Source organism: Castor canadensis, chromosome 8 (genome assembly GCF_047511655.1).
Source record: "Castor canadensis chromosome 8, mCasCan1.hap1v2, whole genome shotgun sequence".
Taxonomy (NCBI): Eukaryota; Metazoa; Chordata; class Mammalia; order Rodentia; family Castoridae; genus Castor; species Castor canadensis.
Genome location: NC_133393.1, coordinates 56,724,379 through 57,012,736, shown reverse-complemented (window position 1 = coordinate 57,012,736; position 288,358 = coordinate 56,724,379). Strand labels below are relative to the sequence as shown.

The 288,358-nt window shown below is 39.5% G+C and overlaps 2 protein-coding genes, 1 non-coding gene and 2 pseudogenes across 11 annotated transcripts; 1 reads left to right on the top strand and 4 right to left on the bottom strand.

The window, feature by feature from the left end:
- Positions 1–5,272: 5,272 nt before the first annotated feature.
- Positions 5,273–64,150, bottom strand: Sinhcaf (SIN3-HDAC complex associated factor). Of its 4 annotated transcripts, none has more exons than XM_074083015.1 (6): positions 64,128–64,150; positions 20,279–20,426; positions 18,743–18,842; positions 16,567–16,693; positions 11,481–11,631; positions 5,273–7,350 (listed from the first exon to the last, which is right to left on the bottom strand). In XM_074083015.1, the coding sequence occupies exons 2-6, from the start codon at positions 20,404–20,406 to the stop codon at positions 7,191–7,193; spliced, it is 666 nt and encodes a 221-aa protein (XP_073939116.1). In that variant the 5' UTR covers positions 20,407–20,426; positions 64,128–64,150; the 3' UTR covers positions 5,273–7,190. The 4 variants fall into 4 exon arrangements, with proteins under 4 accessions (XP_073939116.1, XP_073939115.1, XP_020033725.1 ...); XM_074083014.1 differs by lacking the exon at positions 64,128–64,150 and adding an exon at positions 31,593–31,844; XM_020178136.2 differs by lacking the exon at positions 64,128–64,150 and adding an exon at positions 31,875–32,275 and having other exon boundaries at positions 5,274–7,350.
- Positions 11,674–16,543, bottom strand: LOC141425716 (tyrosine-protein phosphatase non-receptor type 2 pseudogene; annotated as a pseudogene).
- A 28,249-nt stretch (positions 64,151–92,399) lies between the features above and the next one.
- Positions 92,400–248,946, bottom strand: Dennd5b (DENN domain containing 5B). 6 transcript variants are annotated; one of them, XM_074083013.1, is made up of 23 exons: positions 207,937–210,177; positions 207,730–207,842; positions 183,699–183,764; positions 180,729–180,838; positions 170,096–170,762; positions 157,936–158,123; positions 152,555–153,091; positions 149,820–150,051; positions 145,178–145,328; positions 140,882–140,975; positions 136,312–136,443; positions 134,680–134,832; positions 133,624–133,702; positions 123,898–123,979; positions 117,849–117,977; positions 114,004–114,125; positions 111,031–111,176; positions 105,994–106,112; positions 104,541–104,728; positions 102,631–102,713; positions 102,313–102,439; positions 99,316–99,490; positions 92,400–96,901 (listed from the first exon to the last, which is right to left on the bottom strand). In XM_074083013.1, exons 4-23 carry the CDS (start codon positions 180,729–180,731, stop codon positions 96,718–96,720), a joined length of 3,591 nt encoding a protein of 1,196 aa, XP_073939114.1. In that variant the 5' UTR covers positions 180,732–180,838; positions 183,699–183,764; positions 207,730–207,842; positions 207,937–210,177; the 3' UTR covers positions 92,400–96,717. The 6 variants fall into 6 exon arrangements, with proteins under 6 accessions (XP_073939114.1, XP_073939112.1, XP_020033726.1 ...); XM_074083011.1 differs by lacking the exons at positions 207,730–207,842; positions 207,937–210,177 and adding an exon at positions 248,904–248,946; XM_020178137.2 differs by lacking the exons at positions 207,730–207,842; positions 207,937–210,177 and adding an exon at positions 242,085–242,235.
- Positions 187,366–188,383, top strand: LOC109695550 (small ribosomal subunit protein uS2 pseudogene; annotated as a pseudogene).
- LOC141410522 (U6 spliceosomal RNA) lies at positions 235,235–235,343 on the bottom strand. The gene has a single exon (XR_012435381.1). It is a non-coding gene; the product is annotated as a U6 spliceosomal RNA (small nuclear RNA).
- Positions 248,947–288,358: the final 39,412 nt, after the last annotated feature.

The window sequence follows — 288,358 nt, the reverse complement described above, 5'->3', positions numbered from 1 at the left end:
GACACCATAAAGCTGGTGATACCAATAAGATGAATACAACCCCTACCTCGTCTCTACGTCTTTAGTTCTGAATGGGAACCAGAGACATCAAGAAAATTAATGCCGTACACAATTAAGTGGCAAGAATAAAGTAGGATTAGGGCATGGTTCAAATCGTAGTCCCTGAGGCAGAGTTCAATCCCCAGTACAGCACCACCTTAGTGCACTAGGATTCTTAAATGAAAGAATTTAAGGATTTTAGCCATGTGGTTTCTCAAGTGCCTTGGCTGTAGGTGCTTAGTAAGTACTTGAATAAAAGGTGCCATGGTTCAACACCAGTAATCCTGGGCAGAATTCACAAGAGCCCATCTCAACTAATATAGCTAGGTGCAGTGGTGCACATCCGTCATCTTAGCTAAAGGAGGTTGAGATCTGGAAAACAGTGAGTTTTAGGCCACCCTGGGCAAGCAGTAGTTTTCATCTCAGCAGGAAAATAAGCTGGGTGTGGTGGTGTGTGCCCAAAAGCCTAACAGGAGGACCATGGTCCAGGCCAGCCTGGGCAAAAAGGAAGACCCTATTTGCGCAATAAAGAGCAAAAAGAGTTGGATGCGCAGCTCAAGTGATAGTGCACCTGCCTAGTAAGTGTGAAACCTTGAGTTCATCCCCCAGACCGCCCCCCTCAAAGGGGGGTGGCCGGTTTTTAAAGTGTCACAGTATCACTACCCACATTATCTTATTTATTTACAAAACAAAATGATTTTTTTTTTGGCAATACTCAGGGCCTTGTGCTTGCTAGGCAGGCGCTTTCCCACTTGAGGCACTCCACCAACCCCAAAATGTATTTTAAAGTAGAAAGAGCTAGCAGTCACCATCTTTTTTTTTTTTAAGTTTTATTTATTATTCATATGTGCATACATGCTTGGGTCACTTCTCCCCCCCGTCCCCACCCCCTCCCTTACCACCCACTCTGCCCCCTCACTCTTCCCCCCACCCCCTCAATACCCTGCAGAAACTATTTTGCCCTTACTTCTAATTTTGTTGAAGAGAGAGTATAAGCAATAATAGGAAGAACAAGGGTTTTTGCTACTTGAGATAAGGATAGCTATACAGGGAGTTGACTCACATTAATTTCCTGTGCATGTGTGTTACCTTCTAGGTTAATTCTTTTTGATCTCACCTTTTCTCTAGTTCCTGGTCCCCTTCTCCTATTGGCCTCAGTTGCTTTTAAGGTAAAAGCGTTGAGGGCAACAAATGCTAATTTTTTTAGGTGTCTTACCTATCCTCACACCTCCCTGTGTGCTCTCGCTTTTATCAATGTAGCAGTCACCATCTTAATCAAGTGATCACCTAACATCACTCACAATGGGACGACTTGACATTGGGATTTTTTTTTCTTCTTTTGAGTGGTGGGATTGGGGTTTGAACTCAGGGCTTCACGCTTGCAAAGCAGGCACCCTACTGCTTGAGCCTCACCTCCAGTCTATTTTGCTCTGGTTATTTGGGAGATGGGGGTCTCACGAATTATTTGCCCAGGCTGACCTGGAGCTGTGATTCTCCCTATCTGTCTCTCAAGTAGCTAGGGTTGAGCCACCAGTGCCTAGCTACACTGGGGGCCTCTAGATGGGATACAGGAACAGGTTGTGGGTATAGCAATGCATATATTTGGGAGGACTATTCTGGATTAAGAGAAGCATAAACAAATGTATGTATGAACCTTGGCTAGACCCTGGAAAAGGGGGAAAAAACTGGGTGACAGCAATTTATTCCATATAGATTTACCATATTAGGTATTATTGAGTTACTATTAATCTGTTCAAGTATGACAAAAACATTATGGCTAAGGATAATCTTATTCCTAGGAGATCAATGCTTTAAGTATTCAGGGATAGTGTCAGTCACAACTTTCCAATGACTGAGCAAAACAAAGTATACAGTACATGTAGTAAGATGTTTGTGGATCTAGATGGTTATCTATTTACTGCTTTTAACTTTTCTGTATACTTACATTTCTTCAAAGTTAAACATAGTCTTTCAATTTTTAACTTCACTGAAATCACTGACAAATTCTTCTATGAACACACTTCTGGAAATACCAAGATGTAACCTACTCTGGGGATGAGGATCTCAGTGGTAAGAGTACTTGCCTAGTATGCACATGGCCCTGGCATCAATCGCCAGCGTGGCAAAAATAAGAAACAATCTCTTCTCCCCTGTGCTAGAATATAATAGTGACAAAACAGACATGGCTCCTGCTTTCATGGAACCCACTTAGCATATGTTTAATTCTGAGTGTTGGGAGCAGGAATGGCTGTACTAGAAGTTTCCCCCAAGTGTTGCCTGAGCTGCTCCCCCGCAACAAGACAAGTAGATGTTGCCTAGTTATAGGATGGTGGGGAAATGGGTCAAGGTGTAGAGGTACTAATGGTGAAGCTGGTCCATCTACAGAGAGGCAATATTTTCTGCTGCTTCCTCCGAGCCTCCACCCTTTTTATCTGTTTGTCTCCTGGCTCCATTAATCACTCCCTCCCCCTCAGCCTTTAGACTTAGCCAGGAGGAAGTAATGTCATCCTTCTACTAGTTGCAATGCTACTGCTCCTAAGAACTGTACTCTCTCTTGGGATTTGTTGACATCCTATACAAAAAGTCACTTTACTCAACTTTCCTCAATTATCTGATTTCCTGTTGAGTATGGGGTGGAACCCCTGTAATCCCAGGACTGGGGAGGCTAAGGCAGGATGATGACGAGTTTGAGGCCAGTCTGGGCTACATAGAGACACTCGTCTCAAAAAAAATAATTACCCAATTTCAGTAAGGTAGGTATTTCCTGCGAGCACCCTAGCTCTACAAATAGATCTGACAGATGCCTGCATGTCTGAGATGGCATTTGGGGCTGTGGTACTGGAGATAGGCTGAGGATGAACCCTGGACCAAAGCATCTGAGGTGATAAAAAAAACCTGGAAACTCTATCATCAGCCTATCAGTCAAGAATATTTAAAAAGGACTGGGGGCGGGAGGGATAGCTCAGTGGTAGCACACAGGCACAGAGGCCTTGGGTTCGAGCCTCAGCACAGGAGGAAGAAAAAAACCCCATAATCAAAAAAAAAAAAAAAAAAAACCACAAAAAAACAACTTCAAGAAAGGAAACTGGTTGTACCAAATGCTAGAGAAGGTAAATGAGTAAGATGAGGGCTTTGGAATTTCCAATGAGGAAGCATTCAGTGACCCCTGCACTGGTGGAAGCAGAATCAACAGTGGGTGGTTTGTGTAAGTAGCTAAAGGCCAAGAATACACTTGTTACTTTGAAAAAAACACCATTCTAACTGTCCAGGTTCCTATTTTAACACTACCAGAGATTTGCTAAAGAACTTGGGGGTTTTGAGCCTTAATTGTTGAGACTTAAATATAAATAAAAATGTAAAGCAACTATTCTTTTGTGCAGTTGTAAAAATGAGCTAACCTGGACATGGTTAAGTTACCATAAGCAATACATAAGAATAGATGTTCTAAAACATAGTAATTTTCCCCTTTCAGACACCGAGACAAAGGGCAGACTCTAACAAATTCTTCTGTCTCTCTAAACTGAATGATTAAGTTCTTTCACACTGAAGTTTGCAACTAAGTTTGCCCAAGACTCAACATACAATAGCAACTAGCTTCTATCTAGCATGTAAGGAATTTAATACCTAAAGCATTCTCATGATTACAATGAGTAACCAAACTCCACAGCTTCAGAAATTGTTAGGACTCTGGTTCCTTTCTTTGGGAACATGAGCCTGTGAAATTATCTATCTTTGATCCAATTTTGTTTTCTCTTCCCTTCCCAGTTCACAGAACAGCACACAAACATGATTGCCAGGGCATTGCTAAATATGGGACATTACAAAACTGTTTTAGGCCTACTGAATAAAAAGGTTCTCTGGGCATCTTCCATTTGTCACTGCAGAGCAAGCAGTGGGTTCTGGTTACCTTAATTTTTAGGGAATCCAGTTGTTTTATTGAACTTCCAGAAGACACTTTCTCCACAAGCACTTTCAATATTATCAACGTTAAAAAAACTGAACTAATTTAGACAAAGCTCAACCTCGGTGCAAGGGTAAAACCTCGCCTCTCATGTTCAGCCTTCAGCAAGAGGGGAAGCAGAAGAGACACTTCCACATGAGGGTTAAGATGGCACTACTACACCATGACAATTGGGGCCAGTTTTCGGAACAACGGCTTTGGAATCAGAAAAGCAGAACTCTACACCTCTACTAACTCGCCTGTGGATGGGTTTTCTTGTTTTACATTGCAGATTCCTTAAGCAATGTTTAAAAGAGCCTGTCTCATGGTAATGTTTCATGATACAAAAACAGTTTACTTGCTACACAGAATGATTGCGTTATAGGTAAAAATTATGACACCATGGCAAACTCTAAGGTGCATCCCCATGAAGCCAATCCTGCCTCTGGTGTCATTCTCCCAGTGGATGTGGGCAGGAGGACCTGAGATTTCTTCTTGGTAGTAGACTGGTTTTGGATACTTACTGAAGTAAGGAAGCCCAAAGTAACCCTCCTGTAGACAACTAGTAATAAGTCTGGGCATTGGGTTCTACAGCTGCAAAGAGGAATTCTGCCAATAACCTAGTTGAGCTATTACCAGTGAGAATGGCAGCCTTGCTGCTGCCTTGCTAGCCATGAACAAAGGACTCTGCTCAGCCATGCCCAACAGAAACAGCAATAGGTACAGGTAACTGTCGCCTTCCCACAATTCCAAGTTAACTTGGTAACTTCACAGTAACTACGCTAGGTGCCAGCAAAGCATCTATCTGAACTATTCCAAAGTAAATTTAAACATGATCTACCTTTCCTAGGTAATAAAACAATCTGTAAAACTTTGCAATAGATTATACCTCTTGAGATGCCTCATAATTCTGAAGTAAATAATTCTGTACAATGTTTTACTCAAACAGTTAATAAGGAGCAGAGGTAGATATTTAAGAGTCCAAGTCTAAAACTTCTGGAGCCAAAATCCACTCTTCCAACTTTTATACTTTCTCTGAAGTCTCAGTGATGCCTCCCAGCACACCCATAGATAATAATGAAACCAGATCACACATTCAAGCACTGGGAACATTCTGTTCTTCATTGTTAAAATTATCTTAAGTTAATCACTGTGCACGTCTATTAAAATATTCTTTATTCTAAAGGCTAAAAAAATATTCCTTGCCTCTCACCACTTGTTAGGTAGCACAAAGGGCTTAAACAGGGTATCTGTGAAGACCTACAGTGTTAGTTATTCTTACCAGACACTTAACAGAAAGCCACAAAACAGCTTTTATTTTCTAGTAAGACTAAATTTATTCAATACCCTAGCAAAAGTTTGATTATAAGTATCCAACAGTATAAAAAGTACAAAACAGATTTGTAGGTTTCTAATATATTAATACAAAGTGCATGACTACATACCGTACATCCTACAGGCGAAGAAATGTGGAAGGGGAAAAAGAAGACTGTGGTTGAGGTCTAGTAATAAATAAATAAATACAGAAGTAGAGATGATCCACATTATAGTATATTCTACCACCAATACTGCAGCCAAAATGTACAAAAAAAAAAAGAAAAGGAAAAAACCATTTCAAAGTAACTCAGGAGGATGATAATGGCTGGACTCTTGTAATTCACCTCAAAGGCTGTGGGAGAGCCGACCCAACTCACTGTAGTCTGTGCATATAGTGGCTTCTAGCATGTAGGTTTTTTTCCAAAAGGAAGAAATATAAAATGTTAAGCTTAGATTAAGAACTATAAAACTATAGGGTGCCCATAAAAAGAGGCTCACTCCTTATTGTGATACTATCTAATTTTTATAATCCAGTTTCAAAAATAACCACTGAGTCTTGATATCATAAAGCAGGCAATGCTGCTCCCTCGTTATGTAAAGTCTGAACTGGAGCTTTTTTTCCTGAACTTCTAGAAAAGAGGCAATGAGAGTACTTTGGTTTGGGTTCAAGTGAGAGGCTTTGAATGAGGATTTTAGACCTTAAGAGTTCCACATTCAGAAAGCCCAACTAAAAGAAGCCAAACCAAAACCAGCATACCTACCATTAACACACACCTCTTTTTCCTGCAATAAATTTTACTATTAGTAGAGTGAAAAATACCCCAAACCCTAATAGGTTAAAACAAGTCAACCACCTACTCTACAGGATAAAACCTTCACAAAGGTCAACTGAAGTAATCCAGAGCTAAAACTGAATTGTGCAGATTTCAATGAAGTCACCAAATAGTCATGTAACACAAATAGCATCAAGTATTTACACACTGGGCAAGCCGTCTAAGAAATGCGCCCCCAGAAGCACTAGCCTCTGCTATGTGCCACCCTGAAGGCTTGCACATTTTATTTAGATAGTTTAACATTTCTAACTGTATGTATTCTCTATCATGTGGCAATGCTTTGGTACTCTACATAGGATCTTGCCTATCCTACAGACTTGCCATTTCCCTAGGAGGAGCTCTGATTCTGCTTTAGAAGTTCCATATAAATTAAAATCTTTATAAAATAGTAATATGATAGGTTGTGACATAAGATGTAATGTCCACATCAGGCTACCTGTGCATTTAGAAATTACTTTCCCCTTCAAAATATGTGCACCGGAAAGCTCAGTCTATCCTGCTTAATAATCAGTAGTACAGATTTGAATCATCAGAACCTTGGCAAGACCTTAATATTCCAAAATTATTAACAACTACCTCTAGGGGCAAGTCACATAACTGAGTTATGACAAATTTATTATCATGAGGGAAAACAAGTGTTGCCAGCCATCTTAAAAATGCCCCAACCACTGCTTCTCAATACAGAAAGACTAAAACTACATCAGTTTATCATACAACAAATCCCATCTCTGTCCCCTGAAGTTCCCCTAATTTAATTTATTAAAAGGGGATTAGAAAAAAAAAAAAAGACTTAAAGAGCACTTTACAGCAGCATTCAGCTTTCCTATGAAATACTCAGCATCTTAAATATTATGTACACTTCTTTTTTCTTATAGTAAGCTAGACACTGGCTTCAGAGTTTATGGTACTGGGGAAAAATAACCCATTCAAAACTATTCTAGAAAAATGTCTTTTGGCAGAATAGCAGGTATCCAAGTTAAAAATAGGAAGGTCAAGTTTGTTTCTTTGTGGTCTTTTCACAATTTAAATCACTTTTTGTTCCCCTTTTACATGAACCTCAGTCACCACTCCTGAGTGGAGATGGGCAGGGGCTCTGGCCCCTGCTCCTCCGGCTTCTCAGCAGCTGCCTTCTTATTGCTGCAGCACGGCTTGAATAGATGTGTGTCAATGAGGACTTCCCCAAAGCGGCCTTTGTAGATGATCCCACAACATATTTTCTGTCTAAAAGAAAAAACAGAATATATTAATAAAGTAAAAACACCTACCCATCATTTTAACTAATCCAACATGACCAAAAGTTCTGTTTCTATACTCTTATTACATCACAAGTGACAGGACTTCTAAAGGGATGACAATTAACTAGGGTACCCAGGTACCCTTAAGCCACGCTGAAATTTTCTCAAATACTGGCAGTTTCAGAGGCTGAAATTGTTAACAATTTCCTCCAAAACTAACAACTCTTGAACAGCCACCATAAACAAGCTGATAAAACTGGTTTTCTATAAATACTAAATAGATGAAAGTATGTATTATCCAACAGACTCCATCTTATTCTCTCATTCCCTTTCTTTTTTACATTTCATGGTTTTGCTACATGTTTGCATCTCTAAATGCATTGCTCATTATTCATTATACAGAGTCACAATGTAGTCTGAAACATCTTGCTTAACATTGAATAATTGGGATTCATACATACAGGACTTTATTAAATTTTAACATATATAATTCCAACCTGTAAACATATTAGTACTGTTTATCTACTCTTTTTTTTTGAGACAGGGTTTCACTATGTATCCCAGGCTGGCCTCAAACACATGATCCTCCTGCCACCACCCCAAAGTACTGGAATTTATACTTGTTGATTACATTTGGCCTCCATTTTTTTTGATGTTTAACTCAGGGCCTCACACCTGCAAGGTACGCATTCTACCACTTGAGCTACTCCATCAGTCTTGACTGCCAATTCATTTATTCATTCATTCATTAACTCAGGTCCTTGAGCTTTCTAGACAGGTGCTCTACCACTAGAGCCATGCCATCACCATACCACTCTCCTTTTGATGACTTTTGCTATTACAAACACTGCTGAACATAGCAGTGCACATATTCTAAAGGTTGGGTTATACTACTAAAATATAGGAATAGGAGACCTTCAACTTTTAACCAAAAATACCAATTATTAACACAGTTTTATAACTGTTTACACCCATGGTCGACATCTCATCTCCAACATCTGCCAACAGATGTTCTAGTTTTTAACCTTTCCACTGGGCACAAAATGAAATTTGAACTTGTATCTCCTTGATTACCAAAAAAAAAAAAATAAAAAATTTTTTCCCCCGAGATTCTAGAGTTTGAACGTTTGAACTCAGGGTCTACACATTGAGCCACTCCACCATTACTTTTTTGTGACTTTTTTTTCCAGATAGGGTCTCTCAAACTATTTGCTCAGGCTGGTTTGGAACCACAATCCTCCTGATCTCTGCCTCCTAAGTAGCTAGGATTATAGGTGTGAGCCACCAGCACCTGGCTGAGAATATTTCATGCTTTCATCTAATGAGCTATTTCTTCTGTATGACACCCTTTTTTCAAGTGTTCTATTCATATTTCTATTGGTTTGTCTTTTACTTATTTTATAGGAGTTGTTTACATATTCCATATACAAATATCTTGTTAGATGTGTTGATTTCTTTTTTTTTGCATTACTGGGCTTGAACTCAGGGTCTTCACTTTGAGCCACTCCACCAGCTCTTTTTCTGTTAAGAGTTTTTCGAAATAAGGTCTCGTGAAACTATTTGCCCAGGCTGATTTCACACTCTTATGGTATCATTTCATGCATTTAATTCATAGTTAAAATGCAATAAAACTTGATTTCTTTTATGCTTAGTACTTTGTTAAACAAAATCCTTTCCTGTTGGAAGCATGGCTCAAATGGTAGAGCACCTACCTTGCATGAAGCCCTGAGTTCAAACCTCAGTACCACAAACACACACAAAGTCACAATTCTTTCCTACCCCAAAATCATTTTCTATTTTAATGTATCTGCAATTGATACTTGTGTATGGTGTGAGTTAGAGATTCAAACATCAATTCTTCCACATGCATTCCATATTGACTCTGTATTCTATCCCACTCACTGGTTTATATTTTTATTCCTAGACCCAAAACATATTATACCAATTACTATGACTTTGTGATGTCTTGATTTCTCTCAGGCCAAGTATATGTACATCTTTCTCTTTCACTTTATATATTTTAAACCTAATTTGTCAAGCTCAACCCATGATAATCGTTACAATACTCAGTTTTACTACCTTCATGAAGGTGGTATACCTTTACGATGTTATTCAATAATGTATGATTTTTATATTATTTCTCTGTAAAGGGCTTTTAAATTTATTACTAGGGCTTTAAAAGTATTTTCTACTGCTATGGTAAAAGATTCTTATAAAGTTGCCTGGACTTAAATTCTGTTCTATTTATGGGATATCCTTAAGTAAATTATTCTTCCTTATACCTGTTTGTATACAATACTTAATAAAGTTGTGGTAAGTATTAAATGAATTAATAAGCCATGTATATAGTACTTACTATATGCAAGGCACTGTTCTTTTATTATTACTACCACCACCACCATCAACCCACCTAACATTATTCTACTGGCAATTAACCTGCTCATGTATAATGTTGACAGTGAACAGTCCTTTGATATGCTCCTCATATTAAGAGATGCTTTCATTTTTATCACAATTGAGTATGATTTTGGCTGTACTTTTTTTTTTCTTTTGTTTTTTTAAAGACAGGGTCTCCTATGCAGTCCAGTCTATTCTGGAACTTGCTGTGTAAACTAGGCTGACCTTGAATTCATGATCCTCCTGCTTCAGCTTTGTGAGCACTGGATTATAGTCATTCTTTTATAATAGCATTAAAACCAAATAGTTTTGTAATACAGCCCAGGCTGGCCTCAAACTTGCAAACCTCCTGCCTCCATCCTCCTAAATGCTGGGGATTATAGGCATATATCATCATGCCCAAAACAACCAACACATCTTCTTCTTCTTCTTTTTTTTTAATTTGTATTATACTTTCTTTTGGACCCATGGGCTTTTTAATTTGCAATTCTATGGGAGTTGGTTTTTTATAATTTTATTTTGTTAGATATATTTTTCATCCCTTTATTTTTAAACTTCATCTTTTATATCTGATAAATAGAGCTGTATTTTGCTTATTCAGTTTTTTTTCTTTTTCTTTCTTTCTTTTTTTTTTTTGTGGTACTGGGGTTTGAACTCAGGGCCTCACACTTGGTAGGCAGGTGTTCTTCCACTTGAGTTACTCTACCAGCCCCCAATTCAGTCCTTTTAACTGAACTATTATTGTTCCTATCAATTGTGATCAATGATTGATTCGGGTTTATTCTACCATACTAAGGACTGAACCTAGGGTCTTGCACAAACTAAGCTATATCCTCAGCCTATTCTATCATATTATTACTTTTTTTGTGTCCCACCTTTTCTCTATGGCCTTTTTTTCTCCTACTCAATCTAATTCCATGCCCTTCCCTTTTTTCTCTGCAGCCTTTCATGCTTATTTGTACTCTTTAGTAGTTACATAGTTAAAGTTACTCAGCAGGGGCTGGCGGTGTGGCTCAAGTGGTAGAGCACCTGCCTAGCAAGTATGAGACCCTGAGTTCAAACCCCAGTTCCACCAAAAAATAAATAAATAAAATTAAAAAAAAAAAAAGGTACTCAGTAAGTTTATTCTCAACAATGCAAATGACACTGGACACTTTTAACTCCTATCAGTTCTTTCATGCAAGTTAATTATTATAGCTATCGTGTAATTCTCTTTTCATTATCACAACTACTACCATTTTAAAAGTGTTTATTTAAATTTAACTAAAACATTCAGTACTTCTTTTATCCTTCTTTCATCTCAGAATTTCAATCCAGGATCTCTTTTCCTTTTGCCTCTGAGAATCAGCTTGTTGGCAAACACTATTTTCCACACACCCCGCCCCCAGTCAAAATTTCTTATTTGTTTGGGGTTTTTTGGTGGTACCTGGGGGACAGAGGGCTGGAACTCTGGGCCTCACACTTGCTAGGCAGATGCTCTACCACTTGAGCCACTCTACCACCCCCTTCTACTGCTTGAACAATACCTCCAGCCAGGTATATTTTTCTTTTAAAAGAAAGAGTATATAAAATCCAAACTCTACTCAATTCCTGCTTAATCCACCTCCAACCATGTGTGCTACCAACTGTTTGGCAAGTACCATTCAACTGTTACAGATACCTGCTGCCTGTAATTAAGACGGGTTGCTGCTGAATAGGGGTATTTTCTGTTACTTTTACCTTTTCCAGTATGTAAGATCTAAAAAGGAAAAAACTGGTGTTCTGTTAGAGCCAGAAGCCATCTCTGTATCTGAGCCATCATCTGACTGGTTACTGTAACAAGGAGACTGAGCTGGGGAGGCACTTGAGGTGGTACTGTGAGCATCGGAATCTGCAATAAAGATAAAAGAAAAAGATTTTCATTTTCATTATATGCAATTATGTAATTGCAGTTACAGATACTAAAAGACTTCTGATGGAACTGCATCCCAATAAACTCACTATAGTATATGCTAAGTTGAATTCATTTAATACACCTAACCTACCAAACATCATAGTTTACCAACAGAACGCTACAGTGTATCCCTTGTTTGTCCTTGTGACTGAGTAGTTGATGGGGAGGAGCACCCGCTTGATGCTGTGGCTGCCCAGCTGAGTGAGAATCAAACCACATGTGGTTAGGGAAAAGACAAAAATTCAAAGTACCATTTCTACAAGGTGTATTGATTTTACACCTTTGGAAAATTCAAAAAAATCTTAAGTCAGGGGCATATGACATAACAGATTTAAGATGTAAGTGAGTTGTTAAAAAAAAAAATCACTATTTACACGACTGATACTTAAAGCTATTGTACTGACGTGTTTTAAAAAGAAAACTAGCCAGGCGCCAGTGACTTACACCTGTAATTCTAGCTACTCATGAGGCAGAGATCAGGAGGATCACAGTATGAAGCCAGTCTATGCAAATATCTTGCAAGACCCTAACTTGAAAGAACTCAACACAAAACAGGGCTGGCAGAGTGGCTCAAGTGGTGGAGCTCCTGCCTAGCAAGTTGACATGGTGCCCGACTAAGTCCCATTTGATATTTCCTCATATTCAGTAATACTGTTTATGCCAGTATCATCTCTTTCCATCAGAGCAAGATAGGTGTCTGCCAGATAGTGGATCACTGCAGGCCCATGGTCAAGGTTCAAGGAGCCAGATTCTCTCACTCTAAACAAGAAATTGAGAAATGAAGCTGCTGATTCAGACTCTGAAGTCTAGCCAGCTAGTATAAAGTGAGGTACTATTCCGATTTTACCGATAATTTCTTATTGTAGATGACATATGGTATGATATGACTTCACTTTTTCAGAGAAGCTTCACATTGAATCCTGTTTCTATAAATAGTATCTCTCAGTTATCTGTTGGCTGGTACTCCTCACATTTAACTGATTCTTTCTTAACAATATGATGTAATGTGAGCCAAGTAGACTCTGTGTTAAGACAATTCTTCTGTGCCTTGTCCAGGTCAACTAAGCAGGCATTAATATAATCATTTCAATATTTTGCAGTTTAGCACGACTGTGATCATATGGGCTTACACTTCTGATCTTTCGATTTCTGTCTTCTGGAAACTTGACCACTCTATGAAGACAGCTAAGGGACTCATTTCTAATTTCTTCTGCCAATTGTGCTCTTTCAAGGGTTAATTCTTCCTGTGTCATCTTGAACCCACTGTCTCCTGTCTTTAGGTTTCTAACCCCAACAATCATCCATTCTATTTTTTCAGGTTCATTCAAGTGTAGCAGCTGCCAGCGACAGCATCAGCTCCTCAAACTCCCACTAAGTGGAAGGATCACTGTGGTGGAAAGGAACTGGAGCTGAAATAGGGGGGGAAGGGGGAATTTAATCTCACAACTACTCCCCTCTTACGACAGGTAGATATTTTAGTCCAGAGATCAAATGGTTATTAAGTAGCTAGAAAGCACCAAACTACATGGAAAAAAAAAAGTTAAAGAAAAAACTTTTTTATGGAGCTCACAAGTTTATATTAATAAACACTTACATTAAATGGCACAACATTAGCTATCTAGCCAGGCACCACTGGCTCATGCCTATCATCCTAGCTACTTGGGAAGCTAAGCCTAGGCAAATAGTTTGTGAGACCCCCATTTCCAAAGCAGCCAAAGCAAAATGGACTGGGGGTGGGACTCAAGTGTTACAGCACCTGCTCTGTATTTAAACCCCTCCAGTCCCACCAAAAAAAATTAAATTAAATTAAATATCTAAAACAAAGTACCATTAGTGTTTTTAATGTTATTTCCAATAGATAGAGCATGCAACTTGATAAAAACAAAAAAAAAAACAAATGAAATCCTCAAGAGTGGCAGGCTTTAAAGAAATAAATCTAGTGTGGACTCAAAAACTTTCAGCTCTGGACTTGAGCAAAGCTCAGTATCCTAAGAAGTGCTTAGTATCTTTGAGCCATTTGAAATTTCAATTATTTACCATTGTTTATAAAAATCATAGTTTCATGCAATTTAATCTAATCAATAGAATATACAAATTACATACACAGTGAAGAACTCTTTTCTAGAATGTAGGTCTGGAAATTCTTCCAAGAACCACACCAACTGTAAAAGTTTTAAAAATTAAATAGGATTTGGAAAAATCCACCTAGAATGAGGTGGCAAGACTAAGCAAATTTCCAGGGAATGCTCCAGGTATGACACACCCTAACTATTATGCTTTCCCTAAAACAGAAAGATCTCTTAAGTCTTTCTAGGGATTTTCAATAAGATTTATTCTACAGCAAAAAATCACTGGAGATTTTGGGAAGGATGCTATAAAAAGATTAGTTAACATTAGTGTAAGAATTTGTTGTGCTTTGAGCTTGAGAACATGCTTATCATGCATGAGGGTTTGATCCCTAGCACCACCATTACCAAAAAAAAAAAAAAGATACATGGAAGGAAACACAACCAGGAGGGAGACCATTTAGCAGATGTGTAGAAATTCAGATGTCTCAAAACTGTTCTGACTCTTCAACAAAATTAGAGATAAGGGCAGAACAGGTTCTGCCTGGAAGTAAAGGGTGGGAGAGAGAGGGTGGGGGAGGGGAGCAGGGAGGAGAAATGACCCAAACAATGTACGCAAATGTGAATAAATGAATAAAAAAATTTTTAAAAAGCTGTTCTGACATACACAGGCTCTAGCAATTCATAGTTTATCTGTGAAAACGCTGTCTCAGTCTCAAATTCATATACCTTATAAAAGGGACTGATTTTCCATCTCCAACACAGCTATGTCATAAAACATACAGCACAGCTATGTCATAAAACTCTAAAGGTGTACTGGACATATTATTTTAAATTAGGCAAAAGTTAGTTAACACCTTTGTCTATAACTAAGGGAAAAAGCTAAGAATATACATATGAATACTCAATTCTACTTTCAAATGATAAGAGAAAATTACTATTTCCCAAATGTTCTTTTTTGCGGGGCAGTACTGGAGTTTGAACTCAGGGCTTTCAGCACTCTATTGCTTGAGCCAACTGAATATATTCTTTAAAGCATGTAGTGAGGGGCCAGATGCAGTGGCTTATGTCTTCAGCTACATAGGAGGCACAGGCAGAATTGCAGTCCGAGGCTCTTCTTGAGCAAAAATGCGAGACCCTATCTGAAAAATAACTAAAGCAAAAGAGGGTCAGGGGAGTGACTCAAATGGTAGAGGACCTGAGTAGCCAAGAATGAGGCTCTGAGTTTAAAACCCCAGTACCACCAAAAAATAAAACATAGTGAGAATTTAGAGTAGGGTTAAATCCTTCTATACTAGAGGGTGAGGGAGGGTGGGTGAGACCAGTTAAGAAACACGCATAAACAAAACACACACATACACACATTTATGCTACCTAAATATTTTACTATAAATAAATGGAAAAAAGTATTTTCAAAGATTAAACTTATCATCAGAGTAACTAACTATGGGAGGACTATTTAATACCTACTTATACAAAAGTGCAAAGTAGACCTGGAAAGACCATGTCCTAGAGCATTGGCTAAACCCAGGAGAGCCCAGTAGGAATACAGAAAGAGCACATGGCTTTGAAGTTACACAAACCTACAGTGAACTTTATCTCTACCATTAACTAAGTGACCAGGGTCAAGATTAAATAGCCTTTCTGTACTTATTCTAAGGTCTACAACTGAGATAAATATATCAAAATTGCTCCAAAGATGAGTTCTCCCTCACTCTCCCACTATACCCAGTTAACTGTCTTTTACATCATTCTAAAACAAGCATGACGGTAATTTATCATTTTTGTTGTTGTTGCTGCTAATGGAGTTTGAACTCAGGGCCTAGGCAGGCACTCTACTATTTGAACCACCCCCACACAGTCCATTATCTTATTGATATTATTTTGTCTAACAGGTTCCTATAGATTAAAAAAAAAAAAAAAAAATCCTGAGAACTCACATATAAGTCCACACCCCTAATCATTATTTCTGGGAAAGCTCTGAAAATACAAAATTTATTCCTAATCTATTTGGCCACAAATGGATAACTCATAACCCAAGAGTGAGAGATATTATACAGGAACATTATATTTAGTACTTTACAAAATCTAAAACCTAAATTCTAAAATACAAATATACCATCACAACTACCGATAAAACAATGTGCATCTGGCATTACTGACATTCTTTCCCATTCCATCATCCTACACAACACAAATACCCTTAAACATAAAAGTCCAGAGACTGACTTTACTCCATATGTAAGTTATGATTTCTAAAGTTACATTCTAGAAATGTGAACTTCAGTTGCATATTTTCTACTACATTCACATGCTTCTGCTTTATCTCCAGGATTCAATTTTCTTATGCAAAAACAAGCGAGAAATACAACTGCTACAAAGACAAAGTTCAAAGTTAAGGATTGGAGGTATGACTCAAATGGTAGAGCACCACCTAGCCAGCAAGCAGGAAGGCCTGACCTCAAACTCCAGTATTGTCCAAAACAAAGAAAGTAAGTTAAGATGTCATAAGTTGTCCATAAAGACATTAGAGTAGTCTCAGTACATTCTGAAGAAGTGGTTAGCCTGTTAAAGTACTTTCATGACACCAAAATCAGATAGAGTTCTAAGACTTCACAGAAATAAAATGTCTCTATTAAGTCAACATTGTCTTCCAAGGCTTTTTTTAAAAAAGCAGTAAAGGAACTGGAAGCATAACTGGATGACAGAGCACTCTTGCCTATCATGTAGTCAGCCCTGCCAAAAAGAAAAAAAAAAAAAAAGGAAAAATTACTTGTTAGTACTAATGTTCCCCCATCAAACTTACTGTGCCGTTTAAACTCCTTCTGCAGCTTACTGATCTGGTTGCTTTTTATCCTGTTTCCAGACAAAGCTTTCACTTTCTTTGGTTTCAATGTAGTCTTTAGACTGGGTCCTGCTCTTGCATCTACCACCTGGAAGAAAATACTGAATATTTAATACCATTTTAAAAATGACACCAGTGTATATATGTATCCCTTTTGTTCAGGTCCATGCCTATTTAAAAACCAGTTTTATACTCAGTATTTCAGGGTTTATGCGTATCTTTAATACTAGCAGTTTCTTATTTACTTATTTTGGTGGGACTGGCATCTGAACTCAGGGCTGCACACTTACAAAGCAGGCACTATACTGCTTGAGCCATACCTCCAGTTAATATATCTTTAATCATAATATGATATAAAAGAATAAATGGACTTAGTACTAAGTTTTTTTTTTAATTCTTTCTTTGATGTGACTAATAGTAGGAGACTGCTGGAAAAAAATTTTAAATAGACTTAAGTATGGGTTAATCATTATTAGATGGCCCAACTCAACACAAGGAGAAGGAGAATCAAGTCTAACAACTATTACAGGACAATATTTTTGCAGTTTACAAAAAGCTTTCAAGCACTCTTGATTTTACCAACCAGCAATAAAGGGCTACTACTCTTAATTTTACATCAAAGAAAATCAAGGCAAAGAGAAATTATGCATGCTGCCTTTATGTTACTAAGCCAGTAAATAATTGAGGGTGACTGGGGAGGAGGACGAGACATAAAAACCAAGGTCTTCAGGCCTAATTATGTTCTTTTACTACATACCTTACTCCCTGACGTCAATTATGCAATGGCAGTAGCACATTCTTCCACTGTGTTAGCTATGTTTGGCCCTATTTTTTATGTACTCACTCACATAAGTATTTGCAGATTTCTATACAAAAACAAGGTTGTCATCACCTTCTAAAGTCACAATTTTATCTTCTTCAGATAAGCTATTAAAGCTTATTTAATAAGGTAAGAGAGCCATGGAGACCTACCATAATAATTTAGCATCATCGCCAAAGGACAGTGTAAGGGTAGTATAGATAAGATATAGAGAAAAATGTCTGCCTACTTAAAAAAAATGTTGTATAAGTTTCATAAATCTGAAAAGTAACATGAAAGAATTAGTAAGACTTGGAGCAAGAGCAGCTCAGTAGTCAAGCTTTTGTTTAACATGCTCCAAGGTCTTGGGTTAAACACCCAGCACGAGAAGGAGGGAAAAGAAAAGTTAGCAGTGTTCTGTTCATCAAAAATATATGAGCTGAACCTTTGTAAATGCCATAATGTACTCCCACCCAGCAAAGTAAAGAAAAAAAAATTATGAGCTGGGTGCTAATGGCTAACACCTATAATCCTTACCAATTGTGAGGCCAAGATCAGGAAGATCATGGTTCCAGGTCAGCCTGGACAAATAGTTCAAAAGACCCCATCTCCAAAAGAACCAGAGCAAAATGGACTAGAGGTGCAGCTCAAGTGATAGAGTGCCTGCTTTGTAAGCGTGAAGCCCTGAATTCAAACACCAGTTCTACACACACACACACACACACACACACACACACACACACACAAAAGTTCTAGTGACATGGAAATATGAAAGGGCTTACTGAACACACAAATACACTGCTAGTTTGAACTCAACAAGATTTAAATATGAAATTTAACAACAGCTTCAACATAATGAGTGATTATATATGTTTCATTTTATATATACCATCTCATTCAGCTCTCAAAGTAGCTCTATGGGATAGCTGTTCTATTTGCCCTTCCTAAATAAATGTAACCTATTGCAAAATTCAAACCCAGATTTGAGTCCAAAACTTACGTGCTCATTAGTTCAAGGAAACATGTTATCCTGAGACATGAAAAAAGGATCCATGTCTAACGAACTCTTGGAATTAGTGGGTTAAGCCTTAAAATATGTGAATGTGCACTGCGAAATCTCCAAATGGGGTTTATTGGATTCAATCTTAGGAATTGCCATACCAGGCCATTCTATTCCAAGCATACCAAAATGTTAAGTGATTATATCTGAGCAGCAGCTAGTGTTTTTCTTCATTCTTTTCCACTCTAGGGATATATTGCTTCTTACATTATGGGGGAAATTAATGTTACTTTAATTATAACACAGGTATAATTCAGAAAGAAGAAAGATGAACTAACATGATTCCAGTTTTTTTTTGATCCTGCTGGCAACTTCTTCCATCTTTTCACAAGCAGAACACAGGCATTGCAGATGTCTCCTGAACGGGTCTCATGCAACCTGGTAAGAAAACAATCAAACCCTTATCAGGCTTCTTTACCTTTAAGAATTCATGCAAGGCCTAGGAGCATGGCTCAAGTTGTATGGAAGACCTGAGTTCAAATGCCAGTACCCATCCCCAAATCATGCATGTATTTCCATGCATGATTTTCCTTGGGAAAAAAAAATCTACTTATAGTTTATGGATACAATTTCTAATAATCCTGAATGATCTAGTTCCACTGTTTCTCTAGTGTATTTCAAAATAATAATAATAACAATAATAAACTTGTAAAGAACTAAAACCAATTCTATGTACTATAATTTGGTAGTTTAAAAATAATGACAAATAAATAATAAAATATTTTGAAAATTAAATAATAGTAATAAAGACCTAGAAGAGACCAGGTCACCTGGTTTTAAATAATGTCAACAACTCTCTCTTGAAATGTGTGTATATATTCATTAAGCAAGAAAATGCCACCCTTTATAGGTATAATAATGTGCCCTGGCATTATAGTTTCACAATAAACAAAACTAGAAGTGTAATTTTTAAAGTGGTTATAGCTGTATAGCTCTACAGGATTAGTTAACAAACTTTTTAAATTGTTTCTTTTAGGAACTTGCACTTACTACACTCTTTTTCTGTAAATATACACCACAGAATACTGATACTGGGCTAGGAGAGTGGCTGAAGCAGTAAGAGCCTAGCAAGCATGAGGCCTTAAGTTCCAACCCCAGTACGGGGGAGGGGGGATTATATTGATATTATGTACATAACTAGAACTCAAGACACTACAAGAAAAATGTAACTTAAAAAGACAGGGTAGGGCAGACTTCCTGACAACCCTCAAAATAATTTCTAAGTCTAGAATTAATAGTAAGTGATCAAATGTTTTGGTAAGAAAAAATATTAAAACTAATTTCTAAAATGGAAATGGTTTATTAAACATTTGTTTTATCCATATTTGTGGAAAATAAATTCCATCTTACTGAACATAGGTTGTTGTCAAAAGATAAATGAGGAATAAATGTACGACGAAAATTAGTCTCGGGAAAGACTAGTAAGTCTCAGTATTGAAAGTTCAACAAGTTAGGTTAAACTCTATACAGTTCAGAAAGGGAATGCAGAAAAAAATAGTGAAGGACCACTATCAGTAACAGAGAGTAACAATAAATTTTAAAACTTTTCATACACCCTGAAGGAAAAAAGGGTGTAAGGGTCTGTTCAGTTAGAACTAGAAGGGGCTTCACAAGAAACTTGGTAGCTTATAATCTGTAAGACAGCTGACAGTCAGTATTTAATTCATTTTTTTAAAATGAACCTTCAATAGACTTAGAAAATAAGTGATTTTAATTATCAGCATATTGCTCCAATTGCTTTGCTTGGAAACATTTCCATATGCTATGGTGATTATTTTCACTCTAAGAATGGTACAAACATCAACTCATCTTACCCAAAACAGCTCTGGAAGTCCTTTTCATAACGTTTACTGTCAGTGAATCGAGAACTTGAGGATTTAGCTCTGCAAATACAGCAGCCCTCTATACTTCGGTACATCTTTGGCTTGTGAAAACCAAACATCTTTTCTTCTGGTCAATAGTCTGTGAAGTCAAGGGAATTGACACAGCTTTGTTGAAGGTTGTAACAACAACAACAAAAAAAACAATAAAACAGTTTTTTTCTGTTCCACCCTCCTACCCTCTAAGCAACTTGCTGTTTTATGACCAAGTAAAACAGGCAGGATCTGAAAGACCTCCTGGATTTACCTCCATTCTTGGCACTATTGTGGCAAAAGTATAAAACACACAGGAAAGTTCAGTTAGTCAAGGAGACTTCTACTATCTCCTCTACTCTCCTTGGAAAACTCATTCTGGAAACAGGGAAGGCATTTTTGTTTTGTTTTGCATCTTGCAGTGCTGGGGATCAAACCCAGAACCCAGAACGAGATTTTGGAGCCAGGCAAGTGCGCTATCACTGAGCTGCATACATCCCCAGCCCTGGGATCTTTTTCTTTTTAAATCAAATTCTTAAGGAAAAATATAAACTCTCCTGTAATCCTGTAAAACGATGAAATCATAAACAATTAAGAATGCATTCAAAGCTGAAGGCACATATTTATATTTTGTAACTCTGTATTAATGTGATTCCCCTCTGGGGAAGTTTTATGCATTTAAGGGGAAGTTTTATGCTCTTACCATGACCACTACTTGATACTAAGTACACAAGTAGCGCAATAAGCATGAACCCACACTACTGCCTTATGGGAAATCAGGGGGGTTTAGAAATGGGAAGTTCTAAGCAGTCAAATTTGGCCCTGAATTTTAACTCCTGAAAGGAGGATGTAAAATTCACAGAAATTCAAACTTAGAACTTGGGAATAATTCTGTAAGTCATTAATACAAGGTAAAAATGAACTCATGTTGCCTGACCATTGCCCCTTGGTTAGTACACAAGTTTTTGGAGCTAGTCTATGAGGCTCTGTTCCTAACAGCAGTTTGTAGTATGATGTGAATGTTCAAGAAAGTGTACAGTGAAATAAACTGTAATTCCCCTAGTCAAAAAAAATCTCAACATCAAGGAAGGAAAAAACATCTTTAGGGCTGCATACAAAACTGTAGATGGCAGTAAATCTGTACCTTAGAAGTAATTTGGAATGTCCAAACCAAAGGCTAACTTCATTAGAACATTTGAACTAATGAAGGTGATTTACAAAAAATGGGCAATGAATACAGAAACTAAACCCCAATGGACGAATCCAAAGGATGTAACTGCATGGGTCCAGCTATAAATGATCACAAAAGCACCATATAAACCACCAACAGATGCCAAACACCTTTGTGCCTGTAATTTTAGGAGTGACAGCCACAGAATATCACCCTTCAGAAGTTGTTTTAGAAACTTAAATATAAACAAAACAAAAACTTCAGTATTTGTCTTTGGATCATCTCACGTGATCCATTCCATTCCAAACCATTGTGAATCAAGTATACTAGACAGAGCAAGTTGTAATGGAAGTGATTAAGAAGTAACCAAATATCCAGGGGTTTTTGTGTGTGTATAAAATTTTTTGACATTGAAGAGTTCAAAAATATGGACAGAAATGTTCTTAATGCTTAAGAAAATAATTTTAAGTCAAGCATCGGTGGCTCACACCTATAATCCTAGCTACTCAGGAGGCAGAGATCAGTAGGATTATGGTTCCAGGCCAGCCTGGGCAAATAATTCTACAGATCATATCTTGAAAAAACCCAAGACAAGAAAGGGCTGGCAGAATGGCTTAAGATGTAGGCCCTGAGTTCAAACCCCAGTACCACAAAAAAAAAAATTATAATAATTTTATTCTTTTAAGAAAATAATCTCAAAGATTTTATTAGCTAATAATTAGGTAAAAAATGGAAGCCTGACTTTTGAACAAGCCATTGTTAATCAAGTGCTCCTCTTCAATGTTTTTGTTGATCAGGGATGTAGCCAAAAGGAGGGGGATGAATTTCAATAATTTAGTCTGTTACCTGTAAGAATCATTATTTAGCAGATTAACATTTTAGCTAAATGCTTGGAAATATTTTTCCAAAGGGGAAAAAATGAGGAAGGCACCCTTTACATAGAAAGAAAAATAGTGAGACCTGTTAAAATTAGGCAGAATTTTTTTCACTGTAGTCACATGAACACTGAAAAGAAAATGGTCATATGTTGCTTGGGGGGAAAAAAAATCAAAGGACAGGATTCTAAAAACAAAAAGACAACTTTATGCTTCTATTTGCATATTCCTATTTTAAGGCAAAATGTAACACAGTGCATATCCTTAACTCTTGTCTTCAAACTTCCCAACACCTTGCCATCAAGGTCAAAAGTCCACAGTTCCTCTTACAGTCATCAATAGCTTTAGGAAACTTCAGCCTTCCTTCTCAGCAAGGACAAAGGAAGTACATAGAAGAGGGGGAGGGCACACACAGAGCAAATCCTATTACAATAGTTAGATTCTCCAATCTCCACCCTCAGAATCCTCTTCCTTCCCCCAAACAAAACTATAGCACTCAGATCATCGCCAAGACATGAGCTGCCTTCACTGAGGCTGCATTTGGCCAAGAAGCCCTAGGTTTGTGCCAGTTACCGCATGGCAAGCTATAAAGGAATGTTATGACTATAGCTAAAAAACAGTGAGGCTTTCCTTCTAACCAACAGCCACTGTGAATCAAGTTTCATCACCAATTTTTCTGTTGGTGGGGACAAACACAAAACTTACCCACCAGCTCCTAGCAAGACATTCCATTCTTCATTTGAGGAATATTCTCCTTAAACACCAGGAAAAACAGTCTGTTATCTTATGATGCATAATCCTTCTTTTATGTTGCTGTTGACCTGATTTGGCCCTGGCAAAATTTGTCTGCCTCAACATGAGAAGGATCTAAACCCTCCGGTTTGCTTCTTCCAGGCAATGCTCAATGAGAAATGGAGGGAGGTAGAGACACTTGTCCTGATGCAACACTGAAGTAGCACATAACCTTTGAATGGATGACTACTTAATAAACCTATTAAACCTTTTCTGAGCAAATCCCTGCCCTTGAGAGGCACCTGGGAATCTGCAGCAAATACACAGGGGTTTCACTTTGGGCTTTGTTTACAGCAGCTCAGTTAAGTAGTGTTTAACCATTCTGAGGTTTGAGGAGCCCTGAGACTAACAAAGTATATTCATAAAATCTACAGGCTCACTTGTTTTTTTCTTTTCTTTTAAATAATAAAACAAAAAGCCCTACCAAATCTCTGGAGGAAAACCAAGGACACAAAATGGCTTCTGAAACCAGGCTACTTAATATATTTGAGAATGAGGGAGGGTGGCAAAATTTGATGAGATTTGTTATTTTAAGCAACTAATGGTTGTTTCTTTAGAATTCTTCTTTCCTAGTCCCACATTTGTGAAACAGTAAATGATTCCCCTAAAACAATCTGTCTTATTTGTTTAAATGACATGATGAGCTATTAACCTAGTTGTGCTTCCTGCATGTATTCTCATAGGCACACTCATCAGCACTATATTTTAAGGTACTTTTCCCACAACCCCCCTCCCACCTCACCTCCCCGGCCCACTCAGTGCTGAGAAGAGAACCCAGGGCCTTATACATGCTAGGCAAATGCTCTACCACTGAGTTATGTCCCCAGCCCATCAGCATGGTTTCAATAGAAGCTAAAACCATCTGCTTCCTAATTGATAAACAGTTATAGTTGAGAGAAGACCCTAATCAACCTCACCCTTAAGCTTGTGTCTGGGGGGAGAGAAGAAAACTAAGCTCTGACATAAAGCCAAAAATCATGAAGGACTTAAAATACTAATTAAAAAATTGTCATTTGTCTTAGCCTGTTTTACATATGTAATAAAAATAGAAATAACTCGATTAGGAATTCTGTGTTAATCACCTTTGTAACATCAGCATCTAAAATGGTGCTAGAGTCTTCTAGAAGTTACTCAATAAATATGCTTAAACTTTTTGAACAACTATCATTTGCTCAATTATAGGAAACATCTATAATTCCAGCACTCTGGAGGCTGAGGCTGAGGGTTTCAGGTTAAGAGTCTAGCCTTGGCTACACAACAAGCAACAACAAATGCATGGAAAAGTCAGTGCCAGTGGCTCACACCTGTAATCCTCACTACTCAGATGGAGGAGCTCAAGAGGATCATAGTTCGAAGCCAGCCTGGACAAACAGTTTGTGAGACCCTATCTTGAAAATACCCATGACAAAAAAGGACTGGTGGAGTGGCTGAAGTGGTAAAGCTCCTGCCTAGCAAACATGAAGTCCTGAGTTCAAACTCCAGTGCCACCAAAAAAAAAAAGCCTATGAAAAAGCACTGAATAGCATTATTTCTTTAGTCCCACCCTAGAATTATGGTTCCATCCAATTTAGGTGAATCTTCTAAATTTGGAGACATTAAAGCTAATAGCTAAATCGGCAAAAGCAGTAAGAGAAATAACTACATGAATAAAATATACATAGATCAAAAAAACTGAAGTTTCAAAATGTAACAGTAAAGTCTAACTCTTTTAGGTGGTTTGTTAGAGCTTTTCCTTCTTTAAACTATGAGTTTCATATAAATTAGTCAGCTTAACAAAAGCATTAAGCATGAGGAATATAACCTTGGTGCTAATGAGTCAAGAAAAGGATGAGGTAAGCCTTTTATATCAAAGATATGAGTAGGGCCAATTCAAATCTAATATGAGACTATGAAGCCAGAGATAAGGAATGATGTCTAATTTTACATCTAATTCAACATATATAAGGTAAGTTTACAGCCAGATGCCGGTGACTCATGCCTGTAATCCTACCTACTCAGGAGGTAGAGGAGAATAACAATTTGATGTCAGCAGGGGCCAAAAAAAAAGAAAAAAGAAAAGCTGGGAGTGGTTCAAGTGCCTGCCTAGCAAGTGTGAGTTCAAACCCGAGCTACAAAAAAAAAAAAAAAAAAACTGACGGTAGATTTACATTGAAGGAATGCTAGCGAAAAAGATTCCAGGTCACTGACCTGGGAAGGATGAGAGGCAAGTTCCAGGCCAGTCTGGGTTACACAGTGAGACCCTGTCTCAAAAGAACCAACCAACAACAAACAAGAAGTTTTCAGATCCTTTTAAGCTTAACATTACTTATTATAAATCTTAACAATACCAGTATTTGCAGATTTTAAGGCATGAAATAGTATGAACAATACTGAAATGCAAATTTTACAGCTTTTAGTACTTTTTAAGATGGAATTGGGTGAAAAGATAATTCTGCTCAGTATTTCTGTCTTTTAAATATTATAAGAGTATTAACATTTAGAAAAATGGAGAGCGCTGCTCAAATTTTAGCTACTTGGGAGGCCTGCACGGACAAACACTTACCAAGACCTTCCTCCCCACCTCATCTCAGAAATAACCAGAGCAAAAAGGACTGGAGGTGTGAGGCTCAGTGATAGAGTGCCTGCTTTGCAAGTGCAAAGCCCTAGAGAGTGTTTTGATAAAAACTTCCCCAGTTCCACTTTCTAGACTCCTTCTGGCTTTTTTATACTAAGGGCCTTTTTTTTTTTCCATAATCAACAATATCTTCCAAAACTCAAAACTTCCATTGGATGGATTGATGAAAAATGAAAAATAGCCAAGGATGGTAAATCAGTAGTTAACTTTGTGTCGTGCCATTTTGGAAATTGAAATTCTAATGTGTACAAATTAGGGGAGTAACCTCTCAAATGAAAATATTCTAATATTTCAAAAAAACAAAGCCTTATTAGCTTCTAACCATATTTTTTTTAAATCCTAAAAACCACTAACCGTCGCTGGAGGCCCGTGGCTCCTGTAACCCTAGCTATTCAGGAGGCAGAGATCAGGAGGATGGTGGCTGACCTATCTCAAAAACACCCAACACAAAAAAAGGGCTGGTGGAGTAGCTCAAGGTGTAGGCCCTGAGTTCAACCCTAGTACAAAAACAAAATCACTAACCTACACCTTGAACAAACACACACACACACACACACACACACACACACACACACACACACACACAGAATTGGGGTGGGGAGAACCTAAATGTCCACAGATTTTCACAGTGGTTACATTATGATATCTTCAAACTACTGTAGAATACTGTTGTTTTAGCCCTTTAAAAGGATGCAGATCTGTGTGGAGAGAGAACTGACCCTAAGTCCAACACTTACTAAGAAAACTGAATAGTCACAGAATATAATCTCAGCATATTTTTTAAAAAAGACCTTGTTAAAAAAAAAAAAAGTGGCAGGCTCTGAGGAGTACAAGCATGAAGGAAGCTTACTTTCACTGTACTCCCCTCTCTTCAGCTATTTTTAACCAAGCGTATCATTCCCTTTATCACACACCTTCACTTAACTCAAAGAGGAATTAGTAAAAGCCCTGAGAGCTTGAATAAACTTCCTCAAAGACATTCAGATGGAGAGATGCACGTTAGAAATGACACTCTAGTGGAGACTACAAAGTAGTTTAGTAAAATAAAATAGACACAGAGTAGACTGGGAAGGAAACTACGGAGAGGAGACAAGAAAAAGATTTGTGAAGTGAGAAGAAAGCAGTGATGAACAAAGACAAAAGGAACCAAGCAACCAAAGACAACTTTAAAGTGAAGGAAAATGCATCTCTTTAGAGCAGAACCTTAATGACAGGATGATGGGAAAGGAAGAGAAGTAAACATGAAAAAACACTTGTGATCACAGGCTGTGGGATCCCTGAGTTGCAGTTATTGTTAATACCACCATTTTAGTCAATCCTAGGCTATCTTTAATACCTGTAAAAACAGGATCCAGTAAACGCTAACAGTGTAACTGGAGCAACACTCTTTATAGGACTAATCATTTTGTATTCTCCTGCTGCTAGGTCACTGGGTTGTAGTAATTCCCAACAATGAGAGTGTTTTTATCAGCATTTAAGGAAAGCCATGGAGCAATAAAACATTATTATTTCCTCTCCCCTGCTTCTAGATATCTGCCTATTTCCCAGCATTAAAGTTTCTGAATTTACTTAATCACGTTTAAAGGACAAATTTAAATATGCCTGGAAGAACACTGAGAAAGAAGTGGTGGACCACACTTATTCGCCAACAGCTTCTCTAAGAAATCACAAGGTAAAGCATTTAATGGTGGAATCCACACTTAGTAGAGGGCCCTAAAACCCATCCTGCAAAAGAGGGGTCCAAACTCACAAGCCTTCAGCTAAAGTAGCGCAGGTTAAAAATAAAATCACAAATCCAGGTCTCTGGACCTTAGGCAGTATAAAAACAGTTAAGTACACCTATTCTGGCAGTGGAAAACAAAACAAAACAAAACAAAATTATGTCTCCAAATTCTAGACTAAAAGTGATTCCAGTGAATGAGAAAGTTCAAAGAGTTAAAAGACTTTATTTGCTTTTAAGGTAGAGGACCCATTATCAGTTATAAAATGTAATGATGATGAGTGGTAGAAAAGGTACTATGAGTCAACTTCTGCTTCTGTCTTTACAAGTGAATAGGAAGTCACTTCTAATTTTATTTGCCCATCTGTATTATTAAGATGAAATCTCACTTCTACTTTCCAAGGATGCTATGAAGCAAGTACATGAAAATACCAGTGTACCGTTTGTTTTGTTTTTTTCTAGAATTTGTAAAGACTTGCACATGGTGAAAAGCAAACTGTCTATCCCAAAATATATGCAACAAATTAACTGAGGGTTTCCTGACTTTTGAAGGCTTTCTTTTAAGTTCAGGCCTGCAGAAAAAGAGAAACTTAGCCTCTTCAGGGAGATTTTATAGTCATGAAGCCAGCCCATACTCCTTCTGACCTTGACAACAATGTTAAGAACCAGGTATGATAGCGCACACACACCTGATATGACTGACCCCCTCAGGAAAGATCCTTAACCTCTCGACACTGTCTCCTCACCTATAAAATAGGGATAAATCCGAACATCTATAAAGCATCAACAGAAGAACTAGTGCACATGGTAGGCATTTAGCTCTGGCAGTTCTTTATATCCTAGGTCTTTCCTCTTTTTATCCTCTCACACTTCAGGTTATCATTTTGCTCAGAAGTTACTAACACCCTTATTCCTCAACATACAAGTCCTGATTCAACCTCTTCCTTTCACTCAAAACTAATATGGCCAATAGACCATCACTCTATTCTAACCTTTAAATGCTCTGGAATTGATTATATAATTTTGCACTCCAAATCTGTTCTTTCTATGTTTACTTATTCTGATTATCACCCACATGGTCACATAAAAGAAGCTAAATTCTACTGGCCACTTCCTTCTAAACCTCTCCAAGACCTGACCACTACTACCAAAATTATGAGGCTGTAGAGATTCAATTTTTACCCCCTCCTCACTGCCTGTTTGTCTCTCACCTTGTTGACTGATCTCCTGTCAGGACCTCATAACTGACTTTTCTGTATCCTTCTAACTGATGGTATCTTCCTAAACCTCCCAGGTACCAACTCTGGCTTCAGGATAATATCGAAACTGCTTGGCAAGGAACTCCAATCTTTTCAGGCTGTTGAAATTCCAACTTGGAATCCTGATATTTCAGGAGTGTCAAACGAACGTTAATAACGGATCACTCTGTTATTCTAGCTGGTATTTCTGAGATAGCTTTCTCTCTATCCCCTAAGCCTGGGAAATTCTTTCACCACACTTTTCCATCCCTTTATTAGAACACCAATAAAACAAGATTTCACTTATCTATTTACTGTATTTTCTCCTCTGCTTGATAGTAAACCACTGCAGGGCAGGAAGTTAAGTCTTGTGTTACAGGCAGGTGCTGACTGTACACCGTACACAGAAATGGGTGGAATTTGCTAACTACCAAAAGAATGGGATAGCCAAGATGAATCTGAAGGGCACAGAATGGAAATGGTGACCACAATAAAGGTGAGAATTTTAAAAAGTGATGTTTTGAGAGGAATTTTTTTTGGTAATGTTTGGTCTATGGACTTTATGAGAAAAAAAACTGTGAGGTTTAAAGATTTCCAGGAAATGAAAACCAAATGAATTACTAAAGACTAATGGTAAACAATTTTCATAACAACTGGAAAATATTTCAGGCTTACTTCAACAGGCAGTGTGGGGAGAAATCAGTCTCAAAATGAGTTATAATTCAGCATACATTAACCAAGTTAAAGTAACATCAAACCAAGTTAAACTTACAACAGATGGAAGGTAAACACATAGCTAGAAAGAATTATTTTAGCTCAGCTTCAACTGTTGTACTTGAATATGTAATAGCAAATATGCCAGTGATCTTAGTATTCCTGGAGCAAAAAGAAAACCTCCCTTTCTTTTGGACTAGATTTCCAGATTATTTCCCTAATACCAAAAACTTTAGTTGCATATACAACTGAAAGGCAAACTGGGGAACCAAAAGACAACAGAATATTTTCAACTTAATTCCCTAGAGAATCAAAACTAAGTACAGGAAACACAGGACACTCCAGTGCACAAGAGGAAAACAGAAAGAGAAAAGTGACCAGTTCTAAGTCTTTACTAGACCTTTTGATTCAAAATTGGTGAGTAAGAATTGGAAAAACAACCCAGTGGAGGGCAGTGCCTTCCCAGAATGAGTTTCTGAAGGTGGGGAAGGGGGCCAGCCACTTACTGTTTCCGTTCAACATTCACTCAATGCTTCTCTCCTCGGCAAGGTAACTGACCCAAGCCTCAGTTTAATATTCTGTGAGATGTCTACTTCCCAAATTTGTGAGGACAACAGCCAATATTTATTAGCCACATCACTTGCTTAATTATTTACAACTCTATGAAATAGGTATCATTGCCATTTCACAGATTAGACCACAAAATAACTAAGATATATTCCTACCATCTCATAAGTAACAAAGAAAATAACATTTCTAAAGCAACCTATGTGCCTGCCATGGTAAATTAGTTAATTTGTCCTCATAAAAGACTTAGAGTTGGTTTAGGTTTCAAATAAGCTTAAGCTTTCCCCACTGAAAAACTTATGCTACATGTGAAATCATTCTCAAATCACTCTGACATAAATAGGCCCTGATTTTAAGCCAAGTTTCCCAAGACCTAATCACTACTCTGAGGAAAAAATAAATGAACCATCCAAGTTCCAAATATATAGAATAATACTGTGAAACAGCAGCCTTGCAGCCTGCTGCCTACCAAGATTCTATAATATATCTCCTCTTGAACTTTTCTTCTCTGACCTCCTACAAAAGTAATAGAGTTCAGTGGAAACCTTGTCTGTGTCCTTCCCACTCCAACTTCATTCTCCTCATAAACCATTCTATTATATATATGTATCTTCTAAGAAGAAAAACATGTACTTCTATGTTGTATTTGAAATTTCCCAGGATACTGAAATTCCTGTAGTAACTAGGCTATGAAATAACAAGAAAAGCAAATCAAAGATTCTCAGTGTGCCTCCAAAGCACCTCATATACATTTTAAATTTATGACCCAGAGAAATAATCACTCCAACGAAAATCAAGGTTATTAAATCCAAGGTTTTTCATTTTCTTGACTTGCTCTCTCTAGTCACTTCAGAAATGTACCAATACTGGCTGCCTTTTGGTACTGTAATTTATTCAGCCAAAATAACAAAACAATAAAAAGAAAAAATAAATTTCAATTTGTGTGGTGTTTGGGGGCAAAGCATCTAAGGGTATTTTCCCGTAGTGACCATTTCTAGATGCTAACTTTTAAACTGATTCAAACAGGCAAAATAGGAAAGGAAGCAACAGATATGGTATTGCTTATTGGACGTCTAGACTTCAGGCAAACCCCAAAATACCAAAGAAGCATCCATGTGTCAAACCAGCGTAATTTTTGAGCTATGCCTGGGGCCACATACAAAAAAAGAGTTAGCTTGAAAAGAAAACCTAGGAGGGGTAACTAGAAGGTCAACCCCCGTTCACAGGAACTGGAAGAAAACTAGCAGGGTTGGCCAGCCATTACCCTGTCATCTTCCTGAGCAACTTCCTCTCAGCCCCCTTTTACTATCTCTGAAAGGCCCAACTCCCTGAATGCTGGCTTTCTCAAGGTCATCCTAAGATAAAGGCAATGAACGAGATCAAACACGAGTCCTGGATACCTTAAGGCCAAAAAAGATGCCTTTTCCCTAAAACATCGTATAAATAGTTTAAATGCCATCAGCCTTCGCTCCGAAACTCCACCACAAACAACTCCCAGACCTTAATTTAATATAAATTGGGCAATTTAAACGTGTTCAGCTTTGCAACAATAAATTATGAAAAGGCTTTTCAAGTCTGGCGAACCTTCAGTTCAAAAGCAGGTGACTTCAGTACACTTTTGAAAGACAAGGTCAAACAATCCTCATTAGCAGAAGAGTAAGGGGGTAAAAGTTGTCTTAGCAAAACGTGGAAAGGACTGCTGAGGCCAAACTGTACCGGAGCCCAAGGTTGGCTAAACAGCATTCCTAATCTTCCAAGGGCCTGCAGTAAAGGAAGGTTAGGAGAAAATAAAAACAAAAGCTGGCTGGGGTCACAGTTAGCAGAACAAACTCCGCACCACCCTAAGAACCCCCAACTCAAACAGACCTGCCCTTCCGGGCTCCGCCACACACAAAGAAGCCAGGGGCACGCACAATTCGCCCAGTCCTCACAGGGCGCCCCGAAACTTTCCCGCAGTGGTTTTCGGGTGTCTCGGGTTGGGTACCCCGGGCTTGCGAGCCAGAGCTCGGGGTGGGAGGCGGAGCTGGTGGCACTGGCCAGTTTCCCCGAAAGCAGCAAAAATGTCTTCCCCGTGCTCCCTGAGCACTCGGTCACCCCCAAACTGCGCCTTTTTCTGGACACGCGGAGACACCAGGACAGCAAACAAGTACTCCTCGGTGCATATGCTGGGAAACCACAAGTTGGGTCGGGAAAAAGTTCTGTGGGGGCCGTTCGTCCGGGCGAGGCCAGGGCAAGGGCGGCGAGCGCGTCCCCCACCGCCGCCCTCACCTGCGCCGGAACAACGAGCCCCGTGCCCGCCCCCCGGCCGGCGCCTCCCGCAGGCCGCGCCTCCCGCACGCCGTGCTGCCGGGGCTTGTTCCTCCTCATGGCTTTGCCCTGACGTAATTCAAACATGGCAACAGTTCGACTTCAAAGGCGAACCAGACCTCCCAGACGCCGGCTCCTGGGCCACCAGGAACGGGCTGACGAGTCCGAGCCCCACTAGCCAGCCCCCCTCCAACCCCCAGCCCGAAGCTTCCGCAGCGGGGCCGCCCTGTCGCCTGGCCCGCCACCTCCCTACACACCAGCATGGCACCTCACACAAGTAGCGCCGCCAAAGTTTCCCCGCGAGGGCCTGAGGGACAAAAGCGCCTCCCCACACTGGCCCTAAGTTGGGGGGGTCCCCGGCCCGCACCACCCCGCGCTCGGCAGCAGCCCAGGCGCCGCGGGGCCCGCACGGGCACATGCAGCTCTTTGTTTTCTGTCCGGCCGGTCGCTGCCTACGTGCAGCATCAGGGACGCCGGAGCGCTCGGGGCGCGACACCCGGCGACCACCCGAGGACCCGCGCCCCGAGCGTCCGCAGCCCAGCCCTGCCCTACGCAGTCGACATGTTGAACCAAAGTTTTGTTGCGTCCTTCCTTGAGGAGAAACGCCCGGGTTACGCGCCCCGCACTGGCTGAGGAGTTGGCGACTTTCACTCTGCTTGTAAACTGGCAAGACGCCATCACCCGCAAATCATTGTCCTGCCGCCCGACCTCCGGACGGCGACCGCGTCCCACACTCACAGGGATAAGCTGGACGCTTAGACTAGACCCGGGTCGCAGCCCCGAGCACGTGGTCTGTCATGCAGAGCACAAAAAGCGGAGCCTTCCGGAGTTGGCGCACTCCTGCAGCGGACACCGCCGCTGCCCGCGTCCCCAAGGCGCTCACCCACCTGGCCATCTTAGTGGCGCACGGCCACCCCTGCAGGGACGCCCCCCGCCGCCGCCGCACCCGCACCCACGCTACAGGTGAAGCAGCCCCGAGCCCAACTTCGGGTCAGACCCTCGGCCCCAGCCGCTCTAGGGCGCGGCCTGGGCGGGTGGCAGCGGGCTGCTGGCGAGCGACCGCGTGTTGCTCTCATTGTCGCAGCGCATCCCCCCGGAGTTGGGCAAACAACGCCACGCCGCGCGCGCCTCGGCGCTGCCCAGCTCCGACCCCCCCTCCAACCGCGGACGACTCCGAGCCCTCGCCGCCGGCTCACCGGGGAGCAGGGGGAGAGTGGTTGGACTGGGTGGGGGGGACGTAGTTTTTGAACGCTGGCGTTTATTGTCCGCAGCGTCAAAACGCGCAAGGGCTGCGGCGAACCGAAGCACGCGGGGCCAACAACGGCGCCGACCCACGCGCACGCCCGACCCGGCCGCCCAGGAGAATCCTCGCGGCCTTGCGGCCACTGGCTCTTCAGTAGTGAGCACTGCGGCGGAGTAAAGTCATTGTCACCTTCAGCGGGGATCCCAACTCTGCGAGTCCTCACTCCTTCGTTCCCAAGCTCACACACCCCCACCCCAGACTTTCGGTTCACCTCCGCCGCCCTCCCCGGTTGTTAAACACACATTTAACACGGATGTGCAAAAAAAACCTGGGCTCTAAAGACCACGCAAACAACGCCCGCAGCGATGCCATCTCCAAGACAAAACTTCCTGTGTGTGTTTGCGTGCGTGTGGAAAGACGGGGGGAGGTGGGTGAGGTGAAAGAGAAACGAAAATCTCTTGGAAATCAAAGCCTTGGGAGACGGTCTTGCAGCAGAGTAACGAATAGAGTCACTCACCTTCCGCAGGCAGCCGATCCACGCGCAACACTCTCCCCGATATGCTGACCGCACGCCAGGCAGGTCCTCCCTCCTTCCTCCACAGCCTTGTCTAGAAAGATTGTCTCCTACAGTTCTGCAGTTGCTACCGCTGGCCGAGAAGGTGTAGATTCCGCTTTCCCTCTGCGCACGCGCGTCTCCCGGGACAAAATTCTCTTGAATCGAACTTATTTGCATACGGGCGCGCGCGCGTCGCGGGCGGGGAGGGGAGAACGCCGGCGGCCGCGCGCGCTCCCGGGGCCTCTATTGTCCTTTTAAGGGGAGAAGCGCCGCGGCGCGGGAAACGCTGCGGCCAGAGGGAAACGGGGGCGGGGTCTCCTTACTACGGCAGATGTCACATAAACAAACGCCGCCTGTCTGCGAAGGACGGCGGAGGGGAAGTAGTAGGATGGGAAAGGCAGAAAGGTTAGCTACGAGGGGGAGAACTGGGGTGCGTGACGCTCTCTGTTACCCCCCCAAATTTCTTAAGGTGCGTCGAAAAATAGTTCTGGAATCCGCTTTAGCAAAATCCTCACACTGCGCACATTTTCTGGAGTGAGGTGAAACAGAACGGGGTCTGTAAGCACGTAGATTAAGTTTAGACTAATCCCACCTTTCCTAAATTTTGTTTGAAGTTGGGTTTTTAAGCTTCGTTTAATCCCCTAGGGACAGCAGAGGGTTAACAAGTCGTTCTATAAAGTCCCATTTTGACACCCTAACTCCTACTTGCTCTTCTTCAACAGTAACCCAACCCATAACAACCAGTTATTTTTTGTTTTGTTTTGTTTTTTTCACCCTCCACAAAGGCCATCATACTTCAAGACCCATTTCTCCGAAACGAGTAGTTGTTAATTTCCGTGTGAAGTGCGGCTTTATTAAAAGATTAGTTCACGGAAAGCCAGAAATCTAGGGACGCGACCCTCTCCAGCCGCCTGTAAACCGTGTTCCACTTGGGCAGAAATAACACATACCCTAACTGGTGGTCTTGGGAATTGAAAAAGGAGCCGGTGAGGTGCAAACTCCTGAGGGGCATATAATAATCTAGCCATCTAAGCAATTCTAGACCCAGAAAGAAAAAACAAATTAAAAAAAAACTGAAGTAACTCTTCTCAGATGCAAAAGTAGAAAGTGAAAAGGATTATGATGCACATTTATCCCAAGGCCACATGTAACTCCAAAAGGCAGAGACACTGGTTTAATGATAGTGGGAGGGTGAGGAAAGAGGAAGGATGTTTTTCCCAGAAACTTGATATTGGTCCCAAGCTACAAACGTGTGAAAATCAACCATAAAACTTAATCATCTGCTGACAAGTTTCACTGCTTTCACTGTAGTGTCAACAATACAGATTTAAATAGACACCTCTGAAATGCTAATTTAATTCAACAGCCAATTCCTAAAACGTATAGTACAAAGCCACTACTTATGAACTTCTCAACTAATGCTTCTTTGTTGGGTTCTGTAATACACTCTTCCTGTAACTGTACATAAAAACCATGCTTTAAATACCTGTGAAGGAGGGAAAAAAACAAAAATAAACACCTGACACCTCCCACTGAAATATGAACTCCTTAAGGGCAGAGATTTTATCTTTTGGATTCCAGTGCCTAAAATACTGCACAGCAGATAATGGATTCTGAATGTTTATTAAACAATAACCCAATGGATGTTTTCAAATTTATTACAGATTTATCTCAAGTTAAAACACCTTTACACATTTTGCATTTGACCTAAAATGAGTTTGGTCATAGTGACCACCTTGGTTGATATAATGCTGTCCCTCTCCTCAGGTAATAAAATGAATAGGCTTAATAACTTTCTAGACTTCCATTGGTAGCAAACTGGGCACTAAGCATAAATTTCTACTTTCTTCTCTTTTTTTTGTTCTTTTTTGTTTTTGGATTTTTTTTTTTTTTTTTACTTTTTTTTCTCTTCTTTCTTCGTTTTGAAGAAAATTTTAAAAGTTGTTTTTGATTGTTGGTTTATGACAGGCTCTCCAAAAATAATTTCAAATTATTTAATGCCTTGAAGGGATAAAAATTGCAAGTATCTTAATATTTTTAAGACTTCAATTATTGCTTAAAGGTGTTTATGTATAAAATAGAAAACTATGTACCCTAAATGCCTTTTCAAAGCCTCTTGAAAACTTATGTAAAGAATATACATTGTACTGCTGAGGATATAACTCAGTGGTACAGCACTTGCCTATACCATGCACAAGGCTCTGGGTTTGATTCCCAGTACCACCACCAAAAAAGAGCATATATTGTAATAAGCCTGAGTGTACAAGCAATGCAGGAATTATAGTTTGTAGTATATACTGTTCAGACAGGAAAACCTGGAAGCTCCAGAGACACTGAACTGATATCATAGTGAGACTTCTCTGCTCTCAAAGTCCAGGTCAAGAAATAAACTGGGTAAATTTCGTAGGAAAGCCAGCAACAAAACCCTTAATTAAAAATTTGACTTCTTTAGTCTTTTTTTTTTTTTTTTTAACAATCACCTATTTTTGAACAGCCAGGTACATTCCAAAGGTTCTTTTGCTCATTTTGTTCCTTGAACATGTTGTTATGGCTAGTCCTACCCAGGGCTAATAGCTCATTCATGGGCTATCTTAAAATACTATTACCTAAGCTGCCCAGGTGAACTTTTTATCATAAAAATTTAAGAAAGGAAGAAAGAAGTAATTTATAATATATAAATTTGGATTATAGGAGATTGAATTATACCATGCAAAAAAAATATTGAGTATTTTTAATGAGTAGAGTGCTATTTTGAACTTGAGTTCTCCAAATTTTTGAAATTAAAGATATAGCTAACTAGCCAGATACTCTTGTTAAATCAACTACTTTGATCATAAGATATTATCCCACTGCAGAATTATCCTTGATGTGTGAACATTTGCATTCACTTAGTAAACATTTAGTGATCATAATTATGTGCCCGACAATGAAATCACTGGAGAATTAGAGGGGCTCAAGCTCCCTCAATGCTTCTAATTTGTTTCTATATAATTCTATTCTATTTGCTACTTTTCCTTTTGTAGAATGAATTGCCTTCTTTAAGACTTAATTATGGCCAGTAACTTTAGAAATTTTGAAAATATTCTTGGAGTAGAGGATAAATTATATAACAATTCTTCCTCTGTAAAGGAGATTATCACTAATTTAGAAACATTTGTAACAACAATTTAAGGGAATAGTCATTTTTTAAATGAAGGCTGACATCCTCAGAAATAGGTACCAGCTATATTAAAACCTTAAATGACTTTTCAGTGCCTCTTGAAAATGTGTGTAAAGAATATATGTTGTACAGCTTCAGTGTAGCTTACTGGGAGAGTGCTTGCCTAGCGTGTGTGAGGCCCTAGGTTCACTCCTCAGTACCACAAAACAAACAACAACAAAAATAATACACTAAGACTGTTCCTTCATAATAGCCATGAAACTAAACTAAGGGCTTTTTTCCTCACACAAAACACATACAGTATTTTGTTACTTATTTGTTTAAGTCCATTTGAAGTTCAAATACCAAGTGATCAGAATAAGTCAGATAATTTTACACTATAAGGTACAGAATTAGTTCTGCCTTCTAAAATGCCCCCAAATCCCCCCAAAACCATTGACAGGTGCCAGATAAAGGTATATATTACTTAGAAGCCAGGCATGACTATGCATATCTGCAAGCCTGTATTCAGGAGACAAAGGCATAAGGCTAACAAGATGCTGACTCAAAATAAATAAGTAAAGAAATAGTAAAATTTTAAAAGCTAGTAGAAATAAATTTTTCCTATTTCTGAACTTAAAGACTTAAAGGATTGTCTGATTCTTAGGAAGTCGATTCTCTAAGTTAATAGAGATTTTAAGTTTGGTTTCTTTTTTGAGATAGGGTTTCTGTATGTTGCCCAGGCTGGTCTCAAACTCCTGGACTCAAGAGATCCTCCCACCTCAGCCTCATAAGTACCAGAATTACAGACATATGCCACCATGCCCCACTGAAATTTTAAGTTTTATACTACTATTTTATGACATTTAAATAGCGTATTTTTGAAAAAATAAAATTATCAGTAACAAAAATAATTGTAGTTTAAGGACATTGGGAAACTAGAATGAGTTCACAAGACAGCAAAGCAGGATGATGAAGGAGATAGAAACCATCTCATAAAAGCAATAACAGAAGGAGGGATTCTGTTTTGATTGAGCAAGAGAGCAGTCTACGACTATCTGAAGGACTGTTATTAGAACAAAAGGGCTTGTTATATTTTGAAACAAAATTTGTCTTGAAAATCACAGAATGTTATATAACATAAGAAAACTTTCTAAATACACAAATATTTCAAAACTTCAGAAGGCAACTCCCCATCACTAATGATATTCACTAAACAAACAAAACTAAGATTGTCCTTTAAGAATTCCATTCAGCCAGGCATCAGCGGCTCATGTCTGTAATCCCAGTTATTCAGGAGGCAGATATTAGGAGGATCAAGGTTCAAAGTCAGCCCTCAACAAATAGTTCTGGAGGCCCTATCTTGGAAAAAACTCATCACAAAAAAAGAGCTGGCAGAGTGGCTCAAGTAATAAGAGTGCCTGTCTAGCATGTGTGAGGTCCTGAGTTCAAACTGCTTCCAAATTCCATTCAATGAACTATTATTTACTATATAAACCTAAATAACCTTTAAATTCTCATTGAATTTTATGTAATTGCATGTGTAAGTGCCTCAAATTCAGGAGGGAGATTATCATTGTAGCTGGAGGGGTTAGGAATGTCTTATGGACAGGTTAGGATTTGAGTGTGGACACAATTCGTTCATTCATTTATTCACCCAATAAATACTTCCTAAGTATATAATCCATGTTCCAGGCTCTACCAACAGAATGATGAACAATATAAAAACAATCATGGAATGTACAAGGCAGGCGTTCCAACTTACCACGCAAATATAAACTATGAAAAAGAAAAGGAAAAAAACACCAAGAGCCTAGCCATGTATGGGAAGGGGGTCTGATCTAATCTGGAAGTAAGGGAAGGTTTCTTTGAAGAAGTTATTAGTAGCATTAGATGGGGAATTGGAGAGAAGGAAAGATTGGTGAACCAATGGCAAATTTAGGGAGAAAGTCTTAGAAACAGCCAAGAATTTGGAGTGGAAGAGAAAGACATGACTAGGACTGAGTAGGTCATATACAAGTCCTGTTTGAGGGAAAAGATAATGTCAGGTGTTGGAGACTGCAAAGAGTTAGAATAAAAGCCCTATGGATTTGGAAGCTATGTATGCATTGAAAGTGTTTGCATGCCAACAGCCTACCCCAGAAACAAATCCTATGATTAGGTTAAAATGAGTTTAATCAATGCATGTTTCTTCTACAAAAATTTAATTTTCTAAATGTCAATAAAAAAAATTGATCCTTCAGCCATATAGCCTAACTTCCTAGAAGAACCCCTTTTCCAATTGTTCAAGTCTTTACTAAAGGCAAACATGCATCAACAGATGAACAAGTGTACAAGCAGACACAGAATACATGAAGCCAAATAAAATGTTACATTGCCATTTCTAAGAACTTTGGAAGTAAAATATCTAAGACATTTGTTGATATTTAATTTTAAAAACAGGTATGTATTTTTAAAATATGTGAATTAATATACATTAATTTTAAAAAATAGAACACAATATTAGAGCTTAGATCAAAGTTTCAAATGTGTTGTCAATTACATAGTATATCTAGATATATTTCTAAATCAATTATTATTGTCAATTTAGTAGTGCTTCCATGTTCCAAAAATGGGAATACAAAGTAAAGCAGATGAGGGCTGAGGTCATGGCTCACGTGGTAGAGTGCTTGCTTTGCCAACTGAGAAGCTCTGAGTTTAAATCCCAGTCCCACCAAAAAAAAAAAAAAAATGTATGTTCCATAGTATTCTTAAGTCCAGAACTGTTGTCAATCTTGCTAGAATGAATTTTAGATATTAAGTACTTTTGTCCAAATTCCTAATGTGGAAAATTGAATATAAACAAAATATTTTCTGTTAACATTTATTATAATTGATACAACAAAAATAAAAATTATAAACTCTTCCCTATTTTTGGTGACTCACATATATTATTTAAAAAGAATGTCGGAATTAAAAGATGGAATTAGAGTTGGGGGCATGCATGACTTAAATGGTAGAGTGCCTGCTTAGCAAGTATAAGGCCCTGAGTTTAAAACCCAGTACTGCAACAAACAAACAAATAAAAAGATGGATTTAAAATTTTATATCAGCCAGGTGCTGTGCATATGACTACAGTCCCTGAACCTGGGAGGCTGAGGCAGGAAGATCACTTGAGTCCAGGAATTAAAAAGACCAGCCTGAGAAATACAGCAAGACCCTTTCTCAAAAAAAAAAAAAAAAAAATTTATCTCATATAAAATAATTTTTCTCTTAACAGTGCTAGAAATTGAACCAAGGGTCCCAAATAATTTTTAAATCATGGAGTGAGAGAATTCAAACACTTAAAAGATTTAATAAATTTAATTACATAAAAATTCAAATTTGCAAATTGGAGAAAATAACATATAAAAGTCAAGCATGAAAAGTTTTGCAAGATAAAGAAATAATTCTTAATACAAATAAAGTATAGAAAAAGTTAGTTTGGGCTGGAGGTGTGGCTCAGTAGTAGAACACTTATCTAGCACACATGAAGCCCTGGGTTTGATCCCCAGAAACACACACACATAATATAGAAAGATGCTGAATTTTATTCATAATAATTTTATAGATTTATAAAGTTTACAATAATTTTGCTCATAATTTTAAAAATCAAATTAACCACTTTTTATTTATTCATTTATTTATTGTAGGACTGGAGTTTAAACTCAGGACTTCACACTTGCAAAGCAGGTATCCTACTGCTTGAGCCACACCTCTAGTCCACTTTGCTCTGGTTATTTTGGAGATGGGAATCTCAAAAACTATTTGTCTGGGCTGGCTTGGAACTGAGACCTTCCTGATCTCAGCCTCCCAAGTAGCTAGGATTACAGGTATGAGCCACCAGCACCTAGTGAATTAACCACTTTTTATCTGGATTCAATTGTGAATAAATTTGTTTCATAATATCTAGGTTGACAACCATATAGGAAAACAAACTCATACTTTATTATTGGGAGTATACATTATTTGTACCTTTAAGACAGCAGTTTAACTCTATCTTTTGTAATTTAAAACTGGTACCACTTCTGAGAATTTCCTTTAAGAGATATTTGCACAAGAACAGTGAGATATTCACTGAAGTATAAGTTATAATTAAAGTTAAAAGTAGAAACAACCCAAATGCCTATCAATATGAATTCATTAAATAAATAATGGTACGTCCATAAAATGGAATCCTATGCTGTTACAAAGAATGAATTTGTTTTATATGTACTGATACAGAAAGATATTAATATGTCAAGCACATAGAAAGCATTACATATACATGTATATAAATATATCCTATGTTTGTACATAAAAAGCAATTGCAAGGAGACATACCACAGTGTTCATCAAGACACTTCTCAGGGTAGAAGTGAGGAAATGGGAGGAGAGGCATTTATTTTATATAGTTTTGCCCCCTTTGAACTTTTATGAGCAACAATTATTTTTATAATATAAAATATTTTAAGGTAGAAAAATACCTATTAAAACACATACAGCACATTGGGAATATAAGCAATATTACTTTAAAATATTGCTATTTTATATTATTTAACAAATGAATTACTGTTCTTTTTTTGTTTGTTTTTGTTTTGTTTTCTACTTTTTTTTTTTTTTGGCTATACTGGGGTTTGAACTCAGGGCTTCACACTTACTAGGTAGGTGCTCTACACTTGAGCCAATCCTCCAGCCTTACTTTAAATGTTAGCTTCTTGAACTCAAGATTCACATTTGGTTTCGCTTTGAAGCTTCCAAAATATCTTGTATAGTACCTACTCAAATGAATCGTCCTTGTGTATACAAATAGATATAAAATCAAGGAGCCTGTAAAAAATACTTCTTTCTTTCCTCTATCCAAAATTCCCTTCTCTCTTGGGTGCCAGAGGCTCAAGAAATAGATCAAACCGCAGTCTCACCAAAACCAACCAACCAACCAAGCAAGCAACAATAACAACATAAAAACAACAACAAAATTCCCTTCCCCTCTTCTCTGAATGCTTCAATCTTACTCATCCTTCAAAGCCTGACTCAAATGCCAGCTTAGGTTCAGATATAATTATTGTTTATTGATTGTCAACTCTAGTTCCAGCATTATCTATGCTCTTCCACATGTTCTGTCTAAAGTCATTGTTTAAAATCTTCACAGTAATCCTCTGACATAGATGCTGAATCTTTCTCATTTACATATGAAAAAATGGGTCTTCCAAGATATGAGGCTTATTCAGTGTCCCATGTGCCACTGTTTAGTGATGGAGTTGAAATAGGAAACTACTTTTGACCTGGTTGATTCTGAATTCACTCCACTTTATTCTATGGATTTTGCCTAATCTCTCAAACAGGAAGTAATAGTTTCCTCCTCTCCACTCTTTTTAACACGTTAATTTCTACTTTATATTCCAGTTACTTGTGCATAGCTTAGTGTCTAGGTACGAGAAGGAGAGCTGTTTCAATTTTTGGAGGGTGTTTCTGAAAAGCACCTGTTTTAAAACACATTCACGCTGCAGATGGAGGGAATCAGAATTTCTGCATATTTTGAAACCTGCATAGTTGACTCTAATGCACACAAAGAGATAAGGGCTGCTAGCCTCATCCAAGCCTGATTCATCTTTGAATTTCTATATTACACTGTGAAAAGAAGATACCTAATATTTATGAAATGACTTGTAATCATTAATAATTTTTGTAAATCCAAATGTGGAATCAGAGTTGCCTTTCCTGGAAGTAAAGTCCAAGCGCCTGCATGATGGGGCCACTGTGAGCATCAGGTGGCTTAAGCTATGGGGAGCTGTAGCGTGGACTATAGGGTAAAAGTTAACACAAAGGTGTGCACAAACACACCTGAAATGTTAACACAGAAAGAGCCACAAAGAGTGAAAACAGGCTTATCAGGTCATTCTTAGTCTAGCAGCTGCCCCAGCATAATGGCTCTGCACTCTTTTCTTTTGAAGGACACCCTTATTTTATCCAGATCATACCTGCTTGAAAATATTTACGATCCATGAGAGGATAAAGAATTTGCCCTGGTTTCCCCAAATTCCCCCAAACTTGTAAGATAGCAAAAGAAGAAGAAGGGAAAAAAAATGCTGGCTGTGCTTTGAGAAAGAATGAATTGATCTGGGATGGGGAAGGGGCTTAAAGAGAACATGACAGGAATGTGGTTGAACAGGACCAACCACATACGCACTGTAAAGTATGATATTTCTTATTTGAGGAATTGCCTATTAAGGGAACCATTTTTGGTGACATCTGTTTCTTAGCCAAATAATTTAACTAACGCGCGCGCATGTGTGTGTGTATGTGTGTGTGTAAGATGAGTTGCTGCATCACTTTTTCAATCAGCCTCTTATGTTAAGTATCAGTATGACATTGGTCCTAGCCTAAAGACCCCACCCCACCCCTGCTAAACCTTCTGATTTGTCTCTCCATCTCTTCCATCTGAGAAGGGCTGCACACAGAGCTTATTAATTACACACTGGTTCTTCCTCTTGGGTTTCAGCCCAGACTAAACGGCTGCCATCAGCAAGCTCCCACTTCATCTCTCAGAATTGCTTATTCTTAATTTGGAGCTGAGCTGCCCACCAAACTACTCTGTTTTTTTCACAGCAAGATGTGCTTTGTACTAGGAGTAGGAGCAACAAAAATCCCTGATTCAGCAAGCACTGTCCTCTCTTTTAAGCAGTTATTAGGATGGGGAAAAAATTCATATTTTACTTTGTTCCTCCTTCTCTCCCTCCCTCCCTCCTTCCTTCCATAATGGGGATTGAACCATGACCTTTGTCATGCTAGGCAAGTGCTCTATCACTGATTTACATCCTCAGCCCTCCCTGTCCTTTTTTAAAATTTTATTTTGAGCAGGGTCTCACTATGTAGTTCAGGCTAGTCTCAAACTTGCAATCCTCCTGCCTCAGCCTAGGAACCCCTTTCTTACAGAAGGAAAAATGTCATGTAGCTTTTTCCTCTATCCCTTCAGTGCCCCTTGAGCCCCAGCAACCCCGGACAAGCTGAACTGTTGGCTTCCCCTGTCCAGATCAGACTACCTGGGGTACACTGGTTTTGGATGGCCCTGAAAAGTTGGGTTGAGAGAGTAGTTGACATAGGCTGTGTGTTCCCCAGCATATCACCCCAGGCAGCTAAGCCAAGCTAGAAAGGATTTCAAGCTAGTGGAGGATTTAGCCCCAGGCAGCCACAACAAAAATATCCCATGGTCACTTAGACTCAGCAATAGATGTTGTCTCACAATGGGAGTCTCTGAGATGAGGAACTGTTTCTGTTTTTCTTCTCCCTGGATGTGAAGAGTCAAGGCAGTCATAGCACCCTTTTCTTGGAATAGAATCAAGAGCAGTTCAGGAAGTCACCTGATATCAGGACTACTGCATTTCCTTGCCTGCTTCTGTGGAAATTACCTATTGAAGGTTTCCTCAGAAGCTAGGAGATGGGGCCCCTTCTCCCCACCACCCCAGGCAGAGTGGTACAGCAAATGGAATGAGAAGTCTGACAAACCTGCCTTTCTACTGGAGATATTTGTCCTGGATGATCCTTTAAACCTAGTTATTTCCACCCCCTGGGAAAGGTCACAGTGAACATTTGAAGACTCACTTAACATTTGATAAAATGCACTCTTATGAATATTAGCAACAAATATTCACTGTGGAGGCATATGAAATCTTTGAAATGTAATCAAAAGTTTTTTACTGAACATTCTGTGGTGGGAAGGAAATCTTACTGGAAACCTCATTGAAGACTGTAGCATAGAACTGACCTGAAATGGGCTGTTCCAGTTACACAGAGATGATAGCATAACCCACAATTAGTAGACTATATGCCTAAATTATTCCTTATAATGTTCACAATAAGGATCACTAATATTTCGTTCATATACTCTACTACATGATAAAGATGCACAAGTATATTATAAGATACACTTCTATATATAATGGAATTTATTCAGCCATAAAAGAAGAATGAAATGTTGTTTGCAGGTAAATGAATGGAACTGGAGAACTTCATGTTAGGCAAAGTAAGCCAGCCTCAAAAAGTCAACGGTCACATGTTTTCTCTCATATGTGGAAGCTAGACCTATAAGTTAAATGTATATAGAGATACATATGTGATCGTGCATATAAATACACACACACACATACAGTGAGAGAGAGAACAAAATTGTATTAGTGAGTCTGTCTGGGGGGTCTACGGGAGGCAGGAGAGGGAAAGAAAATGTTAGAGAATAAAAAATTTTGAAACAACCCATCTATATATGAATATAGTATTATGCACTATACTGCAAGTTGAATATTAGGGGAGCATGGTGATAGAGAATGAGTAAGTAACACAGGGAGGGGGTTAATTTGATTAAAGCATGATATATGCAGGCCTGAAGTACCAAGGTGAAACTCCCTCAGACTATCAAAATACATATTTAAAAAAATGAAGGACAGGAGGGAAAAATAGGTCTTTTCTGGGGGTGGGTACCAGTGGGAGGTGGGTGGCACAAGGGGGAATGAGGATGAATATGGTGGATGTATTTTGTATCCATACATGAAAATAAAAGAATGAAACCTGCTGAAATTGTTCTAGGAAGGGGGGTGAAGAGAGAAGAGGGAAAACGATGGAAGGGGTGAATCTAAGATAGATTGTAAGCACATATGTAAATATCACAATGTATCCCCCTGTACAACTATTATATGCTAATAAAGTAATAAAAAAGGTATACTTTCTATGATTAATGGGTTTCAAGCCCCATGAGAGAGGCATAACAATTACACAAAATGTACATGCCCAAATACCCAGAATAAAATAATCCAAGAAGGTCTCCAGCAAATGAAGTGTACTCTCTTTATACCTATATAAGCTCAGAGGGTTTGTGTCCTAAGGAGTATGTAGAAAAACCAGACAGGTGAATAGATATTTTTCAGGCTGGGAACATACCTCAGTAGTAGAGCACTTCTCTAGCATGTGTGAAACCAGGTTCAATCCCCAGCACCACAGAATTTTTTTTCTTAAATTAAATTTTAAAAAAATTTTAAAAAGGAAAGAAGATTGGAAGAAAGCAGGTCACTAAAAATTGCATTCCAGGGCTGGCAGTGTGGCTCAAGTGGTAGAGTACTTGCCTATCAAGTATGAAGCTCTTAGTTCAAACCCAGTAACACTAAACAAATATAAGTAAAATTGCATTCCTGTGGTTTAAATGAAATATCATTAAGGACCATAACTGGATAAGGGTGAAGAAAAGAGGGCAGAATTGGGAACTTTTGGGGAGAGAAGAGAACATGGGCTTGGTTATTGACTAACTGCATGTGCAGGAGAGAAAAAGGTCTAGAATAATTCCATGTTTCTAAACTGGATGGTGGTCACATGAAATGTGATTGAGAAAACTAGGAAATGAACAGGTTTAGGCAGGAAGGTGATAGATCTGATTTGGGAAAGAAAATGAGAAAGAGCAACCTAGAAAGCTATGAAAGGTCAGGAGAGGTGTTTCTGTGTTTGTTATGTTTTAGTGTGTGAAAACTTGATCATGTGCATAGATTTGGGGTTGTCTTTTATGCTGCATGGTAGGCACTCCTATAAATATGTTGAAAGAATGGAAAGAATCAGATGCGAGGAAGAAACTGGAGACGGAGAGCATGAATGAAAAAACAAGATCCTAGGAAAACAATGTGCAGTACGGTCTTAGTTTACTTGAGCTGCTATGACAAAATCCCATAAAAACACTGAGTGGCTTATAAACAACAGAAAGGGACTGGAGGTTGGGGGTCCAAGATCAGAGTGCAACATGGCTGAGTCCTGGTGAGGGTCTTCTGGATTGCAGACTGCAGAGTTCTCACTGCGTGAGAAGATGGTACTAGCTAGCTCTCCTGGGCACTTTTTCAAGGGCACTAATGTCATTCATGAGGGCTCTGCCCAATGCTCTAATCGTGACCCAAAGGCCCCAGCTCTTAATGCCATCACCTTAGGGTCAGGATTTTAACATATGAATTTTGGGGGACCATAAACATTCAGACCACGGCACATAGAATTGGGAGCCAAGTGGACGAGTTTGTCTTGAACAGTAGGAAGATGTTAATCCTCTGAGACCCACGGAAAGGCATATATGTAGCAGGGGTGAAAAATGAAGCCACATTTTCAGGGAGAGGGAGTTAAAGCATCAAGCTGGATGGCCTTGATTTTATCGATGAAATGAAAACTAAGAGTGTGGGTCAAGGACTTGAGAGGATTGAGGACTGTAACCATTCCTGATAAGGAGGGGAGAGAGTGCTAGCACAGAATAAATGAAAGGGTTGTTGGGGTCGGGGGTGGGTTTTCAGCTGAGACTGTACATAAAAAATTTATAGCTGTTGGGCTGGCAGAGTGGCTCAAGTATAGAGCGCTTCCTAGCAAGCATGAGGCCCTAAATTCAAACCCCAGTATCACCAAAAAAAAAAAAAAAGTTTGTAGCTGTGACAACCTGTAGTTGTCAATTTTCCCCAGCAGGATGAAGGAGTTCCAGAGACAATGGAGTACTGGGTAGGTGGGGGTGAGGACATGGTTGCAAACTAATGGAGGATGTTAGAGAAAGTAGTTTAAAAAATCAACCATACTGGTTGGAATTAAGGAAGTTAGAAAGCTGGGGCAATGTAGTAGTCTGCATATGGCTTCCAAAGCTATCCTAATGCTTAGAACCTCTAAATGTTACCCTATATGGCAAAAGGGACCTTGCAGACATGGTGATTACAAATTGAATTCTGAGATGGGGAAATTATTCTAGGTAGGGACTAAATTTCATAACAAGTGTTCTTATAGGAGGAGAGTAGAGGGAGATTTTACCACAGGAGAAAGAGAAGGCCATGTGACAGTAACAACAAGAACAGATTCACCTGATTTCACCTGATGTGCTTTGAAGGTAGAGGAATAAGCCTACAAGCCAAGGAATACAGGACACCTCCAGAAGCTGAAAAGGGCAAGTCAGTGGAGTTTCGAGACCTTAAGAGTCCAGAAACCAGCCCTATTGACACCTTTAAAAAAAAAAAAACAAAACAAGAATAGCTAGGTGCCTGTTGCTCACGCCTGTAATCCTCAGGAGGCAGAGATCAGGAGGATCACAGTTCAAAGCCAGACCAGGCAAATAGTTCCTTGAGACCCTATATGGAAAAACCCTTCACAAAAATAGGGCTGGTGGAGTGGCACAAGGTAAAAGCCCTGAGTTCAAGCCCCAGTACTGCAAAAAAAAAAAAGAATAGATTTTAGTTTAAAATTGATGTTATTTTCTTGTTCGTTTGTTTAGAAATAGGGTCTTGTACATCCTCCCACCTCAGCCTCCTGAGTAGCTGGGATTATGGGTGCATGCCATGCCACATGCCCTAGCCCTGCTGACACCCTGATGGTAGCCTAGAGAAATTGATTTTGGACTTGTGAACTCCAGAACTGTGAAAGAAAAAAAATGTATGTTGTAAGCCACTAATTTTTTGGTAATTTGCTATAGCAGCAACAGACGGTAAAAGAAAAATTGTCAGAAAATCTGGGCCCTGGAGGAAATGTAAGACATGTATAATACAGAATAAGTGATAGGGAAATAGAACCATAAGAAATCCAGGGCTGGTGGAGTGGCTCAAGTGGTAGGTAGAGCACCTGCCTAATAAGCACAAGACTCTGAGTTCAACCACCAAAAAAAAAAAAAAAAAAAAAAAAGTCCTTGAAAAGCCAGGTGCCGTGGCTCATACCTATAATCTTAGCTAATCAGGTAGATCACTGAAGCCAGCCCAGGCAAATGGTTCTCGAGACCCTATCTTGAAAAAAATCCTTCACAAAAAAGGGCTGGTGGAATGGCTCAAGGTGTAGGCCCTGAGTTCAAACCAAAGTACTGCAAAAGAGAAAAAAAAAAAAAAAGAAATCCAGATAGGGGCTGGGAGCAAGGCTCAAGTGGCAGACTGCCTGCCAAGCAAGTGCAAGGCCCTGAGTTCAAACCCCAGTACCACCAATACATACATACATACATACATACATACATACATATACATACAAATAAAACCCTATCCCAAAAATAACTAAAGCAAAACAGGCTAGGGGTGGAGTGGGGAGCTCAAGTGGTAGAATGCCTGCTTAGCAAATGCAAGGCCCTGAGTTCAAATCCCAATACCATACACACACACACACAAAAAGATAAGGAAGAAATCCAGATATAACTCAGTGTTAGAGCACCAGGTTCAAGCCTCAGCACCACCAACAAAAAAAGAAAAAAGAAACCCAGATAGGGAGAAGATGTGAATGCTCATAGCATCCTGAGGGATCTATAGTAGATTGCCTGGACAAAAGACAGTGGTGGAAATGAGGCTACATTGACAGGGTGTGCCATAGCTCCAAGGGCCTAGATTCCTCTTAATGACAGAGTTGGGCTCTATCCTGCAAGCTTTGGGAAACAACTGAAAGAAGATAAACTTGGAGTTGATCTATAAGATTATTTAGAGTAGGAAATACTTCAAATAGAAAGACCAATTAAATTTCCAATAGCATAAATATCAGATGAAAAGCCTGGGGTTAATGGTGATGTGTATCTTTCAGGTTTTTGAAGAAACAGAATCCATAGGAGCTTACAGAGATATACAGTAAAAGATTTATTTTAAGGCATTGGCTCTGGCAGTTATAGTGACAGACAAATCAAAATTGGTAGGACAAGCCTAGGACGGGTGGCTTATACCTGTATTCCTAGCTACTAGGGAGACTGAGATAGGGAGGATCACCGCTCAAGCCCAGCCCAGGCAAAAAGTTAGTGAGTTCTATCTCAACCAATCGTAGGACATGTGGCAAGCACCTGTCATCCCAACTATGTGGGAAGCACAAACAGGAAGATCATGGTCCAGACCAGGGCATAAATGCAAGACTCTATCCCAAAAAAGATTAAAGCAAAAAATGATGGGGGGGGCATGGCTAAAGTGGCAAAGCATCTGCCTAGCAAGCTTGAGGCTCTGAGTTCAAACCCCAGTACCAAAAAAAAAGGAGTACGTGGAGTATAAGCCAGGAGGATGGAAATTAAATTGGCACTGCAGTCTTTAGGCAGAATTACTTATTCTCTAAGAAACCTGAACTTTTGCTCTTAAATTTGGATGTTACGATTGGTTTTTACCCATTGTTCCTGGCTCACTATTCTCACAGCCCTTGTTACTACCTGAGTAAGTAGAATAATGTCCATGACTTTAGAACTCAAAAAGCAAAGTCTCTCTGCCCTCTGCCCTCCTTCACCTGCTCCTTTTTCTCCCCGGGGCAGGTCTTAGAAACTATACTCTTCTCCTATCTTGGAGCTGGCCATAAGGAAATTCTCTAACCTACCTGGTCTGATAACAGATGATAAGATCACACATCAGAGTCCTGCCTCATACCTCTGTGGAAGGAATGTTGAAGAATCCCAACAGACAAGCCTTGCTGGGTTTTCCCACCTGGTTTATTAGCATTAGACCATTCTTTTTTGTCCAATCACAGTTCAACACAGTTCAATTATGCCTATGCAGGGAAGTTTCTATAAAAGCCCAAATGGACAGGAGGGTTTAAGAGCTTCTGTTTAGCTAAACACATGAAGGATCCTGGAAGGTTGTGCACCCAGAGAAGGCCTGGAAGCTTTGTGCGTTCCATCTTACCTTGCCCTGTGCCTCTCATCTGTGTCATTTGCAGTTATCCTTTACGATAAATTGGTAAACATAAGTGCTTCCCTCAGCTCCCTGAGTGCTTCCCTGTGAGTCGTTCCAGCAAATTAATGGAACCCCAGGAGAGGTTCTGGGAAAGCTGATTGGTGTCCAGTAGCCACAAGAAGGGTGAGAAGCACAGGTGAAGCATCTGAAGGAGACAGTCATGGGGGCTGAGCCCCTAACCTGTGGATTTGACATTGTCTTCAGGTAGGTAGTGGCAAAATGGAACTAAGTTAGGGCGCAGGCTAGAGGTGTGGCTCAATGGAATCACACTTGCCTAGTGTGTGCGAGGCGCTGGGTTTAATCCCTAGCACCACAAATAAATAAATTAGGGATACCCAGCTGGTATGTGCTGCAGTATTGTTTGCTTGCTTTAGTGTGTCAGGAACACTTCCCCTCCCACCCCCCGACACACATACCTCTTGTGTCATGAGCGATCCATGTTGTGACAGAAAACACTGAGTTTGAATTTGGGTTGGTTTTTCCTTTCATGGGGACCCAGTTGGAGCCCAGAGTTGGCATAAGGATTATTTTAAGCTGAAGACATCTGAGATTCAACAGATGCAGAAAAAAGCCTTCTGGGAGCTTCACTTACCTAACTAAAAACAACCACCCTAGGGGACTAGGCTGCCAAGCATTCCTCTTTCAGGACAGATCTACTCCCAGAAGGGATCATGAATAAAACCTGCCCAAACTGCTCCACCAGGAGAGCTGTAGGCTTGAAGGAGGTAGAAAACCCTTGTACCCGGATAGACATTATCACAACATCCTTATTGCCTGGTGTTCTGAAAATCCACTTCTCCCCAGTCTTGGTTTCTCTTCAGTGCATGCTTCTCATCCCTTCTCCCCTAGTAAGATGGTATGGAATTTGAGAATCCTAACCACCCCTTCAGGTTACTCACCAGAGTGCTTTCATGTGTATGCACACCACATGTGTAAATAAATAAACTGGCCCTTTCTTCTCTCAACCTGTTTTTTGTGAGTTTAATTCATAAGCCGCAGCTACTGAATCTAAGATGACAGAGGAAATTTCCCTTCCTTACACTTTCAACTGATTATCTTCTTATGGAAGATAATCCCCTTTAAAGTCAATTGATTGCAGCTATTAACCACATCTACAAAGCACCTTCACCATAACTCCTCATTTGACAGCCTAGCTAAACTGACAGGTAAAACTCACCATCACATGAGGAAAAGGAAGGATAGATAATGTCCCACCACTACTTTAAAAAACCCCAGGAAACATCAGCAGGATTTGGTGGTTGGCTAGAAATGGGGAAAAAAGAAAAAAGAGAGTTCAAGGTTTTAATCATAATTATTTCCCACATTTCTAACATCTGGTTGGGGTTAGGGATATGATGGGTGGCCATGTGACAAAGGTCTGCATAGGCACCACCAATGACCTTGGTCCTATAGGTTTGATGCTTTGGGTAAATGTAATCCTGATGGAATTATTTTCCTGACTATTGTAGACAAAGCAGCATGTTATCTGAAGAAATGAATAAACAGCGACAGGAAAAGGAAAGAATAAGAAATGCTGGGAGGACATTTTATGAAACATGAGAGCCTGCTGGCTTCCTCTGGTAGTGACATGCTGGCTGGGAAATGCATTGCTTTAATCAATTGAAATTTAAGCAATTAGTGTGACGGTGAGCACAACCTTCCAACCTTCTACATTTGACATAAGATTTATTTATCTAGGTTGGTGTTTTCCTGAGTTTCATTCCTATTTTTAGGTTTGGGTTTCTTTCTAAGTGACACATGGGTATGACTTGTAAATTATAAGCTTGGCATTTTGGCAACTGTAATAAGGAAAACCTGAAGCACTCAGATTAAAAACCCTGCCCGGCCAGGTTGTAAATTGAGTCTGGATACACTTCACTTACTCTGTTAGATGGTAACTTGTTGCCAACAGAAACTTAAAGAAGCACTTTCTGCAATTAATATGTTAACTATCATTAATGGCTTTGTTTTCTCCAGAGCAGCCAACAGCACTGGCATTACTCTTTGGTCTTGATAAACTGGTTCTGAGAAGTGAAAAGCACATGAGCTCAGGAAAGAGAATAGGACCCTGAGGTAAATCCAGTGACAAAATGCTTTTGGCTTCTCAAGGTGAATTAAAACATTGGAACTTAGAAGCCACTGTGTCAGACTTTATTAGATGTGTCAGAAATGATTGGTGACATAAGTTTTATAGCCTCCAGTCTAAATCTTACTAAACATGCAGACCTTCCCTACAGCCCTGAGGACACTGCGCCTCCCAGATGCACCCACAGCTCCTCAGTTCATCCACTCCCAAAAGACCAATTTCAAAACTTCACTGGATTCCTCGTGCCTTCCTCAGGCTAAGACACCTGCATTTCAGCTAAAGTAGGGGTCAAGAACACATAACACCAGGCACTTTATCTGCTTCATCTGTGAGCTAAGCACTGTCATCATCAGACCCATTTTACCACTGAGCAAAATGAGCTTGAGAGAAACGAATTAACACATTCCAGCTCTTATGGCTAGTAGGTGATAGAAATGGGCTTGTACTCCTGGTCCTTTAGAATCCAAATAATTAAGCTGCATTACGAGCCAGCATTTTACCTACTTAGTTTATATGGGATAATTTCCCGAGAAAGGGCCACTTCTTCTCAGCTTGCCTATCACTGGGCATATGAAGTGTCTGAGGGATTAACTAGACAGTGGACATTTCCTAAAACATTGGGTTACTTAGTAAAAGGACAGAGAATCAACTTGGGCCTTTGGCCTGTCCTAACAGCTTCCAAAAGACCTAGCCTTCCAATTTCAATCTCCTTGGTGTGGTGGGACAGAAAAATGGTGGTGGGGCAGGGGTGGCGGGGTGGAGGTTGCATTAATCCAGGGGGTGCAGAGTGGAGAGATGCAGGGTAGGCATGGCCTCCTCACGGTAAGAGGTGAGGTCATGGCTCACATGGTCCCAGGCTCTGGGTGAAGTTGCCACTTCCAATACCAACAATACTTGATCGCACAGCAACACAGTTTTACTATTTTCAAGATTTTATACCCATGATCTCATCCAAATTTCAAACACCCTTCTCAGAAAATGAAGTTGTGGGGAAACTTCCACTCTGTGTGCTGGGAAAAGAAGAATAATCCTGTCCACGCGTTCCTGACTAATTCCAGTTAGTAAACACATGATTCCGGTCTGACTGTCCATAAGAACCAGGTTGTTTCTCAGTCTCACCTGAACTTGTGAGATATGTGCTCACTCAGTGACGGTTGACCTGAGAAAGATCCCCAAGTGATGAATTCAGGGCACACACTCACAAGCGCCTTTCAGAACTGAACTTTGAATTTTTTGCTTTTCTTTTTCTAGTCTTTCTCCCTACCACTGTCCTTAGAATGCTCTTGGCTGGGGATGTGGTTGGAATACCTGTGATTATCTCATGTATATCATCAACCTCAAAGGCCATCAAACTACATGTGGAAAGATCCACCTAAAGTTTTTCTTGAATTTCTAGGTTCAGGTTACTCAGAACCTGCCATTATGTTGGCCTCAGATTCTCCTTTTTTTTTTTTTTTTTTTACAGTAGTGGGGTTTGAATTCAGGGCCTTGTGCTTGCTAGGCAGGCGCTCTACCACTTGAGTCATGCTCATTCAAGTTACTCTATTTTTAAAAGGAGATACAAAACACAGTTCAAGAATTCTTAAAGATTAAATGAGGTAATATCTGTGGAATTAAAGGTAACTCCTATATTTAAGTTAATAATGATTAGCTCTTATTGTTACTTGGGGCAAGGATAAATTCTACTAAGTTATTCCAATCACATCACATGGGCAGTTGCCTACACAATATAGTTGGTATGTTGGAACAGAAAATTTCTCATGAGTACAGTAACTAAGAAAGATGGAAATGCTTCCTAAAGAAAAAACTATAAAATCAAAATTCAGAGGCTAGGCTAAGCATGTACTTAGAATGTATGAAACACTGAGTTCCATAAAATAGAAGATTTAATATAAAGAAAGCATTCTATGTCAAGCAGAAGGAGTGAAGTGAGTAGAAACGGTTGTTTGTCAGAAACAAAATAGAATGAAGCTGGAGGCCCTTGTTGCTCCTAGCCTTGTCTTAAAAGAGAGTGTGCTCTCTCAGCGACTTCCAGGACTCTGTCTAGGATCTCTTGTTTTCTCTTGTTCTGCAAAACTATTCCTATTTGCATTCAAATATGTTCTATTATACTCCGTGTTTAAATTCTATCCCCCCACTGCCTTTTAGATACTTTTAAGGCTTATTTCTCTGCTCCCCTAATAAACAATGTTTTTGAAAACACTGTCTACACTTCATGATTACAATCCCTACCACCCCTCAACCTATTCTAGTCTAGTTTAGACCTCTGCCACTCCACTAAGAAAGCTCTTAATAGGGCCATTAACACTACTTCCGTTTACCAAATCTAATAAGGTCCTCCCTCCCTCCCTTCTTCCTTCTCTTCCTTCCTTCACTTTTTTGTTCTTTCTCTCTCTTCCCTTTCTTTCCTTCTTTCTCCTTTTTTCTTAAGACAGTGTCTCCATGTTTTGCCAGGTTGGCCTCTAACTCCTGGTCTTAAGCACTCCTCTTCAACCTCCCTACTGCCTAGGACTGCAGGTATGTAGCACCACACCTGCTAATAAGTACATTTCAATTCTCATCCTACTGGACATCTCAGCAATTGACATATGTGACCAGTAGTTCCTTATAACATTCTGTTTTGGTATCTGACACCACATCCTCTTGGTTTTCCTGCCACCTGTCCTTTTCTTTTCAGTTTCTTTTGTTAAGATATTGGCTTGTACCCAAAAACTAAATGTAATAAGTTCCTCTGATCTCAGTCCTAGGTCCTCTTTTCTCATTCTATACTGTCTTCTTAAGCAGACACATCCACTCCTGTTGGCAAGCTTATACTATCTACCAGTTCAGCTCTTACATGTATCATATGAGATGCATATATCCAATTGGTATTTATTATCCCTACTCTAGAATTCTGCAGAATCCATCTTTTTTTTTTTTTTTTTTTTCCCTTTGGTGGGACTGTTCTACTGCTTGAGCCACACATCCAATCTATTTTCTGCTGGTTATTTTAGAGCTGGGGGGGGGGGATGCGGTGTATGTCTCTCAAACTATTTGCCTGGGCTGGCCTCAAACCTTGATCCTCTTGATTTCAGCCTCCCAAGTAGCTAGGATTACAGACATGAGCCACCAGTACCCAGCACCCAACTATCCAACTGTTTATAAATAAAATCGTATCAGAGTAAAGCCATAACCATTCTTACATGTGTTGCCGATGGATGCTTTCACATTACTATGCCACTGTACCCAGTTAATGTTCTTCTTTTAAGGTCATTTGGAACATTAATTAAAATTCTTCAGTGGCTTTCCACTACACTAAGGGTAGATTCTGGAATTCTTACACAAAGACTTTGTCTATCTTTCTAGACTTTTTTCAAGCCATTCTCCTTCCTCCCTAACCATAACTCAGCCACACTTCCCTTTTACTTACAACCCAGGTCTTTCTGGGAATGGGGCCTTTGCATTAACTATTTGCTTTGCACAGAATTCTCTTCCCTCTTCTTGCCTTGCCTTACCACCCCTCTCCTCCATATACTTGTTGCCTTGCTTACCTCTACTTACCTTCAGGTCTCCATAGTCTCGCCTCAGAGAATAGTGGGGATTGAACCCAGGGATGCTGTGTAGCTCTATAATTGAGCTACATCCCCAGCGCCAGAGAGGCCTTTCTTTGGATTAAAAAAAAAAACAAAAACAAAAACTGAGACAGGGTTGCAAAATGTAGCCCAATCTGACCTTGAAGTCATGATCCTCCTATCTCTGCCTTCCAAGTGCTGCTGGGATTACAGGTATGTACCTCTCTGTACGGCTTCCAGAGAGACCTTTCTTAACCTACCAGTCTAAAATCAGTCCTTCTTTATGCTTCCTCAGCACTTTCCTTCACAATATTTACTATGATTTATAATTATGCATTTATTTGTATATGTATTTGTTGAATATCTTTTTTCCCTATAAACCAAAAGCTCTATGAGATAGAAATCACCTGTCTTTTATGCATTACTATATATAACCTATCCTTGCTAAAGTGCCTGGGACATACTAGGTTCTTAATATTTGTTGATATCAATAAATAAATATCCTGCTGAAAATGTCCTACTGTGAAAAAAGATACCAGAGCCTGGTAGAAGAAAATACTAAGTTGCATAGCCTGTGTAGATTCCCCTTGCTAGGAGTCTAGCCTCTCCAGTCCTTCAATATTTCCAGTTCCAATTGCCTCAGGTCCCATAGGGACATAATTGATTCCAACTGAGCTTTAAGACCAAAATTCCTGATCTGGTAGTTCCCATATAGAATCACATATCTCAGCCCCCAAAATATTCCCAAGTATTTCTCAGGGTTGGTCTCTCCTTTCCACTCAGCCCTCCTGTTTTCCTGAAGGATGTCATGCCTCTCTGGAGCTGTCCTCAGGGCCTTCCAGAATGGTGATGCCTCAAGGATCCACTTACTGCTCTATTTGGTCCAAGGGGTAGAAACCCAACTCAAATTAATGTGAGCACAACAGAGGCCTTATTAGTGCTTGGAACCCTGAGAGAACCGGGACCACACCATGGGGAACCTCCAAGTTCTCTGTCTCTCACTCCCTTCCTCTCAGCTGCTTTTCTATTGGCCTCATGTTCTCTTTTAAGACAACTCTTTTAAGACAACTTAAGATGTGGAGTATCATGCCCAACTCCCACAACAGAAAAACCCCAGAGAAGGTTCATAATGCATCAGTACTTGCACTGCTTGGGTGGTATCTCAGTCCCGTGAGGCCAGGGATAAGGACGCACAGGTTTGGAATGGTGAGGAGGAGAGGACGGAAGTACACTACCAAAAGAGATAAAAGAGTATGAGGTGATTTTAGCAGATATCTACTATTCTGCAGTTTATGCAGAAATCACGAAATGGTCTTTATCTGTTAAAACTGTGTCCCCAAAAGATATATTGAAGCCCTAATTTCCAGTACCTGAAAATGTGACCTTATTTGCAAATCAGGACATTACAGATGTGAGTAGTGAAGATGCTGTTACACTGGAGTAGCATAAGCCCTTAATATGACTGGTGTCCTTAGAAGAGGAGAATGAGGGTCTCACAGGAAGAATACCATGCAAAGACAGATAGAGATGCATCTATGAGCCAAGGAATTCCAAAGATTTCCACTGTCTCTAGAGCAAAGAGGTATGGAACCTATTCTCAATGCCCTCAGAAAAAACCAAGTTTGGGCTTGCCTAGAATGCATGAGGTCCTGGGTTCAATCTCTAGCAGCACAAAAGAAAAAAAATGTCAGGGGGGAACCAATCCTGAGGACACCTTGATATCAGACTTCCAGACTCCAGCATTGTGAAGGAATACATTTCTGTTTTTTGAGCCACTCTGTGTATGATAGTTTGTTACAATAGTCCTAGAAAGTGAATATACTGCCTCTTTCAAGTCTGAAGGGCCTTTTTTCCTCCTGGACTCAGAATCAAATATATTTTCTCATGAAAACAGCCCCCATAGTCTGACTATTCCTCTCTCCCTGCAGAGATTCAAAGCCTAGTTCATGAGTCTAGAGGGAGAACCTGATGACAGCCCCATTGTATCTGCTCCTCTGTGTTCATTTCCCTTTTCTCTAACCAGCAGTCATGGCCCTGCAGGCATATACCACTGTTAGCTTTGGCTAACTTGGAACTCATGATGACCATGACATGGCACTCTCTTGCTAACAGGAAGGGAAGGCTTTGATTAGACTGACTCAATGCCTGTCAATGACAATAAGTAATGTGGCATTGTATTTTATATGCTCTTATCTTGAGCTTTGTCAATGAATCACTACCTGAGTTCTGTTAACTTTGGGCTGCTAATTAATTTAAGATTCTGAATCTGCAAAAGTGAAGGCCAAATCTCCTAGATCTGACTGGAGACATCTAATGAGCCAGGTGACACCTGTTTCCATGCCACCACCTTGTCATTGAAATGTCCATTCAAGAATCCTCATGGATAAAATGGATTCTGGCCATAGCACTCTTGGCAATTAGAACTAAATGTGGCTGTTTTCCCACTTAATCCCTCTGATTTTATTTAGTTTTTCATTTATTTTTATTCTACAGAAAGTAAAGTACTCCCAACAGATTGCCTCTACTGTTATCTAGTAGTTGCTTCAAATTCCCAAGAATACTTGTCCTTGGGCATAATTTTTTTGTGCCACTAAGTAGTTATGAGCATCTGGATGCGTGCATGGATGCTTTGCTTCAAATGAGTTGCTTTTACAACGTGATAACCTTGTACCATATGTTGGGCAAATATCTTGGCCATAATTCACAGGCAACTGACACATTAATAGGTTCTCTGCCTGTTCTCATTGTGGAGACTCTGTGTTAGTGGCCTTTGTCTACCATGGATTTGACAGAGGGGCAGGATTAGCTCACTGATGCTCTGAACACAAGTGATGAGGGATTTCATGAAAACAAAGCCAAACAAACAAGGCAGCTTCCACGGACACCTGGCTGAATAAATTAAACCTGATTAAATCCTCTATTATAATGACGACAGAAAAAGGGGATAAAATATGCCTTTCCTAATGAGTTTCTTTACAATCATTTACTATTTAAAACTTGTTATTCTAGGAAAGCAGCAACTTTGTAAGACCACTTCAGCTGGGTCTTTAAGGCTCTATAAAATCTCCAGACTCAGACAGGCAGTTTGCATACTGCCTGAAAGCATAGTTCCCTGGCCATGTGGCTTCCAAGCCATCGCTAGCAGATGAAAGGCTATCTTCCTGCCCAGCATTCTGAGTGGTCACATGGGGATGGATTCCACGCAGAAGTTTAATGTGCCAAGAAAGGAACAGATTGAATGGAACCATGGTTTAAATCCATCTAAATGGACTACGAAGATAGTGAGAAAGTAAGTTCAGCTTTTAAGAAGGAAAAAAAAAAACAGCACCAAGCTTTACCAATAAGCTGAGGTAATGATCACTGTAGGCACTGAATTTAGCATTATTTAGAGGTCTGTAGTCTGCTATGAGTTGTCATTACCAGCTGGTATGGGACATCGAAATGTAATAGTGCAAAGGACGAAACCCTTTCACTTTGCAAAAATGAGTACATACAGTAGTATCTTTGGGACAGGTGAAAGTCTACACATGTGATTTTAATGGAGTCACACCTGCTCCAATAGAAATCCCCATCAACCTGCCAGCATGCTCTCTTCACACTATGAATGTTCACTCATAGAACCCCTCCTTCCGAATAAAGCAGCAATGTGGGTTCCAGAGAATAGGGTTAAGATAACTGGGATTAAAATGTTCCTGAGGAGTGACATGGGCACCTGAAGTTAGCTTTTGCCTATGAGTAAATTGTAGCAGACCAGAGAATTAGCTACTCATTTTGATAGATGTAAAATTAATGTTTGATTTTTTTGTGGGTCCTGGGAACCCACCCTAATCAGGAAGTAAGCAAGGGTCATAGAGAGTAAAATAAACAGAGCATGAGAACCAGCCAGAGAGGCAGCATGTGTGATGAGAATATTTGCCAACCACACTCTAAGAAACTATTGTTACTGTCACTTCCTAAGTTTTCTGAGCCTCAGTATCTTCGTCTGTAAGACTAAGGTCATAATACCAATATCCTAGGACTATGTGTAAACTAAATAAAATATACATGTAACCATGAACATATGGGACACAGGATACATTTGAAAATACAGAGTCAGATAATAAGTATTTTAATTATATATAAATAAATATATTTAGATTTATGCATTCATTTTATTTGAGACAAGGTCTTGCTATGTAGCCCCGGCTGGCCTCAAACTGAAGAGCCTCCTGAATGCTGAAAGTATAGGCCACCATGCCCAGCTTTATTTATTTTTAATTATGGTTTTAACTGTATAAATTTATGGGGTACCATGTGAAAATCTGATATATGTATATAGTATATAAAGATTAAATCAGGATAGTTAACATTTCCATCGCCTTAAGCATTTAGGGTTTTTTTTGTGGCACTGGGGTTTGAACTTACAGCCTTCACTTTGAGCCACTCCACCACCCCTTTTTGGTGAAGGGTTTTTTCAAGATAGGGTCTCTCGAACTATTTCCCTGAGCTGGCTTCACACTGTGATCCTCCTGATCTCTGCCTTCTGAGTAGCTAGGATTACAAGTGTGAGCCACCAATGCCTGCCCCAAACATTTAGTTTTGATTTTTAATTTTTTTTATTTCATTTTTTTTTAGATATTGTCTTACTACGTTGCCCAGTCTCGCCTCTAACTATTGGGTTCAAGTAATCCTCCTGCCTCAGTCTTCCAGGTAGCTGGGGTTACAGGTATACACCATTGCACCCAAGGAATTTTTAGTTGATATGTAGAAATAGTACATTTTTGCTGGGCATGGTGTTATATGCCTGTAATCCCAGCCCTTGGGAGGTTGAGCCAGGGGGATTATGATTTGAAGCCAACCTGGGCTTCACAGTGTGATCTTATCTCAAAAACAAACAAAAATTGTACATATTTATGAGATATGGTATACATAATATTTATATTATATAATATATATTTTTTGTGTTACATAATAACATATTATACATTTATGTGATACTATATACAATACACACAAATGAACATGTTAATCTTCACAGTAATTTTTTTTGTATGTGGTTGAACTCAGTGCCTACACCTTGAGCCACTCCACCAGCTCTTTTTATCATGATGGGTTTTCCAGATAGGGTCTCGAAAACTGTTTGCCCCATCTGGCTTCAAACCATTATCCTCCTGATCTCTGCCTCCTGAGTAGCTAGGATTACAGGCGTGAGCCACCTGAACCCAGCTTAACAGTAAATATTTTAATTTTGTATTGCAACTACTCATCATGGCCTTTGTTGCAGAAAGGCCCTCATAGGCAAAATGTAAATGAATGTGCATGGCAGTGTTCCAAAAAAACTTTATTTATGAGGATTAATGCCTTATAAAAGGGCTGAGGGGGAAACTTTATTTATGGGCACCAAAATTTGAATTTCCTATCATTTTCATGTGTCACAAAATATTCTCCTTTTGATTTTTTTCACCTATTTAAAATCATGAAAATCATCCTTAGCTCATGGGCATACAAAAACAGGTGACAAGCTGGAACTGGTCTATGAGCTGGAATTTGTTACCCTTTGTTCCGGACACTGAATTATTTTCTTTACTTTATTATCTCCTCTGATGAGTTAATGTCAGGAAGGAAACCCATTTCACAGAAAAAAAAGCTGACTTTGGGATTTTTGGACTTGCACACATTCTGTAACATTTCTTGGTCATTTCTCATCTGCTTTGCAGACTTGCCTCAAGGATTAAAGAAACTTAGATACATAAAACTCTTGGAAGGGTACTTAACACATAGCAGGCACCTAATAAATACTGTCACTTCCCCAAGCATTATCTTCTAAATGATTTTTAATGCAGCAGAGCATTACATATATATTTTAATAATTTAATAAGCTCTCTAATGTTGGACATTTTATATATATATATTTTGTATTTTTTTTTTGAGACAGGATCTTGCTATATTATGTAGCCCAGACTGGCTCAAACCTGTGATCCTCCTGCTTTAGCTAGGATTGGAGGAGTATGCCACTATGCTGGGTTTATCCTTTATTTTCTTACCTCAAAAGGCGATAATAACTATTTTGTGAAAATTACCTTTAAAGTGAAGAAAAAAAACATTGCCAGGTGTGGTGGTGTTGTATCCCCAGCATTTGGGAAGTGAGGCAGGAGGGATGGAGAATCTGAGGCCAGCCTAAGCTACACAGCAAGACTCTATCTCAAAGAATGGGCTGGGGACATGACTCAAGTAGCCTGGTATGCGGGAAGCCATGGTTCAATTCATAGTACCATTAAAAAAATTAATAAAGCTGATAAGATGTTATACTATAATACTGTTTTATAATCTGAATTTTGGCTTCTGTTAGCTCCCACTGTGAGCCTGAATGATCATCTCAGTTGCTTTAGCAAAAAAGGGAGTTCAGAGATCTCCAAAGGTGAGGACTTGGGCATTAGGACCTAAATAAAATCATGCAGTCCTGGCTTAGCAACTAGTCAAATCCAGTCAGCTTCTCAACATCTTTAGCTTGTTTTCTTTAAGTGCTATACCAATTATTATAAGTGATGACTAGCATTTATTATCTTAAATGGCAAACAACTCTAAATGGCTCTTGGGGGGGACAAGTTCAGACATTATTACTAGAGACTGACTGAAAGTATATGCCCCTTTGAAGAATTATTTGTAAGTACTGACTTTAGTTATGCAAATTAACTCTCCCACTGTTAAAATATCCTTTGTTTTTTTTTTTTTTTTGGTGGAGGATGCTGGTGCTGGGGATTGAATCCATAAGGTGCTGCATAATAAAGCAGAATTCTTTCTCTTTTTCCTTTTTTTTGGCAGTACTGGGGTTTGAATTGAGGGCCTAGCAAGCACTTACCACTTAAGCCATACTCCAGCCCTTTTTTATCTAATTTGTTTTTAGATAGGTTCTCCTGTTTTTGCCCAGGTCAGCCTCTGACAGACTGGAGAATTTTATCTCCACCTCCTGAATAGCTGGGATTACAGGCATGTACTGTCACTCCCAGCCATAATTCAAATTTTGAAGCCAGGTGTGTGGCAGGGCATGCCTGTAACTCCAGCACTTGGGAGGATCTCAAGTTTGAGGCCAGCCTGGGTTATATAGTCAGACCAATCTCAAAGAAAAAAAAAAAAAAAAAATCAAATGTTGATCTGTTCTTGATTAAACCTTGAGTTATAGAACCGTGGCAATTTTTCACATTGTTGAGAAAAATGAAATATTGTAATAATGAACTTTCTATGGGTATAAAATGTCTAAGTTGATTTAAAGTTTGAAAATTCTCAACATAATGTGTTTGGCTTCTCTCCTGAATATGCTTACAGTCAGGCAGTAGCACACACCAGCCCGGACACTTGACTGATTTGAAAAGATCTCTTCACCACCATGTCTACTCTGGACAATGAAAAGAACTTAACTTAAGAAGACTAGTGTTTGCTGACCTGAAAGTGGAATGATATCCTGCAGACAGTGGCAGAACTCGGCAGCATTGTACCATTACGCTTTGTGTGCTGCCCACGACAGGATGGACACTGCCCTCCCACTAGTGACAAAGCCAAAGAAAAGGCACAGAAATCTTGACTATGAACAGAAGAAACATCTTACCTTCAGGGAGTTAGTGGCAGGTTCGGGCATGTCCATTCCTCTAGCATTTGAGCAGCTGGTCTCCATAGCATTAACCTAGGACAGCAGGAGTAAACGGAGTCAGGTTCAAAACAAATTTAAGTACGAGTCCCTAACATTGCCTTCAACCTCCTCCCACTAACTAAAAACCAAATGACTAAATGTGACACGTTGCCAACTGACTTTTTTTCTCCCCTGGTATTGGAATTTGAACTCGGAACCTTGCACTTAGTAGGAAGGAGCTCTACCACTTGAGTCACTCCATCAGCACCAAAACCATCTTTTGCAGGCTGAAGGAACAAACACTCTGGCGTGCTACAGGCCTTACATTTGACCCTCAGCACTACAAACAAAGCAAAACAAAAACCAACTTCTTTTGCTTTTTATGTTTCCCACTGAAAAACTACATGGATTGTTACGGTCCTTTAAAACATAGGACAAGAAGCATTTATTGAGCACCTAACTTTGTGCCATGCATCGTAGTACCTGTGGTTTTATTTAATCTCAGAACCACGCTGGGAAACGGCTTCATAGCAGAACCAGAAGATGAAAGGTACGGGAAGGACAGTCAGGTGTATACACCCAGGGCCACATGTCATAAATGACAGACTTCCAGTTCAAGCAGCTCTCCCATCCTCGAGGCCGCTGCACAGCTGATGGGCACAAACTCCTGAGCGCCAGCGAGCCGCGGGGCAGAGCGCCATGCAGGAGAGCAGAGCGCAGCCGGGGGTGCCGAGGTCCCCTCAGGCCGGCCCTCACACTTGTCACCCGGCTTGGGCATAAGCTGCCTCCGCGGAGGAGAGGACCCCAGGCACTCCAGAAGCTGGCCAGAAGTCTCCGCCCCATGAGGGGCGCCTCCTTCTCCAGACCCCGGGGTTAGGACAGAACCAGAGAGTAGCCTGGGCGCCGCCTCCAGAAAGTGACCGCAGCCAGAAGCGCCGGGGCTCGCTTTGTTTTTTTTTTTTTTTTTGCAGGGACTCCAGGATGGTGTGGCAGTAAGGGTGGAGAAGCTGCGTCCTGCTCGCGCACCCAGCTCCAGGAGGCTGGCCCTCCCCAGCTTTCATTGAGGAAAGCTACTGGTGTGAGACGGGAGGGCGTGTGGCTTGCGGGAGACTCCACCCAGCCTGCTCAGGAGTGCCGGGAGGCGCGCGTTGCGTGCACGTGCGTGCGTGCGTGCGCGCGCCCGGACGGGGCGTGGCTCTGGGCCCGAGTTGCTGTGCCTCTGCGGTTACGCTGTGGACTGCGCTGTGCAGGTACAGGCCGCGCAGTGCGGCGCAGGCATTCCTGACTGGAGGAGAGCGTGACTTCCTCTCCTGCTCTCCCCACAAGGCCTCAAGGGAGGCGGAGGTACAGTCAAGACCTCGTCACCACCCACCGGCTCAGGGCTGGAGGATGGCAGGTGGCAGCACTTTGGCCCTACAGTTTGGGTACCTAGTGTGGCGTGGTGGCACGCAGGGGTGCACAGGCGGAATTGGTTGCTCTGTGTAATCAGTGTCCCCAAACAGCAGCTTGGCTGTTGTTCTTTGCGGACGTGGCAGTAATGCTGTGTGGGAGACCCCATTCCAAGTTGGTGGCTGGAGGGCTCCCTCTGTTCCTCCTCTTGTGGCCTTCCGGACAGGACAGTTAGCAGCATGGCAGTGAGAGAGCTCCAGGAAAGAATTCCCCGTCTTTACGTACCTGCACCTCAGAACTGACGGCCCAGCACTTGTGCAGTGTTCAACAATTCTAAATGGCATCCGGAAACTCAGCGCACTGGAGGGACAGGGATTACACAAGGGCCCCACACTAGGAGGCAGGGATCACCCGGAACCATCTTCCAGGCTGCCCGTCACAGTGTCCACGTTCAGACCTAAAGACTTGTAACAGGTACTTAAACTGCTTTTGCTGAAAGCAAAAGGCCCACAAATTAACTGGAAGCAGGAGAAAAAGTTGGCATCCCGGCCTCCATTATGCTGTGAGTCTCGCTGCTGTAATCACCTTGGGTTGCTGGAAGGACAGGACTGATCTCAAGCATCTTTACAACAGAAAAGAACAGCAGAGCCTGGTGAACAGGCAGGCCACCTGCCGGGCAGCATTGTCTCAGATCACCAGAACACAGCTATGACTGGGACTATTTAATAATTCTGCATATCTTTCACCACCTGCTCCCATTTCTTCCTCTATTTAAACCTAAAGCAAACTGTAAGAGGAAGATGGGTTGAAATGCTATCTTGCCTCTTCCCTTGATTTGGCCATGCCATGTCAATTAGATCTCCTTTCTCTGACCTACAGCTTTACTTGTTTATTTGGCATATTGGAGTGAGCGTCAGGACCCAACACAAAGGGTCTGGGGACTAAAACTCCTGTAACAAGTGACAGGAGTTAGCCAGGCAGGAGGGAAGGGAAACCACTTGGGAATGGTAGGTGCCTGTGAACACCAGTAGGAGTTCAATATGCCTGATGGGTGTAGTTGTGTAGGGAAGGCCTGCAGGACCTAGAAGATGTAAGATTTTTTTTTTTTTTTTTTTTTCTGGTTCTAGTGTCTGAACTCAGGGGCTCATGCTTGCTAGGCAGGCACTCTACCACTTGAGTCACTCGGCCAGCCCCAGGCATAAAACCTTTTAACCCAGATTTGTGAAGGTGGACTTTCTCCTGCTGGCTAACATGTAGGTTGGCTTTAAAAAGATTTCACTGCTGAGCTGGGGTTGTAGCTTAGTGGTTGAGTTCTTGCCTAGCATGCACAAGACCTTGAGTTTGGTCCTCAGCACCACCACCAACAACAAAAAGATGACACTGCTGTGGGGAAAATGGCTTAGAGGGAGTAAGAGAAGAGGATGCCAGCAGGGGAATTTTGAACTTAAAAGCAGAATGGAGTGTTGAGCTTTTCAAGGAGCTAAAATCACTAGATTTAGGAACTGATTGCTCATTATCTGTCTCCTCCTTCTACAGTATAAACTCAATAAAGGTAGGGATTTTTGGATTGGTCTTAGGTTTCCTTAGTGGCTTTAAATGAGCAAATGTGGTAGGGGGATGTTTTTGTTTTTTGCAGCACTATGAGTTTAGATAGAGCCATTCTCTGAAGTGAACCCCAGAAGGCAAACATGGTTAGGAGCTTCATATATGAGAAATACTTGATATGCTTGGTGGGCCATCCAAGAATAAATGCTTACAGGCAATTGAAGTGTGAGGTCTGGACAGCTCTTCAGAATGGTGAGCGATGCAGGCAGGAGGATGAGAAGCACCCGGATGCCAGTTGTAGGACTGTATAATATGGCATGAAGTGTCCTGGAGTTTCTAGAACACCCTGAAGAGCAACAGCACTTGCTTTGAAAGCCTGTATATGAAAAAAGGCTTGCCAGCTGTCGTTCACCAAAGTCCAAAATATGCTGCCCGAGAGGTGAGAGGAAAACCAGGAATCATGAGAAGGCAGAAGAGAACACAGGAGGTGTGAGCAGCAGCACAGCATGCTAGGCAAGGATTGAAGAGACCAGTGAGTAAAACTCTGCGTGGGTGGGAAGGGAGGAGAAAAGTACTATCTTCCAGAAATGCAAAGCATTACTAAATATTTTAGAACTGAGAAGCATCAGTTCCAAACTTCATTAAAAAAATACCAGATAAACATTTAGATCATAAGTTCCCCCAAAGTTGGTCTTTATAGCAGTAACTTAATAATCACCTGGGAGGATTTTTTTAAAATACAGGTCCCAGGGCTGGAAGTGTAGCTTGGTAGTAAACCACTTGCCTTGCATGCTTGAGGCCATGGATTTAATCCCTGCCACTGCAAAAACAAAAGCAGATTCTAAGTATGCCCTGGTCTAGTGAAATTAAATTAGCCTTCCAAGGGTGAGGCAGGGAAAGCTGAATTTTCATTCATTCTTTTTTTTTTTTTTTTATTTTAGTTTTTTGAGACAGGGTCTGCCTATGTAGCCCAAGTTGGTCTCAAACTCCTGATTCTGCTGCCTCAGCCTAAGTCCTGGGTTATAGGCAGTCACCATCTTGCTGGCTCTGTTTTGTTTCATTTGTTTTGTTTTGTTTTTTAAGCTGAAATGATTTTGTGATAAGTTTTTGAATCACTTCTAAGAACTACTGGTTCACCAAGCAGGGTGGCACACACCTGTAAACCTAGCACTCAGGACACTGAGGCAGAAGTACTAGACTAATTCCAATGTATTATCCTAGTACATTTCTGTACTAGTACAGAACTAGGATAGCCTCAGCAGCACAGTGAGACCCTGTATCAAAAAAGAAAAGGAAAATTTAAAAAAAGAACTACAGGTTCATATTTGGCTTAAGCACTTTTCAAATAAAGTGGCAAAAAACCCCACCTAAGCTGTTAGAACCTGATTGTTAAATTTAAGATGTTAGTAGGATATTTAAAGCAATCAAGAAAATAAACTCACAAAGTTTAAAAGAAAAACTATAAAATTAGCCCATTTATTTTGAAGAAAATGCTGATGACTATAGCTAGGACTATACATTTGAGAATAAATGAAGGCTAAACTGGTCAATAAAATTGCCTGTACACACTTATAAATCAGGTATCCTCCTGGTATGGTTTGTACCTAGCCCAGTGGTGAAGAGCAGAGTGCAGTCCCTGGACAGAGAGCCCTAGCCCTCTTAAGGGGTTTATAGCTAAGGGGAGGAGCTCCTGCTCCCCTTTGCTTTTCACCTTGGGGAAATGGCTGTGCCTCCCTCTCCTCACCTCGAGTGCAGTTTTCTCCCCCAATTGTACTGTCACCTCCATTTCTCCACCACTCTTCTTTGTCCCTGGCAGTTAACTTTGATCCTCAAAAGTCCATTAAAAGCCCTTTACAGTTTCTTGGGGGACTCCTGGCCATGTAAACGCCACAATCCTTTCTAGAACCAAGTCTCTAGAGCTTTCCACAGGAGCTTGCTCCTCTCTCCCTCTCCAGGCTGGCAACAGACCCCCAAGGGGCACCCACCTCCCATCTCCTAGAAACCCCTTAGGAGTTCTCTATTTATCCTCCCTCTTTCCATGACTTTGAGTTGAAGTAATTTCCCCAGTTCCCATTTCCTTGCTTTCCTTCAGGATAAGCATATAGATTTTCATCTATTCTATCAGATTTACTCTATACCAGGTCATTAATTAAACACAGGGAAGCCAAGTCACAGCTCCTGCTCCCTGGCTCAGGGGAAACCTCTCTCCAGCAAGGCTCAAATGCTTACATCTTTTGGTTCAATCACACCACACAATTGATGCCCTCTGGCTTCACCTCACTGGGCAGAGTGTGTCTCCTTTAACTGGTCTCCTGTCCCCACACAGGATTTCTCTGGACTCCTTGGAGTATTTCTTTGAAATTAGTCCAGTCTCAATCTAACTAGTTCCCAAAGAGATGCAAAGAAAATTAGGTACTGATAGAACAATAATGTCGCCATTTGTAAATCAGCAGCCATTTTATCCTCAGACCTCACTTGAGAAACTCCCAAAAACAGCCCTGCCCTTAACAGAAATTCCCGTGCTCTAAGACAGCCCCACCCCTACCAGAGACTACCACGCATGCACTAACTTCCTTAACCTCCCTCTTCTATAAAACCCACGCCTGGCCCAGAATCTGTGCTGCGCCATCTTTTCCTGGCCAGCCTGGCAGTTCGAGCCTGCCATTAAACATTGCTCTTGGATGTGAGACTTTTCTCATGAGCTTTCTTTATGAGCGGTGTTTTTCCTAACATTTTGGTGCTGTGACTCAGATCGGGTGCGCTCCTGGCACTGACCTTGCTCTCCCGGCCTTCCCCACCCCATCCTGCTCCCTCTCTCTCTCAAATCCCATTCCCTTCCTCTGGGATCTGAGCTGCTTTGATGGAACCCCCGATCCTAGAAAATGCCACTCTCTCACAGCTCACAGGGAATTTCCTCCGCCCCAGTGCGCCTCCAGTTACCATCCACCACTGGCCAATCTCCTCTCAAGATCCTCTGTCGGTGAGTCCTCCTCGCACGCAGAGCTGTGATCTCTTTCTCATTTCCTCAAAATCCTAGCACTAGGTCTCGGCTTGCTCCTGTCCCTGGGAACAAGGTTCCCCATTAGGGACTGTGGACCCGCATGGTGAAGACGTGCCCTCTGGGTGCTCCACATCTCTGTCTGTCTCCTGAGGACCTGATATTTCAGGGACGCCTGCCATATCTCTCCTTAGGTCAGGCCTCACCATGGGAGTTGGACTGTCCCAAATTCCTTCAGACTCCCCATTGGGATGTCTCCTGGCCAACCTTGGGCCCCTCCACCTAATGCCTGATCTTAAGCCACAAAAGCTCATTTTTCTCTGTAATCAGGCATGGCCCCAATACCTATTAGACAATGCCTCCAAATGGCCACTTAATGGCACTTTCAGTCCCAATATTTTAGGGGATTTATACAGTTTCTGTGAGCGTGCTGGTAAATGGAAGGAAATACCCTATGCCCAATCCTTTTCCTATCTCCACACCAAACCCTTCTCTGTACTTCCTGTTCCCCTGTGCAGGTTCTATTAGCCTCTAGACCAGCTTCTAAATGAACCAAATCCTCTCCCGAACCTCCTCCTTCCCCATGTAAGCAGACTTCTTATGCTGCTCAGGCTGCTTGTCTCTTCCTGTCTTCCTGAGGGACTTTCCCATCATGGTGTCAAGCCACTCCTTGCCAACTCTGGCCTCAAGGTGAGTCCAGCTCTGGGAGAACTCATGCTCCCTCCCTGTGGGCTGAGACCAAACCTGGGTTTTATTCAGGTATACCTCTTGCTACGTTGGGGAAATCCTGTTTGATTATGGCGTCTGACAACTGCTTCTCTTCCCCCGCCCCCCATTTAATGCCCCTTTTTCCTGAGACAGCGACCAAGAGTGGAAGTTTCATGTTGCTGAAAGTGTTCCAGTACCAGTCAATGGGAGCGACCTAGAGGCACAGGTAACGGCTAATCCCTCAGGTGTGTGTTAGGCCTCCAGGCTCTGCCTTCCCCTCCCTTACCTAAGATGTCAGGACACCTTTTCTGCTTCCTCCATGGTCTCACCACATGTCCTTTGTCTCTGTCTGCTTCCCCTCCCTGGGCTTACTGGGACCCTGCCTCCCATGAGAAACTTGTAGCATTGGTACCTTAAGACTTAAATTATTCCAACTAGTTTTCCAGGCCTCTCAGTCTAAAGTAACATTAAATCAGCTGCTTTACAAAAAGCACTTACAAAAAACTGTGGCTGCCATGCTCACACCCTAACCCCGCCCCCACAAGGGGAGGAGGAAAAGCAAATAGGTGTGCTCATGCACAACAGGAATGCCTGCCATAGCTAAGAGAATCCATAGGCCTACCCAACACACATCCTAGGCTGCCAGCCACACATGGCAGTGACTGTGGCCCGCTGCCACTTCCCCTAGAATAACCACATGCAGAGTACACAGGAAGGGGGTAGGGGTGACAGGCTGCAGGATCAGGCCTAGGCAATCAGGCTTACTTGTCTCAGGTGTGTGTGTGTGGGGGGGGGTCAGTGCCTTGCACACACCCTGCTCCTAGCCCCACCTCACACCTCAGGGCACCAGACCCAGCCCTTGTAAGCCAATTGTTAACTCAAGGTTATAGTCCCAGAAATCACAAAATGGACAGTATGGTACTGTTATTGGCCCAGGATGCCCTCTGAATGCCCTTCCCTAACTTTACAGACAATTTATTCCTTTGTTAAAAAAGTAGCCTTTATTAAAGAGGCTGCCTGCTGTTAACTAAAAGACAGGATCCTAACGTTTTGTTTTTTCTATATGGGATCTGCACCTTCCAGTCTTCTGGCTTGTAGCTGTTGGAAGCTTTGTACTGTGGCCTGGCCTCAGTATACCTTGGGTGACCAAGAGAAGTGGCCTTCACAGGGTTCCTTAAATTACAATACTGTATTCCAATTAGACCTTTCCTATAACAGGGAAAAAAGTGAACTGAGGTCCCAAGAGGGCGAATCTATGTCCCCTTCCAGCTATCAGATCTAAGGGAAATTAAAAAACATCTAAACAACTGTACTGATGCCCAGACAAATACATTCAAGCCTTTGTCTCTGTGATCCAAACCTTTCAATTGACATGAAAGGATATTATGCTTCTACTAGACCAGACTCTTTCCTCATTAGAAAAGCAATGGGTTCTGGCCCAGGCCACTCAGGTTGGAAATGATTACCATTTACAATGAGCCCCAATACCTGTGGCACCTAGAAATGTGGGGATAAATGTGTCTACCTACAGGGGCACAGACAGTCCCCTTGACAGATCCATACCAAAAGGGGCGGTGATATGGCTCAAACAGTAGAGTGTCGCTTTACAGGCATAAAGTCTTGAGTTCAAGCCCCAGTACAGCCAAAGGAAAGAGAAGAAAATATTTGGGGATAAGGACATAGCTCAGTAGGAGAGTGTCTGCCCAGCATATATAAGGCCCTGGGTTCAATTCCCCAGCATTGCTAAATCAAAAAAAAAAAAAAAAAAAAAAAGATAAGGAAGATAAGTGGCATTAATGTCACTTCAGCCATCTCATAGTGGAAGAAAGTAGCTTAACCTAGACCAGATCCCTCATTCTTCAAGTGAGGTAACTGAGGCCCAGAATGGTTCAGAGACCTGCTCTCCAGAGTGTCAGGTGTCAATGTAAAATAACAACTTTGCTTTACAACAATGTCCTAAAGAAAATCCCCTTACCCTTCTACAACATCTTAAGGATGCTATCAGAAAGCATACTATGATGGACCCAGAGTCACAGGTGAGAGAGGTTCTCCTCAAAGATAAATTTCTAATAGTCAGCCCCAGATATTTGTAGAAAACTCAATCTGTGGCTGAAGGAGAAAAGTCATTGGATCAACTAATACAACTAGCCATGTCTGTATACTATAACCGGGGCATTACTAACAGAGAGAAAGATAAGAGACATCATGACCTCATTGCTGCCTCCACCTGACTGGGGCCTACATCTTGAGTTTGCTGCCATGGTGGACAGGAGGGACATTTCTGCAGAGAATGCTTAAGGGGAGACAGCCGGGGAGACAGCCCCGTCCCCAACCAGGACCCTGCCCTCTCTGCAAAGGTAACCACTGGAGGTCTAAGTGCCGCCGTCTCCAGGTGGAAGGCGAGGTGTCACCTCCTGTGGATTGATGGGTCCAGGCCCCCTGTCCATGCTCCACTTCTTGGCATTGATGTTGAGGAGCCTCATGGTAGCCATTATGGCAGAAAAAACAAAAGATCATTTTTTGGCTAGACAGTGGAGCTCATTTTTCTATTTTACTTTTCTCTCCCAGTTCCCGGTCCAATGACAAAAGTTATCATTTGGGGCAAATCTGGGCAGCCTCTAGAGCACTAGTTTACCTAGCCTCTGGCCTGCTCTTGGGGAGACCTCCACTTCTGTCATTCTTTCCTTATACTTCCTGAAACTCCAGTGCCTCTGTTGGGATGGGATTTACTATCTCAACTAAAAGCTCAAATTCTCCTTCCCCGCAAGCAGCTATTTCTGCTGCCCCCTCCTTCAGGAACAAATGGATTCTACAGTGTGGACTGATGGGATGAGTGTAGGGTGAGACTTGATGGCCCTCCCTATTCAAATAAAACTCAAAGATCCCTCACAGTTTTCACACCCAAAACAATATCCCCTTAAGTCTGAGGGATGATGAGGCCTTACGCCTATCAAAAATTCCTTAAAACAACAAGGGCTACTAATTAGTTACTTCAGCCCCTATAATAAATCCAAAATTCTTATAAAAGTTAATTTTAAAATACAAGTTACAAAGTAAACAACTGGAAAGGATATAGACAGGTAGTGAATGTATTTTTTGAGAAGTTAAAGGAAAAAGGAATTTTTTTGGGTGAGAAGGGATTTTGTAGAGAAGGGTTTGTCCTAAAGATTGTTTCAAATAGGAGGGACAAACCATCAAAGGGTTTAGTATGTTATATAAAGGTCTGAGTAAGTTTTAAAAGTATATAATAAAAAGCTTTGATGTGTGATAAAGTTGATTCTAAGAATTGCCTAAAAGATTTTTAGGGTCATGTCAAACTAAAATCAAATTCTCTATGTCCATAAAATACTGAGGTCATCTTAATATTGTTGTACTCTAAGTAACAGCTACAAAAAAACTGTTATAGGGAAAGATTTTACGTGTTTTCTGTTGATCTTGTCAAGCTTTAAGTACTACTGAATCAAAGTTCATCTACATATTTGCTTACGTGTCTTAAATGACCACCTTATAACTGTGTGGTGTCTATACTTTATCTAAATATGGTACAAACATTTACAAAGTTAAAAGTGTCAGTTTATATAAAATAATGAACTAAAGCTCTCTTTTATCCTAAAGTGTTACATTTAACCTAAATCCTAACAGCCCCTGCCTCCTACCTAGGTCACCTACCTAGGTGTGTTCTTAAAGGGACAGACTCACTCCCTAAGTCACGAGGGAATCAACCCAGTCCTCTGTTTCCCACTCCCCCATACCATAAAGCAGCTTAGAGCTTTCTTGGGAGTTACAGGATTTTGCTGAATTTAGATCCCTAGGTATGCAGTCCCTTAGCAGACACCTTTTTATGCTCCTCCTAATATTCCTATTGGGTCTTAAATAATGTATGGCCACCCATTTCTCTTAGAAAACTTGCCTCCAACAGACTCTTCTCCTCTGGCTGACTACCTGCCTTACCTTAACCTTCTCAGGGAACTTCTCAGAGAGCATGCAAACCATATCCTGCCCCACTCTATAATAATTTCTGTTAAACCAGGGGATCTTGTTCTCCTAAAGGATCTTCTACCCTCTCAATTGGGACTTTGGTGGACCAGCCCTCATCTGGTCATTCTCACAACACCCACTGCTGTCAAGCTCAATAGGATCCCCCAGTGGCAGCACCTCTCAAGGAACAGTTAGAAAAACGGAGAAAGGAGTTGGAGGACTCTTGGAATCCTCTAGGGAATGACAATTCACAGTGGTTCTCCTGGCTAATGCCCTTCCTAATGCCTGTTTCTTGCTCTCCTATTCTTAAGCTTCCTCCCTGTATCATAAAAACAGTACAAAGATTTCTTTTAGACTGCATGTCTGCTATTGCTAATCAAAAGTTTAACCAGTTGTACCTTCAAGGATATCACCCTCTCCAAAACCATCCAGAGGACTGCTGTGAGGGCCCCCACCAGGACACAGGAGCCTGAGGATCTTGCTCCATACAGCAACCCCTGCCAGCGGGAAGTAGCTAAGAGGCCAACACTTCACCCCAATTCCGGATCCTCAGCCCTTACCCTCGTCATTATTAAAGAAAAAATGGGGGAATTATAGAACAATAATGTCACCATTTGTAAATCGGCAGCCATTTTATCCTCAGACTTCACTTGAGAAACTCCCAAGGACAGCCCCAGCCCTACCGGAGACTCCCGTGCTTGCGTTAACTTCCTAAACCTCCCTCTCCTATAAAAGCCATGCCTAGCCCAGAGTCTGGGCTGTGCCATCTTTTCCCCAGCCAGCCTGGCAGTTCGAGCCTGCCATTAAACCTTGCTCTTGGATGTGAGACTTTTCTCATGAGGTTTCTTTGTGATCGGTGTTTTTCCTAACAGATACCATTTTTGTTCTATCAAGAGGGAAAAACATATAAATAAAGAAAAAGAAAGAAGGAAGGAAAGAAAGAAAGAAAGCCTGGTAATAGCCAGTTTAGGCCAGCTTTCTGGTCAGCTGACTCACTTTTGCATTGCTGGAAGGGCTGTGAATCAAGATCCTTAAAAACATGCATACCCTTCACCCTAGTAATCCCACTTCTAGGAAAATATCCTAAGGAAATAATCAAGAAATGCAGTCAAGGATTTGAGAACAAAGGGAATTCATTGCAGAACCATAATTGGGAAGAATTGGAAAGGACTTACATGCCTCCCAGGTGGGTCTTGGCTCCACAAATTCTCCTGCTCTCTGTGATGGAATGGGTGCCTTCACTCATGCAGTCATCCATGCAGCAATGATTTGTTAAGTACCTACTCTGCTTTAGGCACTTGGCTGAGTAAGCACAGCAGGTAAGTTCCCAGACCCCTGGCACGAAAGAGATAGAGTCACTAAAATTCAGGATCTGGTAAAGCAATTTAAAATTGTTCACATTATTTTGGGCAGGAGAGGGCAAGTGACACACTAATCACCCTCAACTTCTCATCCCCCTGCCATAAGCAGTTAGTTAGCAAATCCAAAAACATTTTCCTTTACTGGCTGTCTGGTGTGACCTCTTTTCCTTTCAAAGGTAGACCCTTAGGTCTGTAGTAACCCACTAGCAGCAGCAAGAATACAACATGGCAGCCTTCAGATTGCTTTCTAGTTCCAGGAAACTGCTGGACTTGGGGAAATCATATCACCTCTGGGCTGTTTCTAATCAGAAGAGTGAAAGAAAGGACAATTCTTTCAGGTCCTTTAAGTCCAGCAGTTTGGGGCTGTGTGGGAGAACTGTGTCAGATGGAAGAGTTTTAACTCCTAGTTACAGTGAGGGGAGGCTACAAAGCCCTTCAGGATCTGGACACAAAAAAAGGCAAGGAACCATTTCTATTGAAGGAAAGTAAAGGAGATAGAAGACAGTCCTGTGAGTGGTGCGAAGAGGAAATCTCACAGGCCCAGGTGGGTTCCCTACACTCTGTTGTTCCTCCTTAGCAGACTCAGGCTCAGAACCAATCATGCCTTCAAGGGCCTAATACACATTAAGAAATAATGTGAGGCCCTGAGTTCAAATCCCAGTGCTGAAAAAAAAAAGTAGTGTGGTGTGGGGGAATGGGGAATAGCTCAGTGGTAATGCACTCACCTAGCATCCAGGAGGAGGCCATGGGTTAAGATCCCCATCCCCACCAGGAAAAAAAAAAAAAAGCTAATAGTTACTGGGCACTTACTATGTACATAGCATTGTATAGGTAATTTAGGGTCACTTTGATTTCTCATCACAAAAGTATGAGGTTTGACAATTCCAATTCTTAGAGAATGTATGGGAAGTGAGAAGTGACAATGCAGGTGGCCTTTATATGGCTGGCCTTTTCCAGTCTTCTGTTTATCTCTTTTCTGCTGTAGAAGACAGGAACATAGGTCACTGTGGTGGTAAGGGTTTGTGGATTAGGAGACTGAGATAAGATAAATAAATCACAAGCCTGTAGGTCAGCAAGGGGGTAGAAGTTTATAAGTGATCCTGGAATCTACAGCAGGCCTCTGCTTTCATTTGGAAACCACACCTCCTGGTCCTTGTCCCCCACAGCATAGTGTAGGGTTTGCTCTGGAATTGCAGCCAAGGAGGGACAATAAGACACATTCTGTCCCAGAGCAGGAAAGTGAAACTTGTGTCTTCAAGGAGCCCAGATATGCAGTACCTGGTATGGACTCTGACCCTTGCAGTAAAAATCTGATCCAGCAGTTTCCTGTGACCTGCTGGGTTTGCTGCTCTGAAGCAATCAGGAGTCATTGCTACTAACGTCCATTTAACTCTGGAATCTAAAAAGCGGTTTAGCTGGGCATGGTGGCATGCATCTATAGTCAGTCCCAGCTACTCCAGAGGGGAGGGCAGAAGGATTGCTTGAGCCCACGAGTTCAAGATCAGCCTGGACAATGAAGAGATCTGTTTCTTAAATAAAAAGTCTGGGGTGTGATAGAGTGTTTACCTAGCATGTGTGAGACCAAGGGTTCTATCCCCTGAAATTCGATATAGACTAACTTTTATAAAGGCAGTTTTGTGTGAGGGTTCTTTGAATGCCCTGAATTGAACACAAAAAGTGTGTGTGTGTGTGTGTGTGTGTGTGGTGTGGTGTGGCCTTAAGAGCTTTCTTTCATTCTCAAAGGGACTTCAGCTGCCCAAAGTTAAGAACTTCTGTGACAAGTGTGATACAGAAGGTATAATGGAGCAAATCCTGTGGGATGAGGAAAAGGGACAACTTAACTAACTAGAGGAAGGGGAGGCGTAGGAGGGAAGATACTAAGGTAAGACTCATATGGAGGCAGAATTTTTTGGGGGGAACAAAGGGTGCTAATGTTTCTTGTGTTCTTACTGTGTGTCTGGCATTGTTCTAATCTAAAGTTTATGAGGGTTCATTGGTTTCTGAGAACAACCTGAAGAGATTATTACACTGGTTTTGTATGTTCATTCATTCATTAATTCAGTAAATATTTATTGAGTGCCTACTATGTACTAGGCATTGTTCCCAGAACTGGGAATACAGCTGTAAACAATACAATCAAAAATGCCTCCTTCCTTGACAAATAAGATGAGGAAACAGAATTCACAGAGAGTTAAGTGATGAAGCCAAGGCCCTTGGCTAGTAAACAGCAGAGTTCAAACCTGTCCAAACAGCCCTGGGAGCCAGTCTCTTAAAGGAAAAAAGATGGATAAAGAAAGTAAATAATTGAGAGCAAAAAGTTTATGCAACAACAAATGCCAGAAATTACCTCAGTGGTAGAGTGTCTAGCATGCAAGGGTCCTGGGTTTACCCACCAAAAAACCCCCAGAAATTAAAAGGAAAGTAAGAAAATACTTATTTCATATAAGAGCAGATAAAGAATTAACAGCTTAAAATGTTTTTGAACTATAAATAAAAAATAAACATGCATATCAAAAGTGAAGAGATGGAGAGGGTGGTTAAGAAAGAGTAACAAACTGAACACCAGTGGCTCATGTCTGTAATTCTAGCTACTAAGTCAGCCCTGGCAAATAGTTTGGGAAAACGAAAAAGACCTGTCACAAAAAAAAGCTGGTGGAGTGGCTCAAGATGTAGGCCCTGAATTCAAACCCAGTACCGGGAAAAAAAAAGGAGTAACATAGTTGGGGGTGAATTTGATCAAAGTTCATCATATGCATGTTGTAAATATCACAACGAAACCCTTTGTACAATTAATTTATGCTAACAAAAAATAAATAAGTTTGGGAGCATTTGCTTATTTCATCGTGTGGTTGAATACTTTTAGAGACTACATACGGTTTGGAAACCAAATTAATAAATGTTATAAAAAGTAAAAAATGAAGAGATGTGCAAAGATTACAAAAACAATTCAGAAGAGGAAATAGGCATGTTCAATAAATAGTGTTGCATGCTGACTTCCTGAATTATCAAAACAACCTGCTTATTGTTTACTATGTGAGGAAGGGTGCTGCTTTGGCAGAGCCTCTGTAGTGGTATCAGAGGGCAAAGGGCAAAGGCCGGGCTGAGGCAGGTTTTTCAGCAGGAGTGGGGGCTTGGTTAGGATTGAGCATGGTCAGGATTAATGGACACAGCAAGGCAAGGATTTTGTGGGGAAGAGTTTAACAAGTCACAACAGTGTGCCTTGTGTAAACCTAGGGAAGCTAAGATGAAATTGCGAGCTTTTTTTTTTCTTTCCTTCATTGTCTTCCTCCTCATCTTCTTTGTTCTCTGTTTAGTTTTTGTTCTTTTTGAGACATAGTCTTACTATGTGGCCCAGAATGACCTCAAACTGGAGATTCTCATGTGGGATTATAGGTGTGTACCAGCACACCTGGCTTAAGTTTTCTTTCTTTGAAGGGATGTATGATCTTGACTCCATAGCTGTGACATGCAGCCTCTAAACTGTGCACTTGTCAGGCTTGTCTATATTCACCTGACTGGCTACCAACCTTGGGCATACGTAAAATGCCTTAAGTGCCTGTGGGTAATCAGTGACAGTACTAAGAATGAAGTGGAAAGAAATGACTGGTAAGTTAAGGTTATTGAGTTTTCACTTTTATTTTAATTACAAGGTGCGTACTCTCAACTTTTAAATTGTTTTTTAAAGCTTCTTGTGACTTAATTGACATTTAATGAATTGCACATAAAGTATATAATCTGGTAAATACTCACCACAGGATTACACCTGTCTCTACCATAGTTTATGCCTCTTTGTCATGCCTTTTCACCTGCTTATGCCCCCCACTCTCAGGTAACAATTGATTTGCTTTCTGGCATGGTATGTTAGTTTCATTTTTTGTTTGAGTCCATTCATATGGAATCATATAATGTATTCATGTTTTTGCCCATTTATTTAAACTCAGAATAATTATTTTGAGATTCTCCTAATTCGCCTGTAATTATTTTGAGATTCACCTGTACAACTATTGATTATAGACCAATAGTTATTCCTTTTTTATAGCTGAGCACTATTCCATTATATGGATATACCATGGTTTATTTACCTACTCATTGGTTGATGCTGCTTGATTTGAGTGCTGCATATAAAACTGAAGAACATTCATGTACAAATACTCATACAGAGCCTGGGTGGCTCAGGCCTGTAATCCTAGCTACTCAGGAGGCAAGATCAGGAGGATCGCCATTGGAAGCCAGGCCAGGCAAATAGTTCCTCAAGACCCTACCTCTAAAAAACCCATCACAAAAATAGGAGTGGCTCAAGGTGGAGCCCTGAGTTCAAACCCCAGTACTGAAAAAAAAAACAAAGGATGTAAAATGGTATAACCATTTTGAAAAATAATTTGGTGGTTTCTTAAAATGTGAAACATACATCTGTCATGTGACCCAGCCATTCTATTTCTAAGTAATTAATTACCAAATTAATGAATATATATATATACTTTTTTTTTTTGGCCGTACAGGTGTGAGCCTATAGCACCCAGCTCCTATAGTAGTTTTAAAATTTCTGTTCTTACGTTAAGGTCTTTGGTCCATTTCGAGTTGATTTGTGTACAGGGTGTTTAGTTTCAGTCTGCTACATATGGGTATGCAGTTTTCTCAGTACCATTTTTCAAAGAGACTGTCTTTTCTCCAGTGTATGTTTTTGGCACCTTTGTCTGGACTCAGTTTGTCTTGCATTGGTCTACACGTCTGTTTTTATGCTGATACCAAGCAATTTTTGTTTTTTATGTCTCTGTAGTATGTTTTGAAATCAGTCATTGTGATTCCTGAAGCATTGCTCTTTTTGCTCAGACCCAGTGGTATTTTCTTTTTTTGGGGGAAGGGGCATATGAATGGTCACTTTATTTTTGTACTTTTCATATACAAACAATTCCCTTCTGCAAAACAAAATTATTAAATGTGTCTAGTGCTTCTTAAAAATTACCAGTACAAGCTCACCTACAGGATTTCTTCTATAAAATGTACACGACAAGATCATCTACCAATATTCCAGGGGTAGTTTTCAGAGAGTCACAGAGTCCTGCAATGGGAAGCTGACAGTGCCTAGGAGCTGAACGGTCATCAACAATGTATGCTACAGAAACCTGGAAATCCAAAAGATTAATCTGATTAAGTCCATCCCTGGAGGTGTGCATTTGATTTATTTTCCTTTGAAGATGATAAGCAGGAGGAAAGTTTCTGTGATTGGAGAATGAATACTGAAAATTTAAGTTGTAGTTAGAGTAGTTGTGATTCCACTCCTTCCATTTAAGGAAAAACTTACAATGTCTAAAATTTTCTAGTCAGGTGCCATTCCCAGGGGAATTACCAACTCTGTTCCTTTGAGTATTTGAGTGCTATAGGCACTGCGATGGCTGAGCACCATGGGATGAATACATTTTCCTGAAGCCATTTCTCCTGGATGCTTAAGCACCACGTGGATGATGATATTTTCTTACACATCCCCAAAAGACTAACATAGTACATCTTATGCCTGGTATTGTTTAATTTAGATTATCAGTTGGGACAGAAAGAATATCCCAGAACCTGAAACAAACTGGGTGTCAATGACCTTGCGAGTTCTGCTCAGTGCATGGCAATTACAGCAAACTGAAGAAGGACAACCCAGACTTAAATATTTCATGATGAAGCTGCTTGGCATGAAGATTTTTCATAAGTCACCTACACAATTCTCACTTTAAACAGAAAACAGTCCCCTCCAAATGCATGAAATTATGTTGTGTTGAGGTTTATGTTGTTTAATTAGTGTGTAAAACTCAAGGAGGGTAAAGCATATGTTCTTGTTTGGTTTTTTTGAGATAGGGTCTTGAATTTACAATTCTGCCTCAGACTCCTGACTGCATGTGACACCACACATAGCTTCCTTCTTGATTTTGATGAAGTCAAATTTATCAAGTTTTTCTTTTATTGAATGTATCTTTTCTTGTTTTCTTTAAGAAATCGTTATCTAATCAAAGGTTACAAAGGTTTTTTTTCCCCCTGTACTTTCTTTTAAAAGTTTAATAATTTTAGGATTTACTTACGTTTATGATCTATCTGTGTGTGTGTGTGTGTGTGTGTGTGTGTGTGTGTGTGTGTGTGGCTGTGGTTGGAACTCAGGGCCACACCTCCAGTCCATTTTGCTCTGCTTATTTTGGAGATGGGGTCCCACAAACTATTTTGCTCGGACTGGTCTGGAAAGTCGATCCTCCTGATCTCAGCTTCCCCAGTAGTAAGGATTATAGGTGTGAACCGGTAATGTGATTTGACACAATTTTTCTAACATTAATATAATTTTAGAGCTGCTTTAGATATAGCCCATTAATCATGATGTGTTTTGGTTTCATTCAGTTCAAACTAATTCATAACTTCTTTTTTTTGGTACTGGGGTTTGAACTCAGGGCCTACACTTTGGGCCACTCCACCAGCCCTGTTTTGTGATTTTTTTTTTTTTTTATTGAGATACAGTCTCTTGAGCTAGTTGCCTCTGCTGACTTTGAACTGTGATCCTCCTGTTCTGGGCCTACTGAGTAGCTAGGATTACAGATGGGAACCACCAGTGTCTGGCACACCTTCACTTTTGATTCACATTTTGACCTATGTGTATTATTCATTTCTGAGCCCTGGAGATTCCCCAGATATATTTGTTATTGACTTAGGCAGGGTCTATATTGTTTTGGCTGGCTTTGAGCTCCTGGGCCCTAATGATCTGCCTGCCTGTAGCTACAGACACAAGCTACCACACTCAGCTTTCATCTCACAGCCAGACAACATATTTTGCATGATCTGAACCCTGTATTTACTGAGCCTTGTTTTATGATCCAAAATACAGTCAATTTTGGTAAATGTTCTTGGTGCACTTGAAAAGAAACGTATTTTTTGCTGTTGCTGGGTATTCTATAAATATCAATTAGGTCAAGTTGGTTGGTCATGTAGTACAAGACTTTTGCATCTTGACTTTCTATGAATTATTGAGAAACACTGCTGAGGATTTGTATATTTCTTACGGCTTCCATCAGGTTTTCTTCTTTCCTTGCATTTTGAAGCCCAGTTGTTTTCTAATAGGACGTGAGGAAGTCAGGAGGTGTTAAAGCATGGAAGAACGTAGGTTATGGGAAAGTAAACAACAGGCCTCAGGATTATTTTCTATTGGAGTACAGGGACCATCTGTCCTATAGGCCAGCTCTAATTTGAGTGACTTATTTTAGGTTTTGCAGCCCAGATTAATTGCTCCATCTAGGTTATGTTATTTATTTTAAACAAAGTGTAGAGCATGTCAGGATAAAGAACCAAAAAAATGAAAAGAATACTGGGTTGAATCATACAGCATTACCAACATTTGCCTTTGACCTGTAAAATGATCTCTCACATTGTTCATTACATTTTGTTCAAAAGAGTGAAACATCAGGAGCTTCTAGACAGTTTGAATCATAGTATTATTCAGAAAAGTGAAAAACCAGGAGCAATCTAAATGTCAAACAATAAATCATGACACATCCATACAAAATTGTGGTATCAGAAGTAGTAGATTTTTTATTTTTATTTTTTTTGGCATGGTACTGGTGGGATTGAACCCAGGGCCTTATTCATGGTAGGCAAGTAAGTGCTCTACCAGTAAATTACACCCTCAGCCCAGGAACACAGGACTTAACGTCAGTTTCAGGACATTAAATTCCATCTATATATGTTGGCAACTCATTTCAATTACATCTGAAATCTAGATATTGCTCCCCAAATCCACACTAAAACATTCAATTTCCTGTTCGCCATCTCCACTTGGATATCTACTCAACATCTGAAATTTAATCAGGAATCCAAAACTGAACTCATCTATCTGCAGAACCTCTTCTCCCATCCTATTCTCAATTAGTGGCAATTCTAGATGCATCCTTCATGTCATCCAGGCCAAAATCCTTGGAGTCACTTGTGACTCTGTGGCGTATCCTCCACATTCAATCCCTCAGAAAATTCTCTGGCTCTAGCTTGCATCTGCACCAAGTTCAAATGAATATGGCAGGCAGTATCTTCCACCTAAACTGTTGCCTCAGAAAGTTTGGAGATACTTGTCTTGTAGCCTCATCTCTTCCTCCTGCATTTTCCTCCTTTCCTCATTTGCTTAACTGATTCTACAGAACTAAATCATTTTGGACAGTATCAACTTATCAACTCAGCTCCAAATTTACTCTTCATTGCCTGCTCAGCAATAATGGAGCTAGGTTCTGGTAAACATTTCCCTTTGAACTGGCACAATGTTGATGTCTGTCAGCAGAGGCTCTGGAGACATTGGAGGAGGGAGCTTCTCTTCTTGGTCCTGGTACCTTCCATTCTGCAGGCTCCTGCAGCAGGCAGCTCCTGGCTCTTGTGACACCTAACAGCCATTCTCACCCAGCACCCCTTGGATGACTGCAGAGTTTACCTTGGATGGCTTCCCTGGCACCCACTCCAGTGGATTCCCAGCAAACTCTGGGGTATGTTGCCATCCTGTGCATGCTTCCTTGGCACCTCTGGGTATCATCTGGGTCATGGTTGTGCCCTCTGTAATAAAACCTGGCTCAACCTGAGAGGAAGACAACTCCTTTCTTGGTTGACTTGCTGCAGCTCTGAAGGACTGAAGGACAGACAGCGGGAAGTCCCAAAAGGGCACTAAGTGGTCAAGGAGACACTTCTCCTCCCTAAGAAATGCCTGTTTGCATTTGAAAGGCATCTTCACCCTCAGGCAATGCAAACTAGGCTATAAAACCCACTCCCCACCCTGACCGACAGGATCACCAGTTTCCGGGTCCCCCTGCATTCTCCAATATGCAGTCTTTCTCTTCTCTTTTCTCCAACTAAATTCTCTACAAATAAAATCTTTCCAACCTCTGCTGTTGGAGTCTGCCTGTGCTTTCATTCTCAGAGCAGGCTCAAAAACCCTGAGCATCTGAAATTCCTGCGCGTGTCATCCATGCATCATATTTAGCGACCACGAAGGGACCAGCCTTCACCTGAGGTCAGTATAGGTTGTGCCAAACTGGGAAAGACTGCCTAGGAATGTGACCATGAGCGTCTGGCACTCCGGTGGAGTCTGTTTTCCAGGAGAGACCCCCCACCACGGCCTAGCTATAGTGGAACTCTCAGGTCGACCTTTTCTCCCTCTCTCTCTGTCTTGTTAAGGAGGGTTTCTTCCTTGGGAAACTGAGGAAAAGGTCTGAGCCCACTACAGCTGTACGGCAGGCAATCTGAGGAAACTCAGAGGCTGGACAGGGGTTTATACTGCACTGCCAATGCTATGTGGGCAGAACTCGACTTCACTGCACCAAGGCTTTTTCTTTTTTTCCTCTCCTTAAACGCTAACACTCTCTTTCAAGATCTGACCAGCTTAAGGGGAGGTCCAAAAACAGCCGGTGGAAGGAAAGTTTGTCTTCAAGCCACAAGGTGTTCTGGCTGGGGCACTCCCTGGTGTCACCCAAAGGCTAGAGATGCAACTTCCTGACCCGCCCTGAGGCCCCAAAGGTGGCTAAGTCTTGGACCTCTCCAGCCATGTCCGCAGCAAACAGACAATCAGATCTCTCATGCTTTCTTCATGGTTTCCGTGGCCCAAGAGTGGAGGCCACCTCTTGCTTCCAGTGCTCCAGTACTGCCTTTGGGCAGGATCGACCTGGACAGCAGGGATGATCAATAATCCCTCATGTGTTGAGCTTGGAAACTCTCTTTTTTCCCCAACCCTCAGCCTCTCTTTCCCCTTTCCCAGGCAGTTCAGGATGAGTGTCCCCCTCCCCGCCTTTGCTGTAAATAGCAGTGAGCTTCTTTCTTCAGGGAGTTTGGGAAAATCCCTACAGGCATCAGAAAGTGCTAGTCTCCAATTTAGGCTTAACAGTCTTTGTCAAGCATCAGATTAACTGGTTAAACAGGTTCCGCAGCCTGCCCTCAGGGAAAGGAAAAAAAAAAAACAGTTAAAAGGCAAAAACCTCAGGTCTCCGTTTTTTGCCCCTTATCAGAGCAAAAGCCTCCAGATGCTCTCTCTCTCTCTCTCCTTTCATAGAAAGCATATATGCCTCACAGGATATATAGGGGAACAAAAGTCTACTTCATCAAGAGTCCCCATCCATGCCTCTAAAGGGGTCCTCCTACTGGCCATGCAAGCCCTCTTGGTTACTTTGATAGAGTTATTTGTTTTAATTACAAGCGTTCAGCTGGTAGAGGAGAACTAGGCCTACTTGGGTTGCAGGGCAAACAGGCAAGTCAAAATAGATGAGAGATTGGTCAAAGATCATCTCAGGGGGGTGGGTGCAACTGAGATATCTATCTGTAAATCCTCCACGACTCTACCCACGAGTGGCAGTGGAAGGAGCAAGGGAGAGCAGGACGCCCTCTCCCACTAGAGTTTCTCCTCATCTGGGGATGCTTAGATAAAAGGAGAAACCTCTGTTAAGGTGACCAGTTTTCCCTTGTTTCCCTTTTTTGGATGGGAAATCAAGCCTCAAGGATTCAGAAAGGATCCCCCCTTGCCTGCTTATTAAAACATTGGAAAGATCTTGATCCAGAAAGTCTCCAGCAAACGTGACTCAAGTTTTACTGCACCCAGGCTTGGCCACAGTATCCTCTGGGAGATGAGGAAAGATGGCCAGAAGGAGGCAGCATTAATTATAATACCATTCTTCAATTAGATATGTTCTGTAAAAAGGAGGGAAAATGGACCGAAGTTCCACATGTTCAGTTGTTCTTTTTCCTAAGAGACCACCCAGAATGGCTAAACAAATGCAGGCTAGATACCCAGACCATGGTAACCCTTTGCAAAAAGCCCCAAACTCCCTTGAGCAAAAAAACCCATCTAATGTTCCATTATCTCCCCCTCTTCCCCCTTACCCAGCTACCTCACACACTAGACGCTGTCCCACAGGACTCTACCCCCTCCAGTTAATTCCTGGAGGGGACAGAGCTCATGCTCCTTTTAGAGTGAGTGAACTTAAAGAAATAAAAAAGGATTGAGGAAATTACACAGAAAATCCAGATCAGTACATCCAGGCATTTAGAGAAGTCAGCCAAAACTTTGAACTGAGCTGGAAAGATGTAATGCTATTGCTATCTCAGACCCTCACTTCTCTGGAGAAACAACAGGTTCTAGATCAGGCAGTCACAACTGGAGACAATTATCACTTAGATAAAAGTGGCCCTACAGGCCTGTCTCCTACTGGGCCCTCACAGGAGGACGAAGGGGAGGGAGAAGAAAAAGACATTGGATACCTAGAAGGGAGCCTGGATTCCCAATTCCAACAGGAGATCAGGCAGTGCCTAGGTATGACCCTAAGTGGGACCCTGAAAATGACAAGGATGAATGGAGTTGTAACCATTTCATCCACTGCATTCTTGAGGGACTAAGAAGAGCCAAGGTAAAACTTCTTAATTACTCCCAAGTCACAGCTGTACAGCAAGGACCCTTAGAAACTCCAGTAGCTTTCCTACAGAGACTTAAGGATGCCTTACAAAAGCATACCAACATTATACCAGAGTCACAGGAAGAGGAAATCGTCCAAAAAGATAAATTCCTAACACAGTCAGCACCAGATATCCTTAAAAAGCTTCAGAAACTGGTGGCTGAAGGGAGCAGAGATCTGGACCAATTGGTCCATGTAGCCACATCTGTATACTATAACAGGGACTTAGAAAAAGAAAGGAAGGACCTGCAAAGGGAAAAGAGAAAGGATAAGTGGCAGGAGGCTCTGATCACAGCGCTCCGAGAGGCTCCCCTAGGACAAAGTCCAAACCCAAGGACATGCTTTCAATGTGGACAGGCAGGCCATTTTAGGAGGGAGTGCCCCCGGAGAAAGCTACCTCTGGGACCCTGCCCCATTTGTTGGGGAAAACATTGGAAGGCACACTGTCCCCAGTTCCCAGGGGAACTGAGGTCAGAGCCTCCCACCCAATGACGGGTCCCGGGGCCTCCCATACAGGCTTCTCTGACCACCATAAAAACAGGGGAGCCCCAGGTTTTACTCACAATTGAAAAGCACAAGGTCAGCCTCCTTATCGATACTGGAGCCAGCATCTCAGCTATTCCTTTCTCTCCCAGACCCAGGTCCTCCAAGAAAATTACTGTTCGAGGCATATCAGGCCAGCCTCTAGAACGTTATTTCACTCAGCCTTTAGCCTGCTCCTGGGGAGATTTCCATTTCTGTCACTCCTTTTTAATTGTCCCAGAAACCCCTACTCCTCTGCTAGGGCGAGACCTTCTATCTAAATTGGGGGTACAGCTACTTTTACCCCAGGAGAATACTTTTGCTTGCCCCTAATAGAGGAACAAGTAGACCCCACTGTGTGGACAGATGGACACACTGTGGGACGGGCATGAACAGCTGCCCCAGTCCTAATTCATCTCAAGGACCCCTCCTGGTTTCCCCATCAAAAACAATATCCTTTAAAGTCAGAATTTAAGGAGTGGCTAATTCCCATAATCAAAGACTTAAAGAGACAGGGACTGCTAATAGAATGTTCCAGCCCATATAATACTCCTATTCTTGGTGTTAGGAAGGGACCTAACAAATGGAGGCTAGTCCAGGATCTCCACCTGATCAATGAAGCAGTAGTGCCTCTCCATCCTGTAGTTCCAAATCCCTATACACTTTTAGCCCAAATACCTCAGGGTACTACTTACTACTCTGTCCTGGATTTAAAAGATGCCTTCTTTTGCATTCCCTTACACCCTAAAAGTCAACCTATCTTTGCCTTTGAGGACCCCACAAGGAAGTCTGGACAGGTCACTTGGACTGTCCTCCCCCAGGGATTCAGAGACAGCCCCACCTCTTTGGGTTAGCACTAACCCAAGACTTGGCAGAATGGCAATACCCACAAGCTACTCTGCTACAATATGTAGATGACCTGCTCTGTGGACCAAATGAGCCTTTCATTTCACGAGCCACTGAGTCCTTACAAAACTTCTTAGCAGATAAGAGGTTATAAGATCTCTAAAGAAAAAGCCCAATTGTGTCAGTCTAGGGTTACATATTTAGGTCTTGTCCTGGAGAAAAAAATGAGATCTCTAGGAGAAGACAGAATCCATCCAATCCTGATGTTTCCTCTACCTAAAACTCTAAAACAATTGAGGGCCTTTTTGGGGGTCACAGTATACTGTAGAATTTGGATCCTGGGATATGCAGACCTAGCCAGGCCTTTATACTACCCAGCCCTTTATTGAGTGTAATGACAAGTCAGAAAATCCATTCCACAGGTTAAAAAAGGCTCTTATGACAGCTCCTGCCCTGGGTTTCCCAATACAAGACAAGTTTCAATTAAATGTCTATGAAAAGGGAGGACTGGCCTTGGGTATGGTGACTCAGCTCCGGGGCATCACTCCCCAGCCAGTAAGTTACTTAAGCAAAGAGTTAGATCAGGTAGCCAAGGGATGGCCAGGATGCCTCAGAGCAATGGCTGCAGTAAGCCTTCTAGTGCTTGAAGCTCAGAAACTTATCCTAAACCGCCCTCTAACAGTTTATAACCCACACGACCTAGGGGGAATTTTAAACTCAAAAGGAAAACTTTGGCTATCTGACAGCTGTCTACTTAAATATCAGGCCCAGCTTCTGGGAGGGACCTGTCAGAGCCTAAATCCTGCATCCCTTTTACCAGAGGCAGAGGGAAATCCTGAGCACTCGTGTGAGGACGTACTTATGGAAAATTATGCCGCCCGACCTAACTGATCAGCCCTTAAAAAACCCAGATCTAGAATTATACACTGATGGCAGTTCCTTTGTCAAGAATAGTGTCAGACATTCAGGGTTTGCAGTGGTGACAGAATTTGGCATTCTCAAATCAGGTCCTCTTCCTCCTAATACAAGTGCTCAATTGACAGAATTAGTGGCCCTAACAGAAGCCCTAAGACTGTCAAAAGAACAGAGTCAACATCTATACAGATTCTAAGTATGCCTTCCTGATCCTGCATGCTCATGCAGCCATTTGGAAGAAAAGAGAAATGCTAACTACAAGGTGAACAGCTTCCCATAGGGATAAAAGGGAGGTTACTTTAATGGTTTTAGGGATAGCAGCATTAGTTGCAGCCCTTGCTGGAATCAGCTATGAGGTAATTGCCAATCATGTAACTGCAAAAAAACCTAACCAAAGTGGTAGAGGACACCTCAGACCAGGTAGGCCTTGCCATTAAGGACATGCAAAGGTCTTTGTCGTCCCTTGCCTGTATGGTAATGGACCACCGCCCTAGATTTTCTTTTGGCTAAACAAGGGGAGGTATGTGCCATTGCCAATACCTCCTGTTACATATATAAACACTTCAGGTATTGTAGAGGAACGTGCAGATTACATTCTCCAACAAGCTAAATGGCTCCGTGGGCAATCTCTTGAAACTCAGGTTTCTACTCAGGTATGGGAACAAATAAAATCCTGGCTCCCATCCAGGACTTGGTTCCTACCCTTTCTGGGGCCTATAGTTGCCCATCCTCTTGCTTGTGTTTGGGACTTGCATTTTAAACTTACTTGTCAAGTTTGTTTCTTCTCGCCTAGAATCCATCAAACTACAAATGCCTCTGGTGGAGATGAAAACGAGCTACTACCGCAGTCCCCTTGACAACCCCTCTCGTGGTCAGCCCTGACGCTGCGGGCCCCTTCATCGCCCCCTGTCAGCAGGAAGCAGTTACTGAACAGACTTCGTTGTCCCAATCCCTAACAGCAGTTAGGGCTACCATTGAGAGGGGGGAATGAAGGACTGAAGGACAGACAGCGGGAAGTCCCAAAAGGGCGCTAAGTGGTCAAGGAGACACTTCTCCTCCCTAAGAAATGCCTGTTTGCATTTGAAAGGCATCTTCACCCTCAGGCAATGCAAACTAGGCTATAAAACCCACTGCCCACCCTGACCGACAGGATCACCAGTTTCCGGGTCCCCCTGCATTCTCCAATATGCAGTCTTTCTCTTCTCTTTTCTCCAACTAAATTCTCTACAAATAAAATCTTTCCGACCTCTGCTGTTGGAGTCTACCTGTACTTTCATTCTCAGAGCAGGCTCAAAAACCCTGAGCATCTGAAATTCCTGCGCGTGTCATCCGTGCATCAGCTCCAGGGTTTAGTGGCTGCTCTAAAATAAGCTATTCTTATATTCTTTAGAGTTCTTTTTACTATAGCAAATCTTGTTATTGTTTGTTTGAGAATTAATCTTGTGTCAATTTATCTGGCCAGAGTGTCCAGATATTTTTAGTCTGGATGTTGTCATTTTGTGTGTGTGTGTGTGTGTGTGTGTGTGTGTGTGTGTGTGCATATGTGTGTTGGGGGTGCGAGGCAGGGGGAGGGAGGAATGAGATTAACATTTAAATTGTGGAATTTACTACCAGTAAAGCAGATTACCCTCCATAATGTGGGTGGGATTCATCCAATCAGTTGAAGGTTTTAATACAATTCCACAAAAAACTGATTTTTTTTTTCTGTATGGTATGAACTAGGGTTTTTTTCTTACCCTTTTCACTCCAGTTGCCTCGTAGCTTTTTTTTTTTTTAAATTATTTAATAGTTTTGGCTTAATCTCTCTGCTTTTCTGAAGTCTTGCCCTGTGAAACAGTAAGATTCTCCAATAATGAAGCGAAACAAAGTATCAATCTCACAGTTTTATTTGTAAAGAACAAAGCATGAAAAGTCATATTTAAATGTACTCCAAAACCTGAAAAACCCACGTCAGTTTCTGATATGTTAAAGTGCTTAATATCACAATACTCTTTAAATTTTATATTATGTTCAGATGAGAAAAAAAATCCAGTTCTGATAACTTTAACACAAAAGAAAACAATATAATTTAATGCAGAAATGCTAATTTAAAAAGGTACAGAGTCTATTTATACATGGTTCAAGTGTAACATAGGTTTTTTTTTTTCCTGTTTCACTCCTTCATTTGTTTGGTTGGATCCACACACAAGCACATTCAGGGAATTGGACCAAGCATGATTCCCTTGTACATAACCCAAGGATACGATGGAGCCCTTCAAAGAGGAAAAATGTTATTTGATGAATTTTTTTTCACCCTGGTAATATATACCCCCAACGTAAAGCTGCTTTTTTTTTTTTTTTCCCTTCACTGTTGTTTTTTTGAGACAGGGTCTCATGATATAGCTCAAGCTGGTCCGAACTCTAGGTAGCCCAGGCTGGCATGGAATTCCCAGCTCTCCTGCCTCAACCACATGAGTACTGGGATTACAAGAATGCCTACCACATCCAAACGGAGATGCTTTTTGAAGTCAATCTTGTTCTTATCCTTGAGAGGGAGATCATCTGTAATTAGGTCAGCTTTGGGACGGTTAGGTTCTCCTTGGAGTTTTTTTTTTTTTTTTTTTTTTTGGTGCTGAGGAGCTGAACCTAGGGCCTTATGGCATGCTACTAAGCACAGAGTCAACCAGTGAGTTATCCCACCCCAACCTCTTCTAGGATTTTTTTTTTTTTTTGTGGTACTGGGGTTTGAACTCAGGGTAAACACCTTGAGCCACACCACGAGGCCTGTTTGGTGATGGGTTTTTTCCAGATAGGGTCTCCTGAACTATTGCCTAGGTTGGCTTAGAACTGAGATCCTCCTGATCTCTGCCCCGAGTAGCTAGGATTTACACGCATGAGCCACCAGTGCCTGGCTTTCCTGGAATTCTTTTGATCACACTGCAACTGCAATCTTGGAATTCAATTTGATTCAGCAGACCTGTAAATGCATGTTAATAGGAATAAGGGACCTAATTTGTTTTTCTCTTCTTTTTCTTAGTTATGCTAAATGGTAATGTAATAGTTATATGAGAAGTAGGAACTTCAAAAGACACTGATGGCTTGGAAATAGAATTCACTTTATAAAAGTAAAGAAGAGCTCAAGGCTCCACTCTCAATCAGTGAAGGTGTGTTAATACTGAAACAGAAGTTCAGATTGTCCTTTCAATCTCACGTAAAGGACACAACAGTTTCTGAAAACCTCACAGAAAAGAGTTCCCTAGGTGAAAAATCCTAATTCTTAGCAGAAAGAAGCTATTTTATTATGAGGAACTATATTCTCAATTCTGTTAAATAAATATTTCCTTGGGGACCTGAGGTTCTTGTCTATTGCCTCATATTTCAAAATGTCTTAGGGGTGTCAACATATACGTGACACACAATGCTGATTTACTGATGAGAAAGAAACGATGAACAATTCAGTTATTTCTCTTATCATTTACATAGTGGGACAGAAATTCATTGAAACAAACAAAAAAGCCAAGTTAGCCATGCTAAAATAAATACCACAAGGTTAGAAAAAGCATAATGTGTGAAATATTTGAAAAATTTTAGAGGGAGACCCAAACCCTTGCAAATTGTACATTTCTCCTATCATATTCTCATTCCTGGTGGCAAACAGAGTGGGAATGGAGAGGGTTGGGAGGCTTTATTCTTCTCTTGGTAGCCTATTTTTCTTACAGATGGCTGTACTTTCTACCACTTCACATGTAACCTCAGTCATTTTTAAGGTGCTAATGATTCCCCCCACCCCGCCAAAGCACAGATACAGGCTCTCACATGTAATAACAAAATCAGTGTAAGGCCACTGTGTCATAAAAGTAGAGAGGTTTCAGAACACATAAAAAATATTTGGGGGATACATTTTTGAAGAGGTCATTTTGGCAATTTATTTATTCTTACTGATGTGCTGGAGATGGAGCCCAGGACTTGCACATGCTAGGCAAGCACTCTACAACTGAGCCACATCCCAGTCCTGGCAAATTCAACTTTAAAACGGTTTCTTCTTAATCTATTATGAAGTGTGAATACTAATTACGGTCCCAGTCCTTTACTTTTAATTTGGAATAAAAAAAAGGCAAATAGAAAATTGATTTTTATTTAACCTGAGGTGATTCTAAAACAATATACTAATTAAAAAAATTAACATAGCAGAAAGGATATCCTAAGTGGGTATGGTCCTCACAAAAGTCATCTTGAAAAGTTATGTACCTTTTATCCTACGGAACCTGCTTCTATTGTGCTCAGAATATTTTGGAATTGACTTGGAGAATAGTTATAAGTGATCCCAAATTCAGCTTAAGCATTCTTTTTATTCATCATTGGATTCTAAGGACTTCATGCTGTTTCCAAATATTACGCTTACTCTACAAGGTGAGGACTTAGCATCACTGGGAAGCAGCTCACAGAGGCCCACGTGTGTAGAGCCACCATGGGGAGGAACAGCTTGTGAGGGGCATACAGCATGAAGTGGGATGAAACTTTACATCAAACTTTTTCTGGTATTAGTTTTCAAAGTACCAGTAACACAGGCCCAAACGCAACACTCCTCCCCATTTTTTACAGCAGACATAACTTCTAATAACTTGAGAGCAATTTGTTAAAATAAATGTTAGTCCATACAGATGAGTCTTTTTTTTTCCTGTGGCACTGGGATTTGAACTTAGGGCCTATACCTCAAGCTACTCCACCAGCCCTTTTTTTGTGAAGGGTTTTTCGAGATAGGGTCTCGTGAATTATTTACCTGGGCTGGCTTTGAACCATGATTCTCCTGATCTCTGCCTCCTGAGTAGCTAGGATTACAGGCGTGAGGCACCAGCGTCCAGCACAAATGAATCTTCTAGGAATATTATTTCTTGTCTGTATAGGTGGATGAATAAAGATCCAACAGATCTTTAGGTATGAGTGCCTTGAAGGTTGGGCTCATGCAGTCTGGGGTAAGCATGGGACCCTGTGTTGTCAAGGACCAGGTAGGGGCAAGGGCAAACTCGTGTTTTGCTTCCTTATTTAAGATTTGAGGGCTGGGCTAGACGACTCAATTCTAGCACACTAACCTGAGTATCTTTCTGATTTCTGAGTGTTAGAAGCATGGCTTTATGGAAACAATAACAAGAATAAAATCCTGGACTGGACCATTTATCACTTCTGATCACTAAATACAAAAGGAGTCCAAGGTAAACCAGGTCTGTAGATTGCCCATGGTGGACTTCTTATGCCTCTAGAACATACATAAACAAAATCTCTGTTCTACGCAGGTCACCATTTCTTTGCAAAGAACCTTTTCTCTGAGCGTGAAGGGGCTGCCTGTGGCTGAGGGCTGTGATAGAAGGAATGAGACACTTGACTGGTTTCTTCCTTCAGGAAACTAGGGAGACAACAATGGTGCTGGGTAAAGTCCAGGATCCTCAGATTGCAATAGGAGCTTGAGAGGCTGCAGCCAAAGCTAAGAAGCTCTGCTGAGGCAATTTCACTGCTAGCAAGGTAGCAATGCCTTTTTAGTTATAGGACTTATCTGAAAATGAAGATTTAAGGTAATAGCTAACACTATATTTACCTTTTGTTATTGTTGTGCTGGGGGTACATCTTAACTTCTTTATAAACTATCAAACTGGAAAGCTACTTATAACCTTGGGTCTTTCAAAACTGTTGCCTCTTTGTTTCCATTTCTTCCATCAGTCTGTGCTGCAGTGGTTTGTAACTTCTCTGGGCCAGTTGTTTTACATTACTGCCCCTCTCACAAGGAAGCAAAAAACTTGCCCTGAACCACCCAGAAAGGGTTCATTCTCTCCCAATCCTTCTTGTTATTCGCATTATCATGGCCAACAAATGCTTCCACAAAAACATTCTGAGCCATACAGGGCCCTCCTCCTTCTTAGACATTCCTTCCATTTCCTGAGGGGGCTGGGCAGGCAGAGGGATGGCTGGAACTTAACAAAGGCAGGACTCCTGGTTGTCCTCCAGAGGTGAAGGACCACTGCAGAGTTTAGATGGCCAAATTCAAAGTACTGAATTGAGTTGCTGTTTGCAGTTGTAATGACTTCAAGGTTAACACTTTGAAATTCATATCTCCTCAAAGTGCCTCAAATAACAATAATAAAAATGCCAAGAATGAAGTTAGTCTAGGCTAATCTTTCTGAAGTGTAAAGAAGTTATAATCCCACAATTTAACATACTTCTCAAGGCTTTGTGTGTTCTCTTTCCAGTTCAGCCAAGCTCCTGGGGTCTGGTATTTAAAATACTTGAATTGTATCTTTACTTTGTGCCAACTAAAAAACTTTTCAAAAGAATGGAAAAATACTCATAATTCAAACGTACAAAATGGTTTATAACTTAAAAGATACAAGTGAGGATTATCGTATAGTAGATAAAGCTGCATACATTCACCACACAAAGGATCGGACACCAGGATGGATGGCTACTACAGAACAATGCATTCTGGGTTCCTTTGTAATACCTGGAGCAAAAAAAAAAAAAGCCTGAATGGGTTACACTATATTTACATGTTTACTGGCTTCTTCCTGACTAGCACCATTCTCCCCACCCAAAGCCCCAACACTTTTAAGCTACTTATTTTAAGTCACAGGAATATTCAATCTAAGAAAAGTATCTTATTAGAGTAATATAATTTCTTAAAGAAGATAGCATATTTACACACATCTAACACATGAAAATACTCTATTTTATACTAAATTCAGGTTCAAATGAACTACAATACTGCATTTTGCCTTGTCTGCAAAGTGAAGATTGCTCAAACTGGGGCTTGCAGTGGGCTGCCCCCTGAAGTGACAAGTCCAAATCAGTCCCCATAGTTAGGGAAGGTTAAAGAGCCAGAGGTTGGGACTGGATTTCTAGCAGTTGGTTTATACATCCACTCCTTTGATGAGAGATCCTTCTAAGATGATGGTAAAGTCCTGAATGGTCTGCAGAATTCGGATAAGGGAGTTGACAGTCATTCGGTCTCGCAGCAGCGCGCTCTCCTCATACATTCGAGTGATGGCAGGACACTCTGCTAACAATGGAATCCACTGGGGAAGCAGATGATCCCTACAGACCCAAACAGAAATAACACAACGTCTGAGCACTTAAGGGCCTCACTACATAACATACACATACTGGGTGCTTTCACCTCAGAAGGTGTGGTACTGGATGGTGCAAAATCTAGTCACGCTCTGAGGGCAGAAGAAAGAAAACAAAGAAGTTGGATACTCACTGGTAAAAAAGACAGTAATCAGAGCGTAAAGCTAATAGAAAAATCTATCAGATTCTAAAAGTATATTACCAAGTCTACGAACATTAAAGAAACTTTCTATTCTGATTTTTCCACTTTTAGAAGAAGTAGGGTTAGGGATCATGGCAAATGCTTGTACTACCAGCACTTGGAAAGTGGAGGCAGGAGGGAGGCTGAGGCAGGAGATCACAAGTTTGAGATCAGCCTGTCCCAAAAAACAAACCCAAAAGAGGTAGGGGAACCTGGATGTGGCTCAACAGTAGAGTGCTTCCCTAGCATATGAGCCCTCCACACCCCCAGTATTGTAAAAACAAAGGACAACATAAAGATAGAATGTCATTTTCCACATCTTTTTTTTTTTTTTTTTTGCAGTACTGGGGCTTGAACTCAGGGCCTTCACCTTGAGCCACTCCACCAGCCCATTTTTGTGAAGGGTTTTGTTGAGATAGGGTGTCGTGGAACTATTTGTCCAGGCTGGCTTTTGAACCATGATCCTCCTGAGTAGCTAGGATTATAGGCGTGAGACACCAGTGCCCCGGCCTTTTTTTTTTTTTTTGAGAAGGTGGCTTACTGTGTAGCTCAGGCTGGCCTTGAACTTACATTCCTTCCTGCCTCAGTCTCCTAAATGCTAGGATCAGTGCTTACGTATGTTCTTTTGTTTTTTTACTGTTTGTTTGTTTTGAGACAGGGTCTTGCTAAGTAGCCCCAGGCTGGCCTGGAACTTGTGATCCTCTTGCCTTTACCTACTGGTGCTGGGATTACAGATATGTAGACATGTGCTACCAGGCCCAGCTCTCTACATGTTTTTTTTTTTTAAAACAAAGGTAGTATTCTGTAGCAAAGTCTGCCCAGAGTACTTGGGCCTTTGGGGAAAAAACACTACATTAAATAGTAGGGATTTCTTGCTGTTTTTTTTTTTTTTTTGTGGTATTGGGAATTGAACCCAGTGTCCTGTGCATGCTAGACAAGCACTCTATCACTGATTTAGATACCTAGCCCTCCTTTAAAAAATATCATTCAATAAAATGAACAAAATCAAAACAGAAAAACATTTAAGTAGATTTTGTAACCTAGAAGGTTTGCATTGGTCTAATAAATTGGAACAATATAGAGATAAGAGGAGATAAAGATTACACTTAAAAAGCACAGCTGAACTTGTCCACCCCTTCCCTCACCTTTTAAAAAAGAAATACAGAACTTAGTTCTATAACTGAGCTGTTTTAGGACATAATCTCAGGTCTTCTGTGTTTCCTAATCAACCCTGGTAATTGGCTAAAACCTACAACATCCTCACTGAGCATCCCTCAATATGCCTTTCATGACAAGGACACCTAAAACCAGGCCATCCTGATTCTCAAGTTGGGGCTCTCAAAGTTTAGGAAAAAATAAGCACTACAGAGATAAATTTAAAAAAGAAAAATCTTCTAAAGGTCCATGTGTTTCACTTCCTGTAACTGTGAGAACTGTTTTAAAAATCAGTAAATTATACAGTTTCTATGTGCCATTTCAAAAACAAAGGGGTAGGCATGGGGTGTAGGTTAGTGGTAGAGCATGTCCCAGGTACTAGGTTTGATCCCCAGCACCACAAAAACATAAGATTAAATAAAAACTAAAGGGGTAGGAAATAGTCTTAAAGAGAAGACGCTACTTATACAGTAGGAATGCCACAGTATCACCAGATTTAAAGCAATATGGTGGCATAGATACTCTACACAGTAAATACATGTGTGTGCATGTGTTGGTGTGTCTAACTGCCCACTAACCTACTTACTTATTATCTACTTACATATCTTTGGAGCTAGCAAAGATATGACCCTGGGCTCCAGAATGGGAATGGATGTGAATTTTGGCTTTTCCTCTTTATTTTCTGGCACTGGGGATTACACCTCAGGGATGAGTTCTTGGTAGGCAAGAGCTCACTACTTGAGAACCATGCCCCCAGCCCTCTTCTTTCTTGCTATGTGCCCTTGGGAAAATCTGCTAACTTATTGTGTGTCTTCATCTATTTCCTATTCTTTCATCTGTAAGATGTGGAACTCAGTTGCTACTTCATGTGGTGGTAGTGGTAAAGTGTCAGGAAGATACCCAGAAAAAAGTAGTTTCATAATAAAAGTTAGAATGACAGAAACCCAGGAAAGATTTATGGAAGGGGCAAGATCTGGTACAGCCCTTTCTGGACTGTTGTCCAACACGTAACAAAAATAAGGGAAGTAAAAAACTGGCTTTTTACCGTGTTCCAAGGCAAACTAAAATCTGGAATTTGCCATCCTTCCCAATGTTCCTAGGTGCAGTATTAATAGCATTCACATAGTGACAGAAGGTTTTGCAGGATGACTTCTGAATAAGGACATCATCTTCGTTGTCTAGAATCTGGTCAGTGGTTTCAAAATAAGCAACCGCTCTCTCTGGGGAAGGGAAAGCAGAATCTATTGCAATACCTGTCAACACACTTCACTTACAGAAAGGTTCATCACTTAATTTACTTTGGAAACGCTGACAAGGCTTTGGGTTATAGCTAGCCCTTTCACCCAAATCATTATTTTATCACTGACTTGAGAATGAGCTCTAGAGGTTCATGTGTCATGGCGAACAATATGCTCACAGGAACTTATTCTTCTAATTAAGGCTGTATTCCAGAAGGAGGGAAAATGGCTCTGGGGTTTAAACCTATAACCTTGTGCATGCTAGGCAAGCATTCTACCACTGACCTATATCCTCAGTCCATTGAAAAAAATTATCAGCATATATTAATTGTAGAGAAGAATTTCATTGTGGTATTTCACAGATGCACAAAATGGTCTGATCAAATTCACCTCCCTCTAATACTCTTTCTTAAGCCTCCTTTTAAACAATTTTTAATGGATTTTTAAATGTGTGCATGAAATGAAGCACCTCAATCATATTCATCCCTGCTTTGTTCTCTTACCTCCTCCTGGTTTCCAAACAGTCCCCTCATCTTAACACTCATGTCATTTATTTTTTATTTATTTTTAGTTCTAGATTGCATGAGAGAGAGAACACGTGGTATTTATCTTTCTCAATTTGTATTATTCCATCCATATTCCTGCAAATAACATTTTGTTCTTCTTTATGGCTGAATAATATTCCATTGTCTACATATGCCATTTTTTCTTTATTCATTCAACTGTTGCTAGGCAGCTAGGCTGATTCCATTGCTTGGTTATTGTGACTAGTGCTGCAATAAACATGGCTGTGCAGATATCTGTGTTGTGTGCTTATCCTTTGGATATATGCCTAAGAGTGGTATAGTAGGTAGTTCTATTTTTAGGTTTTTACAGAGCCATCATATTGATCTCCATAGTGGCTGTACTATGTACAGCCCTACCCACAGTGTGTAAGGGTTCTTCCCTTTCCTTCATCTTTGCCAGCAATTTTTTTGCTTTGGGTTGGTGGTACTAGGGTTTGCTGGTTTGTGCTCAGGGCCTCACACTTGCTAGGCAGGTGCTCTACCACCTGAGTCATTCAGTCAGCCCTTTTTGTGTTGTTTACTTTCAAGACAGGGTCTCTTGGAACTATTTGCCCTGGGCTGACTTCGAAGCTTGATCCTCCTGATCTCTGCACAGGATTACAGTTGAGAGCCATCTGTGCCTGGCAATTGTTGTTATTTGTTTTCTTGATGACAGCTATTCTGACTGGGATGAGTTTTAACTTGCATTTCCTTTATCTCAGCTGCGTTTTTAAAATTTTATTTTTAGACAGAGTCTTACTAAGTTGCCCAGGAGCTTGGAAATTACTATGGAGCCTAGCTGGCCTTAAACTTTTGATTCTCCTATGTTGAGATTACAGATGAGTGCCGCCACACCTGGCTGCTTATTCTCTTTAAAATCCCTCCGTGAAATGGAATTAGCCATTGATATGGTATTCTCTGCCCTAGGACACTGCCTGACACTCTGCAAGGAGGTCCTTGACATGGGCGTCACTGTGTGAGCTCAAGAAGAGACTATACCAGAGAGGAGCAGTCAGATTCTGGTCATTTCAGAAGGAAAAATCACTCCTGGGGACCTCGCTCTGTTAACTTTCTTTTCCTTGCCTGAAAATTTTGGGTTAAATGAAATCAGTAACTACTTCATCTAGGCCTTATTAACAAAACACAAAATTATTAACTACATTTAAAAAAAAAACTGAGAATTTTAAAAAAGAAAGACCACAAACCTTAACAGGCTGGAGCAGCGCACCCCAATAGAGTGTTCTGTGGAAATGCTCTGTATTAACGAGGTCCATTTGGTTGCCACTAGACACACGAGGCTACTGAGCACTTGAAATGTGGCTGGTGTGACTAAGAATGTAAATTTTAAATTTAACTTAAATTAAATCAATTTAAATAGCCACGTGTGGCCAGTGGTTACCATACTGGAAAACAAAGCTAGAGAAGTCCTTTTATTTTTCAAAATATCTATTATCCATCCATCCATCTATCCATCCATTTGCCTATCTATTTAGCATTTGCTTGACAGGCACTCCACCACTTGAGTCATTTCACCTGCTTAGATAAATCCTTTTTTAAAAAAATAAATTGTGTCATGTCATGCCTCATCTCAAGGCCTTCCAATGGCTTCCATTTCATTCAGGATAAAGGCCAATGTCCTATAGGGCCCTGGCACTAAACATGCCTGCCCCCAATCTCATCGTGCATGCTCTCTCCCTCCCTCCCAGGGGTCTTCTGTGGCTCTATGGGAAGGACAAAATTTCATTTCCAGGCCTGGCCACTGGCCATTCTTTCCTCCTTGGAGTGCCCTCTCAGGTATCACATACTTCACTTTCTCACCTGCTTAACATCTTGACACCAATGTCACCTTGTCAATAAAGCCTATAAACATGCCACAGAACATTCTCCACTCCATTTGCTTAATTTTTCTCCAGATTAATGATCACCTACCCATATACCATATGAATTACATTTCTGTTAAGGTTTTGTGTACTGTTTGTTCCTCCATCTCCTCCAGATTAGAGGTTTGTCCATGGTGGGGTTTCTGTCTACTGTGTTTATTGATATATATCTCAAGCATCTGGAGCAGTGTTTGGAATTTTGTGCACATTACAAATATTTGTTGAGTGAATGAAAAACAAAGATAATGCTTATTTGATATTTATTTTAAAAAACATACTCCCTGATCATTAATCCTTATTTATTCAAATTTCTGGGTCTCCTGAGTTTTCTAAGACATATTTCAATAACCTTATAATAACAAACATCTGCTTAATTTACCTACAAAGTCCCAGATGAAGACATTCTTGTGAAAAATGCGGGCAGATTTGAATCCATGGTGGAAAACTTGCTCCAGTGCTGCCACCAGGCCATTTTCTCCACATAGCAGTACCGTGAGACTTCCTCTCTGTGAAGCATAACACACAGTGCAAGGAAAATCTGCTGTCTCTATGCTTAAGAAAAACACTAAAGAAACAAGTGCAGAGGGTAGCATGTTTTTGCAGCTATTAGAAAGCTTACAAATGAAAATTAAGGCACCCATATTGCCTTATGTATCACATACAAAAGTCACACTATACTTTTTATAGCCCATAATACCTCTTTTTCAGGTTTGTGAAAATGTTTCACAATATTGTTCACAGCTTCTCCAATTCCTTCTTGGATCTGTCCAGCATTGGGTTCTGTAAAATAATGAATAGTGGCTGCATTCTCACGAGAAAAAAATAAAGTATTATCGGGTAGTAATGATGCCCATTCTGGAGCAGGCTGGCTCTGCCAGGGGCTCCATGAAACTTGCCTCTGGATAGTCTGACCAAGAGGGAGGCATTTTGGCATAAGGGGAAAGAATCCAAAAGATCCGTAGATTCAAATATATCAGCCTTACCACCTGCAACCCCTAATCTAAGCCAAGTGCTTGATTTCCTGACTTTTTTCAACTGAAACAGGGAAAGCACGCACCTGACTGGGAAAAATCACCTGGCATGGTGCCTGTCATAAAGTGCTAATGAGTCTCCAGATCTGAGGAGCCAGATGGGGAAGACCCCATCATCATTCTTCAGATGTTCCATATGTCTGAGCCCCTGAGTAGGCTTAGGCCAAGGCTTCTGAGGCTCAGAATGGTCTCAGTGTGAAGTTTTGCTGTTGTGTCCAAAGAGAGGATGCCAGGTACTATGTGGCATTCCAGCCCAAAGCTCAGGACTCCTTTCCTTTTTTGGCTAGTCAGTCTGTGTCCGTTCATTCTCTCAGCCAGTATCTACTCATGTAAGGCCACTTTCTAGAAGGAGAGCCTGCTGGGTTGCTTGAATAGAATAGGATCTAAACTGTATCAGCTCACCAACATTTAAAAGAAATAATAGTAAGCAAATTTCATCTAGAGTCAGAAGTAGTTAACAAGAAAAATGTGTTTTGGTGTTTTCTTGTGGTGAATAACTATTAGACCTAATTCCTTACCGTCTTATAAAGGAAAAAATCTATACATTATACTGTTTAAGATTCTCGGAGTTCATATTGCTGGAGGATTTCTTTTTCTTTTTCAGTGCTGGGGGACAGAACCCAGGGCTTCAGGCATGCTAGGCACAGCCATATCCCCAGCCCCTACTGGAGGATTTTTTACATAAAACAGTCTTTTAGGTAAAATTTGAACAAGGTTTTTCTAAAAACCCAAAACAAAACAAACAAACAAACAAAACAAAAAAACCCGATGTGTAAGATTTGTTCAAATGAAAATGTTTATGATTGAAGACTGATAAATGGCTTGTATAGCTTTTACTTCTGACCCTAGATGAAATGTGGATACCATTTTTTTTTTTTAAACCATTCTTGTGGTGTTTGGTGGGCCAATGCAGTTTAGGTCCTATTCAGGCAGCCTATCAGAAGTTCCTTAACCTAGCAGTTATTTATTTATTTTTTAAGTTTTACCCTGCTCTGAATATTTTTTCCTTGAAACATCAGGTCTACTTTAAAAAGCTTTTATTCATTCCAAAACAGCCTACACCAATCAGTAGTATTTTGAAATGTACTGAAAACTTTTAGTTCTCTGAATGTCACCTTGCACATATTGTGAAAAACTACTTCTTCTCTGAGTTGTGGGTTATTTAAACTTTACTCTTTATTGTGTAAGGAAAGAAAGAAAATCTGAGCAAAAATGGGGGATGATGGCTTCCTTTCAGCATACCCCATAAGATTGGGAAACTGCAATAATTTGGATGGAAGTACAATCTACTTTTTAAATAAATAAATTTTCTTTTGGGAGCTGGGGGTCAAACCAACAGAGCCCTGCTAAGCATGAGCTCTATCACTGAGCTACACCCCTACTTCTTTCCGTCCCCTTTTAAATTCTCTTTGCCCAAAATGAAAAACAAACAAACAAAAAATTAAATAAAGTCTCTTGTTCCAAATTAATTTTCTATTTGAATCTCCTCACTGTAACACAATGCAATCACTTCTATGATATGGTAACATGACGCCTGCAACATCTGAGGCACACTAAAATAAAATCAACTACTCACTGGCAGTTTTCCCAGTCAGTGAAGTGATGCTCAGTCTCCGAGCTGTGGTGGGTGACTTCTGCTGAGGGGGCGTCCGACACTGCTTGACCAGGTCCTCATCTGAGGCAGAAGTTATCAGCTCTCCAATGAGAATTCTCTCCAGGCTCCCATCATCAATGCCTTTCCCCAGCCACCGCCCACATGGGAATCTAATAGGGTAGGAAAAAACTGAGTCATCAATTTTTTTCGTGGTATTGGGGTTGAACTCAGAGCTTCATACTTGTTAGGGAGGCACTCTACCACTTGAACCATGCCTCCAGCCCTTCTAATTTTAGTTAGAGGCTTAAAATTGGTACCACGGTGAAACCATCATTAGATTATTTAATTACAAAAATTCTCAAAAATATAGAAAAGAAAAGTATATTAGACACCATATTTTTATCACAGAATTAATGTTTTGTTGTGTGCTTCATTTGGTGGTTGTTTTTGAAGTATTTTACATGAAATTATGACATTAGGACATTTCATTCCATGAAACACTCCAGCATGAACCTCTGAAGAATAAGAACATTTTTCTACATAGCCAGAAATTATCACCCCCAAATTAAAATATTTAAAAATTTCTTATACCTAGTCTATATTATAATTCTCTGGTTAGTTTTGGACAGAATATTTTCAAACCAGAAATTTAAAGTGGGAGTTAAATCACAGGAGAAGAGCATGTTCACATGGGGAAGGGTTTACAGTGACTGGTAGGATCCAAAAGATCTTTTCCCTGTATCAAATTTATTTATGCGGTACTGGGGTTTGAACTTAGGGCCGACACCTGGAGCCACTCCACCAGACCTCTGAGCCAGGGTCTCCTGAACTATTTGCCTGGGCTGACTTTGAACCTTGATTCTCCTGATCTCTGCCTCCTAAACAGCTAGGATTACAGGCGTGAGCCACCAGTGCCCGGCTCACAATTACTTTAAGCCTGCTTTTTGTGTGGTTGTTTTTTGGTTTTGGGACAGGGTCTTGCCCAGGTTGGCATCTAACTCATAGTCTCCCTGTCTCAACCTCCTGAATGCTGGGATTACAGGCATATAATACCATGCCCAGCTTCTTAAATTTCTTTTCTCTCTCCTTTTGTTCATAGTTATGCCAATCTTTTTCAGCACTTGTGGGCTAATTAGTACCAAATACAACATCTTTTTTTCAAGAATTTTTGGAGACTTCGTATTACATAAACAAAACAATATACTCCAAACAAGTAAAGTTCAGAAGGCAATGGAGTGCTGGGGGCATAGCTCAAGTGGCAGACCACTTGCTAGTGTGAGACCCTGAATTCAAACCTCAGTACTGCCAAAAACCAAAGCAAAACAAAAAGAAAAAAGGATGGCAGTAGAAGGCTTTAGAAGAAAACAATTTAAAACCTTTTGTTATCTACACAGCTTCAGAACAGAGAACTCTGCTCCTATGGCTATTTACTTACCTGTATGTATGTCCTGTGATTTCATTTCTGACCATGACACAATCCACTAGCCATTTGGCTAACAGTCCAGAGTTATCATGACCAATCTGAACAGTGGTGAGCTTCCCCAAGTTCTGACACTGAAGAGATAGGATCACAGGTTATTCAGGACCTGATCTTGTCCTGATCCCCTCAAGTTTAGTGGTGGAACTTCGGTTCCATCTACAAAATGCAGAGATCTACCCTGCATAATGGGCTAAGCTATGTCCTAGAGAAATGCATCCACATGTATTTCTTGCCCTCAGGGAGCCCTCACACAGTGGGACAGGAGACATATGGACATTTACTACCTAACAAGGTGGACTACACAAGAGCTAGACTAGAAATGTAAACAAGTGCTAGAAGAATGCTGCAGAAGGAATAGTTACTTCTATTTGGGGAACCCAGAAACATTACTGAGACAGTGATTTGTGATTTCTGCCTTGAAGGATGAGAAGAATTTTGATAAGTGGGAAAAGGTGCTATTCAGATTGACTTACATAGAGGATATCAAAACAACTATAGACTAAAAAAAAAAAATCACAAACATTGGTATTTTCCTATTTTTAATAAGGGGAAGATGAAGCTCAGTGGTAAAGCTCTTGTGTAGTATATGCAAGGCCCTGGGTTTGATTCCCAGCACTGAAAAATAAAAAAAAAAAAAGAAAATATTAAGGTAGAAATGACATGAAACTTCATTCTCTAGAAGTCTGTGAAGCTATTTATAAAAAATGGCATACAACAGTCTCCCCTTTCTACAGGAGTTACACATTCTAATATCCCCAGTGGGTGCATGAAACTGACATAGTACCAAACCTTACATATATTACTTTTTTTCCTGTATGCTTTGCCACACTGCTATATAGTACCAAAGTTAATCTGTCCTTCCATATTTTATGCCCTAGTGCCTCCTTTGCTTCATTACTCTTGTGCTTTCTGACTATCATTAAGCAAAATAAGGGTTACACACGTATAAGCAACTGCAGTACCTCAATAGTTGATCTGATAAATGCTTATTCACTAATGGGTAGGTAGTATATACTGTATGGATATGGGATGATTCACTTCCTAGGCAAGAAAGCATAAGATCTTCTCCTGCTACTCAGAATGGTACACAGTTTAAAACTTATGAACTGTGGGCTGGGTTGTAGCTCAATGCTGTTTTTTTTTTTTTTTATTATTATTCATATGTGCATACAAGGCTTGGGTCATTTCTCCCCCCTGCCCCCATCCCCTCCCTTACCACCCACTCCGCTCCCTCCTTCTCCCCTCTACCCCCTCAATACCCAGCAGAAACTATTTTGCCCTTATTTCTAATTTTGTTGTAGAGAGAGTATAAGCCATAATAGGAAGGAACAAGGGTTTTTGCTGGTTGAGATAAGGATAGCTATACAGGGAGTTGACTCACATTAATTTCCTGTGCGTGTGTGTTATCTTCTAGGTTAATTCTTTTTGATCTCACCTTTTCTCTAGTTCCTGGTCCCCTTTTCCTATTGGCCTCAGTTGCTTTTAAAGTATCTGCTTTAGTTTCTCTGCGTTAAGGGCAACAAATGCAAACTAATTTTTTAGGTGTCTTACCTATCCTCACACCTCCCTTGTGTGCTCTCGCTTTTATCATGTGCTCAAAGTCCAATCCCATTGTTGTGTTTGCCCTTGATCTAATGTCCACATATGAGGGAGAACATACATTTTTGGTCTTTTGGGCCAGGCTAACCTCACTCAGAATGATGTTCTCCAATACCATCCATTTACCAGTGAATGGTAACATTTTGTTCTTCTTCATGGCTGCATAAAATTCCATTGTGTATAGATACCACATTTTCTTAATCCATTCGTCAGTGGTGGGGCATCTTGGCTGTTTCCATAACTTGGCTATGGTATGGTAAATAGTGTCGCAATAAACATGGGTGTGCAGGTGCCTCTGGAGTAACCTGTGTCACAGTCTTTTGGGTATATCCCTAAGAGTGGTATTGCTGGATCAAATGGTAGATCTATGTCTAGCTTTTTAAGTAGCCTCCAAATTTTTTTCCAGAGTGGTTGCACTAGTTTACATTCCCACCAACAGCGTAAGAGAGTTCCTTTTTCCCCCGCATCCTTGCCAACACCTGTTGTTCATGGTGTTGCTCATGATGGCTATTCTAACAGGGGTGAGGTGGAATCTTAGCGTGGTTTTAATTTGTATTTCCTTTATTGCTAGAGATGGTGAGCATTTTTTCATGTGTTTTTTGGCCATTTGAATTTCTTCTTTTGAGAAAGTTCTGTTTAGTTCACATGCCCATTTCTTTATTGGTTCATTAGTTTTGGGAGAATTTAGTTTTATAAGTTCCCTATATATTCTGGTTATCAGTCCTTTGTCTGATGTATAGCTGGCAAATATTTTCTCCCACTCTGTGGGTGTTCTCTTCAGTTTAGAGACCATTTCTTTTGATGAACAGAAGCTTTTTAGCTTTATGAGGTCCCATTTATGTATGCTATCTCTTAGTTGCTGTGCTGCTGGGGTTTCGTTGAGAAAGTTCTTACCTATACCTACTAACTCCAGAGTATTTCCTACTCTTTCTTGTATCAACTTTAGAGTTTGTGGTCTGATATTAAGATCCTTGATCCATTTTGAGTTAATCTTGGTGTAGGGTGATATACATGGATCTAGTTTCAGTTTTTTGCAGACTGCTAACCAGTTTTCCCAGCAGTTTTTGTTGAAGAGGCTGCTATTTCTCCATCGTATATTTTTAGCTCCTTTGTCAAAGACAAGTTGGTTATAGTTGTGTGGCTTCATATCTGGGTCCTCTATTCTGTTCCACTGGTTTTCATGTCTGTTTTTGTGCCAGTACCATGCTGTTTTTATTGTTATTGCTTTGTAATATAGTTTGAAGTCAGGTCTTGTGATACCTCCTGCATTGTTCTTTTGACTGAGTATTGCCTTGGCTATTCGTGGCTTCCTGTGTTTCCATATAAATTTCACAGTAGATTTTTCAATCTCTTTAATGAATGTCATTGGAATTTTGATGGGAATTGCATTAAACATGTAGATTACTTTAGGGAGTATCGACATTTTTACTATGTTGATTCTACCAATCCATGAGCATGGGAGATCTCTCCACTTTCTATAGTCTTCCTCAATCTCTTTCTTCAGAAGTGTATAGTTTTCCTTGTAGAGGTCTTTCACATCTTTTGTTAGGTTTACACCTAGGTATTTGATTTTTTTTGAGGCTATTGTAAATGGAATTGTTTTCATACATTCTTTTTCAGTTTGCTCATTGTTAGTGTATAGAAATGCTAATGATTTTTCTATGTTGATTTTATATCCTGCTACCTTGCTATAGCTATTGATGATGTCTAGAAGCTTCTGAGTAGAGTTTTTTGGGCCTTTAAGGTATAGGATCATGTCGTCTGCAAATAGGGATATTTTGACAGTTTCTTTACCTATTTGTATTCCTTTTATTCCTTCTTCTTGCCTAACTGCTCTGGCTAGGAATTCCAGAACTATGTTGAATAGGAGTGGAGATAGTGGGCATCCTTGTCTGGTTCCTGATTTTAGAGGGAATGGTTTCAGTTTTTCTCCGTTAAGTATAATGCTGGCTGTAGGTTTGTCATATATAGCTTTTATAATGTTGAGGTACTTTCCTTCTATTCCTAGTTTTCTTAGAGCTTTTATCATGAAATGACGTTGGATCTTATCAAAGGCTTTTTCTGCATCTATTGAGATGATCAAGTGGTTTTTGTCTTTGCTTCTATTAATGTGGTTTATTACGTTTATTGATTTTCATATGTTGAACCACCCCTGCATCCCTGGGATGAAGCCTACTTGGTCGTGGTGAATAATCTTTTTGATGTGTTGTTGAATTCGGTTTGCCATTATTTTGTTGAGGTTTTTTGTATCAATGTTCATTAAGGAGATTGGCCTATAGTTCTCCTTTTTGGAGGTGTCTTTGCCTGGTTTTGGGATAAATGTAATACTGGCTTCATAAAATGTGTTTGGCAGTTTTCCTTCCCTTTCTATTTCGTGGAACAGTTTATGTAGCTCAATGTTAGAACACTTGCCTGTCATGTTGGAGGCCTTGAGTTTGGTTGAGGAACAGTGAAAACCAAAAAGCCCAAGAAAACAAAAGAACTTCCTCCCAACTTATAAACTGCTTATCTCTAGAGTTTTCCACTTAATATTTTTGGGCCACAGTTGACCATAAATAATAGAAACTGTAAAAAGTATAACTATGAATGTGGGGATACTACTGTAATAGGAAAAAAAAAGGGCCCTTTGTGGACAAGCACAAAATAAAGCAATGGTATTAGGAATTGTAAAAATAATGCTAATTAAGTTCTGTTAGACAGAAACATCAGAGTTGGGATATTTCTTTATATCTCAGAGAGAAGGCATTATAGTGACCCAGATGAGGGGGGAAGGCATTATTAATTTACTCACACAGAAGAAATGGAAAAAAGTAGGCTGATGTGTGTTAAGTGTTTGGAAATAGCAAGATAGTATTTATAACATAGTTTATGTTGTATAATTGATAGGCAAAGAAAAAAATCAAGGGTTTTACTCTTCCATACATAGAAGGCTGTGAGTCCACTATGCAAATAAAATTAAAATGAGTTCTTGGGGGAGTACTGTCACTCGTAAGTGCTATTCCTAGACCCCAAGGAACAGGAGAAGAGGACATTCTATTAGTGCCACTTCCCTCTGGAAGTATGAACAGATTTTCTTCCTGCATGTGAGGATCAAGACACATTGGAAAGCATTTATTCCAATGTTATTTGCTTGTGTCAGGTACTAGGAACCATGGAACAGGACCTGGTAAAGCCATTACAAGTAGAAAAATAGAACTTAATTAAAATAATGATAAAAATATTAAGACAAATTAGTATCATCAGCTGCTTGAGCAAATATTAAGCATGTAACCACAGAAAGGATCCCACATGCTTACATGTTTCCTTACTTTATTTAATTCAAGGAGAAATGAAAAATCACTCTGTAGAACTGAATATGGTACTTTCTGTTAAGAAATATATTAGATGACCCACCTCAAAAGTCATCTCCAGGAGGTTTTTGGGAATCTGCATTACTCCTGTGTCTCCCAGTTCTCCCGATACACAGATCCAAGGATTTGATGTGATGATTGCATTGCTCAGCTTTTTAATTGGGATGATCACTGACCTGTATGGAATCACTGAAAGAAGAATGTGGACATTAATGAAAAATTACAATTCTCCTTTAATTATGTATGTGTATAACTATCTATAAAACAGCTGGTTTTCAGGGGTAGTTTGCTTTTATAATCCATCTTTTTAAGATATACTCATACAAAGAGATGAGATCATATATTCTTCCAATCTAGAAACATGAAGCCCAGGTTGTAAACCATAAGCCCTGATACTTGTGGAGGTTTTCATGACATATACATGTATGAGTGGCATTTGTATCACCATTAGGTTTATAAAAAACCTCAAGAGCCAGGCGCTGGTGGCTCACACCTGTAATCCTAGCTACTCAGGAGGCAACGATCAGGAGCATTGCAGTTTGAAGCTGACCTGGGCAAATAGTTCTGCAAGACCCTATCTCGAAAAACAAACCCTTCACAAAAAAGGATTGGTGGAGTGGCTCAAGGTGAAGGCCCTAGGTTCAAACCCCAGTACCACAAAAAACCACCTCAAGAAAACAACATGTAGATATGAACATCGTGCTATGTAGAGTTTTCAGTGCTTCACTTTTTTTGGTCGTATGGGCGTTTGAACTCAGGGCCTCACACTTGCAGGGTAGGCTCACTGCTTAATTTTTTAAAAATTAATCTTGTAAGAAAATTGAGTATAAATGAATACAGTTACTGAGAGAGCTTCATATGAAAAGAGGGGGTAGATGACATCCTTGGTTAGTCTCCCACTACTGCTGATTTTCTCAGGGAATGCTAGAAAGCACTGATCTTTAAGAACTTTCCATCCCTGTTATCAGCACAATATGCAAAGCCAAGAATAATAAACAATGGCACCTCCACTGTGAACATACCACCATAAATTCTACAAAGCTACAACTTGGAAAGTCTTTTTTTTTTTTTTTTTGAGATGGGGTCTTGATATGTCACTGAGGCTGTCCTTCAACTTGCAGTTCTTCTGCCTCCCTCTTCTGAATGCTGAAATTACAGCATATGCCACCATGTCTGGCAATTTGGAAAGGTATTAAGGTGACTCACATGCAAGAAGAATCTGGGGAAAGTCAAGATGTGGAAGATTATCTGTGAAGTTTTTTCTTCTGAAGGTTATTCTAAAGACCTGCCACTAGATGTCACCATCCTATCACAGGTCTTGGCTCAAATGTGGAAGTACAATAAAGTAACATATTACATGTTGACATGTACTTTTTTTTTTTTAATGAAAATGGCTCAAATACAGTAGCACATTTTTTGCTCATCAGAAGCATCTCTGTGTGTGTGTGTATATATACACATACATACACACATACATATGCAGGGTAGAATCAATGTTTTTTATTGGCGTCCTTGGAATTTCTACTGATTCAGACACAAGAGGGAAGTGTTGTGAGAAGCTGTCCTTGAAAGGTCTTACACATAGGATGAAAACCATTTATGGACAAGGTGCCCAGACATAGCCTCACAATATGAGCTCACAGTGAACTCTCAGATGAGGAAAATGAATGGGATAAATGGTTCATCTCCCTAATTTTACACAAATGACTTTCTTTATTTGAGTGAATAACCTTTCTGTTCTTTTACTTTGGCTGAAGGAAAGGAAAATGTCAGAGAAAAGGCCAATGCCATACTTTAACGGCTTAGTAAATATTAGAATCAAATGACTGTTGAAACTGAAAGTAGAAGAGGTTAGTTTAAGACTATTTTAGGTGCCAGAGGCTTCTTTCATTTCTTGCATTGATAGAATTAGAAAAGCTGCAGAAAAGGCCTGTTTGAGGTCAGCAGTTCTGAGCTGCAAAGGGCCACAGGGGCACAACAGTGATTTCACAGTTCAAGTATAAAAAAGCAGTATTATTAAACCCAGAATACTTCTTCCATGAAGTATCTCAATTCCTTGAACTGAAAGGATTTTCAGATGAAGAGAAACCTCCAGATACTAGGATCTTAGGAATCTTAAATAACCTAAATGACCTTTCTTCTCTTTTTTAAACTGTATATAACATCTTAGATTTTTTTTTTTTTTGAGACAGGGTCTCGCTATATAGCCAAAGCTGGTCTTGAACTTGTGATCCTCCTGCCTCAGTCTCCCAGGTGCTGGGATTACAGATGTGTATACCATGCCCAATTTACTCTACCACTGAGCCACACTCCTGCTCCCAACATCTTGGATTCTTATAGCCGTAGTAACTTAATAAACTAATAGTAGCTTTATAGATATTATAGGTTGGCCCTATTAATAGCTATTCCAACAACTCTTTTCTTTATGTCTCTATCAGAGACAAACCTTCATAATTCTGGCCAGTGAAATGTTAGTGGTACTTGTCATGGCTTTTAGAAAATGATGCCTTTCTAGCACAGATCCTGCAGATTTATGTGTTTCAGATAAGATACTAGAATATATATTTAATAAAACATTCCTTGCCACATCCATCTGAGGTAACATTTCCTATCACAGAAAGGTTTTGTAGAAAGCAGACTCTGATCAGAGAGGAGCACACACAATGCTCCTGGGATCCTCCTCTGGGGAGGAAAGCCAGTTTGATTGGAGGAGATGTTAAGCTGTGCGTCCCAGTGAGGCCCTCAGCTGCATGGTGAAGTGTGGGACAGCCCTTTTAATGAGTAGGAAAGATGTAGCAGGAGGGATGCAGGCTGGCCCTGGCAGGGGTTGGGGCCAGACCAGGAAGGCACTCCGATAGGCTGGCATGTCCAGCAGCACTCCCTGCAGCCAAAGTACCATTCATCCCTAAATGATGATCTGGGGGTCCAGCACAGTGTCCCCTTCACTATACTGGCAGGAGCACTTTTATCCATTAGTCACCTGAGAAACTCTTAACACTCAGTTCTCCAGACTTACTGATAGTGGTAAACACACTGGTGAAGCAGAAATAGTCCACAGCATTGAGGGAAAGAAGATGATAAAGAAACTGCTCTCTTTCCTCTTCACAACGCAGAAAAGCATAGCGCTTATACAGCTTCCTAAAAAGGTAAGATAAGCACAAAACAATAGTATTACAGCTTTCATTGTGTCTTGATTAAAATTAAACTACTCCAACAATGGGAAGAAACTTTAATCTTTTTTTTTTTCCATTTTTCTTTTATTATTCATATGTGCATACAAGGCTTGGGTCATTTCTCCCCCCTGCCCCCACCCCCTCCCTTACCACCCACTCCACCCCCTCCCGCTCCCCCCCTCTCAATACTCAGCAGAAACTATTTTGCCCTTATCTCTAATTTTGTTGTAGAGAGAGTATAAGCAATAATAGGAAGGAACAAGGGGTTTTGCTGGTTGAGATAAGGATAGCTATACAGGGCATTGACTCACATTGATTTCCTGTGCGTGGGTGTTACCTTCTAGGTTAATTCTTTTTGATCTAACCTTTTCTCTAGTTCCTGGTCCCCTTTTCCTATTGGCCTCAGTTGCTTTAAGGTATCTGCTTTAGTTTCTCTGCATTAAGGGCAACAAATGCTAGCTAGTTTTTTAGGTGTCTTACCTATCCTCACCCCTCCCTTGTGTGCTCTCGCTTTTATCATGTGCTCATAGTCCAATCCCCTTGTTGTGTTTGCCCTTGATCTAATGTCCACATATGAGGGAGAACATACGATTTTTGGTCTTTTGGGCCAGGCTAACCTCACTCAGAATGATGTTCTCCAGTTCCATCCATTTACCAGCGAATGATAACATTCGTTCTTCTTCATGGCTGCATAGAATTCCATTGTGTATAGATACCACATTTTCTTAATCCATTCGTCTGTGCTGGGGCATCTTGGCTGTTTCCATAACTTGGCTATTGTGAATAGTGCTGCAATAAACATGGATGTGCAGCTGCCTCTGGAGTAACAGTCTTTTGGGTATATCCCCAAGAGTGGTATTGCTGGATCAAATGGTAGATCGATGTCCAGCTTTTTAAGTAGCCTCCAAATTTTTTTCCAGAGTGGTTGTACTAGTCTACATTTCCACCAACAGTGTAAGAGGGTTCCTTTTTCCCCGCATCCTCGCCAACACCTGTTGTTGGTGGTGTTGCTGATGATGGCTATTCTAACAGGGGTGAGGCGGAATCTTAGCGTGGTTTTAATTTGCATTTCCTTTATTGCTAGAGATGGTGAGCATTTTTTCATGTGTTTTCTGGCCATTTGAATTTCTTCTTTTGAGAAAGTTCTGTTTAGTTCACATGCCCATTTCTTTATTGGTTCATTAGTTTTGGGAGAATTTAGTTTTTTAAGTTCCCTGTATATTCTGGTTATCAGTCCTTTGTCTGATGTATAATTGGCAAATATTTTCTCCCACTCTGTGGGTGTTCTCTTCAGTTTAGAGACCATTTCTTTTGATGAACAGAAGCTTTTTAGTTTTATGAGGTCCCAATTATCTATGCTATCTCTTAGTTGCTGTGCTGCTGGGGTTTCATTGAGAAAGTTCTTACCTATACCTACTAACTCCAGAGTATTTTCTACTCTTTCTTGTATCAACTTAAGAGTTTGTGGTCTGATATTAAGATCCTTGATCCATTTTGAGTTAATCTTGGTATAGGGTGATATACATGGATCTAGTTTCAGTTTTTTGCAGACTGCTAACCAGTTTTCCCAGCAGTTTTTGTTGAAGAGGCTGCTATTTCTCCATCGTATATTTTTAGCTCCTTTGTCAAAGATAAGTTGCTCATAGTTGTGTGGCTTCATATCTGGATCCTCTATTCTGTTCCACTGGTCTTCATGTCTGTTTTTGTGCCAGTACCATGCTGTTTTTATTGTTATTGCTTTGTAATATAGTTTGAAGTCAGGTCTTGTGATACCTCCTGCATTGTTCTTTTGACTGAGTATTGCCTTGGCTATTCGTGGCCTCTTGTGAGAAACTTTAATCTTGAAGGAACAGATAATTCACAAAAATGGACATATACACAGTTAATAAAAAGCTGTTTTTTTTTTCAGTACCAGAGTTTGAACTCAGAGCCTCACACTTGCTAGGTAGGCACTCTACCACTTGAGCCATTCCACCAGCCCTTTTTCGTGTTGGATATTTTTGAGATAGAGTCTCACAAACTATTTGCCTGGGCTAGCCTCAAACTACAATCCTCCTGATCTCTGCCTCTTGAGTAGCTAGGATTACAGGCATGGGGCACTGGCACCTGACTAACAAAAACATTTATACCTAACTAGTAAAGGGGAAAAACATGAGTTAGTTTTGCATGTCAAACTAATAAAGATATAAAAGTGACGATCAGTGCTGACCAAGGAGTTGGTGAGCCATCATTTTCACAGCTGGGGAGACTGAAAATTTCAGGAAAGCAATTTATTGCTAACAATTATTCTAAACCAATCATATTTCTTAACTAATTTTTCTTTTAGAATTCAGTCTTAAGATTACAATATGAAATGTGGAAAAGATTTACATACAAATATCCACTCAAATGTTGCTTGTCAAGTAAAAATATTTTGGGCTAAGGTCTAGCCCTGGTTTCAATCCCCAGCACTGCCACCCTCATCCCCCAAAAAAGTTTCATGCTACATTAAAATGCTGGAATACTGTGTGGACATTAAGAATAAAGTTTAGGAAGAGTTGTAACAATAGCACAGATACTACTACTAAAAAAATTAAGTCACTTTTATTAAGTACTTACACTTGGGTGCTTTTCCAAGTGTTTTATAGGTATTAATATATTTAATTCTATGACCATCTGAGGTAAGTCTATTAGTATCCTCATTTTGTAGATGGGGAATACAGAGAGGTCCATGGTCGTTTAAATCATAGTTCACAAAGGCAGCATTTGAATACAAGCATCCAGTTTAAACTGTGCAGTGAAATGTTCATGATGTAATGTTGAGCTAAAAAAGGATGGTGCAGAATTGCAAATATAATACAATCTTAACTAAGAAGATATGAATAGAAGAAAGTACAGAAGCAAATGAGATGAGCAGTGTTGATCTTCAGGTCACAGGATTTTAAATGATTATCATTTTCTTCTTTGTACTTTGGTGACAGTGAGCATGAACAACATAATGGGGAAAAAAAAGTTTTAAAGAACAAGGTCAGGTTCACAGAGGTATGTCACATTGCATTTTTTTATCAAGCTTACTTTTTGGAGATTAAGACTCATTTATTCTAAAATGTTCCAGGGTAATGATAAGTACAAATGCTACAAGAACCAGTAGGTTATCAAGATGGGATTATAATAGATCATCATATTTGAGATCTTGGTTAGATTCTCTGCATATCTCTACTCCTGAGAACTCAAAGTCCTTAGCTTTTAAAGGAGCTCTAATGTCCCTATCTATATAATGCACTTCATCCAAAGGTTTCTTTATAAAGGGAAACTATCAAACCAGTTAACAATTAACTGACATGAGCTTGATCGGTTTTCTGGATCTCAACTATTGGAAGTAAGTATTGGCAAACCCTGAGAGAATCTTCTTCTGTAGACCCTGCCTCCAACCTATCTTTTACATGTTATTGTCAGCTTGTATGAACTAGGTTTTTTCCCCTCCTGATTACAGCACGGCAATCTAGTCTTTGGCTGCAAAATTTGGATGTGTTCTCACAGATATGATCAAGTATTATGTCAAGACAGAGTTTCTGAAGCACATGCCTGTTAGACAACAAAAATGCACGTGTACATTTATGCTGGAGATGCTAGTTTGTCAGCTTATATAATTTACTTTGTAAGCATAAAAGTCATAGGAACAGAAATGTCTCAAAAGACATCTTCTTACTTGGTGAGTGGTTGGTTAGAGAGCAACTGCTTGAGATGCTGGGACAAAAGCTTCTTTTCTAGAGACAATCTTATCCATGCCCGAGCTCGTCCAACATCGGTCTTGATCTCACTCATGTTTTGAATATGCCTATAAAAACAGTAGCAACAGTAAAGATACAGATTTTAAGGATAACCTTCAGCTAGAAAAGAACTAAAAACTAACAGAACTGGGCACAGAAAAGTTGTTTTATACTTAAGAGGAAGCAATGGGTAATAAACATACAATTTGAAGGCTGATTAAACCTCTAAAGATTCCATTTGAATCACAAAAAATTTTAGTCCTATGTCTATGGGACAGAATTCCCATTATAACATTAGTGCACAGGCAACATCTTAAGATGAATTAACACTCATTTACTTTTCAGGCTTTGTATTATTTAATTAATTTATTTTTGGTGGTACTGGGGTTTGAACTCAGAGCCTTGTGTTTGCTGGGTGGGCACTCTACCACTTGAGCTATAACTCCCTCTCATTTTTCAGGTTTTATTATGTCCTTGTTTCAGTGTCACAGATACTTACAGATGATTATTCCTGACCCTCAAGGAAATAAAACAATTTGAACAGTCAAGTTCTTACTTAAAATAATTTTCTATCATTTAAATATGTGCCACACTTTAAGCTACTGAAATATTTTTTAAAGTGAAATAGGCAATGTCCTCTTTAAAAAAATTTTTTTTATTAGCATATGATACACATACACAGGGGATTTTGTTGTGACATTCCTATAAATACATATATTAAACTCAAAATTGGTTTGTCCTTTCCATTATTCTCCCTACCACATTCCCCTTAAGGTGACTTCAGCAAGTTTCAATGTTCCACATTCATACCTGTATACAAAGCACATCAACCATATTAACCCTCCTTTACCCTTTTCATTTCCTCTCCCCTTTCTCTAATGCTCTCCCCTTAACATGACCTGTTTTACATTCCTGTCCTTCACTGTGTCTATTTGTTGTTTGGTTGGAGTTTTGCCTTGATATTTTACCTGTAGATATACTGTGCTTAAATCAGTCTAATCCCCTCCAATGCTCTTTCTCCCCCTTTTCCTTCTACCCTGTATTGTTCAACAGTTTCCTTGTGTCTCATTCCTATATAGATGTGATGCATTTCATTATTATTCACTCTCTATCATTCTTTTCTTTTTCTCCTCTTCCCTTAGGGTCCTCTAACAGTCCCAACTTTTGAAAACATGTTCTGTATATATTTCTATGTATAAACGATAATGCTTGTATTTGTACTGTATCTATCTTCCACATGTGAGAGAAGACATGCAAGTTTTGCCTTTATGAACCTGGCTAACTTCACTTACATTATGTTTTCCTACTTCATCCATTTGCCTGCAAAAGACAACTTCATTCTTCTTTATGGCTGAATAAAATTCCATTGTATATAAATACATTTTCTTAATACATTCATGAGTTGTAGGGCATCTGGGCTATTTCCATAGCTTGACTATTGTGACCAATGCTGCAATAAACATGGGTGTACAAATGTTTTTATTCTATCTTGACTTATATCTTATATTCCTTTGGATATATGCCTAGGAGTGGTACTGCTGGATCATATGGTAGCTATATATTTATATATATGTATTTTTGTGGTACTGGAATTTGAACTCAGGGCCTTCACCTTGAGCCATTCCACCAGCTTTTTTTTTTTTTTTTTGGGTTTTTTCTGAGACAGAGTCTTGTGAACTGTTTGCCTGGGCGGGGTTCAAACAGTGATTCTCCTGATCTCTGCCTCCTGAGTAGTTAGTTTTTTGAGGAGCCTCCATACTGTTTCTCATAGTGGTTGCACTAATGTACATTTCCACAACAGTGTATGAGTGTTCCTTCTTCCCCATTCCTCCCACATCCTTGCCAGCGTTTGTTGTTGTTCACGTTCTTGGTGATAACCTTTCTGACAGGAGTGAGGTGGAATCTTAATATGTTTTGGGGTTTTGATTTGCGTTTCCTTTATGGTCAAGGATGGTGAGCATTTCTTTATGTGTTTGTTGGTCATTTGTACTTCTTCCTTTGAAAAGCTCTGTTCTGTTCATTTGCCCATTTCTTCATTGGATCTTGATTCTTTGGTAGTTTAGTTTTTTGAGCTCTCTGTATATTCTGGTTTTTAATCACTTGTCAGATATATAGCTGGCTAAAATTTTCTCCCATTCTGTTGGCTGCCTCTTCAGTCTGGCAACAGTTTCCTTTTCCTGTGCAAAAGCTTTTTAGTTTCATGTAGTCCCATTTGTCAATCCTTTCTATTAGTTGCTGAACCACTGAAGTTCTATTTAGGAAGTTATTGCCCATGCCTACATATTCCAGGGTATTCCCTACTCTCTTTCTTGTGCTAGTTTCAAAATTATATTAAGGTACTTGATTCACTTTGAATTGGTATTTGTATAGGGTAAATGACATGAACCTAGTTTCTCTACTGAACTATTTTTCAAGTTGCCCAGATGTAAACTATAAAATCTAACTTTCTATGGCATTAGAGAAGTATAGCTATCCTATGTTGATGATCTTAAAAACTGAAGACTTGGAAAACTGTGGCCACATTACCAACTGAATGCTACATATGTATATAAATTAGTATTCTGTATAGAAGTCAATACTATATCCAGCAAGTCTGAATTTATCTTCCTCAATGATTTGCCTTCTGGAAAGGCAAGTCTAAGAGACAGAGTAAACTGGGATGAGTCACTGAAAAATCTTTGCTACTATGACCTACCATTTCTTCCTTTAATTTTTTAAAAAAATGTTCTGAATGTCTCATCCTGGCTGAAATAAAATACTGCAAGAAACCCTTCTCACTGCTGATTTTAAACATTAAGAGTAAGGAAACTCTTCCCTATAAATCCGGCTTCCCCTCACACCCTATCTCTGAATGTTAAGATGTAGGCCTGCAACCCTCAGTGGTGATATATGATCAAACACTCTTGATCCACAAGATGTAAAGGTAAAGCATTATATCACATCACAATGATATACTAGAGTGGCTAAAAAGAAATCAGAATGAGGAGATAAAAGAAAGTTCTGGTACTATTTTTGTGGAGGTTAGACAAAATCACCTTACCTCTAAGAATTTTTTTTTAGAATTTATAGCAGGGTTATTTTAAAGGAATTAATATCATTACATATGGTCATGAGCAGAGAAATCTAGTATCAATATGACTCTTCTTAGACTCTTACATTACAATGACAGTGGCAGTGTGGGACCCTTGGCAACCTAGATGGGCCTCCAGCCTCTAAAACAGCAGTGGCTGATCCTCAGATGACACAGGTGACTAAAAGAAGGCCTTAAACTTCAACTACTAATTTTTCTAATTTACTCCTTGAGATTTACTAATTGGAATGCTTCTGTAAAAAAGACCCTATCACTTGCTGAGCACTTTCTTATTTTCTGGCAAAAGATGCCCAGGACTCTTACTATACCTGTCTCTCTAGAAAACCATGGTTCGTTTCACTACAGAATGATATTTAGAAACCAGTATGTGGGTGGTGGGTATGCTCATGACTGTCAGGGGAGGGAATCAGCAGAGGGGTGACTGAAAAGAAGCATAGGGAGTTTTGGGATGATGGAATGAACTATTCTGCATTATGATTGTGCATTTATGAGGTCCATAAAACTACACACTAACAAAGAGTGAATTTTACCATACATAAATTTAGGAAACCGAAGCAAAACAAAACACCAGCCAGGATATGGAAGGTACCCAAAAAAAAGAATGTAATTGAATTACAAATAAACAATGCAACCATGAAGAGTGGAGAAAATAACTTAAGTTTTGGAAACTAGTATTTTGACTGAATTCTGAAAGGCTAACAGCAAAGCAAACTAGAACTACACACAGTGCTCTACTTAGTAAACTTGTTTCTCACAGTGGTATGGGTTGGCAATTCAAAAACAATTATCATGTATACACTAGAGTTGCCCAAATAAGTAAATATATTGTAGAAAAGGAGAACCAGATTTCTAATGGGTGGAGAAAGAAATTACAAATAAGGAAAGGTGAAAGGCTAGAACGATCCCCGTGGTATTGAACTGGAATCAGCAATATCATTATTAACTCACAGTTTGAAAATATATACACATACATACACACAAAGGTAGATAGATGTGTAACTCATGCAGCATGTAAGCATTAGTATACATTTACAGGCCTATTTGGGGTACTTTACATTTATTAATTCACTGAATCTTTATACCACATTTTGAAAAAAGTATTATTATTCTCATCTTATAGGTAAGAAAACTAAGAGTGTAATCACTTTCCTCAGGCTACAAAGCTAGTTAGTGGCAGAACTGAAGTACCAACCTTGGAAGGCTGCTTATAAAGTCCAAGGCTTTTTTTTCCTTCTGAATCAGGGTCTCATTATGTTGCCCATGCTGGTCTTGAACTCCTGGGCTTAAGTGGTTCTTCTGCCTCAGCCTCCCAAGTGCTGGTACTACAGGCAGGTACTACTGTGCCATGCCCAGAGCCCAATCTAGCATACTATACAGCCTCTTATAAAGAGAAGAGGGTGAATCTAAGCAGCACCACCCCTTTCTGCAACCAAACCAACACAACATAGATGAAAGTAAATAAACAGGAAACTGGAAGGAGCAGGGTAGCTTTATGTGCTGTTTGGCTTGAGGTCAGAGTTGCAAAGCTTTCACTAGCCACCGTTAAGGTGATGGCTACTGTGAAATCACTGCAGAGCACATGTGGTTTTACGTTTTTGCTAACACAGATGGGATCATTTTCTCCTCATAATTACACTGACTATCAAAAGGAATCATAAAATCCTAGCACTTGGGAGACTGAGGCAGGAGCATTGAAAGTTCGAGGCCGGTAGCCAGTATGGTGAGATTTTGTCTCTCCCCTGCCCCCCCTCCCAAAAAAAAAAGGAAAAAAAAAAAAGACTCATAAGCCACATAAGGATAACTACATTTCATTCACATGAAGCTGAGCACCAGTGGTTCACACTTGTAATCCTAGCTACTTGGGAGGCTGAGACTGGGAGGATTGCAGTTTAAGGCCAGGTAGGGCAAATAGTTTGTAAGGTTCTCAAGTCTAAAACAGCCAGGCCAAAATGGGCTGGAGGCATGGCTCAAGCACTAGCGTGTCTGCTTTGCAAGTACAGGGCCCTGACTTCAAACTCCAGTCCCACCAAACAAAATGTACATCTCAAATGTTTTATATACTAAAGTGTTTGTAGTGCATGCTTCCATTTATAAGTTCAAGACAAGTATTAGTAATCTAGAATGGCAGACCAGTCTCGAGTCTATATATCTAAATGCCTATAATAACCAGTAGAACATTAAGCACCACTTGGAATTCTTAAGAATTAAAAAAAAGTTGCAGAAGATTACACAGGTTGCAAGTGGTGAAGCCAGAGTGTGTTACCACCTCACTAGGGTGCCACTTGTTAAGAGTTACACTTTTGTGTTGCAAATATCTGACAAATCAAATAAACATCAATAATTAATAATAATGCAAACCATAAAAGTCACCAGTGCTATAGATGTTATACATTAATTTTAAACCCAGACATCTGAACAACTAAATATTAGCTGTTTAAAAGAAAAATGCCTTGTCTTCTTCATTCGAAAAATCAACTTAGATTCTTAATGCCTCTCAGGATTTTTAAGGCTAGTAAATGGGAAGTGAAATTTTCAGATCTGTATTTGCTTCCAATGAAATAAATCTATGTGACAGCAATTTTTCTTCCAAATAACTTGTTGCTATTTGCAGTTTTGTCTGCATTTATAGACAGTGGGTATTTAAGGGAGTTAACAAACAAACAAAACAAGTTGTAAAACAGTTGTATAGATATTTTAGAAAACTCAGGGCTGGTGGAGTGGCTCAAGTGATAGAATGTCTGCCTAGAAAATGTGAGGCCTTGAGTTTAAACCCTAGTACCACCAAAAAAAAAAAAAAAACAACCCCAAGGGCTTCTCAGTTGCATTTCCCTTTGGACATAACACCAGAAAAAAATATAGCAGTATAAAAGTAAAATAACCAAAATTATAAAATATACCTCATGTCTTGTATAAGAGAGACCCTGAGTGTAGGTAGTACAACTCCTGAGTCAGATTTTCTTCTTTCTGGTCCAAGGGCAACTGTGGGGATAAATATCAGAAAAGTATTAGAAAAATAAGAGTAAGAACTTAAAAAAACCTACTTGGTTCATATTCTATAAATACGTAATTTGATGTTGCTTTAATAAGAATAAAATTTTAAAGACAAAGAAAAGCTCAAATTTTTCATCCCAAGTGCTGCTACTTTATTTATAGTAAACCAGTTATTTTTTTTTTTTTCTAGCTAATATGTGGCTGCGACTAGAAATTTAAAATGGAGGCCAGGTGTGTTGGCTCATGCATGCAAGCCCAGCTACCTGGAGGTAGAGATGGGGAGAATTGCTGTTTGAGGACAGCCCATGCAAAAAGTTAGGAGATACTCATTTCAATAAAAAAGGCTGGGGATGGTGGTGTATGCCTTGTCATCTTAGGTATGCAGGAAGATGGCAGTCAAGGCTGGTCTGGGAAAAAGCATGAGAACCTAACTGAAAAGTAACTAAAGCAAAAAGACCTGGCTCAAATAGTAGAGCATCTGCCTACGAAATGCAAAGCCCTGAGTTCAAAAAAACCCAGTTCCACCAAAAAAAAAAAGGAAGAAAGAAATTTAAACTGAATCTCTTATAGAAATCTACCTAGCAAATAATGCAGATTTGTGCAAATTCTGGTCATGAGGGCCAGTTATTTCCTATAGCTATCCCTTCAAATAGCACTGGATAATTATAAGAAAGCAAATGTCTATACATTAATCTACTAAGTATGTGTATCTTCATCTCTGGACTCATGAAAACTGGAAATATACAGTTTTAAACTCTGGAAGAGTTTTTTTTTTTTTTAACCAAAGTTTTGGGTTTTTGGTCTCTTAAGTTTCTACTTCAAATTTTAAAATCCAAACTATAGTATGTATATCATGCAAAGTGAGTAATCTAAATAGACATTTAGAAGTATAATGTCCATGAAGTGATTCTCTTACGTAGCCTAAACAGCTAACATTTATGAAAGAAAAGATGATTCTCTTATATAGCAAGAGCCAACCAATCACCATACCTGCCTAATAAATGGCAGTTGGTGTGCTCATTCTCATTTTCAATGAGACACCATCAAGTTCTTCTTTTTTATAATATAATATTTTTTCTTTTTGCCATAGAATTCTGTGCCCTTCTTTCATCTCCATTTTCCCTTCTTCAAATGAAAACTAAGTTGCAATATCACACTTAGCAAATACACTGACAGATTTAGAATTTAGGATATGGGTTTTTGCATTATATTAAACCTGCTATTTTCTCAAGTTTTTACATTCATTCTGCTTTGGGAAGCGAGGATGCAATAGTGGAAAACACACACACACACACACACACACACACACGAAACTGTACCTGAGGACAAGAGGCAGGAACATTTTGGTGTATTAAGATCTGTGCTTTTGGCACTTGGTGAAAACAGCTGGGCTGACACATAGCCAGTATAAATGATTTCTTATGGGACTGCCAGGGGTAAGAAGGTGTGGTCAGGTCAACCTACTTTTGAGGGCCTTCCATACCAGGAAGGTGGTAACAAGGCCATTTGTTGGTGAAGTTTGGGTAGGGAACTGAAAAGAGCAGGTTCTCATGACATTCAGGAAGTTAATAGACACTGAGGAAACTGTTCCAGAGACTTTTAGGGAATGTGCTGTGTTTATCACAATGTCTGAGACAAGTGGCTTAAAGTGTAATGATTAGACAGTATGAAAGATGGCCACACAAGTGGTAAGGAATAGGCTAATGGGGCAGGGAGGAGATTATGAGAGAGAAGACAAGAGCTGCAACCATTATCAAGTTGGCTAGAGGGAGACATGACATGAAGGAGGAACCATAACTCTGGGACCAGAGAGCTGATAAGACTCAATAAAAGAGGGGCTGGGATATAACTCGAGGTAGAGTGCTTGCCTAACATGTGCAAGGTCCTGGGTTTGAGCCTTAGTATACACACAAACACACATAATAAATAAAAATGAGTACGACTTTTTTTTTTTGGTAATACCAGGGCCTGAACTCAGGGCTTCATGCTTGCTAGATAGGCACATCTCCAGCCCAAGTCTTACTTTTAATAAAGCAGCAGCATCCACAGTAAGAATACTCACAGGAATCAGCATTATTATGGTTTGGGTATTAAATGTTCCCCCCAAACTCATGTGTTGAAGGCTTGCAAATGTTCAGAGGTGGGGCTTTAGGAAGTGAGTGGATCATGAGAGCTCTGACCTAATGGAACCATGAGCTGATGGTATTATTGGGAGGTTCTGGAAAGAGACTAGGAAGTGAAGCTTAGTTTGAGGAAGCAGGTCACTGAGGGCATGCCCTTGAATGGTATATCTTGTCCTAAGTCATGTACTCCCCCACTTTCCCTCACCCCTCCATGTTTTCTAGCCATGAGGCTATGAGGTAAGCAACTGAGCTCCTTCATGCCTGTCTGCTATAATACACAGCAGACCCTTGGCATCCACAGGTATATATGATCGAGGAAATACCATGAATACTTAGGATATATAGAGCTCAGTATTGTACAGCAGATGATTAATTTTTTCCCATGATGCCTACCAACTTCTGCTAAAGACATGCCATCTTTCAATAAATCTAAAAATTTTACTTTATGCCTAGTGCTGGTGGCTCATGCCTGTAATCCTAGCTACTTGGGAGGCAGAGATTAGGAGGATCTCGATTTGAAGCCAGCCTGGGCAAACAGTTCTCATGACCCTATCTCGCAGAAAATGTGGTATTTACATACAATGGAATTTTATTTAGTCATAAAGAAGAATGAAATTTTGTTGTTTGTAGGTAAATGCATGGAAATGGAGAACAACACCTTAAGTTAGCCAGGTCCAGAAAGCCAAACGCTGCATGTTTTTCTGTCATACGTGGAATATAGGCCCAATACAAATACAAGCAATATAATGAAGAACAGGTCATGCTAAGGGGAGATCACTAACAGGACAGGGAGAGTAAAAGAAGGAAGTTAAGAAGATGAACATGGTTGATGTACTTTTTATGTAAGAATGAATACAGAATTTTTAAACCTGTTGAAATCACCATAAGAAGGGGACTAAGGCAGAAAGGAGAAAAATAAAGGGAATAAACTAGTTTGGATTATAACACATACATACATGGAAATGTCACAATGAAACTCTCTATATAGCTATCTTATACAAACAAAAAATGCCTTTTTTTAAAAAAACTGAACAGGAAGGTAAAACAGGTCCTGTCTGGGGGCTGGCACCAGTGGGAGAGGGATGTGGGGAAAGGGTGTAGGAGGGTGAATATGGTGGAAATAGTATGTACCCATATTTGAAAATGGAAAAATGAGACCTGCTGAAACTGTTCCAGGAATGGTGAAGGAGATAAAGAATGATGGAAAGGGTGAATTCAACTATGATATATTGTAAACACTTTTATAAATGTTACAATGTAATCCCAGTATAGCAATATAATAAAAAAAAATTAAAAAGAAGAAGAAAATACCCAACTCAAGAAAGGGTTGGGGGAATGGTTTAAGAAGTAGAGCACCTGCCTAGCAAGTGGAAGGCCCCGAGCTCAAAACCCCAGTAGCACATACACACACAAAAAAAATACAATTTTCACTTTATCACTGAAGCACATTCACTTTTACCTTGCTTTGGGAGCACAATTTGATTCCTTGGGAGGCAGATTTTCATAAAATTAAGGGCAGGAAAACAGCAGATCATACAATGACTTAAAAAAAACTGATGACAATGCAGGACTGACCGACAGCTTCTCTGCATCCACTGAGCTGAAGAATGTGCATGGGAATTTAAAATTTTGTTTTTGAAATTTCTTTTATTATTTTTGACTGTGTTTTGTCAAAACCATGTGTGTAATGAATCTGCAAATAAGGAGGACTTACTTGTACTGCCTCACCACACCCCGGGAAACAATGGAACTATCAGCACACATACTAGAACTTCTGAAACTGTGAGCCAAAATAAACCTTCCCTCCTTTAAATTGTTTTTCTCAGGTGTTTGTCATAGCAACAAAAAGTCTAACACAAGTATGTTCTGCAGATGCTGTTCTAGAACCTTATATTCTAGCTACTGTTCTCCTGCTCCATGTTCCTTGAACATGTGATATACTTTCTTCATGGCTCCATCCATTTCTAAGTCTTTAGCTTTTTAATGCTTCCATAATTTTCTCATTTGTTGCCTATTTATCAGTTTAGATTGAAAGCAGTAAATACATCTTAATGATTTAGAAAGCATGGCTTCTTTATTTTTTGAGTGTGATGAAGTTTATTAAAAGTTAGGAAGGGGAATTACAAAAGGGGACACAGTGGGACTAGGTCAAAGCTGGAAGGAGACAGAGGAAGGGAGGGAGACAGGGACAGAGAGAGTAAGAGGGGGAGAGAGAAAGACAGAGAATGTTGTTTTGAACTCTACAGAGAATTTAACAGATGTCGTCTCTTTTTGGGTGAGTGAATAAACTCTCTGTGGTCTATCTCTTTTACCAGTAAATTTAGGATACTACAAGGATCTATTTAATTTACATAAACCTAAAGGTTAGAATACTGCTTGGTACAAAATAAATTCTCAATGAAATGTAATAAAATCTAGCTTTAATTCTATGCCTCTGTGTGAAATCTTTCCTGAATATTCTCTTCCCTTAGGTGTACTTACTGGATAAGCATCCCTCTTTCTAACAAGACTTGTAAAATTGAACCTGTATTAGAGGATATACCACAATTTATCATTTTTATTACTCCTATTAGATCCTCTCTGTTGAAGCTCAGTAGTGACCTATTCCTAGAATATGCAGAGGACCTAAAGAAGTCCATCCAAATGCTCTGCAAATACTCAGGAAAATGAGGCTCTTTAGGGTCAGACATTTGAACCTTAAATGCCAAGTTAGAACTTTATTCTAGGGAGATATTTTGAAACAAAATTCTATGATCCCGGGTGCTTTTCAGTCAGTTAAATGGTGTGAGTGTGATACTGTAAGAGAAATAAGGGAACTGAATTAGAAGTTATTCCAAAGGCCAGTTATTGGTTAAACTAAGAAAGTGACAGCTAGTGAGAGCATGACTCAAAACAACATTAAGTATTAAAATGTTTTAATATATACAATCTTTTAAAAAGATTTCTTTTTAAAATTTTTGGTGCTGTGGATTGAACCCAAGGTCTCACACATTCTATACTTCTGTCCCACCAATAAGCTGGGACACATGTCCCTAATCCTGATTTTTTTTAAATTTAAATTTTGCAAATGGAGAAACTATAGCTAGAAGAGGTCAATAAATCTGCCCAATCATATAAATTTATTAAATGGGGAAGTGTTCAGATGTCATGTCCAGTGTTCTGGCTTCTAGCTGGACTGAGAGGACAGTCTGGTGACATTAATTAAGACAAAAAGAGAAGAATGGAGAAAGCCTGACAGGCACTGGTGGGAGAGGTGTTGAAACAATGAGTTTGTTTTAAGATGTGCTAAGTTCCTAGATATCCATCCTTGAATGTCTAGAAAGTAGGTCTAGAGATAGAGATTTGGGAATAAATGTTCATGTGATAGTTGAATGACAGCATTGAATTAGTAGTTATGGTCTGAATTGTAGTCTTAGTTTTCAGTACTTGTGTGACCTTATGTGGAAAGAGTCTTTGTAGATGATAAAGTTGAGTTCACTAAGCCCTAATCCAACATGATTGCTGTCCTTATAAAATAAATTTGGACACACAGACAGGCATACTTAGAGGAAGACAATGTGAAAGAATTGGAAGAAGAGCATTTACTGTCCAAGGCACAGCTAAGACATCCAGAGGCTAGGAGAGAGGTATGGAACAGGTTTCTCACAGTCCTCATTTCTATCCTATTCGGTGCACAGGATTTAAAAATTCACTTACTGTTTAGCACAACTCTGTGCAAAGTTTAAAAACAACATGTAGATATAAGATGTCCAACATTTTTAAAGATAGAAACTTTTTAGGACCAAGTGTGTTCTGAGATTGTCACCGAAAAAGACTTCAAAATACAAGGTACAATGATCGCTAGGTCAAAATGAATGCAATCTTTTCACTACGGTCCTCTTGCTAAGACATAACCTTCCTTTCATAACTTTGCGATCCTCAAGATGTCTGACGCCTGCTCAGTGCTGCTTCTAAAGATGGATGGCAATGATCCATCATCTAAGTCTCATTGGGCTCAATGTAAGTAAGAACAGTGTTCAACAAACCCACTGCGAATCTCTGACTATAAGGATATTTCCATAATAGGACAATGCAGACTGCTCACTGCCATTAGGGAGGTCAATAATTGGCAAACAAAGAGTAATGGGGTGAAAAACACCTAAATTTAAAACTAATTTTTTTTAGGTGGGACTGGGATTTGAACTCAGGGCTCTGCACTTACAAAACAGGTGCTCTACTGCTTGAGCCACACCTCCAGTCCATTTTGCTCTGGTTATTTTGGAGATGGAGGTCTCACAAACTGTTTGCCTGGGCTAGCCTTAAACCATGATCCCCTCAATCTCAGGTTCCCAAGTAGTGAGCCCCAGGGTCTCACTATGTAGCACAGGCTGGTCTCCAACTTGAAATCTTCCTGTCTCAGCCTCCTGAGTGCTGAGATTATAGGCATGCCCCGTTACAGCTAATTTTTTTTTTTTTTGTGATCCTGGGAATTGAACCCAGGGCTTCACACATGCCGAGCATATGCTACAACTGAGCTACATTTCCAGTCTCCCAAATCTTTGCATAATTAGAATAATATACTGTTTCTCAAGAATAATTTTTGTGTGTATGTCTACGTGTGTGCACACATGTACACACATATTGAAGACTGAACCCAGTATCTTGCATATCATAAGCATGTGCACTATCACTAAGCTCTAGTATAAAATATTTTTAAACTATTATTTTTATATGTATTTCATACTCATATTTTTAAGTCCTAACTTCCTGGGTTGACTCATCAGAGGTGTTAGAGCAATATTTATAAAATCTATCCCGCTAAACAACTAATAAACACTGATTTCAAAAGTCACATAGCGGCTGGCAGAATGGTTCAAGTGGTGTAGTGCCTGCCTAGCAAGCTATATATTAATATATAGCTTATATTAATCTTTCTTAAGATCAGTAAAATATTTTAACTTGTGTTCACTGTTACATCACTAGCCCTTCACCAACATTTGACAGTGTAGCACAAACAGCACCTACATGAGGCTTTAATGCATTTTACATTTCTTATGCTGACTTCAGAGGTTTGCTGGTCTCACTTACTGACTGATCAAAGGCCACTGCAGATAGCTGGGACTCCAGTCTCCAACTAAACCACCCAACATTTGTGCAGCCATGAAAGCTGCTGGTGTTGCCTAACAGCAGCTCATTCTAACAGCTGGACATTCTCACATGCTTCATTTGGAGTACACATTGAATGCTTCTACCTCCCTGCCTTAACTGAGCTTGGCTTTCCAACCTTTCACTCTTCATAGGATAACTTTTTTGGGGTGGGTCTTATTACACAGCCCCAGGCTGGTCTCAAACTCATGGTTTTCCTTCCTACCCTCCTAAGTACTGGGATTACAGGTATACTTGGCTCTGTTTTTTCAACTTTTTTTTTTTTTTTTTTGTGGAACTGGGGTTTGAACTCAGGGCCTCATACCTACTAGGAAGGCACTCTACCACTTGAGCCACTCCTCCAGCCCGGCTCTGTTTTTTTTAATTAGGGTAAAACCACTTCTTGGCCTTAGGGCTAAGATCAAGTGCAATTAGGATAAGCCTTGATCACAGACTGATGGCTATATTTTCTGTTAAGAAATAGTTCAGGGCATATGTCAATGCATTTTTACTTTATTTACAGAAAAAGGGGAAGAAGAGATGATACTAGAGAATATTTTAAACTTAATCTAAATCTTTATAGTTATAGTCTAGGACATCAGAACCTTGAAATTGCTGTTTAGAGGAGCTCCCAGCAATGTAGCATCAAACTCTTATTCTTAGCTGTCTAATGAAACACATTTAAAAAGTAGGCTTCTGGCCAGGCATCAGTGGCTCACACCTGTAATCCTAGCTATTAAGGAGGCAGAGATCAGGAAGATCACAGTTTGAATCCAGCCTGGGGCAAATAGTTTGAGAGATCCTATCTTGAGAAACCCCACCACAAAAATGGGTTGGTAGAGTGGCTCAAGGTGTAGGCCCTGAGTTCAAACACCAGTACCGCAAGAAAATAAAAAAAATAAAAATAAAAAGTAGGCATCCAATACTATATACCACATGTAGGATAGCACTGCCCTGTATGGGTAGTGAGGTAAAAGGAACTGGGATGAATAGAAGAGTGTTTTAGTCATCTTTGCGAGGCTTTTATTTTTAAAATGGTGGATGGATTATGAATTTTAAAAAATTTTACTCTTTTCTGGTATTTCTGAATGTTTGAAATAATTGCAATTTTTAGAAAGGTTTCTAAGTAGCTGATTTTGTTTTGTTTTGGTGGTACTGGGAGGCAGGCAGCCTACCATTTAAGCCACATGCTCAGCACCCTAAGTGGCTGATTTCAATCTAAAACATTTTCTTCCTTTCTTTTTTCTTTTGATAGATGGTCTCACTATATAACCCAGGCTGGCCCTGAATTCTTGCTCCTCCTAGCTTGACCACCTGGGATTACAGGCATGTTCCACAGGCTGGAGATGTAATTCAGTGGTAGAGTGCTTGCCTAGCATACACAAGGCTCTGGGTTTGATCCTTAGCACCAGGAGGGGGAAAATATCAACTCAGGTGTACACAACCATACCAGCTCAAAACATTTTATTTCTATTAGCTTTCTACTGTTACTTCCACTTTTGTAAAGCACATGGTTATTTTACACAAAGAAAAGCAAGCTCTGGGTTGTGATGTGGCTCGGTAGAAGAGCACTTGTCTAGGATGTCCAAGGCCCTGAGTCTGATCCCCAGCATTGTCCAACAACGAAAAAAAAAAGCAAGCTCCTTGTTGTGAAAAAGTATGTAGTATGCAGCATCTTAAGTTTAAGGAACCCTACATGATTTTTATTAGCAGAAGAACCATGACACTTCTAACATGCAGTGCCGTCTGTAAATCTGATAGATGGTCTCACTATATAACCCAGGCTGGCCCTGAATTCTGACTCCCAAGCTGATGTGGCGGCCTGTGTCTGCAGTCCCAGTTACTTGTGAAGCTGAGGCATGAGCATCACTTGGCCCCAGGAGTTTGAGGCCAGCCTGGGCACCGTAGTGAGACACCATCTCAAAAGAAAGAAAAAGAACTTGACTCCTGAAGAGTTTTGAAGCACAAATACATTTTTTTCTGAAAGATTACTAATGATGGTCACAAAAATTTTATGTAAGACAAAAATTAGTATATATCATACTCCTAACTGGAGAGAATGAGGTGTACTTGTATGGTCCTTCACAGTTCATTGGAGGGAAGTCTTCACATTCCTTGATCAACATGACTGCCTTGACAGAGCTAACATTATTTTCTGTCTTGAAAATGAGGAGGCAGAAGATTGGAAAGGCTCAATAACTTTTCCCAGACTCACACACCTAATACGTCATACTGCTCCTTCTGTCTTATCTCATTACTGGCAAGATGGTTAAACTTTATATTGGGACAGAAAAGAGAGACAAAACCATCCAGAACTGATTCTACTCATGGTCTGATGCTACCAGTTCTACAGAAACAATCTACTTCAGGCCAATGCCCTCTCACCTGGCGATTCTACAAGGTGTTCTTGTTTCTCTTCTCTGTCTTGAAATTGAATTAAATGTGACCACAAAGCCGACTTCCCCTGAAAGTACAAGGCACATAAAACATTTCACTTTAAGGAAATAATTATCAAAAATAATTTCTCATCATGATCATACATATTAAATTGGCCACTGAGAATTCTGGTCATCTACTCATCTATTCCAAGCTGTGTGACTTTTTATTTTTGGTAGTGCTGGGAACTGAACCCAGCAAGCATTATACTACTGAGCAAGCTTTATACTACTGAGCTACACCCGAGCTCCGTGTGACATTCTGAGCATCTCATTCTGTGTGTTGTAAGGGTTATCCTTTGCCTTGCTGAGAAGCCTGGCAAGAGCTGGACAAAGGGAAGGGAAGCAGCTAAGCAGAAGGCAAGAAGGACTGGCGTGGGGATTTCTGAGGTCAGCTCAGCTGTTACTCAGTTGTATATAATTAGGCCACATTAGTAAGCATGGAATTAAAAAGCTCTAGCAGCTTTTTATACACAGAATGGATTTGTGTATATCTATGTGTAAAATTTTTGGATATATGGAGTGGCAATGAAGGAGAAAACTGCAATGAGAGGAGAAAGAGAAAGGGAGACTAGAGAAAAGAGCAAAGAGACTATTTGAATTTTTCTATCTTGAATTACTAGATAACTTAAAATGGCTAATTTTTCTCCTGTACAAAAGTAGACACTGAGGGTTGGCAGAGTGGTTCAAGTGGTAGAGCACCTGCTTAGCAAGCATGAAGCCCTGAGTTCAAATCCCAGTACTGCCCAAAAGAAAAAACTGTAGAAGTTGAATGAAGCAACAGAGCATATAATTTCTGCAATGAATTCGTCATTTTATCCTTTCCTGTTTGTCAGGAAAAAGCCCCAAGTTGCCTCCTAGCCATGGGTTATGTTTTCTTTCTCTGTAATTAAAATGTCTGTGGCACATTTCTAATCATCTTGTCACAAAGGAACATATTCTTTTTAATGACATCTTTTACACTTTTCAACATGGCTCCTAAAGGGCCATGTCTTGAAACTGTTACCTGTTTAACCTGCAAGCCATGGCTCCATATCCTTTCCAGCAGGTCACAGAGGCTGGCAATCAAGGTGTTCTCTTCTAAGCCTGTGATGTTTGCTTCTCCATGGCCCAGTTCCACTGCTTCATGTCCCATCTTTTCTACCAACATCCGTTTTGTCTGAAAACATCACATGTGGTCATAAATCACCACAGTCATGAAACTAAAACCAAAACCTAAGCCAGGCTTAGGATACATGGATTCCCTTCATCATAATTCTAACTGCAGATTTTTAATCACCTTGAAGAGAATGTCTTAATTTCTGTGGTCAACTTACTGCAGTAATACCATCTGTATTTTGTTATTATGTCAGAGAAATGGAGGTTCACTACGGATATAATATTTGTACAACATCCCCATGTAGAAAAAAAATGCTTATATAAAACAAAATTTCAAATTATAAACTTCTGTGACATTGAGGAATTAATTACTACAGACCTAGAAACTGGAACTCAGCCCTGCCACCACAACTTGCCCTCCATTGCTCCCAGTATTTTGGTATACTAAAGGTATCTGCACTTAGTTTGGCTGCACTCAGGCTGAAACCACAACAGAAATGGGCAGCTCTACATGTTTTGAGAAATTCCTAGTTTGTGAGTGAACCAGGACTTTTTCTCTTTCTTCTTCTTCTTCTTTTTCCTTCTTGTTCTCAAGTGTACACCAGAAAATGAAAATGAAATGGAAATCAGTTTTAGATATGTTAATTTGCATCACTTTTAGCTACTCTTATAGAAAATGAGAATCTAGCTTCTCTAGGCAGGGACCTTATCTATCTGATTCACCTCTATATGCTGATGCTGAAAATAATGCATTTATTGAGTATGAAGAGAAGTTACTCAGACATGACTGTCAAATAAGTAAAAGAAATTATTGTCTGAAATGATAATCTGAGTTTTGTCTATTTATATTGCTACTTCATATACACACAGGTGTCTGAGACAGACTAGTGTACAACACAGCTAAGATCTTTTTCCTTAAGCATATACACATGCATGCATGGGCACAGACAAGACTGTACAAACATAAATACACAGACACAAAAAGTGTGTTGCCTTTCACATAGGATGACAACATCACTGACATAACTTATGAGTGGCTTAACATTAATTCATGTTGGGATGGAGGACAGTGACAGATGAAAAGACAAGAAAAGACGAGCAATGGTGGCCCACGCCTGTAATCTTACCTACTTGGGAAGTTGAGATTGGGAGATTCATGGTTCGAGGCCAGTTCAGGCAAATAGTTCAAGAGACCTCATCTCAAAAATAATCAGAGGAAAATGGACTGGAGGTGTGGCTCAAGTGGTAGAGTGTCTGCTTTGCAAGTGCAAAGCCCTGAGTTCAAAACCCAGTTCCACCACAAAAAAAAAAAAAAAAAAAAAGCTGAGAAAATATATAAGTAGCGCTCCCATGTCATTGATGCTGCGGGGCATGAATCCATGGAAGGTCATGACCTCAATGAAGAGCACATGAGGTCCACGTCACTGTAAAAGTCTTCTTTCAGGGAAGCTATAGGCATGAATGGGGGTTGACTCATCTCATCTTACCCCACACATGGTATAAACATGAATGCACACTATCTAATATCAGTAATACATACCTTCATTCTGCATTCTTTCAATAAGCCTTCTACAAATTTGCAATTGGTCTGTGCAATCACTGCAGGAGAGAGGTCTGACAGTTTGGGTTGCCTCAGGTTTTTTCCTAAGCTTCGTGCCTCTTGCATATATTTCTAAAAATTAAGAGTATTTTTAATGCATAAACATCACATTTTCTTCTGTTCTACTTAGCCTTACACAAACAAATGCAGGAACAAGCAAGATGTAAAAAGACTGTAAGTATGTGTGCAACACGATTAAAGTTTTAGTGCATTCTGTAGCAAGCAGAGGACATTTGTACTCTCCTCTAAAACCTGTTAACTACTGTGAAAAGGAGGGTGACAGAAATCTCATTAAGTTAAAATTCACTCAAAGTGAGGTGCATTTTCATTTAGTTTAATCTGCTTATTAGGACTACCCAAAGCTGTATTAGTCAGGATCCTGGTTAGTACAAACAACTAGGAGTTTGGACTGCTAAGTTCAAGGTTCTGCAGAAACCCAGTGGTTCTCAGATCACTGGTTTCCTCCACTCCTCTCCCAACAAGAGAGACTTCACATCCCTCTAATATCATGGAACTGCTCTCCAGCTTAGCCCTGTGCTCTATTTAAGTCAGAACAGTAAAATTAGGAGCTCTAGAATCATGTTGCAACCAGTTTTGTGACTTGAGACATCTTAACTAATGTTTTTGCATCTCAGTTTAATGTTAATTGGGCATAAAATATGTCCATGTAGCTCACAAAAAAATAAGACTGTAGGATCATTCTGAAAAGCATGATGCAGTGGGCCTGCTGACTCAGATCTGTAATCCTACCAAACTGGTAGGCTAAGATTGGAAAATTGAGGTTCCAGGACAACCCATGCAAAAAACTTCATGACATCCCATCTCAAAGGAAAAAGCTGGGCTTGATGGCATGCAGCTGTCATCCTAGTTACCATGGGAAGTGTAAAACAGGAGGATTAAGGTTCAGGCTGGTCTGGGCTATGGGCCAAAAGTGAGACCATACCTAAAAAATATCCATAACAAAAAAGGGCTGGAGGTGTGACTTGGGTGGTAGAGCACATGCTTAGCAAGCTTGAAACTCTGAGTTCAAAGTCCAGTACTGAGGGGGAGGGTAGCATAGGTGCTCCAAATGCAAGTGGCCTCTTGTTTCTGTGACGTTTGATTAAGCCCCTCTCATGCCTTGTTCTAACATCAGGAGAAAGCGGAGTTTGTGGGGATTCTAAGGCACCACAGAATTTGGTTGGTGAATCCCCATTAAAAACAATCACTAACCCTGGCCAGTGCACAGCATGTGAGCATGTATGCTCATGCTCACTCATTTTCTCTCTGTCTCACCTACCTGAAAAACTTCACCTTGATACCTTATGTTTACATCAGGATCACGGGGCAGAATCTCTAGAAGATCCAAGTGTTTTAGGGCTACACTGCTTTAAATTATATAGTAAAACTCATTTTTTTTTTGGATGTGGAGAGACAGATATCACAAACCAGCATGTTTGTACATCTTCCCACAGCACATATGTGAAATCTCTCCTATTTCAGGGAGAGAATTTGATATTACAAGAGAAGATGTGTAAAATCCTCTGCATTCTTGAAATACAAGAGAATTTGCAGTTTAATGTATTTTCCCTCAGGAAGAAAACTAATCTGCTAAATCTGATTTAAAAAAATGAAAGAAATCCCACTGATTAGGGATTACTTGACTAGTTTATGCTACTTCTCAACTTTCATGACACAACACTAATGACACTGCAACATTAACAAAATCATGTTTATTTTCTAGTCTAATCATTTTAAGGAAGGAGTCAAAATCAAATGAATTCTGCAAGCATCAATTTCCATAGCACTTATACTTTTCTTCTTCAAATATTTTTTCAGAGAACTAAAGAAACTGGGAAAATTGGAATGAGAACCATTATCAGTGGGTAAGGAACAACTCACAGGAAGTGGCATAAGGGCTCTCCTTACAGCAAGAAGTGAGGTTGCATTCTTGAAAGATAAGAGAATTTGTAGTTTAGTATGTTTCTGCATAAGCAAAAATGGCAATGTCTTTACAGTGAACCTGGGATGATAAAAATGGCAGATGAAGCTGAGCAGGCAGTGCACAAGTCCTGGGGTAGAAGGTGAAGGAAGGAGGATTGTGAATTTGAAATAAGCCTGTGTTAGTAAGACCAGCCTGAGCTACATACATAGCAAGACCCTGTCTCAAAAAAAAAAACCCCAAGGCTGAGGATATAACTCACTGGTAAAGCACTTTGCCCAGCCTGTGAAAGGTCTTACATTTGAGCCTCACCACCAAGAAAGGAAAAAAAAAAAAAAAGGCAGCAAGAGAAAGAAATATTTTGAGATGAAAAATGGAAACAAGAAACCTTTCTCAAGAAGTTTTTTTTTTTAATTACATAGTCCATTTCTCTACAGAGAGAAGTAACCTTAGATTTCTATGCTCTTCTGTGTTTCTGTCAAAGACAAAAGCATTAAGCTGCCAGGAAATACAAGAAAATATCCCTCTCCCCTTTTTTTTTTTGGTGGCACTGGGTTTGAACTCAGGGACTCACAATTGTTAGGCAGGTGCTCCTACCACTTGAGCCACTTTGCCAGCCCTCTCCCTCTGTTTTTGAGACAGGTCTTCCTGCATAGCCCAAGACTGGCTTAGAACTGGGTATGTAGATCAACCTGGCCTCAAACTCACAATCCTCCTGCCTCCACCTCCCAAGTGCTGGGATTTTAAGTTTGTACTACCATGCCCAGATAGTATATCTTATTATTCAATAAACATTGGGCTAAGTGGTTATTAATACAGGTTTCTCCTAGCTTTCTAATAAATATCCTATCCCTTTAACTGGTGCTGAATTTGTGAAGAAAAGACCATTGTAAAATCAGCTAAATTTAAGCTAATGTCATAATGAGGGAAAAATACAAGCAAGAGTCCTAAGTTACTTGTGCCCTGAGGTGGACCATGGTTAGTGCATGATGATGTGCAGGGTTAGCAGGAAGAGACTCAGGCCTGGACACCATGAGTCCTAGGCTAGAAGCTCAGCTCTGCCTTTTTATGTCCATTTAACTTCTGGCAAGTCTCTCAAGAGTTCAGCTAAATTATGTCAAGTTGGATAAAATGACCTCAAAGGTTCCACTTAGCACTAACATTCTATGTTGATGACTGTACTTGCTGAAACAAAATGTAGTCCAGGAAAGTAAATTAAAATGCAGTAGAGACAAAATCTAGCAAGAGAAAGTTAAAATTCAAGTGCTTTTTACTTTTGAAAAAAATGTTTAAATAAGAGGAATTTGATATTCAACACATTTTTTCCCTTTTGTAAAAAAAGCAATTTGTGATTTGGTATAAAAAAAAAATTCCCATTGACTAGGGATTTGAATGTTAGTTTTACTGTCAACAGCATAGAATTGCTTGTGTTGCCACACACCAGAACAAAAAAGCATCAAACACAGAGAAAACAGAGAAGTAGAGAGTCTAAGTCACAGGTGATGAGAAGCACTCTGCACTGTCTGCACTCACACATGTGTATCATTCAAACCACACCAAAGATGAGACTGGGGAACATCTGGTGACACGCTCTCAAGGCAAAGGACATACCAGGCAGCACTCAGAGAAGGACTTTTTAGGAAGCCGTGCAGGAGGAGGTGGCCCCTGATCCCACTCCCAGAATGCCATGGAGTTCTGACAGACCAGAAGTTCCCCGGAAGGCTAAGAGGATGGAGAAGTGCCAAAGACAGAAAAGCAAAAAAGAAAAGGGGAGAGAGGGGGAGAGAGGGAGAGATGGAGAGAAGGAGAGAGGGAGAGAGGGAGGGAGGGAGGGGGAAGAGAGAGAGAAAGAGCGAGAGAAGCAATACAAGCATGCATATGATAAAATCATGGCAGAAGGGAGGGAGAAGAAAATAGTGGCAAAAGAAATGCACTGCAAGGGATGCAGTTCTGAACAGTGTTTAAAGTCATATAGGTATGAACACACTAACGAAAGTGACAGATGTTTAGAATGATGTTTTCTGTTTTATTTCTACACATTTCAGGTTAGAAAATAGTGAACAGTGTTTCTTATTGCATTTTTTTTATCACAAAATAACCAAAACTTACTTATAACTATTCAAATGTATAATTATGGGTTTATTTTTAAAGCATACAAATGAAGCACATTGATCTTTAAAAAAAAAATAGCTCATAAACTTCCTGAAAATGGTGTCAACCAGCCCAGGGCAAAGCATAGTAAGTAGCTCATTATTTACTAAGTTTAAATTATACTTGTAACTTAGACCCCTCTATGTTTCTTGGAAAGGTTTCTCCCAATAGGAGATCTACTGGTCCCAAATTTACCCTTACTTGATGTAGTACACAGAAAGACTTGTTTTAGAGCCCTAATTGGGATGTATTGAACTTACAAAAATGGAAAAAAAGTTGTTTTCTGCCACAAGTCCGTACAAAAGTCTTAATGTTTAAAAATATAACTGAACCATTTTTTAAAAGAATATGAGAGGACCTGCACAATGACACCTGCTGGCTGAGTAGGCCTAGCTCCTGGCTGTTGCAACATGGTATCTCAGGCAGGCACCCACATACCTCCCTCAAGTCGTTGTCCAGGCCAATGTGCTCAGAATGCTGGCGAAGGCGTTCTTTCCTGCGCTGTGTGGTGGCACTCCGACTCACCCAGCGACTGCAAAAATAACCACACCCAAGAGGGTGTAGATTAAGACAACCAACCAAATAAAAACAGGTGGTGTTCATTTTTAAAATAGAAGGAATAAGCTGTTCAACACTCAGTTCTTCTAAAAAGAAATAATGGCTTTATTAAAATATAATGAAAATACCATATAATTCACCAAAGTACATAACCCAATATATTTCATTATATTCACAGATAATGTGCAACCATCACCACGATCAGTATTTTTTTTAAAACTGTGGTTAGAGTAGAAAAAGTTAGATATATTTGTACATAATAACGAGTCAGACATTATTTGAGCTAGTCCCCCTCAGAGTCTATGGCCAACTTTTCATTTTACTCGCAGATACCATCACTCACCTGATGAGTGTAACACAAAACCTAACTCCTAAAACTTATTCTTGAACAACTAAACCACATAAATAGCTGATGAGCTTATACAATAAATACGGTGGATGTCTGTGACATGAAGGCCTGTGACAAAAAAGGTCAGTTAAGAGAATAAAATTTGTTCAGGGATTAAAGAAACTAGGGTTAATGGACAGGGTGGGCCAAATAAACAGAAAAATATGAAAAAGAATATAAACAGCAGCTAATGAATTTATAAGGAAACAAAATGTAAACAGCAGAACAACCCCCTTGGCAGGCAAAAGTAGAAAAACATTCTTTCCTGTATTAGAAGAGGTGTTAGGAAAAGAAAACGACAAAGATTAACTTATATAACTAGCTCTCACTATATGATTTGTGGGACAAAATACCCTATTTACATTTGTTTTCAAAACAGTGAAATGAGCACAGCTTAAGAAAATTACTATGGAGTCCATATCACTGGTCTTAAGTAATTAATTTATTCCTTGAATGACTGAACCTTGCTTACTGAGCATAATTTTACCAAAGATGATCATGTTGGCAGAAATATGAAAAGACTGCTTATTTGCTTCTTTCTTAGATACAGTATGTTAAATTCTCTCTAACAGTTGATCAACCATTTATAGTTACAAATCTCTCTACCCTGCAATTCATTCTGTCATCTTTTCTCTCCCAAACTGTAATTTACCTGAAAATGTAATGCTTAAGGCTAAGTGTAATTGGGAAACCTTGAAATTACACGTAAGGGTAAAAGCAAAAAAAATATGGCTATAAGATTTTGAAATTAAAATCCTCCCTTCTTAAGCACTCCCTACCTTCCTTTCCTGCTTTATTTGGTTTTTTTTAAGAGACAAGGTCTTGCTGTGTAGTACAGGCTGGCCTCAAGCTTATAATCCTCCCCTCAGCCTCCTGAGTGCTAGAATTACAGGCATGTACCCCTAAATTTCATGTTTATTTAAGAAGGGACAGCTAGCCACTAACAGGGGAAACAATGCAAAACAAAGTAAGCAATGTGAAATGTTCAGATCTCAAGTTACTTGCTTCTATCTTATAAGTACCACATTAAAGTACAACTTTGTAAACACTTGTATTAACTGTAGGATGGTTCTTTATTTTTTTAATTTTGCTGGGGATTGAACTCAGGGTCTCACCAATGCTAGGCAAGTACTCTACTACTAAGCTACATCTCTAGCTCCAAAAGGAGATTTCATTCCAAATACACAACTGTGTCACCTTTCTAATAAATCATCTTCTATGAGTATTCTCATTAAAATGGAGGAAGCCTATTCAAAGAGCTAAATCAGATATAGTTTCTTGCTAAAAATCCACAATTCTTTTTACTGGAAAGATTGTAAATAAAAAACAAAAGCAGCAATATATAACACTATAACTGCTTCCCTTAGTTCATATATACCTTTTCCCTATTAGAAATATCCTTAAGATATTGGGGTATCACGAGAGAGAGACACACTACTCAGAAGTCAACAGCCAAGGCAAAATTTACTTTTGCAGAAGTCCACTCAGGTTTTATCTCTAATGCAATGCTGTCTCCCCTGAATTGGGCAGGTTTTGGGTTCACAGTTTACATCATGGTTGGCTAAATGGAAAGAAGACATTGGAGGGAGCCTTAAAAACAAAGAAGTTTAAAAGTTCAAGGAAGCATAACTGTTTTAGATTTTCAGCTCCAGAACCAGGGCATCTAGTGGAATTTTGTCCAGCTGAGGATAACAACCCTTTGTTCTTAATAGAAACTTTTATCAGGTTAAGCAGAGTCCATGAAGCAAGCATATGGGAAGCAAGTTAGTGAGACTAACATTTTAACAGCGGTGGCTACTGATTAAATCCTTAAGACAGAAAAGACCCAACCTAAGCTGATTCTCACAGCCCTCCTTTGATGTGCCATCATGGTTACTTTCCCAGATATGGACCTAACTGAATTAATCATTCTGATTATTTCAGAAATAAATTTGAACAAACATCTTTAGTCAGCTAGGAAAATGTAAGGTTGTCATTTCTTTTAGGCTATTAAAAATAAGATATTAGCACTATGTACTTGAATACAAGGATACACACACACATGCACACACACACATATTCCCAGAAATACCTTACACCACACAATTTATTAAACCAACAGTTAACAACACATATTACAAAGATAATTTACTACGTTGTCCTTTTTATCCCAGTAAAGAGAACTATGGAAAGCATCTTGGGAAATAGACACCATACCGAGAATTCTACAATATAGCTTAACAGATTATCTAGGAAGGAACATCATACTTTCAAGCCATCTTTCAAGAGAGTCATATTTCTTAGGGCCATTTTGGTCAAGAGACAATTACACTTCTTTTTTATTCTCTCACTGATTCTCTACTTTCCTTCTGAAAATTCAGACGGCTCAGTGCAGTTCACTTAATTGTGGGTATTCAGTCTTACACTTCAGTCTTCTATTCCATTTTTTTGCCACTGCCTGGCTCCTTTACACTTTCCTTCTCTAAGCCTCTTTAATAAGGAGATTGCAGGTGCTGTAGGTTAGAGCGGTGCCCAAGGTTCCCAAGCTGGCTAGTGGTTAAGAGTAAAGTAAATTCTAGAATTGCTAATTTCCAATTGAAAGCTTGCTCTTTCCAACTTAGATCATATTCTCTATTAATACTTGCCTTTGCTTCCTTTCTCCTCCTAAACAACTTATTACTCACTTAACACTAGTAGTCACTTAAAAATCAAGATTTCCCTTCAAGTCAAACAGTATAATTGTTTTCCATTCTTTTTTTTGGGTGGTGCTGGGGATCAGGCCTTTGCAGATGTAATCAAATTAAGATGAGGTCATTAGGGTGGGCCCCAATCCAATATAACTATAGTGTTCTTATAAGAGAGGGGAAATGTGGACATAGACACAGAAAGAAGATGGTCATGAGAAAAGGGTACTGGAGACTGAACCCAGGGTCACACATGATAGAAAAGTGTGAATTATGCTATTATTATCAAGGAGCTACTAGGGTTACCAGAAGTTGGAAGAGAAAAGAAAAGATCATCCCCCAAAGACCTGGGGAAGAACAATGACCTTGCCGACACAACTTGATTTCAGATTCTTAGCTTCTAGATTCTGAGAGAATAATTTTTGTGTTTTAAAAGCTACCAAGTTTGTGGTACTTTGTTATGGCAGCCCCAGGAAAATAATACAGATGGTAAAAGTACAACTTTTTAAATTCCATTAGATTATTAGAAGAGTCATTTAAAACATGGCCATGGGTTTCATTCCCAGGACTGCAAGAAAATTAAAAAAAAAAAAAAACAGACTGGAGGTGTGGCTCAAGTGGAGGAATGCCTGCTTAGAAAGCACAAGGCCCTGAGTTCAATCCCCAGCATTGCAGAGAAAACAACAACAAACAACCACCAAAAATGTAGGTTTTTTTTTTTTTGCAGGGGGATGGAAATATAATGAAGGGAGTGAACTAGTTCAAAGTACACTGTATGCACGTATGGATTAATCACAATGAAACCCCTTTGTATTATAAAAGTATGCTAACTCAAAAATAAAATAAAAAGAAAAACAAATGTGAGTACTCCCAAGTGCAACTCTCCTTTGGAAAGAAAAACAAAACTCTAGTCTTTGAATTTTTTTACATGGCAGAATTAAAAGTTAAGTGCTCATATATAAAGTGTCAATCCATATTTCAAATAGATCAGTGTGGCTTTGAAAAAAGTAATCAGATAGCTAAGCTGTTTAATGGTTACAAATTGCCTGGCTAGAGCTGCAGACTATCCCATCCTTCATTCATGCCTTTAGCAACTTACTCAAGTGAAGTGAAGAATGTGCTTACTTGTTATTGGTTGGTCCTGATGCCAAGACATCGGATTGTAACTTTGGAAAGAACCCTTGCTCATATTTGCCTTGACCAATTTTCATATCAAGCAGATGTGGGTGGATTGCGGTGTGATCCATTTTCATCAGTCTTTGCTCAATTGATTGGGCTATAAATTAAATTTATAACACATTAGAGACATTCATTGCTAAGCCTTCAAAAATAATGCTTCTTCCACATATGCATGTACAAAAAACTCAATTATCCTTATACTCTGAAATAGTTTTACAAAGGCTCTCCAGAAATCAGTATAATGTAAGTAGAAGAAGCTTAATTTTAAGTAAATATTGAATGATTAATTTTCATATTTTCTGCAGGGCAGCAGGGTTGAAAAATCTATCAGTTAGTAGTGAAACAGTTTTCCTTAAGTGGAAAATTCTACAACCTTAACAAAAATATGGTTCTAAGTAGAACATTAAAGAAAATCATGGCAAATTTTCTGAGCTGAAAGATAACGTAAAGAGAAGCAAGAAACAAGTACAGTAGCCTAATTACTTTATTTCTTTGGACAAAGACCCATTAAATATTCCTGGTTCTCCATCTGTACAAACAAGGAACTGTGTGAAGTTTATACCACACTTCAGCAACAATTACATTCTCATTAGTAGCTGTCATTTAGGCGTGTTAATTAGAACAAGAGGGTAATGGAAAGAAATCAAATAAAAAAAATGTCCAGAGGATAAGAAACTGGCCTTTTGAAAAATAAAATAGATCTAAGTCAAAAGGTAAGAATTACTCAACATTTCTATTTTAAAACACCTTAAATTTGGGAGTGTTGGAGGTTGTCGTAAAGACCCAATAAAGTTATTTCTCTGGCAAAACAACCCTTAGTTTTAAGTAGCTTTACACACTGAATTTTCAAGAAAAAAATACGTATTTGAGAAGCACCACTAGGTCTTCAATCGTTTGCCTAGAGATTACTAAGAAGGGATAGTGAGCAGTAATTATAGAATACCTTGTGGAAACTGTGGAGATGTGTCTTACAAGAAGTAAGAAGGTAACTTTGCAGTTAATAGAATCCATTTATTTTGCTCCTTTTCATTGCCAGTAGACTGAGTCCTGCTAGTTAGTTCCCAGACATATTCTAAAGCTTTTGGGGGAGAAATGTGTCCATGACTACCTCCACTCTTATCAAAACATTACACTTAATGCCATTTGATATCCCATCATAGAATGGCCCCATACAAGCCAGCTGTTTGTGTTTGATGTGGAACTAAGGGAGGTTGTATGGAAGTTACTGCTGTTCTCCATGACTTAAACTTCAAAATGTTACAGATATGCTTTAAGTTCCCCTAATTTTAACTCATAACATATTAATTTATGCAAAATCTTGAATTTCACTATTTTATTTTACTTTTTTTTTTTTTTTTTTTGGATGAGACTGAGGTTTTAAATCAGGGCTTCATGCTTGTACTCTACCGCCAGAGCCACAACTCTAGTCTTATTTCAGGAACTACCTGCTGTGCTCTACCTAGAACCATAATCCTCCCAATCTCAGCCTCCAAGTAGCTAGGATTAGAGGTGTGAGCCACCAGCACCCAGAAAATTTCATTATATTTTCATGCATAATTTGTAACTTCTCTTGAAACATAGTCTATATGTTCTATGCTGGGCAAAAGGATCCCATGTTTTCATGTGAAATGACATTTAATTTTCAACAATGCCCCCTGATCCGCCATAATCCTATTTATACTCTCTATGCTTCCTAATATTTGTAAAACATAATTAATGGATAGTTTAAGACAACTTAACGCCTAGTTTCATAGTGTGAAATTCTCAGAAGTCCATCAATTTTATGTCTGTGAAGTACTACAAAATTGCATCTCTGCCAATGAGTGCTTCTGTTTACACAAAAGGAAAAGATGCTTCAGTTTTTCCATTTGATTTTAAATGACAAAGAAATCCACTGGCTACTGTTCTCTTTCACTTGGGAACTTTTTAAGAAACAAAAATCATGATTCATAATGAATTACTCTAGGGTTTATATTTAAAACTGCTACAGGGAGCATAAGCCAACGTTACTTTTTAGAGACTGTATCAACAGTGAATACTGAACATTCAGAAATGATCAAATGCCTGCTATAAGAGGTCAGAGTTCTTTTGTTAGACTTTCAAGAGTTTGTGACAATACTGATTTTTGGTCATGGATAAGGAAAAAGAAAACTGTATTACTATCCATTTCTTGTCTTTCTGAACAGGAATTATGAGGTCTGATGCCACAATACCAACAGCAAATAGCCTGTACCTAAGAAGTTCACCTGCAAAACAAAATTCTGTTTGGTTAGCGTGCGCGCGCACACACACACACACACACACACACACACACACACCCATAGACAAAACCCAATACCCAATAAAAATCCCATGGGGGAAAGAAGGAAGGGGCTCAAAAAAATAGTATTGATGGTGTGAATTTGATCCAAGCACATTATATGCATGTTGTAAATATCACATTGAAACCCCTTTGTACAATTAATTTGTGCTAAGAAAAATTAGATAAAAAATCTAATGTCAACAGCACCCCAATCTCTGTTTTTTTGGGGGGCTTGGAAGAGGCTAACTTTACCTGATAAAAGAAATAACTGCATAATTTGTGAAGGGTAGTAGTCAGTCAGCTGTCTTTTTAATTAAAAAAAAAATCTTTGATAAATTCCCAGGAGGCTACTGTCTTAGTCTAATCTCATTTTCAATATATGTTAAATCTATAATGGTTTCAAAAGAGTTTCCAACCTTTCAAAAGAGTTTTACATAATTTCTGTGATGACAGTGGGAGTATCAAACTGTCTGAGGGGCTGCAAGAAAATTTATTTTAATTGGAAAGACTCTTTAGAAGCACATAAATTCTGTCAGGAAGAGAGGAATAAATTTGCTCAATAAGGCATTAATATTATTCATGTCTTTCATAGCACTGAGGTCATAATATTCTCTGAATAAGCAGAGATGATTTCATTCATTCTATCTCAGTTTCTAGAAACACAAGAGGTAACTGCCACTTCCTGAAGGGTTCCAAGCATCTGTCATGCATGGGAACACGACAGGGTAATGTTTCAGAGACTTCTATTGCTACACAGAAGACAATCAATACTTTCCTTAATAAGCTAATGCCAGAGCATCACTATTTCTGTGACTAAGCAAAGTGGGAAAGGCAAGCAACCAAATGCAGAGCAAAGAATGGGCTAGGAACCAGGCATAAATGCATAAAATGATGTGGACTAGTAATCTGATTATTTTTTAATCAACTGAAACAAAAGATTAAGGCTGGAAGTGCTAGAATTGGTTATCCCGGACTCAAAACAGTGGCTTTAGCAATAACAACCTGTACAACCAAAGACAAATTTCTTAACTTTTCAGTTTTCTCAACTGCAAAATGAGAACAACGATAAACCCAAAAAAAGTAATTGGGACTATATCCCATTGTTAAAATCAAATGCAAAAACACATGTAACACACTTGCCATAATGAGTAGCATGTAACAGATATGTAGTAAACATTGCCTATGAACATGATTACTTATTTAATGAACTGTATTACACTGACAGACAAAACTGGCCAAGACTCCACAGTTTTTGGATTGAGGGAAAAACTGGAGTCAGGGTTGGGAAAACCTCTAATTTAAATTCAAGAATTTGAAAATCTGGGCTGGGGAATATAACTCATGGTTACACATGAGGCCCTGGGTTTGATCCCCAGTACCATAAAAAAATTCAGAAATTTAACTTTAAGAAATGAACTTATATAATTTAGCAAATCCATTTTGCTAAAGCAAATTCATTGCCTTAGTTTTAGTTATGAAAATAAAATACCACCTCAGATTTATTTTGTTTTTTATTTTATTTTTATTTGAGACAAGGTCTTGCTATAGAGCCCTCCTGCTCAGTCTCCCAAGTGCTGGGATTACAGGCATGAACCACCATGTGCAGCTTCAGATTTCCTATTTTAAGTTTTTTTCTTGAATAAAGAGAAAAGGGGTAAGAGGTAAAGAGGCAACATCAGTAGCAAGGCAGATATTAACATTTTCTATTCAGGCAATAAAGACAGTAAGTAATCACTGGGCATGAAGGCTCACACCCATAATCTCAGCTACTTGAGGGGATGGAGATCAGGAAGATCATGGCTCAAGGCCGGCCCGGCAAAAAGTTAGAGACCACATCTCAACCAATAAGCTGGGCAAGGTGTTTCATGTCTGTAATCCCAATCATGCAGGAGGCATTATGTGGAAAGACCACAGTCCAAAGCTAGTCCTGGGCAAAAATGCAAGACTCAGGTTAGCAGAGTAGGTCAAGTGGTAGAGCACTTGCCTAGCAAGCATGAGGCTCTGAGTTTAAACCCCAGTGTTGTGAACAAAAAGAAAAAGAAATCATAGCAATCTTCTATTTATACTTCAATTTTTGTTGCCTTTCCTCTTTTGACCAAGGGAAGAATAATGTCAAGTAGGGATGGGGACTCACATGAACACAAAGAAAACTACAGAAATCACTACTTGATAGAGTACTAACATTAGCCAGGAAGTCTAAAAGTGAAAATTAATTTTGTACTATATAAGGCCAACATATTAAAAAGAAATGACTGTGGATTTTAATTTAAAAGATAGTAAATGTACCTGCTTCTTTTAAAGTGTTGCATTTCTGATATATAGATGTCCGCAAGGTAGGTGCCCTGACATTATATAGTCTTATCTTCTCAACTCGAGAATCAAAGACCCGAAGCAAAGGATCTTTTTCTTCCCACTGAGACATAATTTTATTATCAATGAAGGTGGCAAACATCTGGGTTTCAATGAAGCGTGAAAGAAATGGCAGGTAAGGCTCTGGTTGGTCAGACAGGAAAGAAGCCTGCAATGAGATAATGAGCAAGCTGTTACTACAGCGAGGTCATCTCTGTATTACATCATAAACCTGAAAATGATCTCTTGTTAAGACTTTTTTTTTTTTAAATCTAATAGCACATAAAACTGACACCTAAAGTTCAAAAAACCTAAGAAAAATGACTCTTCTTTCTTCTAAATTATAAATTTTAGGTCACTTAGGTCCTTAGTACTGGTCCAATCTTTCAAAAGTGATTAATATTCTAATCCTGATGATCATTATGCACCCAAGAGGGCATTACTAATGACAGACGGTGGGTAAATTGCTATATGCTTGTCAGTCATCCACTTCATTTACTATTAAGTTCTTATCCCTCTCCCCACGGAGAGGGTTCCTTGTCTATTCAACGCACCTCCCAGCCATCAGGCAGTGCAATCAACCAACATCTGATACAATAATGATATATACATTAACAATAACTTAAAACATGACTACATGGAATTTGTGTTTATGGGTGAAATTCTTCCATTGTCAAGTGTACATTTTTCTAGGCGCCAACTCTTTTTGTTAATTCAAGACCAAACTTCTTTCAGACCTGTGCTGACATAATATTCTGGAGCTTAATGACTAAAAAAACCACTGAGAAATCACCAAAGAAAGCCTTCAGAAAATATATACAAGGTGTACCTTCCTCTTACTAGCTTGTCTGATGCACGAATGGCTTGATAAATTGTAATTGGTTTCTAATCCAAAGTGTTCACTTTTTTCTCTTGTTCTTCAGGTCCATGTGTATAGGATTTCTAGTCTCAGTTTGGGACTAGCTAAAATTTACAAGTGAATTACCATTTCAGTCACTGGGTTGACCTTAATTTTTATTCTTTTGAGTAGATGCCGTGTGAAGAAGAAAGATAGAAGGATAAGTTCTGACATAAAGTTACATTTCTTAACACTCATCAGCTTCTTTCTAGCATATTTATTTTTTCATTCTGTAATTTCAGAAGCATTTTTTTAAAACTTCTTACAGAAATACACTTATTCAATTTAAGTGTCCCCATAATTCAGATGTACCTTTGTAAACAGAAACAACCAGAGTAAGATTTAACAGTAGTTTCTAGAAATTGGTTCACCTTCTCAAAAGGTATACAGATAAACATCAGTTTTACTTTCTGTGATTCAAGTAGCCTATAAAAATAAAACGGGCCAAATATCTGGCGTCTGATGCTCAGACTCTCATGGACTACAAGATTTACGGTCAACAAAATTTGGCTTACAGGGCCATATGCCCTGCATATGTTCCTAGTGACAAGATGGTTACAAGCTTTCTGGAATCCAACATGAACCTTTTATTTTCCTAAGGGTCACATAAGAATAATTCCATTTCTAGTCTGAAATTACATAATATTTAAGAAGGAAAAAAGGCCAGGATTTGATATTTGAATTGAATTGCCCCAAGGATAAATCATGAATGCACACCAATTAATTCCAAGCTGGACAGAAAAAGTATAAAAAGTTAAGCTAATGAGAAAGGGACCCAAGAGTAGGACTATATTTGAGGTGAAGGTTTCTCATTATGAAAGAAGTTTGACCAAACATAAAGTATATACATCATATACTATCCTCCATTAGAAAAATACCTGATGAAATCAGAAAATAATCTTTTATGTACCCGTCTTCACACAAATTTTTAGTTATACTTATTGGCAGATGCTCCAAGATTGTATATTATCTTCTTTGCATGTATTAGCCCCTTTGGGAGGTCTTTCATAACACAAAGATGCCACTTAGTGAAAGCAATGATTCATTCTAACAGTGGCATTATATAATCACACAGGCAGGGGACTGAACTGTACCCTGGTGACCTAAAAACAGTTAATGCACATGGCTAAGTGCTTTTGTCTGGGAAAAAAAACTCTAGGGGATATGTGAAGAATACACGTCAAAAGGATACAGTAAACCCTAGAAAGAAGTTTCAGCAGGACAACCAAAAGCTGTTGTCATTTTTTGCCTTCCTTTTCCAAAATCTTAGGAACAGTCTTAGACTAAAAGTTACACAACCTAAGTTACTTACTCTTTTTTGATCCTGGAATGAGATAAAAATTGTCTTCTGAAACTAAACTATTGGCTATATTTATATGGACAATTTGTGACCTCATCATAGGATGAAGACTAAATATAAGAGTAAGTCTTTCTTAGAAAAGGGACAGGCTTCATTTTACTAGACTTGATCATAAAATAAAACCATGACAAGGTTAGAAAACCTGTGAAATTTAAGTTTCTGTAATTTAAGAGTTGTCAAAGTATAGAAAATTTAAATGTGAGATTATAGCAATTTAATATATAATCCAATGACCAGCCTTATGAATTAGCTGATTTGCTTTCTTGTGACATTATCGTACCAAGTCTAAAATACTGGTTGGTAAAGGGAAGTTCTTAATAAGACAGAAGAGAAGAAAACTCTGTGTATAAAAACAATGAGATTGTACTGTTGGCTACTAAGAACCATAAAAAAGAAGAGCGTGGTTCTTTTTACTTTGTCAAAGTTCTGCATCTGCTCCCGGTTGGTCAGCCAGGATTCCATGTCCTGGGCAGTCTGAATAACAAATGCTTCATAATCTGCAAACATCTGTGTAAAGCGGTTAGCAAAGACCTCTCGCAGTTGTACGTTGAGCTGGTAGTCCCTTAGTTCTGCCTCTTCAAACTGCAGTTTTAAATTCTTTTCTTTTTCACCCAGAGAAGATGAGAAGTCCATTTTTCCCACAGTCACACCAGTCCGCTTGGCCAGAGCCTGGAGACGGGCTATGGTTTCATTGCCTTTCAGTAACTCATACATGCTGATGTTGTTGGTGGAGACATTGCCATTCTTTTTGTCATTGACCAAATCTTTGAGAACCAGATTCTTCAGTTTGGTGGCACTCTCACTGCAATGTAGCCTACCCTCAGGAGGAATCCCAAATTGAAGAAGAACTTCGGAGAGCTCCTGGATAAAATCTACTTTATTTGGGAACTGTGGAAATTCTTCAGGCAACTCAATAAAATGATTGTCAATATCCACAAAGCACAAATTAGCCTGAAAGAGAAAAAAGAAAGACAAAGGTTTAAAGTAAAGGAATTTTATGTTCTATTTTTCTTATTGGTGGTACTAGGGTTTGAACTCGGGCCCTTGTACTTGATAGGCAGGTGCTCTACCACTTGAGCCATTATTAAAAAAAGAAACGACAAAACAACATAGGTTATGCTGCATTTGTTTCCTTTTAAATTCTTTTTTCTCACCCCAAAGCCTTAAACATACTAAGCACATGCTCTACCTCTGAGCAATACAACCCCATCCCTTGAGATTCAGAATTTTTTATCCTTTAAAAGGAAACTCTTTTGTCAGTTTTTTCCTTATGTGAAGATTGTTATCCCATATTGAATATTTACAAATAATTTTTTCTGGGTCTCAGCAATTTGTTACAACTTGACATGCATCTCTAACATTCCTGAGTAGGTAAAGGTGCCCAGACCCACAGGATCTTACAAATGGACCTCATTCTTTGCCATCCCATTGCTGTAACAATATCTGTAACTTAGAATTGACAATAACCGTTAAGCTATTAGAGCCGGAGTACCCCCAAATGGCAAAGCGCAATCCAATTCACAGAAACTCCACAAATTTTCACTTTGCATGCACCAAATCAGGTAAACCTCAAACCACCTCAGAAGTCATTAAACAAAAAAGCAGGGGCAGAAGGAGGTGGTGGAGGCAAATGCTCATGTAACCACAAATGATTAACCCTTGAATAAGTAAGAGTTGACTCAAAAGATAGTGGTAGACTCTAAACACTATTTTACCTTTACTGGTTTGGACCCTCTTAATCAGAATCTAAGATTCTCAGAGAAAAAGAAGACTAAGCTCCTGGGGTGGAGGTGGAGTGAACATAGGCACCAAAGGTGTAGCTCGTCAAGTAAAATTGATTCCAATTACATTAGCAGTGGACACACAACATGGCGTGGGACAAGCAAACACAATGGGAAGCTTCACTCCTGTGTTTCCCTTCTTTCCCCTCTTTACCCCCATAACCAAGGACAGAATTCATAGTGTACTGTGATCCTGAATGGCAAGGTAAGGTGAAAGGGGAAGCAAACATTTGGGTCTTTGTTTTTCTTTTTTAATCCTTGCTCTTCATCTAAGATCACAATAAGCAAGAAGTACACTGAAGTTTCAAATTAAATTAAATAAAAATCCAAATTTCCCCCTATTCAAAACCAGATAATCAATGATTCCTAGAGCCTGGTATAAGCTTTAAAATTAGCCCTCTAATAAAATTTTGCAGGTGAAGAAACTGAGGCCCAGGAAGATATGTGACTTCCTGGCATCTGCTCCAGATGTATATCTGCAAACAGTCTGAGGCAGAAGTTTTGTTTTGTTTTTCTTCATTTTTTTCTCATCTCCAATGTCAGTAATCTCCTTTAAATAAAGAGCTGAAATGTCACATTTTGCTGAAAACAGTAGCACTGCAAACAGCTTTCTTTAAAGCCACATCTTTATATATACGTCTTTAGTCTCTAGAAGGCAGGATACATTGAAAGGCTTACAGGGGAGAAAACAGGTCACCACAATTCAAATAAATTACTCGCTATCTTTAAAAATGGAAGAAAAAAATTCAATAACTTATGAATCTGTTAACTAGCAACCTCTCTCCACTTTCATTTTATACTATCTTTTGAATTGATGTCTTCCTGCTACCCCTTTTCTATCTCTCTCTTCCTCCCATTTAAAAAACTGCTACGCTCATGAATTCACTGCTGACCTGAAAGTGTATTACCAGGTGGGAGTTCCCGCACAGCAGCTACTGATCTGTCTTCACCTTCTCACACCCTCCCATGTCTGCACAAAAGGGCTCAAAGGGGATCTGATTAACACAAGGGAGAAATAGGGAATACAAAGTTGTGTTATGAAACTCACTGAAGAAAACCAAAAAGGCCTTTCCCAAAAACAAACCAAGGCCTACACAATAGAAGTTCTGGTTCAGTTGATTCCTTTCTTTTAACACCATTAAATTTAAAACTTCTATCAGAAACCTCAAGTATTGCACACATGTTAAAAAATATATGTAAACACCTTAATCTGACACTGTTTGGGAACTTTATTTCTACTGTTCAAACACTAATCACAAGCTTTCATGATATGCAATTACTTCCAATTAAAAACAACACAAGAACTGCAAATATAGTTCAGTGGCAGACCACTTACTGCATGTGCAGCACAAGGCCTTGGATTCAATCCCCAGCATCAGAAGGAAAAAAAAAAAAAAAAAGATCAACATGAATTACCTCAAAAGTAAGAAAACAAAGAAGTAAGCTTAACTTTCTCTTCTGTGAGTAAGCCCTCCTATGGTCCTACCTAAAAGGCATTCTGATCTCCTTAGTTCATTTTTACTATTTCTTAAGCTGTTATTGACATTTGTCATTTTTTTAAACCTGAAATCACCTTTTATTTATCTTGATGTTTCCCATTGTATTCTACATAAACATTATTTGGGACAATTGTTTGGTAAAGTCTCAAGGAGCAGCTCATTTGAGGAAACCCCAAAAATGTGGGTAGGAACAGGAAATATCCAGGAATGGGAGTCTAGGGCTGCTTTCCTAAACTTTATTTAGTAAGCTACCTAGCTTCTTAGGGTCTGAAGTTAAACTGTCATGAGGGTAGCCAGAGGAGAACATTCAAAATGTTCCCTCGGAGGGCTGGGGGCTTGGCTCAGTGGTAGAGTACTTGCTTAGCATGTATGAGGCCCTGGGTTCCATCCTCAGCACCACGTAAAAGATAAAAAAAAAAAAAAATCCTCAGAGGCAAGATATGACACAAAGAAAAAACTACTTTTGTCTGTCTCAGTTCTTCCCCTAATTTTTTTGGTCTGCTGCTTTCTGTAAAGATGGGCAAGAATGGCTGAAGTGAGATAGATACCACTGTGCAATCGTCTTCAGTGCCATTTTCTTCCCCTTACCCTCCCCATGCCATTCCCTACAAACAAAGCAATTAGCTACTTGTGCCTATCACTTTGGAATCATGGGGATAGGGAGTGGGTAATTATGAGTCTATAGTTATGTTAGTTACCTAACAAGTAAAATCAGACTTTCCTAACAGAATCATTTTTGTAAACTTGTCATTTTTACAACTGTTTTTAGAAGCTTCCTCACTGATTTTAGCCATTATTTTGAGTTTTCAGGAAAAGGGTGAGGAAGTATTAATAGTGAACGTGTTTTGAGTTGCTTTTTATAATGGCTATTTTTATATCTACTTCCTCCTCAAAACTATGTGAGGCAGATTTATTTCATCTCATGTAAAACACCAGAAAGAAGTGATACACTGTTGGCTTTTTCTTCTAAAACAATGATGAACCTAATTAAGCACTGCTGCCTTCACAGCTGATTGAGATTATTTCATGTTATTCTACTCTGTGAATAGATGAGTATGTGTATTTATTAATGCTGAGCTCATGACTGAAAAATTAGAAAATCACAGACATCACTATAAGGATTTTTAGAAATTTTAACTTGTTCATGTTAAGAGTCTAAGGGTACACCCAGACACAAAGAATTCCAACTACAGATATTCCAAGATGGCATTTAAAATTCTCTCAACAATTATGTATCTAAATAAAATGTCATATCATTTGGTTAACATACAAATAGATACTCAACAAGAAACTAAAATATGTCATTGTTTAAGTCTTTAAAACAAAATGCATTTGGCTGGTCTATTTCTTTTTCCTTGAAAATTTAAAGGATTTACTTCTTTACCAACAAGGTACTAGATTAATTTAGTGAAAGAGAAAAACAAGAAAATTCAGAGAATATTAAAGGTAAAATAGAGAGAAAAAAGCAGAGAACATGTATTTTCTATGACCTGAATCAAGCTATTTTCCCTTGACTAGAAATGCTAATTTTTGTAGGGAAATATTCATTAGAATAAAAGTAAGCAATGGATGATTACAGGAATCATTACTGGGTGTAATGGCTGTGGCTCAGTGTGTTATTTTAAATTCACTTATTAAAACGAGAATCTCCATGGGAAACAAGAACAAATAAAAGTGAAGCTCAGCATGAGGGATTTTATTAAGAAAGGTGCTAATTAAATAGCTAATCATATAATGTAATTAACTATTTTATGTTTTTTGAATAGGCATGGCACTCTCAATATTTCATCTCAAAGCGTTAATACTACAATTCTGAGTACCATTAACAACAGCTAAAAATCAGATTCAAAATGTTTTCAAGAATTCTTATTTTCCTCTTAAACAACATTTGAAAATGCAACATACAGGAAGCATAGTAACATTAAAGTGGCAAAAAGCTGGGGGTTAAAATTTTTGCTTCACAGATCAAGACAATTTAACATTTAGAACAGGGTGATAACTGGCTTTTTGTCTAAAATCAGAAAAGCATTTGATGTTTTCATTATTCCCAGCTTGCTGAAAGAAATTCTTTTTCATTTGCTGAAGGTCAAAAATAAAATTCACCTCAATTAACACAATGATTTTCAAGGACGCTAAACTTAGGATATATGGTTTAAAAACAAAATTCATGAGTGTGGAAAGAAATGTTATTAAAATAATAAAGCAATGACATCATGCTACTACTGCTCCATCTTCACAAATTTATAGTTGTGAAAATTTGCTACTGTCCTGTTTTGAAGCATGCTTAATTAATGACGATGCTGGACCATTACAAGTCACAATCTGAAAATAAACAAAACAAAACAAAAAAAGAAGTCACAATCTGCATTCTATGACACAGGCTCTAACCTAGCTGTACTTGGAAGATCTGGAAGTCAAAGAGACACAACTGGACAAAAACAGCACTATTTAACAAAATAGGCTTGACCTAAATCAACACACAGCAAATGTTTCATCACCAGTTGTAAGTTATTACCTCTTGAGGAAGTTCTAGTTTAGAACGGTCAGTTCCTTCTTTTGACTGAAGGCCCATCAGATAAGGGACAGGAGCATCAAGAAAATGTAGCAAAGAAGCGGGGAGGATGGGGACATAAACATGCTGCCACTGAAATGGGAACAAAAGTGTGGTGATGCCTTCTGCCACAGTCATCAAGCGCTGATAATCTGCACAAAACAAGGAAAAACGGAAGGGAAGAGTGCAAGTAAAAACATATTTGCCGCGTTAAGCTTGAAAATATCAGAAAAAAGTCTTTGTTTAAAATAAATGTTTCTTTATGATCATGCAGAAAATAGGTCAATTCTAGTCTAGGTCAGTGACCATTTCTAGTGAAATGGTTTCACCTGAATGGCTTTAAGAGGGTGTGTGTAGGTGGGAAACATCACCACACTGTTTCTCAGAAAACTGGTGGAGAAATCAAGAATAAGTGAAATTGACGTGGGTATTTATTCCACTGAAACAGTATATGATACAGTGCATTGCTACTGATCGTTCCCAAGCTTCCCCCTCCCCCCTTTTTTGGTGTTACTGGGGTTTGAACTCAGGGCCTCATACTTGCTAAGCAGGTACTCTACCACTTGAACCATACCCTTAGCCCTATTGATCCTTTTTTTGTATTCATGCATACCGATACAATCCTCAATTTATAGGCTTAATTTTTTCTTTACAGATGATCATGGTTATAGCCTTTAATAAGCTGATTATATTTATTTAGCCTTCATTTGTGGGCACAGGAAAGAAACAGGCACATGCAGTCATAGTCACACTTCCTATTTTTAACCTCTAAGTAGAACTATCTCATCTAGGGATAAAGTGATTTACCAGATAATTAAACAGTGGATTTTTAAGTTGTGTTTTGTTTGCATGAACAAACTTATCAAACTAAAAACTGTCCACAATATTAAAATTCCCTCTTAAACCACTCCACCATAGTTGCTTTAGACTTACTAAACATGTTCACAACCCTTGGAGTCAGATGTGATTTAGAATTCAGATTTTTTTTTTTTAATTTAGAAAAGGTAATTTGGTGCTTAGACCATAAACTAGGGTAGCACCCTGTAATCAAATGCATTAATATTTTCATAGCAAATGATAAAAGTTTTATAGACCTGAAAATCAAAGAATATAAATAGGGTCACACTTTGGTTCAGGTTTGATTTTGCTGATAAATTAGTTACAAAAACAATGGTTTTTCAGAATTTTTTTGATTTTGAGAATTGACAATAAAGGACTGTGGACTTGTAACAATCTCACAGAAGTTACAGTGTACAGGTTGGGTGCTGGTGGCTCACACCTATAATCCTAGATACTTAGAAGGCAGAGATAGGAGGATCATGGTTCCAAGCCAGCCCAGGCAAATAGTTCATGAGACCCTATTTTGAAAAACCCTTCACAAAAAAGGGCTAGTGGACTGGCTCAAGGTGTACGCCCTGAGTTCAAATCCCAGTATCACACATAAAAAAAGAAGTCACAGTGTAACAAATATAGTAAAATCTAGAGGAGGAAAACTTTGGGGTAATCTTTTTCAAAAAGTTAAGGAAAAAGTATTAGGTGCTATTTAGATCACATCATCTCCAAGAATGCACAACCATTCATAAACATTTAAATTTTTTCTTGTGTCGTTTTACAATTTTTAAATGAATACCTTTAATAGTCTTCAATGGGATTTTGTAATGAATCATCAGTTATCCACAGCCCAAGTATATTTAAAATTGTCCTTATTTGATTCACTATTAAGACTAACAAAATTTTAGGTGAAAACCTCTTTACATGGATACTTATAAAACAAATATCAGGTGGTCTGAAAAGGAGAGGTCAGTTATATAAGTATAAAGAGCTGAGCCAATTACCTAGCATGGACAGACAGACAGAAAGACACACACACACACACACACACTCATCTGAGGTGCACAGAAGACGCTGGGTTAATAAAGCTGTTACTCTGTGGAGGTGAAGGGGGGCAGTTAAAGATAAGATAGAACCAGGCAGATGTCTGAAGTGTAGATGAGGGTCTTCTATCACAGGGATAAGAATGGGATGGAAAGCTGACTTAAAATCCCAAAGATCTGATGGATAGCCCATAGGTTTAGAAACTGTGCTTCTGTCAAACTGATTGAACTTCTGCACTATCATAGGTCTCTATTACAGCACCTGCCCCATGTTACTTTTTTCCATGAAATACTTAGATTCCCTTAGGAAGGTGCTCTTCCTTTAGTACCTGCTCTATGTCACCTTGCCAAAAAAGCATATAGCCAGTGCTGACTGCAATTTACTGACCAAATTTAGTAATGCTATTAAATGGTATACTTTTCTTCTCTTATGTTCAACGGAGTTCTAAAACACACACACACACACACACACACACACACACACACACACACACACCCCAGAAGTAGGAAAGACAGGCCAGTAATTAGCTATAAAAAGACCAAATCCACTGAAATAGCCTTAGATTCTATTCTGTGGCCATCTATTTCAACCAGGAATGGGGGTCTTTTTATTTTTACAACTTCAGTTCTTAGCACAATATCTGGCACATAATAAAGGCTCAATTTTTTAGTAAATAAATAAATTAGTAGGATAAGAATATATAAATTTGCAGGTTTCTGTAACTTCAATGGATTTATTTACATTTTTGTTCCCAGGAGATTAAGAAGCACTTAGCTGGGCATGGTGGTACATGCCTGTAATTCCAGGCATAGGTAGGTTAAGGGGAGAATCACAAGTTCCAGGCCAGCCTGGGCTACATAGAAAAACTGTATCTCAAAAAAAAAACAAAACCAAAACAAACCAACCAAAAAACAACATGAGCTTGGGGTATAGCTCACTGGTAGAAAGGGCTCTAGCATCTTTGAGGCTCTGGGATTTAATCCCCAGCTCCACAAACACAAAACAAAACAAATCGTAAAAATTTCATAAAAACTCTCGATTTTAAAAAAGAACTTTGTTTTTTAAACATTAAATGGGAAAAAGAATTACTTAAAAGGCTTTTAATAATTTAAAGTAGGGGTATATTCTTTCTCCAGCTTTGGAATGCCTTAAGATTTTTTTTTTAAGAAAATGAGGAATGAGAAGATTGGTTAAGAAATACTTATTAATCATTTCTTTCATCAGTGCTCTCAGTCAAAAAAATCCAGGAGCATACCTGTACTTGAACAAACTGGGCTTGTTACTCGGTGCAGAGAAGGAGAAAAAACACCCTTTGGGGATGTCTAAGTCAATAGAGAATCTGTGCCAGGCTTTGGAGATAGGACTGAGGGAGGGGCTGAGGAAATGGAGACTTGCTTAGGACTGGGAGCTATCAGAAATCAAGGCAATTCTGTGACAGTAGCTATCTCAATAAATCTGGTCTGTTTATAAAGGAGCAAAGACCTAAGTGAATATTCAGATGTAACTGGGGATAGGGTACAGCTCAGTTGTACTTGCCTTGGGTTTGATTCCCAGTGCCACAAAGAAAGGAAGTAAATACAAGAAAAATTAAAATGCTGTAATTGATTAGCAAGCAGCAGTTGTTAACTTAATGAGAAAGAAGGACACTGGTATTTTGTAGATGACATAGTGACTTGCTTGCTATTCTTATAAGGTTACATATGTCCCACAGGAAAACAAAATGGCTTAGTTGTGAGCATTAGGTCAGTCTGTAGTAACAGTGAGACCTTATTTGTGAGAGGCAGATCAATTTCAAGACATAAGGGTGTGCTTTTGATTTATTTCTCAATCACAAGCCACATAAAGGTGAAAGATTTTAAGCAATCAAATTATGTGCTGGTGATCCATTAACTGCCTCTCAACTCCTAATCCAGTGCATGCTATACCTGGTTGGATTCTTAAGCAATTTCTTTTAGGGTGAGCACAATATTAAGCTCTGCCAGCAGAGGGCAATGGAGAGACACCACATGGGGAAGGGGCTTCTTGGTCCCAGTGTGCCATGTACAGTGGCTTGTTCTTGCTACTGCTGTACAGTTGGGTACCTGCCCCAGGCACATGATGACAGTGAGCAGTCCCACAGCAACTGGGCTCAAGGGTTATCTTCCTAGGGCCATCTCAACCTGGATACTATACATTCTGACCTCACACACCATGTGGTGCCCTAAGAGCTCTTGTGGGCCTACTCACCAGCCACCACTCACTAGTGTCTTGGAGGCTTATTTTTTGCTAGACTGGTGACCAAGGCCCAGCTCTGGCCCAGGTAACCTACTGACCTTCTCCATACTTTGCAAACACTCCTTCTTTAGTGAGATATAAACCTTAGTCTTGGGATGAGTCCCACTTCCATTTTGTTCTTTCTTGGTATCCTTTACAGTTTTCTTTACAGCTACTCTCCTATTATAGCATCGTAATACTTGACATTACATTCCTGTTTAAATTACTACATGGTTTCTGTCTCCTGGCTGGACCTCAGCTGAGAGGCACAGGGATTTGAGCAGTCAGATCAAAATCCTAGCAACTTGGCTATTTAACTATTAGTGGGGGAAATGTTCAATCTCCTAGAAAACAAAAAGCCTTCAAGCAATGTTTACTAATACCTTAAGTTATTTTCTTCCTCTGATTATGGAAAACAACACCATAGGAAATGAAAATAAATTACGCACTTCCTCCCCCTCTATTCGACATTAAAAGTAGAACTACTGTGATTTATTTTTCCTTCACCTCACTCCAATCACTTGTGGTGTTTTACAGTAAATAAATGCTTCTTTAGTTCTGTGATACATTCTACCAAATTGTCAAACCCAAGGGATAGGAGAGTGTCCAGAAACCCCTGGATTTATAGTCAGCTGGACCCAGGTACCCCATTAGTGGCTGGAATCATAAGTGACAGGTCTCATAGAACTGAACAGCCCTAAACCTCTAGAATTGGACCTTAACCCTGGGTACTGTCAGAACTGAACTGAATTATTGGATATCCAGTTAGCATCAGAACTGGTGAGTGTCAATGAGGAAAAAGCCTCTCATTTGGTATTAGAAATTACCTCTTATTTGAGGTCAGAAAACACTGGATTTGCTAGAATGGTCCACACTCATGGCAACATGTAGTTTGGGAAGAGACACAAGGGTGGGGATCCTTTGATTCCTTGGTGTCACATGGTCACCCATGGTTTGGAGCCACAGACATGATGGGATCAGTTACCAAAGGTAAAAGTTACCAATGGAATCTAGAGATGGATCCAACTCCTGGGGAGCTGGTTCACTGGATACTTAAATAAAATATAAATTCTCTTGGTTGTTGTATGTAAGATCTAAAAAGAAATTAAGAGAGTGCTGTGTTAAGACTATGATGCTGGAATAAACTCAAATGTCAGTTGGTCTAAGTCTGACCACTAATCTCAAAGCCACCCCAAATGGCAAATTACATGGAAACAACAAAGAGTTGACCTCTGGTCACCAGGAGTCCACCCGGGAGAAGGGCAAAAACCAAGAAACCATTGAAACTAGGGCATACAATGTAAGTTTTTCTCTCATTTTCTGGATCAGTATCATCAGCTTCCTAACGAACTTTCATCATAGTGATTAATTTAGGAGCAGTATCTTTTGTTTTTAAATGCTGCAGGAGTGGAAGAACATGCATGAGTTAATTGAGGCCTACATGCTCACTATGGAACAATCACACATGACTACACATGATCTAGTCACACAGTAAATTATTCCTGAGGGAAGAGCCAGTTTCAGGGACTGGATAAAAGTCACTGTAAGGTCTGTTTACCTTCGGGAGGGGACTGCCTGACATCTACTGTAAATGTCAAGTGGAATACCACTGATAGAACAGCCAAACTTGTATGATGGCCCTGTAGCTCTCTGGCTTTATGATAATTAGGATACATCCACTGAGTGTGCCTGTTACCCAGGTCAAATGCTGCAGTTAATGAGGAGGTTCCTTTTATGCGGGCACCTCATAATCTTACTGCTGTAAAGGTGAACAAGCTGAGGAGCCTTACTGAATTTGCTGTTTTGGCTTCCTCTCATTTTACAGATGATGTAGTAAGAGAATATGGAGTTGAAGAGGGGAGAGACAAGGCACTTGTCCCAGCAGGGTGGAAATTTTTCAGTGGTTAAAACAAAATGGGGTGAATAAAATAGACATGTTAAACAAATGTCTTAACATAGCACTGTGGGAGGCTGGGCAAACTAAAGAGATCTCCTGAAGATTTTTCAACATTAAAGGGCCTAAACAAGTCTATTCTTTTTGACCTAGTTTGGAGAAATATAAAGTGTGGGAAGGCAAAGATTGTAAGAAGAAATGAACTGTAATCTGCTGGGTAAAAGATTAGTCAAGATAAAGACTGACAAAAGGACTAGGGTCTCTTGGCTCAACCTCTTGAGGGGGTGTCAAACCTAATAAACAGAAGTGCATGACATGGTCAGGGGTGAGAAGTTTCTGGGACTCCTTAAAGGTGCCTCATTGCACTGAGGTCCCTAAATCTGTTAGTGAAGTCTTAACACAGGCTACAATCAGAACAAAAGACTATAAAAATGTTAAGGCTGATAGGATTAAGATGGAAGTTTGAAGTAAATTAGAATGTTTACACAGGCTTTACCTGAATGTTTTATGGGAATGGATCTTATGTCTGACGAGGAACACTTTCCCTATCTACTACTGTAGAACAGAAAGCATATAAATCCACCCTTCAAGCAATATTAATTGAACATGCTAAATGAGAAAGAATAAGACTCCATAAGCCCACAGCATAGAATGTAAGCTACAGTGCTGGTACAGACAAATCCTTTCCAACAGCCTTACACAGCTAGGCCAAAAGCCTGTAAGTGGCTCCCAATGACAACTACTAGGGCAATGGACTAGAAAATTTCCATTTGAGGGGCAATTACTAGCTTATATTCAGATATTAACTGAAATTGTCCCTATGACCAAAGAACATCAAATAATCTTGATACCCAAAGTTTCCATGATGTCTTGAGATAGGTCAGAAAAACTCTCATGGGGGAGGGTATTGTCCAGAACAGTTCAATAATGATATGTAAATAGTTTATACTGGATCTTGTTACTAAGGGAGGGCAAGAAGGAGATTCTCACAAAGCACAGAGCCTCTTTCTCCCGCCCCCCAGAACTGACTGGAACTAAATGAGAAACAATTATCTTTTGTTACCACTCAACTGACCAAAAAAGAGCTGCTTGGTTTATGTATGGCAATTCCAAGGTGAATGGACACATCCCATTTTGAAGGTCACTTGAATCAAAGAAGGTAAAAACAAGTCAGCTCAGTAGGCCACTGACTCATATGCTCTTTTCCTAGCAGTGACAGAAGAGCTGAACCAAGGGTAAAAGTCCCAGTGACTTGTTTTTTACAGCCTGATAGGCAGAAGCCAATGGCCTGGTTATATGGTCAGATAGATGGGCAATGGAAAACTGGACTATTAAAGGGATATCTGTATGAGATAGTCTCATGTGTCTATTTCAACTGACTCAAATAAAGTCTGCCCTACTGTTTTAAAATATCATGAGTAATTTTTAATAATATTATGTTTATCATAAGATAAAGCTAATAGTATTAAATATATTGGTCAAAGGTGATCAAATTCTACTGCACTAAGGATCCAGGTCATGGAAATCCACTCTTTGTCAACAAAATATCAGATTTTATGATTTATACACTCCATAAACAATAAAGTTCACCTGAACATAACTACTAATTTGTGATTAGAAGCTCCCAACTTTTTCAAGAAAACTGCAAGTAGCTTCTACTTTCTGGTAAGATTAATCCACACAATTTACAAGGGAGGAGAAGCACCAAGAGGAGGGCAGAGGAGTGCTGCCAAAGGCACACAGTGTGGGGAGGACAGTGGTAACTGCTTATTTTCTTTGTGAACAGCCAAAGGAGGTACGCAAGGCTCAAAAAATGTTCCAGAGGCTTTAATTACTGGTATCACAAGTTAGACGCTGGTGTTTAAATTCGCCATCTTTTATTCCTCCACTGTTCTTTTGAAAAGAAGATCATACTCACATCTTCCACTGTACTACTCCACACATTTCAAGGTTTCAGAAGAAAGTACTTTTTTTTTTTTTTTAATTTGGGGTCTGAGCAAAGCGCCTTCATCTCCTGGGTCCTGGGTGCATTCTTCACTTAAAATTTCTAGCTAATTACCACTGCAAAGTGACTGTGATGCACACCCACTCTACATAACAGATTGAATTGATTAAACAAGTTATGGACCAGAATTTTAAATCAATCTAGATGGATTTTCATCACAGAAATCCATTTACTTTGATGCAGTTTGGGTTTTTATGGTAATTGTTTAGTACTTGAAATGTTTTTATTTATGGCATAGATTTATTAGTGAGTAAGAAATGAAATATGTTCTTAAATTCCCCTTACACAGAGTCAGGAAGGGTGAAGAAAGGTCTAAGAGTGCAAGTCAATATAATGATTCTTTTACTTCATTCATTTAGATGAAATGTCTTTCTTTGATATGATAGGCTTAATGTTAAAATCTGCATTTACACAGAGGTTTCATTTCATCCTCCACAAGGACTTAGCTGAAGAATTAGGGCTGAAGAATGAGTAATGATTTAAAAATAAATAGAGATAAGCAAGGAAAGGTGAAGTGCGGTCCCAATACAGTTAACCTGGTGGCTCAGCACTATGGAGAAAGACGTACTGAAACCCAGTTCTTGGAGCCACCACATTACTTATGTGCTGCATGATTCTGGGCTGATTACTTAGCCTCTGAGCCTTAATACCCTCCTCAATAAAACATGGACAATAGCACTAACTCATTAGTGAGGGGATTAAATGCAGGGGAAACCCCAAAACATACAAGCTTTTCTGTAGCACAATTCCTGATATAGAGTGTAGTGAATGGTTATAAAACTCACTGTATGGGCCATTTTTTCTACACAGCACTTAGGAAAAAAATCTAGTTCTAGGAGCCAGGTACAATGGTGTATGCCTCTAATCCTAGCTACTTGGGGGGCTGAGAATATGAAGCCAGCCTTGGCAGCACAGGCAAACCCTGTGTCAAATTTTAAAAGTCTAGTTCTATAATCTCAGGATTCACTCTTTCATTCTCAGCATATGACCAAACTACCAAAAAATACTCAGAGTACAAAAACATGTTCATAAATATTCTTTGAAACTAAAATAAATTGATAGATAATAATCAACCAAAATGTCTCAACAGACTCCTTAAACCAAATGGGACACTAATCAAACAGTTCAAAAAGGTAAGGGCTCAGGACAGACAAGCAGTTGAGACATAAAGATCTATTTTAAAAAGCAGGCTGGAGGAGTGGCTTAAATGGTAGAGCACTTGCCTAGCAAGCATGAGGTCCTGAGTTCAAACCCCAGTACCACCAAAAAAACAAAAATAAATGTATTACCAATGTGTTCTCATGCCATGTGCCTGTGGCTCAGGCCTGTGATCCTAGCAACTCAGGAGGCAGAGATCAGGAGGATCATGGTTCCATGACAGCGTGGGCAAACAGTTTGAGAGACACTATCTCAAAAAAACCCTTCACCAAAAAAAAAAAACCAAACCAATAAAATGGGGGGGGGGGGGCTCAAGGTGTAGGCCCTAAGTTCAAACCCCAATACTGCAAAAAATAAAATAAAAAAAGGAAGCACAATCATGAAAAGAATGGCACACAGTATAAAACAACATTTGTAGGTTCATTTTTGTTTTGTTTTGTTTTTGCAGTGAGATATAGAACCCTGAGCCTTGCACATGTTAGGCAAGTGCTCTACCTCTGAGTTACACCCCTAGCTAGGTGCTTAATCCTAGAACAAATGCCTTTTTAAATTATTTTTTTACAGTGCAGGGGATGAACTCAGGGGCCTCACAAATGTTATACAAGCACTCTACCACTGAACTATACCTTCAGTCTGAACAAATGCCTCAACTATTTAATTTAAAAATACTATGGTTTATTAGACTAGAGAAGTGGGTTATAAATGACAGAGATTTATTTCTCACAATTCTGGAGGCAGATTCAGAATCTGGTAAGGGCCCACTTTCTGGTTCATAGACAGTATCTTCTCTTTATATCCACAACATGGTAGAAGGGGCAAGGCAACTCCCTGGGACCACTTTTCTTTTATAAGGGTTCTAATTCCACTCACCAGAGCTCTGCCCTCATAACCTAGTTACCTCCCAAAGACTCTGCCCACAGCCTAATACCATCACATTGGTGGTAAGGTTTTAATATACAAATCTCAGGGGAACACAAACTTTCAGACCATAGCAGTGACTTGTGAGACTCCAGCCTTCAATCACTAGTCCACAAGCCCTGATTCAACACAGGCGTGAAAAGACCCTCTGGACTCAGCATGTAATGAATTCCTGAAGTGGAAGGGTTGTCTTTAAGGAAAATAACTGATTTACTTAGAAAAAAAAAAAACCAAAAACCCTAAATAAAGGATCAGACAGCAAAAGACAAAACAAAACAAAAAACCAAAACTAAAAACCAACTATGGTTTAAATATAGTAATATGTTGAACCTTCAGAACTTAAGCATAATTTATAGAGGATTATACAAGACTAATAAAACTAATAGTAATTATAATAACAAGCTCTCATTTAGTCCATGCCAATTATACCCTAAGTATTTGTACAAGTTTTCTTATTTAACCTTCACAATAAATCACTGGTGGGGGGTGAACACATATTCCCCCAGAGATGAGAGGACCAAGGGAAAATTAAGTAACATGCCTATGTTTACACAGTTGGTAAGGGAGATTTGACCCCAGAATCATTATGATTTCCCAAACCAATGCATATTAAGTATCCCTAATCCAAAAATCTGAAATCTGAAATGCTCCAAGATCTGAAACTGTTTCAGTATAGACATAATGCAGATATCTGACCCTATCAACTTCATGGAAAAAAAGTAAGAGAGGAAGAGAGACTCACTTAAAGTAAAAAATTTCAGCCACAAACAAGTGACTCACAGGTAATATTGAGCATTAACAAAGTGAGAACAAGAGGAAATGAAAGCACTCAGATTGGCCACCAGGCAAGAACTTTCTGACAACAAAAAGTGAGACACTGGAACACATTATCAAATAACATAATGCAAGAAAAACTGAAAGAAAACAAACTCATGAAGGGCTGTCAACACACAAATAGTGTCAACATACACACAAGATGGGTAAGTACAAATATAGCCTACTTGGCTCAGCTTCACTTATAATTTAAAATAGAAAAATAGAAAAAGAAAAGTGGTAAAGTAAGCTTGATGGGACTGCACTACAATTCTGCCAGCCTAAATATAAGTTAGCAAAATGCTAACCCAAATATTTGTGCCACATTTTTAAAAGGAGCCATCAGAACACAGGTTCCATGTTATAATTTCCTTCAATCCACTATCTATAAGACACAACATCTCTGTTTCTTTTGTGAATTCATATTCAGATGAGAACTGGTATCCTCGTCTAGGCTACACATTAGTCACTGTAAATGTACTGGTAAAATAAAACTCAGTTTTTTGTATCATATACTAAGAGTATGCTGGGAGAACTTTGAATAAAAGGTATCACAAAGGTAAACTTCCTTTTGGGTTTTTTTTGTTGTTGTTGTTTTTTGGTAATGCTGGAGTTTGAACTCAGAGCCTCATGCTTGCTAGGCAGACTCTCTACCACTTAAGCCACTCCCCCAGCGGTAACTTCCTTTTGGGATTTAGATCCCATTCCCTCATACACACAGTCCTGGCAGAAGTATCCTTAGAACTGGAGAGTCATATCTATTTCACACCTGCACACATTCTCTTACTCACTCACATGAAATGCTCCTACTGGTATTGGTTCAAGAAGCTGCAGAGTAAACAATCTCATTTAATGTCAAGAATGGGAAGTCTACACATTCCTTGTAGTAACAGGTTTCCTCCCACTCATCAGGAAAACAGTGCTTCTTTAATGATAATCATGCTTTATCAGGAAAGAGGTTATTTCCATTAAAAATAAATATACCCAGATCAATCAGAGTAACTCTTTTGTATTCCTTCTTGTTTCTCTCTACACTCAGTGTCACCTCTAAGAGAAGCAATACTGCAGGCTTTAGTCTCACTCATATCTGTTTCTTTTACATAAACCAGAAGAGACTCCTAAACATTAATTACTTACTTCTAATAACAGAGATCAAGGAAATACAGTAGTAGAAGATCCAAGTAAGTACTTTTTCTTACAACACCTACCTTGTGAGTAGAGAAGGATCTGCATTTCTAAAAGAACACAGGTAAACACCTGCACTAGGTTTTCTAATCCCAGGAGCTCAAAGGCCTCTCGAAGAGGGTAGTCAGAGAGGGGAAGTTCATTGGGCCCAGGCCTCTGACAGATGACAGGTTCATAAACACCATAAAATTTCAGTGATCTCCCAGGAGGTGGAAGGGGGACCTCATAAAGAATATTATGGATGTAGCTCTCAAGTGGTAAGGGTGGTGGCTGCTGTGAAGTAACAGCCTTGTAAAGCTGGACGAGGAATTTCTTGCAGGCCTGCATGAAAGGTAGTGGTGTGATCAAGCATATACTTTTGGAAACATACAGGGTGTCTCTGTTGATATCATAGGAGTTGTATCGCTGGAGCTTCAAAAGGGAAGTTGTATCTCCCTCATCAATACTGCTTGCCAGTGAGTCCATGCTGCAAGAAGAAGAAGCATACACGGTGCTGTACTGCTCAGCGTTGTGCATCTGGTAAAGCGTCTGCATGGCTGTGCAGATTTGCTTACTGGTGACTTCTTCATAAAAAGTGAGAACAAAACCATAGGTTCGAGAACCATCTTCCCGGGTGATTATAAATGAGTGGAACTGAGGATCTTTATTGTCAGCTTGTGTTCTGAAAGACAGCCCTTTAGGCATGCACAACTGTGGAAGAAGAAGAAAGCATCAGAAGGCAGTCTACAAGTAACTTTAAACCAGAAAAAGATGTATGGTTTTATTTAACATAACAGGATCCAAAAGGACAGGTTTTATCTAGATTTAACTTTAGCAAAAGCCTTAAATTACAAATACATTATAAGCGCTTCATTTACACATGGATAAAATTATTATTAAAAGGAATATATACACACACACATATATGTACATACACACATGAATACAAATATATATAAAAAGAGAAAATGTTCACTGTGTGGGTATTACGTGTAGGGAGCTATATTAAGAATGAGAAGACTTGATTTGGTCCCAGTAAACCTCTAATTAAGGTGACCTTGAGCAAGTCATTACTTCTCTGAGCCTTAGGTCCTTTGTCTGCAACAGTGCTACATCAGTGACTTGAAGACAGAGTAGGCAAAGACACTTTACGTATATTTAAGTACTTCACATTCTCATCAAGATATCTAACAGGCATCTACAAGTTAACATGTCCACAAGTGAAGTCCTAAATTCTCCCTCCAAACCTTCCTGGTTGGTTAACTCCATACATCATCTAGTCTGCACAGAACAAAAACCTTATAGTAATCTTTGACCTCTCTCTTTTCTCTCAACCCATTACCTAATCCATCAGCAAACATTAGCAGTCGTGTCTTCAGATATACATTAAGGAACTAATTACTTTTTCTCTTTGGGGGTGAGGGAAAGGGTAGTACTGGGGTCTGAGTTCAAGGTCTCAAACTTGCTAGGAAGGTTGCTCTACTACTTAAGCTATGTCCCAGCCATTTTTGCTTTTGTTATTTTTCAAGTAGGTTCTCACATTTTTGCCTAGAGGCAGCCTCAGATAATAATCCTCGTATCTCCACCTCTCTCACAGCTGGGATTACAGTGTGTACTACCATGCCTGGCTTATTTGTTGAGATGGGGTCTTACTAACTTTTTGCTCAGGATGGCCTTGAACTGTGATCATTCTGATCTCTGCCTCTGTAGGCATACGTCACCATATCCCATTGGAAACAAATTACTTCCATCTTTTAACCTCACCACTCTAATCTATGCCACTCTCTTCTCTTGGCTGGATGACTATGATATCCTTTTAACCAGTGTCCTTGCTTTTACCCTTGTCAACCACAATCTATTTCTCATATAGTAGCCAATATGTTTCTTAAAAATGTTAGATTGTGCCATTCTTCTCCAACTTCCCAATAGCCTCCTCCCTCACTAAAAGCAAAGTCCCCACAATGACCTACAGCAAGGTCCTATGTTACCTGGTCCTGGTAACTCTACCCTCACTTCCCACAACTTAGCTCACCTGCTCAGTCCAGCAACACTGGCACACTGCTCCCCTGTGAACAGGGCTAGCACGCTCCTATCAAAACCTGGTGTCCCTCTCCTGGATCCCTCATTATCCACATGGCCTACTCCCTGTGGTACACTATATTTCTGGTTCGACACACTCTTCCAGAATCTTGATATGCCCCCATTAAGATATGGACTCTACCCTTCTCCTTGAACCTGGGTGGGCCACTGAGAGTGCTTATACCAGGCAGTGACAAACATTTTCTATAAAGACTCAGATAAATATTTTAGGTTCTGCAGACCACAGTCTTTTATCACAATGACACAGCTCTACTATTGTAGTGTGAAAGCAGCCATGGACAACACATACAGGAATGGTTATGGCTTTACTCTAATACGATTTTATTTATAAATATGGATGCTGGGAGCTGATGGCTCACACCTGTTATTCAAGCTACTCAGGAGGCAGAGATCAAGAGGACTGAGGTTCAAAGCCCAGGCAAATAGTTTGCATCCAAACGAGGGCTGGCAGAGTGGCTCAAGTGGTAAGGCACCTGCTTAGCAAGTGTGAGGCACTGAATTCAGGTGCCAATACTACCAAAAAACAAAAACAGGTGGATGAATTTGGACAGGGGATTGTGTTTGTCTACCCCTGACCTAATCAGTAAAATGCAATAGCAGTGACAAGTGGCACTGAGTGACTATGCAGGTAAGTCTAAAAGAGGCAGCTTCTTTAATATATGGTAATTAAAAAGAAAAGGAAAAAAGACAGCTTTCACTTCTCTCACTGGTCAGACATCTATTAATGGCTAATAAATCAAGTAAGAAGTCTGGCTAACTTGAAGCTGTCATGTTAGCAAGACCAAATGCAGAGATCACATAGAAACAGAAGGAACCCTAGTCTATTCCTAGCCCAGAAGACAGATGGATAAGTGAGTGGGCCAGTCTTCATTTGATTTCAACCTTCCACTGCTCTGACAATTAGTACAACAGAGGGAATGTCTTGCCAAACCTACCCAAATCATAGATTTCTAAGCAAAGTAATTATTTATAATTTTTATTTATTGTCCTGTGGTATTCGGAAATCAACCCAGAGCCTCTAGCACTCAGTCTAATTTTTGTTGTTTCAAATCAAGGGTCAGCAAACTATAGATTTTAGCTCAAATCCAATCTGGCACTGTTTCTTTTTTCTCCTGGAGAAACTGGGGTTTGAACTTAGGGCCTTGAGCTTGTTAGGCAGGTGCTCTACCACTTTAGCCACACCCCCAGCCCTATTTGCTTTAGGTATTTTTTGAATGGACTCTTGCTGTATGCCCAGGCTGGCCTGAACTAAGATCCTCCTGCTTATGCTCCTGTGCAGCTGGGATGATAGGCACATTGTGACAGCACCCAGTTACTGGTTGAGATCAGGTCTCTTGAACTTTTTGCACAGGCTGGCCTTGAACCGAGATCCTCCCAATCTCTGCCTTCCATGTAGCTGGGATTCCAGGTGTGAGCCGCCACACTTGGCATTGCCACCAGTTTTTGTAAACAAAGTTCCACTGGAACCCAGCTGTAGTCTCTGCTTATATATCGTCTATGGATGCTTTTGTACTACCACAGTGGAGTTAAGTAAGTGTGACAGAAAATGTATGGCCCATAGTACCTCAAATATTTACCTTATGGGAAAAAACTGCTGACCCATTCTTTAAGCCATTAAGTTGTACAGGATAGTTTGTTAGGCAGGAGCTATACGACTTGAGCCACTCTGCCAGCCCTCAAGGATGGCCTGTTATGCAGCAGTAGACAACCAAAACATCCCACTGTTTCTTTTAAGATCACTTATAAACACTATCTTAGAGAGGCGGCCTTCCTTTGCCTTTCTATAAAACGAAATGGTGTTCTCATCTTTTAAATGCTTTTTAAATGTTACTTCTCTAAACTCTTTTTTTGTATAGACAAGCAAAGCAAATAAAGCCTTGCATTACTGTATAGTATGTATTATATACATATTCTTGCTTTTTAATTTTTTCTTTTTTGTGACAGAGTTTCACTATGCAGACCAAGCTGACTAGAACTTGAGATTCTTCTGCCTCCTGAGTGCAGGGATTATAAGGGTGTGCTATCACACCTCACTCTAGGGCTCTTTAATTTTACTTGATCTCTAGATCGCAAATTATTCAAGAGCTGGATCCTATCTCAGAAACCTTAAGTATTCAAGAGAACCACTCATCAAATAATATACCATTTGTAGGCTGAGTGTGGTGGTTCATACCTATAATCCCAACTACTCAGAAAGTAGAGGTAGGAGAATTATGAGTTCCAGGCCAGTCTATCAAAGGTGGCACAAGACCCTATCTCAAAAAAAAAAAAATGCCTGGGGACATGGCTTAAGTAGTAGAACACTTGCTTTGTGTGAGCAGAGGCTCTAGGTTCAATCCCTTGTACCACCAGCCCCTTCCCCAGCAAAAAAAGAAGCCAAAATCAAAACCAAAACCAAAAAAACAATATACCACTTTGAACTTAGGGCTTAGCACTTGCAGGCAGGCGCTCTACAGACTGAGCCACATTCCAGCCCTTCCTTTTGTTTTTAGTTTCTTTTTTTAGATAAGGTCTCACATTAATTTTGCCCAGATGGTCTTGGACCAAGATCCTCCTATTTCCTCCTGAGCATCTGGTACCACAAATATACACTACCACCCATTTTGGAGCCTGAAACTGTCTTTATATTTCACACCACTGAACGTGAGATTCTGAAAGAACTAAAGTAGATTTACTTAATTCTTTAATATATGTTGAAAAGAGTTAAATCACTATGTATATTTGGCTAGAATAAGACAGACTTAGATAAAACCCATGAACACTTGGGTTTGCTAGAGGAAAAAACTGGCTATTCCTAGTCTTGGGAATAATTGTATAAAGAAAGGTCATGCACAGCAGGATCCTTTCAGCCTTCAAATTAAGGCTGCTTTCATCATAACAAGAAATCATTGAGTTACTATAGTCATAAAGACTATAGTAGGGATGGTTTGAATCATTCTCACTCCAGGCTGCTTCAAACTTGCTCAGCACAGTACATGGCATATCAGAATTTACTGAATGAACAAGAAAACAAATAAAAACAACAGTTTTGGATATAGGACCAGATTTAGTCTATCTCTTGATCCAGCCTCTTTGTATGTGGAACAAGTTCCCTTTTTACATCAAATAGGCAGTATGTGACCTCCAAAGTCAACATAAAGATATAGTTTTATTGACAGGCTTTCTTGACATGATAAACCATGTCAAGAATCACTGTTCACAATGTTTTTGAAAAGCTGCCAAATATTCTCTTAAGGGTTTGTAGCCTTCTTGAGCACACATTCAAACATTTACAGGAAAAGCTTGCCAAGAGTTGTGCTGAAAGGGAAGAAAGACTTCCTGTGCCACAGATTAACAGATGTAAGATTTCTTTCCTAAATGCTCTTCCTACAAATCAAAAAAAGTAAGAATTGCATGTGTAATCTGGGAAACATGAATTGGAAACTACTACTCTCTTTTTCATTTTTAAAAGACAAGGTCATAAATGATTAAGAACTAAAAGACACTTTATTTCTCAGAAAACCTTAGATATCAATCAAGACCTGCTTACCATTTACATCTCTTGTTAACCCACAGTATTATTACCAGCTTCTTTCTCACCTCACAATAGCTAAAAATAAAGAGTTGTTATTGGTGACCAGATGGCCATTTATCAGCAAATTCTTTAGCCAAAGCAGGCAGACTGTGGACCTCTCCCAGTCTGAGTGACCAAATGTCCTTTTTGATCTCTCTGCACCCTTTCAGGCAGTTTGGTTAGTTAATTTCTTCCTTCTTCCTTTCTTTTTGGCTAAAATTTTAGCTATTCCTTTTTCTAAATTCTATAGTTCTAGGACCCCACAGCCTCTTTCACATTATTTGAACAAAAGAAAACTTATTCAGAAAACCCAAGAGTTGGTCAGTTTGCCTGCCCTTTCTTCTTTTGTTCCTTCTCTTTCCCTTCTCCATCCCTCCACTCTCCTGCCCTTCTTTAATAAACATTTACTGTATCCTATGTATTGCATCGAACTGTGGCAACTCAGAAGAGAAATATGAAAATAATTCCTTCCTTCAGAAGGTTCACAGTCTAGGAGGAAAGGCAGACATAAACCAACAGAGTTGCAAAACATGGTGATCAGTGCTGCTAATGGAGTGTGTTCAAGATGTTATAGGAAGAAAGGAGAGAGCATTTAACTGCTAAAGAGAGGGTTTTGCTGTTGAAATTGTTCTAAGTGGAGGGGGATGAGGGAGAATGATGGAGTAGGAGAATCTAATTAAGACATTGTAAGCATATATATAAATATCACAATGAATCAACTGCCCCTGTGCAATCGATACAGGCTAATAATTAAAAAAAAAAAAGAACCACAACTACCTTCAGAATTGAAGGAGGAGGGAAGTGTTTTGCACCTGTCCTTCCCAAGGTGAGGGAAGAGAAGTATTTTAAGCAAGCAAGCAAGTATTCCTTCATTTACTCAATGATTTGAGCATCTACTATGTGCAATCCTAGGGATGTAGCAAAAAATAAGAGAAAACACTCCTGTCCTCATGGTGCTTACATTATGACAGGAGATACAGATTTGAGTCCTATCTGCATAATAATTTATTTGCAACTGGGATAGGCGCTACAAAAAGGTACAGGGTACTAAGAGAACCCAAAGAAATCTGACAGAATGTAAGAGGGTGGTAAGAGGGGGATGGGCTCTCTAAGGACACTGTTTAAAATGAAATCTTTTTTGGGGGGGCAGTATTGGGGCTTGGGTTTGAATGCAAGGTTTCATGCTTTTGAAGCAGGTGCTCTACCACTTGAGCCATGCCTCCAGCCCTAAAATGAAATCTTAAGGATCAACAATTCAGGGTGAAGGAGAAGTGGAAGAAGAGAAGCATCAGCATAAGCAAGAGCAACAGGGTGAAGAACAGGAGCAGAAGGCCAGTTACACAGTGACTGCAAGAGTCCAAGTACAAGATCTTGGGGATTCAGACAAAAGGTAGGCAAAAACAGAGAGAAGTAGACTACTCATCTGAATAGTTTTTTTCTGCCAACCTTTTATCTTTTACCCTTTGCTCCACCTTTCTTTGTGATCAAAGTAGACCATAAATTTATAGATTATAAAGAGCTATATAATAGTTACTACACTTTTAATTACCTGAAATATCATTTATCAGATGTTCCATTTTGGACAGATATACAAAATAGAATAATTAACGTTTCATACAACTTACTTAAAGAGGTTATTGAGCATGCTTTCTTAATAAGAATTCCCAGGTGCCACACATTCTTAAGAATAAAATCTATCTACTAAAACATTACATAAATAGTCATGGATGCCAATATACATGTTACCTCAAAGAGAATCTGACAGTGGGGCTGGGGGAGAGAGTGGAAAAACTTCAGTTCTGGTTCGCAAAGCTCTGTTTAAGATTAAAGGTACAAATCTGAAATAACACATGTCAATGCTGACATGTGTTAGCTCTGGGTTTAGGGTATCTGACTGTTTACTGTTCTGTTCTCTCTGTTTTATAATATTTCAACTTAGTGTGAGTACACTGCTTTTAGTACCTAATATCTGTGTGAAACTGATGACCTTTATTCAAAGCACCACTGTTGCTTGTTAGAGGAATGACTGGTATTATAGAAGGCAATGTCTTGGAGTGAGATTTTGCTAAAGGCAAGACAAAGCTTTATACCTTTAAGTGAGAATAAATTATACCTTGATACAAATGTACTTACTAATAAATCAAAGATGAATTAAGAACAGTAAATCTATAATCCAAATTCAGACTAGTTTAATTGGAGGCTGTTCAGAGCTTTTCAAGGAATACTAGTAAATCATTTTGGATTTGCAGCAAAAACCAAAATGCTGTGTGGAACTTAACCATTAAAACCCAGCCTCTGCATTTATTCTTCAGAGGGAGACTTTTGCTGTTTGCATAAAATAACCAATAAAGCTACCAAGAGGTAAAGAAAACAACAGAGACAGATCAAGGAAGCAGATAATTGCCTTAAAGATGAATGTTTTGTCATTCTGAGTGAGGTTATCCTGGCCCAAAAGACCAAAAATCGTATGTTCTCCCTCATATGTGGACATTAGGATCAAGGGCAAACACAACAAGGGGACTGGACTTTGAGCACATGATAAAAGTGAGAGCACACAAGGGAGGGGTGAGGATAGGTAAGACACCTAAAAAATTAGCTAGCATTTGTTGCCCTTAATGCAGAGAAACTAAAGCAGATACCTTTAAAAGCAACTGAGGCCAATAGGAAAAGGGGACCAGGAACTAGAGAAAAGGTTAGATCAAAAAGAATTAACCTAGAAGGTAACACAGACGCACAGGAAATTAATGTGTCAACTCCCTGTATAGCTATCCTTATCTCAACTCGTGAAAACCCTTGTTCTTTCCTATTATTGCTTATACTCTCTCTTCAACAAAATTAGAGATAAGGGCAAAATAGTTTCTGCTGGGTACTGAGGGGGTGGGGGATAGAGGGAGGGGGCGCAGTGGGTGGTAAGGGAGGGGATGGGGGCAGGGGGGAGAAATGACCCAAGCCTTGTATGCGCATATGAATAATAAAACAATAAAAAAAAAGATGAATGATTTGAAGATAGACAAAAGCTATATATTCCTCACTATTAATCCATTCAAATGATTAAAAGGTAGAAAACACATCTAGTATGGCATTTCATTTTGAGAGACTAGTATGAATTAGTACTAATACTAGTTACTGATATTATAGTAAGAACATAGTTTTGAACATCATTCTGGTATTTCATGGAAACATTCGTATTTTGAAATATTTTACTAATTTCAGAAGATCAAGTTTGTTTTGTTTATTTGTTTGTTTTGGTGGTACTGGAGTTTTGTGCTTGCTTGGCAGGTGCTCTACCACTTGGGCTACACCACCAGCCCAAGATCAAGTATTCTACTTTACTAACATTCTTACCCATTTTTCATTGCTTTGGTTATACATTCTTTTCCTTAATAACTTTCTGTTAGTTGACTGGCACAAGAAGCTGATAAATTACTTTTTGTCACTCCTGCTTGCTGACTATTTTGGTCAAGATTATTCAGACTCCTCTAAGTTTCATAAAGATAACTAAGACTGTGTGCTATCCAATATCTGTAATACTATCTTCACCAAAGATGATGCTAAGCTTCCACGGTAATACATTCCAACAAAACAGCATCTCTGCTTACTTTGTATTGGCTAGTAGTTTAGAATATAACTACATTGTGCTATGTAAAAAAATCAAAGTCAAATGCCAAGTGATTTAGGCATTTGTCCTTACAAAAAGCACTAAACTTCCCTGGAGCAAGCCCAAACTGGAAAGGCTTTACTATGACCCAGAAATACCACTAAAAGTCCATTGTGATCTGTATCTTTTTTTTTCTTTAAATGGTACTAGAGTTTGAACTCAGTGCCTCAGGTTTGCTATGCAGGTGCTCTACCATTTGAGCCACTCCATCAACCCTTTTTGGCATTGGACATTTTTGAAGAGAGGGGCTTGTGAACTATTTGCCTGGGCTGGCTTTGAACTATGATCCTCCTGATTTCTGCTTCCCAAGTGGCTAGGATTATAGGCGTGAGCCACTGGAACCAGGCTCCATGTCATTTGTGATACAAATCAAAACTAAGACACATAGTTTTTTCTCTTGAGGAAGCAGCTTGGCAGGTAAGAAAAAAAATGAGCTAGAGAGTAAAAATGATCTGGATTTAGCCTTGGATACTTACTACATGACTCTGAACTACATGACTCTGTGAAATATGACAAGAAATCACACTGGGTAAATATAAACATATATGTGAAAATAACATTCCTGAAGTACCTAGCAGACATGTGCTAACCTAGCAGGCATGCCCTAAATGTTATTCTCCTTTCATTAAAGCGTATCATAATGGATCTTCTAATTATACCTTCAAAATTCTGTCAGCCCACCATTAATCACTTCTGTGTCTATCATGCCTGGTCTCTGATTTGATCACATTGGGGCCTCTTGAAATACGTAATCAGAGTTGATGGAAATCTAAAATATTATCAAGGCTTCTAAGCAAGGCTCTTCCTAAGTGATCAGAAAAGTATGACTTATTTCATTTCTGAGAATTCCTGGGGAGACTTTCAACCACCATTTGTAACTCAGTATACAGACTGAGATTCCTTATAAACAAATTCCTATAAATGTTTAAATGATGCACTTAAGTTCCTTCCCATCTTCATGTTATCTGTCAAAATGAAAAATTACAGGCCAACAGTGTATCATTCCTTAAAATACGGAAACTGTAACCATGCTCCTTTCATCAGGCAAACAAAGTAGTATCACTGCTTATCAAAGCATCTATATATTAATGCAAACCCACAACATAGTTTAATAGTGGGAAATAAAATGGGCTTTGAGGTTCTGTTATATACACTCATTAGCTTTGGGAACCCTGGGTAGGGAACCTAATTTCTTTGAGCTTCAGTTTCCATATCTATAAAACATGGACAACATTGTATCTATCATAGAATTACTTAAAGGATTAACTTAAATGAAATAATGTAGGCACTCCAGCTATAGTCATCACTGCCATCTTAATAAAATAAAAGGAAGGTTTAAGAAAAAATGGAGGGAAAAAATACATACCATGTTCACTGCATCTTGATCAAAAGGGTTCCATTCTATATTCTGAGGGTAGTGGGCCAAAACTTTGGATTTGAATGTTCTTCTCAAAGGACTCTGATCAAAATTTTCACCTATAACAAATAATTAATAATTAATGGCTAGAACTTTTCATGAATGTCATAGCTTTTATCTTGTATATAAATTTACTGATTATGTTGAAATCCAGTTCAAGTTTTCTATCACTTAGCAGTCTGAATTGTAAAATTCTCAATGGACACCAGAAAACTGTTAACAAGAGATCACTTAAAACTTTAGAATCTGAGTTTTAAAATCTTAGCTATACAACTGAGCATCAAAATATGCTAATAGAATCACTGATGAAATATAATTATTGTGCTCATTTCAACATATGGTGATAAAAATTTTACATGGAAACAATTCACTAAACACGAATTTTGATTTAAGCTAATTCTTCTTATGCTGAAGTTTTCATGCATAGAGAGCTCTAATGCTGTGCAGAGGAAGCAAGTTTGTGTTGCCACAAAAATCTCTGCTGTACGTGATTCTACATCCAGACTCTTCAATAACAGAATTAACAAAATTAGAAACATCATTGTTGAGTTTTCTAGTGGAGAGAACATATTAAACACACTAACTTTTTAAAAGAAATGAGCTATTTAGTCAGATTCATCACCTGTCAAAATTCTGGAAAGATAAAAGTAGAATATACTTTATTTTATATAAGAAAATTCAGTAATACCTGCCGGATAAGTTCTTTATTCTCCTGGACCAAATTCATTCTCATAAAACCTGTTATTTTAAATACCTTAGTATCATAAAATATTTTAATTAAAAACTTTTTAATATTTTACATTTCCAATGTTGTAAATTTCCAATGTCAGAAAGTCAAAATCAAGGAAGACCTTGAAGCAACTTCATTCTGTCTTCTATGTTTTCCTATTTAAATTGGAATTAAGTATGAAGCACTTACAGCAAAATATGTTACTTACCAGGATTTGCATAATTAAAAATATCACAAAGCAGTCTGATTTATAAGCGATACTCTGACATCTTGTTACTCAGTCTCCATTTTGGGAAAAATATGAAAAATAGATACTAAAAATACCTTTGAGTGAGTGAAAAACTTAACAGATCACAGAAGGAAGGAAAAAAATCACTCTAAAATCTTGTTAGAGACTGCAATATGAAACACAGAGGAGATTTTTTTGAATAAGAGCACATAATTTTAATATATTTGCTGAGGCAACTACTGTTTCTGATTGAAGCCCAGAGGTAATGGTAAATTTCCTTTGTATTCTTCTGACTCATTTAGCCAAGTACCACATCTCTGCATCTTTCTACTATAGTTCCATCTTCTAAGAGAGCTTTTACCTCCAGAAGAAAAAATGCTAAAGGCATCCCTAAAGAGACTATATCAAATTTTGCATCATGTTCCTAAATTAAATAAACATCAAAAATGTCAATGGAGATACGGGAAACTGTCCATTAGTAAATATGGCTGAGAAAGATAAGGTCCAGAATTGTTGATTTCTGGGTAAATCATGCCCTTAAGCTGATGCTAGATTTTCATAAGAACACTGAGAATTCTTAGATTATTTCACTTCATTTTAGGTTCAAGAAACAAAAAAAAGAGGAAAACTCTCTCTGGTTCTAAACAGCCATGCTGTGCTACCAATACAGTAACAAGCATATCTTCAGATAATACAGAGCCACAAGGAGCCCTCTTCTTTGCCCAGCAATAAAGACTGGGAATGCTTATTTTTATCACCCATAAATGTAAGTAAAATATGAAACACTGCAGAATCAGAAAAACACTACATAAAGCCAGGTCATAACTCCTTGTAACACTTACCTTTTAATGAATTCCTGCCTGTGTATGGTTAAAATAGTAACATTATCTTCATTCATATATCAAGTTATTAATAGGACACAAGATAAATCACAGAAGTCATGACAGTGCCCCAATATAATTATTCTGTTACCTAAGGAACACTACATCTTCTTGAAACACAATGAATCAACTAGGGAAGGAAATTACCTCCAGAAAGAATTTCACAAAAATATAAGACTTACAAAAGAAAAACAAAACCACCACCACCATAACCACCACCTCTCTCACTTTCATCACCTTCACCACCACCACCACCACCACAACCACATCTCTTACACTGTTGAAAAGGCAGCAATAGGAAAGATCATTGTTATAGACACAGCTGTCTTGGCAAATATTATTTTGAAAGAAAATAAGGAAGGAATCGACTATTTAGAAATTCTGAAATCATTGGTAAGGATTTAGAAACAAGTGGCATAGTTATTCCTACTAATCAAAAAGAAACCCTGTAGATGCCTTTTGGGCACAGGAGATGGGGAACGACATACTCTTTTCATTTTGAATGCATGTTTTCTAAACTTGAAACTTAGAATTTACTGCTAGTACTAAGTAGGAAAACTGACCACATTTAATAATCTGGATTCCTAGGAAGTAGAACTTATACATCAATATTCTTAACTTAAAATAAAATCTACCTTTTAAATATTACCCTGAAACAAACAAGTATTATAAATTTGTATAAATATTAATATCCTTGTAAGGCCTTGGCTTCAATTCCCAGCACTGTCAAAAAATTAGCTCAAATATTAATGTCCATGACATAACTATATAAAGACTTAATTCCAAATAATATTGCCAAGTAACCTAATAAATACAAGCTGCAATTAAGCCTTTCTTTCTAAGAAAGTGAGAAATACATGCCAAGACAGCTTAAAGACTAGTGATTACATTTTTTCAAGAGTTGAGGCAAATGAGGTCTTTATGAAAATTAAGATGCAGATGACAGAACAGAATACAAAATAATGCCTACAAGTTTGTCCAAGTAAAATTGAAGGGAGAAACACTTAGAATGGGCTTGGGGTGAAATGAAATAATAAATTCCAACTCCTCATCCTTTCTTTTTTAACTGTTATTTTTACCTGAAGTCGTATTTGCAGCATCTTGGCTCTTGCCATGACGATCTGCTTCTAGCCATTGGTACAAAACTACATAATGTAACAGAAACAAAAAAGCTTTATGAACAAAGAAACAAAAACAAAAATGACTTTGAAGAATGGAAAATGACAATAAAAATTAAACAAAAGCCATTAAACATGAAATAGTAACATCAAGAATATAACTCAACATCAGTGGAATGTAGCTTACAAGCTATTAGTAATAAGAAAGCAAAGAGAATAGGTAATTTTAACATAATATGTGAAATGCTGTTTAAGCACAGTTATCTATACGGGGAAAGCACATATATATTCTTAATGCTAAATTCAAGAAAAAATATCAAGAGATAGTGTTTCTACAGTGAGATACAATGAAGTATGATAGTGAGATTAAGTGACTAACTTTGAAAATTGTGTCCCAACCACTGCACACCTATTAGAATGAACTAAGGCCAAAACAAATGGCTATACCAAATGCTTACAATGATGTTGAATGAGAGAACTCTCATTTATTGCAGGTGGGAATGCAAAATCGTGTGCCTACTTTGGAAGATAGTTTGGCAATATCTTAAAAGGTTAAACATAGTTTTGACATATAATACCATAATTCCAGTCAAAGTAAATATGAGTAAAACAAATTCCAAGAGGGATCTATAATATACCTGAGAAGTACTCAACAAAACTGTCAAAGACATCAAAAACAACAAAAATCTGAGAAGCTGTCATAGCCAGAGGAGCCTAAGGAGACCTAATTGCTGAATATAAAAATCGTGTATTAGATGGGATCTTATAAGAGAAAAAGAACATTAGGTAAAAACTAAGAAAATATGCACAGGATACAGACTTTAGTTAATTATGTATCAATACTGATTCATTAGCTGTAACAAAGGTACTATACACTACTATAAGATGGTAATAATAGGAGAAAAGATATATGCAAACTCTGGATTATCTTCTCAATTTTTCTGAAAATGTAAAACAGCTCTAGAAAAACAAGTGTATTGCAAAAATTATATTCTAAAGTTAGGTATGGTGGCATGCCTATAAGCTATGTAGAAGGCTAGGGCAGAGGACTGAAACCCAGGAGTTTGGCGTCAGCCTGGGCAACACAGTGGTGAGACCCCACCACACACAAAGAAACATTTTACATTCCAGTATTTAAGGGAAGGACACAAGCATACATTGTATCAACCTCAGAAATAATGTACCTATCATAACTCACTCTGTGCAAGTGCAAGGGCTGGGTGTGATGTAATCCTAGTATTCTGGAGGCTGAGGCAGGAGAATTTTGAGCTCAAGGCCAGCCTGGGCTACACAGCAAGATCCTGTCTCAAAATAAAATAGGCCAAGGCATGGTGGTTCACAGCTGTAAACCCAGCTATAGAGGTGGTAAAGATTGGGAAGATCATGTTCAAGGCCAACCCAGGCAAAAAGTTAGTGAGATACACCCCCACACACCATCTCAACTAATAAACTGGATGTGGTGGTGTGCACCTGTGCTCCCTGCTACATGAGAAGTCTTAGGAGGATTTGTGGTCCAGGCTAGCCCAGGCAAAAACTCAAGACACTACCCAAGAAATAACTAAAACAAGCCAGGCACCGGTGGCTCACAACTGTAATCCTAGTTTCTCAGAAGGCAGAGATAACCAAGGTTCCAAGACAGCCCAGGGAAATACGTCACGAGACCCTATCTCAAAACAAAACAAAACAAAACAAAACAAAACAAACCCATCACAAAAAAGGGTTGGTGGAGTGGCTCAAGGTACAGGCCCTGAGTTCAAACCCTAGTATGGCAAAAAAACAAAACAAACAAACAAAAAAAAAAACAAGAAGAAGAAAAAAAAGAATTAACTGAAGCAAAAAAAGAGCTAGGGTGTGGCTCAAATGGCAGAGCACTTGTCTAGCAAGCACAAGGCCCCAAGTTTAAACCCTGGTACTCCCAAAAATGAAATAAAACAAACATAAGCTAAAATTTGTTCTGGACTAAGATAAGATCCCATTTGACCAACTATCTAGTTAGGTACAGGCTAACAATAAACTCATGCTAGAACTCAGTAACTTAGCAGCTTTGAAGAGTATTAAAAGTTCTGGCTGTCTCTTACAGCCTACTTGTGTCTACAACTATTATATATCCCTAAAGAGATGTCAGAGTCTTTCCTTTAAAGAGTCAAATAATTGGAATCTGGCACCAATAGCCAAGAAACCATCCCATCCACACTCCAAGGCTTGAATGATCCTAAGACAAAAGGAAAGTCCAGCTTCTCTGTTATCTACTCATAGACATGCCAAGAGTTCTATATCCTAAAAAGGTTTGCAGAAACTCACCCCCCCACACACCCACAAAAATGAATATCCTGAAATCATCAAGGAAGTTACTGAATTTCTAAAGACAGTCAGAACTGTGAACTGACATTTACCATCCTGGATATTGGCCCCAAACAGACCTCTGAACAGACATGCATCCAGGTGAGGGTGCCCCAGAGAGTACATAGGTCAGTATTTATCCACGGACACACAGCAGATACTGCATGCAGGTAATCCCTAGGACTACTTACCAATAATTCCCATCATTTCATACTTCCTGATTTTAAATGAAACGTAAAAACAAAAATAAAAGCTATTCCAAGTCAACTTACACTGAAAATTGTACAAACCAAAATCATTTTAAAAGCTGAAATATGTGATGAAACAGTTTGCTAGTATGTTTGTAGAAGATGTTAAAATGCCAAGAACACATTTCTTTCACTATGGCTAAGAACTTGGAATCCTGCCATTTGTTGTCTCTATGCTTCCTCCCAATTGCTCCTGCTAGAAGCAGGAACCCCACCCTCAGCTCCAATCTACTGGGGAGGATTTCTATAGCTTTTCCATTGGGCTACAAGTGGAAAGAAAATTGTGAAATTTGTGAACCCTGGAGCTATTTCTCAGCCTAAGCAGCATTCATTAGGTATTTCTCTTTTTTTTTTTTTTTTGCAGTAGTGGAGTTTGAACTCAGAGCTTACACCTTGAGCCACTCCACCAATCTTTTTTTGTGTAGGATGTTTTCAAGACAGGGTCTCACTCACTAATTGCCCAGGCTGGCATCAAATGGTGATCCTTCTGATCTCCTGAATACTAGGATTACAGGTGGCTCATCAGATATTTCTTCATTCACCCCTGCTGAGGCCCCCAATGAAGTCTCTCACTATTTACTTTCACTATAGCTTGTTTCAGACTAAGGTCTTGCTCCACAGAACAAGGGCAAATCTCAGTAATTTCCCTATCCTCCTGTTCCTGTTAAGATAACCTTAGTTTTTGTCTTTTTCTTTTTAGACAAAAGATAACATGTTTTATTTTATGTGGTGTTGGGGAACAAACCCAGGGCTCCACAGATAATAGGGAAACATTCTGCCACTAAGCTATGCTCTCAACCCAGAAATCTAGATTTGGTTTTTAAAGAAAGTTTGCTGATAGGAACAATAAAAACAGATAAAAGATAATCTCTTCTCCCCGTCCCACCTCAGCAAATAAAAGAGCTGGGTGTGGAGGTGTATGCCTGTTACACCAGCTACTTGGGAAACATAAATAGGAGGATCATGGTCCAGGCCAGCCTAGGCATAAACAAGGAGACTCTATTAAAAAATACCTAAAGCGCCTTTCCACGCTACCCAGAGAAGGGTCCATACTGCGTTGTTTTTGATTCCTGTCGTAACTTAAAGGGAAGCTAATACAATGTCAGGAGCCCTTGATGTCCTGCAAATGAAGGAGGAGGATGTCCTCAAATTCCTTGCAGCAGGAACCCACTTAGGTGGCACCAACCTTGATTTCCAGATGGAACAGTACATCTACAAAAGGAAAAGTGATGGTATCTACATCATAAATCTGAAGAGGACCCGGGAGAAGCTTCTGCTGGCAGCTCGAGCCATTGTTGCCATTGAAAACCCTGCTGATGTCAGTGTTATATCCTCCAGGAATACTGGCCAGCGGGCAGTACTGAAGTTTGCCGCTGCCACTGGAGCCACCCCAATTGCTGGCCATTTCACTCCAGGAGCCTTCACTAACCAAATCCAGGCGGCCTTCTGTGAGCCACGTCTGCTGGTGGTGACTGATCCCAGGACTGATCATCAGCCTCTCACAGAGGCATCTTACGTCAACTTGCCTACCATTGCTCTGTGTAACACAGATTCCCCTCTGCACTATGTGGACATTACCATCCCATGCAACAACAAGGGAGCTCACTCGGTGGGTCTAATGTGGTGGATGCTGGCCTGGGAAGTTCTGCGCATGTGTGGAACTATCTCCTGTGAACATCCATGGGAGGTCATGCCTGATCTGTACTTCTACAGAGATCCTGAAGAGATTAAGGAAGAACAGGCTGCCGCTGAAAAGGCTGTGACTAAGGATGAATTTCAGGGTGAATGGACTGCACCAGCTCCTGAGTTCACTGCTACCCAGCCTGAGGTCGCAGACTGGTCAGAAGGTGTGCAAGTGCCTTCTGTGCCTATCCAGCAATTCCCTACTGAAGACTGGAGTGCCCAACCAACCACTGAAGACTGGTTTGCAGCTCCCACTGCTCAGGCAACTGAGTGGGTGGGGACAACCACTGAATGGTCTTAAGTTGTTGATCTGCCATCCCTTCAGCAAAATGGGAAAAAGTTGATGGAAAATAAAACATCAGTTTCTAAAAAAAAAAAAAAAAAAAAAAAAAAATACCTAAAGCAAAAAGATCTGCAGGCGTGGCTGAAGTGGTAAAGCACCTGCATAGCAAGCACAATGCCCTGAGTTCAAACCCCAATACCACCCTCACCCCCTCAAAAAAACTAAGATGGATAGAATATTTAGAGTGAGGGTTGTAGGTATAACTCAGTGGCAGAGCACTTGCCTAGCATGGACAAGGCCCTATATTCGATTCCCAGCTCTGAAAAAAAAAACATTTATATTTAGAGGCAGTAATTTCTCCTAGTGTTTTGACAAACATGAGGAACAAGAAATGAATAAGCTGGGTGCTTATCACAAAATCCATGCCCTGTATTTTCCAGTAGAACACACTGGTGAAGTCACTCTTCTCCATCCCATGTTATCTCTACAGGTCCTTCAACTGCCTGCACTGACATGAGCTGGACTTGGGAGAGAGAATACTGGTGCAGGAGTGGGGTCCTACAAGAGAAGCTGACTAGGAAAAGGGAAAGAAGGGATCCTACAGATTGGTAACTAAAATGAAGGGACACTCCTGTGACATTCACAGGAAGATAGCTACTGTAAGCATGCTGCCTTCACACCACAGTAAGCTGTCCATGGGGAAGCAGATATCCCTAGAAGACTACACATTCACTCTGAAAATTCTACCACTACTTAAATCACTTGTAGCAGGCGACATTTAATTAGAGACCTGCTGAGGTAACAAACATCACATCATTATAATTACCCTATGAAGCAGGCCCTATTATTACAGTCATTTTACAGATATAGACCCTGAGGTACAGAAAGGCTAAATAGTGTGTCTAAAGTCAAACAAGGAGTAAATTCAAATCCAAGCAGTCTGGCTCTAGAATTTATGCCCTTAATTCTATGTGTGAGATTGTCTCAGGGGAGTCCTTTAGGCAGGGAATAGCAAGTGCAGAATCCCTAGGGTGGACATGAGCTGCATGGTTGTGACATAGCAAAGAGCCAGTGGCTATCCCCTACAGCAAGATTGTGGAAGAGAGATAACCAGGAGTCAGATGACGAGGCCTTGCAGGTCATAATGTGAACATTTGATTGTATGCTAAGTATTATGAAAACTTACCAGAGCATTTTAAACAAGCAGAGACGTGACATCATCTAACTTTGTTTTAAAAGGATCCCCCTGGAAGCTGAGAGAACAGACTGTGGGTGGGGTAGGAGTAAAAAGGACCAACTAGGAGGCTTTTGAAATAATCCACTCAGAGATGATGGTAGTACAGATTAGAGATTTAGTGGTAGAACGGGTGACAAGTAATCAGATTCTGAATATATTTTATAGGCAGAAGAGATATGATTTGCTAACAGATTAGATAAAGACATAGTCAAGAAGGACAGCATGGGCTGGAGGCATGGTAGAGCAACTGCCTAGCAAGCACAAGGCCCTGAGTTCAAACTTCAGTACTGAGGAAAAAAAAGGACAGCATGATACTGGGCTTGGCTTGGACACCTGGATGAGTTGTGCAGCTGTTTACTGGATAAAGAATAATGGAAAAGGAGAGGGTTTTATTAAGAGGATGGAGAAGCTGGAATACAAATATACAATGTTGGATATGTCAAGCCTGAGATGCCCATTAGGTATTTCTGTCAGTCTAGGTAGGCTACATTATAAAGAGGTTTATTTAGCTCACAGTGCTGGAGGTTCAAGGGCATGAGGCTGGCATTAGCTGGGCTCTAGTGAAGGTCATAAGGAGAGACCTCTTCGCATGGTAGGAGAGCATGCAAGCAAAAAGGAGAGATCACATCACAAGATAGGAAGTCAGAGAGTGACAGCGCTTACTGGGATCCTGTGAGAACTACGTTAATCCCTTGCTAGGGCACAGTGCCCAATGACTTAGGACCTCTCACTAGGCCCTGCCTCTTAACACTGCCATACTGAGGACCAAGCCTTTAACATATGAACCCTTGGGTGACAAAACACATCCACACCACAGCAATAGCCAATGAAATTTCTGGATATGCACTTAAGATATATGATTCAAATTTCATAGGAAAAGTTAGAAATTTGGGTTCAATATCAAATAGATGGTATTTAACACCATGGAGCTAGATGAGATCACCTAGGAAACAAATGCAGATGAAGATGGGAAGGCACGTGTGAGAGTTCTAGGGATTTATGTAGGCAACAAGGAGTGGGTAAGAAGATGAGAACCTGGCAAAAAGGTAAATGATAAAAAGCAGTCAGGGAGGTAAGAGAAAAACCAGAAACATGTGGTATCATTAAGGCCAAATAAACAAAATGTTTCAAAAAGGAGAGGCTTTACTATATGGAAATCACTGGTGACCTTGACCAGGGTGATTTCTGCAGTGCCAAGAGTGAAGGCCTTTCTGGAGTTGTTTTTATCCCAGCCTCTCTAGCCCCCAATACAGAATAAAAAAGTAGCTGGGCACCAGCGGCTCATGCCTGTAATCTTACCTACCTGGGAGGCTGAAATGGGAAGATTGTGGTTCAAGGTCAACCTGGACAAAAAAGTTTGCAAGACCCCATCTCAACAGAAAAAAGGTAGGTGTGGTGGCAAGCTCCAGTCATTCCAGCAATGGAAGGGGGTAAGCAGAAAATAAGAGGATCATGGTCCAGGCAAGGCTGGGCAAAAAGTGAGATCCTATCTCCAAATGAATCAGAGCAAAAAGGTCTGGAGACGTGGCTGAAGTGGTAGAGAGCCTACCTACCAAGGGTCTGAGTTCAAGCCCTAGTACTACCAAAAAAGAAAAGAATGAGAAGACAGGAAGTAGAGGCACAGAGTATAAATAACTCTGCTGAAGTGTGTTTGGCTATAAAGATGAGAAGAGAAATAATGATATTGGAGGAATATAGGGATAAGGGTCTGGTTTTTGTTTCTTTTTTTTTCTTTAAATACAGGACTACTGACTCGAATAAGGAACATTTATAGCATGTCTACACTGTGCCAGGCTATTGACTGATGCTTAGGATTAATCCTCTAAGGATCTCTCATTCTCCTGCCTTGCCTTCCTCATTCTATTATGGAAAGAACTGACTTTGCTCTTTCACACCCTGTAGTTCTGACAGGTTGTACTTCTCAGGTAACCACACTCCTATCTTCAACACACAACTTACAACATGGAGCCCACCACAAATTCAATGCTTAGTTCTTTCTATTTTATCTTTTATTCCTGTGGAACTCCTCTGAAATTGTCACAAACCATTCTCAAATGGACAAGCCACCTTTATTATCTTATCATCAGTGTATAACTTCCATTAGTTTCAAATCTGTACTCACCAATATCCATGTTCTCTTCTTCTTCCCTGCACTGTTGCTGCTGTGTAGGGGCAAATGATGAGTTCTTATCAACAAAATGTGAGCAGAAGTGATGTGTGCCATCTCTGAGTCAAGACATACAATCTGTCTTTCCTCTGCCATCCATTAGCTAAATGGAAATGACAATGAGGCCTCAACATGCAAGGTCACAAAATGGAAGAAATACCTAATGGGCATCTCAGGCCAGACTTGGAAGATTACTGACTGGTTTGGAGGTTCATTGTGGATTAGGACATCTGGTTTTGATTAGTAGCTTAATAATGGGTACATGATTTCCATGAAAGGTAGAAAACTTCCATAAAGGGGGAAGTTCTATCATATATTTGAAGAATAGGAAACACTCATTTATGTGTTTGAACCATAGTAACAAGCAGTGTAAGACAATTACCAAGGAATAAATGGTACAATACATAATCAGAGTCAGATGGGCATGGTGGTGCACAACTGTAGTCCCAGCACCTGGGAGGCTGAGGTAGGAGGATTTCAAGCATGAGGCCAGCCTGGGCTACATAAGAAAACTCTGTCTCAAACAAACAAACAAACAAAACCCCCACCAAAACCTATAACTATCAGTCACTAACTACCAAGCAACTATTTTGCATGTGGTGTGTGTTGGGGGTCCCTAGGCTACTTGTATTCTGACTAAAATTTGGGGGTTTCCATAAGCCACACAGTTTCAATGATTTATGACTGCTTGCAAAACTCCCCTGCTTGTTGCCCTGCTTGCAAAATCTCCAGTCTCTCAACTAGCTAGGAATGTTGACCCGTTCCATCTGGTAATCACAGATAATCCAAGACCAGGAACACTCTCCCTCTCTGTGGTGTGGCCCCTTTTATAAAGCCAACTACCCATTCCACCCATGCTGCTGCACTCTAAACCTGAGGGAGGCAGCCCAGCAGTTTGTGCTTCAATAAATCTTTCCTTTCTACATGTGGCATGGTCTTTGTTTGGCAGTGCCTTACACTTATTATTATAGTTTTATTACAAAGGATACAGATCAGGAAGACCAGCCAAATAAAGAGATACACAGGATGTTATCTTAGAGAGAACACTGTGGAATTAGGGCATCCCACCTCCATTCCAACACACACACACACACACACACACACACACACCAACGTGTCAACTAACCCAGAAATACCATTAGGCTTCAATATCCAGAGTATTTTACTGGAGCTGTATCACAGAGGCATGACGGATCAAATCATCAGCTACATTACTGAACTCAATGTCCAACCTCTTCCACTGCCCAAAGGCCAGGTTGGTTCAAAGTTTTAACCCTCTAATCACATGATTAGTCTTTCTGGAGACAACTCCTACCCTGAACCTATCTAGGGACTCCTTATTAGTCACCTCATTAGCATAACCTTTCTATCACTCAGGAAATTCCAAGGTTTGTAAAGGATTAGGTATACTGTAGCCTATCACCATGCAGAGAACACAACAGATTATTTACTTGCAAAAACCACCTTAGTAATGAATTCAGGACCTAGAGTTCTCTGATAATGAGAAGTAAACAAAGTCTTTCTCCTAATCCATGTTTATTATACTACTAATCCTTTTCTAATAAAATATGAAACAAAAAATTGTTAAAGTCATTGAGGTATTATAAATGATATCATAAAAGGATACATAATTTTTAGGTTAATAAGTATGTTTATTTATATGTTTACCAGTATTTATAAATGGTTTTATTATTCTGAAAAATACTGATGTGATTTTTAAGTAATAATTATAGCCAAGGAAACAAGATTCTAGTTTTGGCAGAATATGCTAATCTAGAAGCATATGGCAAATCACAATTTCTTTGAGCAATGATCTCCTCATACATAAAATATAGATTACTTTATAGCTCTAATAACAAGTAGATTACTTTAAGGATAACATATTATTAGAGAACTACCTTCTATGAGAATCATTTATTCAATATACTCCTAGAAGACCATATCACTATTAGTACTCATGTTGTATTTTATTGTATAATAAGACAATCTTCCCCTATTGCTAACAAATGTACTCTGCTAAACAGACATGAAGAGAGCAATCTTTTGGCTTCAGGAATAAAAGAAGGCCACTTATCATTAAAGCATTACAGTGACAAGTAACACTGCAAGAACTAGAGTTAGAAGATGATTTAAACTGAAGTTTTCCCGATGTGTAACTCAAAGAAGCAGTCATTTGCTTTAAGCACAGGTAGGCCTTTGCTTTCCATTCTATTCACTACTTTTTGCTGACAATACTCTCCCCCCAAAATTTTATAAGGAGTCAAAAACACAAGTAACTAGTTTAGTTTATCTATACAGATATTGACCAAATTACAAAAGAATACTATTTTTTTCCTCTTACCCTCTTTGGAAGAAAAAATAATAAATCAACAAAGTTCCCTAAAGTTTATAAATATATAAATAGCAAGAAGGGAAGGGGAAAAATTTATTTTACTAATGTAAAATTTTATGTTACATCCTGATTCATGCTCTATTAAATTATTACATTATAAAGTGGAGCAAAATATATTAGTAACAAGTCACTGGGAGACAATCTTCCTGTAAGAATCAAACAGAAGCATTATTATTACAACAATTTCCTGAAGTTGTTAGTAGTTAGAACAGCTCAGTTGATGTGAGTTTTGCTAAGAAGAAGTGGTCTCTGAGTTTCGTGCATCAGTGTGTCCTTTTATCCAGAAGCTTTCAAGGACCTTCTCTAATATGCTCAGTGTTAGCTAGAAGACCCAGGTTTTAAAATGGCATTGAGGTACAACATAGACCTGTAAAATTATGCTCCTCATACATTAGGAAGAGGACAAAGTGACCTGTGTGACTAAGATCTTTCCAGTTTCACAAGAGACTGTGATTCCCAAGAACTATCTTATATATTTAAAAGAGAAAGTCTCCTTTGTTGAGAGAAAAGCCATTTTAACTATTTTCTGAAGTTTTCAAAAATGAACATTAAAAAAAAGGATAAAAATAGGGGGAAGAGGATCACATTTTCCCTCTGTTGTACAGGAAAAACAGTCATTCTTCCTCCTTCCACCAGCAAAAACAGAAAAGAAAATTCTCAAGATGATCTTTACCTTTGAGTTCAATTGATGATTCTTACCACCAAGATCAGTACCAACAGCCTCCACTTTTAACACTAAGAACTAAACTCACCTTTTTCCTCAAAGCTTTCCCTGACATTGGTGTCACAATTCATTAAGCCATCTAATATATCTACCAATTTCAGCCCTGAAAAGAGACTAACTTAACATTAAAAAGTAATTCTATTTTTTTCTTTTGTTAAAAGTAATTCTGTTAAGCTGGGTGCCAGTGGCTCACACCTATAACCCAAGCTACTCAGGAGCAGAGATCAGGAGGTTCATGGTTCAAAGCCAGCCCAAGGCAAATAAACAGTTCCCGAGACCCTATCTTGAAAAACCCAAGACAAAACAGGGCTGGTGGAGTGGCTCAAGTGGCAGAGTGCCTGCTTAGTAATCCTAGAAAGTGTGAGGCCCTGAGTTCAAGCCCCAGTACTGGAAGAAAAAAAAAAAGTAATTCTAGTTAGAAAGGATTCATATTCACAGCATTTGCTCTAGCACTTAGAGTACTATCTAGCACCTACCTGGTATACTTGATTGAATCACTGGTAGTCATTTTAGATTCTGACTGAGATTCTAGATTTTTCTCCTCTCACTCAGGTCCCACTCCTTTCCTTCCATACTCAAACAGTCAATCTGTACCTTCTTATTGTCTCTTCAAATGAGTCTTTCCATTTTTATTCAAGGCAGGCTCAGAATGTTCTTACTAACTGGTATTCCTGTCACATATTGCACTCATCTAACCTATTCACTTCATCCACTCATTTACTCATCAAGCATTTAAAGAACCTCATGAGCCAAGGACCTATTCTAAGCTCTTAGGACACAAAATAGCAGAATGTAACTTCCAAACATGTCCAAACAGTAGCTCTTGTCCCACATGCTCCTCTAAAACTCCATCACAGAAGTGCAATCAAAGACCCCTGACCTGCATAACAGTCTCAAATGAGAATAGGGAAGTGATGTTGTAGGTCACTAAAAATGCCATGTGGTTCCACCTGTTTTAGGGAGAAGTGTGCCCTTAGAGCCTGGCCCAATCCAGTGAGAAAGCTGAAGCAGCCATTGTGACACCATCCATCCTGAGGCCCTTACTAGCAGCTGCACAGATGGGGCTGCCTTATCTTCAGCATTCAGCCTCCAAAACTGTGAGCTTAATTAGCCACTCTTCCTTATAAAGTACCCAGCATCAAGTATTTTGTTATAGCAAGAGAAAACACAATGTCTTTAAAAAAAAAAAAAGGAAACAAATGTTAACTTTGTAAAATTGTCCTAATTTGCTACACATATTGCTATCTACTTATACTGCATTAAACTGTTAAATTCTATATCCTCCTTTAGACTTTAAGCTCTTCAACATTATCCATACTTACATCATCAACACCTATTTAATACTGTGCCTGGCACATAACATAGGTTTGCTAAGTAAATGGATAGATGAATGGAAATTGTATGCTTAGCTAAGAATTATATAGATACTTCAGGATTTGTAAGACTTATTTAAAATATTGGCAGCTGTGAAAATGATTCATTTCAAAACCTTTATTATATAAATATAAACTGAAATATAATTGAAGGAATAAAAATATCTGTTTTCATTAGAAAGCTATTATTTATTTCTTTAGTAATTTGTGTTGGGTATATCTTATCCATCATGGTGATATATGATCAGAATTTTTTTTTTTTTTGGTAGAGTTGGGGATCAAACAGAGGACCTTGTGCATTCTAGGCAAGCACTTGTACTATCCAGCCGTATCCCCAGCCTAATTATTTGCTTTGAATCCCAGATTTCACAGCTAGCATCTTGGTACTGAGGACTGAACCTAGAGCAAGAGCATGCTAGACAAGCATTCTGCCACTGTGCTACCACTCCACATATTCCTCAGTTCTCAACGTGCAGGGGCAACACGAGATGTAGTTTATAGTGCCTCTGTTTTAATCTTTGGAGAAAAGCCATCAAGAATATTTTTACAGACATATTAGCTGCTGATTTTGTAAGCTTTGTGTACAAATATAGTTGCAATGTAGGTCAAACTCAACACAAGCAACTTTACCCCATATTGCATTTTTTCCCATTACGACAGCCAAACATGGTGGTGCACACTATAAATCCAATACTTGGGAGATGGAGGTGGGGGAACACGAGTTTGAGGCCAGTTTGAGTTACATACCAAGACCTCATCTCAAAAAAAAAAACAAAAAACCCAAACTTTCCCTTTACATTCCAAATCTTTACAAAAAGGTTATTTGTCAATTTAACAAATTATGGTTATCTTACCTCATAATTTTCACAGAGCTCTGGTAATCCTTTTTATAATTAATAACTTTATATAGTATTTGTTTTATATTAAATGACTTTGTTGATGCACATAAAATGCATTATATAACTTGGTTTACTCATAGAATTGTCATGTTTAGTTACTTAGATGTAAACTGTAAATTGAGATAAATGAGAATTTGAATATTAAATAGAAATCTAATGATATTAAGGAATTATTTAACAATTTAATGTTCAATAACTATTAATAGAGTAATATAAACAAACAGGTCTTATCTTTTACAGATATATATTTAAGTACAGTGGTCTCTTGGTATTCGTAGCTATCTGGTTCCAAGGAACCCACCACTGAGAAAACACCACGCATGCTTGGATGCACAGAGCTCAGTGCTGTGCTGCGGATGCTGTATTCATTCCCCATCACACAGCCCAACTTCTGCTAAAGACACGCTGCCTTCAATCGACCTCAGATTTTCACTTAACCACTTCAAGTTAGCATGTTCAATTTTATACTGTCTTGGGGGCAACATTTGCTGTTTGGAAGGCAAACTCTATTTTCACAGAATCAAGGACAGGAATACTCAGAGATCCCATGATTTCAACACAAATGATGGTAATCCAGGACTGAGAGCTTCTCTGATCCACTGAGCTGTATAATGTGTATGGGAATTTAAAATTTCAAAATATTTTTTTTTTGCAATTTCTTTTGGTTTATTACTTTTTCTTTTTACAATGCTTGGTCAAAACCATGTGTAATAAATCTACAGATAAGGTGGGCTAACTGTATTGCAAATAAAGCAAGATGGATGTTCAGGATCTTCTTCAAAATAATATGGGGGAGAATGGAATGTAGAAGAAAGATGGTTGACCATGAGTTAATGTTTGAAAGGTAAAAAAGGCATATGGGAGTTCATTGTACTAATCTACTACTGTCTGTGCTCAAAAGAAAACTAACCCCCCATACAACTATTATGCATGGTTAAAAAAAAAAAACAAAACAATTTTAAGTGGGATTCAAGAGTCTGAGGCCCGCTCCCTCCTTCTCGCCCTGACCCCTCTCATTTCCAGGCAGAACCTGTTCTGCCCTTTTCTCCAATTTTGTTGAAGAGAAGACATAAGCAATAACAAGACAGACATAGCATTTTTGCTAGTTAAGGATAGCTATACAGACCGATTCCTAGCACTGCTTCTATGCACAAGTATATTATAACCCAAATTGATTCAACAGGGAGACTTTCAAACAAAACAACAACAAAACCCTTTAAAATGCTCTTAACACCAAAAGAAAATAGGTCATTAATGATAAGTTCAGTGTGTAAGCCTGGCTTCAGACAACAGGAAGTAAACATCTCAAAGTCTTTTTATTTTTTGCAGCAGGTCTCCCTATGTAACTCAAGCTGGTCTCAAACTCATGATTCTCCTGCCTACGCATCCTTAGTTCTGGGATTACAGGCATGACCACAAAACTGGCTTTTAATATGACTTTCTAAAAGATAAGGACTTGGGAACTGGAGTTGTGGCTCAAGGAACAGAGTGACTGAGATCAAACCCCAGTCCCCACCAAAAAAAAAAAAGAAAAAAGATAATTTCCTCTCTCTTCCACATCATTATGACACTCAAAAAATAAGCAATAATTCCCTAATATCAAATATTTAGTTATTCAATTTTCAGTTATCTCATAAATGTCATAAGTTTTTTGGTAACAGTTTGCATCACGATTCAAATGAAGTTCATATATTATGGTTTGTTGGTATGCTTGAGTCTCTCTTAATCTTAGGGTTTTCCTTCCACCTCTCTTTTCCCCTTGTTTGGAATTTCATGATTGCATCCCCACTACAGCCCTAACATGCTCCTCTGTCTCTGTATTCCCTAAAACCTGACACTATAATAGAAGGATGCATTGTTCAGTAAAGGAACTATTACTGTGTACTTATCAAAACTTAAATTTTAATTATATAAAGTTTAAAATATACAGATGCATTAACTATACTTCTGGTAACTACCATACTGGACAGTGGATAATCGAAAGTTTAACACAACAAAAAGCTCTATTAGACAGTATTGATTTAGATCCTTGATTAGTTTGAGGTTTAATTTTTTTGTTGCTGTTTCTTTTGGGGGAGGGGCAAGACTACTTCATAGGTGTGACTGTGTTTCCATCAGAAGTCACATGTCTACCATTCTGTGTCAACGGCTCCTTAACTTAAAAATCTAAAGAAAGAAAAAAATTCTGAATACTATTTCTTTTCAGCTTTTACTCTTTTTGACTTTTCTACAGTATTTGACACTTGACTCTTATTCCCTATAAACTCTTTCATCATAATCATCATTCTAAGAACCTCCCTGCTGTAGTCTGAGCTCATCTTAATTCCTTTGCTGGAGAAATGTATTCTGAGATTGTTGTCCATCTGGGTCCATAGAGTATGGGTAAAGAGTATTGTCTCCCCTGAAGGAGGTGACCATTCTTGTTGTTAACAATTTTGGGAAAAGACATTATATGACATGAAAGGAAACTGTGAAAGATGGCGCTTAGACTGGTATAAAGAAGAAACTTTCTTCTCTCTGGATCTCATTTCCTTAAGCCCAGACCACAGACAGTCCAAATGTACTTAATGACTTTCCTAACTGATGAGAGAAAAAAGAATTGCTACCATGCGGGGGTGGGCACATTTTGCTTCCAGCAAAAAGGCAATTCTATTATTTGAAGAACAATGAACTCTGTAAAGGGCTCCAAAAGACCAGGTGGTTCTAGGTGCAAATGAAAGCAGTCACAAATATTTTCTACTTATGATTTTCTTCTGTTATCTCTAAGTGCCTTATGAAGCCTTACTCTTCTCAGCTGTAAGGATGTAAAGAAATCAGTGAGGTAAAAAAAAGGACCTGTACTCCCGAAGCCCAGTACAGTAGAAGCAGCAGACTGGTGAGATCCCAAGCAGAGGTGATCTATAGTTAGTTCAGCTACCCTTACCCCAGTGCCTACTGGAAACCTCTACCACAGGCTCAAAACTCAACCCTTATATATTTCCTAGACAATCTCTTCCTCTATTCCCTGGGCCAGTTAATGATACCAAGCCTCACCAGTCAAAAAGTGGCATTTACTCAACTCTCCCTTTTCTTACAAGAAGCTGAGGAAAATAAGCTAGAATGAAAGAAATCCCTCCTAGCAAACAAAGTGTTTTCTGGGATAAAGATAGTTGAATAGTCTCATCATGTGGAGAATGAATCATAGCTTTTCCATTTCCAGAGCATAAATATATATGACTAAGTTATATATGATTGTGGGTAAGCTACTTAAGTCTTTTTGTGTTTTCCAGGAAGGAAAATGGCAACGAGTGAATTTCTGTGTCATACAATAGTAAATATTACAAAAGGTTTTTTAGTTTTTGTTTTTAAAGACAGGATCTCACTATGTTACAGAGGATGGTCTCTAACTCCTGTTCTAAAGTGAGCTTCTTACCTCAGCTTCTCAAGTGCTGAAACTACAGGCATGGGCCACCAGCTGCTATAAAGGTTATTTTTGAAAACTTCCTCCAAATGTTATGAAAATACTTTTTGAAAAAAAGTGAGCATGACAGCAAGCATGCATAACAGTATTCTTGACTTACAGGGTTAGTTCTGCATTTACCCTTATTGATTTTTCACTAGAAAAAACCCCCCAAAAAACCTCACTAACACAAATCTACAATTAGGTACCAATTACTCCCAACATCTAATTATTGTTCATTTCATCTTACTGATTTTACCACCAGTTTAAAAATTCTGTCCAAGCTCTCCATCACTACTGCCACTGCTCTAGTCCAACCAATGTCATCTCTCGTGAATTATTATAAATGTCATCACTGTCCTACCTACCCTCAGGCTTGCTTCCCAATGAATCCTACTCCCTAAGGCAGCTAAGAAATCTTTCTAAATACACATTTGATATTACTCCCATTCAAAACCCTTCAACGGTTCCTCGTCATCCTAAGAGCAAATATTAAATTCCTTAACATGGTTTCAAAATTTTTCATGATCTGTTTGTGTCTTAATCCTTCCTGCAGGCTTTTTCATATCTTTTGCACTTTGTAGTTGAACCATGCAATTACGAGTTGTTCACCAAATGTGCTATATTTCAACTTAGTTAGCCTTTACATGTGTTGTTCTGTTTGCTGCAATATTTCTTCCAGTATTTCCCCCATCTCACCTGAAAATTCTTTGCCACCCTTCGGATCTAAGCTTATAGTCATTTTATCTGAAAAACCTTTGGCTCTTTGAGGGTAGAGATTGTATCTTGTTCACTACTAGATCCCCATGCCCCACAAAGTGCTATAGATGAACTAAGAGTAAATGACTAATTTTTTACATGGGCTACTCAAAAGAATATGGGATTGCTTTGACTTTGTCTTAAAAAAAACACTTATTTTTCACAAAGATTTATGGGTGTGAAAACTAGGTGTACAGATTACCCATGTAATGGATGAGTAGTTAACACTGACTATGCTGCTCATGTCCTAATTCTGTATTAGCTGTTGTTGTCTTTGTCTTGAGACATAGGCAAAACAATCTTAGCTGAAGAGTGGGGCAGTGAAAAGTATAGTACAATACTGAGTCAGATGTGCATAAAAATATAAACTGACAAAAGAAGAACCTCTCTAAAACCACACAAACTTCAGTTTAATAGTCATAGCTTTAATAATGGTCATTCAGAGATTGATCTGTGTTACAGTTTGTAACTGGAATATTCCCCCACACACTCATGTGTTGAAGGCTTGGTCCTCAGCTGGTGGCTCTATTGAGAGGTGATTGGATTATAAGGGCTCCAACCTCATCAATGGGTTAATCCAGTTTTTAGCCTGATGGCTATTAGGAGGTAGAGACTAGTTGGAGCAAACAGGTCACTGGGATGTGCCACTGAAGGGTACATCTTGTCAACAGTTGCTTGCTCTCTCCCTTTTGCTTCCTGACCACTAAGAAGTGAACATCCTCCTCACCATATGCACCCACAGCTGATACTCTGCCTCATTTTAGGCCCAAAGCAATGAAGCCAACAGACCATGGACTGAAACCTTTGAAACTATGAGCCAAAATAAACCTTACCTCCTTTAAGTTGGCTTTCTTGGGTATTTTTATCACACCAACACAAAGCTAACAGTCTGTAAAATGGGAAAGAATTCACTTCCCACAAGAACAATGTTATAAGATGCTTGAGTTTTATCTCTCTATCCCAAATTAGTAAAGGTGCTTTTAATGATCCAATATGGGGATCAGAGAAGGTCAGAAGGGAGAGAGGGACAGAGACCAAAGTTCAGAAACTTTTGAATCCAGAGCTCATGATCAGCTGGGATGTGAAGCACTAAGGCTCTGGTAGTCTACGAAGTCAGAGATGTCAGGGAGTGTCACAATAGAGCAATCCTTTACTGTACCTTTCTGTTTCACATTATCTTCTCTGTATTTTTCCCTTTTCTTTCTTATATCTTTCCTCCATACCCTTGGGTATTTACTCTGCTCCTGCAGGAATATAGGGGGACCCGCCTTCCCTCAACTCAGCCTTGCACTGTTGGGTTAGAAGCATGGGGTTCCTAAGAGAGGATCTGTGGTCAAGCTCCACAATGGGAACAGTGCAGAGAGAGAGAGAGCAAAGGAGCCTCATAAACTTAAGCTTTGTGAAGCAGAAACCTCTTAGGTGCAAGTGCTCTAATTACACGATTACTCTTACTTCCTCACTTCTGGAAGCTCCTCTATCAGAGATAGCTTTAGAAACACATAAAATCTGATTCACATAGTTTAGAAGATAACACTGTATAAATGAATAATTCATAAAATGTTAGGCTTGACTAATCTTTAAGAGATTACATAATCTCTTTAAGAGAACACCAATGCTCAGTTCTGTGGTCTAAGGTTAAGCTCTAAGGTCTAAGCTGTGGCTTGAATTTAGAAGTCTTCAGAAACACAAAGATGGTGTCCTCCTCTATTAAATGTCCACCCTGCATCCTTATGCAGGCCCAGGGCTAAGCATGAGGCACACACTCAATACATACAGGCCAAGTGATGTTTCTCAAGTGTAATCTGTGAGCTTTAACGCACGATTCAAATACCATCTTTGCCAGAATTACTAGTAAACAAATCTTTCACATGACCTTTTTTTTTGAGGTTCTAGAATTTGAACTCAGAGCTTTACACTTGCTAGGCAGACGCTCTACCCTTTGAGCTATACCTCCAGCCCTTTCTGCCCAGGCCTTCCTGGAATGCAATCCTCCTATTTATGCTTCCACAGTAGCTGGGCTGACAGGTCTAGAATGGTGATTCTCCCGATCTCAGCCTCTCAAGTAGTGCCTGGCTTCACGTGACTTTTTATCAAGCCTTTAGTACTGTATATTACCTTCCCATCTCAAAATGACGTACATCACCCAAATTTCTCACTCACTGCATCATGACCAACTACTAAACTAGTTTTCTTTTTTTCTCTCTTTAAAAACTGTACTATAATTGTTACTATTACTATTTTTTTTTTTTTTTGCTTCATGCTGTGCTAATTTAACATCATCTTGGTAAACATTTAGCTGTGGCAACTGCAGCTGGTCTGTGTGCAAACCAATTTTGTTCATTCTTTATCCTGGCAGGGAGCCCTGCCCTGGCATTGTTTTGGGAATAATCAGCATTAAACCTGTGTCAGAAAGGTTGCCGCAAGTAAGGCCTCAGTAACAAGGGTGTTCCGGAGAGATGAAGACAAATGCAGCAGCTGTGTTAAAATCTATGCAAAGAGTTTTGGTCATGACAGTAAAACTGGAGCCCAGCTTCTCTTCTTGTGCTTTGGCATTTCTCCTGTGGAAATGACTTGGAAAGGGAGTATTAGAGAAAAGAGATGCACCAAATTAACTGTATTTCTTTCTTTCTCGGTACTTGGTGACTAGCCAGGAAATGTTACTTACTTCAGATGGTAACCGCAAATGGGAAAGAAAGAAATTCGCATGATTAGCTACATTCTGACATTAAAAACAACGCATGACTTTAGGCATTCTTTTATACAGGATGAATCTCAAGTGTGAGAAAGAGAATGCAAGCCTAACAAGATCCACAGAATATGTAAACAACTCTGTCTAAAAACCCTGGTAAAGGCTAAATTCCTTAACATCAAAAGATCGAAATTGGGTGTTTTTTAATCCTACTCACCTGCTGGACTCAGTCTATACCTTCCAATGTATCATGTCCCTTCTGTACTTGAATGAAGATAAAATATTCAGTCAATCTTTCAATCCCATTTAGCTTCATATGCATTGTTTAGGAACTTCACAAGTACTCACAGAAAAAGGCCACCATGTTTCCCTAACATACAACTAGTTCTGTGGGGGCTACTACAGAAGTCAAAAAGCACAGTTCATTCCTGTCTGATCACAGTAATTCTTAAACACATGGTTGCGTATTGTGCATTTGCTCACACAATTTTCATTAAATGACTAGTAAGTCAGTAACTGCAACAGACATGCACGTGCAAACTCAGTTTTTTCCACAACAGCTTTGAGATACATTCCACATATCCTTTTATGTCCCATTTTTATTTTTTAAAAATTTTTGGTGGGACTGAGGTTTGAACTCAATGCTCTGCACTTGCAAAGTGGTTGCTCTATCACTTGAGCCACACCTCCAGTCCATTTTACTCCAGTTATTTTGTAGATACAGTTTTACAAATGATTTATCCTGCCTACCCTCGAATCAAGGTTCTCCCAATCTCAGTCTCCCAAGTAGCTAGGATTCCAGGCATGAGCTGCTGGTGCCCAGCTACACGTGCCCTTTTGAAGTACACAAGTCAGTGATTTTTAGAGTATTCACTGAAATATGCAACCATCAGCACTATCGAATTTTAGAACCCTTTCATCACTCTAAAAAGAAACCCTGTACCAATTAGGAAAGCCTTTCTGACATGTAAGCCACTCCTATTGCTAGATGTGCTTGTGACCTATGTAGACATTTCTTGGCCTTTGTCAAATTGAATACTGCAAAAAACTTTTTTTAGAGTTCAAACATGAGAAGACTCAAAAAATGTTTTTCAGCAAAGTGCCAGTGGCTCACACCTGCAATCCTAGCTACCTGGGAGGCTAAGATAGGATCACAGTTTGAAGCCAGCCTGGGCAAATAGTTTGCAAGACCCCATCTCAACCAACAGCTGGACCTGGTGGTATGTGTCTATAGTCCCAACTATGGCAGGAAGCCTAAAACAGGAGAATAGAGATCTAGGCCAGCCTGAGTAAAAAGCAATACCTTATCTCAAAAATAATCAGAGAAAAAAGGGGAGGGATGTGGATCTTGGCTTAAGCAGCAGAGTGCCTACCTCACAAGCATGAGGCCCTGAATTCAACCCCACTGCTGCAAAAGAAAGAAAAGGATTTTCACAAATTTTGGTGGGGAACTAATTGTAGAAATTATTTGTACAAGTGTATATAAACATTATCTTACTTATGTAATTCAAAATGAATTATGACATTATCTGACCAATTTCTTGCAGATATTCTGTGCTGAGGCTCTTACTAATAAAATCAACAATAACAGTCCTATACAGCTTTTTAACATTGTTTCCAAACTACAGAAAAACATTTTGTTACTGTAGTTTCTAGACACTGAGGTGAATTCATATGAAACACTTGCTAATCAAACAGCTAGCATAAAAGCAGATAATCAGGCTGAAATAAATTTAGACAACAAAGAAGAAAACAGAAATATATTGTGAGGCATATATGGAACTTAAATTTTCCTAGCAGTCACATTTTTAAAGTAGTAAAAAAGAAACATGAAAAATGAATGCTTAATCCAGTATATCCAAAATATTATTTCAACATAGAAACAATATGCAAAACTATTAAGTGAGAGATTAAGTCTCTGAAATGTGGTATTTTACACCCACGCACTCCTCAGTCTAGACCAGGCAAGTTTCAAGTGCTCAACAGCCATATGAGGCTAAATGGCTCCCATACTGAGCCGCACAGCCTTAGATCACTGAAGTTAAGTTCCCTTCCAATTCATCATAGGGGATCCCCTGGATATAAAAAATAACAAGGGGGAATAAAATAACCATCAAAGACAAAAGGGTAGGTTCTATTAATGTGATGTATACTAAGTTCAGAGATAAAGCTTTAGAATTCCAGTGCATATTCTACAGGATATGCCAGTGTTACTCACTTTAGTGTAAAAAATTCTAGCAACACTTATTTTTATAGATTAAATTGTACAGGTTTAGGTAAAATGTTCATCAAAAAATCAGTGAATATTTTCTAGTTAAATCTAAAAATCACCTGCAATTTTTATCAGGGTATCCTATAAGGATCCCTACAAAAACAAGAAATATGTGGGGCTTTGTTAATGGCTTATCTATTCCTATATGTCCTATGTCAGTAAAGACTACCACCATTCAAGCCCATCACTCACTTAGTAAAGGAGACTTGCTTTCTCCTGCTACTCTTTCTCCATTTAAGTAACCACATATGGTGTCAGTTTCCTCTCCCTCCCCATGTGTAGGTACTCAACTCTTATCCAGATTATTCCAGACTCCTACCTAGTCACTTGTCTACCAGTCTCCCTTCTGCCACCCAAATGATCTTCTTTATATGCTAGTCTCATCATTATAATTCTCTTCATAAAATCCTTATTCAACTCTTTATGGGTGAATAAAAATCCAAATCCCTTAGCTTGTAATATAAAACTTACATTTGGCCTCAGATTTCCTCTTAAATTCTAGTTACTACCCTTCTTCCTCTTCTCTTCTAGATTAGCTGCAGGAAATTACTTGCTGTTATATTCTCACCCCTTTCTGCCCTTACAAATGTTTTTTCCTTCAGTTTAAAACATCCTTTCCTCAATCCCTGCCATTCAGCAAACATCTGCTACTAGTTCAGTGTTACATTCTCAAAGTTTCCCCTATTTAAAAGTTAGATTCATTCCTCTAAATTCCCATTTATAGAATCGGTATCACATTGTGCAGTAAAGTAAGGCTAAAATCAGAGTAAATTACCTTCAGAAAATTTAGGAAAACATGGCCATATTGGGAACTGCATTTGCTGTATTGTGCAGTCCTAAATGCATATACCCTCTTCTGGGAGTTGGGAAGATCCTAGTTTCTTTCTTTGTTGTGCTGGGGACTGAACCCACGGTTTCAAGCACGCTAGGCAGGTGCTCTACCACTGAATTACATTCCCAACCCAGAACCTGACTTCTTAAGTGAGGAAAATATCAAAGAGGTTGTGAACAGTTAGAAACTTTAAACTAGTAAGATTGTTAACATTATGTTCTATAATCATCAGCATCATCTTATTTAAAATAATCATTGTGGTACTACTTTCTAAGGAAGTCATTTTTCCCTTTAATTTTCTTGCTTCTATTTCATTCTATTCCATCCTAATCATCAAGATGGATGTTGAAATGATCAGTTCTTTTGGAAAGACTCTTTCTCACAGATGTCTCCTCTCTTTTTCTCCCTCTACACATGTTTAGGTCAAGTGAGATGGCAATTCTTGAAACTGATATAGATGTGTGAGGAAAGACAGGGCAATTAAAAAAAAAAAAAGAAATCTTTAGCCAGCCACAGTGGGGCTTACCTATAACTGCAGCTACTTGGGTGGCTAAACAGGAGGATAATGAATTTTAGGCCAGCCATGGCAACACAGCAAAACCTTGTCTCTCAAAAAAAAAAAAAAAAAAATCTTTAACTCTTTCAACTTACTTACCTCTTCAGCTCTTATTTCATCCCAGGAAAGCATCAATGACAAGACCATTTAAATATCACTCTTTTCTTAAGGGGAAGGAATGAAGCTTACAGCCAAGGCAACATAACAAGACCCTGGTTCAAATAAAAAGTTTATATTATTTTAATTTAGCTTTCATTTTTAAAATGAAAAGAAAAAGTAATGACAAGTGAAATGTTGCAGGATTACCAAGGTTATTATGTTTTCCTTCACTTGTGTGTGCATGATACACTTGGTTCCATAATGCTACCCAGGAATAGATCTTGAATTTTAAGACTGCTGTGATGGGCTCTAAAAGAACAGATTATAATGTCAGAACACTTAACTATTTGGATGTGACGAAGCTCATTTTGCTCATCAATAAAGTGTATTCTAACATTCTTTCTAACTTATTAATGGAAATGAACCCTAATATAACATCTATAAATTAAAATTACTCAGCTGATTTTTTTTCTTTTTGAGAAAGTCATAGCAGGAATGTAAAATGGTAAAACCACTTCAGAAAATTGCTAGGCAACTTCTTATTAAGTTAAACATGTACATGACAACTACAATTCCCATACTAAAAACAATCTGCACAGGAATAGCAATTTTATTTACAATAGCAGAAAACTGGAAACAACCCAAATATTCACTAATCAGCAAATGGATATGTGCATTATAGTATGTTCATTCAATACAATTCAGCAATAAAAAAGAATAAACCAACATGAACCATGGTGAATTTGATAAAAGTACATTACATGCATGTATGGAAACATTACAATTACCCCCCTCCCCTTTTTTTTGCAGTACTGGGGTCAGAACTCAGGATCTCGCACTTGCTAGGTAGGCAATCTACTACCTGAGTCACTCTGCCAACCATCTGTACATTGTTTATTTTGTTTTTGTTTTTTGGGTGGTACTGGGGTTTGAATTCAGGGCCTCATGCTTGCTAGGGAGGTACTCTACCACTTGACCCACTCTGCCAGCCCAACACTGGTTGATTTTGAGACTGGGTCTCGCTTTATGCCCAAAATACTCCTGGGTAGTTGGGATGACAGGCATGCACCACCCATGCCCAGACACTGATTGAGATGGGGCCTCCTGAACTTTTTCCTACCCCCAGGCTGGCCCTGAATCATGATCCTCCTAATCTCTGCCTCCCAAGCACCTAGAATTACAGGCTTGAATCATCATGTGTGGTCAATGAAACCCCTTTGTACCATTAATATACACTTATAAAAGGAGAGAGAGAGAAAAAAAAAAAACAAAACACAGGATGGATGACTATTGAGACATTTTGTTGAACTAAAGAAGGAAAACAAAAGATTCCAAATGATGGCTGGGTTTGGTGGCTCATGCCTACAATCCTAGCTACTTGGGTAGGTAGATCATGTTTCCAGGGCAAAAAAGTTCAAGAGACCTCTTCTCAACAGATAAAAGCTGAGCATGCTGGTGCATATCTATCATCCTAACTACATGGGGAAGTACAAATAGGATTGTGGTCCAGTCCCTTCCAGGCATAAAGCAAGACCCTATCTCAAAAGTAACCAATGCCAAAAGGGCTGGTGGAATGGCTCAAATGGTAAAGCACCTGCCTAGCAAGCAAGTTCAAACCTCAGTACTTAAAAAGAAGGCATACTAAACTTTTTCATGTTTGACAGCCTCATCATGGAATAGGATTATAAAGTAAACATAAAATTACATGTCAAGTATATATGTACTAGGAACTAGGAATATAACAAAAATAAGAATATGTTCCTGTCCTCAAAGACTGAAAATTCCATGAGGAAGATAAACAAGTAAATGATTAGACTAGTGATTGAGGATGTAGCTCAATCATAGAGCATGTGCTTAGTATGTGTGAGGCTCTGGGTTCAATCCTCAGTACCGAAAGGAGAAAAAAAGAAAAAGAAAACAGCAATTAGACTAGTGAAATAAATGTTATAAAAGAGGCATCTAAAGTGTGCTCAGAGAACACAGTGAAAGTGCATTTAAACTGGGATATATAGAAGCTTTCCTAACCAATTTCTCTTTAACCAACAACATGCACTATATATCATCTCTGTGAAACACAATGGCTGGTATGTCACAGGAGGCCAAATGCTCAGGTCCAATAGCAGTTCTGCTTCCTCTACTTGAATTTTTTTTGTTTGCCAAGAGTCAATTCCAACCTCTTTATGCAGTTGCACATGATAACAAATGTATAACTTAATTAACTTTAAATAAACCTATGAAATATGATATAAGAACTGTAATCTGCATGAAAATGAAACTTATTATGTATATAGGTAAGCCGCTAAAATAATAAAACTTCCGTCTAACTTGATGTAGAAGACTAACAATTAGGGTAGGAAATAATAAAAACCTAGAAAGATTTTGCACATCTCTCTCCAAAGAAACAAACTAAAAATTATAGATGATTAATTATTGGTGGGGTTTTTGTAAGGAAGACTACAAAAAAAAATTAGCTGGCAGATAGTTATTGAAAGAAAAAGCTTTGGTCCAAAAAAAAAAAAAAAGACTGATAGAAGCATATACATGTATATAAGAGAGTATGTTTTAAATAAGCATGCAACTTTTCTTTATAGTTTGACTTTTTATTAAGATAAGGACAACAGTGGGAAAAAAGACTTCAACTACAGAAAAGAAGTGGCTCAAGTGGTAGAGTTCCTGGCTAGCAAGCTCGAAGCCCTGAGTTCAAACTCTAGTAGGTAGGTAGGGAGGAGGGAGGGAGGGAGGGAGGAAGGAAGAAAGAAAGGAAGGAAGGAAGGGAGGGAGGAAGTGACAGAGGAAGGGAGGGAGGGAGGGAGGGAGGAGGGAAAAGAGAAGAAAACACAGGAATGGCAGGAAGGATAGATAATAGGCTGTTGATGGGGAAGGCGGTGATTAAAGATTAAAATAAGTCTAAAAAGGTGAAAACTGAATGGGGCTATGGCCCAAGCCAATAAAATCACTGGCAGCACAAACAAAATAGACCTGGACTTATTTATCAAATACTGAAATGCTTCAATAAAGTTTGTGTATGGTTTTTACTTATACAAAATCATCCCCACTAGGATATAAACACCATGAAAATCAAGGACCTGGTCTGGTTTTTGCTCAGTGATTTGACCTAACTGGGCCTGGAATGCCTGGAATAAAGTAGGCCCTCAATAATTATTTACTTAAGGCTGAATGAATCAATTAAATGAGCTAGACACAACACTTTTGAAATTTATAAAAGAAGAATACCCTTGAAATCTGAGCAATGTAAGTTTGAGATAAAAAAGGACAATGTGACTTGACACATCAAAGAATAGACTTACAGACATAGTTTTCCATTGTCTTCTCTTACTTCCTTCCTCTGGGGACCCTATTTTCTAGTTTTACTGATTCTCTCACCATTTCTTAGGTCTTTTCTCCCATTCTCTTATCACTTTCCCTTACCCTTTCTTCATCTATTAAAATTCAGTACTTCAGGAGAAGACATACAAATGGCCAATAAGCACATAAAAAAGATGCTCAACATAATCAGCCATCAGATAAATGCAAATCCAAACCACATCCATCATTTCACATCCACTAGCAAGCCTAAAAGAGACTAGACATTAACACATGTCAACTAGGATGTAGAGAAACTGGAATCCCCAGTGGGAATGTAAAATGGTACAGATAAATGAAAATATAACATGCATTTATATGTAATTATACATGCTTTGGAACATCATATGCTAATTTCTCAGCTACTTAAAATACACTGACCCAGCAATTTTATTCTCAGCAATTTCAATAACACGTGTTACTGAAAACACATGTACATGCAAAAGCCAGTACAGAAATGTTCATAGGAGCATTATCTATAATAGAAAAAAACACAAATACCCATTGAATGATGAAAACCAAAATAAATCACAAATTGAATGTATCAAAATTTGAAAAAAAATAGTGAATTTAAAAAATAAAATACACATTTTCTCACCCTTTAAAAACAATCACATTAGCTGCATGCCAGTGGCTCACACCTGTAATCCTAGATATTTGGGAGGCTGAGATTGGGAGGATCACGGTTCAATGCCAGTTCAGGCAAATAGTTCACAAGACTCCATCTCTAAAAATAACCAGAGCAAAATGGACAGTGGTTCAGGTGGTAGAGTGCCTGTTTTATAAGCTGAAAGCCCCAAGTTCAAACCCCAGTTCCTCTACCCAGCCCCCCAAAGCAATCATACTGAAAATAAGGGAATTTGTCAAATTCAAGACATGTTTAGACATGATGAATTCCCTACTGAGAACAGGCTCCAAAAAATTTCCTTAATAGAATAATAACATTTTCTCTTGAAAGCTTTAAACCTTAGAGGAACCCAAACTAGGACCTTGAGTTTAAGTTACTGCCTCCAAAGTTCCCAGTGAGATTAGATAATTCCCTCTGTTCTAGTAGGAATGGGTAAAACTAAGGAAGGTTGTAAACACAAAAGGGAAGGAGAGGGAGAAACAAGCTAAATCATTATTTTCAACTCAGTTCAGTTTATGCAGTATTAAAAGAAATTCATCCTTTCCTGAAATAGGGCTGAGAACATGGTTCAAGTGGTAAAGCAAGCACAAAGCCCTGAGTTCAAACCCTAGTACAAAAAAACCCCCAAAACCTTTCCCAAATTAAAAAGTTCTTAATACATTTAACATTAGACATAAAAGTTGATTCAAATTCTCTTCAGCACACAATACCATTTATATTCTTGCTATGTGCCATGCAAACTTTGCAGCACTTGTTTATGTAACTCATTTAATCTTTTTTTTTTTTCTGAGATAAAACTCCTTGGAGTGACAAGAACTACCAGCATCAAATCCAGACATGCAGGTACACTCCTGTAATCCCAGCACTTGAGAGATTGATGCAGCGGGATCACAAGTTCCAGGCCAGCCTAGACTACACAGATTGTCTCAAAAAAAAAAAAAAAGAACCAAAAACCCCCCAATAAATCTGGTAGTATGGGGGCTACGGGGTGTATGTCGAGTGGTAGAGTGCTGCCCTAGCAAGCACAAGGCACTGTTCAAACCTTAGTTACATCAGAAAAAGAAAAAAACCTACTAGTATATTCATATATGCAGTGTAGTATGTACATAAATCCCCACAGTTTTTACCCTGAGGTTTGATTCAACAGCATAACTTCCGCAAGAAGAGCCTTAGAAGTCCTGTTTCCCGGCAGCAGAACTATCACAGGTCTGAACTAAAGAGCCTCTTGGAGCTATAGTTAATACACAGATTACATTCTCTCCAGGATGAATTTAAAAATCTCATTCAGTTCAAAACTCACTCAAGTACTGGATGCACCCTGCAAATGCCCTACTCTCTCCAGCAGAAAGTGATCTCATATCTCCATTCTACTCACTGTGACAGCCAACCTGGAACTGGCCTAAAAATAAATCTGAATAGAAAGTTACTTCTAGACTACTCATTTGTGGACATGGTATTCACCCAGATATGACAGAGAAATATTTCCTTCACAATATGTGTGGAGTCACTCACTGTGCTGAGTACTCAAAATACAATAGAGGATAAAATAATAGATGCCTGCTCTTTTGTAGTTTACAGTTTGGGAAGAAGACTGACATTCATCAAAGGATTACAATTATGAATGTATGCATATAATAAAGTGAGATAATTCTTGGAAGGAAAGAGACAGCTCAGTTAACACTGATTAAAATAAGAGATTGCATGGTCTACTCTAGGATGTCAGAGGTTTCTCTGAGTGAGGTTTCTCTGATGCTTGAAACAGGATTGGAAGAACAACTATGCAAAGACTGAGGAGAAAGAAGAGTAGATAGGGAGCATTCCAAAATCAAAATAAGCCCAAAGTGTCTGGAATGCAAAGACAGAGGAAGAGGGACAGGGTTCAACACTTGAAGGGTGAGTAGAGCCTGCTGGCATTATTTAGAATAATAGGGTTTAATCTGACAGCATTGGGCAATCACTGAGGTGGTTTTTTTTTTTTTCCCCTCTCTCTCTCTTTTTATATATTTTTTGAAAGTCTCACTATGAAGCCCAGGCTGACCTCCAATTTACAATCCTCCTGCCTTAGCCTCCTGAGGTTGGGATTATAGGAACGCGAAACCATATCCAGCTTGCAATGGTTTCAGTGTTATAGAAGAAACCTGGCAGAGGGAGAAAACAGTCCTAATTTTGAAAAGACCATTCTAGCTGCAGTGTGGAGAACAAACTGGAGGTCAGCCAGAATGGACCTAGGAGAAAATTAGCCAGTTGTGCAGTAGTATAGTGGGAAGGTCAGGATACAACACAGAGAAATAGATGGATTTGAGATCTATAAAGGAGATGAAACTGACAGGACTTAGGGCTGGGGGAGTAACTCAAGTGGTAAAGTGCTTGCCTAGCAAGCATGAGGCCCTGAGTTCAAATGTCAGTACCACCAAGAAAAAAATTAATGGGACTTAAGGATAAAATTAAGATATGGAATATGGGGAAGCATAAAGTATTCAGGATGACTTCTAGGTTTCTGGCTTTAGCAACTAGATAAGACTGTGGTCTAGCTTATTTAAAAAAGGGAAGAGACAGAAAATCTGGTTTGAGGTAAAAGAGAACATGTTCCATCTTAGACATGTTGAAAAATGTGTCACTAGTTGAATATGGCTTTATATAATAAGAGAAAAGGCTACCACTGGACCATAAGATGTAAGATCAAGTTCTGGTTCTGCCATTTCAAATGGAAGTCTGACTTTAACAAGTCACAATTTCTTTGGTAGAAAAAGAGAGAAAGCTCACAAATAAGACACTAAGATGTGTAAGTATTCGGCATATAATAAAAAGAACATCACAAAAACAATGAGAAATTGCTATCTGTTCAATAAATAGGGACTGGCTCATCTGACTGACTTTTCTTTGTTTTTTTTTGAGACAGGGTCTCACTATGGTAGCCCAAACTGGTCTCAAACTCACTACATAGCACAGGCTGGCCTCAAACATGGCAATCCTCCTGCCTCAGCCTCCCAAATGCTGGGATTCGAGGCCTTCACCACATTTGGCTGATTTTTAAAAAATAATTCTACTGAGATCTGTACCTTACAGTAAAACAAATTCCAGACTTCTTTCTCTGTATCAACTCTATGTAAGATAGAAATGAGTGAATTTGATCAAAGAACATTATATGCATGCACGGAAATATCACAATGAAACCCCTTTATACAATTAATATACACTAATAAAAAAAGAAAAAAATTAAAGATAATTAGTAATATAGATAACTGTAATTGCTAAAGACAATTATAAGTAATATAATTATAGTAATAGATAATAATTTACATTTATTTAATATGAGGAACTTTAACATATATAAAACATTTAAAAAGTCAAATCATAAAAATATTTTAAAAGATATCATCAACAATTTTACCAAACCTCTGAATATGAACAAAGTTACACTAAAATAACAATGGTGAAAAAAAGGAAAATATTAATTCAACGAAGTTAAAACTTCCACACGTTAGGGCTGGAGGAGTGGCTCAAGTGGCAGATGGCAGAGTGCCTGCCTAGCAAGCATGAGACCCTGAGTTCAAACCCCAGTACTGCCAAAAAAAATTTTTTTCCACACATCAAAAAGAAAACCACTGGCCAGTTTTGTGAGTCATGCATGTAATCAGTAGGTAGAGATCAAGAGGACTGAGGTACAAAGTCAGCCCAGACAAAGTTAGTGAGACCCCATTCTTAACCAACAGCTGGGCACAGTAGTGTGTGCCTGTCATCCTAGCTACAGCAGGAAGCATAAAATGATCCGGGCTGGTCCAAGCAAGAATTGAGAATCCATCTCTAAAATAACTAGGATTGAAGGCATGGCTCAGGTAGTAGAGCATCTTCCTCACAAGCACAAAGCCCTGAGTTCAAACCCATACTGGCAAAAAAAATGTATAATAATGAAACAGAGAAAATCAGGATTAAAGAGCATAAATATACATATGTATAACACATGGTAAGAAAAAACATTAATAACTATAAGAAAGCACAGTGAAACAGTGATAATAGTGTAGCTGGGGTTTGTACTTCCACACTGTTTTACTTTTTCTTTAATAACCTGACATTATTTGAGATTTAAAAAAATATTCACAAACCAGAAACTATACATATAGCCCACATGATGACTAGATAAGTGAGCTTTGTATTAGAGCTTATTTGTTTACGCCATATCAAAATATTATTTCCCCAAAAGGGTATTAGTCTATATAACCATTTTCTTATCTCTTCCCCAAATCCATACCAAAAACAAAGCTTTCTCAGCAACATTCTTTCTCTGTTTTTTTACTCTTCCCACAACACACATTTAATGGGAATCAAGTTTTTATTGCACAGAGTGTAAAACTACTCTGGATTAAGAAGAAAATTATGTAACCCTACATGGAAAAGACCGATGGAGGGCTAGGCATAGTGCATGCCTGCAATCCCAGCACTTGGGAAGCTAAAGCAAGATGATTACTGCAAGACCCTGTCATTCATACATTTTTATATATATATACAAATGCATATGCATATACATAAATAAAATGTAAGACCCATGGACTAGTGAAAAAAGTTACCGAATGGGGCTTTAACAATTATTCTTATTTTACTGTTCTTATTTTGTCTATTCTCTTCCTAACTTTTTATGGGAAGGAACGGTCACTGGAGTATTTTAAAACAAATCTTAGAAATGGTCAGATAAAAATTTCTGGCTAGCAAATTAAACGTTTTTTTGGTTTGTTTTTGCAGTACTGGGAATCGAACCCAGGGTCTTTAAATATGCTAACCTACCACCAAGTTACATCCCCAGACCTAGTTAGCAAACTTAAAAGCTGTAAAGACACCAGTCCTCTTTCCTTAAAACTTAAGGTACTAAAAATACTGAAAAATTGAAGATTTTAAGCTTGATGTCTAGCACTGATCAAGTAAGAATCAGATTTTTATGCTAGAAGGAAACATCTATTTCCCTGCTGCTCAAATTGTGATACCTGGACCAGCAGCACTGGTATTACCCGGGAGCTTGTTAGAACCGAAGAATTCCAGGTTAGGCCCAGACTTTCTGAACCAATCTCTACATTTTAATGATACCCAGGTAATTGGTATGCTTATAATCTGTGAGTCTTAGACTGAGTCTACTCCTCTCAGCTGAAAAAACTGAGGCCTCCCAACCAGAACCAGAATCCATTGTGCCAGACTCTGAGACCAGGTGCTTGGTCCTCATGTGACACACTGCCTCTTGAAAAACTGGACTCTCACCATATCCTTCTTGGGTTTTCATTTCCTTCTTCAAACCAGGTGTTTTTTGTTTGTTTTGGGGGTGTTGAGACGGGATCTCCTCTCTATGTTGGAAGCTGGCTGGACCTTGCACTCCTCCTTACTCACCTCCCCAGTGCTGAGATTACAGACTTGCATTATCATGCCCCACTTGAAAATAGTTCAATTAACAAGTGAACGAATTACCCACAGAGTAATTTTTTTAACTCATCAAAGCCTGATATCTTTCTCATATTCTAGAGTAGAATCTATAAATTAATCAACTTTGTCCCTCTTTGAGTAAAAGGATGAACCTATTCAGCAAGCATGCCTTCAAGGGGACCAATTTAATTAATTAATGGTTATGTATTTTTTCAAAGGTCAGTACCACAGTCTCCTACTGCAGAGAATAAATTATTGGGCACAACTGAAAACAAGCCTTTAGGATAGAATCAATAAGCCCAATACTGATAGTCAAGCTCATTTTCTAATATCTAACCTTTGTTCAGATATGAGAGATGGAGTGACTCAAGTGATAAGAGTGCCTGCCTGCCTAGTAAGCTTCTGGCCCTGAGTTCAAACCCCAGCACAGGAAAAAAAAAAAAAAAGAAGAGATGCACCATCTACTCCATACTCCAATTGACAATGATAAACCAAGTCTTCTGATTATCCTAAAAAGGTACTGCCTTAGTCAGGTGTGGTGCACATCTGTAATCCTAGCTACTCAGGAGGCAGAGGCAGAGGTCAGCCTGGGCAAAGTAGAGTACCTGTCTCAAAAACAAAATACAAATAAAAGGGATGAGGGCATGGTCAAGTAGTAGACTGCTTATGCACAAAGCTGTGAGTCAATCCCAGGTACGGAAAAGAAAATTAAAAAAACAAAACAAAACTGTGTTTCCCCCCTGCTCCCCGCCTTAATCTAATCATGATTTTTTTTTTGAGGTACTGTGGTTTGAACTCAGGGCTTTGTGCTTGCTAGATAAATGCTCTACCACTTGAGCCACAACTCCAGCCCAGAATCATGATGTTTTTTTTCTTGGCAGTACTGAGGTCTGAACTCAGGGCCTCATGCTTACTAGGCAGGTGCTCTTAAGGCTTTAAGCCACTCCACAAGCCCTTGTTTTGTGGTGGGTATTAAGTCTTGCCAACCATTTCCCTGAGCTAGTCTCCAACCATGATTCTCCTGATCTCTGCCTCCTGAGTAGCTAGGATTATAGGCATGAAACACAGCACCTAGCTGAATCATGATTTTTTAAAGAAAAATTGTGAATCAGCCAGTAATGGTGGTGCATGCCAGTAATCAATGAGGCAAAGAGAATGAGGCAGAAGGATTACAAGGGGGCACCCCTCTCTTTGGACCTCCCACCTTTACCAACTCTGGGGACTTTACTCTCCCACTTTATACTTTTTTATCTCAATAAACTCTCCCACTTTAAAAATAAAAAAAAGAAGAATTATGAGTTCCAGACTAGTCTGAGCAACACAAGAAAGAAAAAAAGAGGAGGGAGGGAAGGAGGGAGGAAAGAAGAATGGATGGATTGTGAATGAAACCTAAAATTAAGATTTTTAACAATTATTTTATTAATTTTTGGGGGGTGGTACTAGGGTTTGAACCCAGGGTCTCATGCTTGCTAGGCAGGTGTTCTACCATTTGAGCTACTCTACCAGCGGAAAAATTTTTAAATTATTTTAAAACACAAGTATTTTAATTATGGTTCTACTACTCATTAGAAAATTATTACTTTTTTGTGTCACAGGAGTGTCCATAAAAGGTTATTCTTAAATTTTCATTGAGGATTTTATGATGCCTGAGAACTTCAGAAGCTTTGCAGAACAGTATTTTTAAGAATCCACTGTTTTCACTCTTGGGGATATACCCAAAAGACTGTGACACAGGTTACTCCAGAGGCACCTGCACACCCATGTTTATTGCGGCACTATTCACAATAGCCAAGTTATGGAAACAGCTAAGATGCCACACCACTGATGAATGGATTAAGAAAATGTGGTATCTATACACAATGGAATTCTATGCAGCCATGAAGAAGAAAGAAATGTTATCATTCGCTGGTAAATGGATGGAATTGGAGAACATCATTCTGAGTGAGGTTAGCCTGACCCAAAAGACCAAAAATCGTATGTTCTCCCTCATATGTGGACACTAGATCAAGGGCAAACACAACAAGGGGACTGGACTATGAGCACATGATAAAAGCGAGAGCACACAAGGGAGGGATGAGGATAGGTAAGACACCTAAAAAACTAGCTAGCATTTGTTGCCCTTAACGCAGAGAAACTAAAGCAGATACCTTAAAGCAACTGAGGCCAGTAGGAAAAGGGGAACAGGTACTAGAGAAAAGGTTAGATCAAAAAGAATTAACCTAGAAGGTAACACCCACGCACAGGAAATCAATGTGAGTCAATGCCCTGTATAGCTATCCTTATCTCAACCAGCAAAAACCCTTGTTCCTTCCTATTATTGCTTATACTCTCTGTACAACAAAATTAGAAATAAGGGCAAAATAGTTTCTGCTGGGTATTGAGGGGTGGGGGAGAGGGAGGGGGTGGAGTGGGTGGTAAGGGAGGGGGTGGAGGCAGGGGGGAGAAATGAACCAAGCCTTGTATGCACATATGAATAATAAAAGAAAAATGAAAAAAAAAAAAAGATATGGAACCTATTGGCACCTTGACCTAAAACTTCCTAGACTCCAGGAGCTGTAACCTAATAAATTTCTGTTCATTTCAAAAAAAAAAAAAAGAATCCAATGTTTATAGAATAAAGAGATTCTGGAAAGTGGGTGCTGTTTTCTTAACAAAATATACAGTGGAGGTTTAAAAAAAGAGTCAAAACCAATAATCGCCCTTCAAGAACACTGGTAGAAAAGTAAATTGGCAATATGCATTCAAAAATGAAATCTGGGCCAGGTAATGGTGGTACATCCCAGCTATTTGGGAGGTGGAAGCAGGAGGATCATGAGCTTGAGGCCTGCCTGGGCAAAGTTATCCAGACCCTATCTCACAAACAAAATAAAAACAAAATAGCTGGGGGCATGGCTCAGTCAGCAGAGTACTTGCTTAGCATGCGTGCAGCCCTGGGTTCAATCCTGGGTACAAGAAAGAAAAGGAAAAGAGTTTGGAACAAGAAGGAATTGCATTGGTGACTTCACAGTGATATGAGTTCTCAGTTTTCCCTTGAAGATTACTGCAGTACAACAAAAAGAACAGCAATAAAAGAAAATTAATTCCTAGCTTTTGATGTTGTATTTATTTATTTTTGGTGCTGGTGACTGAATCCAGGGACTCAAGCTAAACTTTAGCTCTTGATCCATGGAAACCTATAGAACTCTAAGGCTGAACAAAAAATTTTTCTTAGAATTCCTAAGAAATTCTAAGACCTGAGATCCAAATAACCTGCATTAAGTATCACAGACTTATTTCCAAGGTACAGAACATACCTATAGACCTATGCAAATACAATTAGGCATTTTACTAAAACCTCTCTGAATCCATTACTCCATGAAAAACAGGTGAAGGCCAATACACATTTTGCACAACAGTGAATCAATTCCCCTTTGTGAGGCCAGGAAAATAGTCATTTTTTCCCCTAAAATGTTTTAAATGTACTTATCAATACAGTCTTAATATTATAGCCTTCAGGAACTGCCCATTTTCCTCTTTTCTACCTATATTCTCTCCCTTAGTGATCTTATCTAGACAGAAAGATTCAAATACATCCATAATTTGTAACTATAGCTCAGTCTTTTCTTTTAATGTCAAACTCCTACATCTAACTGCTTTTTTGACTAGGATATCTAATAGGTATCTCAAGCCAGGATGTTCAAAACTAAATTCCTGATCTGTACCACACTCCTCCACTTATGCAACTGATAGTCCTCCCCATTTAAGATCATGGCAGATCCATTTTCCAACTTCCTCAAGGTCCAAAACCTTCAGTAAACCTCAATTCTTCTCTTTCTGTGCACCATTTGGAAATAAACTATTGTTTCAGTATTCAATATGTAACCAGAAAACTGACCGCACTACCTCTACTGCTATCATCTAATCTGAGCAGCCACCATCTCTTTATCTAAATTACTAAAAGCTTTCTAACAGATCTTTACTGCTTCTACCCCTGTACCTTTATACAATTTAGTCTTAACAAAGCTGCAAGAATGATTCTTTTAAAACTAAGTCAGAGGTTTTCTGTTCAAACCCTGCAATGGCTCCCTATATCTCTTAGAGTAAAAACCAAAGTCCTTCCAACAATAAAAAGCCCCCCAGAATGTGGCCTATCGTGACCCTTCTGACCTCTCCTCTTACTATTCTTTTCCCTAATTCACTCCTGAAGGTTCCTTAAGGTTCGTTGAACTCACCAGACAATCACCACAGCACCCTTACCCCCCCATCCCAGGACCTCTCCATCTTTTCACTGGATTATTATCCCAAATAATAAAGTCTTTGCTCAAAGATCACCTCCCAGTGAGGCCAATCCTGACCATCCCATTTAATACTGCAATCAGCCATTTCCCCACCAAGAAAAAGAAGTGACCTAACATTAGTGAGTTCATCTCAGCTAGCAGGGACTGTATAGAAGAAAGTACTAAAACCAGAAGGAGTGCTCCTGTTGAGAAAATGGAATAGGAAAATGCCAGTTATGTTTAAGAACTTGAAAAGAGAACTCCTTCTATGCAAGGGATGAAGAAAAGAGTTCAGTTACCAAAAAGGATCTATACTCAGACACCTTCTCTGTGTCACAGATACACAACTGTGGCACATCCACAGAGACTCAAAAGAAAAAAAAGCACAACTTAAAGCACAGCAAAGCACTTCCTCACCCATATGCAGCAAATGAGAAACATATCCTAGCTCCTATAATTTCTGCTCCACATGCCTGTTTGTCTCTAAGAAAGGGGACTTATCTAAGACTTCATGTTTTGTTTTAAAAACAAAAAACTTCACCATTTTTAAATCTGACTGACATTTAACCACCTGAATTTACAATATCAGTTTTCAAAAAAGACATGTAAAACTTCAATCTGTTTACCATAACGTAAAGTGACAAAGTCCTGCCAGCTGGGCATGGTGGTTCCTATGTGTAATTCCAGCCCTTGGGAGGCCAAGGGAGGAGGAGTCTGAGTTTGAACCAGCATGGGCTACAAAGCAAATTTGGGCCAGCCTGAGCTACATAGTGAGACCTTGTCTCAAAACAAAAAAAGGATGCCTTGAACTCACAGTCTTGCACTTGCTAAACAAGCAATCACTTGAGCCACGTCCCCAGACTAAATTTAATGCTAAATAAATAATAAATAAATAACTGCCCATTGTATATGATCATGTAACTGTAGTTTTACAAGAAAAATAAAACATGAGAATACTAGGGTAATGAAAGCAAGTAATGACTAATTTTTAGCTTCTTTTCTGCTCAGTAATAACTTCCATTTAATCACATTAATAACAAGACCTCTAAGTGCATCTCACTCATTTCTTAATACATGGTAACAAAAACAGGTGATTTGTAATAGAGTACACAAGAAAATACCTTTTTCACCCCAGTGCTGGGAATCAAACCCATGACCTTGTACATGCTAGGCAAGTGCTTTATCACTAAGCTACATCCCCAATCAACAAAATGCCATTTCAAGTATTTAACTAGAAATTGGTTTTTGTTGTTTTGTTTTTAAAATTCTAAATACTTATGTAAAAAGGCCTCCTCCAGCTCTAAGTAAAACTTTTTTGCACATTTGCTGCACCAAGCTTCAAAGACAGATGGACAGCCTTCAAGGCTTCCAAATCTTTCTGTTTACAATGTGGCAAATGGGTCCTATTGACCATCAGTCAGCCAGTTTTCTGAGAAGCACTGACCCTAATAAAGCCACATTTTGTCATCTTATAAGGTAAGTGCAAACAACAGAGCCCAAACTAAAAGAAGCCAAAAGGAAGATAAGACTTGAACATGAAAGACCTTATCAGACAAGCTTGTGACACATTGAGACTTTGGTTTTTACCACTACCTTCACAACATTAACCTATAAAAATGAAATGTAGCCCAGGCTGGAATCCAATTCTCAATCCTCCTGCCTCAGCCTCCCACCTCAGCCTCCCGAGTGCAGGGATTATATGTATGTACTACCACCAGTTCTGACCTCTCTATTTTCAAAATTTTATCTCTCAACTATGTAAAACCTCAGCAGTACTGTGAACTCGCACTAACCTCCTTTAGGTTGGGGTGGGAAAAAAAAAAGCATCAGCTTAGGGATCTTAGGGTTCCCTTCCCCCGTATAACAGGGAGTCAAATAAGAAAAGCACATTTTGATACTGGAAATGAAGTGACAGTTTCCTCTTAAAACAGCAGTAGAAATAATTAAGTGAATCTCAAGTAACTAGTCAGTAGAAAAAGCAGACTCAGGGTTGTGGGCATGGCAGAGTGGCAGAGTGCCTGCCTATCAAGCATGAGTTCCTGAGTTCAAATCCCAGTACCACCAACCACCATAAAAAGGAGTCTCTTGAGTTTTGATAGGAAGAGTTCATAAGACAAATTTTCAGAAAAAAAAATTGTAGTACTAGATAATAAGCTTGGTATTGATCTGAAGAAAGATAATTTTAAAAACAAATGGATTACTTAAGATCTCTTTTGATCTATCTTTATCCCCAATAATTTTAAGAGATCTTCCTAAAAATTAACATGAAACATGTAAACTTCTTCTGTAAGTAAAAATATTTAAGTTTATCTTTAATTATATACTCTCTAAATAATGAAAATGAAGGGTACCATTTCATGGTCAGAGATATTCATAATTCAGAGATGTTTAAAGTATTATACATACTTTTTAAAAGCATAATTAACTATGGTTAATTGCTTTAGCCATCATTTGCTCTCTTCAAAAGTTACATTATTTACTTTGCTCCACAGCTTATTTTGCAAAAGAGTCTGAGAATCCACAAACTTTTCTTTGAGTGTCTACTCTTTATTGATTATATCCTCAGCAGCACGGAAACAACTACAACCCTCTGCGACTCCACATTGGCTAGCAAGAGAGTACAACAGGATCTCATGGAAACAAGGCAGGGGTTGTTGTAGCCCATGAATATTTCAGAATAAGAAAAAGTATGCCAGATGGGTTTGCCTGCAGCTGGCTAACAACTAAATTTCTGACTAAAGCAAATTCTTCCTTAATTTATCAAGCACTTTTCAGTCCCCTTCTGCTACTACCCTTCTCTTCTCATTCTTGTTTTTCTTGTTTTTCCTTTTTTTTAAAAGAACAATACCACCACCATCACTTCTCCTTCAATGAGACCATTACAAAAGAAAAAGGAAAACAAAAAAAAAAAAAAAGAAAGAAAAGAGAACACCTGTGTGCCCTGTACAGCTAAGTCTGAAACATGAGATTCCAGGTGTTATTACTGAAGCAAAAATAGACAAAGAAAGTACTATGAAAGCCCAGCTATTCTTTTTTAAACAAAGTAGTTTAAAGTAAGCACTAATAGCCAAAGATTAGCAACAATAAAAATACAAATCAACTCTACTTAACAGAAGTAAAAGCTCATTCCTGCCAGAGTATATGGACTTGTCTACCTTTTACAGCCTCATCTTGTAATAGTCCACGTACAAAAGCAACTACGTTTGCTCCTGTTCTCAAGTTCTTTTAATAACAATAATAACAAAGAACACTTGAGCATTTACTATGTCCTAGGCACTGTTCTAAGTACAAGCATCCAACGAGCATTTCACCCTTACCATTAATAACAGATGAAAAGAATTTAAATACCTTGCCCAAAGCAGTCTGACATTAGAACTTCTTTTTTTTTTTATGATGAGACTCTGGTTTGAACTCAGGACTCTGTGTTCCTAAAGCAGGTGCTCTACCACTTGATCCACACCTCCAGTCCACTTTGCTCTGGTTATTTTGGAGATGGGGTTTCTTAACTGTTTTGCCTGGGCTGACCTTGAGCCTCAAACTTCCCGATCTCCTCCCAAGTAGCTAGGATTACAGAGGTAAGCTACTGGCACCAGGCAGAAATTACACTCTTAAAAGCTCTGCCATAATGCAAGTCTAAAGACTACAGATCTGTATTATTTCTTTTTTGTTTACTTTGTTTTTATTTTTTGGGACAGGGTCTCACTAGGTAGCTACAGGTACCTTCAATCTCACACCAACTGTCTCAGCTAGGATTGCAGATGTACTCTACCATGCCCATCTTCATATTATTTCTTTCAAATACAGATTGCTTCAAAATCCCACATACAATTATAGCTTTACTAAACTCTATAAAACCATTGCTCGAAGTCTGAGTTCAAAATCCCAGCCCCTTCCTCTCCCAAAAAAAGGGATACTAATAAAACCATTGCTGAAGACTATGAGCCCTAAATCAGAGGGTTAAAGGCTTTATTTAACATTATTAAAATCAATATGGTACTGAGTCTCTAAAATGACTCCCAAAGATTTGTGCTTCCTCGTAGTCATAGCTTTGTGTAGTGGCCTCTCACAATGTGACCAATAGCAAAAGGCAGATACTGAGATTGAGTTATAAACAATTTTTGCTTTTGGGGAGCTTGTGTCTCTCATCACTTGCTCTGGCAGAAGCCAGCAGCCATGTCATTAAGACATACACAGCCTTTGGAGAGGTCTAAGTGGTGAGGAAAGCAGTTTCTACAGCCACAGTCAGGCCCGGAGATGACTGCAACCGCAACCTTGTAGAAGACTCTGAGTTAGAACCACCTGGCAAACTACTCCCCAATGGCTGACCTTGAGAAACTGTGAGATTAAAAAGCTTGCTGGGATGGGGGGTGGAAATTTTTGTTTGCTTTTTGATTTGGTGTGGGGCTGAGGATTAAACTCAGGATCTCGTTCATGCTAAGCATGACTCCACCACTGAGCCATACCCTTAGCTTATGCTTGTGTTAGTAGTAGATTTTGGAAAAATTTGTTCCAAAGCAATAGTAAACTAATACAGTCAAGCAGCCCTAATGGCAAGTTTATTTATGACAAAGTATTAAAAGAAAGGACATCCTAAGATTTCCTAATTCAAAGCTGGAATAAAAGCAATACTTTCAATAACTGATTGATTCTTCAAAATCTACATGTTAACCTAACTTTTGAAATGTTAAAAGCAACCCAGTATGGTGGTACCTGGGAAGATGAGTGAGATAGGAGGATCACAAGTTCCAGGCCGGTCTGGGCTAGATAGTGAGACCCGGAAGAGGAAGAGAAGAGAAAAGGATTGGATCATGGCTCAAGTGTTAGAGCACTTGTTAGCAAATTTGAGGCCCTGGGTTCAAACTGTATTCCAGTACCAAGAAAGAAGGAAGGAAGGGAGAAAAGGAAGGAAGGAAGGGAGAAACAGAAGAAAGGAAGGAGGGAGGGAGGGAAGGAGAGAGGGAAGGGAGAAAGGAATGGAGGGGAGGGAAGAGGGAAAGAAGGAGGAAGAAGGGGAAAAGGGAGAAAGGAAGGAGGGAAAAAGGGAAGAGGAGGGAGGAGGAAAGGAAGGAAAGGAAGAAGGAGGGGAGGGAAGGAGAAAAATAAAGAATGCACAGGTGTGACAATGGAAAAACACAGAAGTCTGGGTCTGAAGTCTTGAATTTGAGTTCCAGCTCGAACACTTGCGTGTATACACATGTAACAATCAACCACTATCAAGACAAGAAGTGGAGAAAGTAGTTGAAATTCTTCCTGCTATAAAAGAAAATAAAGTTGTACTAGTTCCATGGCTATCACAAATTCAAAACTGACCTCAACATCCACTGCCTTATTTCCTTCTGTGTTCCTTCCTTCCTTGTACAAATGCACATATCCCTATTTGTGCATATCCCTACTGTCATATCCCTATTGACTAGAACCCAAAATCTCAGTCATAAGAGTTTATTTCTTCCTTTAACCCAACATACAGTAAAGTAACCAAGTTTAAAATTATATGTCTATCCTATCTCTTACATCCATCCCTGTCTTACTCCCTCTGCCACTACCCTAATTCTGACCCTAGCCCTCTAATATTAAAGAATAGCTTCTAATTGGCTTCCCACTTCAAATCTCTTCCCCATTGAATTCCATTCAACACCTTTCAACACAAGTGCCATTCCAAAGCACAGTTCTGAGCATGCTTTCCCCGGTTCAAAACCTTTCAGGGGTTCTTTTTCTTTTCTGTCTTTCAAAGAAAGGTCCCTCTTCATAGTCTATCATGGGAGTATTGAAAATGCTTCCTTTCCATCAGCCACTTCCCTCCCTCTTCTATTGTGAAGCTGCCCTGTTGGGTTTTCATCCCAAACTAATCTCTAAGCAATCAGCTTAATTCCATTTTATTTGCCAATTTGGGCTTAATGAAGTTGAGCCTTAAGTGGTATAATCATAGCAAAGACCCAGATTTTTTTTTTTTATGACATGGAGTCAGGAGTGGAGTAGGAAATGAGTAGCAGAGATCTGGACATAAATAGACCCTTCTTCTCCATGCCAGTTACAGTTCCTGGGAACAATGAAAATTCACCTCCATTCTACTCATCCTAAATAATAACCTAGCAAGCATGTATCCCTGAGTTCAAACCCCAGTACCATCAAAAAAAGAAAGAAAAACCTAAAAGTCACTGGGAGAACTAGGAGCATGTCTCAAGTGGTAGAGCACTTACCTAGCAAAGCATGAGGCCCTAAGTTCATTCCCTAGCACCACCAAAAAAAAAAAAAAAAGCAAATACCACTCCAAATGGGAATTAACCAGATCTTTCTTGCTCCTTTTTAAAAATGCTTTTTTCCCCCTTTTTAGGAGTTTTATTTAATTTACACAAAAATTCTTTAGAAGGTACTATCATTACTAACAAAAATTATCTTTATTTTCAGTAAATTGATAGGTTTAAAGAAAATGAGAAACACACATCTGTACTTGTGTTTTTCCAATTACTATGACAAATATCCCTTCTTTGGTATCCTCAGGCTTTTTGTCTTAAACATTTGAAACTCAGGATAAGTGTGTTGTAAGAGTAAAGTTATTCACAGGAGGGGTCAGAAATCTGAACTTTCTTAGAGCAACATAGTCTGGGAATTTTAAAAGCACCAACAGCCAAAACATAGCAAGACACTCAAAAGATTGTCCCTGTTCTTATTGTTTGGCAGCATGAAAAGGGAAGCTGCAGGCATTCCCTGAATTCTACTGCTAGTGCCAGCACTGGCCATGAAATGTTGACAGAGCCCTTACTTGAGAGACAGGAAGGGAACCATGACGGACAAGTGTCAGACCTGCTGTTGCTGCTGGATTCGGCCTCCCTAAAATATTACTCTCTCCCAGCAACCTGCAGAGAGACAGCTGGATTTCCATCAGAGATTTCTTGTATCACCTTAGCATTTTTTCTTCTGGTTATGTGACAACAAATAAGTCATATTCCCAGCAAGATGGAGATCAAGAGTTTATCTTATTATTGAAGTGCCTCTTCTGCCTTCTAGCTTCTTTCTGTCATTCCATTTCATTTGTTACTAGTGTTTTCCCTTTTCTTTCTCATTACAGAAAAAAAATTTAAGTATATTATTTTAGCATTAAGCTCCTGAGATTCAAAGCTACTCTTTCTTTTCCCATTTTAATTACTGATTGAAGAATTTTGGTTAAAAAAAAAAAGAAAGAAAATGTATTGCAAGTACTAAGGATTTAAATTCTCTCTCTCAAAGTAAACATCTATATTTGTAACTATGGAACCCAGGCTAGCCGGGAACTCACTGTGTAACCCAGGCTGGTCTCGAATTCTCAGTCCTTCAATCCTCTTGCTCAGTCTTCCAAACAGTGGTTTGGCAGACATATGCTACCAAGCCTGATTTATCCATTAGCCTTTCAATCAACAACTGGATTTTATTTACAGATGTCACATACTAAACTAATGGCAATGGCTTAGACCAAGGGGGAAAAAAAAAGTTACTAGATTTTGAATTACTGCTGTCATTTAACCACAATGAAGTGGCTTCCAGTTAAGCAGAAATTAAGAACTTCTATTTTTATCTTCAATTCTGTCTCTGTGGAATAATAGGTGGTTATTAGTTTCCTTAATGTAATCCTGTATCTGCAGTTTTAAAAGTGAGCATATATTACTTTTCTAATTTAAAAGCCATAAATTTTTTTTTTTAAGTGAGGTTGGGTTTGAACTCACGCTTTGGTGCTTGCAAAGCAGGTGCTCTACTACTTAAGCCACACCTCCAGTCCATTTTGCTCTGGTTATTTTGGAGATGGGGTCGCTTAGTGAGACACTGATGCCCAGAAAAAGCCACATTTTTTTTTAAAGCACTTATTGTCTTTTATTTTTTCAAAGCAATTATTTTATTTATCCCCATTCCTAGTGTAATAAGAAAGAAACTACTAGGTGCTGAGGACGTAGCTCAGTGGTAGAGCCTAGCATGCACAAAGCCCTGAGCTCAATCCTCCACATCTTAAAAAAAAAAAAGTGCCATGTGACTAAAATAAAGTCCAGAAAGCTTCATTAATGTAAGTCTGATGGTATGTAAGACAGATCTCTCAGAAAGTCCTATTAAAACATCTGGAACAGGTGGCGGAGTGCTCAAGCAGTAAAGTCCAGTCTAGCAAGAATGAAGCCCTGAGTTCAAACTCTAGTACTACCAAAAAAAATTTTGAAGATGGGGTGTAAAACAATAATAAAATGCCCAGAAACCCCCCAGGGTCTTACTTCTGTCACCGATTTTACTCTTTCAAAAAAACCTCTATGTTGCTACTAAATAAGTAGGCCAGCTAAATGAGTTCATTTCCTTTTCTCTGTCCATTTTTTTACGACTATTTTAAACATCTGATAAGTTGTCTAAAAAGTGTCATTTTCTTTATTATAAGAAGGGTAAAGTACTGATTCTCTCTGAAAACATTCAGTCTGCTGCTCCTGTATGACACCCCTTGAGCCCTTTAATTTCTCATAACAGTAGGGAATAAATAATGAGGTCTCTCTTAGGCTCCCTTATCCTGTTTTTATCCTGTAAAGCCTTTTAGCCTCTCCCTAAATAAGCAAATTTACTTTATAAAACTTTACAAGAATCTTTTACTCCTAAGAGAAAAAAAATACTTAATCATACACACGAAAAACAAGTTAAAGTTGCTTATTAGAAAATATAATTAAACAGATTATTTTGGATGGGAAAGCATTAAGGAAGAAAAACTTTTTAAAGAAAAATTATTTACAAAAGTCATGCCCACAATTAAATCTGAGTGTTTTCTTCAATTCTAAGGACATCTTTTAAGAAAGCTTAAGGCTTTATGTTGTTGTCTAAGGAAACCTGAGCAGATTGGAGAAAAACTCAAAGGCCCATAATCTCATGATAAGAGCAGCAGGGCCAAAAGACAAAGGTCAGGGAACATAGTGCACCATAGTTCCCATCCTTGACAGAAAACCATCTCATTATTTCAGAGACATTAGAAAACTGTAAATTGGGTTTATTAACATAATTCAGCCTTTTACACCTTAAGTCTCAAGGCAAACTGGAATATTAAGAATGTATTTTTAAGAGCGAGGAGTTTTAAAAGTTGTTTTCTCCTACATTTGAACACCAAGCTCTTTCCCGTTCACCACTGCTTCAATGTCCTTCAAAGATTTTTAGCTAATAGCCGTCAAGTAATTTCTTCAGCAGAGTTCAATAAGGTACAGAAATAAACATTAAATGTGCATGCATGTCAACAGGCATTTCATATCAAAGCTTCTACTCCCTAATGATTCAACAATGTATGTCTACTCTGTGCCCTAATGCCCAATTCACAAAAAGCTAACTTTTTACTCCTGCTTAGAGGAGATTTCACTACAGGAATTGTTAAACCATCAGTAAGCAGGCTCAGCATTCTGTGCAGGAGACCTCTGGGATGGCTCCATGACTTCTCCAGTAAGCCGTTAAATCTGTGGGAGCTCTAGGTCTAGGGCATTTGTCTGGGTATCTCCATACCAGTTGTCACTCACCTGTAAATTCTGTGTTCCAAGTAAAGCAGAAAGTGAGGGTTATCAAGGATATCAGGAAAAGAAAATTGCAGAGTATCAGGTGTGATTTTTAATTTGCTTTCTACCAATTTCCACCCATTTTAACTGTTTCCTCATTTGCCCTTTCCCCAGGGACTGCAAGTTCTTCATAATAAATGAGGCCTGTCAGTCCTTTCACTACAAAGATTTCACATTCTGGCACACACAGTTTTCACATACTTAATTAAAATCAAATTGCAGCTACAGCTGCCAATGAAGAAATAAGCACTGCCAGACAGGAGTGAGAACAACCAAACAAAACAACCTGTTTTGGCATAATCACCTCACTGCCACCAATGCCTGTGTTTTAATAAACTGTGAAATCACAATCATTGTTCTTGTGAACAACGGCACAAAGCAAATGAAGTACAAGGCTTATTTTCCTGGAGTTGAGCCGAATGTTTTGAAATCCAGACAAAAGTTTATTAAGGAAAAGAATACACTTCAGTCAGGAGATGGAAAACATTTTTAAGCATTCTGTTATCTTGTTAGCACAGCCATTTAAATTTCCTTAAAAGTTAAGATTAAACTTAAATTAACCTAGGAAATAAAACACTGTGGTCCTAAATGTGAGTCATCCACAAAGCATAGCCGGAATAGTCTCTAAATTCCTACTGTTCAGACTTAACCAAGACAAGCATCTCATTCCCATGGAATTTCAACTCTTGTGCTGGTGCTGACTCTTATGATGAGAAGACTTCCATGTCAGAGAACTGTACAAGAGTAATATGGGGGCTAGGAGTATAGCTCAGTGTTAGAGCACAGGCTTAGCATTTGTGAGGCCATGGATTGGATACCCAGCACCACATAAAAACAATGTAAGGCCTACCTGCTCCCCACTGCCCCCCAAAAACAAAGAATTCATTTCTCAACTACCCAGAAGAAACAATGCCTCTTTGCCCTTTTAGTCCTAATTTATGGCAAAAAAAAAAAAGTGATCTAGGTTTAATTCAGGAAGAATGTTGTTGGTCTAGCAGATTGTCCCTGTTTTCTCGAAGGACTTCAAAAGAAGGAAAAGGAAGAAAAAACTGAAGTGATGCTAGAAATAGCAAGTATTAAGCCCCAAGAAATTTTTCCGTTTCTGCTCAGGATGAAGGTTCTCTAACTGGAAGATTTTGACAGATATTAGAGTTTCTTCACTATGAAATTTTAATGATACAGGAACTTTGTGCCAAAAGAATATTTGGTGCCAAAAGACAACCAAAAGAACAACAGGAGGTGACTTTATGAAGACTAAGAAGAAAATAAAGGTGATCTGGAAGGAAGGATTAGGGAAAAGAAGTGCCAATGCCCAGTGAGCAAACTTATGCTGAGCTCTACTGAACCATCAACACTACAGGTTCCTCAAACCATAACATCATTTCCTGTGTTAAATAAATGAATGAGTATACTATAGCAGAAAAGAGGACAAAGGAGAGGCAAAAAAACAGTCTTCAAAGCAGAACCTGGACTCTAGGTATAGGAAGGAGAAAATTATGTAAAACCATAGGTTTTCAGCAAAAGTCTCTGTAGGACAGAAAACAGACTACTGAAAAATATCTTTTACAAAAATTTTACTAGGATATATTTATTATAGAGGGGGATTCATTGCAACAACTCCAAATAGGCTTACATTGTACATTGGTTAGATTGCCCCACCATCCCTCCCCCTTGATCCCCTTCCCGCCCCACTTAAAGCAATTGCAAGAGGTTTCATTGTTCTATCTGAAAAATATCTTTATTTTGGGATTCATAGTTCAAGCTCTAGAGGTCCACAAGCTATACTTAAGGATTCAGCACTTTAGTCAACAGAGCTGGGTTGAACTTAAAAGATTCTATAATCCTGAAATTATAATTCATCTTATTTTTTACTATACTCTATAGTTTAAAAGCTTTCCAAAACACCATTGCATTTGGTAACTGAAAAAAATATCTAGAAACAATCTAAATCGGTGTAAGTACTGGGAAAGTCTCATAGGTGTCTCAGAGAATAGCAAAATATTTTAAATGTCTAGAGGGCAAGGAATCAGTGATAGCTCTAAAAGGCCTTATGAATGCATGGAAACTATCCACAGCTGTGTCAGAAAAACTTTGCTTAGCAGTACCATAGAAAAAGGAAAAGCTTTCCCCTTAGGGGCTGTGCACATTTACTGGTATGATGCACATGATGCCACCTTCTTCTCTTCCATCCAATAAAAGCGCATAGGAATGGAGCTGAGTGAAAAAGACATCTGAGGAAAGACTTCGAATCCATTTCACTCACTGTAAAATGTAATCATTTATTACCTCAGTATGATGACCTAGCTCATTAATGTATCGCTACCCAGGCAGTTGAGAACAGGTGGTCCAAAAAATGCAAAGGGACAGTAATAGAAAAGGGCTACTGTGGAGTCAGACATCCCTATTCTTAACCAACAAGTTAGCATGGTGGTGCACATCTGTAATACCAGCTATGGGAGGCCTGATTAGGAGCATGAAGGTCCAAGGCCAACCTGGGCAAAAATGCAAGACCTTACCTGAAAAATAACTAAAGCAAAGGTGGGGCGGGGCATTTAGGGACATGGCTCAAGTGGTACAGTTCATGCCTAGTAAATGTGAGGCCCTGAGTTCAAACCTGAGTACTACCCCATTCCCACCCTCCCAAAAAATAGAAGTCCACAAATTGATATTAACATTGCAAAATGATTATTCAAAATTGTAGCTTTTCTGTAAAGGGTACCACATAGACTAATTTTTTCCTTTTCCTGTGGCTGACGTTGTGATTTGTCAATCTGTCTTTATGTGGCCTACATGGTATAGTATATGTTCTCCTATTCTACGTCAGTTAGGATTAATTTTAAAAAACAACAAAAAAAAACCTACCTTTAGGCATGAGGCCCTGGGTTCAATCCACAGCATCCAAAAAAAGAATACTGGAAGATCATTCATCGCATTGAAACCTTTCCTTTGAAGCAGATGAGAACACGGATGTCTACTGCTGTCTAAGTGACTGATCAAGACTAGAGTCTCACCGTCTCACTGCATGCAGCTCTAAATGCTGTCTTACTGCCCTGCCAGCCAGGGTTTATAGGCAACCATACAATTCTTTTCAAAACTAAGAACTTCACAGGTTACAATTTATGCTAAGAAAAGACAGATGACAAAACAACAAAGAAAAGAGGGTTCAAAAAGTTGAAAGAGGTATTACTTACGTCATAAAAACCTTATATTTATGTACAACATCCTATCTTATTTTATATATTTTTTGAGACAGGATTCCGTTATGTAGACCAGTTAGGTCTCCAACTCAAGATCCTCCTATACAGTCTCCCCAGTACTGTGATTACAGAAATGCATCACCACACCCCACAATAACATTTTATCTTGATAAATACTGACAACTGAGGGCATAGCTCAGTGGTAAAGCAGTTATCTGCCATATCTAAGGCCCATGGTTAGATCCTGGGCCCCACAAAAAAATTTTTATAAAAACAAAAATAGTCCAGGCATGGTTGCACATGACTATAATACTAGCTCTCAGAACACTGAGGCAGGAGTCGTCCAAGATCAAGTCCACCATGGGCTATATAAAGCAAGACCCTGTCTCAAAAAATAAGTAACATCACATATATACTCTTCCAATTCTTTTTTAGTGATACTGTGATTTGAACTCAAGATTTTGTGCCTGCTAGGCAGGTGCTCTACTGCTTGAGCCACACCTCCAGCCCTAACTCTTCTATTTTTTTTTTTTTTTTGGCAAATGAATGAAGGAGTGCATGCAACAGGTAAGTAGTATTCCCTTAATCTCTTTCCTACATCATAAAGTAGTTAAAAGATAATCTCATTTGACTATAAAGTTACCCACTTCGGATCTGTGGACTGGTAGATTTTACAATCTATACAATGTGAGCATGTGTTGTTAAAGAGGAAGCATGTGCAGTGGTTATATCAGACAGTCTGTCTGTCAACCCAGGTTTCTCATTTGTTCTGAACTAAAGCAAAAAGGACTGGAGGTGTGGCTCAAGTGGCAGAGAACCTGCTTTGCAAGTACAAAGTCCAAAGTTCCCACCAAAAAAAGAAAGAAAACTGAACCTGAGCAAAGTAACTTCAACTTTCTAACCTCAGTTTCCTCATCTGTAAAACACACAAAACTGCTTATCTCTTAAAGTTACTGTCAGGATTAAATAAAGTTAATGACTGCCAGGCATGTGGAAAGCATTATATAAGTATTATCTTTTTATCACTATTTAATTGTTTATTCTTAAAGAGCAGCTACTGTCACCTATATATTCCACAACCTTGCATATTATAAGCATTTAAATTAAATAATTAGTCCAAAATGTAATAGCTAGTTATAGCTTTGCCAGAAAATAAAATTTAGGCCATTGTGCAGAGGCTATGCTAATCTTCTCTGTGTTGTTTCAACTTTAGTAGATGTGCTGCTGAAGTGAGCACTATTTTTTGACACAGGATCTCACTATGTAGTCCAGGCTATAATCAAGATTCTCCTGCCTCAGCCTCTCAAATGCTGGGATTTTAGGCATGCACCACCATGCCTGGCAAAAATTTAGGTCATTATTAAGCAAAAAGGTTAAAGACCTGGGCACGTGCTTCCTAAAGCATTGTACACAGAACTGCCTCTACCCTCCGGTAAACTGTAGAAGAGGAGTTTTCTCCAACCAGAGTTTCATGGAAATTATGGCTAACAATACACTGTATTCTAGATGCTTCTTTTATTACTCCAGGAGTATCTGGAGTATCTGGCCAGCAGTGGAAACACAAGCAAAAAGACATTTTCAGGATTTCACAACAGTCCTTAACACTATAGAACTTGTACTCCTCCAGCCTCTCTTCTCTCTCCTTTCCCCTTTTCTTTCCCTTACGTTTTCTATTCCACCAAAGACACAAATCTTCTCTTCCACCCTTCTGGCCGAGTTCTCTATGCTCATGTGTCCTGCATTAACAAAATGAGCATGGGACTGAAACCTGGGATTATCACAGAAAGTAGTTTCAGCAGATTTTAAAAATCAAGCTGAGTGTGGTAGTACATACCTGTAATCCAAGCACTCTGGAAGCTGAGGAAGGAGGACCTCAAGTTCAAGGCCAGCTTGGGCCTCAAAAAAAGGAGAAGAAATGTAGGGGGAAGGAGTTGGGGGTGTGCCTCAAGTGGTAGGGCACTTGCCTAGGTTCAATCCCCAGTCTAGTTCCCCCGACCACCCAAAAAAGATATTATCATTATACCACAACAACTAGATCTTAAATATTCTTTGGTCTCACTAGTAGGCTACCCTATTACTCCTTCCCAAGGACCCAGTTGCCAGGCCAAGCCTTCCAAATTCCCAATTATAATCTATTACAGGCTAACGATGCCAACAAGGCTAACAGAGGCAAGTACCAATGGTGGACAAATCAATCAGCCTCACCAAGCCTGTAGAGCTGGCCATTGTTTTTAAGGGCACACTTCAGTAGTCTTGACTATGACATTCCATCTGCAATAAGGGCGACACTGAAATGCTTGATGAACTTGAGCCAAATTCTTCTTTTTTCAGAACTTAAACAAAATATACAGCTAGGTGCTGGTGGCTCACACCTGAAATCCTAGTTTCTTGAGAGGCTAAGAGCAGGAGGATTGAGGTTCGAAGCCAGTCTAGACAAATAGTTCTCGTGACCACAACTCCAAAATAACCAGAGCAAGAAAGACTAGAGCTGTGGCTCAAGCAGCAGACCGCCTGATTGGCAAGTAGTCCCACCAAAAAACAAATATAATAATAAATAGATAAACTAAAACAATCATGTGCTAGTCTGGTACATACTGGTACCTGAGGGAAATGTGATCTGAGAGGGCCCTTAATCTTTTAGCCTCACTTTCTTCACTGTAAATTACACCTAAGGTTCCTTCCAGAATTATGATGACATGATACTATCAGTACGAACTAAATTTTGTATTTAAGTTCAGGGGCTGGCAGATAGCTCAAATGATAGAGCACCTGCCTACAAGCTCAAGCCCCTGAGTTCAACCACCAATAACACCGAAAAAAAAAAGTTATATTTAAGTTTAGACCATGATCTCCACAGCCTCTAAGCTCTTCTAGAAACCACACCCAATTACAACCAATGCTAAAATTAGCTAGACACCAAGGAAGAGAGCTAAACAAAGGTCTGTGGCAGAGATCTCATCCATAAGACTTCAAGAGCTAGTAGCAGGGCTGAACCCTACCCAGGGACCACTTCCAAGAATATTTTGGGGTTGGAAGTGTAGTTCAAACTTGCTTAGCATGTGTAAGGAGACTCTCTCTGGGTTAAATACTCAGCATCAAAAAAAATAATATATGTGTGTGTGTGTGTGTGTGTGTGTGTGTGTATGTGTGTAAATACTGATCGTCACATAATTTATAGAATCTTTTGTAAACTTGTATTCATGCCCTGTCCCCATTTTGAGGCAGAGTGATAATGGGGTTTGAACCCAGCACCTCACCACTTGAGCCACACTCCCAGCCCTTTTTGCTTTAGTTATTTTTCAGATAACATCTTGCACTTTTGCCCCGGACTGGCCTTGAACTGAGATCCTCCTACTTTTACCTACAAAGTAGCTAGGATTATAGGTGTGCCACTATGCCTGGCTACATTCCCATTTTTTTGTTAGCAGTGTTAGGGGTCAAACGGAGGGCCTCCAGCATGCTAGGCAGGCTTATACCCTCATTCACTTATTAAACATTGTGTACTATGTATAAGGTACAATGAAAGAGAGGAAAATTTCTTTCCTCTTGGGGGCTTGCATATTTATGTTACTTAAATAAAAGTCTAATCATGTCCTTCCTTTTCCATTGCCCAGAAAGATTCACTGCTGAAAATAAAGCCATGTGTATTCCTACAAACAGTTCTTAAAGGAAATGAGGGCCACAAAAGAAAATTTCAAAATGCCTGCCAGTGTTCACATCAACTAATTGCAAGACTGACCTCCATTTATATCACTTCACATATCCAATAAAGAATGCAATTTTGAAAACTTTTCCTTATTTTTAATATTTAAAGTAATTTTAAACATTTCTTCTTTAACATTTAAAGTATTTTTATGAACAAGATGTATCTCAAAACATACAGCAAGAAAGAGAAACAACAGTTAAGATGTGGTAGATAAAGGACAATAAGGTAATCAGTGTATCAGTATACATTCAGTATGTATTCATCCATAAAATTATTAGGGTGCACACACACAGACACACATTACTACTTTCAGCTACTAAGAGAGCTATTTACAATTTACAAAGTTTTTTCCATGGTTGTTAAAGTCAGGCATTACTGAGGCGAGTATCTAAGAACACACCTAACGCTTTGATAACTTTTATAAGACTCAGTCTATTTAACTGCTACTTGGTTATATGATCTGTGTCCTTAATTTGACTACAGTGTCCCACTGCCTGCAAAGTGTGAAATCTATACACATACACACACATATTTAGAAAAACAACTGGTAGAATTTATGTTTAATAGAAGTCAATCAAGACTTCTACAGGCAGGGTAACAATTTGCTAAGAAACAGTGGGATAAAAATAGATCCATAAAAGCAAAACAGAAATTTAATTATCATTAACTTTGAAATTAATACAGCAAAACTGAAACAACCTTCTGACTAAATTTGCCTAACTTGGTGCTGTGGTCTGGATAAAGTCTGAGTGTGTCCAGAAAGTATCATGTGCTGGAAGTTTAGTGTTCAACATGGCAATGGTGAGAAGTGGTGGACTTTTTAAGAGGGAGTTCTAATGGAAGGTAACAAGGTCCCTGGGGACACTGCCCTCAGAAGGGTTTATTATAGTTCTCTGGGACCAGTTAGTTATGGAGACCAAGTTGTTATAAAAAGAGCAAACCTGGCCCCTGAATGTCTCTGGCTTCCTGACTCATTACGAGATCTCTCTCCAAGCACTTCTACCATTTTGATGCCATCTACCATCAGAGGTCTTCACCAGAGGCAATACAGATGTGACTGCACGAATTATGGACTTTCAGTCTCCAAACCACGGCAAAATAAACCTTATTTCTTTCTAAAATACTCAGCCTCTCATATTTTATTATAGTAACAAAAACTAATAGTTTCCTGATCGCCAGATGTACCTCTATGGAAATAGTCAAGAAGACTATTTCCTCCCAACTACTGTGCCTGCACTCCTTTATTTCCTTGGGCTTTTCCTCCTCATACTCTCCATCCAGGCATGCCAGAGTGTGACCTCCCCCAGGACTCAATCCTGAGTCTCCTCTCTTTTCTAGCTATTCACTACCTGAGTGATTTCATGGCTTTAAATTTACATCTTCAGTCTGGACCTCTCCTGGACAGATGTCTTATTTGACATTTTCATTTGTAAGTCTAATAGGCACTTCAAACTTAACATTTCCAAAACTGAACTAATCCCCAGACTGATTCTCCATTAGTCTTTCTTTTTCAGTACAAAAGCTTATCATCATTCAGGCTAAAAATCCTGGCATCATCTCTGATCACATTCTCTATGATTAGCAAGAGAATTTGTACACATTCATACGGTTTAACAGCAACCTCTGTTGCCTCTACCTTCAATATATACCTAGAATATGACCCTCTCCTGCCACTTCACCAAACTGCCACCATCTTTCACCTTAAATAGTGAAAGAGCATCCCAACTGGCTTCCTGCTTCTACCCTTGGCACTCACACAATCTATTTAACATGCAGCCATGGCAATCCTTTTGGAAGGTCCATCAGATCTTGTCATTACCCTGCTGAAAACCTTCCAGTGGCTTCCCATCTCAAAGTAAAAGCCTGAAAAAAATTGTCTGTGATGGTCTCGAGTCTCATCTATCCTTTCTCTATGGTCTTACCTACTACTCTCTCCCTCCCTCAACTCCAGCCACAATGGCCTCCTTGCTGTTACACAAACTAGGCACTGTCCCATTCCAGGGTCTTCATACTCAATGTGTTCCCACAGGCAATCCATGTGACTTGCTTCTTCACTTCCCTCAGGGTCTCTGTTCACATGTCACCTTCTCCATCAGACCTTCCCTAACCCGAGTTGGGGGAGGGAGGACAGTCAGTGGTAGTGTGCATGGTTAGCCTGTTCAAGGCCTTGGTTTAACCCCCAGTACCAACATAAAATAACATCACAACTCCACTATCCCACCGTTCTGCTGTCACTCTTCTAATCCCACTTCTCTATTTAGAAAAAAATATTTTTGAGACAGGGTTTCACTATTTAGCTCATGCTGGCCTCACCTCCCAAGTGCTAGGATTACAGGTGTGAGCCCCCTTGCCTGGCTTTATTTCCTTCTTTATTTTTCCTCATAGCTTTTATTAACATCTGGTAAACTTTATCTTCATTACTGGTTTACACTAGAATGTAAAATCCATTATGGCAGAGATTTTTGATTGCTTTGTTCACAGGTAATCACAGTGCCTAGGATATAGTCTAAATAAAGGCTTTTCAAAAACCACTTGCTGACTGAATGATACTCAAATGTTACCAAGTAAAATACACTATTACCCAAATATACCAAATATTATGAACAGCAAAAATGCCAAACAATCACATATTATTGCTGAAAGAGAAACTAGTTTGTGTCTTTAAAAATGCATAAAAATCTTAACTTTTTTTTTGTCAGTTCTAGGAACTTTGTAGCCATCTCTTTCTTGGATATTGCTTTTATTGCCTTTCTTTCATTCTCTACTTGTTTCTTTAAAAAAGAAAGAAGATTTAAAAATACATTCAAATCTAATTTTTCCTGCTTAATTTTGTTAAGCCATTTGCACTGAAGAGTCCCAGGTCATGTGTAGAAGGTGTTGTTTTCACATTACAAGGCAGAGAGAGAGAAGGAAAAATGCAGGCTTTTTTCTTATCAGTCACCGTTAGCAGGCCTCCAACTGACCCTAGAAAAATAAGATAATCCTTTCACCAGCCCCAGAAAGGAAATGTCTCCAAACACCTCTACAAAGGGATTTTTTCCTCCCTAACTTGATATCCCTTAACGAAGTTATTTTTAACATGTATATGAAATCTTGGCGGAAGAAACACTATGATTACATAATTGCAGATACGGGAAAAACAATACTCTATTGTGCCTTTTTTCCAAAAATTTTAACTGAAAGACTTACAGTTTTTGTTGAAAACGTTCTGCTGAGATGCTGACTTAATCAAAAGATACTTAGCTACGACGTGGGATGATGGGTACTGTATTTTAAGGCTGAACAGTTTTGTTTACTATTGTTTATTACTTAATATATTCTTCCCAGTCCTTCCTTCAAAGGATGAGAGAGAACCCATGTTGGTGCAATCAATAAGGAATGCTCTATCCAAAAGAAGCTATTCTGAAAGGCTATGACCTAAGTGTTTAGCACTGACACACATAAAGTTCAGGCGGTAGATGTCACTTGTCTCACCCATTAAAAAAATAATAAAATCAAGCCTCAGATCCCAAGGAGTGAAGCAGAGGGAAACAGGCGTGAAAAATGCCATCAGTGGCTCTCCCGAGCCTGGGCTAGACATTGCGCACTCCCCACCCCCAGCATTCTTTAGCGACCCCTTCCCAGCGTGGGTTCCCCAGCTCAGCCCTGCACTGCGCCATCGAGTCCAGGAGGACAGTGCCCTCCAGGAAAACCCAAGGCAGTGACCTACAGGGCACCCGCCAGCTTCAACTCGGAGCGGTGTGGTCAGTGTTAACACAGCATCCGGCAGGGTCCAGAGCGTTCAAAGGTGACACTGCCAAATCGACAGGATTCCAAAGGGTGACTCGGCCACCATCGCAGGCAAGACCCGAGGGGACGGAAAGAGAAGGGTGAAGTCCAAAGAGCCTCCGCCCTCGCGCGGCCCCCCCTTCGCCGGGTGGGCGCAACCCCGCCGGCCCCCAAAGGCTGAGCGGCGTCACGTGCCGGGGCCAAACTTCGCAGCCGGGGCGAGGGGCGCGGGGGGCCGCGGCGGGCAGGACAGCCCGCGCCCCTGAGTCACGGCCGCCTCCGTGCGCCCCGCGGGGGCCGAACCCTCGAGGCCGCCCACGCGCGTTATTAACAACCCCGCGCCCGGGACGCCGGCGCCCGCGGCTACGGCAGGGCAGCCTCTGCGCGCGGAATAAATAACAATGTCATTAAAGCGCCGGCCGAGCGGACTTCGCGCGGGGCCTGCCCCACCTCCCGCGCGTCCCCCAACGCAGCCCGCCCCGCGCTGCCGCAGCCCGGCCTTACCCGCCAGCTCGTCGGGCTCCAGCCCGCTGTCGGCGTCGATCCCGCACAGCACAAAGTAGTGCGCGAAGCGGCAAGCTGCCGGGGAGGAGCCCGAGCCCGGACCGGGCGCCGCGGCGCCGCCGCCGCCGCCGCTCATCCCGGCCGCCGCCGCCGCCGCCGCCGCCGCCGGGGGAGGCTCGCTGAGGGTGGAGAGAGGCTCGCTGAGGTGCGGGGGCAGCGGCGCCGCCGTTCGGTCCGCGGTGCCTCGCCGGCCCTAGGGTAACCCCGGCGCACCCATGGCCGCGCAGCCTGGCTCCTCGCTCGGCGCCGGGAAACGCTCGGTCGCTGGCTCTTTCGCTCGCTCGGTGTCCCGGCCCCGGTGGGGGAGGGGGTGCGCAGGGGGAGTGGCGGCGTGAGGCCTGCGCCGCAGCTGCGCCCGTCAGCCCCGGCCGTGGCGTCTGGCGCCCGCGGGTCAGCTGAGCGCCGCTCCAGCCGCGAGGGCGCGAGCGCAAGGCGCGGGGCGGGCGGGGGCGCGGGCGCGGGCCTGAGAGAAAGCGGGGGCGCGCGCGAGCGGGCGCGCGCCCCGCGGGCTCGGCGGGAGCTCCCTGCGCGGGCAGGATGCGTGCATGCCAGCCACAGCAGCGACACTAGGGACACACCCTTCAAGCCCCCGCCTACTCACCAGGACGCAGGCGGTAGAACCAGGTTCAGTCTTCCCCTGGGAATGTCACTCACCCTAATTTAAAATAATAACTGTAGCTTTGGAGAGGGTGAGCAGCTGCTCGAGACCATCCCTCACTAGGGTCCGAACCTTCTTTGAAACTGTGACTTGTGCTGATGTCTAGGCTTGGATCGTCCCCGAAGCCCTCGCCCGCATTCACAAGCCACCCTTCCTCAGTCAGTCGGTAACCAACACAAAACAACTCAACATCCACAAAGCACCCGTCCCGTGATTTGTCCTGACGCTCTCCAGGTCAGGGCACAGCAGCTCCGTGCTGCTTTGAAGTGACAGGTCTTCCCGCGGGTGTAACCCGCGGCTGACAAGGTAACTGGAATTAGAGTCTGAACTCTGCTCCTCGTAAGGGCAGGGCTCCCTTACCTGCGCTTTCCTTTTTGCTCTGCAGAAGGAGCTCGCTAGTCACTTCTTACTCCATTAGACGATGCAAACCTGAATCCAGTACGTTTTCACATGACCATCCTTTCCCCATCACTTTCCCGGCTTGGGGCGCTGAGGACAGTGATGAACACCATGGGCAAGCACCGAAGCTAACCTTCTTTCCAGGGAGGTGGACTGAGAGAACGTCTCTTTTTTTTTTTGTCGTTTTTTACGTTTACTTACATGTGTATACATTATTTGGGCCACCTACCCCCAACCCCCGCTTCCAGGGAGAACTTCTATTACTTGATTGAATAAAGTTCTTCCTTGAAGATACTTTATACTTATGTATTATCATTTAAGGTAGCTTGTTTGTATCCTCACTTTCTTCAGTTTTGAAATGTAAGAAGAATCAAGAAATCAGGGCAGAGATGTGGTTGCTCACACTAATCCTAGCACTGAGGAGGCTAAAGTGGTAGGATCATGAGTTGGAGGCCAGCCTGTACTGCTTAGAGAACCTGGCTCAAAAAACAAAACAAACAAACAACCTAAGAGAAATGATTTTACAGATGTGAATATTTTGCTAAAAATATGGAATCCTTGAAGAAATTTAACAGAGGTGTAAAACCTATTTGAATGCAGTTAACAAATGTATTGGTTTTCCTGATCCATCTGTATGTCTATATCTATAAAGTAGTAAAGCTCTTAGTTTCCTGGGAGTGCTTTAAACCTTTTAATTTCAATGTAAAGACATACAATAAATGAGTGAATGTTTAACATAAATAAATAAATAAAACCACATGTAAGCCAAGAGTGTTTCTCAGGAAGGCCATTTCAATCACCGTGCACTATGTGCCAGATACATCCAGGTACTCAATACTTACTGAAGGAATAAGTGTTCTTCAATCCAATACAGATGCTTTCAAAATTTCTCCTTTAAACTCACTTTGTATTAATAAATTGTACCTATCTAGAACTTTCTAGCTTTCATGCACATTAGTCTAGTTCATTGCAGTCTTAGCAGTTTTCCATTGTCTTACACTTTATTATTCACTCTCCTAATTCAGTGACACTAGACAATCTCAGTGCCATTTGTGTTACTGTATATATGGTGGAAGCCTAATAACTACATTTAATGAATAGAAAATAAATAAAAGCCTTGGGGGACAAATTATAATTTTTATATTTTCTGTACATGCTTTTTTGGAATATAATCACATGACAATAAATGTAAGTGAATATACAGATTTAAAAAAAAAGAAAAGACAGAGAATAGAGGGAAGGGAGGGAGTAAGGAGGGAAGGAAGGAAGGAAAGGAAGGAAGGAGGGAAGGAAGAAAGGAAGGAAGAAAGGAAAGAAGGAAGAAAGGAAGGAAAGGAAAGTCACAGTTTTGGTAATTAACCTTTAGCTCCTGTTGCACCATGTCCTTTTTCTTGTAATCTTGACTTTTCTGTGTTGGAGAACTGCACAGAGCAGGAGTCCTGCTCCTGGTTCATTATATTTCCAGTATCTAACAGAACCCTGCTCCAACCTGGCCTCTCATTTTTATTTGAGTGAATGAAAGAATGGTGATGATCTAGGTAGTAGCAGGCTGATGTTACTAGAAAAACAAACTTTAATATTTGTAACATATTTTTGAATACATGTTCCTTTTTTTTCTGGTGGTACTGGGGTTTGAACTCAGGTGCTTTGAAGGCAGGTGCCCTCCCACTTGAGCCACAGGTCCAGCATCCATTTACCTGTATACAACTATTGCTTGTCCTCACACACAGAGTGCTATAATGCAAAAAAATCATCTCGCTAGTTAAGGAAGGGACTGTCTGGGTGCATGTGTTCCTCCTGACCATCTCTGGTGACAGCTTCTTTCAGAATGTTTGTTAGATTCTAGCCTAATCAAACAAAACTCAGTAGAACACTAACTTACCATTTGCACTAGCCAACAGACATGTGACTTCTTATTCATTTGAACAGTACTGATCTATGAATTTGTAAGCCCTGCATTCATGTTTTAAGATGAAAAAATAGAGAGAAGCCTAACAATCAGAATGCATATGATAATAAAGTATAAAGCTCATCAAAATAAAAAAAAACCCTAAGATCTTTCCTAAAGCTTTCAAGGGACTAGTTGCACATTACAATATGAAACAGTAGCTTGAAAATATGTGGGCACTTTCCTAATTACTATTTCAGGATGATACTGTGTAGGTATATTCTGCTTTAAGCTACAATCAGCCAAAGTTGAAAGTTGAACTGCATCCATATTCTCTAAAATGATGACATAGAAGTAAATTAGCCAAGTGAACAAAAATGACTTAAGTCTTGCAAGATTTGAAGGAGCATTGAGGAGGGGAGAGGCCATGACCTTTTCCCATGCTAAGACAACACCTTTCTCATCACCACATCATCTCACACATGCATCCAAGAGAGAAGGGATTGTTAATGTAACTATTCAGAGCTCAAAATGTTTATTGCCCACACTTTACTAGTCAGAGTCACCATGGGCCAGCAGGTTCCAGAGCTCTGTTCATCCCTTACTCCTCTGCAGATCCTAGCAGAGCTCAGCTACTCCCTGCATGCCACGCCTTTCTGGAATGAGGAGGTTTTACCAGAGTCCTTTGGAGAGAAGAGATCCTTGCTCAGGCACTGAGAATGCTGTCTTCCATTCTGCTGTCCTTCTTTGTGCATTTGCTGAAGAAATTGAGAACCTTCAATGGAGTCAATAATCCCACCTTTAACCTCTAAGTAGCAGAAAGCACACCAAACTGTCACAATTCCAATAAAAGGAACTCTTGAGTGACATCTCCTTCTAACAGGGCCTTAGCTTTCTAGGAAAAATAACGAAAACCTAATTGGAAAAATCAATAGCCATATTCCCTAATCATAGTTTCAGAAAGGCTAGTTAGGGCTGGTGGTGTGGCCCAAGTGGTAGAGTACTTGCCTAGCAGAAAAAAGGTTAGTTTATGCCTGTAGGAATTTGGTAGCACAACAGCTGACTGGCAATTTTGCCTAAATCACTTTCTACTTTATAGGCGTTCATTTTTATCAAGAATCTCCTATATGCCAGTCATTTTACTAATGCCTTGAGAATATGAAAGTTAATAAGGCATTATCCCTCTTCCATTAGAAGTTTACAGGTTAGTAGGAAGGAACATATTTTTCAGAAGTTATTTAAATATCAAAAAAGAGTAAAAGGTAAATTATTGTATCCTGTTTTCCACATGACAAATTCAGAAAAGTAATGTGGGAATTAGTTGAGCAGAGAGGTCAAATCTTGTAAAGGAATCTAGTAAGATAACATGAAATTGGTAATGTTTGAGATGGGTCTTACAAGAGGAACAGGGTTTTGTCAGATAGGAATGGGAGTGAAGACATTCCAGGCACAGTTGAAATGATTAGGACAGTTGGGCCCATGCAAGAAGAGACTTGAGTGCCAACCAAAGGGAGTTATACTGACTTTCTTATAACCTTATGCCTACATTGCTAACCTGGGACATTAACTTCACCATTTTATTTGCTTTTCTTTTTAAAAATATATTAGAACAGTTTTAGGTTCACAGCAAAATTGAGAGGAAAGAGATTTCCTACATACACCTTGCCTCTGAGTTTACCATAGAGTATTTGAGATCAGTTAACCCAGCCTCCTTATTTTACAAATAAAATAATCTAAATCTCACAGAATTTTGATGATTAACACAAATTTTTAGTGAGAACTAGACACAAAGCCTACCAGGCTGGACAGTTCAAAGGCCCCCTAAGTTCCCATGCCTATAAAAAGTCTATGAAATCTCTTAGTTGATAAATCTTTCTCCTAAATACTTCTCACAACTTCATTTCCAAGACTCTCTTTGAAATTTGATTATTCTTTTTTCTTTTTATAAAGGAATAATTTCAAATATTTAAATATTTAATGGTGCCGTTTTTATTCCATCTATTTGTTTTTTACTAGAGTAAATGAGGCATAGCACTTCATAACATTTGTCAATATATATGATTATGTCTGCTTATCTTATCCATACTCTCACGTGAATGTTTTAACTTGTGAGTCAAAAAGCTCAGGAGATACCAGTTACCTCATCTGCAGTGAGGAAAAAGAATGAGGCCACTCTCAGCGCAGAACAGAGATGGAGATTCTTGCCATGAATTTGCCTTTTTTGCCTGTGCTAATTAAATTGGCACTTGAGGCCAAGGAAATACATATGTGTGACTTGGCCTGGAGCATATCAATAGGAAGAATTACAAAGCCTTTAGCTGAAAGTTAGAAAGACCACTCTCACCATCCACCCAACTCTAAGTTCAAAAGACTTCAAAATAACTGGGTGCCGATGGCTCACACCTGTAATCCTAGCTACTCAGGAGGCAGAAATCAGGAGGACTGAGGTTTGAAGCCAGCTCAGGCAAACAGGTCATGAGATCCTATCTCTCTCCTCCCTCCCCACTCTCCCACCCTCCACTGAAAAAAAATCACAAAAAAGGGCTGGTGGAGTAGCTCAAGGTATAGGCCCTGAGTTCAAACCCCAGTACCACACACACAAAAAAAAAGCTAAATATACCTTATTTGTCTACTTACTGAAAAGCTATCAAAATTGTGTTAGAAATATCATAAACTTAGAAAAAAATTAAAAAGAACTGAATAAATAAAAACAAAAAACATTAAACAAGCTAACAAAAACAATAAACTTACTGTGTTTTGTATTCAAAACTCTTAATGTTAGGACTGGCAATATGGCCCAGTGGTATAGCACTAGTTTAGTATGCTCAAGGCCCTGGGTTTGATCCCCCACACCACAAACAAAAAAATGTAATGTTAAAATATTTGCAATACATGTACTGACAAAGGATTTTTGTACAAATTACTGTTACAACTCGATTATAAAACAACCCAGTTCTGTGCTAGGGATTGAACTCAAGGCCTTGTGCATGCTAGGCACATGCTCTACCACTGAGCCATACCCCCCAGCCAATAATCCAATTGTGTGTGTGTGTGTTTCTAGGGTTGAAACTAGGGCCTTACCTACCCTAGGCAAATGTGTCACATCTCCACACCCAACAAACCAATTTTTTAACTGGGAAAAATATTTGGATAAATTGGATATGGTGACACTTGCTTGCAATCCCAACAACTCAGAAGGCTAAAGTGGGAGGATTACTTGAGTTCAGGAATTTGAGACCAGCCAAGGCAACATAGCAAGACCCTGTCTCAAGAAAAGTATATGTAGTTGGACAAACACTTGAATAAAGTAAATATTCAATGGCTAATTAGCACAGGAAAAGATCAAGAATGACTAAACCACATCAGGGGTGATAAAACTACAAAAAGATACCACCTCATATACACCAGAATGGCTAATATTTAAAAAAAAAAAGACAATACTAAGTATTGGGAAAGATTTATACATAGTTGGTGAAAATGCAAAATGATATAACTTGAGCTGGAGATGGTGGTACACGACTGTATTCCCAGTGCTCAGAAGGTTGAGGCAGGAAGATTGAGAGTTCAAGGCCATCCTGGACTACATATCAAGACCCTGTCAGAAAACACTAAGGACTAGGGATGTATCTCAGTGGTAGAGCACAAGCTGGATTTGATCCCCAGCACTGGAACAACAACAAAATAGACAACTTGGAAAACAGATGAAGGTATCTTACAATGTTAAACATCCATTCTACCTTATGTCCCAGAAAACTTCACTCATATATTTCTGAGAGAAATGGAAGCATGTGACCACAAAAAGACTTGTGCTTACCTTCCAGGTTCTGTTCCTTCTCCCACATTTGCATTAAGTGCAGGTGCTCACCTCTACAGTGTTCACTGACAAGCTTAGCCACAGTCTGAGACCTCACCCTTCCTACTCTCAGGCTGTGATTATATATAGACCAAGCCACCTGAATCATTTGGAAACCACAAGCCACCTGTGTCCTTTGGCAAGCTGGCTGTGTCCCACTGACATAAGCAGGCTGTGCATGCCTATGGTAGCCCATGCCCTTTTATGGTATCCTCTCTCAAGTCCTCAGTTCCTTCAGGGCTCACCTTCCCCCATTCTACCTGTTACTTCTAGACATCTTAGAGTCCCCTTTTATCCTTTGTTGTTACTAACCACCTTGTACTAGCTAACTCCTATGTTAAACTTTCTGTTCAAATTACTGGTTTCTGTCTCAGTACTGACATGTAACCAAATGTCTATCACAGAGAATGGAGAGGTAAATTGATCAACTCAGACCCTGGAATACTACTCAACAGTAAAGAACAGATTGCTGATGTGTGTAACAAGGTGGATGACTGTCAAAATACGCTGACCAAATGATGCTAAACACAAGAGTCCACAGTGTGATATTCTGCTTATATGAAATTCTAGTTAGCCAGATGCAGATCAGTGGTTGTTTGGGGCCAGGCAGGAGAGTGTGTGGGTATATGGGAGTAATTGTGTACAAAAGTGCACAAAAGGAACATTCGGGGACTGGGGATGTGGCTCAAGTGGTAGAGCACTTGCCTGCCAAGTACGAGGCTCTGAGTTCAAACCCCAGTACCGCCAAAGAAAAAAAAGGAAATTTCTGGAGTGATGAAAAAATTTATTTCTTGATTGTGATGGTGATTTTATAGATGCATACATTTGTCAAAACCTATTGAATTGTGCTCTTAAAATAAGTGCATTTTACCATACAATATCTTTCAAAATGTGTATTTATAATGAGACAACCAAAAGATTTATATCAATTTTTAATTGCATCCTGTGTTTCAAAACTTCACATTTCCTAAGGTTCTAACTCATTTTAGCTGATTAACAAAGGTCTGACTCAAATTCTTAGAAAATTCTTAGTTTTCTTTCAGCTAACAGGTTTTTTTACCTATTTATTTATTTTGGTGGGACAAGGTTGTGAACGCAGGGCTTCGCAAAGCAGGCACTCTACCATTTGAGCCACACCTCCAGTTCATTTTTGCTGTGGTTATTTTGGAGATGGGAGTTTCTCAAACTATTCGCCCTGACTGGCCTTGAATTCTGATGCTCCTGATCTCAGACTCCTAAGTAGCTAGGATTGCAGGTGCTAGAGTGCCTACCTGCCTACTGGGCAGCCAGGGAGCCACTCAGTGAGATGTGATAAATACTGGAGAGTAGGGAGAGTCAGGGAGCACCTGTGCTGGTGCTGACAGCAGAAGCTGAATGTGCCTGTCAGTTTGGCATCCAAAGTAGGCCACAATCGTCATCAAAGTGGTCATAAACTTTTGTTGTTGCAAAAAGTGGCAGAAGAAGCCCAGGTGTGGGCATGCCTGTAATCATTCCCAGCACTCAGAGGGGCTGAGGTGGGAGGATCACTAGTTTGATGCCAGCTGGGGCTACATAGTGAGACTCTGTCTCAAAACAAAAGCAAACAAAAATTGTGACCAAAGGAAGAATGCAATGCAGGTGGGATTCAGAAGTCTGAGCAAGTAGCCTCAGGAAGTCTATAAGAAGTCAAGTGGGGGGCTGGGGGTGTAGCTCAGTGGAAGAGCACTTGTCCTGGGTTCCATCCCCAGCACTGCACAAGAGAAGGAGGAGAAGGAAGAGGAAAAGGAGGAAGAGGAGTAAGAGAAGTAGTAGACAAGGAGGGCACTGTGGAGAGGGCATATTGGATTAAATTGTGTCCCCCTCAAAATTATGTCCAAGTCCTAATCACTGTTCTTGTAAATGTGACCTTATTTGCAATAGGGTGTTTTTGGATGCAACTAAGTTAAAGATCTAGATATGAAATGCCTTTTATTTAGGGTGAACCCTAAATCCAGTGACTGGTGTGTTATAAGAGAAAGAAAAGGATGGCTGGGGGCATGGCTCAAGTGGTAGAGCACCTGCCCAGCAAGTGCAAGGCCCTGAGTTCAAACATCATTACCTCCAAATATATATATATATATATCGAGAGAGAGAGAGAGAGAGAGAGCCAGGTGCTGGTGGCTCATGTCTATAATCCTAGCTACTCAGAAGGCAGAGATCAGGAGGATCACAGTTCAAAGCCACCAAGGCAAATAGTTCAAGAAACCCTATCTCGAAAATACCCACCACAGAACAGGACTGGTAGAGAGGCTCAAGTGGTAGAGTACCTGCTTATCCATTCCTTCATGGAGTAGCATTCATATTGTTTGAGTGGAATTTCATTTATTTTGCTAGCTCTAGAAGTGAGGCTTTGTGAACCTGTGCCTTTTGAAAGAGTTATTGATTCAGGGGGACAAATGTCCCAAGCTGGTCTAGCTGGTGAGAGGTTCAGGACTTTTGGTGACAGTTGGAGAAAGCATCATTGCTTTGTCATCTTGGATGAAAATAAGGGGGTTACAGTCCTGAGAATTACTAATAATTTCACAAGGAAATCCACCCCAAGGATAAAGCCAGCACATAGAAAAGTAAATTGTGTCACGAACGGATCAAATCATACAGGAAGCCTGTCCATTATCTGGAATGTGTCAGTTAATGAGAGCCAATACCTTCCTTTTATTGTTTCAGGTACTTGGAGTTATTTTCTTTACCTCAAAACTGAAGTATTCCCCTAAAATAAGGGTAATACTTGATCTCAAAGTTCCCTTCCAGGAAAAAAAAAAATACATGACTGCGTGTTTTACATCTTTAAAAAAAAAGAGAAAGAAATACATAATTCTGTATTCTCAAGAAAGTCTTGGTGCTTTTTCTTCTTAAGGATGTGACAATGTTATATCACTAGAGCTTCAGGTAATCAGGGTAGGTTTCTCTGGGAATCAGGGCCTATCACATGAAGAGAGCACATGCTTGTATGTAATCCCACCTAGTCTGGAAGCTCAGGCAAGAGGATTGCTTGAACTCAGGAATTCCTGGCCAGCTGGGCAATATAGTGAGACTCTGGCTCAAACAAACAAACAAAAAAATGAAGGGAGAAAGGGAGGAAGGAAGGGAGGGAGGGAGGGAAGAAGGAAGGAAGGAAGGAAGGAAGGAATCTTAGCAGTCTTTTGAAGAAGGTATTTATTTTTATGGATTGGGCAGGTCCTTTCTTGTTAAACCTAAATCAATAATCTAGAAAGCTGGGTGCCAGTGACTCACATTTGTAATCCTAATTAATTGGGAGGCAGAGATCAGGAAGATTAGGTTCAAGGCCAGCCTGGGCAAGAAAAGCAAGATCCTCTCTTGAAAATACTCAAAACAAAACAGGGCTGGCAAAGTGGCTCAAGTGGTAGAGCACCTGTCTATCAAGTAGGAGGCTTTGAGTTCATACCACCACCACCACCACCACCACCACCAACAACAACAACAAAAAGAATCTAGGAAAAGCAATTAAAATACAAATTTTCCTATAAAAATTTAGAATACTCACACCTCTGATTAATCAATTCTTCTTCTTTAGAGTCTCTCCTACAGAAATACACAAGTAAAGGAGATTATATATGTGTGAATATATATATGATATTTAAAGAATAGAGATAATTTATTTCTATCAATAGGAAATGACTAAAACATTCTTGTATACCTACATGACACAATGTTAAGAATGAGGCTGTACTGATGGAAAAAGATTACTTAATATGAGACTGAATAGAAAAATCAAACAAGAAAAATATATAATATGATCCTATTTTTGTGTTAAAAGTAAATTGAATACATATGTTCATATATAAAAATACCTGAAAGGTTCTCACTTTTTATTTTTTATATTCTGTATTATTAAAATTTTATTTATTTATTTTTTTCATTTTTCTTTTATTATTCATATGTGCATACAAGGCTTGGTGCATTTCTCCCCCCTGCCCCCACCCCCTCCCGCTCCCCCCCTCAATACCCAGCAGAAACTATTTTGCCCTTATCTTTAATTTTATAATAGACATCTATTACTCTGTAATTCAAAACCTGCCTTTCCTTTCTTTTTATTAGCACATTTTAATTGTACAAGGTGTTTCATTGTGCTATTTCCACACATGCATATAATGCACTTTGATCAAGTTCACCCCTCTAAAAACTTTGCTTTTTTAAGTGTGCATGTTTTTCTGTGAGAAGAGATGATTAGCATTGTAAATCATGGTTATTCTTACATATATAACTCAAACTTCAGCTATTATAAGGACATTCCTAGGACTATTTTGAATGGCTACATATACATTCCTATATGCATATATTCACTCGTATGTATGAAAATTCATTCTCTATTCAACATTTCTTTCTCTTTCTTTTTTTTGGGGGAGGGTGGTACTGGGGTTTTGAATTCAGGGTCTCACACTTGCTAGGCAGGTAGTCTACCACCTAAGCCACTCCATCAGCCCTTTTTTGAGTTGAATGTTTTTGAGAGAGGGTCTCACTTTTTGCCTGGGCTGGCCTCGAACACAGTTTTCTTGATCTCTGCCTCCCAAATAGCTAGGATTATAGGCCTGAGCCACCAGTGCATGACCTCAACATGTCTTATTGAAGCCTACTGTATGTCATAAGTAAATAAAAGTCCTATAGACACATATATAGGTCCAAAATAGTCTCGTGAGTATAAATGCCAGGCACTGCTGACTCATGCTTGTAATCCTAACTACTAGGGAGGCAGAGTTCAGGAGGGTTGGGTTCGAGGCCAGCTCAGACCTTATCTCAAAAATACTCAACACAAAAAAGTGCTGGTGGAGTAGCTCATATGGTAGAGCACCTATTTAACAAGTGTGATAACCTGAGTTTAAACCCCGGTATCAGAAAAAAAGAGTATTAAATATCTATTGTTAAATGAAAATTACAGGAAATCACTGGACCTGAGTTCTCTGTTCCAGATTTTGCCATACAACTTCTAACAATCTCTCTCTCTGTCTCAATATATATATATGGAGTTGTCCTTTTTCCTCAGTGTCTGACATAGCTGGGACTACAGGTGCACACTGCCACACCCAGCTTTTAACAACTCTTTTAAATCAATCATAGAATGCTCAACTCATCTATTCTCTCCCACTCTAAATTCATAGGCACTTATAATTAGTCCCATGTAGTTTAGGATTATATTATTAATTATTCTAGGAATATTAATTGTCTTAATTTGTTTAGGCTGTGACAACAAAAATACCACAAACTCCAGGATTTCACCTCTCACAGTCTGGGGACTGTGAAGTCTAAGATTAGGCACAAGGAGATTCTGTGTGGTGAGGTCGGCCTTCTAGTTATAGGCTATGTGTTCTTGCTGTGTCAGAAGGGACCAACTACTCCCCCTGGGGCCTCTTTTATAACGGAACTAATCCCATTAGGAAAGAATCCCAGTCACCTCCCAAAGGCCTCACCTCCCAAATACCATCACCTTGGGGTGTAGTGGGTACAGGATTTCAACATATGAATTTTAGGAGGACTTAAACTCTCAGATTATAACATTAATTTTTTTCAGGACTGTTCTCTCTTTCCTCACATCCACACACCACACAATTTATACTTTCAGAGAATTGATTGACCAAATTCATCTTGGCTTCCTCAACAAAGAGTATATATCTAAACTAAAAATAGAACATACAACCTCTCTCTGTGCTTTTCAGTCATAATCAATATCACTATTCATGAGACAATTATTTGAAGTTTAGCAATTTAACCACAACCCCATCATTGAATTAGACTTGAAATCTTACAGTGAAATTTGAGGATGGTTATTTGCTTTAGCTAGTTCCTAAGCAATCATCCTCTTCCAAGTTCATAGCTCTTCCACAGGCGTTATTTCTAAGGAGCAATTTTAGCTTATATAATAGTTTTTGGAAAACATTTTGAAAAGTACTTTATTCTTTTTTAAGAAAACTATAAATTCATCTCTCTCTCTCTCTCTCTCTCTCTCGTGAATTCTTTTCCTATGACAATTTCCTTTAACTTTAGACTCAAACAATAATTGAAGGAACAAGAAAAATGTCCGTAGAAAAGCCAAGTTAACTGTACTATCCTGAGTAATTGTTTTACTTCCAGTTTGCCCATTGTGATTCTTTGGGTGGGGGGTAGGAAGGAAAAAATTAATATCAGACTCCAACAATCTTCAAACAAGTAAAAATTATAATCTAGCGAGTGCTTATTTAAAGTAACAGTCCAAGGCAACATAAGATGCTTAATTTTGGATATACCTAGCAAACGTGAAGCCTTGGGTTCAAACCCCAGCAACATAAAAAAAAAAAAAAAAGAAAAGAAAACAGTTAAAAGAGTAGGAGTGGGCATTATCTAGCAGGGAATAGTCAGGAACATGAATCAACGATTTTTTATCTATACTTTCATTTCTTCAAGGTTTGAAATGTGTAAAATGACTTTATCTCCCTGCGTTTAGCTTTTCTGTCCTTAAATTATAAGCAAAGTTTTGATAACTTCACAAAATTGTTGACTACTTATTATAAAACACCAAGAGATTGGTTTGGAAAATAAAGGACCCTTCACAAAAATGTAGTTTCAATTTAAATTGATATTGTAGGTCTCAAAATTGGGGCAACTATACATTTCAAACTGAAATCTTATTCTCAAAGGTAACTTATCATTCAGATTATACATTTTAATTCTTTTCTTCCACTAGTAAACACCACGTTGAAAGGACTGAAGAAAGTTAAAACACATTTCAGACATCTCTGCTAATCTCCTCAGCTTTAATAAATGTCTTTAAATGTGTAGCTCTTCGTGATTAAATTCTTTTATATATGTCATAAAAATAACATTAGTATATGTGTCATAAGAAATTACAAAAAGAATAGTGTATTTCAGCTTTTAAAATAAGTAAAGGGGGCACTGGGTGGCTCATGCCTATATTCCTAGCTACTCAGGAGGCAGAGATCAGGAGGATCCAAGTTCAAGGCCAGCCTGGGCCAAAAGTGAGACCCTATTTCAAAAATACCCAACACATAAAAAAGGACTGGTGGAATGGCTCAAGTGGTGCTTGAGGCCCTGAGTTCAAAGCCCAGTCCCCCACACACATACAGAAAAGGTAAAGGTCATTGGGAGTGTAGTTCACTGGTAGAGTGCTTGCTTAGCCTATTTGAGGCCCCAGGTTCAATTCCCAGCAGTGAAAAAAAAAATGAGTACAGAAAAGAAAAAGCAACTCTCAGACATACATGCTTTGAAGTTTTTAATTTTCAATAATATAAAAATTTAAGCTTAGGATATTCATTTAAGTCCTTTAATAAATTCCCTTTCTATAAATTCATTAGTTATTAATAAACTGAATCCATTTTGTAACTATACTTACCAGTGAAAAGAATTAGTGCTATCTTAGGGACATGTACCATATAATTTATAGCTAGAAATTTTAGAATATTGCAGAACTACCCTTTTCAACATTGTTGGGTAAAAGTGAGTTCTAGAGACCCTTATAAAGCAATATATGGAAGAACAAGGAACTAAGTCAATAATAGAAATTTACTAAATTCTATTAAACATTTTACTAAAAATGTTACTGAAAAGTGGAAAGCTTGCTAAACTAATATTGAATTTAGACACTAAAATGTTGCCTGTCTTGTACCATACTTTAAAATGTGATCATGGGCTTCAGGCAGGCAGCAACTACTCAAAGGTAGCAATTAGTGCCACAGCAGTTAAGTGTTAAGGCCAAATTATGGTAAATTATTTACTCTTGTTGCAAAGATTGGGAGCATATAGAAAGCACCAGATAGAGGAGATTATGGTTAAATACACACTACTTTTTATATTCATCTTGAAATGTTCAATTTGACAAAATCCTTTTAAGAAAAGTCACCCCAAAGTAAGTGAAATATGGAATACAATTTATAATCTTGGATCCTGTGTGATTTTGAACAGCAGCCATCGGCTCCAAACATTGGCTACAAATTAAACCTTTACTTTAGCTTTTTATTATGGAAACTTCCACAATACACGAAATAGGATGGAATGAACCCCCATGTACCTATTAGGCAGATACAGTGTTTGTCAACATCTATCTGTTCTATTTCATTTAAACACAGTCCCACTCCCTCCATACCTGATTATTTAAAATCAACTGCTGGGGCCTGGGATGTAGCTCAGTGGTACAGTGCTTACCTAGTATGCATGAGGCCCTGGGTTCAGGGCCCAGTATCACAAAAAAATAAGGGACGAAATACTCTTAGGTTAATAGACTTAGAAAAAAAATTAAAAATCAATTGTTGGATATCATAGCAAATCATTTCACCAGAAATCACTGAAGTAAGTATGTTTCAAAGCACGATTATAAAGTCAGTGTCAAACCTACAAGAAAATACTTTAATATAATCTAATATACAGTCAGTAATAATAAAAATCTTATAGTTACAGAGCTTAGGTAATGTTTAGCAGTAATACATATCATTTTCAGATTGAACTCTATAGGAATCAGAATTTTGGTATTTAATATTTTCCATGTGATACCAAATTATTCTGTTTTGTTGAAATTTCATTAAAATGAATACCTGATGCCTTAAACTCAGACTCACATGTCTGGTAACTTGCTGATTTTACGGGACTACAGATGTAGCAAATGGATTGTTTGCAGGATAAGAAACAGCAAAACTGAAATCCAGCTTCTCTGTGCATTTTTTCTTCTAGAACTGGGGGTGGAATCCAGGGCCTGGTGTGTGGGAGGCGAGCTCTCTACCACTGAGCTACACACCCAGCACTTTTAAATTTTATTTTGAGACAGCCTGGCTAAATTGCCCAGGCTGGCCTTGAACTTGAGATCTTCCTGCTTAGCCTCTGTAGTAGCTGGGATTACAGGTGTGAACCACCAACCTGGGTGCCAGCATCTCTGCTTTTGAAAATAACTTCTCCCCACAAAGAAATGATATGTGAGAAAACAGACATACTTACACTGATTTGAACAATATGTAATGTATGAAACATCACGTAGTAAAAAATATGTGTTGACTTTTAGGAGTCAATTTAAAAAAAGGAGGGCTGGTGTGTAGCTTAGTGGTAAAGAGCTTGTCTAGATGGGCAAGGTTGTGGGTTGGATCCTCAGCACTGTGGAAGGAAGGAAGGAAGGAAGGAAGGGGGGAGGCAGGGAGGAAGGGAGGGAGGGAGAGAGGGAGGCAACTTCTCTGAATCCAGAGTAGAAGAACAATGTTTTGAGTGCTTGCAAAAGCCATAGCTGTCAGCTGGTTTGCACTGCTACCATCACACTCAGTATTGAAATACTAATGTTTTTGTGAACACTGGTTATTGTCCTAGTACTCTGGATCCCATCTGCCCCCTTCTCTTCCCTCTGCCCACCCTTGATTTCTCTGCATGGGCGTATGCCCTCCCCATAGCTCAGGGCAATGCTGGTGCCACACTGGTACCCTGGCTTTGTCAGCCTGCTCTTATGAGACAACCTCTGTGGTTCCTTGTGGGAACTGCAGCCTCCACAGAATCCCAGACTGGTGGTTACATATGTTAAGCATCACTTTGCCTAAATTCCTTTATTATTTTCTCTTGTTTGAGAGTATAAATGAATTTAATTAGGGCTATTGGGATGAGTGTAGACTTCAGGGTCAGACTTGCTTAAGATTGAGGGGAGCAAATTCTAAGTCCCAGGGTCTTCATATGTACACTGAAGATGATGATAATATCCACATCATCAGAGTGAGAGATGAGACTGGGTTGCTTAGCAAGCATGAGGCCCTAATGTCCAACTCCAGTACCACCCAAAAAAGAAAATAATAAAATAAAAGTTATGCCAGAGTGAAAGGTGAAAGGTTTAGATGAGAAATCCTTCATTGTTTAAATGCCTACATTTTCCATATGGAGAGCTCTTGACTGTCCTTGCCAAACCTGCTCCTCGTCACAGTTCTGTCCATTTCATCTTATGGCACCACCATTCACATTTTTTTTTTTTATTGGTGATAGGGTTTGAACTCAAGGTCTCACACTTGCTAGGCATGTGCTCTACCACTTAAGCCACTCTGCCAGTCCCACCATTTACATTTGCTTGGATCCCTATCAGAATTCATTCTTTTTATTTATTTATTTTGTGTGGAAGGACTGCATTTGAACTCAGAACTTTACACTTGCAAAGCAGGCACTTTACTGCTTGAGCCACAGGTCATTCTTGATTGTTTACTTTCAAGATGGTAGACCCCTGGACTGAAGATGTGACTCAAGTGGTAGAGCACTTGCCTAACAAGTATGAGGCCCCAAGTTCATCCCCAATACTGCAAATAGATAGATAGAGAAAGTATTTTATTTTAAACATTTTGTTTAAAAAATGTAGACCCCAGCAATGGAGTCTCTGCTCAAAATGGATGTTGAATCCAACCACTGTGGTCAACTCTATTTCTAGTACCCTAGTTTACCATCCTCAAACTTATTGGTCTCAGGGACCCTTTACACTTTCTTCTTTTTCTTTTTTGAGACAGGGTCTTGCTCAGTATCCTGGTCTGGACTTGCACTCCTAATCCTCCTGACTCAGCCTCTCATGCTTGGCCCCTTTACACTCTTGGAAACGACTCCAGATTCCATAGACCTTTGACCGTATGCATTTTATTTATGTTAGTATTAGAGATGAGCACTCAGACAAATTTAAACGATTTACATATACACTAAAAATAATGGCTACAACATGTTAACATAGGTTATAGGTTTTTTGAAAAGTAGCCATATTTTTTAAAAAATTAGTTAGACTAGTAGCATGGCTTTATTTTATTTTATTTTTTGCTGATCTCTGTAATGCTTAGCTTAATTTTAAAAAGATAGATTTTCATATCTATTTCTATATTCATAATCTGCTACAGGATCCCGCGAAGACCTCTGGAAAGCTTTATTATATGCTCGTGAACAAATAAGAACAAGAAAGGCAAACTGGAGGTGTGGTTCAAGCAGTAGAGCATCTGCCTCTCAAGCATGAAGCTCTTGAGTTCAAACCCCAGTACTACCAGAAAGGCAAATGGTGTCTCAGTATTATTATCAAAGTAGTTTTGAGCTCAGGCTCCCCAGTGGTCCCAGATTATATTTAAAAACATACATCTGTATGTATCTTTGTGTATGTACATATGGATATATATTAGCAGTATTGGGAATTGAACTCAGAACCTCACACTTGCTAAACCAGCACTGTACCACTTGAGTCATGTCCCCAGTCCTAAACATATTTTTAAATTGAGATATCATTCCACATACCATAAGCTTTACCATTTTAAGAATATACAATTCAGTGGGTTTTAATATATTCACAAAGAGTTGCAATAGTCATAATTCCAGGACATTTTCATCGCTCCATTGCACACTACCCATTCCCCTCTCACCAGTCACTAATCTACTTCTTGTTCCTATAGATTTGCCTATTTTAGCCAACTCATACACATTGAGCCATATACATGGGTCTTTTTGTCTGGTTTCTCTCTCTTAATGTAATATTTTCAAAGTTCTTCCATGTTGTACAGTGTAACCACTGTTATTATGACTATCTGGCAGCTGGAGAGGGAAGGAATAGCCTTAGTGGCTCAGAGGTATTGCAAATGATAAATAGCATCTTGTCCTAATGTAGAATGGTACAAACTAGAGCAGGAAAAAGCCTGTGAATTATTTTGCATATAGGAGTCTTTGCTGCATCTATTTAGGGAACTACTTTATTATCTGCTGACCTTGGGTAGCTACACTTGTTATAATGAAATTCTATGATCTTAACCAGGCAGCATAGTACAGAAGTTAAGTACAGGATACAAGTCTGGACTTGGATCTTGGCTGCTTACCAACTGACATTCTTACATAGGTGTTAACCTTCTCATGTACCAATCTCCTCATCTGTAAAATGAGAATGACAATAATAGATCCTATCTTATAGGTTGACAAATTAGTAAGCGTTGGTCAAGTATTAAGTAATACCAAATAGCATCAATTTCAGATGGAAAAAGTGCTAACCCGGGCGTGATGGCACATGTCATAATCCCAGCACCTTGGAGGCTGAGGCAGGAGGATTTTTAGTTGAGGCCAGCCTGGGCTACAAAGTGAGACCCAGTCTCAAAAAACAAAAACAAAACTTAAATGTTAATTCTAAGAACTTTGGTCAATCGCTTTTGTCACACAGTACCTTTCCCCTCTTTAGCTTTCCAGAAGGCGTTGAACTAAATCAAAATAAATTAACATAATCTACAGCATTCCCTCATCCAGGCTTTGGGAAACAAATCAAACAACTAATGTTTGTTTTGCCAACTGCACTACTGCTTGATCCGCTTCTTCAGTCCATTTTGCTCTGTTATTTTGGAGATGGGGCCTTGTGAACTATCTGCTCAGACTGGCCTCAAACCATGATCCTAAGTAGCTAGGATTACCGACATGAGTCACCTGTGCCTGGTCAGATGCTCTTTTTAAATTTTGTTTCTGCAATTACGTAATCAGATTTTCTGAGACGTTGACCTTATTCAATTTCACCTTCATTAATAGCTCTTGAAAAAGAGCCCTTGAAAAAATGTAATAATGACTGGCAAGTTAACATCGGAAAGCAATGCCCATTCCAAGGTTTGGTTTGACTGTGGGTTGCAGGTCACCCCACAGCTAAAGTATCATAATTCTAAATTCATGACCAGTTTAGGGATTTCATTTACAATTTGGTTTAGTACAGAGGATTACAGACTCCATGACCTACTCACTACAAGACGTTGAGCCCCAAGGCAAACAGACAGCTGTAAAGTAGGGGGACAGAACTATCTAGTTCTTATCACAGTATTTTGGGATCAATCTTCAGGCTAAATTGCTACTGATGATTTTAGAAACCCTAGGATGGGTGGGTTGAATTCATTGTGATACAGATTAAAATATCACCTTATGTTCATGTGCCACAGAAGCTTTTTTTTTGGCAGTACTGGGGCTTGACCTCCAGGCCTCGAATGCTTGCTAGGAAGGTGCTCTACCACTTGAGCTACACCACCATCCCTATTTTGCTTTAGTTGTTTTTCAGGTAGGGATTCTAATTTTTGCCCAGGTGGGTTTGGCACCATGGCCCTCCTACCATGGCCTCCTGTGTAACTGGGATTACAGGTGTATATCACCATACCTGTTGTCCTCCCCCCCTATTTTTATGTCACAGTGTTAGGAACACAGTAAGACCAATACTGCTTCCATGATAATCAGCATGCTAAGGATGAAGAATCAAAACAGGAGATTAATTACAAGCAAGAATGTCTATGGCCTGGAAGTCTGTCTGAATCTGAGTGAATTCTAGGGAGAACCGTGTGTTCCTTTGTGGGTTCCTTTGCCTTCCCTACACTTCTTTAGTGCATGTACCTGCAAAGCACTGATGATTAAACCTTCGTCTTCTTTTCTTCTACTTTTCAATTGTTTGTGAAACTCTAACAATAAAGACGAAGTTGTAAGGCATGCATTACCACTGAAATCTAGCTATCTCCATTTCCATGTTTCCTTCCTAACTTAGTCCAGATGCATACAAACTTTTATATAATGACTTCGTGTAGCATGTGTACTTTTGTCCTTTTAATTTTACTTTTTCTCCTTGTATAGCAACATTTGTTCACGTTATTTCATAATCTTTTTAATTATTTTGACTTCCTATCCCTGTTAGTTGGTATATAATAATTCACTTAGATATTTCTCTATTAGTAAACATGTGGGTTGTTTCTTTCTGTTTTGTTTTTTTTTTTTGCCACAAAAGCTGAGATGAATGTCTCTGTTCTGATATCTTTCTTGGCATTATTTCCACGTAACAATTTTCTAAGAGTAAAATCACATAGCTTGTGGTGCCTTGTATGTGCTAAAGAGTCACAACAATATCTTCTGATACCAGTGCTGTTCTGCAATGTGGTCTTGTCATTTCCTTTGAACCTGGGCAGGTTCCATGACTACTTTGACCAATAGCATATGGCCATAGCGACATTGTGTCTGTTCAGGTACAGATCATAATTTGGTCTACTGACACTACTTCTTGCTTCAAGGACATACAAATATTATAAGACCATCATGCTAGGAGAAGTCTAAGCTTCATGAATAGGCCCTGGGGGCCAGGGGCCAGTGAGGTGGCTTACACCTGTAATCCTAGCTACTCAGGAGGCAGAGATCATCTAGCCCAGGCAAATAATTTGAGTCCTTATCTTGGAAAAAGCCATCCCAAAAAAGAGCTGGCTGAGTGGCTCGAGGTATAGGCCCTGAGTTCAAACTGCAGTACTGCAAAAAAAAAAAAAAAAAGACCCTGGGAGCTGTGGTTCTAGGCAGAAAGCAAGAAAACCCAGGACACTTGAGACATCAGACATGTGAGGAAAGATGCCATCTTGGAAATGTACGCTCCAGACTCATAGCCCCATGTAAAGCCAGGTGGAAAGATGCTAGCAGAGCCTTCCCCAAATTTCTTACCCACAAAACCTCGTGCAAGAGAAATGGTTGTATTAAACCATCAAGTCTTTCAGAATCTAAGTAGTAACAGATACTCAAAACATGGGTCAGAAGATGCATTTTTTCCCCAAACATAGCAAAAAAGAGCTTCCTATAAGATTGAAGTAGTTCTACAATTTGCAATGCTCTTTAAAGAGTTTCTGCTTTTGACAGTGCAAATCTTAGAAGGATTTTTCTCTACTGTTTCTGAGTCTCTGCATTTAAGGTAGAGCAATAAATAGCATACAACTTTTTTGAGGGCATTCTAATTTTATGTCTCTTTTGAGAAGACTTTGGAAGTCCTCTTCTGAGGTTCTGGTCACCCTCTCCATTGTCCTTCCTTCTTGCGATCTTTATTTTAAGCTCTATTTATCTTCAAACAAAAATAATACCTGATCCTAGCACTCCGGACATGAGGCAGGAGGATTTTGAGTTCGAAGCCAACCTAGGCTACATAGTGAGACCCTGTATCAAACAAATATAACCTCCCCCTAAAAAAAAGAAAACCATAATGACAATATGGTTTGAGCTTTCAAAACTTCAAATGCATTTGATGATAGGAGCCAAAAAGGGCTGAAGAGTGTGTGTACGGCTGTGTGGTTCATTAAAGATAAACAAATACTTGATTCACACATTCATCCTAAAACGTTTTGAGACCTACTGTGTTAAGCATATTGATTCTCCCAGGAAGGACTATGAGTAGAACCGAAATTGGATTAAGGCCAATGGGAATTTATTGGCTTATGGACCTGAGAACAGGTTTTAGGAGAGACCTGCTTCAGGGTTTAAATAAGGAGACAAGATTTCTCTATTTCTTGCCTTGCTCTGCTATCCTCAGGATGCTGGTTCTTATTTCAGGTCCTGGGTATTTGGTCAAAGAAACACCAGCCTCCTAGCCCCTTAGGTCCAGGTATCTTGTTCCTGTTCCTATTTATGAATTCTCTGCAGACACTAATGTGTCAAGAACAGCTCACAGTCTCATTTGACTAAATACTGTGAGCACACCTGCTCTCCTAATTAATCAATGCCCTCCTTAGGAGAATCTTATCTTTATACTCATAGTCTACATTGCTTCAGATTTAGTGCACTAGATACAAGAATATTTCCAAATGTTTTATTGCTTCCTCTTGCGGTGCCATAAGATATCCCCGTGTACTAGGAGAAGCTGCCTCCAGGGGAAGGAAGGAAACCAACATATGAAATTTTTTTCTTTTCCCTTTCCTTCCCTTCCCTTCCTCTCTCTGTCTCTCTCTCCCCTCCCTCCCTCCCTTCCTTCCTTTCTTCTTTCCTTTCTCTCTCTCTGGCTCCTTCTGCCTCCACCTCCTGAGTACTGGGATTACAGATGCCCACCAATACACCCAGAAGTCACTTCTTTTATTACACCTCTAGGAAAATGCATAATTAGAACCTTCCAATTTGTGAAGACAAAGGCTAGATTTAGATTTCCATATGTGGAGTAACAAGCATTGTACAAAAGGACGGAGTTAGATTAGCTATCTCACTAAAATTCCTTCTAGGGATTCTATGATTCACTTCCTTCCTTTCAGAACAACAGTTTCTGTTCTGTTTTTAATGAGAGGGCATTGGCTCCCAAGGGGCGGGAAGAGGGTGAGAGAGAAGTCTCTTCAGGGAAGAGGAAAAGGGGAGAGGAGGAAGGGCGAGTGAGAACTGCAGACAAATTTCATCCACTTCCCAGTTCTGGTTGTCAGGCAGCTTCCCCATTTGGATCTGGAATATTTCTACAAATCCTCAGCATTACTTCAGAGCATCAGCTTGTACTTGATAGCTTTATTCCCTTGGCTCTGGGAAGGAGAAGTAAATCAAAGCCTGACTGCTTAGAACCCGGCAGGCCATTTACTGACGATGTTTATCCAGGGGTGGGGAGAGCCTGAACATGCTTCGGTCATCTCCCTCTACTCTCCATCCAGGCTGGCTTCCAGGAGACGTAGCAGGTGGTAGGAGTGAGAAGACTGCCCAGCTCTATTGAAGATTGAGTTAGTGGCTCTGGAGCTCCGTCACTGCAGCACAAAAGGCTTTGAAGGGATTGGGGATGTGGTTCAGTGGTAGACCTCTTGCCTAGCATGCATGAAGACCTGGGTTCAGTCTTCAGCAAAAACAAGAGAGGGAAGAGAAGAGGTTGTGGGGAGGGAAGATGCTGCGTGCTTCTCCAGGCACCAACTGGTACAGAAAGCCCTGCCATGTGGTGAGATGTTTGGTTCTTCTGAGTGAGGCAAAATAAGCAACACAGGAAGACACACTAGCAAGGGAAGCCAAGAGAATCCTGCAGTGGACGGCCACCTGTGAGCAGCACTGTGATGCCGAGCTGAGGGTGAGGACCTGCCAAGAGCACACAGCTAAGGGTCTGCGGTGGCTGCCGAACCAACTAGGGTGGACCTGAAGTGCAGTTTCAGCATTTGCCTCAAGTTTGATTTCTCATTCATCCACTCGTGGGTCAGAAAGAAATGCCAAGAGTCACCATACCAAACAAGTTGATTCCAAACAGGCCTGTTTGCCAAGAGGATCATGAAATGAGCCCTTTCCTCACCTCCTCTTCCCTACAGACCTGCCTTCTTCACAAGGATCCAGGGCTCTCTTGGGTCCTGTTAAAGCCTGCCTTTCATCCTTGATCTGAAATATAACGAGGTGAGAAATAGAAACCGTAAACTGTACCACCTGACAATGCTGAATTTTACCTGAGCCCTGTGATCCTAGAAAACAATTTAAGAAATTCTCCTTTGTCCCAGTCCTGGAAGATGGCTTACTGCAAAGACCCATCCTTCCAGTCACAGAGGCCCCTCATGTTTACCTGGGACAAGGACAGACACAGGCCCTGGTAAATGATTAGCTCAACTGCTTGTCCCCACTGGGACAAAATGCCTGTGAACCAAACTTTGCTTAAGCTCCTTTCCTTCCCAAGGCCATGAACTTTGGCTCACCTTCAGCCTGAGGCAGCACGAGGCCCCAGAGGTTAGGCTGGCCTCAGGGCCCAACATTCTTACATCTGTCATCCCACCCAGCAGTCATTCACCCACTTCCCAAATCCCAGTCATCCCAGCCTCCTCGATCATAGGACATGTACCTGCCTGACCCCAGAGAAACCTGTAGACCTCGGGGGCACAGCTTTCTCTTGTTGCAATAGCTTTCTTCCCCTGTTGCAAGAGCCTGCCCTCTGTAACAATACTTTTGAGTAAAAATCACTCTTTTTTAAGTCTGGAATTTATGTTTTGAGACAGGGTCTTGCTATGTAGGTCAGACTAGCCTCAAGCTCACCATCCTCCTGCCTCAGCCTCCTGAGTACTAAAATTACAGGCCTATACCTGGCTTGGATTTCTTCTTTTTAATTTGACAAGAAGTGCAAGACAATCCATCAGCTATCCCCCTTCTGAGCTCTTTCTTGCAGTAGAAGTTGCATAGAAGCTGAATATTGTTTGATAATTCAGCCCTCCGGAAGGGTTTCTAGGGTGCATAGTTGCTTGCCAAGACAATATGCCTCTGCAAAATGATGGTAAGGGGAGAAGTCTAAGTCAGATGCTTACCAGGTGCTAGGCACTGTTTAAAATATGTTGCTACATTTAATTTCTCTCATTTCCATAAGGGGTAGGCACTATTTTTTGCTGTTTTAGAAGTGAGGAAATTGAGGCCCAGAGCAGTTAAATAACTTACTCAAGGTCACACAGTCAGTGATTGGGATGGCACAGCTAGTTTAGCTACCATGCCAGGGCTTTCCTGAGGGACTTCTGCAGATAGGAAGCACTTGCAGAAGAAGCTGTCATCTGGGATATAGGCTGGCACCAACAACTAGAGGATGGTGTCCACTTGCCCAACACAACCCATTTCACAGAACTGCAAGGTCTAATGAGGTCACTCTAGTTGCTGGAGCTAGATGAAAGAGACCAGGACTGTCTGCACAAAAAGAACTTGCTGGGTGAAATACAGAAAAGACCCAGCACCCCCTCTCCTGGCTATCATAAGCAATTGCGCCTTCTTGATCAGTAAGAGCTTCAGCCTGGTCTAGTGCATGCCACCAACTCCCTAAAAATCATTAGGATATCCAACCCCACAACCCAGAACTATCCCCACTCTACTGAACCCTCACCCAAATTGCCTAATGTGGATTCAAATCCCATTATAAGCCTTTCCTAATTCCGTCTTTTCCAGATAAGGCACGGTTGCCCAGCCTTGCCACAGCAGTTAATAAAACCAATTTTATTATTTTTTTTTCTTTTTAAAAGTTATTGTTGTACTGGGGGTACGTTGTGACATTCACAAACGTTCTTACAATGTATCATAGTTGAAATCACCCTCTCCATCATTCTCCTTTATCCCTCCCCCCCCTCATTCCTGGAATAGTTTCACCTGGTCTCATTTCTCCATTTTCGTAAATGAGCACATATTTCCACACATTTACCTTCCTCTACCCTTTCCTTGTATCCCGCCCCCGCACTGGTACCAACCCCCCACACCGGAATTGTTTTGCCTTCCAGTTCGCTTTGAAAAAAAAATTTTTTAAGATAGCTATACATGGTGTTCCAGTGTGACATTTCCATGTGTATATGCATTATAACCCGAATTGACACTGAACTTTATTGACTGCACCTGTGAACCCTTTGGGCCGGCGCAAACATGCCTGTTCTCGCTTACAGGCCTGAACTTGATGTTTTCCCATGCGCCACCTGGTGGTTGTGTCCGGAAATAGCAGGCGCTCCAATGGGCTGGTTCTGAAAAGGCCCATCCTGGAATTGCTTACTCCTTTCTGCCCAGCCCTTCTCCATTTTAGTCACTCTTCCGCACCTCCCATCCTCTGTAGAAGGATTCGTTTTATTCGGGAGCATGTAAATTACTTATCATGCTTAAAATGATTTCTGTAATTTACCCGTCTCCAACTCAATTTCACCAGCTGTGAAAGCTTAAGGCCCAGCCTTCACAGGTTCCGTGATACACCTGAAAATGGAGAGGAGCGTCCACAGGGACTGCTACTCCACCATTTGGTGTTAGATAGGAAGCATCCCTACCAACGGCTCTTCTTCCTTAACTTTTCTTCTTCATATTGTTTAGGCCTTGAGATGAAGATAAAGTTGTCCAAACAGTTAAATTATTATTCTTATTACTATTTCCCAAATCACAAAAGACAGAAAAATTCTTTTTTTTTTTTCTTTCTTTTGCATAGTGGGTTTGAACCCAGGGCTTTGCACATGGTAGGCAAACACTCTGCCACTGAACTTCACCCCCAGTCTCTCCTCCCTTTATTATTGCTATTACTATTTACTGTATTTTGAGACAGGGTCTTACTCTGTTGCCCCAGGCTAGCTTTGAACACTGGGATCCAAGTGATCCTCCTGTCTCAGCTTCCTGAGGAATTGGGTCTACAGGCCCACGTTATCACACACAGAAGTAACACTTTTTAAACTGCACACAATTCATTGATAAACAGAATCTCATTGTAAAAGAATAAAATTCAGAAACAGACTAAATGGTGAAAGTCCCTCAATCATTCTTAACCTCCTTTCCCCAAATCCATCTCCTTTCCCTAGAATAAGCACCAATACCAGTATTGCATGCCTCCTTCCTGATAGTTTGCTGGGCTTTCACATTTAGAAACACATAGCTGTTTAGCAGATAATAATCACACACATCTCTTCCACACTGATGTGTTTCAGATACTTTGTTATCTTATTTAATCCTTTAATAGCCTCTGATGTTGGTGCCATTATTTATCCATGGTGTCTGTGTTGGTCCCAAACTCTCAACTTCAACACTGCACCACGTCCCAGTGGCAGTATCAATATTCCTCAGCTTTTTGGTTTACTTACTATAGAGATGGCCACGTGTACATTCTGTGTATGTGTTCAGTGGTGGCCCCCCAAGGCCCAGACAATGGCCTCTGCACAACTCTATGCAGCAGAACCAGGGCTGTTGCAAAGCTTCCTTGTGCTCATTACCACAAAAAAGAGCATAGGGAAGAGTAATATAGTCTTGAAGCTGTAAACATAGCCAATCTATGCCTTTGTGTGGTCAAAAACTGGGATGGATTTCACGGTGAAACTTTGAGGTTCATTGACCTGTCTTAGTTTGTCAGCTGGGTGATGTTTAATTCAAGGGCATTTTATCAGTGACTTTCTTTTCACGTTCCTGACTCACAGTGGGTTCTTTTTTTTTTTTGAAACCAGTTTGGTTTTGATCTCTTGCCTCAGCCTCCCCAGTGCTGGGATTATGGATTTGCACTACCATACCTGGCTCTATAATACTATTCTACTTACACAAGTACATTCCCTCCTAGGGAATTTGGAATAATGGAACAAAAGCTGTATTAAATGCTTGTGATTGTCTGTTCAAAGAATACTAGGTAGGTTGGTGGAGGGGCACAAGTGGAAGAGCACCTGCCTAGCAAGCATAAAGTCCTGAGTTCAAACCCCAGTATCACTACCAAAAAAATAAAAGAGAGAGAGAATATAAGGTAAACTGTTATTTACATCCCAGTTCAGCTGTATTAAATGTTGAGCCTTGATTAAACTTATTGCACTTTCCATTTGCACAAATTTTGCTGATCTTAAGATGGAAAAAATGACACCCAGCATCTTCTTAGTCTTTCAGAGGTGTCATGAGATAGACACAGTTGTGCAGTGCTTTATCTCAACATTTTCATAGATGCATATTCTGAGAAGGACCACACAGATAAAGTGAGTTAATCAACCTCTGTGTGTCACCAGGACATCATTGCTAATAGGAGCTGACAGTCCTCAGGTCTGGGAATTAAGCAGGGCTCCCCAAGGCTGATGAGGCTGTACCTCAAGGCAGGGAAATGGGTGAGAAGTGTCAGAAGGAACAACTAGAGGCCGTGATGGGGAACAGCACTCAGAATTTGGGAGGTCTTGAAAAGTAAGTCTGAACAAGGACAAAAGGCAAGGATTCCCTCCAAAGTCAGCCATACCAGGCAAGAAAGAGCCTTGCCATCAGTGGCAGTGGGCCAGCAAACAGGCTATTCCTGCTATCTCTGCTGCAGACCTGGGTTAGTGCATCCACACTGGGATTCCTGTCCAGCTTTTCTCCAGAAGGTTTTGCTGTGGAACTGAGGGTTAAGTGTCTGTGTTCCCATCAACCAGGACAGGAGCCCTGGGGAGAAAAGTGGTCTGATCTAATCATACGGTGTCTGTAGGTGTTGTGTCTGATAGGTGTGAGTCCATCTGCTGCTAACAGTGAGTCATTCTTGCAAACACAATCAATATTAACACGATTAGATGATGCATGGAATACCTTGAACAAATGAGTGGCATTTCAGGAAAGAATGAGTTCTGGGGAGAAAAAATCCTTAAATTGGCAATATCCATATGTAATTCTTAACCTTGCTAGGAGAATGACCTGAATTATTTGATTAGTACCTACTAATGTACATTGACAGTTTTTAGTGTTGGTGTATTCACTGGAGGCTATAGGTCCCTAAACTTGATATTCCTTTTCTTTTGACAGGGTCTCAAAGTCATAGTCCCCCTGCCTCAGCCTCCTGAGTGCTAGGATCACAGGTGTGAACCCGACAGTTCCTAATTTATAACATGTTTTTTTACAATACCCGTAATGAATAAAAAGTAGGAAGAATTTTTTTAGCATGGAATTTCTGGAAATTCTGAACTCTCATTTCTGAATTACAAAGGCTGACATATGCCAGGAATTTTGAAATATTGTCCTAATTTAATGTTCTCTGTTGTATTTGAGAAGATTGAAGTTTTACATCTGTGGAAAAGCACAATCTTATGAGTGGCTATAGGTTCTAAACTATTAACAGAGGCTGGAGACCAAAGGTGGGGGCAGGGGAAGAAGGTTCTTCCATCTATAGAGGGTGGTCTATAGTTAGACTATTTTCTTCCAGGTTAAGAAATATTCCAGGAACAATAGTTCCTGCTTGTGTAGGTTAAATTTTTTTTTTGATAATATCGCAAGGATATGAAAGTTTTATGTTATTTCTCCCTGTTAGCAGGGATTTATAGAATCCAAGACAGTGGAGTTGAAATGAAAAGGTGAAATAAATTTTATAGAAAGGTCCTCTGTTAGGAAAAAATGAGTGATTGTGGAAGACACAATTTTATATATTCAAAAACAAATTCTGAATATTCAGCAAATCATTGTTCTTTAGTATAGAGGAAGACTACATCTCCCAGAATTACCTTGAATGAACCACCTCTCAGAATCTTTCAGGTTGGCTCTTTCTTCATCTACATGACTGGAAATGAAGGTTCTGAGAGGGCAGAGCCCATGATGTGAAAGTCATGATCCTGGAATTTGCTGTATAGAGAAGAGCTGCTCTGTCTAGAAACGTCAGCTTGAATGACAAAGCAAGCCTTTAGCTGAGCATGGTGATACATGCTTGTAATCCCAGCAGCTGGGAGGCTGAGGCAGGAGAATCACCAGTTCAAGGCCAACTGGGCTACATATCCAGATCCAGTGTCCAAAAACCACTGAAGGCTGGGGACATGGCTCAAGTGGTAGCATGCCTAACTGGCAATCTTGAGGCCCTAAGTTCAAACTCTGGTACTGCCAACAAACAAACAAAAATCACTGAATAAGAACAACAAAATCCCAAATCTTTATAGTTTTAAGCCACTGAGAGCTCACGGTGCAAGATCATACCAACCTGGGGAAGTTCACAATGTGGGATTGTAACTGGAGGTCTAGAGCAGAGGCCCAACTCCAGGGGTTTCAACATGTCAGGTCCGGCCACTCACCCCTATATGCCAAAGAAAGAGACGGCAGTGGTGAAGGGCAGAGAAGGAGACTTTGTTATACAGCACCGGCCTGGCTTGAGAAAGGCAAAGTAAGCAATTTGGCCCATCGTCAGGGACAGGCTTGAGCTTTAGGTTAAATAGAGGAAGAATTGGGGCAGGGGGTGAGAGGTGCGTAATTATTAGACAGTCCTGTCACCAGGTGTAGTTCAGTGATCAAAGGTAGGCCTGATCCAGGTGAGCATCTTCTCAGAATTGATCAGGTAGGGCCTGGTCATGATAAGAAAGTCACTGGGGGCTGGGAGGTAGTTTCCATTTTTGTCACAAGATGTGTATCCATCAGTCCTGTCCTTCCTGGATTCCAAGGTCACTGCAAAGTGACAGCTCAGAGTAAAGACATGTGAAATGAAGCTGGGACACCAAACTTTTATGCTCTTTCTAGTTAATGTGTGGGCCCAAGTAATGAGGAAATGCATTTTAGCAAAAGCAGTTTCTAAATACCTGTTATAGGATAGACATAAAGGCATGGCAGGTGACAATAAACTAGGAACATTCATAACACAGTCCATAGGGCATACTGTATGAAGTATATCCTCAACACTTGCAAATAGTGCTCACTGAGAAATCAATCACCATCTGTTGAAATAACCTCAATGACCCAAGAGCACTTTTCATTAAACCATTGGGTCCATCATTGCTCCTGTGCTCTTTTGAATAAATGGCAAAGCATTGCTCTTTGTACAGTAACCTCTCATGAACGTGGCAGTGCAATACTCACCATGTCAGCCAAAGTTGGTTTTGGGACCTTAGTGAGAAGGGCTAGCCAACTCTGGAAGGTGAGGTTCCTTGTCACCCTTCTGCTCCCTAGGAAAGCTGTTGGTGGCAGCAGCTATGTGTACCACTAACAGTTCTCATTGCAGCCGGAGTTGTCCTTTTAAAGGCTTAAAGTGATATAGGCCATTAAAAAAAAAAAAAAGGTTGTCAGCAAGAGGAACCATGCTGGAAGGGGCAAGAGAAGAGTGCCCTGGCAAACATGAAGTGATGACAGGGTGTCTTCATGGGGAGCAGAGTCAGGGGAACTGAGTGGGGCTGGGTGGTCCCATTTTGACCATGGGCTTGGTTTAGTCTAGAACCTGATCCCTGTTCTTGCAAAGATAAATGTTAAGAGTCACAGTTTATCTAACTTAAAGGCAAAAAAATCTAAGGTCAGACTCTTAGATTTGGCATTTCAGACATCAAAGTGGTAAGATCATCTACTTTAGCAGATAAAAGCTTCTGGGGCAAAGTCAGAACTGGAGTAGTTCAGCAGGCTCTTGAGAGACTGAAGTAAGTCAATTAACCCCAAACTATACTGAAAAGCACTTATACAAGGTATGCTAGCATTGCAGCAGAAACCCAATTCCACTCAGAATCTCTAGCAGTCTGCAGGTCACAAATTCTAATCTGTAAATGTCCCAACTGAACACACACATTAAGCAGCAGGTTGCTTTTTCTTTCTTAAGCCACACTGAAAATGACCTCCCTTTATGTATCCCATAGCCAGGCAGTTAGGGGCTGATGGTGCCCCCTGTGGGGAGTCACTGGACAGAGTTACCTCACATTGTCTGAGACATCCCTTTGTGTTCAGCATTTCTGACAATCAAAAGTGAAAAGTTGGGTTCGTACACAATGCACAAATAAATAAGTTATGGGAGTTTTCATTCCCAGATAAATAAAGTGGCTGATCAAGTCTTCACTTCATTTCACAATCTTCAAATGCATTCAGAAGTTCTAATAGTTGTATATGTTCTTTAATTTTTCTCTTTATTCACAGCTGGTTAGTGAGCATTCGACTGAGATGAAGGATGCAACCCTTTGAAGGTCATCTCTGTCTCAACCGTATTCTGTTCATGTGGTCTACGTACTAATTTTATTTTAACGGGGTTTTTCTCTCATTTTCAAAATTTATTTATTTATTGTTTTTGTTTTTGTGCTGATGGGGATGGAGCTCAGAGCTAGACAAGCACTCTATCACTGAGCCATACCCCTGACCGCTCTCATTTTAAAATTAAAATTAAAGGAAAATAAAGCAAAGTGTTAACTCCCATGGACAATCAGTGCCAAAAAAGACAGCATATTGGCTGGCAGGAACCTCCATGCAAAGGGCTCAACTCCACGTTTGCTGGGACCAGTGTTCACACGTGCAGGTGTGACAGGAGCAGTGGCTGGAAGTCTGGCAGCCCAGGACTGATTAGAATTCTTATAGTTCCTTTCGGAGACTCTATTCTCCCTCTCCCTGGTTCCCCGTGGTAAGAACAGAACCCTGAGTCTCATTTTATATCTTTGTTTTTATTAATTAATTAATTAATTAATTTTGGTGAACTGGGGTTTGAACTCAGGCCTTCATGCCTATAAAGCAGGCTCTCTACCATTTGAATCATTCCTCCAGTCCACCTAGTCTTTATATCTTAAAACTGAGTTAAATTCCATTCCAAACACTTTTTTCCCTCTACATGTATACACATCCCTTTAAAGAAAAAATATTTTTATTTTGTCTTCTGTCTCTGTATTTTATTTTCATATACAATTGCAAAAACCCTTCTCATAATGACTGGAAGAGAAAAAAGTCATACAAGTCCCAGAATGAAATAAGACTTTCTAAAAAAATAAAAAAAGAAAGAAAAACCAAAACAAAATTACCATAAAACAAAAATCTAGAATGTCAATCTCTAAAGCACTCAGATGTTTCTTTTCATCTTGTCAAATTTCAATATTCTTTATCCATTTAAAATCCACCCTGTTTTTCTTCAAGTACCAAGTTTCAAGATAAATAAGAAGTTGCTGGTTATATTTTTAATCACTGTTTTTTTTTCCTGTCATTCCAATAGAATAGTCTCAACTTTGTTTTTAAACTGAACATGTGCCAGTCTTAAGTGATGGCCCGGATTAAAGAGGCTTCTGTGTGAGTGCCTGGGAACTAAGCATCATTTATGACAATGCTTCTGTGTAAAGACAGCCTCCAACTCCTAAAAGCCAACAGAGGACTTCCTGTGCTAAGGTGATCATAATTCTAGCTGATTTGACTCATGTGGGGATATTTATTGATAGTTTAAATAATTATTATTAATATTTATTATATGTTTCTAGGTTCCAGACCCTGCTTTATGAACCTGTGTGCATTGACTCACTTAATCCTCACTATAGCCTTACAAAGTAGGGCCTTCATCTTACTTTATTATGGACAAGGACATAAGCACAGAGGGCTTACATCACTTGAAGATCTCAGCCATATTGGGTAGTTCTATCTCAGTGCTCTGCTCTTTTTACAGGAGTTCTTCTGTAACATCAGCCATATGTTGGACCTTATAAGTGTACCTAGAAACTACTGAAATTCATATTAAAACTCCTTAAAAGTAGGCACTAAGTCTTACTCATTTTTGTTCCTCCCATAGTGTCTACCCCTAGCAGATTCTCCTTAGATAGGTATTGACAACTGAGCCAGTTGGGGATACTAGTCTTTGATGGCTATTTACAGGCATTGTTACATTCTTTTCTTTCCTTTTTTTTTCCTCCCAGACTAGCCTTGAACTTGTAATCCTCCTGCCTCAGCCTCCCGAGTGCTGGGATTACAGGTTTGCCACTGTGCCAGGATATAAATGTTGATCAAGAGAGCTGAAATGTGGCTCAGAGCACTGGAATAGGTGATGTCCCATTAGATGATAGGGCTTATGGTGGGAGGCAAGCTTAGGTGACCTGTAGCAGTACTTGCCCAGATCAAGGTAGCCAAGACCTGGTCCACTCATTCACCAGCAGTGTCCACAGATCTGTTCTAAACCTGTCACTGAAAAATTTGTGTTCCCATTATGCAGGCTTTGAACTCTTGTTCAGTAGTTTCTTAGTCAGGGTTCTTCAGAAAACCAAACAAATAAGATGTACATATGCATGTGTGTGTGAGTGTGAGTGTGTGTGTGTGTGTGTGTGTGTGTGTGTGTCTGTGTGTGAGAGAGAGAGAGAGAGAGAGAGAGAGAGTGATTATAAGAGTTGGAACACATGATGATTATGAAAGCTAGCAAGCCCCAGGTTCTTAAAGATGAGTCAGCAGGTAGGAGACCCAGGAAAGCCCATGGTATCATTCCAGGAAGAGCCAATGCTTCCATTTAATCGATTGATTTATTGATTAATATATATTTTAATGATGCTAGGGATCAAACTCAAGGTCTTGTGTCTGCTAGGCAAGTTCTTTACCACTGAGTTATATCCCTGGCTCCCAATGTTTCAATCTGAGCTGAGGGCAGGAAAGATTGATGTCTCAGATCAAAGACAGGGAGTTGGACAGGCAGGAGGAAGTCTCTGTTAGTATTGGAATAGTCAGCCCTTTTCTTCTAGTTAAGCTTTCAACTGATTGGATAAGACCCACCCATGTGAAGGAGGGCAATCTGCTTGACTCACTCTACTAATTCAAGTGTTTAATCTAGAGAGGCTGATGGCACGGGTCTATAATCCCAGTACTCAGGAGACGGGGCAGGAGGATTTGAGGCCATTGTGACATTGTGAGCTGCATAACAAGACCACGTCTGAAATAAAACAAAAGCAATAGACAAATGTTAATCTCATTCAGCATTACCCTCATAGAAACACCCAGAACAATGTTTGACCAAATAACTGGGCACTCCATTGCCCAGTCAAGTTGATGCACAAAGTTAATTACAGTCTAATTGAAAAAAAAATAGAGCACTCCTTGTTTGCTGCAGGAGAAGGTGGAGATAGAGTCTGTGGGAAACTATCCCAGCCACTGCCTCTGACATATGGGGTCGTTTCTTCCCTGCAGTGCTGAGGTATTTGCTGAAGCCTGAAGCTGCCCAGGCAGGCTGTTGAAGCACAGAAATTTTGATAACTAGAGACTTTTGGGAAAGAGATTGAGAGACCAGAGAGTACAAGGGACATGGTATAAAAGGGAGTCTGTAGGACCTGGCAGGTCTGGATGAGAATTCAAGCTCTGCCCCTTCCAAGCCTTTGAGAATTTGCACCAGTTACTTAAGCTATTTGGCTTCAGTTTTCAGAACTGTATTAAAGCTAGGAATAATCATTTCTACCTCACATAGTTGTTCTAATAACTAAATGGAATGACATGTATAAAGAGCCTGTCATAGATTTGCACATAATGAATATTGTGTATCTTTCCTCTGAATTCCCTTCCTGTACTTCTGCCATACATAAAAACAATTAGGTAGGAAGACCTAGGGATCCAGTAGGGAAAAATAAACCAAGATTTCCTAGACTTTAATACACACACACACACACACACACACACACATACACACACACACATATATATATATGGATCAAACCCAAGAGCTCATGGGGGTGGGGCAAATGCACTATCCATGAGCTACACTCTCAACCCTTACATTTTTATATGGATAAAGTTTTTGCCTTTACAAATGTAACATTATCTGCAAGATGTTATTTATATTTTCAGCTGATGTTCTTTTTGGCTCCTGAGGATCCCTATGGGCAGAGGAATTGGGATGGGCTGCTTGGTAAACCAGGTGTGGTGGCATGTGCCTGTAATCCCAGCATTTTAAGGTGGAGGCAGGTGGATGGGGATTCCAGGCCAGCTTGGACTACATAGTCAGCCCCTATCTCATTAAAAGGAAGGAAGGAAGGAAGGAAGGAAGGAAGGGGAAAGAAAAGAAATACTGCTTCTTCTGTCTCAGAAGCCAACGTAACTTAATGGGAAGAAATCAGAGATCTTAAGTCTTGCATCCTGCACGAGGTCGTCCTAACTGGGGGTGATGGGAGATGCAGAAAGGACAACAGATTGAAGACCAAACATTCACAAAGCTGGTGCCAGGTAGGCTGGGTGCTCGGATGGAGACACACCAGCCACCTCCACCTGCAGTGAGTTTATTATATACAGTGGCAAAATGAGTGGAGCAGCAGTTCTTGGGGGAGGAGGTGTGACATTGTCATTCTCGGGAACAGGAGGAACCTGTGACTGCTTCTCTCTGAACATAAACATCTTAGGAAAAACAGTTGTACTGCATCTTGCCCACTTCTGTGGCTGGGCTGTGCCAAACTCAGCCTGCAGTTCTTTGGGCATAACTGCACTTGCTCCCTTCTGTGGCTGGGGCTGTGCCAAACTCAGCCTACAGTTTATCTGATACAGCTGTGCTTATGTGCTCCACTGTCTACATTTAAGATATAGAGAAATTCATGTCTGGTGAGAGCTGGTTGAGGGACATTAAAGTTTCTTTTCCATTCTGTTGGTCTGTGATTCTAGAGAAAAGTTAAGGGGCATGCCCCTTCCCACCACACTGAACAAACACTTCACTGCAGATTAAGCACTTCATGTGAAGGACACATAGAGGCCACAGGTGAGACTTGGTTGCTGGTGCATCATCACCATTCACATGGAATCTGTGTGGAGGAGACAGCCAAGTTGGTGAGGACACCTGTGCTAGCTTTCCATCCTTTGTAATACACAATTGTAGACTTTATTTTTAGAGGCCGTTAGCATGTTGACTAAATGTTTTCATTTAGTTCTCTGATTGCACAGTTACCATGATTCCCAATTAAAATTCCTAATGGAACCCAAGATTCTAAGTCTTCAAGGGCTTTCACCAGCTGGCTTCCCCCTATCCACTTCATTTCATCTCCTGCTGCTTGGCCTCTATGCTAGTCCTCTCCAACCGGGCTGGTCTCTTAATTCTCTTCACAATATTATTGTTGTACTGGGGGTACATTGTGACACTTACAAAAGTTCTTGCAATGTTTCATCATTGAATTCAACCCTCCATCATTCTCCTTTATCCCCTCTCCCCGATTCCTGGAATAGTTTCAGCAGGTCTCATTTTTAACTCTGTTATTCATATTTTCCTGCTTTCTTATGGTTTAATAAAAATACTCCATTTTCTATTCCATAAGTTTTTTTTTTCAGTACTGGGGTTTGAACTCAGGGCCAACACCTTGAGCCACTCCACCAGCCCTCTTTTAGTGAAGAGTTTTTCAAGATAGGCTCACGAACTTTCTGCCTGGGCTGGCTTCGATCAGAGATCCTCCTAATCTCTGCCTTCTGAGTAGCTAGGACTACAGGTGTGAGCCCTTGGTCAAAGGCCAAAGAGAATTTGGGGCTATGTCACATGCTTTTTCCTCTTAGCAATCACAGCTGGTGCACATATTTTGCCTGGTTTTGTAGTGATTAGGCAGAAGGGCAATTCTGATACCAATTATTCCATTCATAACCAGATGCAGAAGTCCCCAGTTCAGAGTCTTTTATTTTTATTTTTAATCAGAAACTTTACTCCATTAGTAATTAGTATTATAATTCATATTTAAACTTTGTAAGTCATTCTGCTTTTTACAATTCCACCAGTATAGAAACTTTTGCTATTAACTTATATAATAATTATGGTGGTAGATTTTTAAATTTCTGACTTTTTTACCTTAAGTTGTGAAGGCATATTTTCTTAAAGCAGGATAACAGAAAAGGAGATTGATATTTTCCATTTAGGAAGACAAAGGACTTGGGAATTATTTGCTTTTTTTCTCTCCACGTTGTTGTTCATCTGAGATTGTCATTCCCAACTTTTGAATTCAAAGTTAAAAAAATATATCCCCTGCCAACATTTAAAAATACTCAATAGTTAATAAAAACAAAACAGTAACTCTCAAAAGTCAAGTAGTGTGAAAAATTCTTTCTCCTATTCTTACCAGCTAATAAATGCCACTTTTCCAGAAGCAAACAGCATTATCAGTCTTGTTCTCATGAATATTATATAGCGTACTTTCTCTCTCTCTCTCTCTCTCTCTCTCTCACACACACACACATACACACATATGTATTCACATATATATGGATAAAAACTCTAATTCTACACATTACCAAAAGTATGTACCTTGACTTTTCACTGAATATGTGTTAGAGACCATGTCATTTTGGTATGTATACAGAGGTTTTAAAGTCTTCTATTATATGGCTAAATGACAATTTTCCATTATGTAGATTGATTATAATTTATTTAATCTTTATCCTTTTTGTTGACATTGCAACTTTTCCTAATCTTTTCGAATTTAAAACTCCTATAATAATTGTCCACATATGTATGTTAATTTGTAAGTATGTAAGTTTGAATGGATACAGACTTTCCCTATACCAGTCAGAATAACCCATCTAAATGTTACAATATATTGTATCAGGCTCAGAAAAGTTCAAAGGCTTCTGATCTCAAAATAAAACCCAAAGTTCTCACTGCTGACTTCAAGGTTGTTCATTACCTGATCTTAGTTTCTTCTCTGATTTCATCTGCTACTAGTTTTCAATCATTTTATTATGGCTTCACTTTTATTTCTTAGCTATTACAAGTTCTTTCTGCTTACTATTTCCTCTGCTTGACATTTTTTTCCAGATATCCCAAAATTTCCAGCCCCACTTTCTGTTTAAATGCCATCCTTTTGCCTCACCTTCCCATTATTTCTCTCTCCTTCCCCTACTTTTTTTTTGAGTTTGACACATCTCTTTGTGTAGAACCATACTGTACAAGAGGACTTTATAAGGTGATGGAAAGGTCTCTGCTGTCCAACACAGTAGCCGTTAGCCACACATAGCTGGTAAGCACTTTAAATGTAGCTAGTGTGAATGAAGTACTTAATTTAGATTTTGTTTGTTTGAGGTCTTGCTGTGTTTCTCAGGCTGTCCCTGATACCCTGAGCAGTTGGGACTGCAGCATCATACCACTATTCTCAGTATGAATTTTAAACGTTATTTAATTCACATAGCACCATATGACTGGTGGGTACTGTAACACACAATGCAGGCATAGAATGTGTGAGCGAGGGAACCTTGTTGTTGTTGATTGATACCTGCTATGTAGTACATGCTCTATATCTATTGAATTAATGAAAAAAACGGGGATACCCATCATTTCTGATCATCTTTGAATCCTAGACTCTTGTAATCTGTAACTCCACTTTGTGTCTGCACTTCTCAGTCATCAACACTTATCCCCAAACTTCTTGGTATTCAACAATGATGCTTTAGATCCAGGAGCGCTCTCCCTGATGTTCACTTGTGTATCAAAGATCCTGATATCTGTAAATTTATAAGTTAGACTGGGGTATAGAGAAAATGCACAATGGAGGCAAAGTCTTCTCTAGCAGAGCTCACACTTGGCACAAGAATTACATGTGTGCTTTCTACCTTTCATGCTTCCTAAGTATTCACATTATATGTCATGATTTTCCAGGGATAAGGAGCCTACATTTTCCCCTTTCCTCTCTTTTATTTCTGCAAATAGGACCTTTTTTTTTTTTTTTAACTTTTGAACATTCCCTGAGGATGGTATCCATCGTGAAGTTTGAGGGACTATGAGATAAACTATTCCTATTTATCTTATCCTATTCTTACGACAACAGTGCTCAAGAATGTCATCCTTCTAAGAACATTGTTGTGGCTTGAAGTCCTTGCACTACCACCCACAATAATAATTCAGGGTTGTTGATCTTTTGAGAAAGGGTATTGTTGTGTAGTCTAGCTTACCCTTGCACTTGAGATTCTCCTGCCTCAGCCTCCTTGGTGCTGGATTTACAGGTGTAATCCCACTATTACTTGGCAGGATTACAATTTTGAAGACAGGCTTAGCAGGTAAATAGCTCCTGAAAGAGACTCTTAAAATGGAGAAAAAGTTAGAGTTTAACAGAAATTAAAAATAGCACAAACATTGAATCATTTATTTTTAAATTGGACTCCAACAGGAACTGCTCCAAAGACCTCAGCTCCAGTCATACTGCCTGTGCTTAACCTTTCTTCAATTCTTTGTTTTACCTCTTTTGACCTTTGTGCAAAATTATTTTGATGAGGGGTTCAACTTTAAAAATCACAGCTCTTATATTTTCTTAATTTAATGATTCTCTCAAAAAGGCCTTTTGGGGATAAAACTAGGGCATCACACATGCCAGATAAGTGCTCTATCACTGAGTCCCATGTCCAGTCTTTTCAATAAGTCTTTTGAAAGAGCCAGATAGCAGTGAGTTCAGTGTTGAGTTTCTTGACAGAGGGCAATCAGCTTTGCTGATCTCAGGTGATGCATTTGGTTTGGGTGCTAGGAATATAGGTAATGAGTTGACCTTATGAAATATTCATGGACTGGATATTTATTCCTTTAGGGTACCCTAGGCTGGGTCTCAAAAAGTAGTTTTAGTTTATCTAAATTCAGCAAAGCTTGCTTTCCTAATCAGCAGGTAAGCAGAGACCCATAACAAACTTTTTGATTATGGCTTAAGAAAATGCATGATAAAGAAATGAAAGAAAAAAACAGAAGAGCCAAGAAAGCAAGAGTTTCCTCTTGCTTATTTTCCTTAAAAAAATAGAGAGTCATGAAAAGGCCTTTAAATGGTAAGCTTAAAACACAACATTTTATTATTTATTTATTTTTTTTCATTTTTCTTTTATTATTCATATGTGCATACAAGGATTGGTTCATTTCTCCCCCCTGCCTCCACCCCAACCCTTACCACCCACTCCGCCCCCTCCCGCTCCCCCCCCTCAATACCCAGCAGAAACTATTTTGCCCTTATCTCTAATTTTGTTGTAGAGAGAGTATAAGCAATAATAGGAAGGAACAAGGGGTTTTGCTGGTTGAGATAGGGATAGATATACAGGGCATTGACTCACATTGATTTCCTGTGCATGGGTGTTACCTTCTAGGTTAATTCTTTTTTTTTTTTTTCATTTTTCTTTTATTATTCATATGTGCATACAAGGCTTGGTTCATTTCTCCCCCCTACCCCCACCCCCTCCCTTACCACCCACTCCACCCCCTCCCGCTCCCCCCCTCAATACCCAGCAGAAACTATTTTGCCCTTATCTCTAATTTTGTTGTAGAGAGAGTATAAGCAATAATAGGAAGGAACAAGGGGTTTTGCTGGTTGAGATAAGGATAGCTATACAGGGCATTGACTCACATTGATTTCCTGTGCGTGGGTGTTACCTTCTAGGTTAATTCTTTTTGATCTAACCTTTTCTCTAGTTCCTGGTCCCCTTTTCCTATTGGCCTCAGTTGCTTTAAGGTATCTGCTTTAGATTCCCTGCATTAAGGGCAACAAATGCTAGCTAGTTTTTTAGGTGTCTTACCTATCCTCACCCCTCCCTTGTGTGCTCTCGCTTTTATCATGTGCTCATAGTCCAATCCCCTTGTTGTGTTTGCCCTTGATCTAATGTCCACATATGAGGGAGAACATACGATTTTTGGTCTTTTGAGCCAGGCTAACCTCACTCAGAATGATGTTCTCCAATTCCATCCATTTACCAGCGAATGATAACATTTCGTTCTTCTTCATGGCTGCATAAAATTCCATTGTGTATAGATACCACATTTTCTTAATCCATTCGTCAGTGGTGGGGCATCTTGGCTGTTTCCATAACTTGGCTATTGTGAATAGTGCCGCAATAAACATGGATGTGCAGGTGCCTCTGGAGTAACAGTCTTTTGGGTATATCCCCAAGAGTGGTATTGCTGGATCAAATGGTAGATCGATGTCCAGCTTTTTAAGTAGCCTCCAAATTTTTTTCCAGAGTGGTTGTACTAGTCTACATTCCCACCAACAGTGTAAGAGGGTTCCTTTTTCCCCACATCCTCGCCAACACCTGTTGTTGGCGGTGTTGCTGATGATGGCTATTCTAACAGGGGTGAGGTGGAATCTTAGTGTGGTTTTAATTTGCATTTCCTTTATTGCTAGAGAAGGTGAGCATTTGTTCATGTGTTTTTTGGCCATTTGAATTTCTTCTTTTGAGAAAGTTCTGTTTAGTTCACATGCCCATTTCTTTATTGGTTCATTAGTTTTGGGAGAATTTAGTTTTTTAAGTTCCCTGTATATTCTGGTTATCAGTCCTTTGTCTGATGTATAATTGGCAAATATTTTCTCCCACTCTGTAGGTGTTCTCTTCAGTTTAGAGACCATTTCTTTTGATGAACAGAAGCTTTTTAGTTTTATGGGTCCCATTTATCTATGCTATCTCTTAGTTGCTGTGCTGCTGGGGTTTCATTGAGAAAGTTCTTACCTATACCTACTAACTCCAGAGTATTTCCTACTCTTTTTTGTATCAACTTAAGAGTTTGGGGTCTGATATTAAGATCCTTGATCCATTTTGAGTTAATCTTGGTATAGGGTGATATACATGGATCTAGTTTCAGTTTTTTGCAGACTGCTAACCAGTTTTCCCAGCAGTTTTTGTTGAAGAGGCTGCTATTTCTCCATCGTATATTTTTAGCTCCTTTGTCAAAGATAAGTTGCTCATAGTTGTGTGGCTTCATATCTGGATCCTCTATTCTGTTCCACTGGTCTTCATGTCTGTTTTTGTGCCAGTACCATGCTGTTTTTATTGTTATTGCTTTGTAATATAGTTTGAAGTCAGGTATTGTGATACCTCCTGCATTGTTCTTTTGACTGAGTATTGCCTTGGCTATTCGTGGCCTCTTGTGTTTCCATATAAATTTCACAGTAGATTTTTCAATCTCTTTAATGAATGTCATTGGAATTTTGATGGGAATTGCATTAAACATGTAGATTACTTTGGGGAGTATCGACATTTTTACTATGTTGATTCTACCAATCCATGAGCATGGGAGATCTCTCCACTTTCTATAGTCTTCCTCAATCTCTTTCTTCAGAAGTGTATAGTTTTCCTTGTAGAGGTCATTCACATCTTTTGTTAGGTTTACACCTAGGTATTTGATTTTTTTTGAGGCTATTGTAAATGGAATTGTTTTCATACATTCTTTTTCCATTTGCTCATTGTTAGTGTATAGAAATGCTAATGATTTTTCTATGTTGATTTTATATCCTGCTACTTTGCTATAGCTATTGATGATGTCTAGAAGCTTCTGAGTAGAGTTTTTTGGGTCTTTAAGGTATAGGATCATGTCATCTGCAAATAGGGATATTTTGACAGTTTCTTTACCTATTTGTATTCCTTTTATTCCTTCTTCTTGCCTAATTGCTCTGGCTAGGAATTCCAGTACTATGTTGAATAGGAGTGGAGATAGTGGGCATCCTTGTCTGGTTCCTGATTTTAGAGGGAATGGTTTCAGTTTTTCTCCGTTAAGTATAATGCTGGCTGTAGGTTTGTCATATATAGCTTTTATAATGTTGAGGTACTTTCCTTCTATTCCTAGTTTTCTTAGAGCTTTTATCATGAAATGATGTTGGATCTTATCAAAGGCTTTTTCTGCATCTATTGAGATGATCAAGTGGTTTTTGTCTTTGCTTCTGTTAATGTGGTTTATTACATTTATTGATTTTCGTATGTTGAACCACCCCTGCATCCCTGGGATGAAGCCTACCTGGTCGTGGTGAATAATCTTTTTGATGTGTTGCTGAATTCGATTTGCCATTATTTTGTTGAGGATTTTTGCATCAATGTTCATTAAGGAGATTGGCCTATAGTTCTCCTTTTTGGAGGTGTCTTTGCCTGGTTTTGGGATAAGTGTAATACTGGCTTCATAAAGTGTGTTTGGCAGTTTTCCTTCCCTTTCTATTTCATGGAACAGTTTAAGGAGGGTTGGTATCAGTTCTTCTTTAAAGGTCTGATAGAATTCAGCAGAGAATCCATCAGGTCCTGGACTTTTCTTTTTGGGGAGACTCTTGATTGCTGCTTCAATTTCATTTTGTGTTATAGGTCTATTCAGGTGATTAATTTCCTCTTGGTTCAGTTTTGGATGATCATATGTATCTAGAAATCTGTCCATTTCTTTTAGATTTTCAAATTTATTTGAATATAGGTTCTCAAAGTAGTCTCTGATGATTTCCTGGACTTCCATGGTGTTTGTTGTTATTTCCCCTTTTGCATTCCTGATTCTACTAATTTGGGTTTTTTCTCTCCTCATTTTAGTCAGGTTTGCCAGGGGTCTATCGATCTTGTTTATTTTTTCAAAGAACCAACTTTTTGTTTCATTAATTCTTTGTATGGTTTTTTTGGTTTCTATTTCATTGATTTCAGCTCTTATTTTTATTATTTCTCTCCTTCTATTTGTTTTGGGATTTGCTTGTTCTTGTTTTTCTAGGAGTTTGAGATGTATCATTAGGTCATTGATTTGGGATCTTTCAATCTTTTTAATATATGTACTCATGGCTATAAACTTTCCTCTCAAGACTGCCTTAGCTGTGTCCCATAGGTTCCGGTAGGTTGTGTTTTCATTTTCATTGACTTCTAGGAACTTTTAAATTTCCTCTTTAATTGCATCGATGATCCATTCTTCATTAAGTAATGAGTTATTTAGTTTCCAGCTGTTTGCATGTTTTTTGTCTTTACTTTTGTTGTTGAGTTCTACTTTTACTGCATTGTGGTCAGATAGTATGCATGGTATTATTTCTATTTTCTTATATTTGCTGAGGCTTGCTTTGTGCCCTAGGATATGATCTATTTTGGAGAAGGTTCAATGGGCTGCTGAGAAGAATGTATATTGTGTAGAGGTTGGATGAAATGTTCTGTAGACATCTACTAGGTCCACTTGATCTATTGCATATTTTAGATCTTGGATTTCTTTATTGAGTTTTTGTTTGGATGACCTATCTATCGATGATAATGGAGTGTTAAAGTCTCCCACAACCACTGTGTTGGCGTTTATATATGCTTTTAGGTCTTTCAGGGTATGTTTGATGAAATTGGGTGCGTTGACATTGGGTGCGTACAGATTGATGATTATTATTTCCTTTTGGTTTATTTCCCCTTTTATTAGTATGGAATGTCCTTCTTTATCTCGTTTGATCAATGTAGGTTTGAAGTCTACTTTGTCAGAGATAAGTATTGCTACTCCTGCTTGTTTTCGGGGGCCATTGGCTTGGTAAATCTTCTTCCAGCCTTTCATCCTAAGCATATGCTTATTTCTGTCGGTGAGATGAGTCTCCTGTAAGCAACAAATTGTTGGATCTTCTTTTTTAATCCATTTTGTCAAACGGTGTCTTTTGATGGGTGAATTAAGTCCATTAACATTAAGTGTTAGTACTGATAGGTATGTGGTGATTCCTGCCATTTAGTTGTCTTAGTTGTTTGAAGGTTTGATTGTGTGTACCTAACTTGATGTTACTCTCTACTGTCTTGCTTTTTCTTATCCTGTGGTTTGGTGCTGCCTGCCTTTTCATGGTTAAGTTGGGTGTCACTTTCTGTGTGCAGGATCCCTTGCAGAATCTTTTGTAATGGTGGCTTTGTGGTCACATATTGTTTTAGTTTCTGCTTATCATGGAAGACTTTTATTGCTCCATCTATTTTGAATGATAGCTTTGCTGGGTAGAGTATCCTGGGGTTGAAGTTATTTTCATTCAGTGCCCGGAAGATCTCACCCCACACTCTTCTTGCTTTTAATGTCTCTGTTGAGAAGTCTGCTGTGATTTTGATGGGTTTACCTTTGTATGTTACTTGTTTTTTCTCTCTTGCAGCCTTCAATATTCTTTCCTTAGTTTCTGAACTTGTTGTTTTAATGATGATATGTCGTGGAGTAGTTCTATTTTGATCTGGTCTGTTTGGTGTCCTGGAGGCCTCTTGCATTTGTATGGGAATATCTTTCTCTAGATTTGGGAAATTTTCCGTTATTATTTTGTTGAATATATTACGCATTCCCTTCGCTTGCACCTCTTCTCCTTCTTCGATGCCCATGATTCTCAAGTTTGGTCTTTTGATGGAGTCAGTGAGTTCTTGCATTTTCTTTTCACAGGTCTTGAGTTGTTTAATTAATAGTTCTTCAGTTTTTCCTTTAATTACCATTTCATCTTCAAGTTCTGAGATTCTGTCTTCTGTTTGTTCTATTCTGCTGGATTGGCCTTCTGTTTTGTTTTGCAGTTCTGTTTCGTTCTTTTTTCTGAGGTTTTCCATATCCTGGCTGTTTTCTTCTTTATTGTTGTCTATTTTTGTCCTGAGTTCATTTATCCATTTATTCATTGTGTTCTCTCTTTCACTTTGGTGTTTATACAGTGCTTCTATGGTTTCCTTTATTTCTTCTTTTGCTTTTTCAAATTCTCTATTTTTATTGTCTTGGAATTTCTTGAGTGTCTCCTGAACATTTTGGTTGACCCTATCCAGTATCATCTCTATAAAATTCTCATTGAGTACTTGTAGTATGTCTTCTTTTAAATTATTCTTGTAGGCTTCATTGGGTCCTTTGGCATAGTTTATCTTCATTTTGTTGGAGTCTGGCTCTGAGTTTCTGTTCTCTTCATTCCCCTCTGGTTCCTGTACTAATTTTTTGCTGTGGGGAAACTGGTTTCCTTGTTTTTTCTGTCTTCCTGTCATTGTCCTTG

Coding starts and splice junctions, on each gene's coding strand:
- Sinhcaf (XM_074083015.1), bottom strand. CDS start 20,406: ATGTTTGGTTTTCACAAGCCAAAGATGTACCGAAGTATAGAGGGCTGC. Junction 16,694..18,742: donor CAAAAAAAAACTGGAATCAT/GTTAGTTCATCT, acceptor ATTTTCTTCCAG/GTGGTAGATGCAAGAGCAGG. Junction 7,351..11,480: donor GATCTTACATACTGGAAAAG/GTAAAAGTAACA, acceptor TTTTTCTTTTAG/ACAGAAAATATGTTGTGGGA.
- Dennd5b (XM_020178137.2), bottom strand. CDS start 242,220: ATGAGCGGCGGCGGCGGCGGCGCCGCGGCGCCCGGTCCGGGCTCGGGC. Junction 170,763..180,728: donor ATCAAGATGCAGTGAACATG/GTATGTATTTTT, acceptor CTTCTTCCACAG/TTGTGCATGCCTAAAGGGCT. Junction 96,902..99,315: donor TTAGTTTGCCTTGGAACACG/GTAAAAAGCCAG, acceptor TTGGGTCTGTAG/GGATCATCTGCTTCCCCAGT.